The 240,764-nt window shown below is 37.8% G+C and overlaps 12 protein-coding genes and 1 long non-coding RNA gene across 26 annotated transcripts; 9 read left to right on the top strand and 4 right to left on the bottom strand.

Annotated features, from left to right (window-relative positions):
- Positions 1–26,756: 26,756 nt before the first annotated feature.
- Positions 26,757–27,419, bottom strand: LOC121735276 (calexcitin-2-like). The gene has a single exon (XM_042126047.1). It carries the CDS (start codon positions 27,384–27,386, stop codon positions 26,835–26,837), a length of 552 nt encoding a protein of 183 aa, XP_041981981.1. The 5' UTR covers positions 27,387–27,419; the 3' UTR covers positions 26,757–26,834.
- Positions 27,420–39,341: 11,922 nt separating this feature from the next.
- On the bottom strand, positions 39,342–56,734 carry LOC121735353 (protein transport protein Sec31A). Of its 4 annotated transcripts, XM_042126154.1 has the most exons (27): positions 56,686–56,734; positions 56,274–56,494; positions 55,112–55,248; positions 53,855–54,024; positions 53,544–53,626; positions 53,199–53,315; positions 52,561–52,705; positions 52,040–52,177; positions 51,425–51,583; positions 50,998–51,066; positions 50,688–50,788; positions 50,311–50,423; positions 49,491–49,564; positions 48,838–48,894; positions 47,878–47,962; positions 47,413–47,523; positions 46,837–47,028; positions 46,072–46,238; positions 45,726–45,875; positions 44,817–44,913; positions 44,248–44,319; positions 43,568–44,001; positions 42,962–43,042; positions 41,593–41,961; positions 41,157–41,276; positions 40,149–40,220; positions 39,342–39,696 (listed from the first exon to the last, which is right to left on the bottom strand). In XM_042126154.1, exons 2-27 carry the CDS (start codon positions 56,474–56,476, stop codon positions 39,520–39,522), a joined length of 3,693 nt encoding a protein of 1,230 aa, XP_041982088.1. In that variant the 5' UTR covers positions 56,477–56,494; positions 56,686–56,734; the 3' UTR covers positions 39,342–39,519. The 4 variants fall into 4 exon arrangements, with proteins under 4 accessions (XP_041982088.1, XP_041982087.1, XP_041982090.1 ...); XM_042126153.1 differs by lacking the exon at positions 56,686–56,734 and having other exon boundaries at positions 56,274–56,679; XM_042126156.1 differs by lacking the exons at positions 42,962–43,042; positions 56,686–56,734 and having other exon boundaries at positions 56,274–56,679.
- A 237-nt stretch (positions 56,735–56,971) lies between these two features.
- On the top strand, positions 56,972–66,333 carry LOC121735698 (trichohyalin-like). Its single transcript, XM_042126601.1, has 12 exons — positions 56,972–57,211; positions 59,250–59,425; positions 60,424–60,627; positions 61,230–61,350; positions 61,616–61,786; positions 62,150–62,271; positions 63,231–63,374; positions 63,866–63,965; positions 64,475–64,651; positions 64,984–65,079; positions 65,445–65,533; positions 66,141–66,333. The coding sequence occupies exons 1-11, from the start codon at positions 57,056–57,058 to the stop codon at positions 65,523–65,525; spliced, it is 1,548 nt and encodes a 515-aa protein (XP_041982535.1). The 5' UTR covers positions 56,972–57,055; the 3' UTR covers positions 65,526–65,533; positions 66,141–66,333.
- Positions 66,162–138,500, bottom strand: LOC121735697 (centromere-associated protein E-like). 2 transcript variants are annotated; one of them, XM_042126598.1, is made up of 38 exons: positions 138,377–138,500; positions 137,059–138,120; positions 135,980–136,695; positions 135,888–135,896; positions 134,703–134,793; positions 134,047–134,190; positions 133,264–133,350; positions 131,866–131,937; positions 128,979–129,095; positions 107,102–107,208; positions 106,127–106,258; positions 104,464–104,699; positions 103,163–103,272; positions 101,060–101,205; positions 100,712–100,832; positions 98,816–98,983; positions 97,478–97,528; positions 96,618–96,977; positions 95,604–95,732; positions 94,851–95,021; positions 84,735–84,899; positions 84,171–84,288; positions 83,777–83,956; positions 80,763–82,429; positions 79,771–79,967; positions 79,105–79,399; positions 78,752–78,813; positions 78,352–78,486; positions 77,449–77,551; positions 77,100–77,240; positions 76,683–76,864; positions 76,313–76,385; positions 76,036–76,131; positions 69,933–70,087; positions 68,658–68,765; positions 67,939–68,054; positions 67,745–67,805; positions 66,162–67,661 (listed from the first exon to the last, which is right to left on the bottom strand). In XM_042126598.1, the coding sequence occupies exons 1-38, from the start codon at positions 138,419–138,421 to the stop codon at positions 67,577–67,579; spliced, it is 8,013 nt and encodes a 2,670-aa protein (XP_041982532.1). In that variant the 5' UTR covers positions 138,422–138,500; the 3' UTR covers positions 66,162–67,576. The 2 variants fall into 2 exon arrangements, with proteins under 2 accessions (XP_041982532.1, XP_041982534.1); XM_042126600.1 differs by lacking the exon at positions 97,478–97,528.
- Positions 72,296–75,917, top strand: LOC121735699. Of its 2 annotated transcripts, none has more exons than XM_042126603.1 (5): positions 72,296–72,394; positions 72,609–72,726; positions 73,439–73,535; positions 75,229–75,349; positions 75,592–75,917. In XM_042126603.1, the coding sequence occupies exons 1-5, from the start codon at positions 72,351–72,353 to the stop codon at positions 75,788–75,790; spliced, it is 579 nt and encodes a 192-aa protein (XP_041982537.1). In that variant the 5' UTR covers positions 72,296–72,350; the 3' UTR covers positions 75,791–75,917. The 2 variants fall into 2 exon arrangements, with proteins under 2 accessions (XP_041982537.1, XP_041982536.1); XM_042126602.1 differs by having other exon boundaries at positions 72,594–72,726.
- LOC121735700 lies at positions 87,700–101,815 on the top strand. The gene is made up of 3 exons (XR_006036892.1): positions 87,700–87,802; positions 95,326–95,336; positions 101,805–101,815. It is a non-coding gene; the product is annotated as an uncharacterized LOC121735700 (long non-coding RNA).
- A 6,301-nt stretch (positions 138,501–144,801) lies between the features above and the next one.
- On the bottom strand, positions 144,802–148,702 carry LOC121735262 (protein phosphatase inhibitor 2-like). 3 transcript variants are annotated; one of them, XM_042126029.1, is made up of 3 exons: positions 148,175–148,702; positions 145,797–145,928; positions 144,802–144,945 (listed from the first exon to the last, which is right to left on the bottom strand). In XM_042126029.1, exons 1-2 carry the CDS (start codon positions 148,571–148,573, stop codon positions 145,845–145,847), a joined length of 483 nt encoding a protein of 160 aa, XP_041981963.1. In that variant the 5' UTR covers positions 148,574–148,702; the 3' UTR covers positions 144,802–144,945; positions 145,797–145,844. The 3 variants fall into 3 exon arrangements, with proteins under 3 accessions (XP_041981963.1, XP_041981961.1, XP_041981962.1); XM_042126027.1 differs by having other exon boundaries at positions 145,801–145,928; XM_042126028.1 differs by having other exon boundaries at positions 144,802–144,951; positions 145,807–145,928.
- A 471-nt stretch (positions 148,703–149,173) lies between these two features.
- LOC121735345 (protein aveugle) lies at positions 149,174–150,956 on the top strand. Its single transcript, XM_042126140.1, has 3 exons — positions 149,174–149,278; positions 149,547–149,660; positions 150,698–150,956. The coding sequence occupies exons 1-3, from the start codon at positions 149,240–149,242 to the stop codon at positions 150,878–150,880; spliced, it is 336 nt and encodes a 111-aa protein (XP_041982074.1). The 5' UTR covers positions 149,174–149,239; the 3' UTR covers positions 150,881–150,956.
- Positions 150,957–156,624: 5,668 nt separating this feature from the next.
- LOC121735194 (SET domain-containing protein SmydA-8) lies at positions 156,625–182,206 on the top strand. 3 transcript variants are annotated; one of them, XM_042125915.1, is made up of 12 exons: positions 156,625–156,755; positions 165,914–165,948; positions 174,759–174,898; positions 175,384–175,521; positions 175,829–175,990; positions 176,590–176,779; positions 177,241–177,441; positions 177,962–178,194; positions 178,576–178,717; positions 180,707–180,824; positions 181,023–181,126; positions 181,389–182,206. In XM_042125915.1, the coding sequence occupies exons 2-12, from the start codon at positions 165,922–165,924 to the stop codon at positions 181,527–181,529; spliced, it is 1,596 nt and encodes a 531-aa protein (XP_041981849.1). In that variant the 5' UTR covers positions 156,625–156,755; positions 165,914–165,921; the 3' UTR covers positions 181,530–182,206. The 3 variants fall into 3 exon arrangements, with proteins under 3 accessions (XP_041981849.1, XP_041981850.1, XP_041981848.1); XM_042125916.1 differs by lacking the exon at positions 156,625–156,755 and adding an exon at positions 159,157–159,253; XM_042125914.1 differs by lacking the exons at positions 156,625–156,755; positions 165,914–165,948 and adding an exon at positions 170,694–170,734.
- Positions 182,207–182,622: 416 nt separating this feature from the next.
- Positions 182,623–195,870, top strand: LOC121735192 (SET domain-containing protein SmydA-8). Its single transcript, XM_042125913.1, has 10 exons — positions 182,623–182,776; positions 183,427–183,674; positions 183,923–184,078; positions 187,273–187,527; positions 187,998–188,120; positions 188,462–188,646; positions 188,991–189,206; positions 190,183–190,370; positions 190,806–190,918; positions 195,521–195,870. Exons 2-10 carry the CDS (start codon positions 183,429–183,431, stop codon positions 195,674–195,676), a joined length of 1,638 nt encoding a protein of 545 aa, XP_041981847.1. The 5' UTR covers positions 182,623–182,776; positions 183,427–183,428; the 3' UTR covers positions 195,677–195,870.
- A 1,076-nt stretch (positions 195,871–196,946) lies between these two features.
- Positions 196,947–207,340, top strand: LOC121735191 (toll-like receptor Tollo). 3 transcript variants are annotated; one of them, XM_042125910.1, is made up of 3 exons: positions 196,947–197,171; positions 201,210–201,466; positions 202,028–204,509. In XM_042125910.1, the coding sequence occupies exons 2-3, from the start codon at positions 201,227–201,229 to the stop codon at positions 204,374–204,376; spliced, it is 2,589 nt and encodes an 862-aa protein (XP_041981844.1). In that variant the 5' UTR covers positions 196,947–197,171; positions 201,210–201,226; the 3' UTR covers positions 204,377–204,509. The 3 variants fall into 3 exon arrangements, with proteins under 3 accessions (XP_041981844.1, XP_041981845.1, XP_041981846.1); XM_042125911.1 differs by lacking the exon at positions 202,028–204,509 and adding an exon at positions 204,990–207,340 and having other exon boundaries at positions 196,969–197,171; XM_042125912.1 differs by lacking the exons at positions 196,947–197,171; positions 201,210–201,466 and adding an exon at positions 204,990–207,340 and having other exon boundaries at positions 202,038–202,088.
- An 11,756-nt stretch (positions 207,341–219,096) lies between these two features.
- LOC121735210 (protein spaetzle 4) lies at positions 219,097–228,795 on the top strand. Of its 3 annotated transcripts, XM_042125943.1 has the most exons (5): positions 219,097–219,183; positions 224,682–224,855; positions 225,953–226,704; positions 227,517–227,678; positions 228,442–228,795. In XM_042125943.1, the coding sequence occupies exons 1-5, from the start codon at positions 219,154–219,156 to the stop codon at positions 228,701–228,703; spliced, it is 1,380 nt and encodes a 459-aa protein (XP_041981877.1). In that variant the 5' UTR covers positions 219,097–219,153; the 3' UTR covers positions 228,704–228,795. The 3 variants fall into 3 exon arrangements, with proteins under 3 accessions (XP_041981877.1, XP_041981879.1, XP_041981878.1); XM_042125945.1 differs by lacking the exons at positions 219,097–219,183; positions 224,682–224,855 and adding an exon at positions 225,531–225,578; XM_042125944.1 differs by lacking the exons at positions 219,097–219,183; positions 224,682–224,855 and adding an exon at positions 225,638–225,732.
- Positions 228,796–231,240: 2,445 nt separating this feature from the next.
- On the top strand, positions 231,241–235,571 carry LOC121735209 (serine/threonine-protein kinase VRK1). The gene is made up of 6 exons (XM_042125941.1): positions 231,241–231,574; positions 231,900–231,969; positions 232,251–232,447; positions 232,977–233,193; positions 233,338–233,511; positions 233,745–235,571. Exons 1-6 carry the CDS (start codon positions 231,353–231,355, stop codon positions 234,470–234,472), a joined length of 1,608 nt encoding a protein of 535 aa, XP_041981875.1. The 5' UTR covers positions 231,241–231,352; the 3' UTR covers positions 234,473–235,571.
- The last annotated feature ends 5,193 nt before the right edge of the window (positions 235,572–240,764 follow it).

Genomic DNA, 240,764 nt, shown 5'->3' with positions numbered 1-240,764 from the left:
AAGTAATTGTAATAATAATTATGTTAAGATGCTCCCCCTACGGAGATACCGTAATTTAACTTTTTTATGAAATAAGGGGGCAAACGAGCAAACGGGTCACCTGATGGAAAGCAACTTCCGTCGCCCATAGACACTCGCAGCATCAGAAGAGCTGCAGGTGCGTTGCCGGCCTTTTAACAGGGAATAGGGTAATAAGGGAGGGTAGGGATGGGAAGGGAAGGGAAGGGAACAGGGGAGGGGAGGGAAGGGAATAGTTTAGGGGATTGGGACTCCGGTAAACTCACTCACTCGGCGAAACACAGCGCAAGCGCTGTTTCACGCCGGTTTTCTGTGAGAGCGCGGTATTTCTCCGGTCGAGCCGGCCCATTCGTGCGGAAGCATGGCTCTCCTACGTTTTTAGGGTCTTATGAACTCATAATTTGAAAATTACAAAATTATAATAAAAATACAGCAATAATCTTCAGCATAATATGAACATTCCTTTCTCCGTTATTAATTTCCTATTTTTGCTTATTATAATCATGATATCAGTTTCCAAAGTAATACCAATTGATTTAAATTCAAGCATATATTCAGTATCTCCCTAGTATTTACAAATTACGTTTATTTGAATGAAACACATGCCAATCGATCGACAATTTCAGTAGGTAACTATAATATATTTGCCGTTCGAATTTTATTGAGGTCAATTTTGAATTAAGATAAGTAAAAAATAGGATTTTAGCGCAATCTCGGCAACGCCGCAAATGTATGGTTAGGGTCGTTTGCTCAGGCCTTAAATAATGATTATTAATTATTATCGAAAGTATAACGGGCAAAGTTAAGCCTATAAAACATTATTTCCAAAAAGGCTATGTGATATAATTTCTTTGTACATACTTGATATTATTATATTTTTTAATTATTATTATTTGTCGTCAATTTGTTGCAACTTATTAATTATTTCAACCCTCCATTCATATAAGAGTATTTACGAGTACCACGGTCGCACTTTTTTTCAAAACCGCTACTAGTGTGAAGCTCCACCAAGTTCGCCTGAAGGGCCGAAGGTTTGTGGGCTTTTGTTGTGGTCGTGGGTCCAGCGGTAATGGGTCTCAAATGATGTAAGAATATATCGGTGACTCCGACTCATCAATAATAATGAGAAGAAAAGGTATTTACCCGATAATGGTGAAGATAAAAAGGAGGGTGATGACTTTATGTACTTTTTACAAGATGACGACGATCGCATCTCGTTTATCGTACAGGAACCGCACATTTTACCGGCATAATAATGTCCTATCTTCTTTACCGGGACTCAAAGTATCTATGGAGATACTTTGAGGGAAAGAAGATAGGATGGGCCTAATTTCAGCAAAATTGGTCCAGCACTTTAGGTGTGAAGAGGTTACACTAGACAGACAGACACATTTTTGCATTTGTAATAGTTGACGACCTCTGTGGCTCAGTGTGTGGGCTGTCGGTAGCTCAAGCCGGGGATCGCGGGTTCCAATCCCGCCGACGGAACAAAAAGTTTTCAAAGTTACTGGGTCATGGGTGTGTATTGAATATGTGTATCATATAATAAAAATCTTAAACATAATATGTATAGTATAAAAGTGTTAAATATATTACCGTTGTCTGGTACCTGTAACACAAATCCTTCAGGTACTTAGCAAGGGGCTAGACTGACCTGCGTGCGTCCATAGATAAAAATAAATAAAAAATAATATGGATGCATGTTAATGTGGTATGGGCCAAAACTACTATACTGTTAGGCTTAGTTATTTACGTATTGACCAATCCATGTTTACGGCTACACAAAGAGAAATTTGATAATAACTTTAATAAATCTTATATCTTATATCTTTAAACGAGCAATTCTTGTATATATATAATTGAAATCTCGGAATCAGCTCCAACGATTTTCATAAAATTTAGTATAAAGGGGGTTTCGGGGACGATAAATCGATCTAGCTAGGAATCATTTTCAGAAAATGTCATTTTATTCGTGTTTTATCGAATACCGAGCAAAGCTCGGTCAAATAGCTAGTGACAATTATAACACAAATTAGTCTCTAATGTTTCTGTCAAACTCTTTATTAAGTTAAAGTTAAGTTATCCCTGAATACGGTGGTTATCATTTATTTTGTGTAATGACGAAAGATGTACCCACAATACTGGCGGAATTTTCCGGTAAACTTACTTTATAATTGAGTATTTCGTCCCGCAGACGAACTACGCAACTTCGGATTACATTTTAAGGGTGCGATCACAGAGGCGCGGAGCGATTTTATTTAAATTTGGAACTTTTCATGTCCCGAAACGTAACTTATGTTTTTCTGTATTAGTTGTAATTAGTTACATTTTCTAATGCGACTCCCGGCTTAAAAGAAAATTACACATTTCTTAGATAAGACCTAGCTTATATCCTTTCTCATTTGTCCATTTTTGAATGCAAGTGCACAAACTTGAATCGTGCTATAGAAGTTACTCTCAAAGTTGATGGTTCTATAAGCTCATTACAACACCTGAAACTCTTTGCTTGGTCACAATATCGCTTCTGAGGCACCCAAGCATATTCCTATTTCCACCACGCATGTTATGACAAAAATACTGCATAAGCTAGTACCATTGTTTTAACCCTCGACAAAAAGTGGGGTATCATAAGTTGGACGTTTGTATACAGGGTGTAACAAAAATAAGTGATAATACTTTAGGGTGTGTACGTGTTCCTTGTAGAGAGTTCACTGTGAAAGTCGCAGCGCTGAAAGACCAAATTTTTTTTTCACTTTTGTATGGGGCCGTGACGCTCGGGCCCTTGCCTATACAAAAGTGAAAAAAAACGTCTTTTAGCGCTGCTACTTTTACAGTGAACTCTCTACAAGGAACACGTATACACCCTAAAGTATTATCACTTATTTTTGTTACACACTGTATATTATGTGTGTATGTGTATGTGCATACTGATTCGTGGTACTTGTTTAAGTTTTAAACGAGGGTGCTTTAAAAAATGATAAATTTTTCATTATTTACTTTGTATTCTCTCTCCCAACGTGCACACACCCTCACTATTGACAGCTGCCAGGCGAGGTAAAGAGTTACTTGGCGGTCGTGGCGGTCGTGACGGTCGTGTGACGTCACGACTTCCATCTTCCCCGCTCCGATGATCACACAAACGTCTGTCATGTCATAATCCTTTATATCTCATTGTTAGAGAGAATTGGTTTTTTTACGATATCTTGGATTTTTTATGTAAAATTCTCCAGTGTTTGTTGTAAAACTCCTGCGAAGTGGCTAGATCTATTTTGATCAAATTATTTTGTTATTGACGACGCCTGCTGATAAAAAGTGTGCTTTGGGCTATGTCCTTTTCCGGGATTCGAAGTATCTCGATAATTTGCTAAAATTTGGTATTAACCATACCAAATTTCAGAAAATGTGGTTTACCGGTTTGGCCATGAACACTGAAGAGGTTACAAACAGACAGATAGACAGACAGATACACTTTAAAATTAATAATTTATAATCATCATCATCATCTAGGGCCCTCTTCATATCGAAGTTTGGCGGTCAGCAAGTAGAATTTTTTCCGGCCCTGATCTAATTTCTGTAATTTTGGATAGCTCTATATCTGGTCTAATCTTTTATATCATTGATCCATTAGTTTGGATGTCATTTAACATTGTTAAATTCTCCCGTCGCGGAGTTTGTCAAAAATCTTCGGCAAAACGATTAAACCAATACTGATGAAATTACTATTAATTATTATGAGATACAACTGTAACTATGTTTGAAAGAAAATGTAATAAGCACTGGTTTTAGGAGTTTTCCTTGACTATAATATCATCGATGCACCAAAACATGCTTGCAAGTTATGCAGTTTAGTCTCACGTCTCGAGTCTCGAATTTCATCTAGTCTACAACTCACGTGTCAGCGTGTCAGCGTGACGCGTGACGCGACGGTAATTACTTTCCCGGTAAGATCGAGGGCTGGGAGTGCGTCTCGTGCGCGACTGCCGGCGTAATTGGCGGTGATGATGATGAAAGGGTTAGATGAAGTGCACGATTCAAAGACTTGTAAAAACAAAACAAAAGCAATCACAAAAGTAAGCAATAGCTTGGCATGGATTACCACCACCACTTCATGATAAAGTGCCGTATACGCTATCCACAACTTAACTTGACAGATATAGTATGGAGAATCTGTCAAATAAGTTATGGATAGCCTATCCGACACTTATCAGGAAGTGGTGAAACAGTCCCTTAGTCTATCTGACTGCTTGTGTTAGATCTGAATGTATGTCAACTGTCTGTTACCTCTTGGCGCTAAGCGCTGAACCGATTTAGATGTATTTTAAGTCTCGGGGAATATAAGGGTAACCCAAGGATAGTTTCAGTTAGCAAAATATACGTCTAGCGCACGAGAAACTAATTTAAACCTGAAGAAGTTGCGGGCAATCTTATTTAAAACTAAATGTTTCACGTAACTTGGTTCCGTTGAAATTCATTTATCTATAGGAACCGTACAATTTTCTCGGATAAACTATCCTTTACATAGAATCAAAGTCACAAAAATCTCTAAATCAAATTTAATCAAAATGTTTTCATCGTTTTAACTGTAAACAGCTAACATACAGATTCACTTTCGTATTTATTATATCTGTATGGAAGTAGGGTAAATGACTAGAATTAATTAAGAGACAAAACGCTTGCAAGTGTAATCCTAATTCAATTGAACTTTGTTCCATTAATTTCGTTTCTGACAAGTTTTTCAATAACGCCGCACTTTTGATGGAATTCCTCTGCATCTCTTTCCCTCCTATATCCGTCTCTCTCGCACCTCAAATGACAGGATCGCGTGACAAGCATCCATCCATCCATACAGCCGTATATAGGATGTTCCACTCCGCAATTGAATGTTGTAAAAGCTTCGTGCGGGCTCACGGTTGTATAAAGTTTTCGTGTACGGTATATAGAGAACTACAAAATATTTGGGATTCTGTTTTAGCTGTTTATTCCATTTTTGCCGGTGAGGAAAAAAGGAAAGGTAATAATTTTTGTAGTTAACGTTTGTGTGTGATATAAAATATACGGTGTAACGTGCAAAATACTTTTATGGTTTGTGAAAATGAATATTTGGAATATGATTAAAAAGTAATTTTATTACAAGTCCTTTCGACCTAACAATGTATTATTATTTTTAACAAAAAATTAAAACCGACTTCCAAGGTAAAAACAATAATAATATGAACTAAAAAGTATTAAATAACTCTTGTTCTATAATAGTGCCTTTTTCAGAATTCGTCTAAATCTCAACTATTTCTGTACATACTACAGTCTTCATTATATTTTGAAGTCGGTACCAGCTAATTTTATCGTGAGTTCAGTCAATGTCAGAATATCTGAAGCTTTTGGGACTGGTACCGACTTTAAAGTAATGAAGACTGTAGTATGTACATATAAATGAAAGGCTTTTTTTTATATATAAAATTGGGGCCGTCTATGGACTGTCCGTCCATATCCTTTTTTTGTTATTTTATTATATACATTTTTCGCACCAAGGATAATTGAATTAATATTATAAATTTTAATTAATTGTAGTCCATCACGCCATGGACATATAATAAATAAATATTTATTGTTTTATAAATGAAAGGTTATAATAAAACCTAGACATGTGGATCATGGAAATTTTACATGCAACGAAGATCATAAATATAGAAGTTAACAAATAGCACGACGGATAAACAGACAGGACGAAACTATAACTTTCATGTAACTTCTACGGGACCCTGTATAAAGGTAGTGGCGATGTGCGACGTTTAAAAACGAATTAAACGGGAGCACCCTGTAGCCATTTGTCATACACCGCCTACACCGTGGTAATGCTAGGCCAGGAGACTGTGGAATGAATCGACGTTTATATGGCTACTTCTAGAATATTGCATGGGAGAAGGAAAGATTTTTGGAAGAATGTTTGCCTTGAATAGACTCGGAATATATTGTGTAGAAAAAATCGAGGGCTATGTATAATTTGGCTTTATTTTTGTAGACAATATAAGAAGGAAAGATTTATTTGAATTGAATTGAAAATACATAAGTAGTAGATTACATGGGAAAGCATAAATCACATTTTATTGCGGCAAATGTAAGTTTTATTTATATTCAAAAGACCTATCTTAATACCAAATTGTATCATATTTGGTTTGGTAGTTTAGGTGCCATGAGGTGATAGACATAATAATTAATCTATTGAATTTTCATAATATAACTATTATAAGTACCTATAGATATTGAATATTTAATCATAAATAGTTTGAAAATATGAACTCTATTAATAGAGACAAAAATCCGTCTCCCAGTCCGTCTCCCAGCTCTCCGACTATATTATAATCCAGATGTTAGTTATTAGTTTTTTCATATTCCACGAACAAACAGAATTACCCCTCACCGTAGGGGGGAAAGGAGAAGGGGGGAGGTGGGTCTAAGTCAGTTTTAATTATTCCTCACATCTAACCGCTCACTCGCCGAGGAAATAACTTTGATTTTTCACTTTGTAAATTAAACAATTATGTATAGTGTTTCATATTACGGGAACTTTCATTTGGGAATTAAAAAGTGTCTTGTATTTGTACGAGATTGTAAGTTTTACAAAGATGTTTGGTGAGTTCGAATCGCAATCGGATAGTTTTTTTATGAAATAAGAGGGCAAACGAGCAAACGGGTCACCTGATGGAAAGCAACTTCCGTCGCCCATGGACACTCGCAGCATCAGAAGAGCTGCAGGTGCATTGCCGGCCTTTTAAGAGGGAAAAGGGTAATAGGGGAGGGTAGGGACGGGAAGGGAAGGGAATAGGTGAGGGTAGGGAAGGGAATAGGGTAGGGGATTGAGCCTCCGGTAAACTCACTCACTCGGCGAAACACAGCGCAAGCGCTGTTTCACACCGGTTTTCTATGTGAACGTGGTATTTCTCCGGTCAAGCCGGCCCATTTGTGCCGAAGTATGGCTTTCCCACATAAAAGTTTGCTATTCTCACAAAAACTCGAGAACGGCTAAACTGATATGGCTAATTTTAGTGTTGAAATATTTGTGGTAGTCCAAGGAAGGGAAGTCAGCTACAACGCAACACGCTTCTACAAAACTTATAATGCTTGTATTGGTCCACCATGGGCCGACCTGCGGCCTAGCATGGCCATAGTAGAAATGCAAAAGAATAGAAACACTGTAGGGATAAACTAAACATACCTAAACATACACGGTTAGCCGCGGTAAAGATCAGAACGGAACGTTTAGTTTATCTCTACAGTGTTTCTATTCTAACGCCTCCGTGGTCTAGTAGTTAAGAGCGTGGCTCTCGACTGTCGTCGTCGTGTGTGACGTCGTGGGTTCAAATCCCGCATTGGAAACATGTTATTTCCAAGTTTGGTTAGGACAATGCAGGCTGATCACCTGATTGTTTGACAAGTAAGATGATCCATGCGTCGGATGGGCATGTAAAAAGTCGGTCCTGCGCCTGATCTCTCGCCAGTCGTGTCGGTCTTCCGTCCCACTAGCCGCTTAAAAAGTCGCATTATATGTAGAATGAGGAGGTATGTTATAGACAACTTCTCAATCGTGTTTTTTTTTTATGAAATGAGGGGGCAATTGAGCAAACGGGTCACCACTCACATGATGGAAAGCAACTACCGACGCCCATGGGCACCCGCAACATCAGAAGAGCTGCAGATGCGTTGCCGGCATTTTAAGAGAGAATACCCTCTCTTCTTGAAGGATTGCAGGTCGTATTGGTCCGGAAGTACTGCTGGTGACAGTTCGTTCCAGAGTTTTACAGTGCGCGGCAGAAAGTTACGCGAAAAAAAGCACGGTAGAAGGATGGTATATTTTTCGCGTGGGGCGATGGCGAAAAGTTGCAGGTGGTATGATTCCGAACAATTCCTCAGAGCACTCCCCGTGATACAACCGATAGAGGATGCAGAATGAAGCTACATCTCGGCGTAATTCCAATTTCCAATGGTTATCTATCACGGCTCAACGTAAATATGATCCTTAATTAATAAACTATATCAAACTGTTAATTTCATTTCAAAAAGCGAATTCACAACAGAACAACATACCTTTTTAAACGAAGCTTAAAAAACACTAAGCAGATTCAAGTCGCGTACGTAGTGGTGCGACAATGGCAACATAATTGTAAACCAATAGCACCTCGATGCACTCAGTGGCGTAATCACACCGCTGGCGCCCTGCCAAATGGGTGAGCACTTTTGTACAGGGTACTGGAGTAAACTACCGTTTGTTTCTTTTATTGTGACGATGTTTAAGTATCGATGCTTGATAAATAATTATTATAGAATACTAAATATATTACTGTAAAGAGATAATGTTTTTTACATTATCTACAACGAGAATGTTTTCTAAAATTATATTTTCCACGTATGAAAAAGCATTAGACATCTACGTCTAATAAAAATATTCATGATGATTATGGTACATAACGTTTAGTAAAATTATAACATAATATTTTATACTAGGTCACGCCCGCAAGTCCGTTGCACTAAAAGTAGTTTATTCCATGGGAACCGTACAATTTCCCGGAATCAAAACTATTCTATGTACAATACCCAACAAAATCGGTTCAGCGGTTTAAGCGTGAAGACTTAAGAGACAGACAGACACATTTTCGCATTTATAATATTCTAGTATTGATTAGTAATTGGTAGCCAAACGAGCGAAATTTTGTAAGTCGTGAGTCGCAGAGTTTCTGCCGCGTAAATATCTTTCTTACAAATAATAACTCACAAAATTACGCCCGTGTGAATCAAACAGGACTTTTGTATGAAACTGAATGCAGCAGAATTTCTGCCAGCTGAAATTCTGCGACTCACAACTCACAAATTACGCTCGTTTGATTTCACCCTAAAGGCTTATCTACAAAATACACTTATTCTAACTGTAGCACCGCATCTACAATTAACAATGTAGTGATTGCAAATTGAAAAATACCCAAAAAGGGAACTAAAACTCGATTTAAAAATAATCGAGTTAACTAAATCCGAATGAAGCGATTAACGAATTAATCGGGATCGCGGTTTCGAATATCCGCACAAATCGAATACGATTTCACAAACGCACTCGTAATAATTATAGTTCATCATCATCACCAGTTTACACAATAACTGCGTAGTTTTATCTAAGCGGGTCTCTAGTCGAGCAATTTTATTGCGTAATAATAATATTATTTTTAGTCGGCCCTTAGACGGTCAATAATGACCGTCTAGGGGCCGGATAAAAAAGAAAAGACTCTTGTGAACTCTACCTCAACGTCTCTAGCTTTGACTCGGTCTTAGACTATTCATTAATGAATGAAAAACCTAAAAAGTATTTCAGGGTGTGTACCAATTTATTTAATTTAAACACAATCGTAAAATAGACTTATAGATGACGCCCGGAACTCCGTTGCGCCAAAATTCGTTTATCGCGCGGGAACTGTACATTTTTCCGGAATAACAAGTATCCTATGTCCTTTTCTGGGACTCAAAGAATCTACGTACCTACCAAATTTTTAGCAAAATCGGTTTGGGCGTGAAGAGGTAACAGACAGACATAGAGATAGAGATACAGACAGACACACTTTCGCTTTTATAATATTAGAATAGTATGGAAGTATGGATTACTACACTATAAATTGTATACAACCCAACTAATCCTATTTTTAGGGTTCCGTACCTCAAAAGGAAAAAACGGAACCCTTATAGGATCACTTTGTTGTCCGTCTGTCCGTCCGTCCGTCTGTCAAGACCCTTTTTCTCAGGAACGCGTGGAGGTATGAAGCTGAAATTTATATCAATTACTCAGGTCTACTGTCCCTTGAAGCTGTGAAAAAATCAAACTTCTAAGCCAATGCAATCAAAAGATACAGCCGTTTATGCCGCAAATTTTCGACACTTGCAAGGGAATCAAAACCTACAGGGTGCTTCCCGTGAACTCAGAATCTTGAAATTTGGTACGAAGCAACGTCTTATAGCATAGATAAAGGAAAAATTACGAAAACCATAAATTTTTAGTTACATCACATAATATATTTTTTTTTAATAATTTTAAACTTACTACCCATTTCCTCATAAACGCGTAGAGGTATTAAATTGAAATTCATACCAAATACTCAGGTCTATAATACCTTTAAGCTGTCGGAACCCTCGGTGCGCGAGTCCGACTCGCACTTGGCCGGTTTTTTATATATAACCAGCGTTCGTCCCTATCCATTACGTCAGCACATTAAGTAATAACCTAAATTAAATTAACTTAATAAGAATGAAGAAATCCCAAGGAAAACGTCGATTCCCAAAGTTTTTCGCTACAAACTTTTGGAGGCAAATTAATAAGGGCTCGAGGGCCTCATTTGCTTGCCTTATCTAAAGTACTAAAATTACTCATTGCCCGATATACGAGCATTTTTAATCCTTTGTAATGAGAAAGGCTTTTTTACAAGAAAATGAGACAAAAACGAGCCAATTGTGAATAAGGACGAATCTAGAAACCATAAAATATAGAGCCGGCGCTGGGTGGAGTTGGGTATGCAAAATATGATGCATTCTGTGCATGCGGTTGAACTCAGTTAACTCAGAAAATCATACCGATGATTTATAATCATAATCTGCATGCTTTTCTGAGTTGAGAACATGAGTGTATGTAGTGGGTAAGTAACATGTTACAACATAAGAGCAATTTCTCGTTCTTCCCTTATAAATAAATAAATAAAATATATTTTTATTCAAAATAGATATCATGAAAACACTTTTTGAACGTCATAGAAAGAACGTAGAAACTAAGATACCTACCACCGGTTCGGGAACTAACCCGGCGAGAATAATTTGAACAAACCTTGTTCATCATAAGCTATCATACTATACATAGGATGTCCTATTTTCATTTCCAATGTTTTTCCCGGTCCTAACGCCACCATTTATGTAAAAAAAGTAGTTTTCAATTTTTTTTGTAACCCAATTCAATCCCATTCACAGAATGCGTCACGTCTTATACATGGGGAAATACGTGACGCTGGGACGCTTGCCCATACGAAAGTGAAAAAATTGGTCTTTCGGCGCTGCTACTTTCACAGTAAACTCTATCAGGATTCAGGAACACATACATAACCTAAAGTATTATCACTTAGTTTTGTTACACCCTGTATTTTGGATACTCATCTCCATCCAGCTCCTGGTCTATATAAGGCTCGCCTGGCAATGGAAACGTAGCCGCATGTTAGCGTGCCCTACTTGCATTGTTACAGCTTGTTTAAGAGTTTTTTTATTTAATTCCGTAAAATATTTAAAACAATAGTGTATTATATTGTTCAGTTAGTTACACAATAGTTTAGTCCTTATTAAAATAAGCTGTGTGTGCGTGTGTGTTTGTAACTACTTAACACTTTAAAACTGCAGAAAGATTTTGATGTTTGATGACATAATACGTAATATACTTTTATCTCGTAAAAAACAGGTACTTTTTCGTGATAAAAAGTAGCTAGTGTTTTCTTTAGAGATACAGTTTTCGCGTTGCCTTTTGCACAAAATATATAACAAGAATATGCAGCACAGCCAGCCAGTCGTGTCGAATAGTCTACGCAATATATAAATCAGTCACGCTTTAAGCCCTCCTGTCATCTCGATCTCGGCGAAATGAGCGTGCGCTCCCCTCGCCCACTCGGCGTCGACTGACGAGGAATGACGGCTGACAGTTTGTTGAATACCCACATTTTAATTTTGAGTTGACTAACTAGAGTTTCGTGTCCTCATTTATTTTGCTTATGTTGCTTACTTTTAGGATAATATTTGTTTTAAATAACGTAGGAATCATACATTTGTCCAGATAAAAACTAACCGAGAAATTTGAGTTACGGAAAAAGTCACAAACCTTTTCCGTAACTCAAATTACTCGGTCAATTCAGCGGCTTAAGGGAAATGAGTTCAGACAGACACTTTTTCGAATTTATAATATTATAGCGCGGATACACTTGTCTTGTAATTAGTTTTGCGAACCAATAGTATCGCTACATTTGCCTGACCTCACTAACGCAACGATTCTATTGGTCCTTTAAAAAAACATTCCTCGCAACGCAGCTTACCTCAGTTTCGGTGGACCCATACCCTGAGGAATAGCATTTAAATGCCGACATTGTACAGAACAAGAACCGAAGCAATATCGCACACTTTGATCTGACGATCAAAGGCGAATACATGTGTATACATTCCGCTGACGGTGCAGTTTGCCCCCTAATTGGTGCTCGTTCAAACATCCTAACTATTTCTGACGATCAACTAATAAGCAAATCGTGTGGTTAAAACGATTACGGATATTATATTGAGTTACTCCTCTATAACGGCTTTGCATATATTTGACCAGAAAAATAGCTGTCGTGCTCGAAAGACAATATGGCGTTTTCGTTGAGTGCAGAGTCGCCCATGATAGATAAAATTATTATTTTATATTTTGTTTCGTAGTTTTTTTTCAGTTAGATGGAGATACTTAGGGCCTTGATCACCACTTCCTGATAAGTGCCGGATAGGCTATCCACCACTTAACTTGACAGATAGAGTATGGAGAATCTGTCAAATAAGTTGTGGAAAGCCTAACCTGCATTTTATCAGGAAGTGGTGAAGAAGGCCCTAAGTATATGTTTACCAAATGTCATCTAAATCATTTCTGTAGTTCGAGCGCGAAGGCGTGCAACATACATTATAAAAACGTTTTCATATTAATTATATGCAGTTTATAAAACTTTTAACTACTGAATTACTTTATTGAAATACAAAATGTAGTTCATAACTGATTCAATAAAAACACCATAATATTTTTATACGATTTTAGTTGTAAAAAAATATTAATATATTATTCGAAATTTACGCACATCAATTTATCAGAAAAACAAACTGTTCTAAGCATTTTACTTTCGTTATTTTAAAACCATTTATCCATAAAACGTGTTTGATGTTTCCCTGCCATTTTATATATTATTTTTTATACTTCATCGTATTCAGGACATAGAGCCGTCATTATCGGCAGCGCTTAAACCCCATTTGGTAAAGTGGTTTTTTCAGCGCGCAGTATTGTAAACAGAACCTAGGCGGTCTCGCGTATTCATAGTGCGGACTTAGGTTTTAGTTTAGACAGAAAAATGCTAACGGAACTTTTCAGAACATTAATTTAGGTGTTATGTTGTTGATCAGTTGTTAAGAATGAACTTAATTTTAAGACTGTTAGGGCCAACCCACACGTACCACAACCACACCACGCCGCAACGACAAAATGCCGTCAAATGGTGTCGCTGCAGCTTTTTGTAGTTGCGTTGTGGTACCGACAATATGCCGACGTGGTCTCGTTGTCGCCAGTGGTTGCGATGTGGTTACGCACGAAAGTCAATGTAACGGAGGAGGGGAAGAGCGCGGGCCGTGTGTGCGCACACACTGTCGTTGTATCGACGCAACCTTTGTACGTGGGAGAGTAATAATAATAATAATAACGTTTATTCAACAATATGACACAGCATTACACTACAATAATAAATAAAATACACGTCCATGGGCGACGGAAGTTGCTTTCCATTAGGTGACCCGTTTGCTCGTTTGCCCCCTTATTTAATTTTAAAAAAAACCTTGTGGATGCGATTTGGTCGGCCACTAGTTCGCTTGTGGTTGCGATGTAGTCGGTATAACACAAGTGGTCGACAACGTAAACACAATAGTAAATCCCATGGGAGGACGCGGATATTTTTTTTCTTCATTATTTACGATTCTTATGCACTTTTCACAAACCGAAATTCGGCACAACGTTACGGTCAAAATCTAGTTACTTTATAACTTTTATACTACTTATATAATATTTTGTAGAGGGGATTAGCGACTACTGTAAAGTTGGCTATTTTTTGCCCGCCGTAAGCCTGCACTATAGCTACGGGTAGGCTTTCAGGCCGTTTGGAGGCTGCGCTGAAAGTGAGGCAATTAGGAGATTAAACCGAATTCTTTGCTACTCCATAATAAAAGCTCTACCTGTCTACCTCTCTACCTGTTCTCTGCCTGTGTGTGATATACAAAAGCTGAGTGCTGTGATTTTGTACTATCAGAAGGCAGCCTATACTATGGTGCTATTGTAGTGGTCAACCAATGGTCAGGGGTCGCAAGGCAAAAAGCGATTTTACTGAACCGGGAGAGGTTCGTTTTGGGGTTATTTAGTTGTTGTGTGTATTTAAATCTTGAAATATTCGTGGATGTCCGGACAAAGTTTATATTTGAAGGAAAGCGATGCAAGTTCACCAGTAGCCCTAACACGGCCACCAGTAGAAATGCGAAAGTATGGACAAACTGTGGAAATAAACTTAAGGTAGCTTTCCGATCTTTTTTCGTTCCCATAAATTCAATTAAAATGCCACTTTATGACAAACTATAGTCCTAAAAATTCAAATAATATCGTAGTCTATGACATAATATTATACTATAGTCTGTCATAAAGTGGCATTTTAATTGAATTTTTTTCGGTCGCGATTGGCCGCGGTAAAAATCGGAACGGCACCTTTAGTTTATGTCCACAGCTTGTCTATACTTCTACTGGTGGCCGTGCTAGGGCTACAGGTCATCTAGTAAGGAATAATATTTACTTTTGTACATAGCTGGGCATTAACTCGTTAATCCGTTAATCGTTAATTAACGAAGTTAACATTTTGATTAACGGATTAACTATTAAGTTAACTTTTAAAAATATTAACGGACTCGTTAACTTCCGTTAATATGCAGAAGTCCGTTAATCGTTAATCCAATACAGGTCCAGACAGTATGAAACATAAAGCTAATATGTATGAAACGACAAGTGCCGGGCGGGCGGGCAGCGCGGCGCCGCGGCACGGCAACAGCGAGTGAAACAAAAACAATACTAGATACATTTTTAGGCGCGTGCGAATGCGAAGAGATTTGTTTCGTTTTATCATTTCACTACTCAGCGCCGGTGCTTACAGAGTGAATGAATGAATAAAAAATATTTATTTCTGAGTAGGTTAACAAAGTTAACACTTATAGAACGTCGTGTCTACATGAGGCCTACCACCGGTAGGTAGTACCGGTAGTAGTAAAGAGTGATTTGTTTATTGTTATTATAAATCATTTGCATGTTGACAAAGAAGAGTGCAGTGTAATTTAGTTAGGTAGAATACAGTCATTATTATAAAAGTATTTTGTTTTGTCCCTAACCTGTTAACTTCCAGAACCTAAACCAACAGGTTTTCTATGTACACTAGTCAGTAGTCACTAACGCAATGATATACTTAAGTCATAACAAGGCCATATTACACATTAACGGATTAACGATTAACGTTAACTTGCGTTAATTCGTCCGAAATGTAACGCTTTAACGTTTAACGAAGCTAACTCTTTTTTTAACGGATTAACGATTAACGAAGTTAGCTATTTGATTAACGGTGCCCAGCTATGCTTTTGTAATACCGCCGTTACAAAATAAGATTCCACAACACATGTTTCCAGTAAAACGTTGGACAACCATTTATCCTTCTAGCACTAGACATAAAAAGTAGAAAAAGTCAAATCCCGTTTACCCTACATGCATCAGCTGACCTCAGTCCAGCCGGCTATTCTTCAGGCTAACACACATTAGTCGAGATTAGCCATTTAAAACTGCTAGACAAAGTTGCTAGGCGCATATGGGCGTGCTGTCGTGACTCGTGTAGCGGTGGCTTGTGGACTGTGGCCCGTTTGCACCAATGTTGCTTTAGTCCCAATTTCATTAACTACCAGTGTTTATCGCTTGTCTAACAGTATGTTCCTTCTCATTTAACAATACGAAGAACAAAAAAGATTATTTTAATCAATATGATTGTTTAAAAATGATGTTATCTCTTTTTGTTGGTTTTATTTTCTTGTTCGCAATAATAAATTATAATTTAGTACCTAAAAGGCGCTAACACTAATGGTCAATTCACACCGAAATGTGACAAAACGGGGTGCGATTAAGAGTTCTTGTTCTGAGGGTTCTAAACTGTATCCTATGTTCTTTATAAATGCATAATATTATTGTAAGTAGCCTATCCCGAGAAATAAAATCTTTGAAGAGCTTTATTATATTTTAGTTTTTACGTCCGTGATTTTAGTCATTTAGGTACCTACGGATTTTGTCCCTGGACACTTTTCTTATTGTGAAGTTATTTTTCGCGTCAGACTGATCATGATGCAATGACAGTAATTTCGGGAGCTCATAACGAGAATAAATAGTATGTCTGTCAGTCGCAGGAACATTGCGCGTTTATTATGAAAATATTTCCGCAACCTGCCAGCGACGCGTCCATCGATCATACTTTATTTGAATCATAATAACTGTCGTATTTATTATTTTCCTCGAGTTTTTCTTGTATCCGCTTAATTATTATGAAATTAAGGATGAACCTATAATATTTAAAACGATTTTTGTATAATAAATATACTTTTGTTTGTGACAGTCTAGACACACTTTCTCTCATAACATTACTTGGAATATAACGGATTATGGGTGAATAAATTCGCAAGAAAAAAGATAGCATCTTCTTTGAAAGTTTTAAGCTTTGATTCAAGTTCAATCGCATCATTAAAATAGGTTCATCACTAACGTCGTTAGTTGCGCCGTGACACCGTCACTACGTCAGTTTGCGTCAGATGTGTCAGTTATGTCAGCTGTCAGTCGCATTAGGGGTTTGACAGGTGACAGGTGCAAGCGACGAGCGCCGGGGGAACCGTATTCGATATGCGCTCTGTGGGGCCACGAGTTTTACCCGACTTTGACGAAAAAGAGATATTTCGACATTCGTATGATATGGTATCAGTTATCACTGAAGGGCATAAACTACGGAACTATATTTATGGATATATTGAGAAGATCTCAATAGATAGGACAAGACTCCGATAATGAATCTGCTTGTAATTTTCTCAGTCTGGTTTTATGCTCTTGTTTTATGCCAGATGGCATGTTATTATCATAAAGTTAATATACCTAGCGGAATAGAGCAACAATCTATATTTATTCAAAAATATTTGAAATTATATATAAAAATATCTCGCCAAAATAAAAATGTAGTAAGTATCTAGGATCATAATATCTAAGACGTCATAAAAAATAATGCAAGAAATATAAATGTTTGTAATTTGAAAGAGTACCGTATTTGAAGCCATTAGAATACTTATTTAGATGAGAATGTATGAATGAGCTAAAAGACCAGAAAAAAACAGCCAAAATATGTTTAAAGTGTACATCGTACGTACATTAAACATAATTCGCCTGTTCTTGTGGCCCCATCTAGTCCAGAGTGTAACGAAATCTGACAGTCTTCCACTGGGAACACTATCATGTCACTAATAATATGACACCTCACTTCACTAATATTGTCGTATTAGTGAGGTGTCCCTCACTGATGCTGCAGCTGCAGTCAATCATAATGTAGGAAATATGTTTCCAAACTAATAAGTTATATTTACTCGACGGGAAAAATGGGTTTTGTATTCGTTTCGTTCTTTTGAACATTAATTTTTTTTTTTTTTTTTTTATGAAATGAGGGGGCAAACGAGCAAACGGGTCACCTGATGGTAAGCAACTTCCGTCGCCCATAGACACTCGCAGCATCAGAAGAGCTGCAGGTGCGTTGCCGGCCTTCTAAGGGGTAATAGGGGAGGGTAGGGAAGGGAATAGGGGAGGGTACGGAAGGGAATAGGGGTGGGTACGGAAGGAAATAGGGGAGGGTAGGGAAAGGAAAAGGGTAGGGGATTGGGCCTCCGGTAAACTCACTTACTCGGCGAAACACAGCGGAAGCGCTGTTTCACGCCGGTTTCCTGTGAGGACGTGGTATCTCTCCGATCGAGCCAGCCCATTCGTGCCGAAGCATGGCTCTCCCACGTCATCTTTTCCTCCAGCCACAACCTAAGGTTCAGTGTTTCTATTCGCTACATAATATTATAGCGGTATTTTAAAGTATCTCAATATACAAACGTTATCACGAACGTATATCATTACTATGTGTCAACCACGTGTGATAATATAATAAACGAGCTTTTGCCCGCGGCTGCGCTCGCGTTAAGAAGTATTATTATATACAAACTTTCATTCTCTTTTTGAACCCTTTGGAGTTGGAATTTATCAAAGTCCTTTCTTAGCGGATGCCTACGTCATAACATCTACCTGTATGCCAAATTTCAGCCCGATCCCTCCAGTGGTTTGGGCTGTGCGTTGATAGATCACTATGTCAATCAGTCAGTCACCTTTGAGTTTTATATATTATATAGATTCTGGTACTGGATCCACGCTGTAGAGGCAACTGCATATCTTTGAAGATTGCGCTTCAATACTGTGACTGAGCTGAAACTGAAATCCTAACTTTACACTGAAAACTAAAAACACACCGTTAACACATCTCATATTCCGTTAACATTTCAATTTTCTCTCATAAGTTCTGCCTCTTCACCCCCCTCTGTCATAACCCCTCCCCTCTATATTGATAGTCCTCCAGTAGCCAGCACTCGATTACATCCTAACCACTGTTACAGCCACGTATGAGGTAAGTTTGGATGCGGTAATTTTTTGACTACAGCAAAGTCAGAAAATTATGAATGCTTATTTCACTGCTTTGCAGACCCTAACTACAATACAATGTATGTGAGGTATAAATAGAAATTACGAAGGATCTTAACTTCTACCTAAATCAAAATCAAAATTCTATCACACATTCGGAGAAAATGCTATTTTGCATTCATTGCAATGCTTACCTATTAATATTATAGACTAAAAAGCCTCTATCCATGTGCCGTATCCATGACACGTCACTCCGGTGTTGTTGCAGGCAATCGCACGGTGTCACACAGAAGTGGCCAGTCAAAAAGTAATGGAGGATAGATGAATGGCCGCCCGGACCGGGACCGTATTACGTGACACAATTATAGCAACAGATAACTACAGTAGCATGTAAAAACCGACTGAGAACACAATATAACCGCGTTCCTGGATCGCAATAAAACAAAATTAATGTGCTTGGAAGTAAGAATGGGCGTTGCGGCCTCTACAATTAATATGTTTAATATTTTGGCCCTTAATTTCTTCAAACGTAGTAGACTATATTAACGATTTGCCGATGAACCATTTATGATGGTTATGGAGATGCATGTGTTCGAGGAATCATCAGAGAAACTCTGCCTAGTTTTCCTTTTCCTTTTTAAATAAGGGATCAAACCAGCAAGCGGGTCAACTGATAGAAAGCACCTACCGTCGCCCATGGACACTCGCAACATAAGAAGAGCTGCAGGTGCGTTGCCAGCCTTTCCTATTCCTATTTGAAAATTTTCCGTTCATGGTTACAAATATTAATGTTTTTAAGCATAGCGTTGTAAATCGCCATACTGGATACGTAATAGGCCAAGAGCCGTCGCTTTCGGAGCAGTTACAGGGATCCAATTGCAGCGTCCGATTAGACTCCGGACTCCCGGACTATAAATTTGGTGGCCTCCGGATCTTACATTAACATTCGCCTGGATTTCAATATTTTGTGCTGACGGGACAAGACCGGAAATACCGGAAGTAGAACGATATTGTATTCAATCCGATTCATTTTCACCATAATTTATAAAAAATCGCAATAAACAAAAATTACATAATGATTTGTCTGTCTGTCAAGCGATCTTTTTAAGTTGTGTAAGTATTTTTATTTTTAAAGTTAAAACATAATATTTTATGTGCCTCTAATATAATAATATTACATTAGGTCGTTGGTGTATATTTTGAATGTATAAATGAAAATAAATAAAATATATTATTTCTGTCTGTTTTTAGAGTTCCGTACCGTTCTGCCTGTCTGTTTGTCTGTCACCAGGCTGTATCTTAAGAACTGCTTTAGCCAGACTTTTGAAATTTTCACAAATTGTGTATTTCTATTGCCGCTTTGACAACAATTACCTAGATTTTAATGAGATCCTGTCCCTCCCTGGGACCACGCATATTATCTAAACCTTTCTATACGGCCTATTGTGTATTTTCACCGGCGTCGCCATGCCTCATCTGCGACGTGTCTCGATAAATAACGTGTCAGGGCGATACCGCATATTTATTGCCTATTTTTTATCTCGCCTTTCACGGTGTTTGTCTGCTTGCGGTCGGTGAACTTTGAGGGTAGAAAGTTTCAGAAGATTAGGCTACTAAATATAGAGCATTTAAAGTGTAGACGTTCAGTGGAGTGGACAGAATGTAGACTGAAATTCCCTGCGCGTCTTCAAGAAAGAATAATAATAATATCTATGGACACTTCACACCACGTCAGTCTTGCCCCGTGCTAAGTACCTGAAGGACTTGTGTTACGGGTACCAGACAACGGAAATATAATATTTAATACCTTTATACTATACAATTATTTAGGATTTTTATTATATTATACACATATTTAATACACATCCATGACCCAGGAACTTTGAACACTTTTTGTTCCGTCGGCGGGACTCGAACCCGCGACCCCCGGCTTGAGCTACCGATAGCCCACCAACTGAGCCACAGAGGTCGTCCTCTGAATCAGAATAAATATTATATTGCTATCGCAAGCATATCGTACGTACTTGTGTCACAACTCACAAATAAGCATGCACAATAATAAAAATATTATTAATATAATATCATCGTCATCCTGGTAATAGTTCTCCACAATCCTCGTTTTGTGTCGTACTTTACTCGAAAATTAGTTTTCGTCATCTAGTAAAAAGGTTTTCCAAAAATAACAAACATATTTTATAAGCAACAATATATTAAAACGAATAAGCATAATTATTATAACTTTCCTTTGCCGGGATTCGAAACAAATGAGCTGGAGAATGGAGATCACACGATGATTTAGCGGCGATTAGCGGTAATAAGCCACGTAATACACCACTCCAGGTAGGTGGGGTATAAGTTAGAAGCGTAAGCGATTTACTCCAGGAAGTTTAAGTATGAGCTAGAAGCGGAAGCGATTAATTCCATCCCGATTAAGTTTTTACACCAGATTTAAGGGGGTCAAGAATTGTAATATGCGCAATATCTATGTGTAAAAAAACTTATATAGGTATACTCGTACTAGCTGTCCGGGCAAACGTTGTTATGCCATATAAAGTACTAGCTGTTGCCCGCGACTTCGTCCGCGAGGACTTCAGTTTATAGCGCGCGATGTCAACAAAATTAACAAAATTGGTGTCAAAAGCTTTTATAAAAAAACACTGGTACCCCTCAAATCAAAACAGCTGTGCAGTGTGCACATAATATTTCAATTTTTTTAATTAAACTTGATATTTTATGCCAAATTTTTAAGCTTATTTAGCCCCCCAATTACACAATATAATAGCTCCCACACCGGTTTCGGTAACGGTGGCCGGTTTCATTAAAACCAGGCCAGCTACGCAGGAGTAATTTATAGTGCCCAAGTGTGTGCGCAGTACACAAGAGCACTCTCTATTCCTTTACTCTCATAACCCAGTGAGACGGACGACCGACACGACTGGCGAGAGATCAGGCGCAGGACCGACTTTTTACATGCCCATCCGACGCATGGATCATCTTACTTGTCAGACAATCAGGTGATCAGCCTGCATTGTCCTAACCAAACTTGGAAATAACATGTTTCCAACGCGGGAATCGAACCCACGACCTCCGAGTCAAGAGCCGCGCTCTATACCACTAGACCACGGAGGCGTCCAATTACACAACTTTACCCATAAACTAATTATCATTCATAGGTTTAGTTTAAGGTTACGTCACTGCATAGATAAAGTACTGATTTATTAAATAACGTAAATGAGAAATAACAATCGAAAAAAATCGCAAAACAAATATAAGATAATACCACCTCTTATAGAAAGACTTTTGGGCAAGCGTTAGCGCGATGTAGGAGACGCACGGCGCCATCTATTATGAATTTTTGGAACTAACTTAATTTGAACAAATTTACGCATTTTCACCCCCTTACAACGCTTTTTTCCAGTAAAAAAGTAGCTTATGTCCTTTCTCGGGCTTTAGACTATCTGTATACAAAATTTCATTATAATCGGTTCGGTAGTTTTGGCGTGAAAGCGAGACAGACAGACAGACAGAGATACTTTCGCATTTATAATATTAGTATAGATAATATAGATTTCGCCCATATTATTTTATTGAAGTGACTAAATAAGTATGTCATCATGGCAACGTCCATCGCCACCCCGTCGCACAAACAATGGTCGCCGTCAGTCTGGAGTTGTAATAATTTACTATTATTAATTAATTATTCAACAAATACACTTCTCCACCACTTATCAGTATAAAAAGTAGATGTTGTCCGATTCTCAACCCTAGCCGATATATGCTCGCTAAGATTCACGAAAATCCTTTGATATTATGATCTCAGGAATCCAAAGTTAAGCTAAACTGTCGAGGCTCCCATCGAAGAAATCAGAAGAAAATAAGAGGAGTAGCAGTTGCTGATTGAGGCCAAACGTAAACGTTATCGGACTCATCGGATTCTTCATCGACTTCTTAACGCGGGGTTAATTTAACGACGTGTCCCCGCGGCCGCCTGTCCCCTGTCCCATACACCGGACGATAATTCACGCGGTAATTAGCGCTACAAAGTGTCCACTCTCCGGCCTCTACACTCCGCGGCCTCTACTTTTTCCCTTTATTTATGGGGCCGTTTAACCGGCCCTTTGGCCCCATTATTAACGTTTTTCATTACGCAAATTTATGGGAACAACTTAAGTGACTTTAAAATTTCGGTTTCTTACAAATTAAACGTTGTCTCGCGGTAGAATTATGGTTCCGTGTATAAATATTATAAGTACTTACTGTTTCCATAAATTTAGTTAGCGTAGAATTTTATAACGAGGGAAGATTTGTTTCTTTGCTCTAAATTTTTTACCGGACCGATTTTATGGCAAATGGCAACGATTGAAGACACAAAATAAAATAAAATAAAATAAAAATTGATTTATTTCTGAATAGATTCTAAGAAAATGCTTTCAGAATGTTGATACTAAGGTGTCTACCACCGGTTCGGGATCCAACCCTGCGAGAAGACCCGGCGTAAGAAACTCGCAGGGGCCCACTTTTTTACCAAAAAAAGTGAGATAAAAAATTAATCTTCTTCTTTTAAAATAAAATTTACAATGCTGTAACTTAAAATTATACAATGTCAACATACATATTACATAATTGTAAGTCATACAATAATGTAGAAGTAGTCTTTCAAGAAGCCATCCTACTCCCAAGATGTGTCATCGTTTATGAAATCATTGATCTTATAATAGGCTTTGTACACAAACGCTCTTTACTACTTTCTTAAATTTATACAGAACTAAATGTCCCGCGCGGCTTCGCCCGCGTAAATTAGGAATTTTACAGAAACCGTACATTTTCCCATAAAAATATTTTCCCCGTTTTTTCCACATTTTCCTGAGTTTCTTCGGTCGTATTAGTCTTAGCGTGATAATATAATATAGCCTATAGTCTTACTCGATAAATGATCTATCTAACACTAAGATAAGTTTTGAAATCGGACCTGTAGTTCCTGAGATTGACGCGTTCAAGCAAACATACTCTTCAGGTTTATAATATTAGGTAGGTATAGATTTTTTTAAATATTGCTTAACAAACTTGAGTCTCGATCTAAAAGACTATGAAATGGTATAAATATGGTAGTGATGATGATGATGATGATGATGATGATGATGATAATGAATGTAATTTGCATAGTAGCATATGCTTTCTGTTCTTAAAACAACGCTGAAACTCCCAAACTTGTATCTATAAAGAATCAGGAGTTCCCTCAGCACCTTCCGAACCACGGTATACCAGGTATATCTCGGTGCAAAATCTTACTTGTTGGTAGCATATGCTTAGAATACTTCTCACGAAACCGAAGTCACCACATGTTTCCCTATAAGTTTTGAGGAGTTCCCTCGATTAATTATGGATCCTTCATCAGATCACCACTTTTGTGAATATAATACCAAATTGGGATGATACCCTATATACCAAAAGAAAAATTTTGAAAATCGGTTAACAAACGGCGGAGTAATCGTTGAATATAAGAAAACGAACATAACACCTCCCCCATTTTGAAAGTCGATAAAAATTGTAGCCTATGTGTTATTCTAATGTATAAGCTATATTATTGTAAAGTTGCATTAAAATCCGTTCAGTAGTTTTTGCGTGAAAGAGTAACAAACATCCATACATCCACACATCCATACATCCAAACAAACTTTCGCCTTTATAATATTAGTAGGATATTAAAGCGTCGATAAAAAATATTGTCTAGTCCAGCAAAATGAAAGGTTCCCGCAGGATTGCCTTTCAAATACGGGAAGTTTGATAATAATATAATGATGCAGATTGTAATAACCGGATAATATGATTGGTGCATTGATGACACATTGCCTATTTTCTTTAGAAATCAGCCGTCCTACTGATATGATCTTTTATCAGTAATTATTTGTTTTTGTGTACAAAATATTAATAGAATTGCGTCAAACGTACTATCTACAAACATTACCTATAAAATGATATTATAAAACCTAAAAATATAAGATTGGATCTTTGTTATTGATTTATCATTATAAGGATGACGCACGCTGTAAAATCCAAAGGAAGTAACAGAATAAAGTCGCATGTAGAGCAATATAGCTATGTCCACACTGTGCACTTTCGTCTTCAATTTTCGTCATCTTCTTTCATTCAACTTTCGTTTTGGCCAACATTGTCATTTTGTTCAGTTGCAGTGTCTGTCAGCTTCTTGTAATATGTGCGACGAGAACACGCTGGAATATGTGCGGCTTATTTGGTCATAAGAAATTCCAGAACAAAAAAACAAAATTAATAACAAAGCGAAAGTTTTGGATATGGTCAGAGGGCAAGCATCGCGGGCATGCCTCACGTTCGCTGTTGACTGTGCATTGCAAAAAATTTTGGCATTAAAAATATTTTTTTTTGTGACTTCGTACTGACTATAAAACCAGATAAAACTATAAGGGCCTGTTTCACCACTCCCTGATAAGTGCCGGATAGGCTATCCACAACTTAACTTGACAGATAGAGTATGGAGAATCGGGAGAATCTGTCAAAAAGTTGTGGATAGCCTATCCGGCACTTTATCGGGAAGTGGTGAAGCCGGCCCTAAGTATAAAAGTTTGTCCCGGCGTGGTGCCGTGGGCGGTCGCCGGGTGCGCTGACTGATGCCGCCCATCCGTCATGGTCGCCGCCCGCCCAAAACTGGCACATTGGATGTGGCGTTCGAGTCGCAATGTTGCGGGTCTTAGTTGTAAGAAATTTAATAAAGTGGAATCCAATTATTACAATAGAAAGATTATTTTAAAATATAAACAGTAGCTGGATTCAAATTAAGAGATGGACTTAGACCTGCACAATGCGTGCGCAATAGTCATTATTTGCAACAAGATATAATTAATCAAATCGAATTTTCATGGCACATATACAATAAAAAATATTTAGTATTTAAAATATACTTCTTATCTATTCCATAAATTCTTACTGCTTCATCATTTTGCAGACTTTAAAAAGCTCAGGAAACAGAATGGAACCTCCAACAATATCTTTTAATTAATATCTGTCCGATCTGTTCCATATCCCGAACTAATGTGATAAGGGTCTCTAATGTCACCCCTCAGACGAGCTCTAGAAGGCTGCCCCTGTAGGGCGCTCATTTGGCAAATAGTCGAGTACCTATTATGGATTTTTACGGCGTACAGATAATGGCCCTATTATAAACGAGGAGGCCATTCGGACTGATGGCAGGCCGACACGTGCACACACATATGAGCGGTGGGAAGTTGTGATCTGAGTCCTTAATCAAAATGCATGGGCTAGATTCGATAGTGAAGTTAGATGAAAAATGTATAATGGAATTTGACGCATCTCCGTTTGTAGCATAAAGTTAATATATATTAACTTTATGGTTTGTAGCGCTTGCGACTGCATTACGACTAAACACTCAGTTGTCGTATATACCGTCCCATTTAGAAAACTTTGTTAGCGCGATGCAGAATCTAGCTCAGGAGTTCGCCCAATAGGCCTTCAGTGCCCACAAGGGGGCGTTATCGCCCACTTTGGGCTGCTGAATTCTAGCTACTAGCTGCACAGACCGGCCTCCCGGTATGCGGAGGCCTTTATGTAATTTTTTACGGCGTGCAGATAATGGGGCGATGCGCCTCTGCGTTTTACTGCCGCGTCCTCTAGCCAGTGACAATAAAATGATGTTTATGACCACATAAATACTTATCGATCTGTTTGTTCGCCGATGGGAGATTTTAAATTTCGGTACAGACTTTTTACTTTTAAAAATTACTAAAAAGCACGTTTTTTCGGCTCCACCGTAGTAGGTACGTGTATATGTATTACAAGAGACACCGACTTGCTTTTCTAACTCTAATTTGTAGAGCTATTAACTATGTTGACTCTCTTTTAGATAGATTACTGCACTTATGAAGGATTTTGATATGAAATTTTGTCAACTTCATCATCATAACAATATTATGATGACGAAGTTGACAAAAACTTGTCAACTTCGACAAGTTTTTGTCAACTTCGTTCAAACAAGAAGAGAAGGCAAGAGATGTACGAAGAAAAAAATTGGCAAGTTATTACATATAATATTACCTATTAGCGCGGTAAACATTTTATTTAACTTACAATACTAAAATAAAATAAAGCCACACATATAAAATAAACTGAGAGTAAATTTTAAATTTTTATTCATAAATAGAACTAACATCCAAAAATTAAATACATAATATCACAATCAGGCAAATACTTTACCCAAGCAGATCACAGACTAGAAGGTAGACTTTCCGAAGATGTGGTTACCGGGGGCGCTGGGGTCCTCCGACACGAAGTACTCCTGCCATAGCTGCTGGAACTCAGCCCAGGAGATGTTGGACTTGCCCTTGGCCATCTTGGCGAAGGACGTTACCGCCTCATCCTTTTTGATGCCGAAGGACTCGCAGACCGTCGAGAACTCCGTAGCATCGATAGACCCGTCGTTGCTAGCGTCCTGGAGGTCAAAGATCAGCTTGCAGTACAGCTTCTGCCACTCCAATGGAGCCGATGGGTTCTTGGCGTAGTCCTCCCACATGGATAGCCACTCGTCGGCGGAGATCTGGCCGTCTTTGTCCTTATCGGCGTGGGATTGGAGCGAATCCCAGATCTTCATGAGGGAAGATTCCAGCTCCTTCTGCTGCGCGCTGCCGGAAGCCCATCCGCGCATCTTCGCGATCTGCTCAGCGGCCAGTTGGAAGTCCTTCTTGTCGATGGTTCCACTGTTGTTCTCGTCGAAGAACGACGAGAAAGCGTACATGAGCTTCTTCTTTCTGAAGTCGGAAACCATCTTGTATGCGTCTGTTTTCTGAATGGCCTACCGGTTGTGGTGTTTTCTTTTATACGAGCGTGATGACTGCATCAGATACGTTATCTAAGAGATAGCATGCCTGCATAGTGATTAGTTAATACTAGGAATAAAGTGCGCTGTTTTTGGGTGTTTTTGGAATAGGCTTGCTGATGTTTTAATCCACAATAATATAATTATTTAATCCCACTAAAACTATTATGAGAATGGATGGATAGATTCTTTCATGCAAAAACTAAAAAACGGATTTCAGTATACTAGAAGTTAGGCATTAGCTGGATTAAGGTATTAAGCTATCCTGTAGAACAGTATACATGTTGATGATGATGTATGTATGTTACTATTTACTCAGTAAACGTACAGTCCTTGTCTGTGTAAGCACGTAATTAAATAATCACCACTAAGTATATGAGATAGCTGTGTTTGTCTTCGTCATTAACATAACAAATTTTATAATTACTTAATGTTGTTTTGAGAAGGAAAAATCATGAGCCTCGTTGCAAGGTTTTTTGCACATTGCAGTTTATAATTCAATAATATTTAGTGACAGAAACACAGTTAGTATAATAATAGGAGATAACTCTGAATCATAAATTTTTTTAGATACTTTTTAGTGTAGATTGCTATATGCAATAATGAAAGAAACTCAGTTTTAATAGCTGGGCATAATTACTCATAATCATAACTTTTGTCCAAAGAATCAAACTAATCTCATGTACCTGTGTGGTTTTCTAGTCGATTTGGAAGTTTCACCTAAGCCAACCTACTTACTCAATGTTCTTGAAATCTTATCTTTACCGAAACAAAAATCCTTACAATTTGGCTTTAAATTTTGGGAACGGAAGACTTGGCTTCTTCTATTTTGTGGATTTTTTGTGTCTTTTCGACATAAGGGTTTTACTCGCGGCCCAGCTCGCGCCCGCGGGGTATTTTTAAATCATCGACTCTAATATACCTCCCCTGTCGGACCTCCGCCTGATGTAATACGTCATGATCCCCCCTCATCCCCCTTCATTCCACTTTGGCATATCTGTGACGCAGATATAGAAGATAGACTCAGCTATTCCAGGGAAAGACTAAAGTAAAACTTAGCGGGCAGAAATAATGAAAAATGATTTTTTTTCATTTATGGTATTTACATGGATGGAGCCGCAAACAGGAAATAATTTACTTAGGCCCACTTGTACAGATCTGAGTTTAAGTTAAACCTGTATTAAATATTACATTTTCTATATAACATAAATGAGAAAAACGAGGGTTAAAAAACAGACAACTAACGCTAGACCTTAAGAATTCACACGTTCAATATTTCCACTTTTTTTTTAATTCGGTAAAAATAATTACACATAAATCCAAACAAATAAAATAGTTATCCAATCCAACAGCTGTATCCAGTATCAGTATGTCTATGGTCTGGCCCGCGGCGAACGCATGTAAAACCATCACCACCATTGTTCTACAGAATACAGACCGCACTCTACAATGGAATGAAAACGCTTGAAAATTACTTCAAGTGCTGTGTTTGGCTGAAAAATTGTGTAACATGAACATGGATTTACCAAGTATGCCGAATTATTGTGCATGAAATATGTCTGGCAACACTGGCTGCTGTTCAGTTACAACGGAGGCTTTGAAGCTAATGTGCAATAATTATTATAAATCATAAATTACCGACTAGCAAAATATTAAACTGAAGTAGACTTTCACGAGTAAATCCATAATTCCTAATATTATTATAATTGTGAAAGTGTGTAAGTCTGTCTGTCTGTTACCTCTTCACGCCAGAACCGCTCAAGCGATATGTCTGGATAGGCCTGGGAAAAGACATAGGATATTTTTTATCCCGAAAAAATTACTGCATACATTTTACCAAACCAAAGAATTTGGCCAATCAAAAATGTAATAACAGTCAGAACACCCAAAAATTATGTAATTGATGACTTTTATTACATTGGATTTAATTTGTAGCCACCCTTTATCCCTGAGATATGAAGTAATAAAAAGTCTACCGGTTTAACAGTTGAGATAGGGATGTACTGCAATTCAATGATTTTAACCACATAAGAAAACTATGCGATAGTGCGTCTAATTTTTGCCTCTTCATGTTATCACCAATTTTTATGAAAGGTATGGAAATACATTGTCCCGGGAAAGGACATACCAGGATGGTCTTCATCCTTAAAAAAATGTAGGTCTACCTCGATCCCAGCACAATAAACAAATTTTAGCTGTTATTATTGTACAGGTTATTATTTTTAACAAAAAATTTAAACCGACTTCCAAGGTAAAAACAATAATAGCATCCTTATAATATGAACTAAAAGTATTAAATAATTTTTCCTATCTAATAGTGCCTTTTTCCGAATTCGGCTAAACCTCAACTATTTCTGTACTCAATCTTTATCATTTTGAAGTCGGTGCCAGTTCCAAAAGTTTCAAATTCATGAAATCATAAAAAAAACCACAGCCGAACATATAACCTCCTCGTTTTTTGGAAGTCGGTTAAAAATGATCAACCATAGAGCAACTTCTAAAAATTATATTTTTTTTGGTGGCAACTAATACCTATAAAACTAATACCTATAACATCTGTGCTGCTACAATTTCTAGATAACGTGTAACCAATTTAGCCCCGGATATATAAATGGGCCGTTATCTAGGCCACGGCCTAGGGGCGGCAGCGTCCTAAGGTGGCGGCAGCGTCCATAGAGGCGCTACAGATTATGCATGGGGCGGCGAAAATAATGTGGCCTACTCTAATAAAAAAATATAAATTCAACACTGAAGCAATTGGGTTTTTGAATTATTTTTTTTTGTGATAAATGGAAAGATCATATATAAGTTTTATAACAAAACTATTTTTTTTTTTTGCAATAATTAAAAAGTTATTTCAAAATAAAAATTAAATTTTAAATTCAGTACCGAAGATCCGCCGACAGCTCCCGAATAAACCCGAGCGCGTGTGACGTCACAATGTTAGTTTTTGCTCATTGTAGCATACAGAGATATAATAATTAGTACAGTGTTTTGAGTTTTTATCTAGTAAATTCTGTTGGCATTGTTAAATAATCAAAAATGTCAAAACTCAAAAGTTATCGCTCTTGTTTTGTACCATTATGTACAAATACTACAAAAACAACTCCTGAAAAAATGTTTTTAAATGTTCCACAAGACGAAAAACGTCGAAAGAAATGGTTTCAAGCAGTGCACCGAGATTATTCAAAAACAAAATCAATTTTTTTTTGTTGTGAAGATCATTTCGATGTAAGTATTCATAATAATATTACTTAATAATATTATTACATAATATTATAACTTTTCTTAATTTTTCATTGATAGTTAGAGAAACTGAGTAAGCTTTACTCCGAACTCGGTGTTCTGGACACACACGTCCTTTTAAAACACAAATACCATTCTTACGATTAAGTTGAACATAACCTATAGCTTTATCACCGTAACTCTCACGTGATGCTCTACAATTAATGAAATAATTATTAATTATATTTAATAGAGAATAAATACTTATTTTCATTTAGAATTGTATTTTTTAACAGACTTACCTTGATGCCTTAGCACCTCGAACTTCAGCAGAATTAAACCGAACGTCATTTTTAAAAAAATTAGTGATCATAAATATATCAACATCAGGAATATTATCCGATTTTGCTTTTATAAATCCTTTATCACACATAGTTAGTCGAAATAAACTTTTCAAATCGTTTTTCACTAATAAATTTGAGATATTTTTATCAAGTCAAAGATAATAGCCATAAACACTGTACTATCATGAAATTGCTTTAACATTATGACGTCACAAGTATGGCGACCAATCATGGCGCGTTTACAGTCACGTGATTTTTATTTGAATTTTATCAATTTTTAATTGTTTATAATTAATTAAAAAAAAATTTTTTTCAAGTTTTTTTGCATTAAAAATCAATATAATTAATAATAAAGTTTTAAAATACATAAAAAAAATCAATACTTTTTTTTTTCAAAATCCCAATTCAGTTTCATCCTAGGAACTCTACTTTTGTAACGTTCTAAAAATTGTTTCGATATCTACAATAGATCGCACGGGCACACCCCTACGAACAACAAACAATAACCAATTTGGTGTGATGTGGGCAATATGTTCGGTTTTTGCGGGCGATAGAGCCGCCATTAATGTGTGTTTGTGTTGTTTTATCTCCGGAACGCAAATGACGCGGGTTTTTTGTTGTGGCCCGGGGAACGTGACTTTGACCGTTTGTGAATGTATTGCCAAAGTTATGGAATATTACCTTATTATAAAAGAGTTTATTTAACCATTTTGTTGCAAAATTACTTTAGCAGTCGTATACAAGAGAAATAATAATTATACAAGGTGTAACAAAACTGATACTACTTAGGTAGTAGGTATAGGTTATATTGTGTAGGTAGGTATATAGAGTTCGCTGTCAAAGTAGCAGCGTTGAAAGAGTATTTTTTTACTTTTGTATGGGAAAATCCATCACGCTGGGGCTCTTTCCCATACAAATTGCAAAAAAATTGCTCTATCAGCGCTGCTACTTTCACAATGAACTTTACATAAGGGACACACACACCTTAAAGTATTATCACTTTATTTATATATTTTTAATACACGCTGTATAGGTTTATACTTAACAGGGCCGTCTCTAGCCCATGTGGCGCCCGTGTGCAAACATTACCCTAGCGCCCTCTAAAAAGCGCACGCGCGGTCAAAATGAAATAGGTACAAGGTAAAAGTACAGTTTGTCCGGCCGCTTAAGGGTGAGTTGTTTTCTAAATTAGAACACTGTATTTTTTTGTATCTAAATCCGAATCCTCCCACTAAGTACCTGTTTTGAAAAAAACGAGCGATAGGACACTCACTATTACACCAAAATATAATATAATCTTCATTTATGTGTTTTAAGGTTCATTTCACGTTGAAAAAGAAAGATTATAATATTTGTATTGCAAAAGCCGAGTCGCTCATGGCGCGCCTTGCTTTGCTGTAATTCTACAAATATAAGAAGAGCTTCGGATATTACACAAAAATGTTTGCAAACTGGAGTTCTTTTTACGTTGGTCAATAAAGCGTGGGCCGTGGCGGCCGGCGAGCTACGGGCGCGCTCCGAGTGCGAGCGGCGCTCGGCACCCCTAGGACCGCGGCGCCCGTGTGCACCGCACACATTGCACCTAAGGGAAAGACGTCCCTGATACTTAACCTATTGATTAGTATAGGTATTAGGTATTATGTATTATAAAACCGATGTTTCTTTAATTGTATGTATTGTATTGTATCTTAATAGGATCAGCTGTGTATTGGTATATTTAAATATAATATACCAATACACAGCTGAAATAATAAATAGAGCTACACGGCAGCGTCCTAACGGGGACGACAGATTCCGTACATGGGGCGGCGGAAATAAAATGGCCCACACTCATAGAAAATAAAAACTGCACAGCCCTAGTAGACATTAAGTGGCAAGCGATTATCGTAAACGCTAACAAAATGTATGCGATTTGACATAAGTCATCGCTTCTCATCCGTGCCTTTTTCTGTTCGTCAAGGGCATGCGTTATAGCGCAGTCAACAGCGAACGTGAGGCATGCCCGCGACGCCTGCCCTCAGACCGTATCCGAAACATCAAAAATGACAATATTGGCGTTGCGTTCTTTGACGCATTCAATTATTGAATGCGCCAATATGAAATGACTGAAATATGAAAGATGACAAAAATTGAAGATGAAAGTGCACAGTGTGGTCATAGCTATTCCCATACATTTTGTGGCGTTGGCGTTGGTGTTTACGACATGTTTACGTTAATTAATCGCTTGCCGCTTGTCTTGGCTTTCTGCACCGGTACTGGTTATGGTCCACCTCCCAAACCATGACAATATTACACATACAATCGAATGCAAATCGTGTTCACTCGGCATTATAACATAATCGGTGTGGTATTGGGTGTGGTGTGGTAAGGACTCGGGAAGCCCCACACAGATATTGTTACTCTACAAAACCACAACGCCTCATATTTGATATTTGTTGGGATAGTCCTACTGGATGAGACATTAGTGCAAAATAACTTAGTTTTTCAAGTAGATCCCAGTAAATTCCATGTCTTGTTAGTTGTTCTGGGCTAGCTGCGTTCATAGTTTATGACAAAATTAGGAAAACCTTTATTGCTTTGTAAAGTACGGTCCCTGTCCGGCATACTAAATTGGGTTACTATCGGCGTATCGGCACACTGAGGTGCCCCATAACGTCACATGTTCTCAGAAAGCACAATTATTATTTCAACGAATATTGCTAGTGTGTCATCTTATCTGACTATGTCATCTTTAAGCACAATTCCCCTAGAATAGCTTAAAAATATAAATAAAAGTTTGAGTATGTAGGTATATTAATCAAAAAAATATTCTTTCTCAACAAAATCCGTCTCCTTGCGTTATCCATCAGGAGGCCTCGCAAAATATGTCTTGCCTACATCAAATTTAGGTCTTGCCCCGCCACTGACTATGACTAAGTAAGTATATTTTATATACATTGTAAATACTTTGTAATATTTCCACTACAGTCAGTATGCCGTTTCCAGTGCAGACAGTAGACGGTATTATTTTTAATACCACACACGGCCGCGTAGACCTCCGTACGGCTAATCCAAGACCTATGGCGACTGTATGCATTATCACACTGCACGTCACGGCACAGCACAGCACGACACGGCACGGCAGGATATGGCACGGCACGGCACAACAGCTGCTATTTCACAAAACCTCAACCTGGGTACGCCCATGGGATCAGCCGTGCAGGTATTGATTTTTATCGCAGCATAAAAAGATATAATTATTATTTACTTTATTTCCTACGCTGCCGGAGCCCGAAGTACAGATTAATAAATAGCGACTGTACATTACCCGGAGGTCTACTCTCTAATAAGTCTTATGAATTTCCAGTCAGGTCAATTCTAACGTCGATTGTCCCGAGAAACTGCGCAACGCTAAAGGACTAAGTTTTTACTTCAAAATAATTTAAAGACGTACGACTTGCAACTATTTTCTTTACGACAATGCAATGGAAACGGCCGCCGTAACCGCGAGACCTCACAATGCTGTATTTACCTTCTTGCTGCAGCTTTCGCGATTCAAAAACATTCTCATATCCCCACGTCTAAGCTGTTACTTTGTGGAACTGCTTAGCTGGAGTTTACGCGGCGTTTTGTAGAATACGAAATGAATTGACTGAGTCTCTTATGTCGAAAGTTGCCGTAATCTTGAGCAAAGTCTAGAGTGCTTTCATTTTAGTATTTTGATTATTTTGTGAAAATTCGTTATTAACTGTGGTCCGCACCAACTACGATTATCATGATTGCGATTAAGAAGTTTTTAAAAGAATAATTTCGCATTTGTTATTATGTATGTGTAATATACAGTCATAATAATTAAGGTTATCTGTCTGTCTATCTGTTACCTCTCCAAGCCCAAACCGCTGAATTTTGCATAAAGGTATAAAGATACCTTATTTAGAAAGGACAAAGGACTTTTTATACCGGCAAAAATGTACGTATCCCGTGCGATAAACAAGATTTTGGCGCAATTTTACTTGATGTGCGTTGCCTACAGTTCCTGCACTTCCCCATAGCGATTAAAACTCGCGATATTTCCACCGCAATTTTATCCGGTAATCGTTGTTACGTAAACGAGGCAGTAATGTATAAAACCCTGCAGCACTTTCGGTCCATTACATCGAGTGTTGTTTTCACTCGTTGGGGGGTTTATTAAAAACCCCCACCAGTTGCGGCTTTAGGGAGGGCGCGGTTGGGCGACCGCCCAGGGCGCCGGATAAATAGGGGCGCCGAAGGCACACAAACACAAAGGAGTACCTAACTCCGAATTCGACTCGCACTTGGCCGATTATGGCAGTTAGGGGGCGCCGTAGAAATCTCGCCCAGGGCGCTGGTAGTGGTAAAGCCGGTACGGCCTCTCTCCCCCCTTTTTAGGGGGTAAAGCTATATAGGCCGTAACAATTATATTCAAAAACAATTAGAGGGTGTAGAAACGAAAAAAGAATGGTGTAATTGTTATTTTAATTGTCAAAAAAGGTTCTATAATCGGTTGCATTTTTGCTCTGTTATGGTTCACATCCTCTTTTTTCAGTAAATAAAGTAATATATTTCGTAGCATTATAAGATTTCGTACCTATAAGTCATTACTTTAAAGTTTAAATGAGACTTATTTTTCGATAGAATCAGATGCGTTTCTGTGTTTTCTATTACGAAGGGAAAGGGAAGGAAAAGGTATTATTATCAGATAAATGATTCCTAGGCAGATGGGGGATCTACGTAGTTTGGTCGCGTTACGTCAAACCCAGCCGACAGATCCATAAAGTTAATATACCTAGCGGAATAGAGCAACAATCTCGAGCTGTCAAACGAAACCTAAATTGGTTTACATCTGTGTGTAAAAATATGTGTACGTATACACTTACACAAGCATGATTGAACATGAATTCTATGAGATTAAATTGTCAACGTGCCGATAAGTGCCGACTGGACGTCAAAAAAAGAGTTCTGTTGTCATGTATCACACGTCTCTTTTTACCACGCAGTGTTACTGATAGTGACATCTCGCTTGCTCAGACCTTGGTTTCTCTATTCCGCTAGGTATATTAACTTTATGGACAGATCACAATTATCATTAAATTAACATGATCCGACCAAATGTAGTTGGTCTATCAACTGCCTAGAAAGCTATTTTATCGATGGTACATACAGGAGACATGACGGGAGGAGATAAGGCCGGAAAAAATATTTAGCGAAAATGAAGTCAGAAAGAAGAAAGTTTTCAATATAATAATTTATTTTATCATAACTTTTCACTAGTCTTATACGTCATTTATCAATTATCATACAATTTAATCACACTTCATAATATTATTAATTAATATGCGTCTTATAACAATCATTTCAAAATTGTAATATGATATTTTATGGAAAATAATATATTTTTATTATTAAAAGCTAAGACAGAGGTAGATATCTCTATATCGAAGCAAAATAAAACTGTAATGCACAAACTTTGCTGTAAATAAAACAAAGATTGATAATAACTATAAATGTATTTCAATTTTATATAAGTAGAGTCCACAGAAATGGATATAGTTAGAATTGCCATGTGTATGTACTTCGCGTGCCATCGCGTTCTCAAACTTTGTACAATGTCAAAACTTCGAAAATCTGTTCTTTAGTCTGCGCTCCACCGTTACCGGAATCGGACGTCAATCGGAATTCTAAAAATGTCTAATTGTGCCGTATTGGGCTGTGGAAATTCGACTAGAAACGTTGGTCTAAATAGTGGATACGTTTCTTTTCACCGGTAAGTAATTTTATTATTATATCATGTGTCCTTTATTTTAAAATCAATTATTTAATGTTAATCGTGGATGGTTGTAGTTTTTACCATGAAATCTACGTAACTGCGTATGTACCGCATGATTCATAATACATTGCCGCTTTAGTTAGAAAATTGTAGAGCCCGTTCTGTTTGTCCGCTATTGAGCGCGCAATGGAAATAAAACAATCGATACTTTCACTCATCGCTTAGTTTCGAGGTACAGTCAATATTCTCATTTTTCTGTCAAATGAAGCAAATAGTGTTGTACATATTCTCGATTCTAAATAATCGATTTTGGAAACAGACAAGAAAGAGAGGAATGATAATGTCCGCTTTGGGATATTTTGTGACTCGATAATTATATTTTATGTAACACTAGCTGTTGCCCGTGACTTCGTCCGCGTCAGGAATATGCGATAAAAAAAGAAAATGAAATATCTACCTTAAAATTGAGTTCCAAAATTCCACCGTAACATACATACTTACATACATACAGAGCAAGTTAAATAAAAGCTTTAAAAAGAAACAAATTTTCCCCTTCCTTACCGAAATAGTAAAAACCGGCCAAGTGCGAGTTGGCCCCATGAAGGGTTTCGCAGCAGCTATCAGGTTTATTTCTATGAAATTAGAAGTTTTTTTTATTTATTTTTATATTTCAGTTGATTTAATGAAAGAAAAGTTAAGGTTTACCATTTATATTGACGTATAAAAAACTACCTGCTAGATCAAGTTCAAACCAATTTTTCAGGTTAGAAAAAAATTATATTAAAAACCTCAATATTATGATTTTTAAAGACCTATCCATAGACACACCACACGCATAGATTAGATGAAAAGTTTTTTTTTTCAGTTGTACCAATGGGGACCCCTAAAATTTTTAATATTTTTTGCATTTTTGTATCAAAATCTTAATGCGGTTCTCACATTACATCTACTTACCAAGTTTCAATAGTATAGCTCTTATAGTTTCGGAGAAAAGTGGCTGTGACATACGGACGGACAGACAGACAGACAGACAGACATGACGAATCTATAAGGGTTCCGTTTTTTGCCATTTGGCTACGGAACCCTAAAAATCAGTCAACAAACGGTGGAACAATAATATAATCAAAGGCAAGAAGATTTTTGATAAGAATGTGATGATTCATGGCATAATTATAGTGATGATGAGATTAGTATTATTGACACATTGACATAATAATATGCTTTTAGTTGCTGAAACAACGCCAAAATTGCCGAACATTTATCTATAAGGATTCAAGAGTTCTGTACAGCATCTTCGGAACCAGGGTGTACTTCAGCGCAAATTCTTATTTTTTAGTAGTTTAAGCTTAGAATCCTTCAGAAAAACGTAAAATCACTATATGTTTCCATATAAATTTTAAGGAGTCCTGTCGATTTCCTATGGATTGCATCATCAGATCATCACTTTTGTGATCATGTTACTAAATTCGGGCTACATCTCATACAACAACAAAATAATTTTGGAAATCGGTCTACATCGGAAGTCGGTTAAAAAGTAGCCTAAGTTATGCCTTACTACATCAGCTATGTGCCAAAAAAAGTCCCGTCAAAATCGCTCCAGCCATTTCAGAGATTAGCCGGAACAAACTGACAGACAGACAGACAGACATAGAGACAAAAATTGTAAAAAATGTTGTTTTGGTGTATGTACCCTATATACATCTAGTAAAAACGGTTCTTTCAATATTACAAACAGACACTCCAATTTTATTTATATGTATGTATGTATAGATGTATTTATGTTCCTGTTTAGTGATTTAGTTCAGAATAATATAATATATTACTAGCTGTCCTGGCAAGCACGTATCTTTAGATTTATCATTCCTCTGTATATTAACTCCAATAATAATCGATTAAAAAATCGATATAAGTACCTATTAAAGTGGCCAAAGAGACGGGGCGCGGCGATGCCTTCGAATCGATTCCGCGCGTACGGGTATTCCCATCACTAAAGCGCTCTTGTGACGTCACAGTAGGTATGAAAAAAGTGACACGCTCGTGTTCATACAAATTGGAGTGACATGGCGGTTCTAACTAGATCCATTTCTGTGGATCTTCTTTCTGTGTTCTGTCCTTTAAGAAATAATATGAAAAATAACCGCAAATAAGGAAGTTGCAGGTTTTGTTTACTATACTTTAAGTATAGAAAATATTTTACGGTGTCTGTATAACAAATTAAAATCAAAAAGTAATTTTAATAGTTTTCGCATTTAGGCAATAAATGCTTTTTCGTTATTTTTACAATGAGGCACTAAAATACTAAAAGACTTTGTCTTAAGTAGTGAAAGGTGTTGCAGATAACATGATATTTAATCTAATATTTACTTTAACAGGCGTTAATGAAATAATTAGTACTAGCATCGTACAAAATAAAAGCGATGTTAGAATAATTTATCTAGTAAAATTTTCTTAAGAAAGTCACTGCAAAAAAATAATTGAAGACACAGTTTAAAACTAACAATTTCAAATTCCTTTAAACATAATATAATTAATAATATCTACGTGAAATTTTGATAAAATTAAACTTCATAAAATAAACATATTATATTTGATTATAATTATTTACATATAATATACTAACGCCTCCAAAATTGAAACCTCAAGTTTTAGTTTGGTTCAGGGAAACGTTTTGGTGGTGTTACACGCGGGGGCGGGGGCTTTTCATATGCAGCCAGATTCTCCACTAGGACTCTGTTTATTCTGCAGGTCAGTGGATCTGCGCGCAAGCCGCCAGCAGCACTTTCAGGCCTGGTAAGAAGCTGGCAGCAGCAGCAAAGTCGGTGCCGCCCGCCAGCGCACCCGTCGCCGCCGCCGCGCCCGCAGCGTCGCCACCCGCCGCCGCTCCCGCTATCGCCTGTAGCGTGGACACGCCCGCTTCGGATAGCTGAAAGATTAATTAGCGATTTAAAATTCGAGTTGTTTGTATTATGTACTATCAGAGAAGTTGATTCCTATGCAAATCGGGGACCTAAGTAGTTTGGTTGCGTTACGTCAAACCCAGCTGACAGATCACAATTAACATTGAATTGACATATTCGACCAAATAACGTTGGTCTGTCAATTGCATAGGAATCAACTTCCTCGACGGTACATACGTTTTATCGGAAACAAGTTGACAAAAAAATTTATAAGTAGCGTACTGACTGATGTTGTTCTATACACACTTCTGATTAGAAACTTTGCAAAATAAGATTCTTGACTAAAGAAAATTAATAAAAAAAATAACTAGTTTCTCAATACTCGATTTTACGAGGGATTCAGAAAATGCCGAGGGGCAATGGATGGCCAAACTCTTCTATAATAAAAAAAAATTGATGGAATTTTTCACAAACTTACCTTATGTTCTCTAAGCAGGTCGTACATAGTCTCTAGCCTCTTTTGGACGTCTTCGAGTTTCCTCTTCATTTGCTGTAACACAATACATCATCTAATTAGATATTTAACCGTCGAAGCGCCTAAACAATTGTCCAACTATACAGTAACGGTGCTGCTCACAACATAACAAAAAAAAACAAAAATGTGCACTGAACGCCCAATGGTCGAAATTCGACCTTAGTATCAACGACATTAGGACTTACTACGTTTAATTAATAAAAAAATATTGACTTTATCATATATTTTTTTGAACTCTCGTCTCTGGGACTCAGCTGATCTCAGACTGGCCGTGTAAGCATTGTCTAATATTATCTAAGATTCAATAAAAAAAACTATAATCCATTTTCAATTTCAACTTGTTGTCCACCTCGTTGTCAACAGACTTCGACCATAAATAAAAGAGTATAGGTATTACCTATTAGGTAATTCGTATGTTTAGGTTTGTCACTCAAAAATCTGCCATCTTCTTGAGTGTGCGTATTGTAGTGTGAGTAATGTTTTATTTGTCAAAAAAATGTGGATAAAAGCATGATTTCAAAATAATATTAGCTCGATGCACTCATTCATCATATAAATTATAACTGTGCAAATTTTCATTCACCTACGTTTCCGCATTTTTCGTCATAAGGGAAACAATGTTTTTCGCTTGCGTATTAATATATAGATTATGTCTACTATCTGCTATGAATTTCTTACAACTATCAGAAAAGTTAATTAAATGATGAAGAAAATAATATAGATGGAGGACCTACGTAATTTGATCGTGTTATGTCAAACCAAACCGACAGAGCATGAAAAATATCCAGCATCAGCATAATCGGGGATTGACATGACACCAAAACAAAGTCGACAAAACAAACACCCAAAATAATAAAAATGACTTGACACTATCCGACTAAACAAAGTAGGTCGACCATCTTATGACTATCTCTGTACATAGTCTACAGTCTACACTCAGCTACAGCTTACCGGGTTCGCGTGTGTCCGACAGCGGTCGAGCAGCGAGTCGAATGTCTGCTGCAGGGGGAGGTACTCAGCGGGCAGCGGGGGCTTCTCTATCGGCGCTGCTACTGCTGCGGGTTCTACCGGCTGGAAATGGTAAATTGACTTTATTTTTTCGTGTTTAATATTGCTATAGTTTAGTCGCGTAACACATAGAAATTGCTCCTATTCCTTAAAGTGAATAGTTTTATAATTTCTTGTGTGTAAGTATGTCCGTCTGTTCTTCTCGCTCAGAGAGCTGAACTGATTTTAACGTCTGAGAAAGGACACGGATGTATTTTATTGTAGCAAAATACAGACATTTTGCGCAACATTAAAGAAAGTAAAGAATACGAGCCAAAAGAAATAATTATTCTTATTCTGGTGCGGTTGGATAAAAACTATTAGTCACATCAAAACATACCGGTTGATATCCTTGTGCCGGCGGTGGGTATTGATCCTGGTATTGCCCGGGCATCTGACCTTGTCCAGGGTACTGTTGACCTGGCATCTGCCCAGGGAACTGTTGTTGGCCAGGGAACTGTTGTTGGCCAGGGAACTGTTGTTGGCCAGGGAACTGTTGTTGACCAGGGAACTGTTGTTGACCAGGGAACTGTTGTTGACCAGGGAACTGTTGCTGACCGGGGTACTGTTGACTGGGCGCTTGTCCAGGGTACTGCTGGTTATAATCTTGGCCAGGGTACTGGTTGGGTACTAAAGGCACATGCTGTGGGGGTTCCACTCCGAACAGAGGATGCGTGATTGGTGCTTGCTGTTGGACCTCTTGTTTTGGCTGAAAAGAGTTAGTTTTTTTTTTTTTGTATTTTTTGGAGGATACGCGTACATTACTTCGAGTTACGGCAGGCTGCATTTTTTGTGAACAATAATTGCGTACTAGGTCATACAAATGGAAGTACAAATGTATAAAAAATGCGACCCGACATTTAACGTGTGTCTTATAGGAAGAGAAATTGCAAAAAAAAAACAGTTGCCTAAGCCACACGTGTAATTGTTAAAACCAAAATGTATCAATGCTTAGCAAACGTAAAATATAAAACAAAACAAAATCCTGTACTATTCATATCAACTAGCAAAACCATGCTAATGCGCAACAAAAAACGTAAAATATATGTTTAGTAATTCCAATGATTTATTAATCATTGGAAAACATGCAGACAACTGGAGTATGCTAATTGGAAAGTATGGAAAAAATATATTAAAATATATAATTACAGATTTCTCGAATGTAAAGACGATTTAAGTACATTTTTCGTTTTACTTATCATGTTCTTTTACAAGCATAAAATTTCATTTAAAATTTTTCTTGTGATAGTGGGACATCTATATTTTGTAAAACTTGAATATTTTGTTACAAATGTCGTAGTGAGAAAAAACGGGGGTGAAAACTGCTAGCACGATTGAAAACAAAATCGTAAAGCGGTCAAATAATAGTCGCACTAGTGTCTAAACACACTAGGCCGAAAATACGCGGCCGAAGTTCGGCATTATTACGACAGCAATGCGCTACGCATACAATATAATGCGACGTAATTTCAGCATGGTGTGTCATCACTCATCAGTAATTTACACCGCAGGCGTAATCATGCCGAACTTCGGCGGCGTTTTTTCGGCCTAGTGTGTTTAGACACTAAGTCATTTCTCAGTCAAATAAAAGTCGTAGTGACAGATTTTGTCACATAACTGTCATATATCATATCGTAAAATTGTCAATATGGCTTATAACACTCAGAGTCATGTAAAGGTCGTATAACAGTCGTGTCGCTACAGCTAACCTCGTCCGCGCGGCGGCGGTGTATGACGCGCCCCCACTCTCGACTGCCGGCGTGGCGCGCCGACATTTCGTAACCTACCTCCTACAACAACTATCTTTAGTACACTAGTAGTAGTAGAGACTAGTAGTGGTGTACACTAGTAGTAGTAGGCTAGTAGTCCTTACTACAGCTATAATTTGAAAGACTTCGCTATGTTGTAGACTGCTTAACTATCAAGATTATAATTTCGATTACACGAGATAGCTTATACACACTCTTACTATTAAATATATATTTTATACACAGAATAACTATTCAATGTGCGCTGTCTTTTAATGCCATATTCTTCTAATATGCCAGACAAAGCCAAGCAAACCATAAATAGCCATTCGCTGTGTTGATGTATTTATTAGTAAGGGTTATAATATGTATTGTCCTTTTCAATCAGGTGACTTTATCAACGTATCAAAGGCAAGCTATCCAGTGTACTAAACATTTCTATAAATAAATATATCGCATTACATAAATATAGGAAGACAGTATGTACATAAAAATATATAAAAAGCATAGAATTTTTAATTAATTAAACATAATATAGTGTATATTTAACAAATACTCTGTAATTACCTTGGCTTTAGGCGTCATCATCGGTGGGTCGTTCCAGCCCGGCGCTGCGGGTTTGGGAGGGGGGGCCGCTTTGACCGGCTGAGCTGGTGGGGGGTTGTAGTAGCCGCCGTTCACTGACTGACTTGGGTTAAGTGGGGCTGCCGTTGGATTAAGCGGCGCTGCCATTGGATTAAGTGGGGTTGGATTCATCGGGGTCGGATTCATGGGATTCAATGCCATCGGATTCATTGGATTCAAAGGCATCTGATTAATGGGATTCGAGTTAATTGGAGCGAAGTTATGCGCGGGTACACCGCTGTTGTACTGGTCGGGTATGGGGCTATTGTACCCGTAGCCTGGTTGCGACTGTATGGGGTTGTTGTACCCGTACTGGTTGTAAGGGGCGGACTGCACTGACGGATCGACCTTGTATTTCGACCGGGAGGTGATGCCACCTGTAACGTGATGGAACAGGTAAGACTTAAGGTACTTATATTTGACTGATGAGTATTGAGTAGTGATCCAGGGTCATCCAAATGTTAAAATTTTAAATTAAGTTTTAGCATGTTTAAAGTGCAGTCTAATGATACGCTCTGTTTTACGCTCTGAAATTGTAATACGATTTGCAAGCAATTTTACTTTAAAAAACATTAAAACATTACATGATAGATATGATTATATTATTAGTTATGTATATTTACCAGCAGCACTGTTGACACTCGGCGGTCTCGGCGGCTGAGATATCGAACCTCCTCTCGCTCGGTCAACTGGACCTGTAACAAACACGGTTTTATATTAAACTGGATGACACCCGCAACTCCTTTGCGCAAAAATTCGTTTATCGTGCGAGAACCGTACATTCCCCGGGATAAAAAGTATCCTATATCATTTCCCGGGACTCTAGTTATCTCCATACAAATTCAGGTTACATACAAATTTATACGCCTCCGTGGTCTAGTGGTATAGAGCGCGGCTCTTGACTCGGAGGTCGTGGGTTCGATTCCCGCGTTGGAAACATGTTATACACTTTTGCCACTCATTATAATATTATTTTTTTTAATTATAATGCTTTACACAATGTGTGTAAAAAAAAAATATCCGAAAATTTTAACGAGCAGTTCTGTATTATGTAAATCTAATGTCAAACATATTTTGCCTATCGTAAGATATGTTATCGTCCGGTCGTGTAAAACATTAAAATTGTTAAAAAATATACAATAATAGAGTGTAAAAGTGTACGAGATAAGTGCATAATAACTGTGGAACTGACCGTTGTTGTAGGGTGCGTCGTTGTATGCGTACTGCGAGCGCTGCGACTGCGTGCTCACGGTGCGGGACCGCGCGCCCACGACGCTCGGACGCTGCGCCTGTAACCGTAGTTTAATGAGGGACAAATCGGGGAAAAAGGGACAAATCTCAGAACATACTTCTAAAATCTGTGGGACAAGTCGTGTCAAACGGGACTATTTACAGCCATTGGAGTACTACTACTCGTGGGACTTGCGCTAGTCCCACTCCCACTAGCGCAAGTCAGGGTTAAAGGCAATCTCAATTTTTCACCTCTTTTATTTTCTTTCTCATTCTTCGTATTGTTAAAAGAGAAGGCGTCATGCCATTCTTTCATTTCGACAAACGTTTTAACTTCGACAATAGACCATACAAGGTTTAATGGACTTAGAGCTTTATAAATTCAATTCGCATTATGCAAGGTATACCGTTTCGTTCATATCACATCACGTGACACCAAGTGCGGGCAGAGGGCGTTTACCTGCGTGTACAACAAGTGCGAAAATAGGGGCGTTATTTGTGTACCTGCATGTACGACAAGTGCAAAAAAGGGGGCGTTACTTGTGTACCTGCATGTACGACAAGTGCAAAAAGGGGGCGTTACTTGTGTACCTTCGTGTACAAGTGCGAAAAAAGGGGCGTTACTTGTGTACCTGCGTGTACGACAAGTGCGAAAAAGGGGGCGTGACTTGTGTACAGGTGTGAAAAAGGGGGCGTGACTTGTGTACCTGCGTGCACAAGTGCGAAAATAGGGGCGTGACTTGTATACCTGCGTGTACAAGTGCGAAAAAGGGGGCGTGACTTGTGTACCTGCGTGCACAAGTGCGAAAATAGGGGCGTGACTTGTACACCTGCGTGTACAGGTGCGAATATAGGGGCGTGACTTGTGTACCTGCGTCTGCGGCTGCTGCAGCGCGCCTTGCAGGCGGTCCCGCAGCGGCGTGTGCACGTCTACGAGCGCCGCCAGCGCGCTGTGCAGGCAACCCTGCGCCGCCAGCTCCGCCGCGCACGATGTCAGCACCGCCTCCACGCCACTGTCGGACTGAAATACGAGTAAAGTGTAAGTCATGGTCTAGATAAGCCTTTCCCAAAATGGGCCATAACGCCCCCTTGGGCGCGCTGAAGGTCTAAAGCGGTGGGTCTTGAAATTTTCGTCGAATTCCAGGAAAAGTTTTTATATTAGGAGGGAAATGATACAAAGACGACCTGGTCATCTCGTATTGTAAAAATATACATACCGCATGGTTCAGCCCCCGCACCTGCGCCGCAGCACGCAGCAGCAGCGCCAGTGGCGCGCGCACCTCGCTGCGGGCGCTGGCCGCCGCTCCACCGCTCGCACCGACCGCGCAGCACAACGCCGCCGCCGCCGGCTCGCCCGCCGAGCGAAGGCGAGCGGCTAGCATCTCTGTAAAACATAAATACTTATTTAAAATCATTTAGGATTAAGGGTTACCCGTATTTTTACAATAAGATAGCATTATTTTGAATGACGACGAAGTGAAACCTGAGTCTATTATGAGAAACGATACCCACCACCCAGTGAAAGTCACAACATGGATGCATTCATATATTAAACAAAATATGAGCTTGCCGATTTAACAAGGTATGTACTATCAGAGAAGTTGATTCCTAGGCAGATTGGGGACCTACGTAGTTTGGTCGCGTTACGTCAAACCCAGCCGACTAATGACAAATTACATTGAATTGACATGATCCGGCCAAATGACGTTGGTCTGTCAACTGCCTGGGAATCAATTTCCTCGATGGTACCATAGTTTTTTCACGCTGTTTATCAAAAGCGCGACACATTTTTGTACGAGTGATGATATCAACGACTAGGCAATGAGTACGAATTTTCCCGCTCGACTCTTCGCTCCTATACTGTAACATGGGATACATACCGCAATACCGTCCCAGGTCCTACCTGCCTGGTGACGTCAGCTGCGGCCACCGGTCCCGCCCACCCGGCGAGCAGCCCACCTACTAGCAGGTGTAATACTTACCACAATACCGTCCCAAATCAGCATTATCCGCGTGCGTGACGAGCGCCGCGAGCGTGCTGCGCCAGCTGGTGACGTCAGCGGCGGCCACCGGCCCCTCCCACCCGGCGAGCAGCCCGCCCGCCAGCAACGTGACAGCGTCGCTGCCCGCGCGCACGTGGTAGCGCTGCACCCGCGACAGCAGCTCGGGGCTACCTGGATATGGAGTTGTATTGTACGATTCGGTGTAATAAATAGTAATGACTGCGTACGCTAAGCAAGTGATAAATGAGTTGTATAGAAGGGGGATCGGAGAATTCATAACGCTTAGTTAGTAAACCTAAACGTCTATATAAAACTATTATTTTATTATTATGAAGAATAATATTATATTCCTAGCTAATTCTTGTAACCCTTGCAACTTATACACAGTACAGTAAGTATGTTACATGTTTTAGGTGTCAAATAATATAAAACTTATATTGAGACCTAGGCAACGGTATTCAGCCCTTGCAAGAGTTAAATACAGGAAGCTCTAACTTCTAAGAGCCAGCCTACTTCTAACGCACAATATTTACCAGCAAAGACAGATATACATACCCAAGGAAGCGATTAGTAACGCATCAGCGATGCGTTTGGCCTCCAAACACAACTCCACAGCCTCTTCTATGTTGCCGCAAACTAGCGCACGACAGATCAAGCTAGTTGAGTCTGTGAGACAGAGATAAAATAATTAGAAAGTGAGACAAGCTATCTCTTATTATAAACGCAATTTTTTTTTTAATTTTGCGGATTAATGCTCGGTTTCTATGGTTTTTGACAGGAATTTGTTAATAATGTTTTTTGATCGGCTGACGTCGGCAAGTCAACGTATCAAAAATGCTATTGAAAATGCCTTTCGGTTTTCTTTCTGATTCTCTATTTCTTTAAGTTTTGAAAAACATTAATTTATAAGAATTTTCGTAACATAATAAATACAGTTTCTTAAAGACTTCTATATCGGATATCTTTGGATATATTGAATAAGCTCATTGGAGATTATTTTATCACCAAAAATAGACTCACCATCACCATTAGGTATGAGCACATTTTTGACGGTGGGTTCTAAGTCCAGGTTTGACAGCTTCCTCTCAATCTGCGTCTGAGTCTCCTGAAAGAGAATAAATGGTATATATGGGCGGTTTCAAAATCAAAGACTAGATAACAAAAAAAGGAATATAATTTTAAAAATAACAATGTAAACGAAGTCTAGGCTGTAATGCGAGAGTCTGTTTACTGAACTGAGAGAAACTTAGACTAATGCAACGGTTCACTTTGCGCCGACCAATAAGAAGACAGTGTTAAGAGGATACCACAGCGGCTAGAGAAATGAAAAAAAAGTACGTGTAATATCTATAGCTGTCTCCCTTACCTCAAGCCTATACCGCAGAACGCGATAGAGACAACTGCAGAAAATCCAGAAAATCAACGATTCGTTGTCCCCTGATTCCTTCTCCAAAACTTAACCGATTTAAGTACTTTTTTCATTAAAGATTAAAAAAAGGCTTGAGCTGTGTTCCTATGTTTTGCTTTTTTTGTATAATCTATCCAAATCTGTTTTCTGGACGTTTGAACACAGTGGAAAATCTGGCCATTTTTTTGGGTTTTTGAACGTTCATATCTTATTTAATAATTAAATTATGAAAAAAAAGAAAACATAGGGACATTGTATTAGTGGCCGTAGATATTCAGGAAAAAAATTATAACTCTACTAGCATTATCCAGGGAGGAAACAGGGGACAACGTTTGTATGGAAAAAATGGCGGTGTGGAATCCTCTTAAATTCGAGCGCAAGTGAAAAAGGCGAGCAGTGTTAGACCTTTATCAAAATTACTGCTCCCTCGAACGCCAGATTTTATCACTGCAATTATCAGGCATTAGCCACGAAAAAAATAAATGCAAGTGCTCATAATTTTTTCACATGAAGATCAAAACGTACGAACAAAACAGATAAAGAACATACCCAGAAGAAAGAGAAAGACTTACAGATAGATCAGTGCTTGTGTCAGTTGATAACTCTGCCTCCGTCTCCGTAGACTCTCCCTGTTTAGTGGTTAGTGGTTGAGGTTATAGTGGTCGTAGTGGTTACAGTGATATAGTACAGGTTTCTAGCAGTTATTACTAAGTATGACGTTAGCAGTTATGAAGTATCAGTTGTATAAAATTAACCCATCAAGCCCCATAAGCTCACCGGTGAGCGAGACACAATAGAATAACAATAGATTTCCAAGAATCGAAGGATTAAACCCTTACTCATAAAGAAATTCACACATACACATATTTATACGATGTTTTATCCTTATCTAATAGGTAAACAAAGTCGCTTGATAGACAAGGACTTCGCATTGTATAACTATAAGCCTAATTTATGTTTACACAGTAAGTCAAAATATAAGGGGAAAACAACACAATAAAGATAATAAGCCATAGTGCAAATAGTATTAAACAAGTGCTTGTAAAAATTTAAATTAAATGCCAAAAAAAAACAGGAGAATTAAAGTGGAAGTTAAATAGAGTACGCAAACACAAAACAGGAAGTAACAAATTTACTAGATAGGTGAAGCATACGTACACAACCTAGTAAAAAAATAAACAATTTGTTCATTAATATAACATGAGTATATAAGTAGCATACATACACGACTAAGACCAGTCTGCGCAGGCGCATCGGTCGGCCCTTTGAATTTCTGCGGTATCTCGTCTTGTTTGAAACCTGCAACGACATTTACTTTTATGAGAACACCATTAGTTTGATATAGCATGGGCTGGATACAACAAATAAGATGCATTAATGATACAATAAACCAAGTAGGTCCAATCCCTTACCCTATTCCCTTCCCTACCCTCCCCTACCCTATTACTATATTCCCTCTTAAAAGGCCGGCAACGCACCTGCAGCTCTTCTGATGCTGCGGGTGTCCATGGCGACGGAAGTTGCTTTCCATCAGGTGACCCGTTTGCTCGTTTGTCCTATTTCATAAAAAAATATAGTATTCTCAAATTGCTGAACTCTGTCCATAGCGGTCATTGTCAAAAACTTGTCATATTATATCAACGTTTTCTTAACAAACCGCGATCGACAACGAAGATAAATGTTTCTAGTCTAAGGGCGACATCGTATTTTACATATTCGATTTTCGAACTCATAAGTAGTTGGAGATCATCATTCTAAGAGTTACCAAGAGATTTTCCGATGAATCTATAATAGTATGTGTCTTTGTAAACAGAATACAGTGCGAGCATTCCTCACATAGCTCCTAGACTAAAACTTTAGTCATTAACCTCTCAACCCCGGACACCGGCGACCGCGATAACAATAGAAATCTTTAATTGCGTCTCGTTTATCCACGATCGAGGGATAACGTCGATACTATAGATAGATATACTATAGATCGAGGGATAACGTCGATACGATCGTCAAAGAAGCGCAATTTACGTCAGTTTTCTACGAGACCGTACCTAGCAGCTTGAGTATCTCTGTACGACAGGTGGGCAGGAAGCTGGCGCGCAGGATAAACCACAGATACCGTTCATTTTGGTCTTCTGACTCGTCGCCCTTCTGACGACAATATCTACGGGAGAAAAATAAATAACAAAATAAAATTATTAGAAATACATGCGAAACCAAGAGGATATTATGAGTATTTTAATGCGTAAATATTGTTATGACATTAATAATTCGTGTCTGCGAGAGTAAAATATGTTTTGTAGCGATAACAATAATTAAAGAATTTGTCGCAACATACGCGCCGCATCCCAAAATACGTTGTATGCAATAATGCCACGAAATGCGGCGCGTACGGTGAGGTCAAATGTGCGATCAGCATAATACGTACTCAGCTAAGGTCTCCGCGGCATGGGGCTCGCGGGAGGAGGTCAGTCGCAGGACATTGTCTAGCTCGTTCGCGCGGTCAACTACGTCCGGGTCCGTTACTACCTACAATTAAAAAAAAATATAAAAAACTAAATTCTAAGAAGATATAAATGGAAATGCTTCAATTAGCGGCTTTAATGCGGCAGTAGTTTCTAACTTAGAGCAAAGAAACTTGAGACGTTGCCAAACGTTGTAAAACAAAACAGAACCTCCTTAATATAGTAATGGATAAAAGGTTAAATAATTCTAACAACATATTTTAATATATTTACCTGACTTATGTAGACTAACTTCTGTGATTCTTGCGGACATTTCTCGAATGTGACCAGCTTGCCACCGAACTAAAACAAAATATTACATTAGAATATAACAGTTCTTTATTATTTTATTTAATATAATTCAATAATTGATAATACATATTATAAAACTAAGTATGACAAGTGTAAGTCCTTAATCATAAACTGATATACTGTTATTTTAAACAGAATAACCATTATGTACGTAATTGCGAGAGTACGTGCACGTAAGTGGCGTACGTGTACGCAGACATGCGTATACGTACCGCGAATCTCGCAGCAACGGGTCGGCGTAACCAGCGCGGCGCTCAAACGGGCATGACACGCACGGGTGCAGTGCGAGCGTACGCGCACGTAAGATATGTACGTGCACGCAAACTTACGTATTCGTGTGTATACGTACCGCGAACCTCGCAGCGACGGGTCGTCGTAACCAGCGCGGCGCTCGTGCGGGCATGGGACGCACGGGTGCGGGCGCTGGCGTGGCCACCGCCGGCAACGCCTGTAGTTCCGCCGCCCCACCGAATGAGTCGAGGAAGTTACTGGCCGCTGTAGCACTCTCCTGGAAATAAACAGCAAAATATTTTTGAAATCTTCTTCAACATTTAATGTTTTCTTATACAGTTTTGTTAACATTTAACAAAACTGTAAAAGAAATTAATCAAATTGTTCTAGGCTGACGTGTTAACAATATAATATGAAAAATATGCGTTCCAGTATCTTAACTGATTTTTCCATAATTAAAGACCATCAATTTATGTAGGTACTTTCGTTGTATCTACTATAATATGCATATGTAATAACTAATAACACAGGGTCTTGTAAGCATTCTCATTCATTTATTTTCTCTCATTTATTTTCTTTGTTATTAATGAGGTCACTTGATTAACATGCGTTTATTTGCATAGAGTGTCTGCACATTTGCATCAAACTATGGTACTTCATATCTTCTCTCGTACACTTCCCTCGTTTTATAACACAGATACAATATCACATCACACAATATATCTATACTCACTCTAGGCGGTCCGGAGCTAAGCAGGCTGTGTACGGTGACGCTGCCGGCGGCCGCAGCGATCAGCCCGCCGCGCGGCGCCCACTCCGCCGCCACACAGAACCGCGCCTCCGACTCCAGTTCCATCACCAGCTCGCCGCCCTGCGGACACTAAAATATTGCTATCTCGCTCGCACAATTCCGAACATCAACAAGACCACCTCGGTCTAACTTCGGAATAAAGGCACTGTCGCGTAAGGGTCAATTCAGACCGCAATGCGACACAAAGATGCATTTCTAAATTTGTATGGATTTGACAGAATGTAGTTTGCATGACGTCTCACGCAATGATCTTACGCAATGCCGCATAGTAATAAAAAGAAATAGGAATTTATTTGACGTCTATAGCTTTAAGGTTAAGCAGTGGTGCTCAAGCAAGAATCGAGGGATCGAATCCTGCTGCCGGCATATTCATAGTGCACAGATGAACTTTTTCTGACCTCAGCCTCCGTGTGACTCTCTGTCTGTATCTGTCTTTAACTCACGGGGCGCGTGTCATTGGGGTTCCACACGAGCAGGCGGCCGTCCTTGCCGGTGGACAGCAGCAGGTCGGGGTCCTGCGAGCACCACGACAGCGACAGGCAGCCGGCGCGGTGGCCCTCCATCGTCACCACGGGGGAAGCCGCTAGCCTGGTGATGATATATTGACACAGGAAATTATAAATTGGTGTCCGTGGAATGGTTATACTGTCTGTAAAAGGGATGACAGGGTTAAGATACTTTTTTTTCTAATTGCTTTAATTAGAAAAAATTTTTATCGTAATCGTAAAGATCAATAACTAATTATTGTGAAACATGGGTACTCCATTTTGTATCACCGTTTCATAATAAATACTTTTACTATAATTATTATGTATAAAATACACATTATATAATTTAAAAACTGTGTCTACACAACAGACCTCATAGTTACATAATATTTTGTCCTTGTTTGTCTTTGCCACTCACTCTGACATTGGCAACTCACCAAGGAGCCATTATCAAAAAGAAGAAGAAGAAGAACATAAAAATAACGGACGAAAGTCAAAAGAAAATTCACAGCGTGGATCTTCTTAAGTAAGTTCACCATGTTAACAGTAAAATTATGAAGTTACTTAAAAAGATACACTATTTACCGCATTACCTGAGATCCCACAGCTGCACGACTGGCAGCTGGTCGTCCTCGGACGCGATGCACAGTTGCGTCGCCACTGACGGGTGCCACGCCAGCGCACGCCATTTTGTTCGCGATTGGGAGTCACTGGGAACAAGTCCATCATGTTTTGTTATATGCTTCTGAACTAGAGTATAACTTAAAGGAATAGGAATGACTTTGGCTCTATAATAAGTCAAGCTAAACATAAACTACTGATCAGAAGTTAAATCTGATCAGTAGTTGTCTAAATAAAACTGATACAGTTTAAGTTAAGGCTATCAAGATTCCGTAGTCACGACTCGGGTAACAGTTGAACTTATAAAGAAAAATTACCTTAATTTCATAATTGGTTCATTCTTTCTTAGATCCCAAACAAGACAGCTTGTTGCAAATGTGGAACCAAGAATATGTTGGACCTGAAAGAAAATTATTATTACATTTTACTTGTTAAAAATGTTGCAAAGTTTTAATCAAAAACGGTCACAGAACTTTTAATGCAAATACTGTTTTTTAGTGTTTTTGTACACATGTCTCACATGTCCAATGGCAATCTCACTCACTCTGGCGCTTTTTTACAAGAAATCTTTGAAATCTTTTTATAAACTAATTAATTAGTTTATAAAAAGATTTCAAAGATTTCGTACTTGCTGATTCCAAGCCACTCCCTGGACATGTTCGTACGGCTGGTGCCTGTTCCCCGGGGCCATGGGCTGGCTGGTGTTGTTGAGATCCCATATGAATATCTCGCTGTCTGATGCTCCAGATGCTAGTAGGTTCTTCTGGTATGGGTTTATGTCTAAAGCTGATACCGCGCCTGAAATTATGATGGTTAATGAAGTGATTATTTGATGTGGAAAACTAAATAAAAGTTCAGTAAGTTTAGACTGCCATAGATTAAAAACCTAACAGACAACTAGGCTGAAGTTCTGAACTAAGCCGAATTAATAATATATATATTTTTTTATTCGGAAAACTTACAGCTTGCAGAAATTACAGTAAGAGTACAATTATAATAGAAAACATAAAGCCAATTACAAAGTTTTCGCAACTATTAGTGTGTATTTGCTTGTAGTGAATTGCAACAAGTTTTAACATTCATAAGATAAAGAATTTCAATAATTAATCATAATATTTTATTGCCGTCAAATAAATATAAACAAAATTTTCAATCGGCATTGTGTTTTATGACAGTAGTTTTGTGATAAGGGCAATGGTTTATCTTACAGTGGCCAAATTCATATCACCTATTATGTTACTGTAGGTTATTCAAGTTTCATTATTAAATTTTAACTGTTTTATACAATTTTTTAACAAGATTTGCTATTTTTTTTTTTACTCTTTAAACAAGAATAGCTAAACTTTTTAATAATCAAATAAAAAAATTGGCCAAGTGCGAGTCGGACTCGCGCACAAAGGGTTCCATACCAATACAGAGCAAAAATAGGCTAAAAATTGTATTTTTTGTATGGGAGCACAGAAATAAAATTTAAGGGGGGCCCTTAAATTTTTATTTTATTTTAATATTATTATTAGTGCAAAATTCAAGTGCCTACCTCTTGCCATTATTGATATAGAGCAAAAAAGGCCAAAAAAATCATGTTTGTTGTATGGGAGCCCCCTTAAATATTTATTTTATTTAGTTTTCAGTATATTTTGTTAAAGCGGCTACAGATATACACAATCTGTGAAAATTCCAGAAGCCTACCTATAGCGGTTCTTGAGATACAGCCTGGCGATAGACAGACAGACGGACAGACACATGGAAGTTACAGTAATAAGTTCCCGTTTTTACACTTTGGGTACCCTAAAAATACTAAAATGATTGAATGTTAAGGAAATTATAATATGGTTTTAACAAAGTAATAAGACAAAAAAAGTTTTAATAAATATATATAATTTACCTGTGTGTTTTGAGCAGCTGCCAATAAGTGAATCATTGGCACTGTTTAGTAGTTTGTCCGCTTTATAGAACTGTAGTAAACCTCCATCGCACCCTCCTACAACGACCCCGGCGCCAGACCATACTAGCTTCTGAAATCTAAATAAAATATGATTATATTAAATAATAAATCTTTTTTAATATCTCATGATACAAATTTTAATGCAACTAATGCAACTTCATTATTTATTCAGGCTACATATTATTATAACATCAAAGTTGCAATTAAATTATGTTTTCATTCAGATCCTAATCCTTAAATTATTAAAATTCGTAGATAACTACTAAATATAACACTATAGTACATTCTTGATGTAATCCGATATAATGTCTTGAAACCAGATCATCGTATCTTCTACAGAATATTTATAGTTTAACCACACAGTATGTGTTGCAATTTGCAAGCAATTGCTTCCAATTAATGTCAATTATTTGCACCAAATACAAAATGATTGAGAACCCTGAACTAGTTTGTTACGCCAGATCTTCCCATTGGGCTAGTTCCTGAACCAGTGTTAGACATAGGTTATACAAGCAGTTTTTCATCAATTTAATCCATCAGTCTGGTAAAGATTGACGTAAAACTGATTGTCTCACCCACGGATTGATGGACTGATATTTTTTTTAATATTATGTACTTTTAACCTCTCGAATACCGGGATGTTAAAATTCTATTGAGCCTCAAATACCGCGTTCTATGGCGCCATTCAAATTTTTCGATTTTTTTTTCTCAAGTTTTACAAAATTTGCGCCAATCAGCAACTAATTTAGTGCATTCTTTTTATAGCCAACTTCATACTCTTAAAATTAATGTATAGAACAAACGAAATTAAATCTTAAACACACTAAAATAAGTTACAAAACAGCGTGAGGTCGAGTGCATCAGGATTCAGGTGGCTCATTAACGTGCCGGTGGTACACAGAGGTACACGTTAAGGTGTCGGTGGGGTTCAAGAGGTTAATAACCATTAGTATTTCGTCAATCACAGATTGCCGCCAGACTGATGGCAGACTGATCGTCTAACCTACGTCATAGGCATCACTGTAGACTCGGTATTCAAAAAAAAGAATAAATGTATGATACCAATTTTAAATTAAAAAAAAAAGAATTTAGAACCACTCACTTGTTCTGCGTTGGAATGCCGCCTTTTAGCGTCAAGTCCAAGCTAGGGTCTTCTATGTTCAGTGAGTAGAGCTCGAGAATCGAACTGGAGCTAAAGTTGGCATCGACCTGCTGCGCCGCCGACCCCGCCGCCAGCATCAACGGATACTGGTCCGCCGGAGACCAGCTCACGTTCACCGTCTTCTTCAACTCTTTCAGCTTCATATTGTCAACCAATGTTCACTAAAACACCGACAACACCGGGTTACAGAAGGCACAATTATGTCACTATTTTTTTGCTACGTAACACACACAGGTAACACACGATTTTGTTACGAAAGGGAGTTTTGCAGTAAAGTCAAAAGTGTAGTTGTAAGTTCTCTGTATTCTCAAGAGAAAAACCACGTAATTTTGGCTGCATCTGCAATATTTACCCATAAAACACCGAGCTGGCACTTCCAACGTGGCTGACGTAAATATTTCTATTTGACAGTGACATGTTTGACACACAATTGGCAGTCGCGGTCAGGTGACATCGACAGTGACATTACAATCAAAATTATAACGTTCGGAAACTTCATTTTCCTCAGATTTTGAGTGTTTCGTCTCCTAGATACCAACAAGTTTGCCGCCTAGAGACAAAGAGAATATAATCACTACGTTTTACCTAGAGATAGCTACTTATCCAACTATTTATGTCAAATATTTATATATTTTGAAGACTCCAAGTTGTTTTTTTGGAGCTTATTACATTTTTAGTATTTTCTCTACAGTACAGCGAAGAATTAGCCTTTGTTTAAATAAATGGCAATAGCACTCCCATCAAGGGAATGGAATCGTATCGTAGAATGGACAGGCACGGACAGAGACAAAACTAGCGTTGTCCAACGGCAGGAGTACTTGCAACAACTCAAAGACGCCAGCAGGGAAATGACTAAGCACTGGCCTAACTCGTTAGAGGTAATTTTCTTACTTCGAAATAGTGACCAACCGCGGTGTCCGCCAATTTCAGGCAAAAAAATCTAGTTTCGGCCTTTGTTTCGGTTTCAGTCAAAATAGGTACCTATCTATAGCCGAAACTTGAGTGTTCGTGAGTTTTCGCGTCGTTCGGTAAACGTAGGGGGAGGCGACGCTTGGCGATAGCCCAGTTTGCCATATATTATGAAAAGAGGCCCGCTGAAGGCAAACTAAAGGGGCGCCAAATTTTTCAGGACTTCTGATAGTCCTGAAAAATTTGGCGCCCCTTTAGTTGGGCCCTGGGCGCTAAAGAAATCTTGCCCAGGGCGCTGGTAGTGCTAAAACTGGCCCTGTTTAAAAACTTGTGTCGAATGCCTATCTCGAATCCAATATGCCATATACCTATATTGGATCCGAGATCATTGAGTCAATGATATTGGATAATGTAATAAAGACATATGATGCATTTCTTCCTTGATCATAGATTTTTGACATAAGAGATTGGATCCAATACGGTCATAGAAATAGGTGTTGCCAGTTATTATATATAAAAAAGAGTTTTTAATTTCTTGTTCGTTAATATGTTTCAAATAATGTAATGTAATTATTTTTCTAATTACATACTTGGATAATCTTGCTGAAATAACAAAAAAAAATCCATATTAAAAATGACGATGTCTTTTGACTAAAGATGGGCGGGTGGGTAAAAATCGGGTAGGTAAAAATTGGTATAAATTGGTGGAATAGGTAAAAATTAAAAAATACCCATTCTTACCCGGTATAAATTAAAAATACCGGGTAAATATTGACGAGTCTTTAAATATATGTAAAACATTACTTTATTGGCTAAACCCTTAATATTGCGATTTACTATGTAAAATTTTGAGTTATAAAACTCAAAATTTTAATTTAATATTAAAAATAACATACAACAGATTAAAAAAGGCACAATAAAGAAAAAATTTAATCATTATAATTATTATTATAATTTTTACAACTCTTGTCGTGCACGATTTATATATTATTATGTAACACTTTTTTAATCGCTATATACAAGATTTAGTACATGTAAATAATAACAAAAATATATAGTATGTGAATATTTACTATAAGTAACAATGATTTTGAATTTCACTTCCAAGTAATAATCTAGATAATAATACAGGTATAAAAAATAAAATTTACGCATACTCGTGTACAGCATACATATAATATCCAGTCTTCATAATTTAATTAAAAAAATAACTTAATCAAACCAATAATTATTGTGTATTTAAGTTGTATAGGACACCACTTGAATCCACCAATCACGAGCAGTGTATTTCCTCAACATCGACTACGTAAGCAATGGCCGCTCGTGATTGTCGGTGTATTTAGCGTAAACGCCATTTTTAACAGTCATTTTTATTTATCAGAAGGGTCACATTATCTGTTTTAGCTAATATTTTAGAGATATAAACTGATTTTAATTTATACCCGGTATAAAATTAAAATGGGTGGGTAAAAATAGGTATAAATGGGTATTTACCCGAGCCTCGGGTTTTTACCGGGTAAATGCCCATCTGTACAGTTTTGACAAATCGAATTCTCTGAGATCTAGTAACCCTGACGTCAATACCTGTCAGCGTTAGCGCTCTCCATTGGCTATTGAAACCACATATGACGTAAAAAAGGATCAATGAAATATGATAATGTAATATGCAGATATGATCAAATGATCATATATATTGGATCCTATATATGATCATAGAAATGATCATATATAAATGATAATGTAATACCCCCCTTACCTACCTACCAGTGCAACCATCCTGCTAATACAAAATATTGATAGCTAGGTATTTATCCCGTAGGCCGTACCTAATCGTTGTTTCTCGCAATTCTTTTAAACTATTATCATCTGGCTAAAAAACGAAGATTATCTAGCACTATGTTAGCCGTGCTATTAGCGAGATGGTGGTGGAAATGCTATATTTTTACCTACCTACTTTACCGACTTCCAAAAAAGATAGATTTTATAGATTTTTCTTTTTTTTCTCAGAACGTAAACAAACGCAACGAGGAAACCCGTCGTGCGCGTGCTCAGGCCGCCGAGGAGGCAAACGCCAAGTTTTACAAGAAGTACCTGAAGCGGAAGCAGGAGGAACACCAGCGAATGATGAGCAGCGCCAGGGACGTAGTCTTCAAAGACCAGGACGCGCCAAAGATGCTGCTCAGGTTTGTTGAGTAGAGGACCAACAGATCAGCCCCCGTTTTTCATAATATCCAGCACACCAGACAATTAATTCAAAGACAAAACATCCATCAAAAATGACACTTCTTAATAGGGTTCCGCCGTCATCAAAGTTTGAGAACCGCTGCCATATATATATTTTTTTTTTATTATAAAATTGGGGCCGTCTATAGACTGTTCGTCCATATCCTTTTTTTGTTATTTTATTATTTAGATTTTTCGCACCAAGGATAATTGAAATAATATTATGAATTTTAATTAATTGTGGTCCATCACGCCATGGACACTTTTTTTTTTTTTAATATATATGTGTATATGTATATTTAATAGAATAGAGTATAATATGTTATACATATAATAAATAAATATATATATTTATTGTTTTATAAATTGCATAATAATAATATTAATGTTTTGAACGGTGAGGTCCCAGTCGGTGTGGCGGCCAGTAGATCCGACATTTTCCGATTTCCTTAGATTTTATGCTACTCCACCCTTTGCCTTTAGATGTTGTGACATTGGCTTGGTGGAGAGGGGTCACTCAAGCTGGGTGGAGTTTCAAGGTTGTTAAAAAGATATCGTTCTGTGTCGAATCTACCCGCCATGTGGCTTAGGACTTTATCGCTGCCATATTCCATATAGTCATAAACTGGTATCCATATTAGGTACCTGCACTTATTACCAGCCCTATAAATGCGAAAGTGTATCTGTCTATTTGTTACTTAACTGTTCAGTCTTCACGCATAGGTAGGTAAACCACTGGTTTTTATAAAAAATTGTAGAGATCTTATCTACCTACTTTAAGTTCTAGGGAATGGACGAAGGATAATAGGTATAGTTTTTAACCCAGAAAAGTTCCTGCGCCTTAATGAATTTTGGTACACTGAAGCAGCTGCGGCTATCATCTATTTCTCTACGAATTATTAGCCATTAGGTAAGTTGTTTTGTCAGTTCTAACTGCTAAGTAACATAAATATTGCAGCGCTGTGATCGAAACAGTGGTACTCAAAGAGCGAGAGGAGCAGATTAAGTTCAACAAGCATCTTCGAGAGCTGGCGGAGGAGAGGAAGACGAGAGAAGACCTAGACATCATCAGAGCGGCGGAACAGTGGCACCAGCAGCGGACGGAAATGGACAAGAGACGAGTTGCGGCCAACAAGCAACATCAGCAGGAAATATTGCAACAGTATGGTTTACTAAAGACGTCTAACCAAAATGCGTGGATTTGATGACACACGGAACTAGTCCTTTCTCCTTAGATAATCAAATCGTGACATTTTGATAGAAGCTTACCGAGTACTGCCGCTGTATCTTTCATTAAAATCGTCGTATATCGTACATTATACTATTCCTATCTCGCTCTTTTCGCGATGCTGCTGTGGGGCATCTTATATGCTTTTCTATTGATATTTTGGAGAATTCTCTATCTTATGTTCGTGTTTTAATTATAATAATTCTTTTTTTTTTTAACGGGTCACCTGATGGAAAGCAACTTCAGTCGCCCATGGACATACGCAACATCAGAAGAGCCGCAGGTGCGTTGCCGGTCTTTAAGAGGGAATAGGATTACAGGTTAGGGGAGGTAAGGAAAGGAATATGGCAGGGAAGGGTAGGGAATTGGGCCTCCGGTAAACTCACTCACTCGGCGAAACACAGCGCAAGCGCTGTTTCACGCCGGTTTTCTGTGAGCTCGTGGTATTTCTCCGGTCGAGCCTGCCCCTTCGTGCCGAAGCATGGCTCTACTAAATTCAAAGATAAGTATCAGTAAATTTTATTTTACGTTATCAGAGCGCGCGAGGCAGCGGAAAGGAGCCGCAAGGAGTATGAGGAGGAACTTCACTTCCAGAAGATAGACAACATAAAAGCCAACCAGCAGATGGAAGCTATCAAGAAGTTCGAATTGGAAATGGTAAGCTATCTCTATCCCTTAATAGTTATTTTTTTAATCATAAGAATATAGGTACGCATAGTAAAGTAAAATAGACCTGCCTTCTTAAATATTTTCTTAAATAGTTAACTAATCCACTGACTCATCACTAGGTACTATTCTCTTTTATCGTGTAAGTAACCTACTAACGACCGTTAGATATGCGAGTGAACATAGCGATGAATGTTTAGTAAGAGTATAGAAGCATATAGATTTAAACCTGTTTAAACCTATGTTTCTCTTTAAGAAAGAGGCAGAGAAAACGCGTAGATGGTCGGCCATGGAGAGCTGTCGTAAGGAGGTGATGGCGCGGAAACACGAGCAGGCGACGCGGGATAAGCTGGACGACAAGCTGACCGCCGCGCTGACAAGAGCGAGGGACCGCGTCGTGTGTAGGACGCGCGCTACGGAGGAGAAGGTTAGAGATGAGGCTGTTGTGTCTCTTGTCGACCCTATTCTCTTTAAGTTTCAACTGCGGTCGACGTGAGGTGATGGCGCGGAGACTGGAGAATAAATTGACAGCCGCGCTGACTAGGGCGAGGGACCGCGTCGTGTGCCGAACTCGCGCTACGGAGGAGAAGGTGGGCCTTTTTTGCTTTGTCGCGCGTCCATTTTTCCGGGATAAAAAGTATCCTATGTCCCAGGTATCAAAGTATTTCCATACCTTTCAGCAAAATCGGTTTAGCCGTTTGGGCGTGAACAGGTGACAGACAGACATGCATTTCGCATTTATGATATTAATTAACTTTTAAGTACCTAGTATACCGTTTTTAATTTATAGATAAGAAAAGAGAAGCTTCAAGTTCTGGAGCGAATAAGCGAGAAGTTGCAGACGGGAGATGCGGAGAGGGAGGCTAAAGAAAACGCCATTTGTGAGAAAGTTAACAGAGAGAAACAGGCAAGGTGAGTGACTCAGGACTCTGATATTTTCGTAGTGCCCTCAGATTCCGCACGAACTAGCAACTTTAGTGTCATAATATTATCTAACATATTCTCTGCGGGCCGCCCGGGACTTTATCAGTGGCTCGCGAGAAGCTATACCATTTTGAAATTCACGCACACCGAAGAAATAGTGCAAAGTCGCCGTGAAAGTCGAGTAATTTTTAGGGTTCCGTAGCCAAATGGCAAAAAACGGAACCCTTATAGATTCGTCATATCTGTCTGTCTGTCTGTCTGTCTGTCCGTCCGTATGTCACAGCGACATTTCTCCGAAACTATAAGAGCTATACTATTGAAACTTGGTAAGTAGATGTGTCTGTAGAAAAATGGAAAAAATATCAAAAATTTTAGGGGTTCCCATAGATACAACTGAAACAAAAAAAATTTTTTTCGTCTAACCAATGCGTGTGGCGTATCTATGGATAGGTCTTCAAAAATGATATTGAGGTTTCTTATATCATTTTTTTCTTACCTGAATAGTTTGCGAGAGAGACCCTTCCAAAGAGGTAAAATGTGTGTCCCCCCCCTCTAACTTCTAAAGTAGGGGCATGATAATTCTAAAAAAAATATATGATGTACATTACTATAAAAACTACCAAAGAAAATTGGTTTGAACGAGATCTAGTAAGTAGTTTTTTTTATACGTCATAAATGGTAAACCTTAATTTAACTTTCATTAAATCAATTCTGAAATATAAAAATAAATCAAAAGCCATTAATTTCATAGAAATAAGCCTTATTGTTGCTGCGGAACCCTTCATGGGCGAGTCCAACTCGCACTTGGCCGGTTTTCCACTTTTGAAACGCAAATTTTGAAGAACGCTTTTTTAACTCTGAAAAAAAACCCGCGACACCAAGGCCAAAACGTGTTTGTGGCCCACATAAATGAGAGGTAAAACTATCCTGAATGCGTTTACTTTTAGCGACGAAGCGCGTCGGCAAGCGGAACTCGAGAAGGAGCAGCGACTGAAACAAGAGCGCATAGAAGATAGAAGACGAAATCTAGAAGATGAGGAGAAGAGACTTCACGACTTCAACACCATGAAGCAGTGGGAGATCATGAACAGGTGATTTCAGCGGTTTTATAGAGAAAGCATTAGCAATGTGATTTTTTCTTTTACTTTTTTTTAGTCTTCCATAAACGTCTTTCCACGACAGTCGTAACATAATATGGACTAAATGTAGGTACTATCAGAGAAGTTGATTCATAGGTAGATGGCGGATCTACGTAATATGGTCGCGTTATGACTTATGACACACCCAGCCGACAGATCATGATTTTAGGGTGAAGCCAAACGAGCGTAATTTTGTGAGTCATGTATGTGAGTCGCAGAATTTCTGCCGCGTAAATTAATATCTTTTCATACAAATCATGCCTCACAAAATTACGCTCGTGTGAATCAAACAGTCTTTTGTATGATACCGAATGCAGCAGAATTTCTGCCAGCCGAAATTATGCGACTCACAACTCACAAATGCTTCAACACTAATAAGCTTGCCTAACCAGATAAATGCGGTATCTTTTGATTTAAGATGCATAGAGTTTTTTATGTTTTAGGTTCAAGAACGCCGAACTGTACGAGCAGTACAAACAGCAGCAGCTGGAGAAGAAAACAGAGAAGAAGATGGAGTATAAGGAGTTTCTACTGAAGCAATGGGTATGTTTGCATCTTTATCAAAGACCAAAGTACTCGCTAAGTGAGGATCACAAATAACTTATAGAGTATATAACTTATAAGTAAATAGGTACTTATACTCTGCTCTACTAGTCAGTCTTTCCACTCTTTAAATTTTAATAATAATTATAATAGATAAATCTGTATGTAAGTATGGTAAAAAGTAACAATTTATGGATTACAACAAAGATATGACACAAATTCTGATAAAAAATGTTTTAAAATCAGCTAAGTGTGAGATCAATGGCCTCTGTAAAAAACCCAATTAATAACTTAATTATTTACCCCTACATTTACAACAACACTCAATAGGTACACACATTGTCTGCCCATAATACTACACATTAATAATTGCTTCCATGCCCCATAAAATTTACAATGGTCTTTTGATCCCAGCGGTGATGCTCAATGTTCATGGCCACACAGAGAGGAAAATGTGATCCCACCAGTGATGGCAGCCAACGTGTTAATCCATATATTTTATTCCACAGAAGGAGGTATCGGACGCTCAGGAGGCGGAGCTAGCGGCGCGTCGCGCGTGGTACGGCGCGCGGGCGGAGCGGGCGCGGCGCGCGGACGACCGCCGTGTGATGCAGCTGGCGCGCGCGCTGCACGCCGAGGCCAGCACGCACCACCGACCCGTGCGCCCGATTACTGCTGCGATACGGGTCTGTGATGTTATAGTATAGTGTAGTTACTACTGAAACAGTACGTAGGAATAAATAGGTCGATACGCTGAGGGGGCGGAACTAGTACGGCGCGCGGGCGGAGCGGGCGCGGCTCGTGGACGACCGCTGCGTGATGCAGCAGACCCGTGCGCTCTGCTGCGAAAAGCGAGATGTAACTTAACGCACTGTCGTTTCTTTGACGTGTTAAGCAAGAAATTTGTCAGCTTCATTTTTGCTGTTTGTGACGTCAGTGTACTGTTAATACAACAACAAAAACGCTTATGCTGCTGTTGCCCTGTGTTTTAGAATTTATATATGGTTGTATGTTTCAGCGCTACTGCAAGCTGCAGCGGATTCCTCTACCGGAGTTGCCGGAGGCGGCGCCCGCACAGCAGGCCGAGAAAAGAGATGGAGTTACACTGCCTCAAGTAAAACCAACATGAGTTTCTAAGCAAGAAATCAGTCCACATAGAGACATAAAAATATCAATGATAGGGAGATCGCAGACGACAGACTTTTTGTGCGATCGAGTCTGCGGCGCCCGTACAGTCGGCATGGTGCCCGCGGGCACTGTATGGGCGCCGCAGACTCGATCGCACAAAAAGTATGTCGTCTGCGATCTCCCTTATGTGATCTTGATCTTTGAAGAGTCCCTGAGGAGTGAGGAATGTTGCACGGGAAAAATAATTATGTAAATTCATAATATTCTTATCAATTACAACTAATATATATCTGAGACGTCAGCATTCTTAGTTATTGCAAAATACTACAGTAAGTTTCTTTTCTAATGTAGTTAACTCGGAAGATTGTGAAAGAAGAAAGTCGTGAGTTCGTCGTAGCTGGACCCGCAAACGGCCTGCAGGGGGAAAAATAGTCCAAAAAGTAAATTATTGCATTCTAGCATTACTTTCAAGCATGAAGTGACCTTATTTTATTATTCGCTTTAAATCTCTGGATGTATAAAACTGGACGTGTGAGATATTATCGTATTATTATGTTTTTTTTAGTGCTAACTAATTTAACTAAATTGTGTATACTTATCGACTTTATTTATATATCGACTATATTTCTTTTAAGTATATATTTTTTTAACGCCTCCGTGGTCTGTGGTATAGAGCGCGGCTCTTGACTCGGAGGTCGTGGGTTCGATTCCCGCGTCGGAAACTTGTCCAAGTTTGGTTAGGACAATGCAGGCTGATCACCTGATTGTCTGACAAGTAAAATGATCCATGCGTCGGATGGGCATGCAAAAAGTCGGTCCTGCGCCTGATCTCTCGCCAGTCGTGTCGGTCTCCCGTCCCACTGGGTTATGAGAGTAAAGAAATAGAGAGTGCTCTTGTGTACTGCGCACACACTTGGGCACTATAAAATTACTCCTGCGTAGCTGGATTAGTTTCAATAAAACCGGCCACCGTCACCGAAACCGGTGTGGGACCAATTATATTTCTTTTAGTTATTGTATTAATCTTATTAAATATTACTATTGCAGGTAACAAATAAAACGCAGTGATACAAAAAGATCATTTATTTCGAAATTCCATCAGCGTTCACCGTGAGAGAGCGATATGGCACCGGCGACTTGACTAGAAGATCGCGCCTCCTACCGTTCTGTGCGGACCGCCCCGCCTACACTCGGCTCGCGGAAATTAGAGGGAGACAACATCATAAAATAGCTAAAACTAGGATAAACAATATTATAAAATAGCTAGAATTTCATTACAATATTTTGCATGTGTAGTTCATTAAAAATAAAATAAAACGAACATTTCCGAAGCCGGCCGAGTGTAGCCGAAGCGTTTTGTTCGTTCGTGTCGTTGGGATCGAGAACTTATAGTAGTTACAGCTAAGTCTTTGGTGAGATGAGTGTAGATGGTAGGGGTGGTCGGCGGATGTCGTCACTAATACTGCGGCCGGGGCGAGCGGGGCCTCGGTGCCCTAGACGAGGTCCTGAAGTGCCCCTGGAGCTTCGAGTGTGCCCCACTGGGGCCCCCGCTGCCCGCTATTCTAAATTATTCTAGTAATACTTACATTATCATTAAATTCGAAGTCAAACGTTTTTAAATAGCTTTAAAAATATATTTTACGTTGTTAATAAATTGTAATGTCATGCAGTTTAACAAATAAAGTAACGTCCCTACTGGCTAATTTTATTTTCGGAAATTTCGAGATTGGGATGACAACGGCAAAAATGATATTCTTGTGATGAATCTTAAATACTTTTGGTCCGATATTTATCACTAACTTAAATCGAAATATGGATACAAATTAACAGCGCGCACAGTGACCACGTAACATACATTCTGAATAAGTACACTTTATTATAATACTCAAAGAATTCTAGGCTTTCATATCCCGTAGCCACAATAGACATAACTACAGCTATTCGAACCACACATTGTCATCCTCGCACTCAAACACTAAATTAAACTTGTGACCGCAACTAAAACTAACATTATTTATCTCAGATCTATTACGCTAAATAAATATCTATTTGTCGATGGCGAAACTTATTCTAACTTGTACTCTCGTGTAACTTATGGCAAGACGTTATGTACAATATAAAAATATAGAGATAAGGCGGGGGAAGTGACCCGGCACGACCGGTGAAAATAAATTAAGTAACAAAAAACATTTGGCACTAATCTAATACTTATCTAGGGAAATGCGTCGGGGGAAATGCTCGGCCGCGGCTTACTTGGTAATTTACAACAGAAAACGTTATTGTGTTTGTTCACAGTCTTATCGTGTGGCGCGCATCGTACGATATGTTGTAACGACACACGCACGCAGCGCGTGCACGCACGGAACTGCGGCCGGATCACGTGATGCGTTTGCGACGCTCGCGAGGTATCCGCGTGCGCGCCGCGTGATGTCCACGTGATATCCACGTGTCTAGGTGTGCGGTCACGTGACGTCGGCGTGAGGTCAGGGCACGTCTCGCGCGGATTCCATGGCGCGCGTGAGGCAGCGACTCACGCACAGCTTGCGCGTGCTCTCGCCGCGGACGGGGCTGGAATTGTTAAAATATTTAATTAAAATGTGCGTTTTTGAAAGAAAATAACAAGTCACTCTGTATGTCTGTCTTATACTCACTTTAGTAGGAATGGTTCTCTGTGCGGCGAGTCTACGGCTAAGGGTGAGCGTGGCATGTCACCTGGAAGAGCAAAGGCAACAACTATGTAAATATTTTTGGTACAAAGTGCTCAGTGGTCACCTATTTATTATGTTTATAAAAATCATAAAACTGACTATATAATAATTTTATGTGCGTAAGTGCGTGCGTATACCTGACGTGCCATATCCTAGTGCGGGTGAGAACGTGAGCGTGTCGCGTCGCAGCCGCGATGACGTCACGTCGCGCAGTGACGTCACTTCGCGCGATAGCGGCGTCAGCGGTGACGAGCTACGAACAAAATTGCCTTGTTGTAAAGAACTATTATCAAAACTGCGAGACGAAATACTAAAATGTTTCCTTTGATGGCAGATTTAAGGTGCGCGTCCACCGGATCGGAATCGGAGCGTACACAGCGGACGGATTTGTTGCTTCGTATTGATTTCTAACGTAATTTCTGTGCGTGACAAATTATAAATGACGACGTTCCGTCCGCACGAACCGTACGCTCCGATTCCGACCCGGTGGACGCGCAGCTTTAAGCTTTTAAAATAAACACTTATAGCATATTCGAAACACATAAATCCACAATAAACAACTAGTGCTTAGGTGTTCGTTTTCCGAAATAAATTATTAATAATAATATAATATAATCTATGGACGCTTCACACCACGTCAGTCTGGCCCCGTGCTAAGTACTTGAAGGACTTGTGTTACAGGTACCAGACAACGGAAATATATGTAATACACATCCAGACCAGGGAACATTGAAAGTTTTTGTTCCGTTGGCGGGATTCCAACCCGCGACCCCCGGCTTGAACTGCCACACACTCAACCAATTGAGCCACAGAGGTCGCTCGAATTAGTCTAGAGCTACATAAAAAAATACGTTACCACTGCTGTACACGCAGTAGCGCGTCCGTCGAGTGAGCCCGTGTGCGCATGCGCCGCGCCGCCACGAACCGCAGCCGTAACGCCGCCACAACACACCACGCACCCGTCCTGCAATAATACACGATCATGAACACTGTATATTATGTTTATATACATTGTTCCCTTCTTGGTTGAAAACTAGCCACGTTTTAATATAGATGTAAAAATCTAGACACGGCGGCCAAAAAACTTAAGTCAATATTTGGTCAAAATCTGATAAAGTCACAGGCATCATGTTTTTGTTCGATACACCGGCTGGAATAAGCACGTAAGTCAGCGGGGCTTAATCCATCCATACTAATATTATAAATGCGAAAGTATCTCTGTCTGTCTGTCTGTCTGTCTGTCTGTCTCGCTTTCACGCCAAAACTACTGAACCGATTGCAATGAAATTTTGTACACAATTATTCTAGAGTCTGAGAAAGGACATAGGCTACATTTTGATGTGGGAAAATATCTTATTTCCATGAAAATATCGATGAAAGTGAATTCGCATTGCGCGTGGCCAGCGCTCATCCCGGGGGTCCTGTGTTCGAGTCCCGCAAGCGGAACAAAAAGTTTTCAATGTTCCTGTGTGATGTGTATTAAAATAAAATTTCAAAAATCTTAAACATATTTTATGTATAATATTATAAAAAATCCAGAAATATATCAATGCAATGAACATTTTAGTTCTAATACGATTCAACAGATGGCGTTTTATTTTTTACTTCATTGTAACATAGAACTAATCATACTTATCACTTTATCTGTGCAGTGACGTAACCTTAAGCCTATCAATGATAAATAGTTTATGGGTAAAGTTGTGTAATTGGGGGGCTAAATAAGCTTTAAAATTTGGCATAAGATAGAAAGTTTAATATAAAAAAAATCAAATACTTATTGTGTGCACACTGCACAGCTGTATTGATTTAAGGGGTACCAGGGTTTTTTTATAAAAGCTTTTGACACCAATTTTGTTGACATCGCGCTTTATAAACTGAAGTCCACGTGGACGAAGTCGCGGGCAACCGCTAGTTCAAATATAAAACATGCCTGCACCATATAACTTATGTTTCAGTTGTAATAGCAAGCAGTGACAATAAAAACTTAACTTGACTTAAGTGGTTATTATCGCTGCATTATGAAATAATGCTTTTAGTTTTCGGTGAAACAGCATCTTGGGCAAGTAGATGCCAGGTATCTCCTCTACTCTCTTTATGTGTATGTGTGTGTGTGTGTGTAGTGTGTACACACCGGAAGCGGGCTATGGGCGAGCGCGTGGCGGGGGGCAGCACGCGGGCCTCCATCTCGTGGTAGGGTGCGAGCGAGCGCTGCAAGTAGCGCTTCTGCCACACCAGCGCCTTGCGCCAGCTCTCCAGCAGCAGGCAGCGGGCTTGCAGGAAGCGAATCTGTAGAATGACATCACGTTTTAGAGAAAAAGAGGTAAATAGGTCTTAGCAGGTTGTTAGATGATAAAATCCATGAATAAGTTAAGTAAATTTTTTTTCTGTTTCTACGATATATTTTTTCTGTTTCTGTTTATCTCAGTTTTATTCTTTTCCAAAAGCACAATTTTGATTTACGAGATATATTTAAATATTATGGCTTTTTGGTTCTTTGGTTGGCTGTTTTCCATTCACCTAAAGCTTAGGCCAAACCTACGCGACCAAAGCGACTGCGAAGCGGTAGCGTCTACCGCGCGGCGGACGCTGCCCATGTAATGTCCATTTTATATGTGGGAGAGCCATGCTTCGGCACGAATGGGCCGGCTGGACCGGGGAAATACCACATTCTCACAGAAAACCGGCGTGAAACAGCGCTTGCGCTGTGTTTCGCCGAGTGAGTGAGTTCACCGGAGGCCCAATCCCCTACCCTATTCCCTTTCCTACCCTCCCTTATTCCCTTCCCTTCCCATCCCTACCCTCCCCTATTACCCTATTCCCTCTTCAAAGGCCGGCAACGCACCTGCAGCTCTTCTGATGCTGCGAGTGTCCATGGGCGACGGAAGTTGCTTTCCATCAGGTGACCCGTTTGCTCGTTTGCCCCCTTATTTCATTTAAAAAAAAAATCTTATGGCGCCGTGCACACCGACGCGACCGCGACGCGAAATGTTCGCGTCGGCAAAGCGAAACATGCGCGTCAAGTTGTCAGACGCGTGTTTTGAAGTGAGAACTTCTTTTTATAACCTTTTTTATATTATTTTATACAACTCTTTAGTTTATGATTTTTTGATTTGTTTACGTTTTGATAGATTGTGTCATGATATTAAGGCACCTACCACATGTGCATGCTTGAACACAGTTTTGCTAGCGCATGCTTCTCGCATGAAAAGATGTAAGACTGACTTATCTACCACATGCATGCGCAAGCCACATTCTTGCCGAGATCGTCGGCGTATAAACAATGTTTCTCAATGAAGAACTATTTCTTCTGCTTTATTTTTTCCAGTGTTTGCTAGTGACAAAATTGATAATGCATAAATATATATGTTTTTCATATGAGTATTTTTTTTATTCCTGTCAGAATAATCTTTCGATTTGATCTTCCACAGAGCGAGCAGAAATTTTTATAATTCAATGAATTTAGTTGCAAACTGACGTTTATAATATGTACGTAAATCTGCCATTTTATAACAGCCTGCGCGCATTTTAACACCATATTTTGACTGACAAAGAGCGGCTTGAACGCTGAACTTCCAACCACACGCGCAGACAAGCAAGTTTAAAAAACAACAAGACAAACTTTGGGGCTTGTGCGTACTACAGTTTTAGCAACTACATGCACAATGTTCAGTGTTCAAGCCGGCGTGCGCAAGCAAATCTGTAGTCAAGCATGCACGTGTGGTAGGCGCCTAAATTAATTCAACTTGACCATTGTGGACGTGTTTTATTCCTGTGCACCTTCCAAATCAAAAGCAAGCTTAGCATCCGTCCGTTCGACGCATCGGACTCTGATATTAAGTATGAGGATGTCATTACCACAACAGTTTAGCATACACGCGTAGCATAAAGTCGCGCGTCTTCAGTGACTGTTAATTAATAAATGAAGTTTGACGGTTGGCGCCGTAATCGCGCAGGTGTGCAAGGCCAGTTTCGCGTTGCAGACGCTCCCGTATCGCGTACCGCGTCCTCTGTCACTGACGCGTAGGTTTTTTTTTTATGAAATAAGGGGGCAAACGAGCAAACGGGTCACCTGATGGAAAGCAACTTCCGTCGCCCATGGACACTCGCAGCATCAGAAGAGCTGCATGTGCGTTGCCGGCCTTTTAAGAGGGAATAGGGTAATAGGGGAGGGTAGGGAAGGGAATCGATAGGGGAGGGTAGGAAAGGGAATAGGGTAGGGGGTTGGGCCTCTGGTAAACTCACTCACTCGGCGAAACACAGTGCAAGCGCTGTTTCACGCCGGTTTTCTGTGAGAACGTGGTATTTATTCGGTCGAGCCGGCCCATTCGTGCCGAAGCATGGCTCTCCCACGTATAGAAAACTGGTTTGTGCTAAGCTTTATTGTAAAATTGAAAACAAAGACCTTTATTAATATGTCAATGATTGAAACTAATAAATTAAAAACCTAACTTGACATGACATTTGACTGACACATTTCCTTATTTTGAGGCGCGTTTTTCGCGTTATTTATTATGATTTAATTTACAAATTACAGACAAAATATTAAACCATGGATCCAATTAGAACAGAAACCACGAAATTAGCAGAGATGATGTAAGTAAATAAACATAAAACCGATTTTAAATAGTGAATTTTTTCTTTGTTTAAACCTCTTTAATACCTAATTAATTATTGTTGATTGTAGATTATTGTTAATTATATTATGTAAGTTAAGTAAGATTTCGATTTTTGGTTCCATTGGCATTTGTTTACACATTTTACTTTCAACAAGCAGCGTATATTTCTTTAATAGGGACATAATGTTTAGAATGTGCGGCGACAGTCCACTCGCGTGCAAAGCGGACCTCAACACCAAGACGAGTGAGACGAGAGACAAGGGAGAGAAGGAAAGGACACATCTCTCCCACGCTGACAACACTCCCAATGTAAGTCGAAAACAAAGTTTTAAGTTTAAGCTTTCTTCTCTAAAGTAAAAAGTTTCTTTGTTACTAATTTAGACTGATATGTGGCAATTGTACTTATTTCACTACCACTTTCTGTTAAGACTATTAAGCGTATTATCAAAAATAAGTAAGTATATATCTTATCTTATATCTTTAAACGAGCAATTCTTGTATATATATATATATATATATATATATATATATATATATATATATATATATATATATATATATATATATATATATATATATATATATATATATATATATATATATATATATATATATATATATTTAAGAAAATGTCATTTTATTCGTGTTTTATCGAATACTGCCATGCTTCGACGAATGGGCCGGCTCGACCGGAGAAATACCACGTTCTCACAGAAAACCGGCATGAAACAGCGCTTGCGCTGTGTTTCGCCGAGTGAGTGAGTTTACCGGAGGCCCAATTCCTTTCCCTATCCTCCCCTATTCCCTTCCCTTCCCATCCCTACCCTCGCCCATTACCCTATTCCCTCTTAAAAGGCCGGCAACGCACCTGCAGCTCTTCTGATGCTGCGAGTGTCCACGGGCGACGGAAGTTGCTTTCCATCAGGTGACCCGTTTGCTCGTTTGCCCCCTTCTTTCATAAAAAAAAGCTCGGTCAAATAGCTAGTTATATTTTATGTGGCATTAAGAACTCTATTTGCAGGGTTCCCCCGACAGTGCTATTCGAAGGAAATCCGAACAGGAGTTCAAGTCGGCTCGCTCGATTCACGCCTTGATGCACAACACGCAGATTTTACATGGTAATTAATAATTCCCACTAGTGTCCTAGTGGGGCGGATAAGGGTTTTTGCACACGTCGTATTTTTTGCGCACTGACGACGCGCGTTTCTGATGCGCTCAACGCGATGAAAACGCGCAGAAGACGCGTTTCGGCCGATATAAATTTTAAAACGTATCGGCTTCCTTCCGTTTGCTTTTTTTTATGATAGTCCAATCAAATTACGAAATAAATAAACATGAACGAACACAGGCTTAGGAGAAAGTGGGCTAGATAAGATTCTAGCAGGGTAGGAACGGTCTAAGAGACTAGATTTTTTGGCTGAAACTGGCTGAAACCGAAACCGAAAGTTCGGTCGGTCACTAAATTTTACCGATCATCAAAGTGTATATATTTTAATTATGAACAATTTTTTGCTTAAACTTTTTTCTGTAATGCCAATACCTTCGGAATTATACATTACTTTACCGAGCAAAATCCGCGCCATTGTCTCTATCTAGACTTTGATGATCGGTAAAATTTAATAAAATTGAATGGTTGGGGAGAAAACGACGAAAAATAGAAAAAAAAGTAAAGTTTTTGCCTTGCGGGATAATAAGTTGAAAAATATTAATGATAAAAAAAAAGTTTGAGATAAAGAAGTTAGTAAATTTAATTTGGAAGAGAAAAGGTTTCTACAATTTTTTGCCTAACACTGATCAGTCTCGAGATATAGAATTAAACGCGTTTCCATCGAAATGACCTTGAGCTGACCTCAGTAGAACCCCTCAAATTGGAATTTATGCTCAGAATACACCCCCCTATCAATCCTTAAAATCCCCAAACTGTGTTCGTTCATGTTTATTTAACCCATTTTGACCCGTAATTTTATTGGACTTCATAAATAAGGGGGCAAACGAGAAAATGGGTCACAACAAAGCAACTTCCGTCGCCCACACTCGCAGTATCAGAAGAGCTGCAGGTGCGTTGCAGGCCTTTTAAGAGAGAATAGGGTAATAGGGGAGGGTAGGGATGGGAAGGGAAGGGAAAAGGGGAGGGTAGGGAAAGGAATATGGTAGGGGATTGGGCCTCCGGTAAACTCACTCACTCGGCGAAACACAGCGCAAGCGCTGTTTCTTGCTGGTTTTCTGTGAGAACGGGGTATTTATTCGGTCGAGCCGGCCCATACGTGCCGAAGTATGGCTCTCCCACGTCTGAAGCATGGCTCTCTTACATCTAACTTCTGACGTCTAGCTTGCTGAGCGTTCAACTTGCACGTCGCGTGGATGGGCCGTAAGTCGTAACTATTACGAGTCATGACCGACGAGAGATCGGCCAGGGCTTTATACATTTCTCCACATTGCTAGCCTTTTTGTAGTCAAACAGGCACATTGGTAGTCAAACAGCGCTTGGGCTGCATTGTCTTAACTGAACTTGAAAACTTACTTTATTAACTCCAAAAGAGTTTTATAAGTTTGACGTGTCTATCTATGTGTATACGGACAACGGACAGTTGTCCGTGGCATCGTAACTTACAAACGGGCGGACGGTTTGGTCCAGTTTTTTTTTGTTTGAAAGCTGAAATGATCAAATGAAAACACTTTGTTTTTAGTTATAGTTTATTATCTTCAGCCCGCTCAATACTAGAAAATGTGGGTTTATTATTAAAGTTTGTTAGCAATTCTCATTGATCAATTCTTTAATTTTACATTATTGTTTTATTTTCTGTCTATCAGCGGCGGCGGCGGGCTCGCGCTGGGCGCCGTACCAGCTGGCGGGCTGGGCGTTGCTTGTGCTAACCGCGCACGCGCTCTCTGCGTTTATAGACCTGCTAAACGCCGCGATACCGCCGCTCAGGTGAACTAGCTATAGTCTTGAGTTAAGGATATGTTAAAGAAATGCCTATGACGCATAAGCCATAGTCACACTGACTAACTAAGCTGTTTGGCTATTTTGAAATAATATCACGTACGCGTATATTTTATACATACAATTTTCGTAACTCGAACCAATTAAAGTTTAATAATTTATCGAACACTCAACACGGGATATTGTGATTTTAATTATATTATATATTTATTATATTATTTTAATTTCAGACGCTTGTGCGATTACTGCTGCGGTTTCGCGGCGCGGCGTTGGACGCAGTGCGGGCGCGCACGCTGGTGCGGCGCGAGTGCGGGCGTAGCGGGCGGCGCGTTATGGCTTACGTACGGCGTATTGAACGCAGCGCGCGCCGCAGCCTTGTGGGCGGTGCAACCGATGGCCACGCCCATAACCGATAGTACAGATGATTGAGCAAGAAGCAATTATTTACAGTTGAGGTGGTAACAGTGAGAAAAAGTTGGTATTTTAGACAAATTGTAGAGTAAATAAATTTTTGGATTACATTTTACTAGTGTTTTTTCTTTTGCAAATCACAACTGTTTGTAGAACTTTTCGATACATGATTAGAGATTTCTCAAGGTCGCCGTTATAAATAGCACGTCAGCTACTCGTTAAGTATCTTTTTTTATATACTATAGATAATAATGTATACTCACGGCTTGGTCCTTGTCCTCAGCAGTGGGTCGGCCCTTGAGCCGCGTCAGCTCGGGACTCTCCACCTCGAACCTCGGCGTTTTGGACCCATCCACCTGCTTTGTACAATATAATAATCGTACATAGTCTTACACATATTTGAAAATGAAATGGCTTTAAAGTTTATAATGCTTTTAGCTCAATCAATATTGTAATATAATACAATAAATGTGACATGTGTGTTACTATGGCAATTGAACTTATTTTTATTATTGGCGAAATAATGATTGATTGACTAACCCGGTCATTAAGTGTGCGTGCTCGCAGCAGCTCGCGACATCGCGCCAGCTCCTCACACGACTCGCGTTTTAGCCTGAAATCATATTTTATAATGTCACTGAAAACACCTACTAGATTGCATTAAAATGTGCCCTAGTCCACTCTAAATAGGATATATTACTGCAATGTTTTCACGCTACAGGCAACACCAGTATAGACGGTAAACAAAAAGGTTTTTTCGACGTTTGACTACGTTTCTGTCAATATTGGAGCCCTACAATTCTGCACTCGCTTTTGGAATACCTCGTATACTATATCATAATACTTCAATAATTGTAACAATATATTTAACTTACACTTTTGCAAAGCCTTTGCACATAAATAGACTAACCTCCTAAGCTCGGCCAGCTCCGCCCTCAACGCAGCGAGTGCGGCGTCGCGGGCTCTGCCGTCCCGCTCGGCGTGCGCACGCGACGTGTCCAAATGCGCCCGCAGCTCGCCGCAGCGTCGCCGCTCCGCCTCCAGCTGCGCACGCAGCACTGATATCGAGCTGCGGAGTTGACTCCACTCCGCCTGTTTATGAAAGAACTTTAACTAAACGTTGGCTACTTTATAACTATCGAAATGTATATTTCCTCGAAATCAGTTCAACCGTTCACGCGAACATGATGCCGAGACATGGCGAATTAGCCATTTATTTTTATTTATTAAACCCTGTACTGATAAATATATTGAAATAATGCATAACTTTAGTATACAATGTACTTTTGAGGAAATAATATAAATGTTAGATAATGTGTGTACGCACCTCAGCGCGCGGGTCGTCGGCGGCGCGGCGCGGCGGGCTGAGCGGCGGCGCGCGCTCGTCGGACCGCATGGCGCTCTCGAGCCGCCGCTGCAACAGGGATATCACGTTCGAGTCCTGCTGGTGTAGCGCCGCAGATGACTCCTGGGAACGAGATTTATGTATTAAATAATAACTAAAAGTAAAATATAATATTTTCAAATAATTTCGAATTTTCTAATTTTCTAGCAGTGACTAATATAAGTGGTACATGTTTTAGAACACTTTGGATTGTAACAAAATACTCGATTCAGAATTTTGATCATATTGATCAATGATCATCATAACTATTATTATAGCCAGTTATTAGCACCTTCTGAGAGTCCAGCAATAGCGCGAGGCGCGCGGAATTGTCCCGTTCCGCCTCGTAGCGAAGCGCCGCACACTGTAGATCCGACGACAGTTGATCACGTACCCTGCGGCAATATAATATTAAGGTATATTTTTAAAACCCTTTACTGATTATAAGATCTGCTAATATGCAAACATACAATGTTTTGCCCTTGGACCTTGTCTGATATTTAAGAAAACTCGCTAGATGGGCAAGGACATACAGGTGTGGATCTTTTCATTATAAGGTTAACACAGATCTCTTTGCAGCCTTTTTCCGATGTTGTATTTTCAGAGATCACATGCGCTTTGTGGCGCAACGATGGGTTATATAAATCCATCAGTACCTGGATTCGTATCGCTTAACAACGCCATCTGCTGGAAGAGCTTTAGCTGTTGTTGTGTCGTTAAAAGCAATTAGTTGCTCACAAAATAGTATTATTATTCGCCAATAGATGTCAGGAAGAGTCATATTTTTCTGTTTATCGATTATCGATAAAACACGAATAAAAATACATTTTCTAAAAATGATTCCTAGCTAGATCGATTTATCGCCCCCGAAACCCCCTATATATACTAAATTTCATGAAAATCGTTGTAGCCGATTCTTATAAATTATAAATATATATATATATATATATATATATATATATATATGTCGTAGGATGATTTGATAAATCGAATTTTCGCGAAAATTCTAGGGATTTCGCGAAAACACGGATTTATCAAATCATCCTACGACATATACAAGAATTGCTCGTTTAAAGATATAAGATATAAGTATCCTTGAGATCTAGCTTCGCTATTATCTACTGGAAGTCGCATTCAATTTCGACAGCAAAGACTCCTTTAGTCGAGACTAAGAGATAATCACGTGGTTACTAACCTGTTGAGCTCTGCGATGAGCGCGTCCTTGTCTTGCAGGCGGCACTCCAGGTTGTTGACCTGCAGCTGCAGCTTGTCGCTGTCGGCGCGCAGCCGCGCGTACCGCTCCGACGACGTCGACTGCACCGAACTCGACCTGATCACACAAAACATTAGGATTATAGAATTGTATATACTTACAGCATTATAGAACATTATTTCTAATTGGGTTAAATCTGTACTCCAATTCTACCTATTTATAAAAAGTAATTCAATAGTAATTATTGATTGTATAGCTGTTTTATATGAACTGCGCTAGTGACTAAATAAACTCCTATAAAAATCTAAGAAACAGGACATTAATTGGGTTACAATTTTTAAGTTTTTGATCTTTTACTCTTAATAATAATCATAAAAATTACCTGGACGAATTCAGTGCAAGGCGTGGAATGTCATCCCGATCGTCGCTGTTCGCCGATAAAATCTGAAATATTAAACCAGCAATTAATTTTACAGCTTATTCCTTTTTGACGCAAACGATGATTGTATGTTTTTAATATAAACAATTGGGTACAAAACTTAAGATAGGCGGAAGTTTGTATATAAATCACAAACAAAAGTTACGCCATTTATAAAAATATGTAATGTACAATATGAGTGATATTGCGAGATAGACCCATAAACTTTCAAAATGTTTAATTTTTAAATGTCCGTTTTGTCGAACCACCTCTAGGCTGCAAGATGTGCGCGACCACAAGTCTATAAGTAAACTCACATGCTCCACAATCTGATGGTCCAACGCGTGCGAGTAGTCCAGCTGCGCTCGCACCGCCTGCTCCAACTCCGCCGTCGGTGACCGCGACCGCAACTCCATCTGTCTGTCCGTCAGCTCTCTATGGCTATGTAACTCTGTCTGTCTGTTTAACTCCCTGTGTCTGTCTAACTCCAACTGTCGGTGACTGTCAACCAGTTCTCTCGCGTTCATCAACTGAACCTCCAATTCCTGACACCTCTCGGTCTTCTCTTTAAGCTTCTCCTTTAATTCTGTGACGTTTGATTCTTCTCTTATCCTGAAAAAAAAAACAATATATGGTAGGTACTGCTTGATAATAATAACAGTTCTAGTACCTACACCACGAGTCACGACCATCCCTTATGAAATGACGACAAAATGACGAATGCCTTTCTAATGAAATGACGACAATTTTTGTTTTTCTAAAGAAATTACAAATGCCGCATAAAAAAACTACGACTGACTGGACGAGCACTATAAACGGCAAGATCTGCACTGTTTTGTTAAATTTTAGTTACAATATTTTACAACTTGCACTCTTAGTTCAAATATTATGTAAAGTATTATGTATTTTATGGCTAAACTTAAAATATATCCCTGAGTATTTTGTAATTGGTGGCTAAACTTAACAAAATATCTCATACATACCTAGCTACAACTACCGCCAACTGCTCGCTAAGCTGTTGCTTCTCTGCTTTGAGCTTGTTTATCTCCACTTTCAAGCTGTCAGCCTGTTGCAATAGCTCGACGTTGCTAGCATCCATCTCAGATATAGCTTTGGTAGCTTGACTCAAATTAGCTTTCATTTCTGTCAAATCCAACTTTGCCTTTGCCAACTCGAAGGCCTAAAAACATAACATTACATTATTATGAGTTGTGAAAAAATTTGCCTGCAATTTATTGCGCAAAAATTATTAAAAAAAAAGTAGACAAAACTTATGAATGAATGAATGAATGAATGAAAATACTTTATTGCACCAAAACAAACATGACATACAATACTTAATAACTATAAGAGTAAAAAGTACAAAAGGCGGCCTTATCGCTACAAGCGATTTCTTCCAGACAACCCTTTTTGTAAAACTATAAAGTAACAGTAGTAATAGATGGTAGGTGACTACATAGACAGCTAAGACTTAAGAGTAAACTTTTTAAAATATATAAGTAAATTACAAATACATACATACATATATAATATACATACATACATACTAAATAATACAGAGTTACAAATAATAAATAAATAGAAATAATACAATATAGGCAATTATCAGTTAATATGGACTAATTGTGACAAAAAATGTTCCTTCACGCCATTTTTAAAAACGTATGATGACTGAGCACGTCTCAAAGATGTGGGTAATTTGTTCCACAGGACTGACAGCACGAGCTGTGAATGAAGAATCATAAAATTTTGTATTACGAGTAGGTGGTATTAGTGACAAATTAGTGTTTCGAAATGTTTTAACATTGTCTTGTTTTAACTTAACTATTTTTACACGAAAAAAGTCTCTCTAAATTAACGTAAAAAAATTGTGATGAAATGTTGTATAGTGTATACATTTCTCTGTTGAGGAGACATATTTTGGTAACAGTAAGATAAACAGACACACTTGCCATTGACAAATATTGTTACGTACCTTATCATTTAAGTCTTTCTTGTTAAAGTCCAATTCGTGCTGCAGATGTGATATCTGCTTCTTTATCTTCACTAGCTGTTTCTTATCACTAGCCGCTTGACGGTCGGACGCCATTTTGTCTTCCACTTTAGTCCTTGGCGAGGGACTTCTAGATATCATTTTGAGTTGCTCCTTCAGTAATGCTATTTCATTGTGGTATACATCCATATCTTCATGCAATATTTCTATTTCCGTCTCCTTGTCTTTAAGACACTGATTCAGCTGTTTCATCTCGTCTATTCTTGACGTCAATTCATTATTCAGCGAATTCAATCTTTCTACTTCATTGTCACTCTTTTGTAATTTTAAAGAAGCGTTTTCTTGCTCTTTCTCTATTTTGCTAAGTTTTTGTTTCAAATCGTTGTTCTGATAGCTGAGTTGGTCGTTCTCTTCGATCACTTTAGCTATGTCCCTGTTCAACTCGCTTATGGAGTCTTGTAATTGTTGTAGTTCATTTGTTTTTTCCTCTAGCGCCTCTTTGACTTGTTCTAATTCCTCATTCTTATCATTGAGTCGCCTCTGCAAGTCGTCCAGTCTGTCTAAATGCTGGTTAAGACTGTCAATTTGTTGATTCTTCTCCGAAACCAATTGTTCTAGTTTATTTAAATCATTCATTTTCTCTTTCATTTGTTTATTTTCTATTTCATATGTTTCATAAACTACATTTTTACTTTGCAGCTCTTCTATTCTAGATTCTAGAGCTGCTATTTTGCTAGTCAGGTTGCGTTTCTCTTTGGCGAGTTCTAGTATCATATTTTCCCGGCGGAGGATGTCCTCTTTCAGTAGATGCAAGTCCTTCGACTTCTCTCCCGCCTCTCGCGTCAACTCCGTCAGCCTCTGTTCCAGAAGCTTCTTATTCACAGAGAAACTCTCCAACTGGTTTTCGTAAAACTTCTTATCGTTTTCCATCGCCGCTACCGTATTGTCTAGCAACGTTTTAAGTTCTTCCACCTCCTTTTTCAGAGCTGGGAACTCGCAGAGCTGTTCTTCTGCGTTTTTCAACTGGGATTTATACATTTGTAGCTCTGATTTTGCTTTGTTGATCTCCTGTTTCAATTGCGTCAGAATGTTGGGGAAGTTCTCTCGTTTCATGTCCAGAGTTATCCCCAGCTCCTGTAGCGATGGAAACTCCTCGTCGTGCGTTTTATTGTCTGACGGTTCGAGACTGAAGTTGATCTTCTTCGGCTCAACACTGATGTTCTTACTATCACTGATATCTCTGTTGGGGTAAATGGAGCAGTTGTCTGGTATCTTAAGGCTGTCTTTTCCTGCGCTGCCGATGGCCGTCATCTCATTGACGCTTCTCTTGTAGACCTCCCTATTTTGTGTGGACGTGAGGTAGACTGGGAGGGAGTCGGCGTGAGGAGTAACGTCCTTGAAGTCAAAGTGATCGACGAAGTCAGCGTGGAGCGAGCTCATGTTGGGCTGAGCGTCGGGAGGAAGGGTTTTGTTTAACGCGAGTTTATCCGGCTGGGTGAAGCTAGTACTATGATTTTTGACCTCAGCCCGTCTCATCTGCAAATCTTCATCGTACTCCGATATGGAGACGATATCACTGAGAGTCCTGGCGGAAGCTTTCGCCTCTATAACTTCGCTCCTTTCTTTTTCTTCCTCTTCCAATTTGAGAGCTGCAATGAGTCACATGTTATATTAGTTGGTCTAGACTCGGGTAACTAACCTATTTACCCTGAGATTTGGAGGCATTCCAAGTCGACATTAATTTGCAACTGCGCTTCAAATTTATGCGTCGATTGCGAGTGCGAGTCGAGCGAGCTATGACAGATTTAGTATTTGCTACTACCATTATGAGATTACTATTTATCTCAAGTTTAAATATTGAACTTCATAATTCAGATTAATAAGAAATGTCGCTGTAAAAATTTGTAATAAAGAGGAAGAGACAAACATTTGCATTATACGCTTTAAATAAGGTGCAACAAAACAATAATACTTAAAGATTTGTTTGTGTCCCTTATTTATTACATATACGGTCTTACTACAAAAGATTTAAACACCTGTTGAAAAGGAAAAAATTCAGTACATAATGGTCTCAAAACAACTGTTCAATAAATGTTTAAATCTTTTGTGGTAAGACCGATAGAGTTTACTGTGAAAGTAGCAATTTTTATTTGTGATATGTATGTGCAAGCGCCCCAGCGGTTAATGAATTATCTCATACAAAAATAATAAAAAAAGTTACTCTTCCAGCGCTGCTACTTTCACAGCGAACTCTATATAGGAGACCCATACGTGCCCTAAAGTATTATCACTTAGTTTTATTACACCCTGTATAAACGTTGCGTGCGAGTGCAATGTAATTCACAGCTACTAAGTGTCAATGGGGATTGTCCATTTTTTTTTTAATTTTGCTCATTACAAAAACATTTCGAGGAATAAGGTCAGTGATCGTTTTTCTGTATATAAACAAAAAAAATACCCATTAGTTACTTATATTTTTGAACACATATGTTTAACCTTTGTTTGACCTTCAATGGCGTTAAATAAATTCGACCAACATTTCGTTTCGAACTTTTGGTAAGCTTCTCGTATCAGCTTTCACATAATGAGAACTTGCATTTGACGAAGCAGCCATTATAAATAAGATTGAAAGGAAAAAACATACTGCAGAGGTCAATTATTGGCCGCCGATGATGACGGCAGAGCGAAACTTTAAAAATTTATTGAGAAAAAACTAGCCAATGAATTTCAAAATAATTTAATTTATATTCTTGAAATACCCTATTTTAACGAAAAAAAATATAAAAAGTACATGTGATTTTTTTTTGACAATGCCCATTCAGACCGCAACGCGACTCGTAGATGCATTTTTCAATTTGTATTGAATTTACAGGTTTGCAAGATGTCTCACGCAATTGAGCTCTGTCATATCGATACAAATTTAGAAATGCATCTACGCGTCGCGTTGCAGTCTGAATTGACCGTTAGCCTCTCGTACTATAAGGGAATCCACTCACCCATAATCTCATTGAGCTGCTCCTCCTTATCAGCGATAGCCCGCTGCTGGTCTCTCACCGTGGCCTCGAGGGCCTCCTTCTCCGACTCCAGGGCTTGAGCCATTTCCTCCAGCTCGGCGATTTTGGACTGAGCCTCGGATAATGCCTTCTCTAGTATCACCACTTTGTCTTTGGGATTACCTGTAAACCCATTTGGTTTTAAGGATCAAAATTAGGGAGCCAATTCTTTTGAGCCAAAACGTTTTTATCTAAAATGCAAAATATACACGGGTTTTCATTGTCCAGCAATAAGAATTGTTTTATATCTCATTTTTTTTTCTGAATTATTGACCTACCATGCACATGAACAAAGCCGGTCAGAAGAACTGACAAAAGAGACTCGTTTAGAACATACACAAATTCCCGTAGAGCGGCTGATGTTTGTCATGACACCTGTCCCTCTCTTCTGCGCCCTGTTTGAGCCGCGCCAGCTGCTTGTCTTTAGACTCTAGCTCTTCTTTCAATCTTTGCACCTGAAGTAAAATGCAGTGTTATTATGCGTGTCTATATAGATTATGGAATAGTAGTTGTAATGACAATACACATCAAAACATTGGTATTCCTTAGTATACCCTACTTCATATTTGCAAGGAATTCAAGTCACAAGCAAAGTGACTAAGCATCACAATTGAGAGAAAATTAACTATATTTTTTAAAGAAATTTTAACTCGACTGTCCAGGTCCCGGTCCAGTTGTCAAAGGGTATTAACAGATGACAATCGCTGAACGCGTGTTTGGATGACGTGCGTTTACAACTTCATACCTTTTTGGGACGTTCACACGCTAAGTCGCGTTTACGCGGATAAAACGAATGGCGTTATAAATGCTTATTGAGCGCTTGTCATCTGAACATACCCTACGTTGTTAAAGATTCACAGTAACTTTGTTCATTGTAAACATAACCAATACGTGCACGTACCTCTGCGTGCGCGTCGCTGAGCTGCACGCTGAGCGCGCTGCTGGCGGCGTGCGCGAGCGCGTCCGCGTCGGCGCGCTGCCGCTGCAGGCGCGCGGACAGCGACGACAGCCGCAGCGCCTGCTCCGACATGCGCGCCTGCAGCACGTCACGCTCCGCGCGCACCTCCTGATGACAAACAAACTGTCAATCAATATCTATACTAATTATATTATTCAATCAATATATATACTCTTCACGCCCAAACCACAGAACCCATTTTGATGAAATTTTGTATGGAGAAACTTTGGGCCCCGGGAAAGACCATAAGATACTTTTTATCCCGAAAAAAAGTATGGTTCCCGCGCGATAAACTAATTTTTGCGCAACAGAGTTGCGGGCGTTATGTAGTTTGCTATAAGTAAACTGGTTAAAATATGAGGCCTAGAAGGTGGTTTGTGTTTTTAACGCCTCCGTGGTCCAGTGGTTTAGTTCATTGTGGTTTAGACAATGCAGGCTGATTACCTGATTGTACAAGTAAGATGATCCATGCGTTGGATGGGCATGTAAAAAGTCGGTCCTGCGCCTGATCTCGCGCCAGGCCTGTTGGTCTTCCGTCCCACTGGGTTATGAGAGTAAAGGAATAGAGAGTGCTCTTGTGTACTGCGCACACACTTGGGCACTATAAAATTATTCCTGCGTAACTGGCCTGGTTTCGTATCGTCGCCGCTTGGTCTGTGTATTACTGTGGGATATGTTTGCGAGCCCCAAAAGGAAGATCATGCTCGGTCAGGCCGAAGCCCCACTGACAACATGTTTTAATCTAGGTTAAGTGGGAACTGGATGAGAATATAGAATGCTAGATGTTTGGATCTCCAGCTGTATATTCAGAGCAGAATGTAAAAGTAAGAGCAGTAATAAATACAATGTCTTACATTTTTATTCTTTCGTTGTAAGAAATCACTGCATCGGTACATCTAACTTCTAAGACACTCACAAGGGACAATAGTATTTCACTATATTTACCTTATTTTACACCTAACTTCACTTAAACTATTTACAATGATCTAGTTTTCACCCGTGAGTAGTAACTGGTCAGTTAAGTAGCGCGGATCGAACTAACCGGGATCACGCGCTATATTTACCGCTGTGCCACTTATTGTTCGCGGGAAATACGTCAATTAAATATATAATATACAATATTATATAGCTGAGATGTAGACCGTCATAATATGGAGCGGAGGTTTATCTTAGGGTCATATTGTTGGTAAAGGCTGGGCATATAATAACTCAAAATTCGGTAAAGTAACAATTGTGAACAACAGGGGCGTAGCTACCGCCGTATCAGCCGTATCAATTATACGGGGCCCCCCGCCTATGGGGGCCCCCAAGGTGCGTAAAATATTGTGCGTATTAAAACTGATAAAAAATTATAGAACTTTTATGGGACAGAAACGCCTGTCAGACCTGTCACTATTGTCCATAGAGGCAGAAAATTTAGAAAAACTAAAGTCATCAATCATCAGCTATCAATGATTTAATTAATTAGTTTGCAGAAAAAAGGCAAGGAGAGTTAATAATATTTAATTTGAATTGTTTTTTAAAAAGTGACAGATAGATAATTATGATGAATAAGTAAATATTTCTTATAATTTTAAGCAAACATTTTTTTCTTTTTTGAGAAATCTTTACCCTTCCTAAGGCCCCCAAACAAATTTTATATGGGGCCCCGCCAAGGTACGCTACGCCCCTGGTGAACAATATATTTTATTTAAGAAAATCTTATATCTGCTGATTAGACGTTCTCTAAAATCAATACAATATGCATAATCAAAAGTAATAAACACGTAAGTAATCCATACTAGTCCATACTAGTATTATAAATGCGAAAGTATGTCTGTCTGTCTGTTACCTCTTCACACCCAAACCGCTGAACCGATTTTGCTAAAATTTAGGATGGACATACTTTGAGTCCCACGAATGGACATAGGGTAGTTTTTGTTCCGAAAAAATGTACGGTCCCCGCGCAATAAACGAGTTTCAGTGTCCGTTACCTACGTCTAGGCTATATTGACTTCTCGAAAAAGGATAGGACAGTTTATGTCTACGAACAAAACCAATATTCTGTGTGCAATTTTTATATCATGAACTTTTAATAATAATTATTATATAAAACGAGTCAAAATAATTCTTCATAATATATTAAAAATAAGCTATTAGCTAATAGGCATAAATATAATCTACCTTGCCGTTTTCGGCTTCAGTGACTTGGTTATGTTTAATTGTTCATAACATTATGTTTTGCTCTTATATGGCTAATATACCCAATCTTAGCAGTAAAGGTGCGAGAGCAGGATTCGCAAGTTCCATTTACATAATTATATCGTATATTAGCAGGCGGTCTTGCTTTTAGTTGGTCACGTTTGAGATCTAGTTCCCGCCTTCGTTCTTCCTCAAAAGAGTACTTATAAGTATAAAGTAATTTTCCAACGTATCAAACAAAATCAGAAACATGGATCAACTTAAACATGGAGTAAACATTTTCAATAATAAAGTGGTAGTGGTGTATTTCTTAGAAGCTGATACTCGTACGATATTGTGAACCAGTCAGTTTGTTTGTAGAGCAATCATCTTGAGTTACGGTCGTTGTTTTACTCGCTAACGTAAATCTCTTCCATACTTATAAGCCTTATTTATTGTGTAAATACACTTACTTTGGTATAATGGGTTTTAGAGTTTTCATTTCGAAATCTAAATAACGCCAAAAGTCGTTACGAAGTTTTTGCTCGGCTTGTGTTAAAACTTTGCCTTTGTACTGGCAGTAATCTATATCTATATATATTAAAATGGATTTTCAATTGTGTTAGTAACGCTAAAACTCGAAAACGGCTGAACGGATTGGGCTGATTTTAGTCTTAAAATATTCGTAGAAGTCCAGGGAAGGTTTTAAAGTGACACGAAGTTCACCGGGACAGCTAGTTTAAAATGGAAATTAATTTTTAATTTTTTTAGTCTCGCTAAAACTCGAGAACGGCTAAATCGATTTGGCTATTTTTGGTCTTGGAATATCCGTGGAAGTCCAGGAAAGGTTTGTACTGAGAAAATCTTATGTTAGGAGGGAAGTGACAGAAAGTTCACTGGACCATCTAACCAGTATATTATGGTTGGCAAAGATATTCAATATAAAAATAAGGGAATTACAGCGACGACTACAGACGTGGCTATAGTGCAGTTCTGTATGTGAACGCGCCCGCCCACAACTACCGTGCGCTAAAATTCGTTTGTCACGCGGGATCCTATGTCCTTTCCTGGGACTCAAAGTATCTCCATACCCAACATAATAGGTTCAGCGGTTTGGGCGTGAAATGGAAAGAGACAGACACACTTTCGCATTTATAATATTAGTATGGAAGTATGGATGTAAAGTAGGAAGTAAATACGTGGCAGAGCCATGCTTCGGCACGAATGGGCCGGCTCGCCGGAGAAATACCACGGGCTCACAGAAAACCGGCGTGAAACAGAACTTGCGCTGTGTTTCGCCGAGTGAGTGAGTTTACCGGAGGCCTAATCCCTTACCCTATTCCCTTCCCTACACTCCCCTATTACCCTATTCCCTCTAAGGCCGGCAACTAAATGTCAGTCGTTAACGAATCTAATTTAATAAAAGTTTTTATCAACTGAAAATAAAAATAATGACACTTTAGTAGAAATTAAACATCTTATTTGTAGTAGCTTGTCCCTTTGTATCTATAAATAGTCATTCAATTAAGCCCGCTAATATACTACAAAGCTACAGTACATTTGTCAACACGAACCATTGCCAATTGCCAGCGCGTGCGCATCAACTGATCGACTTATTGTACAGTGTACACAGACGGGAAATGCTCGTAAAGCGAGAGGGGAGAGAGCATAATCAAATTGTCTGCCTGTCCGTCTGTTAGAGGATTTAGAATAAGAATAACAAACGTTTATTTTGCACATCACACAACACAATATTTAAAAACAAAATTTAATTTAAAAAAGAACAAGGACTAGTTCCGAAATAAAGTGGGAGACATTGTGTGTTTTTGTAAAAAATATTGTTAAAATATTTATTATTTTGTAAAACATTAAACCTTTTACTAATAAAAAGATCCATATAGTGTACTAAGTTATTAAAGTCATAGCATAACTTTTTTGATCTTGTCAGATACGTTAGAAATTAGAATAGTCACTCGACAGACAAAGAGAAAACATTGTTTAAGAACATACACATTTTCAATCTTATTGTATGTGAGGGACAATATATCTACGAGTCTACATACATTTAAACTAACACAGAAAGACACTTTTGGTTTTAAACCTTACAACTCTTCTCCTAAAACATTTGACTCCTGTCAATTTTTTTACAAAGCACAGATATATGTTATGGAATGCAAATAAAAATAAAAGAAAAAGAAATTCAGTGGCGCCAACAGTGATGTTTCACGATTTCCAAGATTTCCGACAAGTGGATAGATCTTCACAATTTGAAATTTCAGACGAGGCGTTACATAAAATACATGTGATTCTGTTTCAAAACAAACAAACTATTTATAGCCGAGTCGAGGTTTGACTGACACGTGCACGGAAGAACCGGTGATTACTGAGTTTTAGCTTTTGGCTATATCTACACCAAAATAAAATACTCAAAAAGTCTCGCTAAGTTTTAATTTGGCCTTAATGTTTAAGTATTTATTTACTTCTTAAAATTATTAAACATTTTTGTATAATTAAATGCCGCAATCAGAGACATTTAATGACAATTAAAATTTAATTTAATGAAAAGTTTATAGATAATAATGTATGAAGCTTAATGTCAACATCTTCATTTAATTACAGTTAAGAAAATGGAACTGTCTCGATCTCAACGATTTGGAGGTGATCAAAGCAATGTTTCCTAATTATTATGTCGATTAGTGTCATTATTATTATAGTGAATGTTAAAACCCTATGATCATTATTACTGACAGGTTATTATGATTGCAAAAAAAAATTAAACTATTTTGCCAAAGCACGGAATTATAAAAAAATAACTTCTCGAATATACGATACGGGTTGGTTAAACTAAAAACCTTCTTCTTTTTAGTCGGTTAAAAATACCCGTTTTCACTGTCACGAACGAAAAAGATATCATCAACGAAAATATCGCGAAACTCGGCGAAACTCACCGTCAAATCCGGCAGGCCCATTGAAAAGAAATGTTTGAAATGACTCCACACAGACATGACACACACACTCGAGAAATGGCTACATGATTATTATTCACAGGACACACATAATATGGAGAACGAGACCTGCTTGCAGCAAAACACGCTACGAAACATCGGCGGACACTGAAACATAGAGCGGGGCGCTGAAACGGCGCGGGAAAACGAGAAAATTGGACGCGGTAACGCGAGGAAAATGAGATAATATGCCGTATCTAGTGGACACGGCATTGGTATTACAAATGACTAACGGCCGAATTCAGATTATATTGAAGTTAATGATTGAAAAAAATACTTTATTGCATTTTCCGTCAAATTCTTCATTAAATTAAAAGTTAAGTAAAGTAGTCTTTGAGTGCGGCCGTAAATCTATGTCTTGGTATCCTAAATATTCTACAAGTATTTAACATCAATGACATACATTTCTCTAAATCATATTACATTTTTAAATAGATCACAAATAGAACATTACATATTGGAATTTCCTGACACTATAGACATTACAAACTAATAAATTCGCCGTATCCACACATAACCACGCGGGGGATATATTTAGCGTGCGCGTGTGCGTGCGCGACGCTGTGTGCGTGCGCAGGGCTGCGTATACTGTGGCGCCTGCGCATATTTTCACTTTTAACTAAACTCGTTAACAGCCTCATAAACCGCGTATGGTGTGAAGTAATAAACTTGTGAAATTTGCCCATATGGCGTTTTATAGGATGCGTGTAAATCTATCGTTAACATAATGTTTACAGTAATTTTGTGATTAAGGAAAAATGATTAAGATAATAAAACTTTTATTAGCTGATATCTATTGAACTTTTAGTATTTTTAGCGCAACATTATCTAGAACAAAACCTCCATTTATATTTTATTTATTGTATTGGATTTTCGTCTTAGACACGTTGGAGTCTTTTCTGATAAAATGTCCTACACATTGTACAAGTCACAAATGGCAGACAGAGATAGCGACATTAGCTGCGGAAATGTTATACTAATTTACTACTCTACTAATACCAATCTTAATTAGTAAGTGGAATAGAATAAAAACATTGGACTCGTAACAATACTGTGACACCTTAGGGTCAATTCATATCGCAACTTAGATACATTTCTAAAATATTTGTATGGATTTGACAGATTTCAATTCCGTGAGCCAAGTTTGCAAGTCTTGCAAATCTGTGAAATCCATATAAATTTAGATTTTTTTTTTCAAATACTTTATTCACTTTATTAAAATTGTTTTACAGTATACATTAATACGCCAAACTGAACAAGCAGTTTGTAGGCGTTCCGCTCAATCACAAAAATTACATGCAATTGTAATACAATGATAATAATTACACAAAATATAATACTAACAAGTAACATAATTACGAACTAACTAAAAAGTGTGTGTTTGTGTGTGTGTGTGTGTGTGTGTGAGTGTGTGTGTGTGTGTGTTTGTGTGTGAGAATGAGACTACATTTTTTTATTACATTTTGTTAGTATATCCAAGCATTTCTTTGAGTTTTTGTTTTAATTTCTTTTTACACTTTATTTTCTTTTCCTCTCTTAATAGCTTAAACTTATTACATAACTTAGGCACTATATACTTCCTAGTTCTTTCCCCATAGTAATTATTTACTTTTATTTGCTCTAATTTTCCTTTTTTTGACTCTCTAACACTATATTTATGCTTTATCTTTATTTTAAATTTATCACTATAATATGTTTCTATCGCAATTAAATGTTTCACTTTTTCACTTACTGGTATAATTTCACATTCCTGGAATAGCTTACAATAGTCGTCTTTGTATTTATTTTTTGTTCTTTTATCTACCATTATTTTTAAAAACCTTATTTGTATATTTTTAATTTGCTCTATATACGTTTTAAACGTTAACCCATAGCAATTTAGTCCATAATTAATGACAGACTCCACCAGAGCATAGTAAACCAGAAGCAATGCATCTACGCGTCGCGTTTCGGTCTGAATTAACCCACATTAACACACAGTTTTTTTCCTGTATCATCGCATGTCAAAGCCCTAGAGCACTAGAGCGTGCAATAAAAACCGCGACATTAGGGTCGATTGAGCATCATACGTGAATAACGTGATTCAGCGCCCATTGTCAGTGCCCCGACCTCGCATCATCCTTCATTGACGTTATGACCATTTAAAAATCAACTATACTGACACATATGAGACAAAAGGATTGACTATTTTGTTAGGGCTTTAAAACTACTGGACAAATTTTTACACTAAAGTTAATATAGTGAATTTTTTTTTGTTTTTAAGACTTAGCAAAATCCCGATTTAAATTTTGCCCTGACAGCAATTATCCTACTTGAAAACATTCGGTTTTACACTATTGTATGAAACTACTGTTTTTTTAACCCGAATACGGCGAAGCTTAAAGGAAAGTTATGATTTTGAACTGTATTTTCAAGTAGAAAGTTGCTTTTATAAAATATCCTAAAAAGACTAGAACACAACGTAAAATGCATAAGTTTCATTGTACCAAAATGTGCGGTTCCCGCTAGAAATGCCACAAATTGTAGACAACACGGAATAGAATAATAGGGACATAACTAACGTCATTAGAGAGCACAAAGAGCAGTATATGGAACGGAAGTTGAGTCCCGGAGAGCGAATTAAGATTTGTTCGAGATTGGATAATTACATAACACAATACAGACTGTTATTATGTAGTTAGGTTGGGAGAATTTATGTGTTTCATACTAGGTCTTTGTTGTGATAGTAGAAATTTCACTTTAAATGATTAATTTATAAGTTTTTAGCTAACCAAAAATTATTAATTTGTTAGACAGTTTTATCACAATTTGGAAGCAATATCAACAATTTTATAACCGTTACAATATAATTGATGTGATTATAAAATGTGATTGATTGGTTTTCAAAACTCTATTTTATAGCTGAAGTATTTGAGTAAATCTCAAGCAAAATGGCAAACGAATAATATATTTTATTCCATCATTAAAAATCCACCATTAGCAATTTGAGTTGAAATAGTATGAAATAGTATAACGATAGTTCTCCTCAATGTGGGGCAGCCGATTTAGGCCGCGTTTCCACTGACGCGGAGCGGAGAGGAGCTTAGCGGTTCCGAATTGACCAATCACCATGCTCGAAATCTTCGCTCCGCTTCGCTGTCATTCCGCTGGAATAGCACGATTGGTCAATTCGGGCACCGCTAAGCTCCGCTCCGCTCCGCGTCAGTGGAAACGCACCCTTACTCGAGTAGTAGGCCGAATCGATGTTTTGTGTTTCTTTTAATACAGCGGATGACATAAATATGTGCACAATAAAGAATTCATCTTATCTTAACGTTGAATTTTGTATTTCAGCCACTTGGAGGAAAAATGCAAAAACCAAAACGAATTTAAATGGAGTGTGTCCAGTCATATGATGCAAAAATTTAGATTAAAGATAAAAACGAGCAAATAAATCGTCTGATATCAGCCCGCACACGACATTCCCACTGTCCATGCTGGCAGTGGGCACCGATGCCAATGTATTTGTGACCAACGGGGTGTCACGCTGGACCACAGCCAACAACACAAGGTCACCTTATACTGGACATCATATGATGATACGATTAATTATATTCTTTAGATATGATCAAAAGTTACTATAACTTTTGATCATATATTTTCTTATTATAGTGGCTACAAATATACACAATCTGTGAAAATTTCAGAAGTCTAGCTATAGCGGTTCTTCAGATACAGCCTGGAGACACGACAGACGGACAGACAACGTAATAGGGTCCCGTTTTTACCCTTTGGGTACGGAACTCTTAAAAATGACCTAAAAAACTTTGTTCGTCATTTTACCTATGGTCCTATGGTGTGGTGGATTCTAAGGAGTTTTATTATGTTTTTGAAATATTGTTTTTTCTCTATGTCATTTTAGACATTTACTTTCTGTATTTTTTTTCCTATGTATTCCGTACAACTGCAATAAAATATTTAATTACAAACCCGTGGATATTTTAATATATTGGTAGTTTTGAGAATATCCACAACAAATGGTATTTGAATCAGAAGAGTGATTTAAAAACAACAAAACAATTTAAGTTACAATAAAAATAATTTGATTTCAGCAATTTTTTGGTACAAGTTAATATTTCGTGAGGAAACGAATTCCATAGGAAAGGAGTCGTGACGCCAATCGTATCGGGTCACGGGTGTAAACGACGGAAATAGATCTCCATTCCAGAAAATACCAGCGATTGGTAAAATTTACATTGACACGCCATTTATTATACGTTGAGAATGTGTAAAAACAACGTAGTAAAATTCTAATGAAATGCAAAGTCAAATATAAGCACTGAAAACTATTTAGATAAGACAAATCGAAAAGTCGAATTTGTTAGATATATAATATTTTTATCTTGTCTAATAATAATAAGTTAAACTTAAAGCTATAAACCCATAATTTGTACAAAGAATATTTAAGAAAAAGCTGTCAATGTAATCTTTCTCTTGTCATATTTTGATAAAGAACTTAATTATAGTTATATGGAGATTGGAAATGAGAGTTGTGCAGTATGACAAATACGCACTAGTATGATAATATTACGATTGTAAATGTACGCAGCAGTATTGCGGTACACTGTTGCGTGTATTGCACACGCCGTGCGTGCACATGAGCGTACCTGCACAGAGCACCACACCTTTTTACGTCACTCGCATGTCCACAATACTAAACGTTAAAAGTACGTATTTGCACTAGAAGAACGCCTTTATATACATAGTTATAAGTAATTACACAGAATATAAAATATACACATACAATATACACGATTCAATGGCTTCACTAAGCGATTGTCATTAGCCACCTGGATGAGCGGCAACTCTAACATAGTATATACGCATTACGCAATATATTAATTATATAACGTACCTGTGCCATATCCTTCAACGCCGTCCGCTGCATCTCGAGATCAGCTATACGCTTGAGCGCGGCGTCGGCGGCGCGCGCCTGCCCGCTAAGCGCCGCCCACACGACCGACAACACGCCCCCCGCGCCGTCCGCCTCCTCGTCTGATGACCCGGCGGATTCCACTTCGGGACTCTGTACACAATGAGAATGAAAAATATTATTTTTTTTCTAAATAATATATTCTAAGATAAGATAAATATTCTTTATTGTGCACACATATATACAATTTAAAAATCAAAAACACATTTTTTAAAACACAATTAAATCTTAATATAATAATAGGTAAACAAAACTAAATATTTTAGAAACCGGTGATAGGCCTCATGTAGGCAATATGAGGCGTATCATCGGTTCGGAAACTGGGAAATTTTTTCTTAAGAAAATGATATGTCAATAATGGAATAACTTGTCTCAATTACTTGTATTATAAACAAAGAAAAGGAATTTGTAAGTTAAACAGAGGAGGAAACATTTTTAAGTAACACAATAGCAAACAGCTAAGCAAACGTTTGAAATTAAAAAAGGGACTTCAGACATAAATAGGCGTAACAAACAACAAAGTGAATTATACACAAATTATTTTATGATTATTGATTACCGATTTACACATAAGTAAATGAAAAATAAAGCATAACATTTTGACAAACAAATAGCTATAACCTTGCCCCAGTACTGGCATTTACCGGCGTCAGATCAAAATGACTGCTATATTACCTGCGGCACATCCTGGCGGTCCCGCAGCGAAACGTCCTCGGTTTGGTCGCTAGTGGGCGGGGACACACGCTCGTGCGCACGCTCCAGCCGCCGCCTCCGCGCGCACACCCACCGCGCCACACGCTCCGCCTGCCGGACAGAACGGAAGATTACCATATCAAATTATGTAAAAGTGATAATGCGCATAGACATTTTCGTCATTGTTCGGCAACGATCGTTTTTCCCGAGCGTCGGAAGAGGATGCCACAAAATCTTTTATTGCGCATGTCGAAATCATGTCATGCCACGGCAACGCCAACTGTTTACGACTTGACCGTAACCAAATATAAGCAACTTGTTGGTGGTGTTGCCATCAGCCTGCAGCCATGGCATGACATGATTTGGACATGCGCAATAAAAGGTTTTGTGGCGCATGCGCCAAAAATAGATGCAATTGACATGCCGGCGACAGCCACCGAGTACCGAGTACCGACTATAATATTATAATATTTACTTCTATTTCTTTCGAACAAGGTGCAAAATGCAAAAGCATTGTTTGGGGCTCTTACGTTTCATAGATTCGGATGTTTCCGTGATTACGACAATTGGCGAAGATTTTCATGCGCATTATTAATTTGGGAATACTATAGTCACAGCCGTGAGACGGGACACAAAGTAGGTTTTATATTGTTACACGCTAAGAAAATCAGTCTTGACTGTAAAACAATAGTACAATCTAATTTCTACTCTATAATGTGGTCATGATGAATGACAAAATAGGATAATATTTAAAATCTGAGATGTATCTCACATCTCAGATTTTAAATATTATCCTTTCATCTGTCACGAACTGTCAAACCATTTTCGAAAATACTTTAAAATAGTCTTAGGGTAAGACGCCCATTTTGGTCGCTTGACAGACGAGCTAATAAAAGAACTTTCAAGGAAATTATAATAACTTTGCCACTCAATTCATTCCATCCCTTACATTAAGAGGGAATAATGGTAACTTCAATATAAAACATCATTACATACCTCTTCCTTGACTTGATTCAAGAGTTCATTATATTTGTCATCGTCTTGCGTGCACCTGGGACAGATATAGTCAGATTGTTCCGCTCTCTCGCTCCTCAACGAGTCCAGCTCGCCGAGCTGCACCCTTATCTTGCTATCTCTTTCATCTATCGTCCGTTTCATTTCCTCCAGCTGTTTTAATACCTCTGCCTCTCTACTCGTCTTCTGTTCTAGTTTGTTCTCTAAGTTGTCTATTACTTCACGGAGGTACGCGATTTGTTCTTCGGAAGCTTTCGCCTCTTCGTCAGATTTAGATTTTCTTGCTTCTAAGTCTGCGATGATTTGGTTCATTTTGCGCATTTCATTTTCCAGCTGCTCGACCTATAGACAATGGTTTATTTAATAAACGCATCTACATTTTATAGTAAGAATAAATATTAGTAGCGAATAAATATAATAGGGTTATTATTACAAAACACATAACAATCATACAATGCATCTATGATCTAAGAAGTAAAGTTTACATAAATATAATTATAAAGCAACAAGCAGAATAGCACTACTAAATACTACTACATAACAAAACTAGAACACGAAGATTGCAAAACGTCTTTTTTGTCCCTCAGAAGAAATCTTTGTTAAAAGTACTGTATTGTAGACTATAGTATTTACATTCTACAATCAATAGATTTTACGTAAGAGGAGTAAAAAGTAATCGTCGAGTTTAGAAGAAAATACTACTAAAATGAGAAGACTGAGAACTATCTTGAAGTTGAATTAAATGAGTGGTGGATATTCTTGCTTACTTGAATACTATACCTCGCTTACTTGAATTTAGACAAGGATGGATATGCAATGATCACAACATAGAGGCAACTTACACGTTCACTTTGCGTCCGCAATTCACACTGCGTGCCGCGCAAACTCGTAATCTGTACACGCCGGGCAAAATAATTGGAGAAGCTATAGTGAGTGCAAACAATTTACCACTACTTTAAGAAGATTCAAAATTACAGTAAAATCATTTTAATGTCTGGTCAAATGACAGACAAATTAAAAACGACGATACTCGTAAGTTTCCATTTCACCATTCATGTGTGTGTACTGTAACTTTTTTATCAACAAAAAGTAGGCAGGGTCTTGCTGACACATTACATACACATGTTTGGAAAGAAACATAAGAAATGAATTTCATTCTTTTTACTGCGTAATCCAAAACGTCACATGACACTTTATAATATAATAAAAATGAACAAGCAAAATTAGTTTTAAAACATCAGCTCCATCACAGAGAAATGTGCACAGGTTAGAAACAAACACATATAAGAAGAATTAGTGGAAATGGTGCTTAAGTTAGAAAGATACCACACCATACAACCAAACCATAGAAATTATAGGTTAGTAATTATATATTTGTTTTGTCATTTAGCGAATAACTCGTTAAATAGTCTAAATCGTTAGGAAAATGAATTATTTGCAAATAATACGGATGTGCACGCAATTTAGCTTGTGTATGTGCATAATGCCCCCTTTGCCATATTTTACGCACGTACACTATTAGGCAGCTTTGCTCTATGTATACTTTTATTGATATGTCACAATATAACTTGCACGCATAATACAATATTATTGCGTGTAAATAAGTGCGCAGATGACACTGAAAACAGCAGGGTGCAAAATGATAATCGCGTGCACGTAAGTGTATGCTTATTTACGACATTTTATATTCTTAAGTTTATAGTCCACGCGAATACGCCACTTGGTACGCTCATTCAATATATTCACACGCTACTTGACATCGCGCGTACTGTGTGTACGTATACGTGGGACGTTTTATAAGTGGTAGAGCCATGCTTCGGCACGAATGGGCCGGCTCGACCGGAGAAATACCAAGTTCTCACAGAAAACCGGCGTGAAACAGCGCTTGCGCTTTCGTTTCGCCGAGTGAGTGAGTTTACCGGAGGCCCAATCCCCTACCCTATTCCTTTCCCTACCCTCCCCTATTCCCTTCCCTTCCCTACCTTCCCATATTACCCTATTCCCTCTTAAAAGGCCGGCAACGCACCTGCAGCTCTTCTGATGCAGCGAGTGTCCATGGGCGACGGAAGTTGCTTTCCATCAGGTGACCCGTTGGCTCGTTTGCCCCCTTATTTTCATAAAAAAAATAAAAAAAATACGCCATGTTGTACGCACAAGTTGCGTGTACGTACGCTACTTACCTCAGCCACTATCCTCGCGTTAGTACTCAATCTGGTAGCGAGGCGGGCGTTTTCCTCTCGTAGCTGTTCGAGACTCGCCGCCCATTCCTCGTGCTCCTGTTCCCGCTCAGCCGCCTGCTCCTCGACGAATTTACGAGTAGACCGCAGTTGGGCGCTTGCTGATTCCAGCTATAGAAAATAAATAGTTAAAAATGGATAATATCCGCTATAGACAACGATTCAATACAATTTGGTCACAATAATCTAGTGTCTTTATGACTGTCATCGACGCAAGTGGACACAAGCGTCTATTATTATAAACTTTTAGTGTCTAAACGCGCCATGCCGAAAATACGCAGCCGAAATTCGGCAAGATTACGCCTGCAATGTATTTTAAATTACCGATGACAAACCATGCCGAAATTACGTCCCGTTATAGCGTACAGCCGAGCGTAAGTTCGGCAGCGATTCGACGGTTTTGTTTTTTTTCGTCGTCGATTCGGCGGCGTTCGATACATTGAATACTCGGACAAAGTTACGCAACTGAATTTCCGCCGCGTAATTTCGGCTCTTATCGTGTGTCATATCAGCTGAATGCGTCGGAACGTAATATCGGGCACGCAACTTCGGCCGCGTATCTTTGGCATGGTGTTTAGATACTTATCTCGCCAAAATATTCGGAATAACATAGTAAAAGCTAACTTAAACTAGTGATTGGATTCTGGAAGATTTGGAAACTTGCAAAGGATCTTCTTATCAAATTATTCTTGAGTAATGCTATTCAATCAGTGCTAAACTCGTCAGATATGTTCATTGTGGTCATGCTTTCATTTACATTTTCATTCTGCTAAGAAGGGTACTAAGTTTCTAGCCCAATAATATGTCTGTAAAAGTATCTATAAATCAGTAAAGCATGCTTTATTCCATTAAAAACCTATTGTAAGTTGAGAAATATAATATTATGTAAATTTCTTTAATTTTGTTTTTATTAAGCTTTAAAGTATTGTGTAGTGTAAGCTTTAAAATATAGTAGTAAGTTTGGTGTAATGTTTGTCTAGAAATATAATAAAAATGACGGATTAAAGTGTAACCAATAACTTATTTATTGATGAAAACATTGTAATTAAAGTTTGGTGCAGGGGATAAAATTTGGATATAAGGAGAAAAATCTTAATAAAGACAAAAAGAGATAAAAATTGAAATATTGTCGACAGGTAAAGCAAGCACAAGTACGCATGCGCGCTATGGATGTATTGGATATCGGGGTTACCTGCGTACAGCACGCACCATGCAGCGGTCTCTGGTGGACATTTTTAATGTTAATGTTCAAAAGCGTATCCTTATACCTCACTTATACTACAATAACGTAGTGTGTAGGATGATTATTGATAATGTATTTAACGCTGTTATTCGGTTACATTTAGAATATTAGTACATTTGTCTCCTAATAAAATATTCACACAATGGATATGCCATAAAATCTTTTGTCTTTGTTTGATAAGCTAAAAAAAGTAGCTTGACAGACAAGGTTATAAATGTAACATTAGTAACAAAAAGTTCTTGTGTGATAGTCATATTATACACCATTTAAGTCAAACCTATTACGCCTAAGGCCTAAGGCCAGTATAAATAGTCAGTACTTAAGATGCAACCCGGTCTTAAGACGCGGTTCGGCTCTGTGATTGGTCCAAAATTTGACAGCCAACCAATCACAGAGCCTGAACCGTGTCTTGAGACCGAGATGCATCTTGAGTACTGACTATTTACACCGGCCTAAGATCCAATAGCATCGCCCCGCTGAGCGATGTCATGGTCAGCTCACGTCAATGAAGCGATTCTATTGGTTCTCAAAAACACATTCCTAGCAACACATCTCTGGTGGAAGTGGAGTATATTCCCCGTCCTTGTCACACCCACCTGTTGTCGCAGGTCGTCTCGATCGGCTGTCAATATCGCGAGCTGCTCGCGAGGGGACCGCGCGCTCTCTAACGAGCGACTGCCCCCCGCACTGCCCACCTCGCCTGCGCCCACTCCATACCTGTATAAACGAATTAGAATGTTGCATTATTCAAAAAAATAAAAATAAATTCATTATTATAAATAGGAATTAGAATGCTGCATTATTCAATATTTTTTTTTACTCAGGTCAAAAATTATTATAATCTTAGAATTTATTAAAATCGTAAATACGAAGAAATAGAGATAAAACAAAGTAGGTTTTGTCTCTTGTAGGCATCATCCATTATCTAATATAATTATATTTACCCCTCAATGACGTCTCCGCGCGAGGTGGGTGGCGAGTCGGGGGGCGGGGCGTCGCCGAGCGTCGCGAGCCGCAGCATGGCGGCGTCGCGCTCTGCCCGCAGCGCCGCCTCGCGCAGCATACACTCCTCCATCGCTTCCCCCATACACTGGTGACAAAAATAAGTATTTTTTTAAATAAACTGTCAATAACCTCGTTTAAACTTTTTATTTCGCGATAATATTTGAATAGGAAGAAATGTCAACACTTGCGTGGTATTTACAGAGAATATGAATTTACCTTTAAAGAACCATTTTGAGTGAAAAAAGCATCTTGCAAAAAATGTGACTTATAAGGTTTTCGAAATTACCGATTCAATTGAAAAAATATCACTATCACTTTACTGAAGCTGAAAATAGTTCCAAAGAAATACACATACGTAAAGCTCGAAAAACATGCACGCACATCCAAAACATTACAATGTAACCGAACGTATGGAACATTAGAATTTATTATTTAATTTACATTAAAAATACACACACTGGCAAAATTAGCGGAACATAGGTAAAAAGGGCCAAAACTTGAACTCAAGTGGGTCGGGCTGTCTGAAAGCCTTTTTTATAGCTTCTAAGCTCATTCAAGAAATAAAATATTGAACAAAACTGGCAAGTTGACAGGTTTTTATAGCAATTATGCCGTAATAAGTGTTTTTCGATTATTGACATTGTAAGTGTTCCTGATAAGAATGGCGTTTTAGCGGGGTGCAAGGTATGCTCAGCTCATTTGATTGTTTGGTTTTTGGAAGAACACATGGCTTAGATACAAAATTAGTGATTTCCCAGCATCTGCGACAGCTAGAGCTGTAACCACGATAGAGAAAGGTCACACCTACCGTTCGCTCAGTCAGGCCTTAGGTGTGTCGGCTTCCGTGGTTCATCGTAACTTTCAACGCTTCAGAGAGACTAGATCTTACGTTCGGAGACGAGAACAAGGCAGATATCGGGTGACAATGGTTCAGGATGACCATTTTGTAAGGAAACAAAACTTAAGAAATCGACCTGAAACTTCTATGCAGACACGAAACCTGTCGGAACAGGTCCAAGATGAACGTGTAAGTGATTGTACAGTAAGAAGAAGATTCAAAGAAATTAAATTAGACTCAAAAGTGCCAGCAAGGGCACCAAAACTTGAGACAGGACACCGAAGAGCCAGGCTAAGATTTGCGCGTGAACATCAAATTTGACAAGTGAGTGAAATCTTGTGCTGTACAGTGATGGGAGCAAATTCTGTGTACATTGTATTGACAGGCGATAAAGAATGTGGATAAATCATAAGGAAAGCTACAGGCCATCAAACTTACCGGAAACAGTGGCCTATGATGCAGGCTTCGTAATGGTTTGGAGTTGCATATGATTTGGAGCCCGCATGGAGCTGATGATTATAGATGATGGTACTTTGACAGTACAGGGCTATAGCACCGACATCCTGGAACTGCATGGTGTGCCTTTTACACAGTTTTAGGTAGTAATTTCAATTTTATGTGCGTCCATAGAGTAAGAAAATCGGGCATTATTACCTAAACGATGCTGGCGTAGCCCAGGTGGAGAGGCCAGCGTGGTCTACGGATGTGGATCCGATTGAAGACGTGTGGCACATCAATGGGTGAACGGTACGAGATAAAACTCCAGCTCCAAAATGTGTCCAGGAGCTCGAGTTGGCGCTAGTGGAGGAGTAGGAGAATATCCCACAGGAAATGATTGACAATTGAAATGCAAGCATGGAATGGCGTATCCAGGCCCTCTTGAGATCCATAGAAGGCATTACACGCTTTTAACATGGCATTTCTTTAATAAAAATGGAGAATTTATCTTAAAAACTTACTATTGAAATTTCAAAGATTTTCGTAATTTTTTGATTTTTGCTGATTTTTTCTATTTTTCACGTTTTTATGCCCTAAGTTTATATACAATTTATTTTTTAATAATCAATTAGTCAATAAATAAATAAATATATAAAAATCAGTGAACAATTTAAAAAAAATTGAAAATGTTGTTATGTTCCTCTAATTTTGCCGGTGTGTTTAGCTGAATGAAAAATGAGCATTCAATTACATTATTAATAATTACCTTTTTCTGGTACTGGCAGTTTTCACAATCTTTCTGCTTTTCATATTCTTCGACCATCTCGGTAATCTTGACCGGACTGCATTCAATCATTTTGGAATCGTTTGCAGGTCCTAGAATCACAAAATAAGTAACAAAATTAAGTTTTATATACAGACAAACGTGTTCAACTCACTACGAAGCTTACATATTATATTACTTAAAACATACACGTTTACATAATATTATACGCATTTTTACTTTGCATAACACAACGCGACGAAATAACGTAGGTGTGAGTCAATATCTCTGATGGCATACATAGCTATAGTTTGTGCGTTTTATGATGATATGCGTGACACATTATAATTGACAATAGTAGGGAAGTTATCTAACAAAAATTGATCGATAGTTTAAAAATATCGAATCACATCGTAAAGGAATTGCAATCGAAATTATCGATTTCGTACTGACATTTCAGTGGTGCCGGCGATTTAAGATAGCCGCCCTTTTTTATCGATTTGATTTCGATTCAACAGAGTCAATCTCTATTGACATAAGTTCCGTTTCATGCATATGACATTTTTCAAATGTTTTCGTAACAATAATTTTATACTCCTATTTCGCAGTTAATATTTATAATTTTTATTAATAAGTTAGCATTTAGCATCTTTTCATTTTTATTCATTTACAATTATAGGAAACATTTGTTTTTGTAGATGGAATATAATTTATTACATTTTGATTTTTTTTTGTTTTCTTGTAAAAAAAAACCCGTAGCAAGGAACATGAAAACTGTCACCCATATCATCTTAGAACGCACAAACTATAGAAAAACTTCATCCAGCACAGACATAATATTATAATATACAATGCTTTAGTAAAAATTCAGAAGCTAGGCACCTGACCTTTTTAATCTAGGAGCGATGTGAAAAATTATCGCAACTTATTCAGTAAACTCAAAAAAAACTCTTATGAAGACACAGGCTAGAATTCATGACTGTAAGAGCTAGTCCACACGGCGTGTTGTGTCAGCGTGGCGTCGGCGCAGCGCTGCCGTTGCGTTGTTTTACATACAAATTACCAAGGTGTTCACACGGCGCCCTGGGTCGTGACAGCAGCGCGCAACGCACACATGACGGACAGCTGCCCCCGAGACGAAGCGGGAGGGGGTGTTGACGTTAAGACTGCTTTGCGATAACGCAGCGCCCGTGTGGCTGGCTATGCGTCAAACGGCAGCGCTGCGTCGACGCAACGCTGACGCAACGCCCATGTTGACAGGCTCTTACTGCCTCTAATAACAGTGTAACATATAGGGCACTCACTGGTAGTCAATCTATCGCTAAGCTGCAGCAGCTCATGCGCTTCGGTCCGCAACCGGCGTAACGACAACTCCAACTCCGCCTTGATACTCGCGCCCAGGTCTCGCTGGTGACGCAGGTAACCGGCCACGGCGCTCTCGTCTAACGTCGCGAGGATGTCGTCTAGACGAGGCGCGAAGTGGACGCGACGAGACACGTCGAGACCCGGACTGGAAGGCCGCGAGTCGTCGAACGTGCTGCTGTAAGTACAATATTATTTTATTTATACGTGGGAGAGCCATGCTTCGGCACAAATGGGCCGGCTCGACCGGAGAAATACCATGTTCTCCAGAAAACCCGAGCGCTGTTTCGCCGAGTCAGTGAGTTTACTGGAGGCCCAATCCCCTACCCTCCTATTACCCTATTCCCTCTTAAAAGTCCGGCAACGCACCTGCAGCTCTTCTGATGCTGCGAGTGTCCATGGGCGACGGAAGTTGCTTTCCATCAGGTGACCCGTTTGCTCGTCTGCCCCTTATTGAAAAAAATCCTAATTGAAATAATTAAACTGTGTTTACAAGTGTATTGATGTTTTTGCCCTTGTCAGTCAAACAACTTTACTATTTTATGAGACAAGGAAACACACACAACTTTACAACAGTATACAGTGTGTTTTTTTTTCTTCAAGTTCTCTTCAAGAGGCAGTAACGTAGCTGACGTAGATGTTCATCAACTAGTTGGCTTACAACATTGCCTACACCTTGCCAAAGTGTAAAACGCTTCATTTTAATATACTTACTGTAAAATATCATACTATATTTTCGATGCCACCAAAGAAGCTAACGATGTTCCTTGTCTCATAGTACAACTACAAATCGTTACCATATCACAATCGATACAACAATTCATTAAAATCGACGCTCGCTAATCCGTTTATAAACATCAAACGAGGCGCGCATGTCGAACAACAAAACTACTTGACTGTCGACTTGACTTGGCAGCATGCCAGTGCACTTGCACTATGCAATAATTTCTTAGAACCTGTGGATACGCACGCATAATTAATACAGATTTACCGCGGAGGATATAGAACTTTCATGGAAACGTCGCACGTTATTTACACCTGTTTGGTGGCTTAGCACAATCGTCTGGAATATGATTTTCCACGAAGGGAACTTAAAATATTTTAATGACAATCACCTGAATAAATCGGATAAATCTTTCGAGTGACAACGGATCTTAGTTTAGGATATAATATTTTATTTAATGACCAATAAGTAAATTCAATTTTTTGTAAGCACGCAAGACAACACGCAATATATAGACCGCTTGAATATTCGCTGTGGCCAGCCCTTATGCTGGAGCTCATGCCACCCGTCGTTCGTTTGATTTATCATCGACACTTATTACAACTGGGCGTGCATAATATTATGACATATTCTAATCGTGAACGCACTGCACGTCGTCGGCCGATAGAAGCAAAAATTTAGTGTCAGCGCCCGCTAATATAGGTAAATGGCATTAGTAATGCTCACTCACGTGTGACACTTGCGTGCGTGCGTATACCATTTGCGTACATCAACGCCCGGCTCTATCTATGACACCTGTGTTGCGTGCGTGCGTACATATGACAGATGTGTGCGTAGGCGGCTTGCGTGCGTGCGTATGCTACTTGCGTGTGTGTACGTACTCGTCGGGTGCGAAGTGGCGCAGCAGGTTGTGCAGCACGGTGCGGTTGAGCTCGTCCTCCGCGCTGGCGCAGTACGCCACCAGCTGCGACACCGCACACTGCAGCATCAACGCCGTTGCGCGCAGCTCATCCCTGTGACAAAAACTTTCTTTAGCGATTGAAAAGAAGGCGAGCTCCTTTTTATCGACAAGGCAAAGCCAAAAAGGATGGGCAATGATTAGTTCATTTGGTCCACTTTGAAAAACAACTAGGTACTTGTCTTTGTTTTAATGACTGACATTTCTATAAATTCGCGATGACCATGGTAAACTAGACATAGCTAGCATAATCAGACCACATATTTAACATATTTTGATTGTGTTTTTGCACTTGAATCATGATCAAATCGGTAAATTGGTGTCTTTCTTGCACATTGCTGCTGTCTCACTCGAACAGCGCTATAGCTGTCTCACTCGCGCAGTGACGTCATGGGCCTACCTCTCCTTGGTGAGCTCCTCCAGCTGTCGGTTCTGGTCGAAGTTGTTGTTGCGCCGCTGCCGCCATCTGTCCCCGTCCGCCGGCGACTCCTAGCTCGCACATTGCCACTGTCTCACTCGCACAGCGCTACAGCTGTCTCGCTCGCACAGAGACGTCATGGGCCTACCTCTCCTTGGTGAGCTCCTCCAGCTGTCGGTTCTGGTCGAAGCTGTTGTTGCGCCGCTGCCGCCATCTGTCCCCATCCGCCGGCGACTCCTAGCTCGCACATTGCCGCTGTCTCACTCGCACAGCGCTACAGCTGTCTCGCTCGCACGGTGACGTCATGGGCCTACCTCTCCTTGGTGAGCTCCTCCAGCTGTCGGTTCTGGTCGAAGTTGTTGTTGCGCCGCTGCCGCCATCTGTCCCCGTCCGCCGGCGACTCCTAGCTCGCACATTGCCGCTGTCTCACTCGCACAGCGCTACAGCTGTCTCGCTCGCACAGTGACTTCATGGGCCTACCTCTCCTTGGTGAGCTCCTCCAGCTGTCGGTTCTGGTCGAAGCTGTTGTTGCGCCGCTGCCGCCATCTGTCCCCGTCCGCCGGCGACTCCTCGCGGACCGCGGAGCACTGGAAAAGTTTTGAGGTTAGGTAGTGAGTTTTATGTTAGGAATAAAAATTAAGAGGATCAAATGAATGAATCGTAATGAATTCAATTTACGTATCATGATGAATTGCCCAAAGAAACTTGGTGAAAACTGAATTAAGTACCAAAATCAAGGGGTACAAATTATAAGCGTATTATATAGTAAATAAAATAAAAATCAAATATCTTTTTATTCAAAATGGGTATCATGATACACTTTTGAAAGTCGAACGAAGAAACTACGTTGCCTACCACCGGTTCGGGAACTACCCCGCTGAGAAGAACCGGCGTAAGAAACTCGCACGGGGCCATCTTTTACTAAAAAAATGGAAAATTACAATGTTATGGCTTACAGCTATGTAACAAAATAAAAGAAAAGTAACCTGCATGGAGCCACCCTATTCCCAAGGTGTGCTGTCCTCGATGAAATCATTGACTTTATAATACGCTTTAGCACACAAACTTTTTTTAACTGCTTTTTTTTTAATTTGTTTAAGGGTAGATTTTGAACATTTTCTGGGATTTTATTGTATAGGCGTATACATTGGCCTATAAAGGATTTGCTTACTTTGGCTAGTCTGAACATTAGTATTGCTAACTTGTTCTTATTTCTAGTATTTACATTATGATTATCACTTTTCTTTTTGAAAATGTTTATGTTCTTTCTAACATATAAGAGATTTTCCAAAATGTATTGAGATGCGACGGTCAGAATTTTTATTTCTTTAAATTTTTCTCTTAGAGATTCAAAAGACGACATCTTATAAATAGAACGTATAGCTCGCTTCTGCAGCACAAATATTGTATTAATGTCCGCCGCGTTTCCCCACAAGAGGATGCCGTAAGACATTATGCTATGAAAGTAGCTAAAGTAAATCGCGCGGTCTCTACATCAATGATTTCACGAATTTTTTTAACAGTATTTGCTGCAGAACTAAGCTTATCTGCCAGTTTTGCAATATGTGGACCCCATTGTAACTTACAATCCAGCGTTATGCCTAGGAATACGGTGGTGTCCACTAAATTCATTTTCTTATCATTTAATAGTACATTGGTTTGTATTTACCTAACATTTGGCAAGATAAATTTTAAACATTTCGTTTTATTAGAGTTCAGAAGTAAATTATTAACATTAAACCAATGTACTACTTTTGAGAGAGCACTATTTCCCTCGTCATATTTTTTTTTTATGAAACATTTTTTTTTATATGGGGCAAACGAGCAAACGGGTCACCTGATGGAAAGCAACTTACGTCGCCCATGGACACTCGCAGCATCAGAAGAGCTGCAGGTGCGTTGCCGGCCTTTTAAGGGGTAATAGAGGATGGTAGGGAAAGGAATAGGGGAGGGTACGGAAGGGAAATGGGTAGGGGATTGGGCCTCCGGTAAACTCACTCACTCGGCGAAATACAGCGGAAGCGCTGTTTCACGCCGGTTTTCTGTGAGGACGCCTCTTCACATTAAAAATTAGTGAAGTGTCATCAGCAAAAAGTACTATCTCATGCTTATCTTTAACAAGATAAGGTAAATGATTTATATAGATAAGAAAAAGAAAGAAAAGGGCCTAAAATGGACCCTTGTGGCACACCTAGTTTTATTTTGGTTCCATTAGACCTTATGGAGTTTACTTCCACCCTCTGCGTTCTATTTAGTGTCATTAAATGACGCGTAGAAACCAGCAGTACTGCTGAAACACACTTGAATTGTAGATTTTCAAAATCCCAGATAAAATCCCAGATAATCTAGGCAGTATCTAAGCTAAGAATAATTTCTTTAATTCTGAAAATAAAAGAGCATGTGTGTCTTAAAACTACTTATTTTGTAATATTCTCGCAAATTTTACACACGTACCAAAAACCTTCTCAGCATAACCATATTGCTACATGTTGCACTACACTCCACAGCTGCACTGACCACTTATGTTCTCACTGTCACTGCATCCTTACGCATATTCAATTGAAATAAATATCACTTTATCAGTCTGTTAAGACAATTGAAGTGTCAAGTACACTTTCAACGGTTTTGTTAAGATGCTGTTTACATTGTGAACTATTTAGAACTTAGAAGACATGAATTTTTGTTATTTGTGAAAGTAATAAAGATGGAAGGTGCGTTAATATTAGTGTAGAAGAAGAGGTAAAGAGATCAAAAATTTATCGAGCCACAAAATTTGTCTTGCCTAACTCTAACCTACTCTTAATTTTTAGTTGTGAAAACTTTGTTTTCTAACAAAATAAACATCGTAGTCTTATCATCTTGTGATTGGTTATGTTATAAAGGTGCAGATTTTCTACGTCATATAAAGACGCCTAGACGAAAATAACAAAGGTAATTTAAAACTTTTAACTAATCATCATACCTGTATAGTCAAATCCAGTTCAGATATTTTCAATGAATTCTTAATTTATTATTATTTTCTTAACAAATTATCACTTAACACGTTGACCAACCAAACAACTTAAATCGTTTTATCATTACGTTTGACGATTATTTATATTGATTTGAGGGTACTTTAGAAATATTTCTAAAGAACTCTGACATTGGCAACTCACTGAGGCCGCCACAACTTAAAGAAGAAGAAGAACATTGTGTGACAGTGACACAGCCCACTGGCAATTTCACAAGGGATCGTTTTTTTAATTAAAGAAGAAGATAATGAATAAAAGATTTAAAATGGATGTCTAACCTTATTTTCTTCAAAGATTAAATAAAATCGGCCAAGTGCGAGTTGGACTCGAGCACGAAGGGTTCCGTACCATTAAAAAGCAAAATTAGGTGAAAAATGAGTTTTTTTTTTATGGAAGCCTATTGGCTATTGCCATTATTGATATCGAGCATAAAATAGCAAAAAAATACGTTTGTTGTATAGGAGCCGCCCTTAAATATTTAATTTATTTTGTTTTTACTTTTTAGTATTTGTTGTTATAGCGGCAACATATATACACAATCTGTGAAAATTTCACAAATCTATCTATAGCGGTTCTGCTGACAGACAGACTGACAGACAGACATCGAAGTCTTTGTAATAGGGTCCCGTTTTTACCATTTGGGTACGAAACACTAAAAATTAAATCATCCAACTATTGATAAGTCGCTTCCTTATGTGTTTTACTTGTTACAAACATGCGAGCTCAGTTTCCTAGATAAGTATTTGTAAATAGGTCATAGATATCCCAGCCCACGCACACTCAATAAACAAACATGTATGTTGCTTTGTTTCTGTTACTAGAATCGACGTAAAATGGAACGACTTGAGGACTTACATATTTTGCTATAGGTGAAAAGGTATTTATGAAACGAGGCTGCTGTTCTGAACAAATTCAGCGGGGCTAAAATGGTCACATTTAGCAATTCCTCTCAATCAATTCAGCAAATGAATTGTCAAAACTGTCAAACTGACAAATGTCAAATCATTTGAGTTTTTGTTGAGTTTTGATAGTTGCATTTTGCGATTTCAGAAAAATGAATCATATTATGATTGCGTTACATTTAAAATCCAACGCCCGCTGGGCGTTGGATTTTAAATGTAACGCAGTTTGACGTCAGAGCAATGATTATTGTGTGTGTGGTAAATAATGTCAGTCAGGAGTAGGAGAATCAAAATCGGATGGTGAGTAAGTTTACATCTATACCTACCAATAAAAATAAGCAAGAGTGAGTCGGTTTGCCTCTCGCTATTTGTCGGTCTGTCTGTATGAGGTCTTCACGCTTAGACCACTAAGGCCCACTTGCTCCAAAACTTTGAGTTAAATAAATAACCCGGGGCTTAATAAATCAGTGTTAACGTTTTTAATTTTTAACTCATACTACATAATATTGCACCAGAAGAATTTATCCCAGAGTCAACTAACCCGGGCTTCTGTCATGTTCATTCATTCTTTTTACATCCAGCCAAATATGATAGAGCGAATGCTGAATAATTTAAGTGTACTGCTCTCTCTCGCTCCACAGTACTTTAAATAAGGCTATCTCCTTATGTCAGATTTGAAATGACACGTGGTTCTATGTCGCATTGTGTTGTGAATTGTGATATTTTGTGCAAATAAATTAAGCGGAAAATGATTAAAATTGGGAAGAAACACTTGTAACCATTGTTTATCTAGTCTACCGATTTATTAAGGAGTTCACTAAAGACGCACTAATCCAATGATATTATTATTAAACTTTGGTAGGGAATTACTTTTTATGCTCATTTGTATATTGCAATTATTTTCAATTTTATTTAATAAAAAGAGAACAGTTTCTTTTTCTAGGCGAAATCTTCGATGGAAATCTTTGTCTCTTTGTGAGTAAATACGGGACCCTAAACAGATCGGTCCGTTCTACAATCCTTCTGTAAGACGAGTCCGAACTAATGTATTCGATAATTTCTTCATCATCATCAGATAACAACCACTGATCATTTATCATGGTTAAACACAAAATAAAATCGGTACCTATTACTTAACACAACAAAGTACATAAGTCATAACCGAAAAATCTCAGTTTTGATATTACTAACCCAGAGTTAGTTGATTTAACCCTCCGACATCGGTGGGTTAAAAATTAAAAAAAATAACTTTCTTTTCCTCGTGGTTAACTGGAGGTTAACTCCTAACTCTTGGTGGTGCAAGACATGATGTGAATTTAAATTCGAAGTATAATTTAACTCAGAGTTAAGCGTGTTCACCCAGTCTGGCGCAAGTGGGCCTAAGGAGTTTTAATGAAATTCACTTTCAGTTAATGCCGTAAATAGGACGGTGCCACCAGTGCCCAGGCACAGGGCGTATAGACTCTAGGGGGCGCAAGAATATCCTGACGATCCTCCCGATAAGTTCCCGCTGCGCCCCAGAGATGTTTCCCAATGTAGTAAAGGTTAAAAAAAACAAAGGTGCAGTTATATAGAAGCTCGCACAGGGCGCAAAAAGGGCTATTTACGGCACTGCTTTCAGTTCTGCGAAAGGACATAACCATATGATATCGTCTATTTAGTGCGAGAAATGATTTTTGGCGCTAAGACAGACAAAAGCTCTGTTTAATTTGTTATAGTCCATCTTCGTGAACACAAATCTTAATATATATATTTCTTGTGTGCGTGTGTATGTGACTGAACTCCTCCTAAACGACTGGACCAATTTTGATGAAATTTTTTGTGTGTGTTCGTGGAGATTCGAGAATGGTTTAGATTTACAGTTTGGTCTACTGGAAAATGTTTTTTCAATTAATTTCTTATTTATAAGGAGTTGTTGATTTTGGAATGTTTTACATTAGATCCGGCGGACGGCGCTATCATCGCATTCAATATTATTCTATTTCAATTTTAGTTTGTCCTGACAGATGGTGCTATGATTAATTTGAAAAAAAAATTGTTATTCAATTCATGTGCTGATTAAAATCTATATATATAAAAATCAATTGCTGTTCGTTAGTCTCGCTAAAACTCGAGAACGGCTGAACGGATTTATCTTATCTTGGTCTTGAATTATTCGTGGAGGTCTAGGGAAGGTTTAAAAGGTGAGAAAAATTCGAATAATTGCCGGGAAAATCCTCAAAACAGCATTTTTCTATTTCCCATACAAACGTTTTCTAAATAAAATGGAGAGTCAATTTGTAATTTATTACCGCTGCATAAAGTTCAAATTCGCGTGCGCGTTGGAGGACCTAATATCGCGTTCTGAAACTCAACAAAAGTGAAAGTGAATCGCGAACGCGACAAAATTGCATAGTCTCAAAATACATAGTACATAAATAAACACAATTTTAGCTAACTTCAGTTGTTACTCTGTCCGATTATTTTTTTATTTTAGCTAACTTAAGTTGTTACTCTGTCCGATTATTTTTTTAATAAGACTATATAGAAATCGAAAGATAAATCTATATATATAAAAATCAATTGCTGTTCGTTAGTCTCGCTAAAACTCGAGAACGGCTGAACGGATTTATCTTATCTTGGCCAATTTTGATGAAATTTTTTGTGTGTGTTCGTGGAGATTCGAGAATGGTTTAGATTTACAGTTTGGTCTACTGGAAAATGTTTTTTCAATTAATTTCTTATTTATAAGGAGTTGTTGATTTTGGAATGTTTTACATTAGATCCGGCGGACGGCGCTATCATCGCATTCAATATTATTCTATTTCAATTTTAGTTTGTCCTGACAGATGGTGTTACGATTAATTTGAAAAAAATTTTGTTATTCAATTCATGACGTGCTGATTAAAATATTAAATAAATAACACATAGGCTACAATTTTAACCGACTTTCAAAATGGGGGAGGTGTTATGTTCGTTTTCTTATATTCAACGATTACTCCGCCGTTGGTTAACCGATTTTCAAAATTTTTCTTTTGGTATATAGGGTATCATCCCAATTTGGTATTATATTCAGAAAAGTGATGATCTGATGAAGGATCCATAAGTAATCGAGGGAACTCCTCAAAACTTATAGGGAAACATATGGTGACTTCGGTTTCGTGAGAAGTATTCTAAGCATATGCTACCAACAAGTAAGATTTTGCACCGAGATATACCTGGTATACTGTGGTTCGGAAGGTGCTGAGAGAATTCCTGATTCTTTATAGATACAAGTTTGGGAGTTTCGGCGTTGTTTTAAGAACAGAAAGCATATGCTACTATGCAAATTACATTCTTCATCATCATCATCATCATCATCACTACCATATCATAGTCTTTTAGATCGAGACTCGAGTTTGTCAAGCGATAATTAAAAAAAATCTATATCTACCTAATATTATAAACCTGAAGAGTATGTTTGCTTGAACGCGTCAATCTCAGAAACTACAGGTCCGATTTAAAAACTTATCTCAGTGTTAGATAGATCATATTTTATCGAGTAAGACTCATCATTTATCGAGAAGGTTATATTATATTATTACTCTAAGACTAATACGACAGAAGAAACTCAGGAAAATGTGGGAAAAACGGGGGAAATATTTTTTATGGGAAAATGTACCTACGGATTCTGTAAAATTTCTAATTTACGCGGGCGGAGCCGCGCGGGACATCTAGTATTAAATAAATAACACATAGGCTACAATTTTAACCGACTTTCAAAATGGGGGAGGTGTTATGTTCGTTTTCTTATATTCAACGATTACTCCGCCGTTTGTTAACCGATTTTCAAAATTTTTCTTTTGGTATATAGGGTATCATCCCAATTTGGTATTATATTCAGAAAAGTGGTGATCTGATGAAGGATCCATAAGTAATCGAGGGAACTCCTCAAAACTTATAGGGAAACATATGGTGACTTCGGTTTCGTGAGAAGTATTCTAAGCATATGCTACCATCAAGTAAGATTTTGCACCGAGATATACCTGGTATACCGTGGTTCGGAAGGTGCTGAGAGAATTCCTGATTCTTTATAGATACAAGTTTGGGAGTTTCGGCGTTGTTTTAAGAACAGAAAGCATATGCTACTATGCAAATTACATTCATCATCATCATCATCATCACTACCATATTATACCATTTCATAGTCTTTTAGATCGAGACTCGAGTTTGTCAAGCGATAATTAAAAAAATCTATATCTACCTAATATTATAAACCTAAAGAGTATGTTTGCTTGAACGCGTCAATCTCAGAAACTACAGGTCCGATTTAAAAACTTATCTCAGTGTTAGATAGATCATTTATCGAGTAAGACTCATCATTTATCGAGAAGGTTATATTATATTATTACTCTAAGACTAATACGACAGAAGAAACTCAGGAAAATGTGGGAAAAACGGGGGAAATATTTTTTATGAGAAAATGTACCTACGGATTCTGTAAAATTTCTAATTTACGCGGGCGAAGCCGCGCGGGACATCTAGTAATAATATAGTCTTGAAAACTCAACAAAATCATACAAGAAATTACCTTACCACCTACCGATACTAATAAAACTCAACCACTATAATTTAATTATTAATAGCAAATCAGCTGAAATCGCTGCAGTGTGCAGTTATACATTCCCAGAAACCAGAGCAACGATTCCCAAAACCACACAGGATACCTCACTAACAAAATAAACCCAAACAGAAATAAGTCCCGTAAAACACCCAACATGTGGCACATTTTAAAAAGCACGACCCTTTTAGCTTGCATCACCCTAATTGCGACTTTAAAGTTAAGCCCATAAGCTACATCATCCCTAATCGAGCGTGCCTTTTGAACTCCTAACCTCGTGAGTTCTACAAGCTGATTTAGATTCTAACGACGTAAACGTAGGGTTAGTTTTACAATGACTGTGAGAAGTTTCAGGAGGGGAATGATGCTGGGGCGATACAGAGATAGAAAGCGGTAAAAATTAATTGAAAACGGCACGAATCTTGTAACGGTGTCCAGGAATCTCCTCCAATCACCATTAATTGTGATTGGAACCCTATGGACTTATGAGATGAGATCGATGTGATAGAGACAGATATAATTTGTCAGTAGTCATTTATGTTTTTAGGGCGGTTTGGGATCGGTATGGAACTACAGGTTTCTTTCAGTCTTAATCTCATAATACTTTTGAACGAAGCGATTAGGGCGACAATGTGGTACTAAGAGTCCCAGGAAAGGACTATGATAGTTTTTATTTCGAAACCAAGGGCCAAAAAAGAGACAGGTTAACCTATTAGAATATTTCAGAAATCTAAACTGCTTGGTAAATTCGTTTCGATCTATCGAAAATAAAGTGGTTTCTTAGCAAAGTAACGTCCATTAGAGACTAATCATACCAGTTATTAAGATCGAAACAATCGATCGCATACGAGTGGCCCTAACACGGGAAAACTATAACTGAACTAGAAAGGTGTCAGTTCCAGTTTGTCACGTTTTCCTATCAGTTGCAAACTTGTTTCGAACACAATAGGCACGTTTCAGCTAACTTTTCCGTTGAATTGTGAAAACAGGATTTATTTTCTATTTCATAGTATTTAATTACTTCTTTTATAGTCCGTACTTGAGCAAACTAGCAAACTGGTCCTTAAAGTACACATTCAGAACACTGAAAAGATACATTAAAAATTAGACTTTTTAAAGGACAGTAAAAAATATTTTTAAAACTCGCTTTAGAAGCAAACAGTTGAGTTAGGAGCCCGGGTTTGAAATCTTTTAGTTTCAGGACTATGATCTCAATTATTCTCATCTTTGATGAAAAGGAGACACGATCAAGTGTTTCCAAACATCAACTTTCCTACTGCTTTTTAAGTTACTTTGCAAATACATACAATATTTTAGTGTTACAGACAGCACAGTTGTGGGAAATCGGTTCGTCGCACATGCAAACAAACAAACAACAAACAAATACGTATTGCGTTCAAACCCTTTACACAGTTCCCTGACCCAAAAAGCGACAATTACAGCGTGTTGCCAAACAATCCAGTTCCAAGTGATGGTTCCAAATGGGTACGTCGTTAAACGGGCCCCTCTCCCTATTTAATCAATAAACGCTTCCAAAATTTATGGGACACTGCAGATGAGAGCTCAGCATAATCTTTTAGGGTTCCGCATAATCGTTTGCAATCTTTACACTCTATTCGATGTAAACTTTGAATCGATTATATTATTAACATTATCTATGACTATTTTGCAATAAAAATACTAAATATGTAATTGCAAAGTCTCAATTTAAAATGCACAACTTTTTATTTTCATTTAAATTTCTTTAATAAGAAACTCGTACATTTTCCTTCTCTTGAGCCCTGACTCCTTATTTTTACCTGACATGTTCATAATGACATGAATAATTAATCAAGACTGGATCATTGTATTAACCCTTGATTAGTAATGTTATTTATTTCGATTCTTGCCATCAATTAATGAGTAGGCAGAATTTGTTAGGCTTAGGTAAGTTGTTCGTTTACAACAAGTTGTTTTTTACGTGGGAGAGCCATGCTTCGGCACGAATGGGCCAGCTCGACCGGAGAAATACGTTCTCACAGAAAACCGGCGTGAAACAGCGCTTGCGCTGTGTTTCGCCGAGTGAGTGAGTTTACCGGAGGCCCAGTCCCCTACCCTATTCCCTTCACTACCCTCCCCTATCCCCTTCCCTACCCTCCCCTATTACCCTATTCCCTCTTAAAAGGCCAGCAACGCACTTGCAGCTCTTCTGATGCTACGAGTGTCCATGGGCGACGGAAGTTGCTTTCCATCAGGTGACCCGTTTGCTCGTCTGCCCCCTTATTTCATAAAAAAAAAATCTGTCTGTCTGTCGGTCCTTTTGTTGAAACCGCTAAATCAATTTTGATGTTTCGTATATTGTCCCGGAGAAGATACCGGTACCGCATAATTCGTATTTCAGCGCAACAAAACCGAAAATATCTAGTACAAAATACTTCGCTTACACAGAAATCCCATTCCTAAAACGGCATCATCATGGTGATATTTCAAGGAAAAGTAACGACGTGAAGAGTTCATACGCGTTGAGAGTAACGTCATACGAATATTAATAGACTGAATTCAGATTGGTTGGTACTTGGTAGGCATTTCGTTAATTTAAAATGCTGCAAGTAATTAACAGGACTTGTAAGAAATTGACCTATGACAGCTGCAAAGGCAACTCTGTTATTATAGTGTCTACTGCCTAGTTGATAACTTTCAAGTTTTCATCTTGAAGAACAATGAAAAACATTTGATCAAAGAAGTAAGCGGGATGATATAACGGCAATTAATTTTGAACACGACTAAAAGATCCAATATTATGCTTGGGAAAATGCTTGAGAATAAACAAAAATGCGAAACTGTTTATCTGTCTCTCTACTTCTACTACCTCTTTAAGCTAAAACCGCTAAACCTTTTCCGATAAAATTTTATATTGAAGTTCTTTGAGTCCCATGAAAGGATTAAGGACATAGGCTAGTTTTAATACCGGGAAAAATGTACGTATTTACGTTAAAACTACTGAACCGATTTAGATAAAATTTGGCAGATAAGAGTGCCGGCGAAATAGGATAATTTTCATTGTAATGTATGGTTCCAGGCGATAAACAAGATACTGGTAACATCTAATCATAAAGCACATTCACATCACATACGCTTATATCATCACAATTCGCAACGGTCACTATTCGTTTAACAAGTTCACTCGTGTGTACGCACAGCGGTACGCACACTCGCCCGCTCTATGACGTCACAGCATGCACGTACGCTCGCAGCGGGGGCATCCGCGTGACTGCCATCCTTCGGGAGCGCTGTTATTGTTTTTGTGCGGTTATATTTATTTAGTACGGTCTCATCTCGATTACCGTTCATCATCACTTTTGTGCTGGGGTTTCGTGGGCTAATAACTACTAATATTTAAATGCATAAATGTGTCTGTTAACTCTTGATAATATTCATATTATTATAGAATAAAAGGTTCCGGCAAATAAAATAGGCTCTTTTTGATACTGGAAAAAAATCTGTTCGGTTTCCTTGAAGAATACCCGTATTTTTCAGCTTCCGGCGTCCTTCTCACTAACCCAAAAGGGATTTCCATCTAGCAAGCCAAATATGTAATACGACGTATTTGTTGGCGACACGACAAACTCGGCGGGGCCGTGGTCGCCTGGTAGTAGAGCAGTGGACTGTATCTTGTGGGTGAAGGATGCCGGATGGAAAATTCCTAAAGAAGGAGGTGCAGGTTGAGGAGACGAGAAGGAAACACAGGAGGAAACTTGGTACTGCTTGGAGCGGAGTGTTGGTGGAGCAGGGCTTACGCATGCATCTGCTTGGCTTGTCGGATGTGAATGTGTTTGCACCGAGAAAGTGCGTGTTTATATAGGAAATTTGCACCGTTAGAGCCCGTGGGGGTCTATCGGTTGTTGTCGAACGAATGCAGTCCGTTTATTGAAATATAAAATTTTACACACAATATGACATCAAATGGGATTCTTATAAGCTAACACAATGGTAAACAAACATTCTTATAAGATAAATTAACAATAAAATGTGTAAATAAAGCTATGTAAAAAAGAGACAACAATAGTTCGCGTGCAACTATGCAAGAAAGAGACAGCAATAACAATTGTGTGAAACACACTACATTCCCGTGCAAAAGGGACAGCAATATTATAAAAATGAGACACAAGATAATACATTTTCCAATAGGAATTGCTAATATGAAATCTTAAATCTAAGTGTAAATAAAAGACGGGAATAAAACTAAGCTATTATTTACAGTATTACTTATGGTCAATCCCGTATATAATATGACTACAAGAGTCAACACAATGATGATTGAGCATTTAAGACACTTTACAATCTGCCTACAGTTTCTAATGGGTTCACTCATCTTAAAAGCTCTGAAGCTGTGAGTTGTGACTCACAGCCACGTCATCACTATGACGCAGGCGCTAACTTCACCCCATAGATGCATAGCTATATCGAGGTCATTCATGGCCCATGGGGTGTCCATTTTGAACCCTATTATTATGAAAATAAGGCCAAACGTGACTGCGCATAGAGATCGCTCTCTGACCTTCATTAAATCATAATTCATAACAAAAAGACATTTGCACGTTATGGAAAGAAAGCGGAAGATGCTGATATAAAAATACGAAAGTAGGTCTGTCACGCTAAACCAACAGACAAATAATGATGGTGTTTAGTATGGAGATACTTTGAGCCCCGGGGAAAGGACATAAGAAAAGTTTAATCCCGGTAAATGTAGGGCGACTGTGCGACTAACGAATTTTAGTGACAAAGTTACGGACCGAAATCTGGTAGTAGGTATACTGATTAGTGATTACTGACCTAAGCATTCTCCTAAACATTTATTTCACTACCAAAACTGCCAATCTTCATATTATAATTGTATCGATAGTCAAACTTAGGTCAAAAGTATTTTTTCGGTATTCCATAAATTATTTTAATAAGTTTACTGCTCCATACTCCCAAACATTGTCTGTCACATCTGTTCTAAGTGGAACCACGTGTTCCCAAAATACACTCGAAACAAAGATATTTTAGAGTGTACTATTATAATATTAGAATGATTCCCTTGACCGATTTTTATAATTCCAGTTCATTTGCCAACATTTTATAGTGGATTTTTATAGAACATCTCATTCAAAGAATGTACTTTAATCTCTTTTATACTGGACTAAAAGGAAATGATGGGAAATCTTTGCTAACAACTTTTACTCGCGATTTAAATAACATCACTGTCTTTCTATAGTGTAAGAGTTTTAACTTTTAAAGATCTCAATCTCCATATATACGTAGAGGCCGATCGTTCCAGTCGGACTGATGGCAGGCCGAAATGATAGACTCTAGTCAGGTCCGCCTGCGATCAGTTCTACCGGACCGATCAGCACAGAGAGTAGAGACCAAAAAATGGTTATCAAAGAACAAAATGTAAGTGCCTAACAAGCATATTTAGGACAGACACAAACAATTATTATTAAAACATGACACAGCGTATTCCAGGGCAATGTACATTGTACAAGTTTGCGCATTTCGCATTCATAAACAACCCTCATTCCATCCAAGGGACGAACTTCGGTAGACAGGAATTTTTAATTATGTATATAGTCACGGGCGAAAGGGAAAAGAGACAAGAATCAAGACAAAGTGTTTTGTCTTCTATGCAAATTCAATAGAAATAAGGAAAGATCTAACTTAACTGAAATATGTGACCTAATATCTAATCTTTTACTATAAAATGTATTCAAATGTTTCTCATTTACTGTAACTACTGTTGCCTAGTTGCTTACTATAATATCTGTTTGCCAATGTAAGCATCTTAACATAGACACTAGACAGCTTTCTTTCTAGTGTCTTCCCTTTAGTGGCTTCCCTTCCTCGTAGGACTCCTATAAAATCCCATAAACAACCTTAAATTGTAAAAAAAAACTTAAAAAAATATTAAACGCGACAAATAACCTACTAAATCCTGATTAACCAAACCACGATTAACAAAACACAAACTTAGATTAATACTGTTCATTAATCCCATTCACCCAATTATAACGAACATGTTCGCTATTTTTTTTTTGTTTCTTTTTTTGTACTTCCGACATAATCCGGAGGACTTGTCTATATATAGAGCAGACATCCTGCGGGTTCCTGAAACGTCTGCGTCGCAAATTAAAACGTGAAGACAGACATGAGTCAGGAACAACTTTATATGAATAGGGGATTTGAGGTAAGCAATAAGCATACACCATTTGCTAGATGTTATCCATACTTCCATACTAATATTATAAGTTTGTCTGCTCTCACATACATATTTTATAGTACTAGATGGACACATATTTTAGATATTACAGATAAGTTGAATGTAGTGATGAAATTGATGCTCAATGCTTTTTATGCCATCAGAAACCATATCTTCTGTCATCATTTTCCTAATAAAACATAATAAGGAAGTAAAACGGCACCCCAATAAAGTCCATATTTAAGATTACGGGATATTATGGCGTCATAACTTCGTCATAACTTTTTTAATGAAGAACATCAAAATATGACGAAATCGTTTGCGGATCTAGGAGTAAATGTGTTGCACCCGGCAGAACAATTATTATTTAAGCAGAATATAGGCCAAAACAATAATTATTGTTTCATAAGAGACAGATATCTTAAACTGCATTTCAACATTTACCAAAGCCTCTACTTTGGGCCCGTTTTTAAGTGTGACGAAACTTTTTCTTGCATTCAGATTTCTATCAAGCATTTTGATCGTTTTTAACATCAAATGGAACGCGGGGAGAGTGTCATGAGTTTTGGTGTCTCCAGCCAAAACTCTATCCACAACATCTGTGTACGTCATTCAATAGTCCCCACGTGGTGCACTCTATTGTCCTGCCCCCATGTTAGTCTACACTGTACACATTGCATCGGAAGCCCAACTTGAGTGGGCGTTTCCGTGTGTTAAGTGTGCCGGTGACGTATCCTGTCACTGGCGATCATTTAAGTGATGTAAGAAGCTTGTGCTTAAATTACGGGACGACTATAGTCTTTACTCAAGAATCAAGGTCAAGAATTGATCACGAGCGTAAGGAACTAACAACTTTTTACATGTAAACAAAACTTAATAAACTTTAAGGGAATATATAGGTGACCCGTTTGCTCGTTTGCCCCCTTATTTCATAAAAAAAAAAAAAAAATCTCACACTAGTTATAGTGATAAGTGTTTGCCAGTTCGATGAAGACCAGGCCAACACCAGCACTGAACCAATGACCCCCAAGTCAAGAGTCAATCGCTAAACTACTGGACAACAAAGACGCGTCCCCTTTTTTCATAGGGAAATAAGCCTCGCATCCCGGTGGATTGGGACGATCGGCCGGAGAGTGACCTTCCCACTAGGATCTACCGACTAAAACCCCATGGTGCTCCACTCCCCGCTTAAGGCAGAGTTGCGGGTTTGATAGAACCTACTGCAACAGGGCGTATCCACTAGTGAACTTTTTCCTATATACTAGCCTCAGAGCAACTGAACTCTAGCCAACGTAGCACATTTCATATCTCTCGCCGTCATTTCATTGTTCAATTTATGTGTCTAGCGGCCGCTTCCGCTACTTAACTAAATCTAGATCTCTATTCTAGATCTAGGCATTCAGATCTAGATGCACTTTGCATTATGCTGACTTATGCTGGCAAAAGGCAAACCGAGTTAGATTTTGGGTGATGCATTTTCAAATGCAACATTATAGTTCCAAAAAAACGCAACAAAAATAAACTACACTACATTTTGCTGGATACTCAAATTTTTTTTTTTTATGGAATAAGGGGGCAAACGAGCAAACGGGTCACCTGATGGAAAGCAACTTCCGTCGCCCATGGACACTCGCAGCATCAGAAGAGCTGCAGGTGCGTTGCCGGCCTTTTACGAGGGAACAGGGTAATAGGGGAGGGTAGGGAAGGGAAGGGATGGGAAGGGATGGGAAGGGAAGGGAATAGGGGAGGGTAGGGAAGGGAATAGAGTAGGGGATTGGGCCTCCGGTAAACTCACTCACTCGGCGAAACACAGCGTAAGCGCTGTTTCACGCCGGTTTTCTGTGAGAACGTGGTATTTCTCCGGTCGAGCCGGCCCATTCGTGCCGAAGCATGGCTCTGCCACGTATATATTCTATGAAATCTAGTAAACACTGGTTTATTAAAAGCGATGATGAAGACAGGACTTTCCATGCCGCTGTCATTGTAGATAGGCTTTTCCTATGCAAACATATCAAAATATGACCTCTCCAATCCAAGTAGCCCATGATGTACCAATATACGAACTTGTCGATAGGCTTATTTTTCTATGATTGCCTTTGATCGACATCATGGCTTAATATGGGGTAGGGCCTTCAGACAAAGAAGCATGAATTATTTAATAAAGGCCTTCAGATAATAGATATGCCTCTATCCAGTCCATAAACGCACTCAAGACGAAGCTAGCCATAATGGGCGAACCTAGCCTGTGACTCACTGGACCAAAGTTACACAAATATCCATCCTACCCATCACTGTACACTCGTGCATAAATATCAATTAGTAGGCCATGCTCACGTAATATATGGAAGTGTACAGGCGCGCACATAAAGCGTTAGGAAAATATTTTAATTGTTGAATACCTAAAGTACGGTTCTTTAAGTGACACATCGGTGTAATTTAAACCCTATTAGTATACATTTAGGATCGAAATGTGGTCTAAGTTATTTTGATTGTGTTATCGCCAGGTGTTTGTCTCAAACCACAGCCAAATCGTAATTGGTTCTGTCAATTAGTATTAAGACAGTAGTATTTTAACAACTAGTATATGTTCATGTCGAGACAAATAAAAATTCTTTGTTGGTGACAATCAAAAGATGGGATAGCCATGCTTTATACGTGGGAGAGCAATGCTTCGGCACGAATGGGCCGGCTCGACCGGATAAATACCACGTTCTCACAGAAAACCGGCGTGAAACAGCGCTTGCGCTGTGTTTCGCTGAGTGAGTGAGTTTACCGGAGGCCCAATCCCCTAACCCCTACCCTATTCCCTTCCCTACCCTCAACTATTCCCTTCCCTTCCCTTCCCTACCCTCCCCTATTACCCTATTCCCTCTTAAAAGGCCGGCAACGCACTTGCAGCTCTTCTGATGCTGCGAGTGTCCATGGGCGACGGAAGTTGCTTTCCATCAGGTGACCCGTTTGCTCGTTTGCCCCCTTATTTCATAAAAAAAAAAACGATGGACTAGTTAAAAGGGTTATAAATTATAATATCCCTGAGCTGGGTAATCTAAGGCATAATGCCAGCCTGGATTGAAATATGGTATGTTTTATGAAGTAAGCATAATAAATCATCGTTCTCCGTATTTTCTAAAGAAAAATTACTTAAGCAAAAAAAAAACAGTTTAGTGTTTACCTATAAACGATAAAAAAAATGTTAACACATTTGTGCGTAAGTGTACCGAAGCTGAAGGTGAATTTAAAATGATTGAAGATCATCTGCAGTTTTTACTCTCAAGGAACACTTTAGCCGTTGGTCAATACTCAATTTAATATTTAGGTCATTCTGGCAGCACTGGGTATTAGGAACGATTATTTCATCATTGATTTCTTACAGAAAGAATGAATACTATAATTTATAGAATGTATCTGTCCGTCTGTTGCCTCTCTACAAAAAATTTAATACATATAGAGATACTTGGAGTCTCGGGAAAGGACAAGGGATAGTTCTTATCCCGTTAAAATGTACGGTTCTCGCGCTATAACGAACCATAGAACAACAACGTTGCGGGCGATAAAAAAGGGGTTGTTTCTGTAGGTTTTAAAACTCTCACCGATTGAAAAGGTATATTATATTATTATATTGAGTAAAACAATAATATGTAGTCTAGAACTCTTAAAATAATATGCAAACTCCTCCTCTATCAGTCTATGACCTAACTGTCGTCACCTACTATTTTATGTATGTAGCTATATTTGCGATAAGACAGTCTGGACCGAATATAGCGGCCACCCAAGATCACAATGCAATACGATATGCGTAGTAAAAGCAGTGCACGAGTTTTGTACGTAAATAGAGTTAGGAACACCCAAGCATTTTGGACAGAAGGGCAATTGACCATAATTTTCCAAAACGTTTGAAACTTTAGTATCTCCATAACTAACAAGATAAGATTAACGGTGGGTTGCACCAGAGGCGTGGTTATTAGTTACAATTATGGTCAAACTTATGGTTATAATTAAAGCTAATTTTAACATTAACCTTAACTTTGGCCACAGAATTCGACAAATGACAGCTGGTCCGATAAGGCTCTAAATGAACTTGGGCGGGGGCGCTGCTGGTAAAGGAGAACTGTCAAAAATTGCGTTTTTGTATGATGACAGCGTAGTTCCTTTTTTCGCCACGTTCATTTATAGCCTTGTCGAGCTCATGGTTATCGTTAAATATGGCGTATGTTATTATAGTATAGTCTTTAACCATAGATTTGACATTTTGCATTGTAGTTAAAGTTATAGTTAAAGTAAGTTGGTGCAACCCACCCTAAGAGGTTTAGGCCCAATATCACCAACGTCTGTTAGTGTTAACAGCTTGTTAAATGTCATCTCTTCCCTAACATTCATATGAAAAACGAAAGAGGTAACGTGATGCTGATTCGAGAATTAACTTTAACATGAAATTGAAATGCGTGCAGAGCTATAACAGACAGACAGACTTCCGCATTTATTGGAACGAAGTTCCTTATCACGCGTTCGGCGTAAATCTGAAGGCGAGATAGAACGATATTTGACCTTGATTTGACCTCGACACTTTTTTATTAGTACCTGCATGTTAGGGGCTGAGGGCGTTGATAGTAAGTATTCCTGTGCGTCAACTAGATGGCGGTTTTCATAATAAACAGCGACGCGTTGTTAGTATTCCTGGGCGTCAATAGATGGCGTTTTTTTAATAATGTTTTGAGTGTATAATATGTATAAGTACAGGTTTTTTAAACATTCTTAACTTCGTTCCATTCGGGTGTCCCTTGACACCTCTCAAGTTTTTTATATTAGTAAGGATAGATTTAGCTGTTTGCTATATCACAGTCAGCAGGACTATACTCCGCCATACAGAGCTGGGCCACCCCGCCGCGACATTATCGCTAACAAGCGCCGGTATAATTAGAAGTTCACTAACCTGCGCGCACCGACATTTTTACACACAAACAGACAAACAAATAACAGAATCCATAAAAATATTATCAATGAGAATGTGACTGTCCGTGTATCTGAGTGTATCTGTGTATCTGAGTTTAAAGATACTTTAAGTCCCGGGATAGGATATAGGAAACTTTTTAATTTTTATCCCCGAAAAATGTACGGTGCGCTAAACGAATTTTGGCACATCGTCGCGGACCTCGTCCAGTCAAAAATAAATGATAAATGACCACAATTTCCTGACTTCTTCAGAAGGTTTCTTCTGAATTCCTGCACATTTCAATACCCTCAGGAAGGGAAAACTTAATCGATGCCTTTGGGAATACTGTCTGTTTAATTTCTTACATTGGAGTTTACATTGGTTCTGACAATTTGACGTGTACTTGTGATAGTTTCTAATCTCTAACACAACTAACACAACAAGCTATACACATAGTAAACCGCTAAATTTCTCTCTCTCCAACGACCAAAATTTCCTTCTGTTCCTTTATAAGAAACGACTTTTCCGGCGTATTACACAAAAAAAAAGAGAATATTTCCTTACCTAAATCAATAAAACAGGTGTGTGTGGGCCATAATAAGGTCAGTTACGATGTGTTTACTGTTTATAGTTAGCGCGTTTAGCGCGGCCGCGGTTAGCAGATGCACTCGAGATTCGAGATGCACTCGAATCGAATCTAATGTATCTGGCAACGTGATCTTCTTGAGAGGAGTTATTTCGCATTGGTGTCAGTCCATACTCCATACCAATATTATAAATGCGAAAGTGTGTCTGTTTCTCTGTTACCTCCTTCCCGCTCAAACCGCTGAACCGATTTTGCTGAAATTTGGTATGGAGATACTTTGAAGCCCGAGAAAGGACATAGGATACATTTTATTCCAAAAACATAGATTGGGTCCGCATGCGGGTGACAACATGCCCCTGGCCGCGCGAGTATTGAGGCAAGATGCGAACAACTTGCACGCAGGCGATGACTCGCATGACAGGAGAGACGCTCTAATAACTAACTTGCACCTTTCTAAGCTTGCACCAACCAACCAATATTTCAGTCCAAACTTCAGAGAGATAATTAGCTACAAAAATGGTTACTTACTTTTCTCATTGATATCTAAATAAATACCTTTGTAATTTCTGTAATTACCTTTTGTTTCATTTTTTTTTTTATAAAATGTCTGGACCACGAACGTCATTTCATGTCTTAATTGGTGACCCCCGGTATAGAGGTAGATTTCTCTGATTCCTAGTATTTACGAAAAATAATGGCAAGTGGCAACTTTAACTCGGATTTATATACAAATGTGCATAAACTGCCAATCTGTCGAGTCACCACAAAACAATGCGAGGGTGTATTTTTAACGCGATCCATCTCCATAGATTACTGTCGAGTATTAAAGCGTCATGGGCGCGCTATTCCACATATTCGCCAAGTATCAATTCGGCTTTCGATTTAAAACGTTTACAACATTTGGAGAGAATTATAGATTTAAACAGGTTTTATCGTTGTCGTATTTTATAGGTACGGTCGCCGTATATCTTCTTCGGGCTATAGGGTAATAAAGCCCAAAACTTTTAATTCTCGCGACTGCACAGTAATTAAAATACTGGCCACAGTGGCCAGTTACCTAAATAATTCAGAAGGTACTTAATGAACAGTATAAGCGGAAGAACACTTTCGAAAACTACTTAACGTTTCTTTATTCAACGTTTGTACTATCAAATAAATTGATTCCTAGGTAGAAAGCGGATTAACACATTTTGGTGGGTTTATGTCAAGCCCAAACAGATAACTTCTAACATATGATTTAACGCAAGGCAACCAAATGAAGAAGGTCCGCAGTTCGCCTTTAAATAGATTTATCTTATCATCATCATCATCATATCAGCCTATAGTCGTCCACTGCTGGACATAGGCCTCTCTCAATGAACGCCAAGATGACCGATCTCCTGCTACTCGCATCCAACATGGGCCTGCATTTCTCTTATACGATACACAATTTCCATAGAATGATGCCCCTCGCCTACCACTGATAACACACTCACAAGTCACATGCTTTCATCTTTACACATGAGAGCAGTCATTCTTAAATTGCTCCGCGGAGATCTGTGGCTCAGCAAAGCTCAGCAATGGTCGTACAGGGGCTCCGCGAAGGACACATAAATATTTTTCAAAAATGTCATCAAACCAGCACGGAGACAAATCATTCAAAGACAAAAAAAAATTGGGTCCGTCAAAAATGTCACTTCTTAAAAGGGTTCCTCCACCAAAAAACGTTGGGAATCGCTACATTAGTGGGCGCCTAGACGATCAATTTTACTGTTCAATATCACGTATTGTGCAATATTATTGACCTTCTAGGGTTAATATTGAACGCGCCCACCTTTTCAATCTTAATGTCAAAAAAAGTTTTTAATAATTTTTTCAATAATATCGTTCATGGTATTGCACAATAAAATTGTCTAGCGGCCCACTAAGAACAGCCATTCTCAAAGTTTCCTCCGCTGAGCCCTGGGGCTCCCCAAAGGCCTCGTAAGTTATAGGAGCTCCGCGAGAGATGTAATACATAAATCGTTTCCAAAAATGACATCAGACAGCAACCAGCATGGAAACCAAGAGGTCCGTCAAAAATGCCACTTTTTAAAAAGGGGTCTTCACCAATAAAATTTAAGAACCACTGCATTAGAGTAATATTCACTAACCTCCTTCTCGTCTGCCGGCCTGGTGTCCGGTGCTGTTGGTGGCTGTATCTTGTCTCGTAGGGTGACCAGCTCGAGCGGCCAGCTGGACAGCTCCGCGTCCGGGTCCGACAGCAGCACCTGCGAACCGGGGGTTGGTGACAGATGTCCAAAGGTAGCAGAGATATAAAAATAGACTATACGTCCTAAAGTCAGTCTAGGCATGGAAAATATTCTCGTGGCATAAATAAGTAAACTGCCCTACTGTAGCTTATAATTAGCAAATTGGATGTATTTACACAAGAACAAATGGGCATACAGATCGCCTAATGAAATTAGTGGTGTAACTTGAGTTTTTTAAACGAAATTTGTGGAACACAGTGTACCTATAGTAGGTTGATGTAACAAAGTGTACTAGAGATCGCCCTATGGTCGAAATTCGACCTTACTTGCAACGACACTTTACAAACGGGTTACAAAGTTTTTCTCTCACGTATTAATATATAGATAGTATAGTATGATATAATAAAGTGTATAGTAGCTGTTGAAATCAAACTTTTACACTTTTTAGTTTTTTCACTACAATTTTCACCAACATTTCACACAAAATACTCACAATAACATCAAAATCAGTCATCATGTCGCACTCAGGTCCACACGACTGAGCAAATCTGTTGACCCCTTGGACCCCTTATCAGTTTTTGACATAACATAAATAAATAGGTTGCAAGTGATTATGTGCTCTATCACGTGTGCATAAGATGGATAGTTGTGCGAGTTATAAAAGGGTTATTATGATATTGCCCTGTTAGTTAATATGTTTGTTGTTTCCAACAATAGGTTATAAAGGGTGTATGCTTATTATTTACAAATTATGAACAGATGAAATAAAAATGTTTGTGTTATATTATGATTAATTATGTATTGTTCTTAACTGAAAAATAAATATTTTTATTACAAAACTTTGTCTGTTCCTAATTTAAAAAAAAGTTTTTATTATTTAGTAAGTATATTATTTAGTATATTAGTACCTATATATTTACAAATTTTGTCCAATTTGTTTTTAGTTTCCTAACCTAAACTTATCTCTCCTTCTCACTCCTCCTTTCTCATTTTATTATACAATAAATGAAAGAAACATCAACATAGTCCGAGCCACAGTCCAAGCCATTATTTACAATCTTATGCCGCTTCTACAAGTTGGCTGCATGCCAAAACAAAATCACATTTTTCGCGTAACTGCCCCGGTTTTTGACCACGCTGTCTAGTACTTTATTTAAGAGACCTAAATTATAAGAAGAAAATATTAGCATCAAAATCCGTTTAGTACTTTAAGCTTGACGTTGGTCAGGCTTAAAATACACTCTTGCAAACATTTACCATTGCAATAGGTATTAAGTGTGATTGTAGTATTTTTAACATAATATATATTTTTACACAGATATTTCAAGATATATAGTACCTAGAGGGCCGTTAGTATACGTAAAAAATAATTTTGTTTTCGGGAAACCTTAGCGCATAAATTAAAGGGAGAATTCTAACTTTTTTTTTCTAAAGTCAGACCATCCACAAGCTTCTAGCAAAACATAAACATACTCACGTGAACAAGTACTTGTATATAATCTAGCATTACTTTTTACACTTTAGTTTATTTTTCTAATTCTTAACGCACAACTTAAAAGGCCTTATTGTCCTTTGCCACTAACTTACAAAAATAACAGTCAAATGTCAATCACAATTCACAATGTACACTTTGGTCTGTAACAAAGTTGAAAAAAAAAACTTAAGCGTTTTCGCGCGCATTTTATTTTTTTATAGAATGGAAACTTTTTTACTACAATGAAATGACAAAAAGACTCGGTGTCTGGGTGTCTATTGACAGGCCTTGGTCTATTTGTGACGTTTCAGAGCCCGTTGGACGATATCCAACTATTGTAGGACACTACAATTTAAAAACACTCAATTTTATTAGCCGCCTTAATACTCAGTGGGCGCTAATTAACTTTTTTATTATTGAACTTTAATAGTCCTGAGATTTGAGAGAGGGATGAACATAATGATCATCTAAAAGTTTAGAAAACTTAAACAAAACTTGTAAAATATAATATTAATAATTTATCATTCAACTAGCAAATTATACCCCCTTTCTGTCAAGTGGTTTTTCCAACGGACTATATAAAAATAATGATCATCAAAAAATTATATCGATATGTCCTCCTTTACCCAGTTCTTAAAATATTTAATGAATGAGCCAGCGTCGCGAATAACATTTTGGCAAGTGTTTGCGTTCCGGGTTATTGTACGACACTTACAGTAGGTCACGAAATTAGACTATATCGTCTATCTCTGTCAACCTTACTGGCTCTCTCGCTCACACATTTGTTTTACATTGTTAAATGTTTCTTAACAATGTATACTAATTAATAAATATTTGACGTAATTAAAAAATATAAAAGTCAAATGCAACACAAAAATATTTTTTTAGGTACTACATGCCACAAAATTGCAAACCGTTACAGAATTAGTAAATTTAAACAAATTAAATCTTCATAAATAATGTCTGTGACTTTGTATGCACGTAAGTGTGTGTAAGTACGCATTTAGTGTACTAGTTTCGATTCATTTTTATCTCAATCTTAACACGACCAAATTAAAGTAAGTATGTACTTTATATTAAATAAAATTTAGTAAATTATCAACTTTGAGGCGAGTTTACATAAGGATGAAAATGAATCGCAACGTGTGTATACCCGAGGAAATTGATTCCAAGGCAGTAGACAGACCTACGTTGTTTGGTCGGCTTATGTAAATTCAATGTTAGCTGTGATCGGTCGGATGGGTTTGACTTAACGCGACCAAATTACTTAAGTTCACCATCTGCCTGGGAATCAACTTCTCTGATAGTACATACCTCCAGCTTTCGTCCTAGCTCTTGTATGGTCTGCTTGCGTACGCGCTCGTCACGGTCCTGCAGCTGTGCGTCCTGCGTCCGTTATCACACGCGAGCGGTTAGTCGCATGCGGAGAGACACATTAGTGCTATATACAATAGTGGGGAATTGCGGATACCTCCTATGTAATAAAATGAGACTATTGTTATCGTTGTTGGACGTAAGCCTCATTTTTCTGGCTTTTTTAAATGATCGATGAAATTCCAAGACCATATTTTGTGTCGGTCTGGGTTAAAGTTAATTGTTTAGTTGATATCATGTTATCTCTTTCGTTACTAGAAATTATGAAAGAGAAGGCAAAGTATTTTGCTAAATGATTAGCAATATCTCAGATTGGTACAAATGAATCTAGTGCGCAACAAGTGTACTTTATAGGTTTTTTTTTGAGTATGAATTTTTTTTATACTTAATGGTAATTGGTATATGATTCTTGATTACATAGGAGGTATTATTATTTACATATGTTACAAGTCCGTATGCCACCGAGTAGAGGGTAAGCAGAGACGGAGAGGAATTCCAAACCCATTCCAATACATATTATGACACCAACACAATTTTATGAGCTTAGTGAAAGTTTAGGGTTGTACCATAAAGTTAATATGCCTAGCGGAATAGAGAAACAAAGGCCTGAGCAAGAGAGATGTCACTATCAGTAACACTTCATGGTAAAAAGAGACGTGTGATACATGACAGCAGCACTCTTTTTTTGACGTCCAGTCGGCACGTGCCGCACGTTGACAATTTAATCTCATAGAATTCATGTTCAATCATGCTTGTGTAAGTGTATACGTACACATATTTTTCACACATATGTAAAACAATTTCGGTTTCGTTTGACAGCTCGAGATTGTTGCTCTATTCCGCTAGGTATATTAACTTTATGGGTTGTACACACCAAATAAATCATTCGTTAAAGAAAGCCCTGTCTGTTATTTTGCGTAATCACCGAAGAAAAACGCCTTTATTTTGATCTACAATTGTGTCAATACGTTAAAACACAGCTACTTTGTATATAGCGTTTTTACGTTTAAAATCGCAATAACAGCGTTTCTCATTAGTGTGTAATGTAAGGGCCCATCAGGGACATTTTAAGAAATTCCCTTTGTTATTAACATGATATTTGTGTTGATTCTCGTAGCAATAACGACGAATATTAAAAGTTAGCACACTGTCGCCGCAAAACACGAAACAGCGACAAAAAAACAATACAACTTTTCTTTGTTTTGTCGTTTGGCAACAAATAGACGTACTCTACGTCTGCTTGCTATCTTCGCGATTCGCGACGCCAGTGTGATAACGTCTTTTTAATCATGTGATGATAAAATGGTGGTATGTTTGATTAAAAATATATAAACAGACCTTTTCCAACTCCAAATCAATGTCCTGGGGGTACTCGTTCGGTTCAGTGTTCTCTGACGTCTGTATGTGCGCTTTTAGTTGTGTTATCTGGAACATAACGTTGCTCTATTACTCTTAGGTCCCTCTCTCACTCACTCTTTTACTCGTCGTATACACAGGTATATCAAAGAGAAGGCATTACATTATTTTTATCTTAAATAGGTTTCAAATGCACTATGGCCACTTTGCGATTTTCATTGGTCTCATTTGCATAGCAAAAAACACAAATAAAACATTTAAAATGAATTTCCACCAAGAACCGACAGTACAATCTATATATCATTGGCATAGGCTTAAGGTCTCGACTCGGAGTTCATAGGTTCGATTTGTTTCCAAATTCAACTAGATATACCAATGCAAGCCTGAGTGACACTTGAATATGTGACTAGAAGGACGATCCATAGTCGGATGGACATATTATAAATGCCGGTCCTGCACCAGATCTACCGACATCAATCTGATTACGAAACGAGAGGATGGATAGAGATTAACTAAGTCTGGCTTCACATTGTTGGCGCCCGTATTGCCAGCTCGTTCGGGAGTCCCGGACAGCTGTGAAACCAGCCTCAATAAGACAATGAGAATACTCCTGCGCAGCTAGCCCGGTTCATAAAATTAGCTCTTGATCCGTCTCAAAAATGGTTGTAGGAGAGATTATTGATTTAATAATCCCTCCTACAACAGCTGTGTTTACTACCAAGACAGCCTTTCATCAGTAACAAGAAGTGGGGGAATATCCTTTACCTGATCCTCCAGCGCTAGCACCGTCTCCCGCTGTCGCGCCTGCAGCTCGCTGACGTAGGCCACGTGCTCCTGCTTCAGCTCCTCCAGCTGCCGCTCGTAGCGCCGCACCGCCGCCTCCAGCTCGGGAGACACGATGTTGGACAGCTGGAAGTGGATGGAGTTTGGATTAGATCAGCCTTTCCCAAAGTGGGCGGTGTAGGACACAGAAAAAAATTGGGGGCGTTGTGTAGAGGCTTGGGGGGGCGATGTGTAATTCCATTTCATCTGGATGCATTTTAAATTGAAACAGTGGGGGGCGCTGAAACATAATTTGTTCTCAAGGTGGGCAATAGACAAACAAGTTTGGGAACCCCTGGGTTACATGAAGGGTAGATAAAGATATAACTCTTTATGCTGCAAAGTTTAAGAATAGAATTCAACTTGATTTATTACACAAGCTATAAGTTTCGTTGCAAGATCGCTTCACTAAATTACGAACCATTCCAATGGTATGTTGTTATGTAGTTAATAAAAAAAATTAAGAAGTAAGAAACCGAGAAACCCTACATAGGTTTCTGAGACAGAAAAATGATCTAGCTAGTTCCTGTATTTTGGAAAATTTGCATTTCTGAAGCTGGCTAGTTTTCCCAGTAATTATAAAGCAGGAACACACTTACCTCAATGGTGAGCGAGCGGAAGGGCCTGGCGTCGCCCGCGCCCGCTTCTGGCGACGCGCACGACCGACTGCGGTCCACGTCCTCGGAAAAACTGTGGACACATACATCATCATCAAGAATCATCAAAACTTGCAATGAAAATTATCAAACAAGGATTATTATAGCTAAGTGTTTCTCACAACTTGGTATCCATAGGAAATCTCACGAGAATCTAACGGCCGTTCCCAATATTTGATCTATCTCTGGTTTTGCCCTACTAGAGATAGGAATAGCTCATAATTGACATAAAATATATGTCTCTAATGTCTAATGTGAGTTATTTCTATCTCTAGTAGACCGGAACCGGAGATAGATCAAATATTGGGAACGGCCGTAAGTTCAAATCATATAAATGTCATCAAAACTATGTCATCAGAAGTCGCAGTAAAGGATAACAAACACACTAGGCCGAAGTTACGGGGCGTAAATTACGCATGATTACGTCAACGCATACAAAATACGGACGGAACGCGACGGAACAGTGTGTCATCGGTAATTTAAAATACATTGCGGGCGTAATCATGCGGAATTTACGCCGCGTGACTTCGGCCTAGTGTGTTTAGACACTTATGGTCAATTTATACTAGCGCAGAGTCGAAGCGTCTTACCAAAAACTGAACATAACAAATTCAACCTTTACTTCAGAGCGTAAAGCACACATTACTTCTGCGATTCTGCGCGAGACCAATCTGCGTCGCTCGCGCGCAGTCACGCGAAGTCGCCAGAATGAGCGTTTTATTGAAAATCTAAGAAGTAACGTGTGCATATCGCTCTGGAGTTTAGGTTGTTATGATCAATTTTGATAAGTCGCTTCGATGCGCTTCGATTCTGCGCTAGTATAAATTGACCTTAACACATTCATACAAACAAAGCTGTTGTTATTAAGAAAATATTTGGTAAGAATTAAGTATCTTTAATGTTCATTGATTAATATGTTTAGAATGAACTGGCAGTAGAAGAAAGCAGAAGGATAAATGGTTGTTTCAAAGACAGTGAATGCATTGCCTATGTTAAATAGCTTTATCATAATCATAAGTGATATTATGATTTGTAAAGTAGATCATTATTAGCTATAAAGGTAGTTAACATTTGCAAGAGAAAGAATTGTTTGTATGTTTTGATAAGCAAGAAAAAGTTCCTACTTACCCTTCCTCTCTTTAGCCGCATAAAAAATAAAAACATTAAAACATTACACCAATACAACATTAAATTAATTAAATTTTAAAATGGACTCATACTTTTTGGCTACATCAGCACATTTCTGTTCGTAGTATTTCCTTAGATTGTTCAAGTCTTCCTCATGTTTGATGTTCAGTTCTTCTCGCAGCTTGTCAATGTCTGCGGAGCCAGCCTTCACGGTTGTCAGCAGCTCCCTCAGTTGACTCACTTTAAGCATGTTCTCGTGTATTTCCTGCTTCATTTGCATCTCTAGTTTATTTATTGTATCAGATTCTGTATTTGCATGTATATTTTCGTTTATCATAAACTGCATTAAGCTCTCTTTTAGTTTATTTTTTATATTGTCCTCTATACTTTCTTCAAATGTGTTCAGTAGGGATATTAGTTTTTTTTCTAATTCACTTTCGAGTTCCTCAGGGGTGGAGGTTCGAATGTCAGACTTTGAGTGATCTATAGTTATTTCCTCTCGGTCCATATCCTTCTCGCCGTTTGAACTTTGTAAAGAGGTGCTGCCGCTGAGCAAAGCGGAGTAAAACTTTGTATCGTCTTTTATCATGCTTTGGTATTTAATGAAATCTGACAACTGTCCCTTAACTGTATCATGGTCAGAACTCGGCCTCTCCCCGATAATGTGCTGGAGGTTTTGTAGTTCAGTTGTGAGATGATCATTCTCTTCCCTGAGACTGTCCCTCTCATGAAGTGTTTTCTGTAACGAGACCTTTAGATCCTCGATATGTTTATTGCGCTCTATTATAGCTTCTTCCAAGTGCATAAGCTGAAAGACAGATAGTAAGCCTATAAACATATGACAGAAAAAAGCATGAAATAAGATTCAGAACATGCCTTATGGATAGCGTTCATTGGTGTCTTGTGTAAATTGCAATAAAACTATACAAAATTATTTGTAAATACCAGCCACCGTGTAAACAAAATAATGTCAATAACTGTCACAAACTTTTTTTTTTCATAAAAAATTAAACTACAAAATAAAACAAAAAAGAAAACATTGTCTTTTTATAAATATACATGCAGTGTCTTAATCTTTTTACAGGCATTTTGTCGCAACAATAACATACCATGCAAAAAGTGTATTGATATCATGCAGCAGACAGGTGCAAATATATATAGGCAACACTACCTTCCCATTATACTCTTCACAAATTGTTTTATAGTCAGTACTTAAAGTAGAATAAGATATATTTTCTTCCGGAATAAAAGACTTTGGCATTTCCTCATGCCTTTCTGTATCCTCCCTTGTGATATCTTGCACAAGAATCTCTTCAACCAAAACGTCTTGCTCTATCTTTGAACTTGATTCGCTAGGCGGAGTTATCGATTTATCAGGTACATCTTCAGTCGGTGGGTTGTAAACTTCCTGTATTTGTACACTTTCATTTGTAACAAAACATGGGGAGAGCAAATTTGTGATTATTGGTATAGGCTCTATACCTGGTCCTATTATAGTAGAATTTTCAGGTGGAGGACCAAATATGATCTTAGCAGCTTCATACTGAAACTTCGGTGCTGCCTGGCCCCGAATGTCTAGTTTTATTATTTCTTCCGAACCTGAGCTACATTTTCCCAACGATTCCTCCTCATTTTTGGGACTCTCTTGAGAATCTTCCTCGGGCTCATTGAGGGAATCAAGGTAGACACTCTGAGGAGATAGTATGGGGGTATCATCAGGTTTGGGTGACAGGGACTTAGGTTTAGTGATATCTCTAGAGGAGAGATCAGAGGAAGCCAACACAACTGGACTCTCCTCGCTAATGTGCACATCGGACACATTCCAGGATTCCTGGTTTGTTTCTAATAAACTCGGGCTAGCTATACTATGTACAGGCTGTCCACTCTGAATGTCGCTCACATTTTGGCTCTGCACCTCAGAATGTTCGGTTACATGTGATAGTTCAATATTTTTTGAGTCGGGTTCTTCTGTGTTTGTCACATTTTGGCTGCTAAAGTAACTCGTGTGGGATTTCTGTTGGGACTGGTGAGCCTCAGATTCACTGATAGAGGAGTCTCCTTTCGCAATATGTTCAGATATAGATTCCGACTCAGATTTGCTTTCAACTGTGTCAGCTTCTCTTCCTGTGTTTTCATCTTCACTTTGATCTTTAGTTATATTTGATCGATTGTCGTCTGAGGCAACCTTAGCGACGGTAGCCTGCTCTGCGTGCACAATATCCGGAAGGACATTCTAAAAATATACAAGAAGGTAAAAATAAATTGGGGCAAATCGTTTGATTGTTATCGGCGAAAAACGCTCAGCGATCGGGTTCTTAGGCCAATAGATCTGTTGACGATTTGTTCAGCCTCCGTAAAATAAAGAAAAGCTAGCTAAATAGCGAAGTTTATTGAGTAAGCAACGACATAAACGCTCCGAAGCCAGCTAGTTTAGAAACTTCGCAGTACTTCAGTGTAACTTATTCTACTTTTATTGACTGAATATTTACCGTGGTTTCTGATGTTTGTTGTACATTTTTATAGCCTTCATCCATAATACGGCAAATTCATATTATTATTTTCAAACTTTATTATTCACACACAATCACCAAATCTGTCTCCAAGACGACGTTTTTTTTTCAAACATACACAAAGACAATAGACAATAGAAAGTGACAGCTGTCAAGAGTGCTACGTGAGTGTAAAACATTGTGTAAAACGGTAATAGTATGGGAGTTACATGGGGAGTTACCATAGACATAATATATACTGTAGCATTATATTATGTCTATGGGACTTACTATGGGAGTTACGATTCCTTAGCTTTTATTATTCGTAGATAATATATCATCTCATGACCGGCCCACCCTGCTCCGTCGTCTGCAAACTGCAAAGCATAGAACACTTTAACTCCTACCGGAAAATATTATCGTCCGGCTGAAACTCACAGTCAGAGCATCACAGAACACTATTACCTAATAATACTCCTGAGACTGCAGAGTATATAATATCAACTCGATATGTAATCTAAGCTTTTTTTCGTTCTTTATTCAGAACAAATTAATAATATTTATTATTTAATATTATCTATACTTACATAATATTATAAAACAAAGTCACTTTTTTCCCTCATGTCCCTTTGTTCCCTTTAATCTTTAAAACTTCGCAACGGATTTTGATGATTCTTTCAGTGTTAAATAGCCCATTTATCGAGGAAGGCTATGGGCTATATTTTATCGCGCTAAGACTAATAGGAGCGAAGAAATAGAGGAAAATGTGGAAAAAACGGGGAAATTATTTGAAAGTGCTAACTTGAACGCGCTAATCTCATGAACTACTGGTCTGATTCAATGTTAGATAGCCCATTTATTGAGGAAAGCTATAGGCTATATTTTACCACGCTAGGACTAATAGGAGAATGTAGAAAAAACGGGGGAAATTATTTGAAAGGGCTTATCTCGTGAACTAATGGAGCAATTTTTATGTTCTTTGGCATAGATAAGAAGTAGACCACGTGAAGGATCATAGACTATCGATTTTAATCGAGCTACTAGCGACGCCCGCGCCGGAGCGGGTCCATAAAGTTATAATAATATAACTTGCGGAATATATTAACTTTATATAGGCGGTTCGCTAGTTTATATTATAAATTCCGAAAATGCAAAGTTGCCGTTATGTTAGTTAGTTTTTAAGTGGTTTTTAACATAAGACTGTATTTCCTTAGCATCCTTCGAGGCATTTTTCGGACTGTAGGTACTTACCTAATAATAAAACAAAGAAATGTCATAGTCATTTTTATTTACACAAATAATACAAAAGTACTCTTGTAAATTATGTTTCTGCGAAAAAACAAAATACATATTTAAGAATCTATTATAATTGTTTACATAGCTAATAATGCACTAGATGTAAAGGAAATCTAGGACCTATAAAATGCCAAATGCCACACTTAAATATTTAAGTAAGTAGGTACTTAGTTATAACAGTGTGTCATATAAAACTTTTTTTATGAATTAAGAAACGAGCAGACATATCGCCTGAAGAGAAGTGATAGCCGCCGTACATGGACACACAATAGAAGTTAGATCTTGTAAGTCCCGTGGCGTTGCAAAATAACCCTTATAATCCTCAAATCAGTAGGCCTACCACGAAACCGTTTTGAGACTCAAACAATCGGACTAGAATGCTGCGGCCTGCTCTAACGACGTCATTTCACGTTTGTTAGAGTAGGAGGCGGCATTCTCGTCCAATTGTTTGAGTCTCAAAACAGTTTCATGGTACAAGCCCTGTTCATTATAAGTAAAATAAAAGAGACTAATCACTAAACTATGATTTTGGCGAAAGCCGCACAGTGAGGAGCTCTAAATACAGATAACTTATAATGTTTTATTTAGAACAAATAAATATGTTTACGAAACTTAATTCAATAAGAGTTTTTTCTTTCATAATGTCCCTCGGTATTCAGTACTCATTGTATTAACATTATACTCACAAATAAAAAAAAAAACGATTACATAAACTCTGTAACAAAAATAAGCATTGAGAGATGTAAATTGTTTGAATAAACAATTCGAACGCTAAAGGGGCGTTCAGATTGATAAACGTAAATGTGACCATGTCATTTTCCAAGTTTGTGTAAGTTATCTACAGTACTTACACCAACTTGTACTATCAGAGAAGTTGATTCCTAGGGAGATGGCGGACCTAAGTAATTTGTAATTTGGTCGCGTTAAGTCAAACCCAGACCGATCACAGCTAACCACCAGCTAACATTGAATTGACATAAGCCGACCAAATGACGTTGGTCCGTCAACTGCCTAGGAATCAATTTCCTCGGTGGTACATAGAAAACATAACTTTATGTCACGACCACAGGTTACTCACGACTTACGACTAATGACAAGTTTAGTCATAACCACGACATTAATTTGGACGCACCTTAACAATAAAGATCTTAATTTACATTCGGTCAAAACTCGTTCTCTGAAAATTCTCGTGATAAATGAATTAAACTACTGATTTTCAATATTTCTTGCCAGATTCAACACTAATACTTGACACATAAGGTACATATAACGCCGAACAACCGTACAATCATAAAATTGACTGAAAAATTTTATTTACATAATACGAGTTACATATTTTATGGCAGACCAAAGTGGTCTAACATGCCTTTTGAACACTAAATAAAGATATTCTACTATAAAATACATATTTTATTGCTAATTTTTTTGCATGCTATAATCTAAAATTATTGACCGATAATAATAATATAATCATTGCAAAGGTATACAAAAATACTCTTGTAAATAATATTAACCAACGGACAGAACAAACAGTAGACAGGGCACATACTAATTATGCTACTTAGCTACCGTCATACAAGCTTTGCTATGTACAGCTCGACAAGGCTTTAAATGAACGTGGCGAGAAAAGGAACTAACGCTTTTATCATACCAAAACGTCATTTTTGACAGTTCTCCTTTACCAGCAGCGCCCCGTCCACGTTTATTTAAAGCCTTGGAGCACTTTACTGAATAAAGCTATGTAAAGCTTATGCTGCTTGACAGACGTTTGACTAGTCGCAGTATCGCGCGTTGTTTTCTGCTAAACATAATTTTGAACAAAATCGTGCCGATGCACTGACTGTTATGCTCGCTGCTTAAACCTACTAGCTCTATCACAAGTCCAGCCGAATTTTATTCAATGACTAAATAGTTTTACAATGAGGTCATATATTTTGAGGTAAGAAGAGTTGGGAAATCCTTACCAATACTTTATTTTAACTTGTCGATCGTGGGAAAACGAGACATAATAGAATTTCTATTGTGTCTCGGTCACCGGCACTGATCTCTATTATACAAGTACGCGTACTTGTATAATGGAGGTCAGTGGTCACCGGTGACCGTAATTATGGGGCTTGTTGAATTAATTTTTTCTTAGTTATTCACACTATTTTTTAATGAGACTAACTCAGTAAAAATATCTGTAGACCTGAATTAATGACGTCATAACAACGCGGTTGTGTCTACAGAAATTCGATCGGGTACGTTTAAATTTAACTTTAAATAATATAACCTGATTGCGTTTAGAAAAATTTACTTGTTGTATAATTTATGATTTATGAAAATATATTTTTGTTCCATAAACATAGGGTGTACATTAAATTCGTCAATATTCAGCAATATTAATATGTTAAAACAAGTTGTTTTATAAAAGAGCTGATAGTTGTTTTTATTAAAAATGTATTAAATAAGGGTGAAGCCACATTGCTCCATTGTGTTGCGTAATGCGTTGCGTCGCCTTACCGGTGCGACCCACAGGTGCAACCCACAGGTGCGACCTCACTTTCAGACGTAACGTTCTAATCACATTATACACATTTTATTTTACTGCAAAAGCTTGGGAAAAAGTAAATGTCAAAAACTATGTAGCTACTAAAATAATTTGGCACTCGAGTTGACAAGCTTTAAAAATATTTTTTCGAGGATTAACTAGAACACTTTCCATTATAAATAGCACAATAATTTTCAATTCAATCTTTCTTCTACCCCCTAAGCATTACAACTACATTATTTTAACGAAATAATACATGGTATCTATATAGGTACTAACAGAGAAGTTGATTCCTATGCAAATCGGGGACCTAAGTAGTTTGGTTGCGTTACATCAAACCCAGCTGACAGATCACAATTAACATTGAATTGACATATTCGACCAAATAACGTTGGTCTGTCAATTGCATAGGAATCAACTTCCTCAATGGTACATAAACATTAATAAAATATGTAGTTATAAGACACAGCAATCGTCTGTAGCAATGGGGCCTACCGTTTTTTTTACTCACTAAATGGCGCAACTGTCGACTAAGGTTCGAAGTATAGCTATTAAAGTCGACTTTATAATTATAATAATCTAGAATCCAATTTATTTTTGCTATTTTTTTCAATAACCGAATTTTTTAATACGATTATTATTTATTTTCTTAATTTCGCTCTAAAAGCATTTACATTGATCACAAAATAATACCTTTTGGGATAATTTTACGAAGGAGATCGCTTTTCTCGGTATAGCAAACACTCATTGACTTCGTGTTACTTAACAACGCCATCTGCTGAAATAGCTTTAGCTGTTGTTGTGTCGTTAAAGCAATTAGTTGCTCACAAAATAGTATTATTGTTCGCCAATAGATGTCAGGAAGAGTCATATTTTTCAATTTATCGATTATCGATAAAACACGAATAAAAACACATTTTCTAAAAATGATTCCTAGCTAGATCGATTTATCGCCCCCGAAACTCCCTATATACTAAATTTCATGAAAATCGTTGTAGCCGATTCCGAGATTCCAATTATATATATACATACATACATATAGCATACAAGAATTGCTCGTTTAAAGATATAAGATTTATGGCACGAAGACCGCTAAAACTAGTACAAAATAGACGTTTTTGGACCTCGCACCACACTAGCGCCTCTAGCGAAAAATTCACACGCGGTAGCCCCCATTGTTTTAACTTGTGAACAAGGTCGTATATAACAGCTATCAGCTCTGACTAATGCAAGTCAAATACTCCCACGGTATTAAATGCACCTACCATTGAGATACATAAGCGGCACTCTCTTAATACTGTCGCAATCAAAGACGAACATTAATTACATAACTGTAATTAAATGAAAATTTTGACATAAGTCCCATACATTAAGGTTGGGTTGCACCAACTAACTTTAACTATAACTTTAAATTTAACTACAATGCAAAATGTCAAATCTTTGATTAAAGTTAAAAATGGACGCCATCAAGACTCCATATTTAACCATAACCATAAAGCTCGACAAGGTTTTAAATGCACGTGGCGAAAAAAGGAACTAACGGTGTCATCATACAAAACGCCATTTTTGACAGTTCTCCTTTACCTGCAGCGCCCCCGCCCACGTTCATATATAACCTTGTTGGACCAGCTGTCATCTGTCAAATTCTCCGGTCAAAGTTAAGGTCAAAGTTAAATTTAGCCTTAACTATAACCATAACTTTAACTACGCCTCTGGTACAACCCAACCTAAGTGTTAAACTCTTCGTGAAATTAAAGTTTAATTCATTTTCATCTTGAGTGCGGCAGTTACAGATTATATCTACATTAAATTATTTTTTGACCATGCCCAAAATTAAACTTACTTATATTTCAAATTTAAATACTAACATGTAAGCTTTCAGCTGTAAAGCTCGGTTATGCATGGTTTGAGCACCATGGATTTTATGCTAGTTTCAATAAAAAGCTTTGTCTATAATCTAACATCTATTATAACGGTCAGCACACATAAAAACGCGTCGCAGCGCTGCAACTGTATTAAAACTGAACTTTATCTAAATTCACGTTATAATGTAATATATTAATAAAACCGGCGCTGCGGTACGCATCTCTGTACAGCTTGAAATTCGACGTGTATTCCATTTTGAAAAGCTATTCAAAGAGTGCAGTCTCGTTTCGGTGTGGCTTGACGAATAGTCTATTAATAATAATTTTGTTAAACTATTTCTCTTTAACATATATTTGTGAATTTTTTCCTGTAATTATGGCCAAGGAATTTGATATGGCAATTAAAAGGAACTACATATTATTAGGATTGTTAATGAGTAAAAATATTTCTGATATAGTTATAAAATTTGTGTAAATAATATTGAATGAGAATAAGCATAATTTCTGTACACCTTTATAAAACTATGCATTAGTAATATTACGCTTCGAAAAACTGTCAAATAAACTTTTCTTTTTATTTTAAGATAGAATTTAAAAAAATATCGAGTTCAATCTTTAATCGCTATCTTAAAAACGCTTCAGCATAATTCGGTGTAACGTTACCCGAACGCGAGCAAGTAAGGTAGGGTAAAGTACAGCCACAAACATGATTTAGAACAGAACCACTAGACATAATATGCATCACAGTTTCAAAGCGCAATATTTCTATTTTTGAACGTATAAGCAATTACCCTAACAGGCAATTCCGGGAACATCGCGCTACAATTACAATGAACAACTTGTTCTAACATATTGTCCGTTGGAGCACAACCCATGCCCTGAAAAAGAGAAATATTGTATTTAATATATTTCTAGAATCTCTACTAATATTATAAAGCGGAAGAGTTTGTTTGTTTGAACGCGATAATCTCAGGAACTACTGGTCCGATTTGAAAAATTATTTCAATGGTAGATAGCCCATTTATTGAGGAAGGCTATAGGTTATATTTTATCACGCTAAGACTAATAGGAGCTAAGAAATAGAGGAAAATGTGAAAAAAACGGGGGAAATTACTTGAAAGTGCTTATCTCACTAACTACTGGAGCAATTTTTATGTTATTTGGCACAGATAAAAAATAGACCACGTAAAGGATCATAGGCTATTTTTGTGGACTAATTATTTGTCTGTGAAATATCAAATTTACGCCGTATGCGGGCTAAACGCCGTACGCGGGCGAAGCCCCGTGGAACGTCTAGTACTGTATAAAGCTGTAGTTTGTTCTGTCACTCACCGCATAACGTGTTTATGATTATTATTAATTATAAATTATAAAATATCCATAGTTCCATATTAATCTGTACTTACTAATATTATTACTATTATTAGTAAGTACAGATTACTATTATTAGTAAGTACAGATATTATTACATCAACTAGTAGTGAGTATTATATTTAAACTATATAAGTAAATTAAAATAAAACTATATTTTTATTATTTACTTATTGAAATCAGATTACGTCTTTATATTAAAATAAAAAAAAACAACAAACAACAACACGTTGCGCCAGACAGACAGACAGCCACGACGCGAATTTCGCGTCGTGGCTGTTTCACTGTAACCACAACGCGTTGTGAGCTATTTTTTCGTTCACTGAGCGATTTCGGTCTTTGAGCGTAACATATATACTCACCTAAATTATCAACTAAGCGTAATTTTGTGTACCGCAGAGGGCAGTCAGGTGGCCGAAGTGCCCCCTTTCTCCTCCTCTTCATCTTCTTCTTCTTCTTGTGCCATCAATTGTCTCGCCAGTTGTAGTGCCTGGAAATATGAAATTCCAATAAAATATATGTTGTACAATAAAACCTTCTTATTTTTCAGCATTGCACAAACAGAAAAATTGGAATTTAGGTAATTAGAATTATTAATTAATTTATCATATTCGTATCCAGTGCATAGCGGCAAAGTCGACAACGCAACGTTAAGGTCACAGCACACATATTTACTCGGAAAGGGATCGTCGCCGTATCGCCTTTCGCTTCGCCGTCAATCAGGCGTCAACCTAACGTAGGTATGCACATAACCAAAGCGTACTTATCAGTAGCGCCTGTACGTCAACTCGGCTACGGCTAGGCGAAGCCTCGCTTACGGTTCGCCGATCGCTGTCCCCTTCCGAGGCGAGGCTATTACGTTATGGTTCCGCTTAGTGTGCGTTGCAGTAGGGAGTTTCATACGAACAATATTGAACGGCTCGAGGCGATACGGTGCCGATCCCTTTACGAGTTGATATGTGTGCTGTGACCTTTAAACGCCAAAGTAGCGCCGCGCCGCTGCAGTGCTGATCGAACGCAACAGAACAATGTGCCATAGCTTTAACAGAAAAACTAGGTCAGCTGGAGAATATTTTTAAAATATGTCAGCTTGGTGATAATTAAGAAGGTCATTCTCAAGTCAAGTGCCTATTAGATATAACGATAGTGTCTTCCCCAAGGCTGGAACATAATGCTAACAGGGTGTTTTGTGACACCTAAATGTTTTGTATTGCAGATTTTAAAACACAAATTTGTGTGTTTTTGAGTTTAAGTATTACTTATTGACTTTGGAAGAGAAGACAATGATTAATTTTGACTGAAATGTTGTTTTGTATACACAGTATTATTATATAGTAAACATAATTCCTGAATTTATCTCATCAACAACACAAATTGTACACCTTTAATATTATAAACTTATTGTAAACAGGACAAATTTTTAGCTTTATCTATTTGTATATCAGCATTACTTAAATTAATGTTAAGCTCAAATAATACAAATTCATTGATCTTTATCTATTTCCAATAAGTTTGTAGATTTAGTGCCACAAATAGGTTTATCTATAATTGATAAGATATAACATATTTTTAACACACTAAATACGGTACCTGTTCAGTAAGTAAAGAAAATACAAAGAACAGTGTCGGCATTAGGGGGGGGACAGCCCAGGGCGCCGTATGGAAAAAGGCGCTGAAGGCAAGCCAAAGGGGCGCCAAATTTTTCAGTACTATCAGCACCCTGGGCGCCGAAGAAATCTCGCCCAGGGCGCTGGTAGTGCTAAAACCAGCCCTGACAAAGAAAATGTAATTTTTTCTAGCTTTGCTTTAATACAACTACAGCAATAGATCAATCATTGCTTTATAATCTCAACATTAAAAACAATACAGCTGCTAACTGTTTGAAATGGGTATTCATAGGCAAAATTTTATTTACTCTTTACACACAACTGGCTATGGTGATGTAGTTACAAAAAAGTTATCTGTACTTTTATCAAAGTCCAGCTTACACCTCCTTTTAGAATTTTCAATATCTCTTACATTTTCAGATTTAGCCTACCACATTCAAAATTGACAAGACATTGGAGACATGCTGTTATAATTGAAGATGTGTCACGTGAGTGGAAGAATCAAACAAGTAACATTTTGTAACATACGGACAATAACTCATTTTTTCCCTAATTATTTTAAGAGGATACACCAAGGGCGAGAGAAATTGAAAATAGATGAATTGAAAATGAAAATGTATTGCGGTCGCGCGATAGAGACAACACGACAAAAGTACTAATAAAAGAACAGAAAATCTTCGATTCGTTGTCCGCTGAATCCTTCTCCAAAACTTAACTGATTTAAAGAAACCGATTTGAGCTGTATTCCTGTTTTTTTTTTTTTGTATATTTTAGCCAGTTTTGTTTTCTGGGTGTTTGAACACAGAGGAAAATCTGGCCATTTTTTTTGGGTTTTTGGACATTCTTATCTTTTTTAATAATAAAATTATAAAAAAAAAGAAAACATAGGGATGCTAATAGTGGCCATTGATATTCAGGAAAAAAATCATAACTCTACCGGCATTATCCAGGGAGGAAACAAGGGACAATGTTTGTATGGAAAAATGGTGGTGTGGACACCTCTTAATAAAACTTATCTACTTCGTAACCTAGCTAATATACATCTGGCTACACATAATATAATCAATAGTTTTTCTATTTCAAATAATTTTTCCAGCCCATATAATAAAAATTCTACAAGTAGGTATACCTGGAATTCATTATAGTGAATTTTTCTCTTCTTTTTGAACTCCAATCTCCGTTGGCGCTCCTCTTCTGTCTCATCCTCATCGCTCTCGGAAGACTCCAGACACTTGGGCGGCTTGTTCATGCTGGCAGCCAGCTTCGCAGCCAAGATGTTGGCGTCTAGCTCGTCAGTTGGCTCCAAGTCTCCGTCCACAGCCTCCGAGTACGGAGTCTTCGGTTCATCCACCTTCATATGCCCGTAATCCTTGTCCGGCGGATGAAACGTCTCCATGATGTTTATCTCGTCAAACCTCTGCTCTTTTGCCCTTTTACTCGAGGAGGCCATAGCATTATCTTGACTGTCGACACTACGCGAAGTTTTTAGGATACCCTTGGCGGGTTTCTTTTGCAAATTCTGGGCCATTTCAAGCACTTAATGTAGCATTTCAATACGAGCAGTGTACTTAGTGTTTTTGAACTTACGACCGAGTTTCAAATTGATTTTGGTGACAAATTATTTTATATTTTTATTTCTCCGATGAGAGCCGACATAATTTTTTGACACCTATAAATTGACATTGACATTTGTATTTTGACAATCAAGGTGGTACAGATTAAAAACGCTTTTTTTTTTAACTAACTAGTGCTAATGCCGCGGCCGCAACTGCGTAGTGCTTCGCGTTAAAAACGATACTTTTGGATGATCTGCGTGTATCGTCCAATAGTACCGTCTCGTAGTCATAGCATGAAGCTTCAGAAGATAGACGCAGGTGCGGCCGGGCTGTAAACTAAATACAGAGTAGTGGACAGTGTCCAGTGTCCACACTCCACTGCACAAAGAGGCCCATTCATGGCAGGCTGCTTTACCGTCCACACGATTGTGAACAGTTTGCTTACAGAAGAATTTACCGCGTCTTAACTCTTAAGTTTCCCAACCTCTCCAACACTCGACATTGGCAATCATCTGGCAATAGTTTTATGCTAGTCGCCATAAAAAAAAGAAGAAGAAGGAAACTCAATACGCTTAAAGTAGGTAAACAATTTTTTTATGGATTTTGTTATAACATGAAGTAAATGAATGTAATTCGAAATGGTGGAGGATACAAATTTAAATTCCAACAAAACGAAGGTAGTAAGACACATTCAGTTAGCACTTAGCAACTGTTACGTAGTATATGACATTCTCTTTGTTAGCAACGATAGAACTCATCTGCAACTTTCCTTATCTCGCTTGTTTATGCTTAAAAACTTACTTTAAGCACTAGATAACTTATAAATCTTTAATTTATAAGTTTAAGAAAGTTTGAGTACATTACTCAAGCTTTAATTATGAAATATGTTTGTTGTTCTTGTGCTATCTTTGTAAGTGGTGTAACACTGTTGCATGTAATTTCCAGGTGAAGACCACCCGACCTAAGGCAGTGTATCTATGGACAGAAGCAGATGTCCAAAAGTGGTTACGTCGCCACTGTAGTGATTACTACAGTTTGTACTGGGAGAGATTTCATGAGGTATTTTACAAATAAATTTAACATAGTATACCAATGTTACAAGCCAAGCCCCGTCAGCTAATCAAACAATATTCAATTACTCAGACACCTATGCACACATAATAAATTAAGTGTGCTGCCATATTTTCCTAAGAAATCCAGTGCCTAGTTATTTTTTGCTTGTCAAATATATCTCAGTTATTACATCTATAATTTTTGTTAAAATTTTACTAGCTGTAGCTTTTTTACTGATAAAATAAATATTGTGTTATTTATTTTACATATTCAACCAAACTGTTCCAGGAGGAAAAACATAATGCGGCTTTGCTCGCGTTAAGAAGTATTATTATATATAAACTTTCATCCCCTATTTTAACCCCTTGGGGTTGTAATTTATCAAAATCCTTTCTTAGCGGATGCCTACGTCATAATATCTACCTGCATGCAAAATTTCAGCCCAATCTGTCCAGTGGTTGGGGTTGTGTGTTGAAAGATCATCATGTCAGTCAGGTGAAGACCACCCGACCTAAGGGGTTTTTACGTTTACGTGGGAGAGCCATGCTTCGGCACGAATGGGCCGGCTCGACCGGAGAAATACCTCGTTCTCACAGAAAACCGGCGTGAAACAGCGCTTGCGCTGTGTTTCGCCGAGTGAGTGAGTTTACCGGAGGCCCAATCCCCTACCCTATTCCCTTCCCTACCCTCCCCTATTCCCTTCCCTTCCCTACCCTCCCTATTCCCTCTTAAAAGGCCGGCAACGCACTTGCAGCTCTTCTGATGCTGCGAGTGTCCATGGGCGACGGAAGTTGCTTTCCATCAGGTGACCCGTTTGCTCGTTTGCCCCCTTATTACATTAAAAAAAAAAAAAAAGTCACCTTTGAGTTATATAGATTGAAGGAATTGATTCACAGGCGGACCTACATAGCTTGGTCGTATTATGTCAACGCTGTCAGCTGTCAGATCATGACTTTTGATATAAACCAACCAAATGTTGTAGGTCTGTCATCTGCCTAAAAATCAACTTCTCTGATAGTACATAAATAATAAACTATTTTCAGCATGACATTACTGGCAGAGCGCTGGTTCGTATCAACGACAATACCCTGCTCCGCATGGGCATCACCAACAAAGATCACAGGGAAGCAATATGGAGGGAGATCCTAAAACTGAGACTCAAGACTGACATCGTAGAAATAAGAGATTTGGAGAGGCGGCACTACTATTTTAACTATGATTTGTGATGAAATGTGATGGTAATGTAAAGGTTTATGAGTAAAACTATATTAATATTATGCCTATGAAATAGTATTTTTATGTATTTGTATATAATAAAGTGTATTTTTTGAATGTTGGTTTATTTAGTAATTAGTACATAATATGATTTTGTTCCCTCTTATTCAGCCGCTGGCTACACAGATTATTAGTTATTATTCATGTTAGCATTCATAACATAATTAATACCCTGATGAGACTGCCAAAGTACTGTAGTGCTTCGGGCATGTTCGCCGACGCCGGAATCTCGGACTATTTCGCAATTATCAGGGGTCGCGTGTTAGCTTTCTGGTCTCGCATCCGTTCTTCAAACAATGAGATGCTTTCTGTGTGTGCCAGGTGCCCGGAAAACTCGAACCCAGCCTGCTGGCTTTCGGTGCATTGTAGCAGTAACCAAAAATTTTAGATTTTAACATTTTAGATGTATTTTAATTTTATAATTTTTAACTTTTATTTTATTTATTTCTTTTAGTTCTATTATGTTATTTTAAATTATGTTATTTTATGGGTCTATTGCCTGAAATAAACGATTATTTATTTATTTATAATGATGATTTATGATTACAGACGGACAGACAACGAAGTCCCGTTTTTACCCTTTGGGTACGGAACCCAAAAAAATACGAAATTATTTTTAAACAAAGCTTAAATTCTGAACACTGCCAAGAGATGGCGGTACAGTACACAACCTTGCCTTTATCAACATTAAAATTCTTCAATATTTTTTTTGTAAAGACCTTAATTTTAAGAATAGCATTTTTAAGTGCATTCTTTTATAATAATAATTGTACTTTTAAATTTGATTCCAAATACAGGACTGTTGTATAATATCGGATCGGACGGAGGATTGTCAAACTTATTGTTGGTTCACTGCAGGAATTAACTAGGTGCCCCTTGTTTCGAGGAAAGTATTGACGAAAATGTCAAGTTAATTTTAGCGCTTTGATTTTAGAATTCATTTATCACGCGGGGACCGTAAATTTTTCGGGATAAGAACTGTCCCTGGCCACTAGTCCTGCTATCCCCAACCCGCGACCCGCCGGGACTTTGTTTGTGGCCCGCGTGATGTTAAGAGCTCACCTGACTCTAAAAACCAAACATCGTCCTTCTCTCTTCACACGTGATCATGAAATTTAGGTTTTATCAATACCTTTTTAGATATTAAAAAATATTAAAGAAAAGACAGCAAACTTCGAAGATCCAAGCAAATATGTGTCTAAAACAAGGTTTTTTGTAAAAAAGAAACTATCGAGCATTTTTTGAGTAATCGTGTTTTCGTCTTGAGCATTTAATCTTTATGAACTGAAGTTACCTGTGTCAAAAAATCAGTTTTCTAGACCTTACAGATTTTGAGATCTAGGTTAAAGTATGTAGTCAAGTTAGGGTCATATGGGCTCTTAAACAACTTTGAAATTTACGCCCACTGGCAAGATAACGTAAAGTCTACGTAATAGTCGTTAAATTTTTTCCACTTTTATATCGTTACTTTTGAAGAATGTTATTTTTTAACCCTAATTAATTTTTGTTGCGGCCCGCGACACCAAGACCAAAACATGTTTGTGGCCCGCATGAAAAAAAGGTTGGGGACCACTGCACTAATCCTTCCCAACGATGTAAGTACCTATATTAAATTGCTTATACCAAAATTCATCTTATTCGGTTCAGCGGTTAAAATACACAGACTGTCACAGACACACTAAGATAAATTAAGTTAGTTATTTATTATACATAGGTACTTATTAGTTATTAGTATGGACTAAATTATTTACTAAGTAGATAATAGGCAAGTAGGTAACTACATTGCGAAAAAAATTAGCTTTTCGTGCGGGAACCATAAATTTTTCCGGATAAAGATTAATTATCTTACGTACCTTAAAGGACTCAAAGTATCTCCATACCAAATTTCATCAAAATCGGTTGAGCAGAAGGTAACAGACGGACAGATTGATAGACAGACAGATAAACTTTCGCATTCATAATATTAGTATAGATTATATGCAGTAAGCAGTAACTATAGTACCTAGTTAGATACTTAAAAGACATAGTAGTCAAATCTGTGTCAGGTCAACTAAAAATATTGTGTGAAAGTTAATATTCTTTAGCGTAAGGCTTCTCTCGTAGTCTTTACAACTTATTAGATACGTCTTCTTACTTACAGTAAAACTTTAAAACCCTTTTTTTATTAAATAAGGGGGCAAACGAGCAAACGGGTGACCTGATGGAAAGCAACTTCCGTCGCCCATGGACACATGCTGTGAGCATCAGAAGAGCTGCAGGTGCGTTGCCGGCCTTTTAAGAGGGAATAGGGTAATAGGGGAGGGTAGGGCAGGGAAGGGAATAGGGGAGGGTAGGGAAGGGAATACGGGATCGGGCCTCCGGTAAACTCACTCACTCGGCGAAACACAGCGCAAGCTGTTTCACGCCGGTTTTCTGTGAGAACGTGGTATTTCTCCGGTCGAGCCGGCCCATTCGTGCCGAAGCATGGCTCTCCCACGTTTTATTTCTTTGTACTGTCTTTTGTTAAAATATTCATTAATTATTAATTATATTTACCTAAGTAACTAATATTCGTCCGTGGGCGGCAGTAACACCCGTAGTTATTGATAAACCTTTTTTACTGCTAAGATCATGCTCAAGATCATTATTAGGATGTTATTTGAATTGAAAGATCGTGATTAGGTTCCTTAATACGTGTGAACTGTGAACGCTACACTAACGTACCTACCTATTAAGGAACCTAATCACGATCTTCCGTTTATTAATAAACTAAACTCGGCACTCAATTGTTAAGTGGTATTATAAAATACCAACCTAGCTAAGGTTGGTATTTAACAATAAATTCTATAAAATAAATACTTAGTTAAGTCTAGTCAGATCTTTACTTAAGTGCTGTCAAACTAATATAATTAAAGAGCTGAGAGCGTATCATTGATTGGTATTGAGTTCTTGAGTATTGAGCTCTCTTTTCTGGTTACTCGTTTGCGGCATAAAACAAATTGAGCACTGCGGCAGCAATAAAAATGTTGAACAAAATATTTAGTGTAATCAATTAAGGCGGGTTTCGTAATATCAGAGCTGTGGCATGCATCGATCTCATTGTTGTGCCAGATTCACCGCTGCCGCAATTCTTGAGCGACCGCGGGGAGTTGTCGCTATGTCAATCTTCCAGAGTGTCATAGATATTATTATTATAACTGTAACTCCTGTCACTATAGGATCGGCAGCGGTAACCAACCACAAACCCTTTGATATGATATGATCTCAGGGAGCTCGAGGAATAGTGCCGGATTTATATTTTTATGAAACCTAGCCATTTTATTTCCGCCGCGCGATATACAAAATCTGCCGCCCCCCCTCGGACGCTGCCGCCCCTAGGTCATGGACTATACGGCCTATTCATAAATCCAGAGCTGCCGAGGAACATACTAAAGTTGTCTCAACATGTTTAATTCGCCTGTAGGTATATTATCGAATATCGTGTTAACTTGTACCACACACGGCGCGTCTAGATGGCGAACAGTAGACGCTCCGAAATAGCCATTTTAACGGCCCTCCTTTGTTTATTGTTTTTAGCTCATTTTAAAGCAACTGGACGCTATCTTCGCATAGTGACAGACGTTTTAATAGTGTTTGTATAAACCTGAAGACTCATTTTCTTCTTGCATTCTCTCTCAGCTTCACTCTATCAGCCATAAATCATAATATACCAAAAACTTGAGAAGAAATGACAATAGGCATCTTTTTTACCGACTCCAAAAAAGGAGGAGGTTATACGTTCGGCTGTATCTTTTTTTTTTGTATGTTCAACGATAACTCAGCCGTTTGTGATCCGATTTTCAAAATTCTTTTTGGGTTGTATAGGGTTTAACTCGAATTTGGTACCATGTTCACAAAAGTGGTGATCTGATGATGGGATCCTGGAGGAATCGAGGGGACTCCTTGAAATTTGTATGGAAACATATAGTGATTTCAATTTTTTCTGAAGCATTCAAGGTAAATTTATCAAAAGACTCATAGTGGTTAAAATGTTGTTTCTAGTAACTTAAACATATGTTACGAATAAGAGAAAGTTCATACGAAGGTGTCTCTTGGTCCAAAGGCACTGAACAGAACTCCTGAACTTTAAAGATAAAAGTTTTTAAATTGCAGCATCGCTTAGATAACTGCAAGCATTTACCACAATTTCGCTTACAGTAACATAATGTGAATAGTTAACATTCGTATTGGTTATTTACGCATAAAGCCTTATCTTGTAGATAACTAAAAAGAGTGAAATTATTATTTTTAACAAAAAATTAAAACCGACTTCTAAGGTAAAAATAATAATAATATGAACTAAAAGATATTAAATAACTCTTACTCTATAATAGTGCCTTTTTCAGAATTCGTCTAAATCTCAACTATTTCTGTACATAGTAGTCTTCATTACTTTGAAGTCGGTACCAGTCCCAAAAGCTTCAGATATTCTGACATTGACTGAACTCACGATGAAATTAGCTGGTACCGACTTCAAATAATGAAGACTGTAGTATGTACAGAAATAGTTGAGATTTAGACGAATTCTGAAAAAGGCACTATTATAGAGTAAGAGTTATTTAATACCTTTTAGTTCATATTATTATTGTTTTTACCTTGAAAGTCGGTTTTAATTTTTTGTTATTATAATATATAATTAAGCGGTAAACGAGCAAACGGCTGACCTGATGGAAATCAACTACCGCCGCCCATGGACACTCGCAACATCATAAGAGTTGTAGGTGCGTTGTAGGTCGTGGTTGTAGGCCTTTAAAGAAGGAATACGCTCTCTTCTTGAATTCTATCCTATTTGGTATAATACCTCTATTTGTCTCATACGACTGTAAACTGAAAAAAACTTTACATAGTATGTCGCTTCGGCTAGTACTAAATCTTATCTATATATTAATACGTGAGCCAAAAACTTTGTATCCCTTTTGACGAAAAATGGAGAAACGTAGGTGAATGAAATTTTGCACAGTTATAGTTTATATGGTGAAGGAGTGCATCGGGCTAATATTATTTTGAAATTATGCTTTTATCATACATTTTTTTAACAAAGCTAGTAAGTACTAATAGGCTATAAGCCAGTACCTACTAGTCGTAGGGTTCAAGTGATTAGCGCACAAACTAATTATGAGGAAGAAATGAGTACCGATTTAGGTGTTAAACTGCATTACTAAGGACTAAGTTGGCTAGAAAAGTAAAAAAAAGTAAAATAGCTGTTGGCTAATAAATAACAAAAGAACTAAAAAAAGTTTTTCAGCTGAAAGCCTTTAGTCTGCTGGTCTGCAGACTATTTAAAATTTTGGGTAATGTACAAAATGTAAAAGGTAAGTTAAATACAAAACTTGAAATAATATTATGTATCTTTTATTCCTACCTAGGCATACAACATGATGTGTGTGCTCGATGACAGTAATAAATTAACAGTCATAATTTTTTGCATCTACTTAACATGCGAAAAAGATTGATTCTAAGTAGACTGTACGTTAGGCCCAAGAGGGCCCAATTCGTATACAATTTCCCCGATTCGAATTTTGAATGTCAGTAAGCAGAAACAACGTTTGGAATCATTGTTGGCGCCAAAAGAGCGAACGGTCAAGATTTCGCATCTCTTGCCAAATTGAGTCCAAGAAATGTCCCTGTAATCTTGTATGGATATTACGAAATTTACGTAGCGATGGCGACCAGCCTTTGAACGCTTTTATTGTGTCAAGTCCCAGTTCTGTGCGGGTACCCGGAGTGCGCGGTTTTGGCGCGCGTTTTGCCGCCATTATTGTTTTTAAGTGACGTTTTGTTTGTTAATTGACCAGTGGTAGTTCAAAGGTGAGTGATATACTTACATATTTTTTATCCCATCTAGGAAATTTTTATTTAAAATTACTGTGGATGGCAAGACGGTATTTCAGCTATGGACTTTATAACTTCATCATAATATTATTATTTATTTATAGGATGTTAAAACTGTTAAGTATGGCTTACAAAATATTATATTGAAGATAATAATTTTACGCTTACCTATATATAGTTAAAGATGAGCTAGTTATAACACAATGTTCTAGTAGTTTGTATTGACTTGTAAGATTTACAAAACGCTATTGAAGCAGTTAATGCAGAATATAACATCATAAGGACGAGTGCACACAGTATGTACTAAGGCTAACTTTTGTTTGAGACGGAACAAAACAAAAACAATAAAATTTAGGAAACTAAAGTAAGACTTAGCAACAAAAACTTTTAGTTCAGTTCTTGTTAAGAAACTACTGCTTAATAAATACGGAAACAAAAAATAGGTACACAATTTTTCTATCTTTTTAATATTTTTCTACGTAAACCCAAAATTGCATGTTGTTAGGAAATCTGTGAAACACGTAAAAGAAACATCCAAATGATCGTTAATGTGCGTTAAAACATAAAACAACGTCGCTGCGAACAACGGGAAACGTTTGGGGTATTTATAAATATTTATCTCATATCTCCCCGTCCTACTGTTCGTATTATTTATGTCGCCACATTTGGCGGCTGTAAGCATTTGATTGAGATATTTTATTTAATGTTGATAATAAAACGTTAAAATGCGTCACTTTAGCTCAGGGGTTCCCAAACTTATTTTGTTTACTGCCCACATTGTGAACAAATTATGTTTCAATTTAAAATGCATACAGATGAAAGAAATCACCCTCAAGCCTCTACTCAACGCCCCTATTTTTTTCTGTGTCCCACATCGCCCCCCTTTAGACCTTCAGCGCCCACAAGGGGGCGTTATCGCCCACTTTGGGAAATACTGCTCTAGCTCTACCGAGGCAGCGCTCTACCTCCTCACCTCAAAACTTTTTCGATTGAGTGATTTAGAAGCAGTTAATGTTATTTGAAATTAGGATGTGAATATGAACTGATTTACTGATGCAAAGGCTACTGTGACTTGCAATGCAGTGCTGGTAGTAAATATCGTTACTTATTTCATTTTTTTATTTCCAGCATCTTATTAATTTGATATATTAACTGGCATCATTTTTTGTTTTTTGATCTCGGGTTAACCATTACCTGTGGAATAAATCTCACACTTTCTCAAATGTTGTACGGTTAAAATTCTAACCAAAATATATCTAGGTACTTTATAACGATATTCGTATTCTCTAAGTCCTTCGGTTGTTTAATTTTCTAACCTAGGGTCCATTCTCATGCTTCGGATATTATGTATTTACAACTGGCCCCCCTTTTTTTCGCCTAGTAAATGCCTTGACATCTTGCGGGGAATGGGGGTCCTTCCTGCAAGTATGTGGGTTTCTGCTGCGCTCAGCGCCCTAAAGACTGTAGTGGACGTAGGCCGTAGCCCCTACCCACTAAAATTTCGGTGGCATGTCCCTGAGTTTTGACATGCAAGAAAAACCTCCTAAAAGTCTGTCCATGAAATCCATATCCATAGCCAATCTTCAAGTAGCCCTCACCATTTAGCCAAGACTTTTTCGTTATCGCTTCGTTATAGAATCGCCGATCAAAAAGTAAGGACATAAGCGTTCATTAAGCGGGCGACTAACCCCAAAAATCAAACATCGTCCTTCTCTCTTCACACTCACGCCCGTCTTTCATATGCCAGATGAAAAAGGACGACGCGGATTCATTGACAAATTAGTTTTTTCTCAATAACTCGATAAATATACAATATTTTAAGAATCCGCTAGGTCGATCTCTCAATGATAGAATTTTATACAATGTGTTAAAATATTAACTTAGTTCAATGCACGGTTATGGCAATAAATGAAAAATTCGTGAAAATTAGATGCATCTTTGTGATTTTTTTCTATCGAGAAAATTTTAAGATATCGTGTTTTTGCTCAGATCGAATTTTCGGAAATATAATGTAGTATCTAATTTTAGAAAATGAAACAATTTGGGGCTTATTTTCAAGTATAAAAATGAATTATAAAATCGACACTTTAGGGTTAGTCGCCCCCTTAAAGGAGTGAGCACACTGAGACGGGCCGTGCTGGGGCTCAACATTAACATTCGACTCGTCATTCCATACATTTTGATCGGCGATTCTATAAAGAAGCGATAAAGAAAAGATCTTGGCTCACCCCCCCCTCGTCTGTCGGTCGTGTACCCCCGACCTAACCTCATCTCGCTGCCAACTCGCGAGCCGCAGTCGCTGATTTATTCCCCTATTCGCTGCAGTGCGATTACATGTTAAGCGTGGTGCACAATTTATGTACATTGTGCAGAAGCCCGATTCTAACACCTCGAATGTCATATTACCGCTAGTTTTACTCAGTACATGTTTTGTGTGCGATTAAAACAGCTACCTGCAATCGAAGCGACTTAAGGTATGAAAAATAAGGTCCTAGAACTATTTTATCAAGACTTCCTTTTTGTGATTCTTTTGTTGTTGACATTAGGTCATGATGGTGATAAAAAAAAATTTTGCTATGTAATATGTACTTATACGCAAATTATCCTCATTGTGTATAGAATATAGATAGAGCGAAAGTGATGTGTCTATCGTTCTTCACTCCTATTAGTCTTAGCGTGATAAAATATATAAGCCTAAAGCCTTCCTCTATAAATGGGCTATCTAACACTGAAAGAATCAACAAATTCCGTAGTTTTAAAGATTAAAGGGAACAAAGGGACATGAGGGAAAAAAGCTACTTTTTTATAATATGTATAGATATAGATAGATAGATATTATCTACAAGATGACGCCCGCAATTCCGTTGCACCAAAACTCGTTTATAGCGCGGGATCCGCACATTTTTCTGGGATGAACAGTATTCTATTTACTTTCCTGGGACTCAAAGTATCTCCATACTAAATTTATGCAAAGTCGGTTCAGCGGTGCGCAACAGACAGACCCACACACTTTCGCATTTATAATATTACTATGGATTGAAAGCCGTCTGTCTTTGTCTGTAACTAAACGCAACATCCCGTCCTGTCCTCGTCAAAGAACAAAGTAATGTTCTAAAATTAAATTCGATGTTTCATATCTAGGGTGCTCTGATAAAATACGACGAGATATAATAATATTATACTAGCTGTCCCGGCAAACGTTTCTTTGCCGTATAAAGTATTTCGCCCATATTATTTTATTGAAGTGACTAAATATATGTCACCATGGCAACGTCCATCGCTATCCCGTCGCACAAACAATGGTCGTCGTCAGTCTCGAGTTGTAATAATTTACTATTATTTATGCAACAAATGCACTTATCAATATAAAAAGTACCCAGTAGCCGATTCTCAGACCCAATGAATATGCATATAAAATTTGGTTAAAATCAGTAAAGTCGTTTCGGAGGAGTAGGTACGCGGCATAACTTTCGACACGAGAATTTTATATACTTACATATAAGATTATATGATTTATATATCTAAGTATAGCAAAAACTATTTATATAGCAATAATAAAGCATATATTTTTTTTAATGAAACAAGGGGGCAAACGAGCAAACGGGTTCAATTAATTTTTCGAACAATTGAGATTGTTCGAAAAATTAATTGAAAATGTAAATAATTTAGGTATTTATTGCAATCAAGTAAGAGATTCCATGTGTTTTGTTTACTTTCGAATCATAATTGGTACATTTTCGATACACGCACGACGTCATTTTCAATTTATTTAGGTAAGACAAGACGCGGCACATTCGTGACTGCGCTCGATGCAGACAGACAACAGACGGCCCAATTGGGCCGTATTTGAAGCTTCACAACGCGCGCGGTAGTAACATAATATCTGCTTTGAGTATTTCATCATTGCCTATATTGTTATAGTTTTCCAACAAAGTTGGGAGACTATAATAACAGCGCAAGTGTGGTAGGCTAAACGCGGTGGGACTACCACTGAAAGTATTTTAAATTTTGAAGAGACGTCCTCGCGAGCGTCGTTGGCACCACGCGGGTCTATTCTGAAAGTATTTTGAATACTGAATTTCGAATATCAAATTTTAAATTTCGAATTTCTCGCGCGACCTTTCCGCGTGTACACGCCGCCTTCCCGCTATTTGCGTGACAGATAAGCCGTCTGGTTCAATGCTCGCCGCTCACTTGCCGCGCTGTTTGGTCTGTTAATTAAAGCTTAAACGACGTTTGTACAACTACATCAAAAGACAAACTGGCGTGCAGCTCATGGTCAGCAAGCTGCCAAGCCGCCATTCTTTAATAACGATTACGAATTTCTTGAACAAAAGTATGTGGCCTGTGGGGTTTAAAATAGATAAGATTTTTTTGGAAACAATTGCCGTGGGCCAGCCACGCTTGCAGAAGGACAGACAAAATATATTAGAGTAAGACCAGACCGCAGTAAGAGCCTTCGCCCACTGTGACTTTTAGGAGCGATGCAGTCGCGCGACTATGAAGCGCACGACTGCATCACTTTTTTTTTTTATTAAATAAGGGGGCAAATGAGCAAACGGGTCACCTGATGGTAAGCAACTACCGTCGCCCATGGACACTCGCAACATCAGAAGAGCTGCAGGTGCGTTGCCGGCCTTTTAAGAGGCAATACGCTCTTTTCTTGAAGGTTTGCAGGTCATATCGGTCCGGAAATACTGCTGGTGACAGTTCATTCCAGAGTTTTACAGTGCGCGGCAGAAAGTTACGCGAAAAACGCACTGTGGAAGACTGGCACTCATCAAGGTGATGAGGATGGTATGTTTTTCGCGTGGGACGATAGCGAAAAGTTGCAGGTGGTATGATTCCGAACAATTCCTCAGAGCACTCCCCGTGATACAACCGATAGAGGATGCAGAGTGAAGCTGCATCTCGGCGTAATTCCAGGGGGTCCAAGCTGTTTGAAACACTATGGCAGTCAACAATTCGAGCAGCCCTTCGTTGGATACGATCCAGAGGGAGCAGTTGGTATTTTGGCGCACCTGCCCAGAGATGAGAACAATATTCCATATGAGGCCGAACCTGTAGGCCTACTACGAAACCGTTTTGAGACTCACACAATCGGACGAGAATGCCGCGTCCTGCTCTAACAACGTCATTTCACGTTTGTTAGAGTGGGAGGCGGCATGCTCGTACGATTGTTTGGGCCTTCGCCCACTGCGACTTTTAGTAGCGATGCAGTCGCGCGACTATGAAGCGCATGACTGCATCACTACTAACGCGCGTTAGACGCATTTGCAACTCCATACAAAACACACACCTAGCGACTGTTTCGATGCAAATATGCGACAGTATCGCGACTGCATCGCTACAAAAAGTCGCAATGGGCGCACGGCCTTTGAGTCTCAAAACGGTTTCGTGGTACGGCCCCTGCGCCTTGTAGAGTTGTAGGCGTTGGTCCGGACTGAAGTACTGTCTCGCTCCACGCATTAGTCGCATTTGTAACTCCATACAAAGCCCATACAAACACACAACTATAGTGACTGCATTGCGACTGTATCGATGCAAATATGCGACAGTTACGCGCACAGGTATCGCAACTGCAACGCTACAAAAAGTCGCAATGGGCGCACGGCCTATGGGCGCACGGCCTAAGCAAACGTAGAGTGGGCCTGCAACTCGACGGAATAACGAAGCGATATGAAGAAGGTGGTGACAGTGGATGGATGAGGGCTACCAAAAATCGGGATGTTTGGCACTCGCTGAGAGAGACCTACGTTCAGTAGTGGACGGCGATAGACTGATAATAATGATGATATAGTTATTTTACAGCCTTTCTAGGCTGTTTGGGATTGCCATGTTGTAATATGTTCTCAAAAATACGGTTAATTATAACTTATTTAAACAGACGGTATTTAAAATCAAAGTTCGGAAAAAAAGTTTCATGGTACAGGTGATAAACTCTACAACTCTACCACCGCGTTCCACTTAGCGTTAAAAACGATCAAAACGCTTAAAATAGGAAGCATTTTGAGCGTTTTCATCGTTTTTACCCGCGTTCCCCTAATAGCTGATGTTTCAATTTAGGTTTTTTTTTTTTCAAAAAAGTAGGCTTTAATAGTCTAAAGAGAGAATTATTGAGTATTCCGTTTTTGCGTTTATCACAATATTATGTAAGTATATTATCACTTTTGTAGGCACGTGACAACTAATAAAAAAATGCGTTCAACATAAAACTTTTGTCACAGATTACCAAATAGCTCTTTATATTAAGCTTGTAAGCGGTTAAATTACGAACAAGTCATTCTACAGCTACACCGCTTTCATCTATTTCTATTTAGCTTATTGTAATAAAGTGAATTTGTTATATCCGCTATAAACTATAAAATGACTAGTTTTCTTTGAAAATGTGCCAATGTGTGTATAAAACGGTATATTATAGTATTTCTCTGTTCGTAGTCCGGTCATATATCATGCTAGCCTGAATCATTAGAGATTTAAGAGGATTCCACACCGCCCTTTTTTCCATACAAACGTTGTCCCCTGTTTCCTCCCTGGATAATGCTAGTAGAGTTATAATTTTTTTCCTGAATATCAACGGCCACTAATACAATGTCCCTATGTTTTCTTTTTTTTCATAATTTAATTATTAAATAAGATATGAACGTTCAAAAACCCAAAAAAATGGCCAGATTTTCCACTGTGTTCAAACGTCCAGAAAACAGATTTGGCTAGATTATACAAAAAAAGCAAAACATAGGAACACAGCTCAAGCCTTTTTTTAATCTTTAATGAAAAAAGTAAATCGGTTAAGTTTTGGAGAAGGAATCAGGGGACAACGAATCGTTGATTTTCTGGATTTTCTGCAGTTGTCTCTATCGCGTTGTGCGGTATAGGCTTGAGGTAAGGGAGACAGCTATAGATATTACACGTACTTTTTTTTCATTTCTCTAGCCCCTGTTGTATCCTCTTAACGAAGAAGCTCTAAATTAGTTCTCCGAATGGCTCCTTTTGGAACTTAGGTTATATTCCAGTATTTAGAGCGTATAGTCAGTGACGGATTAAGACTACTTGATGCCCTATAAGCAATCAATGGCTGTAGAATATAGCCTATAGCACTGAAACAATTTTTCAAATCGGACCAGTAGTTCCTGAGATTAGCGCGTTCAAATAAGCCCTTTCAAATATATTTCCTCCCATTTTTTTTTCCACATTTTCCTATATTTCTTAGCTCCTATTAGTCTCAGCGTGATAACATATAGCCTTCCTCGATAAATGGGCTATCTAAGACTGAGTTTGGGAAAACATCAACAAGTTTCTTTTCATAAATTAGCCAAAAAATTTCACTGCAAGAGGTGTAAGACTCTGTCTTTGACTGCAGTAAGTAAGATTTTAACTGAATGCACTCATTCACTAAATGTTCGTCTCAATGATATTCTATGTTACTAACGTAACGTCTACGGTATTTGGATAACCTTATGATCGGTTTTTTTTTAATTCTAGATAATTTTTATTATTGACAATATCGTCTATTGGTTTCAGTTCGGTTGGGGGCCCTCTGTATTCGCGGGGCCCTGGGCTGCAGCCCAAAAAGCCATATAGTAGATCCGCCTCTGCCCCCTCAGACGTGATGCCCTAGGCAATTGCTTAAGTTGATTAAGGGTTAATCCATCACTGCGTATAGTGTACCTACTTCTTACCTACCTAATATTACTAGTTTTTGGTATTTACGAGTTAAAATGTTTAATGTTATAAGACGTAATAACATATTTCATCATGCTCATAAATTACCTAAAACCTAATCTATTATCATTTAATAAAGCATACGAATCCAAACTAATATTACTTATAGATATGCGAAAGTGTGTCTGTGTGTTACCTCTCTAAACCGCTGAACCGATTTTGCTGAATATTGTTATGGAAATACTTTGAGTCCCGGGACAGGACATAGGATACGTTTTTCCTGGAAAATGTACGGTTCCCACGCGATAAACGATTTTTGGCGAAACACAGTTCCGACTGTCACCTAATATTCAATAAACTGCAGATGCAATAGAATGTTGAAAACTTTCATTATGTTTATTAATTTAGGAGTCTCCTATTAAAACAATCTTTAGGTAGGATTTTTCTAAATAGAGATGGAATATGAGTAAAGATTTTCATTAATTGGGAAACAGAAAGTTGTTCTCAGAACGTTCCCAACTACATATTTTTATTCATGCAAAATATTTTTAAACGCCACATTTAATTAATTCAGTGCCATTTATAATTATTAAAAAGTCCACATTCTAGATTTAAAATATTTTGACAAACCGGTAATTGGAATGGAAGACATTTTTTCAAAGCGACGCGTAATTTTCCCGCCTTTTGAAATTCCAAAATGGCGTCATGTACTATTAAATCCTACGTAAGAATCTGACCTCATAATGCCAACGAATCATCAACAAAAGCGGCCCAGTTTAAAATTAAAATGTGACCGGGGTTTAGTGGGATTCTTGTGGTAAGGCGTCAGGAGGATGAATACATGTTGGATGCGTTTAAAACTTTGAATACCTACTTGTTGCTCTCAAAACTGGAAATTGTTAAATCGAGATTTAAAATGAATTGAAATGAAAAGTTATAGTGCCTTTCATATTATGATTTGTCCTACGCTACTATATCTATATTGTCTGCAATTTGATTTGCGTAGGTACATCGCTCAGCTGAAAAGCGTCTTTTCAGTTTTTTTTTTTAATGAAATAAGGGGGCAAACGAGCAAACGGGTCACCTGATGGAAAGCAACTTCCGTCGCCCATGGACACTCGCAGCATCAGAAGAGCTGCAGGTGCGTTGCCGGCCTTTTAGGGTAGGTAGGGAGGGAATAGGGTAATAGGGGAGGGTAGGGATGGGAAGGGAAGGGAATAGGGAAGGGTAGGGAAGGGAATAGGGTAAGGGATTGGGCCTCCGGTAAACTCACTCACTCGGCGAAGCGCAAGCGCTGTTTCACGCCGGTTTTCTGTGAGAACGTGGTATTTCTCCGGTCGAGCCGGCCCATTCGTGCTGAAGCAGGGCTCTCCCACGTATATTGTAACTAGTTGTAACTATTTTCAATTATAATATTATGTTAGATAAGAACCTAGCCACTAGATTAAAATAATTACATTTTTTTGTTTCAGATTACAAGATGAATAAAAAATCACACAAAAAAAAGGTTAGTAAACTTCATATTACAGGGTAAGTTCCCGAACCGGTGGTAGGTCAACACGCAGACATTCTGAAAGTATTTGTTTCAAAACTTAGAAAGAAAACAGTTTTATTTTATTTATGAACAAGAATTTAATGTGCACCCTATGTCACTATTAAATCTTGTAAACACAGATGTACCATACTCTCATACTAATATACTAATGTGTTTATCTGTATATCTGCCCATCTCTTACCTCTTCACGACAAGCCCCTAAACCGATTTTGTGTAATTTGGTATGCAGATACTTTGAGTCCCGAGCTAGGACATATGATACTTTTCATCCCGGAAAAGTACGGTTCCCGCGCGTTAAACGAATTTTGGCGCAACGGAGTTGCGGGCGTCATATAGTCATGAACAATCAAAGTTGTTGAGTTTCTGCTTACCTCCCTTTCCCTTAACATAGACTATAGAGTATGTTAAGGGCCAGACAAGTTCCAGCCCAGTAATCCCCTATTGACATAAATCCGCGACAATTCCGAATACCTGAGCCCTTGAGCATTAACAAGTTCATCTATTTCAGTGCCGAGGGAATTGGCAAGCGCGTATACTCGTATATTATGACAAATATGATATATCGCTACAAAGATCTATAGATCATCTAGCTAATGACTCAATTAACCATTTTGTAGTTCTTAAGCTGAACAAAGCTATAATGATGCAAACAAGACGTAGATTGGTTGAATCTACGTCTTGTTTGTTGTTGTTGTTATTGTTGGGAGGATAATGGAAAAGAGGATGAAATAAATTTATTCTTAATTGCCTGAAACTTAGTAATTTAACTACATAGATGAGACTCTCAACTCTATTGCGCCAAAACTCGTTTATTGCACGGGGACCGTCCATATTTCCAGGATAAAAAGTATCCTATGTCCTTTCCCGGGACTCAAAGTATCTCCATCCTCAGCATAATCGGTTCAGCGGTTTGGGCGTGAAGTGGTAACAGACAGACAGACAGACAGACAGACACACTTTCGCATTTTATTAATATGGATTAAGTACTTAGAAGCTGCTGCGCCTTACAAGTTACGGCTAGCCAGCCAAAATAGACAACGTTTCAGTGATAAAATCTATTAAAATCTAAAATAACTCTAGAGTTTGCCAAATACCAGTGCCAAATAGAGTAGATAATCTTATTACTCCAAAGCCCTAAATATCAAGCTCTTCAATCAAATTCTTAGCAATATATTTTTTTAATATAATAAGGGGGCAAACGAGCAAAAACGGGTCACCTGCTGGAAAGCAACTTCCGTCGCCCATGGACACTCGCAACATCAGAAGAGCTGCAGGTGCCGGCCTTTTACAAAGGAATAGGGGAGGGTAGGGAAGGAAATAGGGGAGGGTAGGGAAGGAAATAGGGGAGGGTAGGGAAGGGAAAAGGGTAGGGTAGGGGATTGGGCCTCCGGTAAACTCACTCACTCGGCGAAACACAGCGCAAGCGCTGTTTCACGCCGGTTTTCTGTGAGAACGTGGTATTTCTCCGGTCGAGCCGGCCCATTCGTGCCGAAGCATGGCTCTCCCACGTATAATACCTGTTCAAAGTGTTTTGTACATTGTTGCAGAAATTGTTGCCAATTCTGCTATGCATTCAGGTTGTACCTCACAAAGATAACTGATAATATACAGAATACTTTAGGGTGTATACGTGCCCTTATACAGGTTGTTCGGGTGAACACATCATCAAAATATATGAGCCCGTCAAAATGAACAACTTTTTCTATGAGAACAATGCTGGGAACTCAAAAAAAATGCTGTCTTCATACCCATACAAATTGCCCGGATCTGCAATTTGTATGGGTATGACGACGGACGACGCAGAAAAAATTGTTCATTTTGACGGGCTCATTTAATGGTTTTAAGGATAACGGTGTTCACCCTAACAACCTGTATCTAAGTAACAGTGTGAAAGTAGCAGCCCTAAGGAGTCAAAAGTGACTCTTTTAGCTTCGATACCCTCACAGTGAACTCTATATATGCGACAGATACACACCCTTAAGTATTAATAAGTTTGTTCTGTTGCACCCAGGATTTTAGCTAGGGGGGGGGGGGGGTCAGCATACCTGGGCCCGTAACACGAAACGGTTTCGAGACTCAAACAATCGGACGAGAATGCCACGTCCTGCTCTAACAACGTCATTTCAGGTTTGTTACAGTAGGACGCAACATTCTCGTACGATTGTTTGAGTCTCAAAATCGTTTCGTGGTACGGGCCCTGTTTCGATAAGATGGTCGGTCTGGTATATTGAAACAAAAAATAATGAAAATTGACTTTTATTAATTTGACTGAAAAGATATTTTGTTTCCTACACTTAATTTTACGCAGAGTAAGTAACACGTTTTCAATTTCCACTTGCCAGGAAAATTGACGTTTATTTTATCTTCTGCCCCTACCTAGGTACGCCCATGGTAAAAGTTGGAACACAGAATATCGGAACTTCCGTCCACATTTCCCGATGGGAATTGACGTGCTAATAATAACGCGAACGTGATAATGACGGCTGTCCGCAGTGTTCTGTCAGCGCGGGCGCCTTGACAGAAGCTAGAATACATCAGCATCAGCTAGTGTTGTCAGGCTTATGTTGGTTAAAAGTTAAAACGAAGTTATTCCTTAGTCGAAAATTTAATTTTTCTTGACAAACAGGCACAGTATTTGAAGAGTGGTTACTTCTCTCGGAAAGTACTGTTTTTGAAAAAGTTTCACTGTCCTGCAGTAAAACATTTTTATATCTTAAAATCAGGCCTTTGCAACATTTGTGGATGGTTTATAGCCAGGGGTCGGCAAGGGGTTTAGGTAGGGTCCATCCGGAAAATGTGGGAAAATTTTAACGAGGTCCAGAAAAAACACACTAATTGTCCTTATGTAATTTAAAAATATTATTTTAATTAATAAAGGTACTTATACGTATACCTTGATTGATACTTGGTATAGAATACATTACAATATTTCGCGGTCCGAGATTCTACCTATTGCGGTCCGCAAACGGACCGCGGTCCGCCTGTTGCCTGTTGGTTTATACAGTACTTTCCGAGACAAGTAACCACCCTTCAAATGCTGTAGCTTCAAGCCTGGGAAACAAACTTTAAATGTCCGTTGTCCGAGCACGCAATTCTCGCACCATAGTCGATCTGATCCATAGGAATGAACTACCTTAGTACCTTTTATAAAATTACTCTATGGAATTTTCGGCTCGACCGGATAAATACCACGTTCTCACAGAAAACCGGCGTGAAACAGCGCTTGCGCTGTGTTTCGCCGAGTGAGTGAGTTTACCGGAGGCCCAATCCCCTAACCCCTACCCTATTCCCTTCCCTACCCTCAACTATTCCCTTCCCTTCCCTACCCTCCCCTATTACCCTATTCCCTCTTAAAAGGCCGGCAACGCACTTGCAGCTCTTCTGATGCTGCGAGTGTCCATGGGCGACGGAAGTTGTTTTCCATCAGGTGACCCGTTTGCTCGTTTGCCCCTTTATTTATCATTAAAAAAAAATAATTAAATAGGGACAATACGTCTGGGACCAACCATGTGCGGGTTTCCTCACGATGTTTTCCTTTACCGTATGAGCATCCGTATACTTGAGATCTGAAAATGTCTCATTGGTACACGCCTCCCGGGATCGAACCTCGAGTGCAAACCAAATGTCTACACTCCATAGTCCATACCTAGTAGGTCATGAAAGCTCGTTAAAAGTTTAACTTCTGCATATTATAAGCGTTTAGCTGCCAATGCATTATAACGTACCAATTACCTACTTAAGCCTAAGAGGGTTATTCGAATACATTAATACAACATTATTACAACAACAAACAGACGGACAGCTTTACAGTGGCACTCACCTATAAACGTATACCGTGAATATTTATTTTTATAATAAGACCACGTACACATGGTTTTTGAATTTTTAACGTAATGATTTCCATTTATAGAATCTGAACGTTGGTCGTATATAACAATCCATTTATTAATAATCGGTTTGTTATATTTTCGTAAAATATACTTACTTATTACAGAAAATGTTTTCATATGTTGGAACTTGCGGGCAAGTTTGCAAGTTTGAACTTTGAACGTACATTTAGCCACGATAAAAATATCCTATGTTTTTTGGACAAAGGATTCATTTCATTCAGGAGTTTAAGCATGATGAGGTAACAGAGAAACAGAGAAATACAATTTTACATATTGGGACGAAGTCCCTTATGGCGCGTTAACGAAACGAGGCTAGACAGAACGAAATTTGACCTCGACACTTTTTTATTAGTACCTGCAATCTGCATAGTAGGGGCAGAGGGCGTTGATGGTATTAATGTGCGTCAACTAGATGGCGTTTTTTAATATTTTTTTTGAGTGTATATAATATAATAATATGTAAGTATACATTTTTTATATAACAAGTAACTTCGTTCCATTCGGGTGTACCTTGACACCTCTCAAGTTTTTTTTTTATAATAGTAGGGTATGGGCCATGGTAATATTTAATTATGAAAATGTAGAGTTCTAATTATTGTGGCACAAAAATAACATTATTTTTGTTCCAACTTCCAAAAAGGAGGAGGTTATAATATTATGTTCATCTGTTTATATTTTTTTCAATATTTTTCGCCTTCTGCAGCAGTCCTTACACAAAACGAAAGATTGCATGTGTAATATAGTTTTTATTGCCCGAGTCGAGTGGTACGCAAATACATAGCGTAACATCATTTCAATACTAAGTTTCTATGAAAACGTCTTCTGTTATGTTCCGCAGAATATTCTATGTGAGTTTTTTTTAATTATTAACATATTTATTTTGCCACTATGCAATTTTGCCAAATTATCAATTTTTATTTAAAATTGAAAATATATTGTGTTTATTAAAGAGATTAATTAATCCTACTACGATTAGTAGTTGTGTACAATTTGTAATGTAATTTATTGCTAATTAGGTACTATTTTTTACCCTCCCCTTAATTAAATTCGCCCCTTAATTAAATATCAATTTTATTTTAATTTTATTATTAATTCTTAAAGTACAAATATTATAAGTAATTGAAGGTTTTGTCAATATTTCAAGTGCCTACCTGTTGCTGTTATTGATATCGAGCAAAAAAGCCAAAAAATCATGTTTGTTGTATGGGATCCCCTTTTATATTAATTTTATTTTTAGTAGGTATTTTTGTTGTTATAACCGAAATATATGTATTTCGGTTATAACAACAAAATAATTTGTAAAAATTTTAGAAGTATAGCTAATAGGCTCGGTTATTGAGATACAGCCTGGAGACAGACAGTCGGACAGACGGACAGATGGTCGAAGTCTTACTAATAGGGTCCCGTTTTTACCTTTAGGGTACGGAACGCTAAAAACAAATGATTACACTCTGAGAATGCCAGGAGAAGTCAAAACGAAACAACAGAAACCGTGCTGTAATAAAGGATAGGGATTATTCCTTCTATTCGGTCTACACTTTTTCAGAAAAAGATTTTGATCTTACAACCCATCTCAAAAAAGTTTAACTCCAATCATCACATGTTTCTATTTCTTTCCATAAACAGTTTTCTTTGAACTCTCTAGTAACTATTTCAATTTGTCTCTGCGAATACCTTGATAATAATCTTCACGTTTAACCCCGTCAGTCTGCCTTATGCGTTCAATGCCAAAACTCTGGCGGTCTGCCATACAAAAGTAACAATACTTATATTCCATTTGTAAATCGATATGTGTGGTATTTTAATACGAAATGTGACTATCGTCTTGTAGCCGTTTCTTTGTAAATCTGGGGGCACGGGAGTGCCCCCGCCAAGATGAGCCAAGCGAAGCGCGCAAGGGCACTACCTACCTTTTCTCGAATCGTTTCGTCGTATTTTTGAACCCTCGTAACTTTGGTTTGAATAATGCCAGATAGTTGAAATTTTTAGATATAGTGACATGGGTATAGTTATTAAATGCGCAAAGTTTGAATATCGTAGCTATTATACTTTAGGTTTTATAGGTGTCCAAAATCCCACAATTTGGTCACTGACTCACCGATCATCAAAACTGTTAGGGTACTTCCTGAAGTCTTAAAAAGCTGATATTTGGTATGTAACATGATATTAGTACTAAAACAACAAAAAAATTATCAAACCCAAGTTAAACTATATCCGTACCATTATAGAGCAAAATTAGGCAAAAATTTGTGTTTTTTGTATGGGAGCCCTCCTAAATTTTTTATTTTATTTTAATATTATTATTAAATATTAAAGTAGACATATAACTAATGACTTTGAGAAAAATTCAAGTACTAACCTAGTAGTTGTGTAATGTTATGTGCCATACTAATAAATAAGACTGACTATTACCAACTATGTTTAAATTGTAAAAATACTACCTAAGTAAAGTAATAAAATCGTGAATTTGATAAAAATGATTATCTGGGAGCACGGCAGTGCTCCAGCCAAGCTTTTTAGCAAAGGCACGGCCGTAGCATACTTTTCTCGAAGCGGTTTGCGGCTTTTTCACACCCCTTCTATCTTCGATGTTAACAAAGCTAGGGATTTAGAATTTCGGTGACTAGGAGCAAGTATTAAAACTAGCTTAACCTCCAAATTACATAACATTTCGATAAATAGTTTAATAGTTACGGATGATCAAAGTTACTATATTTTGTCACTCACTGACTGACAGATCATCAAAATTCTAAGGTACTTCTAGCAGACTTAGAACCTTGAAATTTGGCAACAAGGTAGGTCGTTATCCAAAATGAAAGGAAAAATTATGAAACTGGCCAAGTGCGAGTCGGACAGGCGTACATAGGGTTCCGTAACAGTAAATTTGTATGGGAGCCCCCCTCAAATCACAAGTTAATGTACTTTTTATTACTTTATTATTAAAGTTGAAATACAATTAAGTATTTTCTGAAATTTTCAAAAACCTTACTTTTACCAAAAAAGGGGAAAAAAAAACGTGTTTGTTGTATGAGACCCCCGATTAATCATTTATTTTATTTTAGTTGGACTATTAGCTTTTATAGCGACAACAAAAGTAAATAACTTGTAAAAAATTAAAATATCTAGCTATTGCGGTTCTCGAGATCTAGCCTCGTGACACACGGACGGACGACAGACAGACAGCGAAGTCTAGACTCATTAGGAATAGGCTCCCGTTTTCATCCTTTGGGCAAGGAAACCTAAAAACTGAAAAGTATAATATAACTTTATTAAATAAAAGAAAATATTTTTATGTTTGTGGCTTTGCAAGAACATTAAAAATGAGTTTCGACTTCATAATAATTATTTTACGTACAAAAGGAAAAATAGTGTTAACAAAGTTAACAATGAAACTATGATAATTAAATTCGATTAAAATATAAATTAAATCAGAACTGCGAATTACGATGTACACTCCATACTCGCTCCATAGATGGTATGATGGTAGCACTCCCTTTATATCGCAGTATCGCTTGTTTGCGGAGTATAATTATTATGGTTTAAAAATCTGGAATAGGTCGTAAGTCTCAATAAAAAGTAACATCGGTGCAGGAATATTGAATAATATATAAAATAAAGTTGTTGGGCTATCGTCATAGAATTTGTACTTTGTAGAAGTACCTACCTGTTATTATCAATTAATTTTACGACCTAGAATATATACCTAGAGACAGAGAATGGGTGCTAAGCTAAGTACAGAAAAGTTTTAACGTGACCTGAAAAAAAAGAAACCTTAAAAAAAAATGAAATCCCACCAAATAAAAGGAGCCAAGCAATATTGCATAGCGATGCAATATATCTATCGTAAACAGTTTTCAGATCACATTCAAGCCAAGCCTTCAACTTATTTTGTAATTTGAATCAACATTCAGTGAATTTATCAATAGTTTTCTTTATTTTATAATTATTATAGTGGCTTGGCAATACGCCTTTATTAGCCTTTGTAAATACGCGTCCCGGATAGCTGTGAAGTCAGCCTCATTTCAAAGATCATCTTGATGATTTTAAATAGGTTATCACATTAAAATGATAGTAATACATACACTTTTGTTTTCTATTAGTTTATGCTTACCGACATCGACGTCACTGCAGCTGTATTTATTTATTAGGTACTATGCGATCCGGAAAACATCATTTTGCCATTATACGTTTTCCGAGTTTGAGAAATAGACGTTTTCAAACTCGAGCCTATCCGATCCTACAAAATTTCATAAGAATCGTTCCAGCATTTTCGGAACACTCCACGACCCGAAAATTTTAAATAAGTACCTACTAGTAAATATCGAAACGATTATATTTTACTAGCTGTTGCCCGCGACTTCGTCCGCGTTAGTATAGTAGATCACGTCCCAAATATTATTTATTGTACAGAAATATTCAATGTACAGCATTGACTTTCCTACGATTTTATTATATATAGATGTTCTGCGTGGCTTGGCTTGCGTTATTTAGGAATTTCACGAAACCGTACATTTTTCCGCAAGAAAATAGCCTATGTCCGTTAACGTGGTCTATTCTTCATGTTTGCCAAATAACATAAAAATTGCTCCAGTAGTTCTTAAGAATCTTAAGATAATAAGCAATTTCATATAATTTCCCTCGTTTTTTCCACATTTTCCACTATTTCTTCGCTCCTGTTAGTCTTAGCGTGATGAAATATAGCCTATAGCCTTCCTCGACTAATGGGATATCTAACACTGAAAGAATTTTTCAAATCGGACCAGTAGTTCCTGAGATTAGCGCGTTCAAACAAACAAACAAACTAACAAACTCTGCAGAATCATAATACGAGTATTATATTAGTATAGATGTCATCATTGTTTTCTGTTACAGAATAAGAAGAAGGGAAAGAATGACGGAAGAAACAAAGAGAATGTTATAGAAGCAGAGAAAGAGGTAGAAGAATCGGTTCCAGAAGATACACCGAAGAAAGAACTATGCTATGAGATCAAACACTCTGATGTTATGGGAAGGTCAGTAAACTTTAGTTTTATAAGAATCGAAATATGAATCTACTGCTCTTAACCCTAAAATAATCTTATACACTCGTAAATAAATAGATAGGTCAAATAAACAACACGATGAGCGACGTCGGAAAATGTGGACAGTAGCCTGTGGCAAATTCTGTTGCTGTAGCATTTAAACTTTGGTGTCTAAAGTATAAAATGAATGACACTTGCTTGTTGTCTAAGTACGGTATTGTAATATAACCACTGCTGTTGATAATCTAACGCTCAGCAGTAAACTTAGGGACAAGCCAGATCAAGCAAGGTCAAGCGATTAAGAGGTCAGTTTTGCGATCCTTGTGTTGTATTACGTTATATAAAAATACTCACACATGGGGCGTTCTGACCGCGTCAGAATTGCTCCTGTTTGACTGACCGCTCGAACGCAGAACGCTTGAATGCGTGACCGCTCTCTGTCTGATAGGTTCCTTAGGTTATATTCATGGTTACAGATACGTGGTGGCGACTCGTGAGATCAAGCCCGGTGAGGTGATCATGTCGGAACCAGCTCTGGCCGTGGGTCCTTGCGCCGGCTGCGGGCTGATCTGCCTCGGCTGCTACCGCGAGCTGGACGAAAGCAGCTTGGTCAAGTGAGTTGCTTCAAGTACCTTCCTGAAGCCATTTGCTATAGGCTATGATCTTACATAGCTTTTGTAAATATGGACACAGTATCTGTCTTTCATTTTGTGCTATGTTTTTCGTTTTATTTTATGGCCAGAAAAGTGTCTGTAAGGCCAAATTTAGCAAATTTTTGAACAATAGTTCAGCAATCGCTTTTAAGCATTGGAGAAATTGGTGCAACTCTACAATACACCTTCTAGTAGCAATTTCCTATATCTGTCGAGCAATTTGTGACAACAAATGCTTTTTCTACCTAGTTTCTTCTGCCTTTTCCAGGTGTGCTGGTTGCAAGTGGCCTCTCTGCAGCAGCACCTGCCACGGCCTGGGCAAATACACAGGCCATTCTACGTATGAGTGCCAGGCTCTGAAGGCTGTACCACCAGACTACTCCAACCTGGAAGACCTTAAAGACTCCTACCACGCTCTCATGCCATTGAGGTAAATATTCTAAAAGTTACTTAATAGCATCATCTGTAAATCTTGCAATTTTTCGCAAACTTTACCATCAAAGGTGTCAGTACTTCTGTACGTTGGTTGCGTGCGAGTTTCTTACGCCGGTTCTTCTCGGCGGGGTAGTTCACGAACCGGTGGTAGGCCTCATGTACAAGTACAAGACGTTCTAAAAGTGTCAACTTTGTTAACCTATTTGGAAATATTTTTTTTTGATTTTGATTTTGTTGAGCTATGGACAGTCAAAATATTGTTACAAACGGCGATCATAATATTATGCAATCACCAACTTGTGATTTTATTCAATGTGTACTTGTCCATCATTAGCCAATATTTCAGAATCGCTTTATTATTACAATTAGCAATTAACTACATTTTTAAAATAACTGATAGCTCCGTATATATTTCTCATTTCCTTTATACCTCCCTTCGTCTTCTATACATCGCTTTTCCAATGCTCAACAGTCAACATCCACCTCAAAGAATGATTCATCAACTTTATACTTCCGTTCATCGTCTCTACATCACCTCTACTCATCAAATACTCCTCTTAAGAAAAGATCTGTAAGACCACTACCAATCCTCAGATGTCTCCTCCTCAAAACAGCAGATGGTGCGAAGTGGGCAGTGATATCCACCATGGAGTCGCACAACGAGCTCCGCCGCGCCAGAGGAGACATATGGCCAATGAACCAGAGGCTGGTAGTAGACCGGCTGAAGAAGTGGAAGATGGGCTTCAATGAGGAGGAGATACACACCGTGTGCGGGATATTGGAGGTAAATGCTAAAATTAAATATTGTATTATGTATCAAAGTTTAGAAGTGAGAATAGTCAGAGCTCCTTCCCAATGCTAACTTTTGCTGGTACATGAAAACTAGCAACTTCAGGTCGAGTTGTGTAAAGAATCCCAAAGTAGATTTGAATTTGACAATCGCACAGTGCGAGCTGATGTTTAAGTCGGATTTCAGGACATAACCAAAACACAAGAAGGGAGTGGCAATATAAATACGTATTTTATGACTAAGGTCAGGAGCATATAGAATTCGTACATTGAACTGTCGCTAATTGATCGCTACTTCTCTGTTTTATTCCCACACCTTTATTATTATATTATTACCGCGCTCCTATCCAACCTTGGCAACTCTATATTAACATATGGGCGAATTGGAAAGTAATGCTCACGAAATGCTCACGATTTATCAAATTTGAAACATATAATATTATGTTACTTTTCCAGGTAAACGCATTCGAAGTGGGCGGCACGGGCGCGAACGCACGTGCGCTGTACGGTACGGCGTTCCTATTGGCGCACGCGTGCGCGCCGACCACGACGCACACGGACGCTGAGCGTGCACGTGGTCGCCCGCTCACCGTGCGCGCTGCCGTTGCTCACAAGCCCGGAGATCTGATCACGCTGTGCTACGCGTATACGCTGCAGGTATAATATTATATTTACTTTTGGTATTTTTAGTGGGGACACTCAGCCTCTACACTAACTCGCCAGTCTATTAACGAATATAAGAAGTTCATCCAAGCAACCTGCCAACCAGCGCCCAGGGTGGGCGCTGGTTGGCAGGTTGCTTACTATCACTTTAATCAAATAACTGCGAATTCCTAATTTCATCGAGCCACCTTCTTTCACCCTAGTGAAGCCAAACGAGCGTAATTTGTGAGTTATGAGTAGCAAAATTTCTGCTGTAAATTCTAATTCTGCTGCATTCAGTTTCATAAAAAAGTCCTGTTTGATTCACACGAGCGTAATTTTGTGAGCCTTTGAAGAAAAAAATAAAACTTTACGCTTGTTTGGCTTCACCCTTAAGGTTTCAGGGTTTCGCGAGATTGTAATACTAATATCCATAGTTAAAACGAAAAAATAATCTAGCAGCAATATCATTATAATATATTTTACTTCCTTCTCATACACCTGTATTAAATCCCTAAAAAATAACTTACTCCAGGGCACCCTAAAACGTCGCGAGCACCTACGCCTAAGCAAGTTCTTCGAATGCGCATGCGCACGGTGCGCAGACGCGACCGAGTTGGGCACGCAGGCGAGCGCGCTGGTATGCCCGCGGTGCGGCGCGCGCGTGCTGTCTGCCGCGCCGCTGCGCCGAGACGCGCCGTGGCGGTGCGTCGCGACGCATTGTGCGTACGAGATGCCTGTCACTGCTATACAGCTGCTGCTGCAGAGGTAAATTAAGATTATTATTGTTATACAAATTCTTCATAAGTTTATTTCTAAGTATTTCCAGTTGGCATTAAAAGTTATAACTTGGCTGCCTCAAAATATTTTAATACGATGAAAGCATAAACGACGACTGCAGACGATGTTGTATTGCGAGTGCGCATATCTAATTCAAAGGTGACTGATTGAGGTCGAGGTAGCCCTATTTTTATAATCAAGGATTTGAATGCCGACCTCTTAAAATGAAGTTATAGTTAAGTAGCCTAAAAAATAACATGGTCCCTTTAATATTACGAAAATTATCTAAAACATCGCTGAACCTCCAAAAATAGTGCATTGTTTAAAGTACAAAAAATAATATACAAGCATACTTTATGGCCTTTTCAGACTGACAGAGGAGCTGGAGGGTATAGACGCGAACGACGTGTCCGAGTTCGAGGGCTACCTGGTGAAGTACCGCAACGTGCTGCACCCCAACCACTACCTGTGTCTGTCCGCGCTGCACTCCCTCAGCCAGCTGTATGGGAAGGTACTCGTATAGCTACAGTGTACACTTTTACAGAGGAGCTGCAGGGTACAGACGCGAACGACGTGTCCGGGTTCGAGGGCTACCTGGTGAAGTACCGCAACGTGCTACACCCCAACCACTACCTGTGTCTGTCCGCGCTGCACTCCCTCAGCCAGCTGTATGGGAAGGTACTCGTATAGCTACAGTCTACACTTTTACAGAGGAGCTGGAGGGTATAGACGCGAACGACGTGTCCGGGTTCGAGGGCTACCTGGTGAAGTACCGCAACGTGGTACACCCCAACCACTACCTGTGTCTGTCCGCGCTGCACTCACTCAGTATGGAAAGGTAAATGAAAGCTGTTATTTCTGATGAAGAAAAAACCGACGTCACCACTCACCATCTATTTGGATGTATCCAGTGTTTTGAAGTACTCTAGTCGAATACGTGGAAGAATATACTTATCTTGGCCAAATAATATCACCAAATGACCTCACAACGAATGAAGTAAACAATAGAATCAATTTAGCATGGAAACGGTACTGCAAACGACCGGTAGGCCGTCCCAGATACCGCTGGAGGGATGAGGTAGAAAAAGACCTGAAGGCGTTACGAGCCGAATCATGGCAAGATGTCGCACAGGATCGAAAGAAATGGCGTGTGCTTGTGTCAGAGGCCAAGACTCAATTTGTGCGCTGCGCGGTGCGCCACAGTAAGTAAGTAAGTAAAGTATGGAAACGGTACTGGTCGCTCAAAGAAATTGTAAAAAACACACATCAATCTTGCACTTAAAAGTAAAATATTCGATTCATGTATTCTACCCACTCTGACCTATGGATGCCAAACATGGAGCTTAACAGAAAATAACATACGTAAATTAAAAATCTGTCAGCATAGTATGGAAAGAAGCTTACAAAATGTTAAATTACATAACAGAATAAGACTAGATACTATTCGTAAAAGAACCGGAATAACATTCCTCATTAAAAAACTAAACTGGAGATGGTCAGGGCACATGATGAGAAATAAAAGGGAAAAATGGGCTGAGCACGTGAGTGGTGCCCAAGACAATATAAAAGGAAGAAAGGGAGACAACGCCACCGATGGGAAGATGATATAAAGAGGCAGGATCTACCTGGATGAGAAAAACACACGATCGTGTCCTATGGCAAGCTTCAGGGGAGGCCTATGCTGAAAAGCAAGTCAATCTTTGTGTGTCTGGTGTCAATAATTAAAAAACAACTAGCTTTTTGACCGAGCTTTGCTCGGTATTCGATAAAACACGAATAAAATGACATTTTCTAAAAATGATTCCTAGCTAAATCGATTTATCGCCCCCGAAACCCCCTATTTACTACCGTTGGAGCCGATTCCGAGATTCCAATTATATATATATATATATATATATATATATATATATATATATATATATATATATATTGTAATTTTAATAAGTAAGATTGTCAAATAAAGGCTATTACAATTATTATTATTATTATAGTGTTTTGAAACAGCCAGTAAGGATGGGACCACAGATAGGACCGTGAGAGGTGAAATAATTAAAACGCTTGGCGACTCCGTAACGAACGATTAATTAAATTAAGTACTTAAATAACTTACAACATTTTTATTTTATTTTTTATTTTATTAAATTCGGAAAACTTACGGCTACATACAAATATAAACAGAAGAACACATACATGAAGGCCACTTAAAAGTTTTCACATACGTAATATTTCTTTTAATATTCTATAGCCGCAATCAGATACCTAAAGACAAATTAACGAACAATCAAAAGGATAAGAGATAGATAGTGACTGTACATACAGAACGTACACAAATTACATTTGTAAAGATTTTTAGATTTAATCAAACTTAAAAAAATTACTCTAAAGTTAAATTTTATTTTTAAAAGCCCTTAAATTTGAAGTTCTTTTGACCTTTAGTTTAGCGAAGATAGTACGCTTACATGCAGAACATACTATAATTTTTATTCATCTTCTAACCCAGGTATCAGAGTACATGATCCACGAGATGCCGGAGTCGCTGCTGAACCGCAAACTGGAAATCTGTCGAAACCTCATGAAGGTGTTCGATGTCATTGAGCCGGGATACTCCAGGTTACGAGGTAAGGAATATTATATTCGACCATGAATCACTTACGACTTTTGAGAGGTATAATAGTAACGAAAACTTTTTTACCAAATTTACTAAATAAAATAATGACAAAATTTAACATGGTAGTAGATATAGTTCGAATTAAAAATAAGCTACTTTTTGTCCTGAAAAAGTATCAACTTAGTAGCCAAGTAATTGTCATTTACAGGTATCACGTTGTACGAGCTCCATGCTCCCCTAATGGTGCTGACCACAAGAGACTTTGAGAGGAAGTCCATCACCAAAGACTGCTTGAGAAGCCGCTTGAAGGAGGTATAATATAATACTTTAAATAAATTATCTACTTAGTTTTAATGTTTGAATCATGTTCTACAAACCGAGGTCTATGCTGCATAAATTATCAATTATGGGATCTAAAATATGACCCTGCGAAAGTCCCATTTAATGTGAGCTTTTAACTGGTTTTCCTTTTAAATATTATTTAATATCTGATTAATAACAGACTGTACATAAGAAAACAGGTTAAATAAAATTAATTTAGTATGTAATAATAAAATAACTGTTTTATTTGCAGATCGTGGGCTACCTATCGGAGTCAGCTCTGATCCTGGGTTTTGAGTCGCCGCACTCCCCCGAGGGTCTGATGGCTGGTGCAGCGAGAGAGGCTTTAAAGAAGATCAAGACTTGGGAGCAGATCATCGGGAAGATATCATGAATGTAGATGACGTGCGAGTATGGTTAATGGTGTCGAAAGGCTGACTGTGATCGGTGGAAGGAAATAAAGCGTCTATTTTGAATATTTCATTAATATTACTAATTCTTGGCAGTAGATTGTAGAATCTTTAAGTATTCTAAATTAAAAGACATTAATTTGTGTGTATAAATTAATATTAAGTATTTATTTTTATTTTGTTAACGTGTTGGTCTGTAAATATTATTTTACTTGATTTTAAGTTGTCTGTTTTGTAAAACTTATTATTTTTCAGTTTTTATACCCAATTTGGTACTTTGTAAGTAATGCTGGAATATCAGCTGTAAAAGGTTTTTATTGACATTGTACTTAGTTTCGTATAAAAACTGGCGAGCGGAGCGAGCAAAAATAAAAAATTATTTGAATATAGTCAAGTGTCAACAGGTCGTTAATCTTCAAACATTGTATAATACCTAGGTTAAGAGAACTTGAGTGCCTAGTAATGAAGGTATGCATTTCTTTGTTATTCATTACACAAATGTGCAATTTATTGATGAAACTTATAAAATACTTTTGTATCGGTTGCCAAAGAATTTCTAGTCCCACTATTATATTTGTTAATGGTTAATTTTTGTCAAAATTTAATTTTATAAACGTGAAAAGAGAAAGTAGTTGATTGTCTTCTTCGTATTTAATTTGTTTAGTCTCTACTTTTAAAAATGTGTTACTTAACTTTATTTAATTTTTTATTGTTATATTTTTTATTATTTATACAATTTAATAAATTCTTTTTTCAATGTTTTTGTAAAAAATAACATCGTATTGTAAATACTAATAAAAGATTAAAGACATTTATTTTCTTCTTTAGCCCTATATTCCCAGTCAATTCCGATATCAAATGGAATTAATTTACAGAGCACCCAAAGGCCATCCACGAATTGGAGGTGGCAGATTTCAACCTCGCACCGCCGTTCACAGAATTGTTACAGTCACCCACCATTTACATTTCGTACATTGCATTGCTATACGGATATGAATGTAAATAAGTATAAATATACAAATACAGAACTTTCGAGTTACAACAAGAGTATTGTCTCAGTATATTGGCCTGAATACCTACGATCTATAGATCTATTTCGAGCGGAAAAGCCGGCAGAAGCTATTTCCGTCACTGCGCAACAAGACACGTGCGGTGGTGTTTCTACCGGCGAATCGATTTTAGTGATAGAGATATTTGTTAAAACCCGTATAGACGAAGATTGGTTTTGAAGGTAGGTGTACAGATTTTTCTAGTTTTGGAATTGATATCGAATTATTTAGATTTAATTTATTTAGATTATTATTTAGATTTATTTTTTAACTAGCTTTGCTTCGCTTGCGGTAAGAAGTTATGTATATACAGTCTTTCATTCCCTATTTTATCCCCTTAGGGATGAAATTTATTAAAATCCTTTCTTAGGGAATGCCTACCTACGTCAAAGTAGCTTTATGCATGTAAAGACTCAGCCCGATCGGTTTAAGATTGACAAAGTTTCATCTAAACTTTCATCCCCTATTTTAACCCCTTGGGGGTAGAATTGATCAAAATCCTTTCTTAGCGGATACCTTCGTCATGATATCAATATGCATGCCAAATTTCAGCCCGATCCGTCCAATGGTTTGGGCTGTGCGATAATAGATCACTATGTCAGTGAGTCAGTCACCTTTGAATAATTTAGATACTGAATAGAGATGAATAGGTGATAGAGATGAAATAGAGATGAATAGTAGTATAAAAAACGATAATCAAAAAGGTAGAAACCATTCATTATCATCATCATCGTTATCATCAATATCAACATTATCATCATCGTCATCATCAACATCATTATCATCAATTCACCACTGTTAATAATACTCCTAAAATGAACATTTTCACCAGCCATGCCAGAAGCGGGCACGTGCGTGGTATGCTCAACTCTGACGGAGCACAAGTGCTCCGGGTGCCAGGGTGTCCACTACTGCTCGAGGGAACACCAGAAGCAAGACTGGAAGCAGCACAAAGCGATCTGCAGCCCCGCCAGGGTCAAGGAAGACCCCAAACTGGGGAGATACCTGGAGGCCACGAGGAATATAAAACCTGGAGATATTGTGATGAAGGAGGAACCACTGATCACTGGTCCATCACAAGTAAGTTTGGTCTTCAAATAAATTATTCGAAAACTTTTAATTTATGGAAATCTTATAGCGAAAATAGCGAAAAATTTTCTTTGAAGTTTGTTTAGCTGCTGCTTCACAAAACACAAAACAAATAAACTTTGGTCTACAATAAAATGAAACAAGTACAAAACAAGTACATAATATTAAAATTTCTACATGTCTTCAAACACGAAGCAGATATGATTTATTTTTATTTATTTTATTAACATGTTCTTCAGATAACCCCACCTGTATGCCTCGGCTGCTATAGACTCTTGGAAGAGGATAACATCGTCAGCTGCGAGAAATGCGGCTGGCCGTTCTGTTCAGAAGCCTGCACTCAGAATGCGGTGCACCAACCAGAGTGCTTCTACACTCAGTCGAAAGATGAAAAGGTAAAAGATACAATGAAATGTCTCTTTTAAGATAAGATACCATATCTCTAAATAGTATAAAACAAAGTCGCTTTCCGCTGTCTGTATGTATGTGTGTGTGTATGTATGCTTAGATCTTTAAAACTACTCAACGGATTTTGATGCGGTTTTTTTTAATAGATTGAGTGTTTCAAGAGGAAGGTTTATATGTATAACATATGCATAATATGGTAGAGAAACACTGATAATTTTAGAGGTTTCTAATGTTATGTCGTAAATAAATTCATTTTTTTGCGTTTATATTGCAAACGCTGGCTAAACCCTACGAGATAGATCAAAATAATGTACTACAGTATTGTACACCTTAATTAGGTAAACAAAAAAGTCCGCGATGGTATATGTCTATTTCTTAGGGATAACTCACAATAGCCATTTTTGTTCTTTATTTTTTACGAAAAATAATGGCTTATTTACGAAGCGATTTTAACAATTTACAACATTAACCCTTATCCAAATAAACATGTTTGGAAGCTAAGACATTAAATGTAGATTATAATTGTCTTTTACACTATACAATTTCGATCAATACTTTAGAAGTTTTCAAACGTATAAACTTACGCGGAATCAAAAAATATGTCGCGCGGCGGCGGCCGAGGGACATAGCGGTTACGGCGGAACCGGCCGGGGGCTCTCATAAGCTTCGGGCTTATGTTATTGTAGTAGATAGTGTATTTCGTCATTGTGTGGTTGTGCAGACGGTAACGCAGAGGAGCAACCACAGCGCTTTCTTTCAGATATTAATTGTTTCTGGTTCTTTGGTTTCTGAATTTTCGATAAAAATATATTTGACTTGGTTAGAAAAACGGACTTTTGTTTTTGCTTTGCGATTGGGTTATTTGTTGCTTAGGTCGTAGTACAGTGAATGCCAAAAGAGCATGTTCAGCAAGAGATGAAGAATCGTCAACGGAACGTGAGACTCGCCTCAGCCAGAATAGTGATAGAAATCGGATACAGAGAGAAAGAGAATCGTCTGTAGAGCGTGAGGCTCGCCTCAGTCGGAAAAATGATAGAATTCGGATACAGAGAGAAAGAGAATCATCTGTAGAGCGTGAGGCTCGCCTCAGCCAGGATAGGGATAGGCATCGAATACAGAGAGCAAGAAAATCATCCGCACAGACACATAGCAACACCGAACAAAACGAACAACCAAACAGCCACCCGAGAGAGTAACTAATTCATGGGTAAATAAAGAAAATTCTGCCAATTTTTGCGAAACTTTTATCGTTTACGCAGCACAATAGGAAAAATCACCCGATTTTGAAACATTCTTCATTGGTGCTCCGCTTCTATTGGTCTTAGCGTGATAATATATTATAGGCTACATCCTACTAATATTATAAAGGCGAAAGTTTGTTTGGATGTATGGATGTGTGGATGTATGGATGTTTGTTACTCTTTCACGCAAAAACTATTGAACGGATTTTAATGAAACTTTACAATAATATGGCTTATACATCAGAATAACACATAGGCTACAATTTTAACCGACTTTCAAAATGGGGGAGGTGTTATGTTCGTTTTCTTATATTCAACGATTACTCCGCCGTATGTTACCCGATTTTTATATTCACAAAAGTGGTGATCTGATGAAGGATCCATAAGTAATCGAGGGAACTCCTCAAAACTTATAGGGAAACGTGTGGTGACTTCGGTTTCGTGAGAAGTATTCTAAGCATATGCTACCAACAAGTAAAAGTTTGCACCGAGATATACCTGGTATACCGTGGTTCGGAAGGTGCTGAGAGAACTCTTGATTCTTTATAGATACAAGTTTGGGAGTTTCGGCGTTGTTTTAAGAACAGGAACCATATGCTACTATGCAAATTACATTCATCATCATCATCATCATCATCACTACCATATTATACCATTTCATAGTCTTTTAGATCGAGACTCGAGTTTGTCAAGCGATAATTAAAAAAAATCTTTATTTTATTTCTAAAAATAGTTTGACGACCTCTGTGGCTCAGTGGTGAGCGCGTTGGTAGCTCAAGCCGGAGGTTGCGGGTTCAAATCCCGCCGACGGAACAAAAAGTTTTCAAAGTTCCTGGGTCATGGATGTGTATTAAATATGTGTATCATATAATAAAAATCTTAAATATATGTATAGTATAAAAGTATTAAATATATTTCCGTTGTCTGGTACCTGTAACACAAGTCCATCAGGTACTTACCACGGGGCCAGACTGACGTGGTGTGAAGCGTCCATAGATAAAAAAAATCTATACCTACCTAATATAACAACATTGATGAGTATGTTTGCTTGAACGCGTCAATCTCAGGAACTACAGGTCCGATTTAAAAACTTATCTCAGTGTTAGATTGATCATTTATCGAGTAAGACTATAGGCTAAGTATATTATATAATATATTATCACGCTAAGACTAATACGACCGAAGAAACTCAGGAAAATGCGGGAAAAACGGGGAAAATATTTTTTTATGGGAAAATGTACGGTTTCTGTAAAATTCCTAATTTACGCGGGCGAAGCCGCGCGGGACATCTAGTTAAAGATAATTTAAATATATTTCATAAATAGAACAAGTCATTAATAAAACAATCAGGAAAACAGAATTACTGTTTTTTTTTAATATGAAATAAGGGGGCAAACGAGCAAACGGGTCACCTCATGGAAAGCAACTTCCGTCGCCCATGGACACTCGCAGCATCAGAAGAGCTGCAGGTGCGTTGCTGGCCTTTTAAGAGGGAATAGGGTAATAGGGGAGAGTAGGGATGGGGAGGGTAAGGAAGGGAATAGGTTAGGGGATTGGGCCTCCGGTAAACTCACTCACTCGGCGAAACACAGCGCTAGCGCTGTTTCACGCCGGTTTTCGGTGAGAACGTGGTATTTCTCCGGTCGAGCCGGCCCATTCATGCCGAAGTACTAGTGATACACACACTTACCAGCGATTATGAACTTGAGGAGCATAATCGTGTATTGATTGTCACAGATCAACGTGGTCTTAATTCTACATCCGCTCCTAAATCTTGGTGGAAATCGTGGATATCCATCGTGGCCCAATGTGGCGATGATTATACATAGATACATAACACAAACCATACCCATCATCAGAAATAATTCTATTTAGGTAAAGGTAGATAGAGATAAATACATAGAGACTAATATTATTATTAAGCTAATGCTCAATTTCAGGTATCGATTTCTTCCTATGGAATGCCTCACCCAAACTACCAATGCATCACAGTGCTACGATGCTTGTACCAACGGGATCACAATCAGAAGCTCTGGAGAAAACTACAAACTCTAGAATCACATGATGAAGAAAGAAAAAATACTGAGAAATGGAACAACGACAAGAAGATGATTTGTCAGTTCATATGGGAGTTCTTCAAACTGAAAGACACGTTCAGCGAGGAAGAGATCATGAGGTGCTGTGGTATTGTGCAGGTAATTTAGGTGTAAAGATAGCTTTTCTACTGAAACTAAGGAAGTTGGTGCCAATATTATTTCTGCTTATTAAACTTAGATTCTGAAAGTAGACTTGTTCGAAGTTTGGCATATGTGCAGATTGTTAATGTAGATTGTGATTGTGACCTTTAGTTGTTTTTTCTCTCTCGACCCTTCGGGAAACAATCTGATCATAATAATTTATACGTACCTACGTATTGTGTTATTCTAAATCGACTAGATAAAGAAACCTTTTCCTTTTAAGAAGTCGGTTAATAAAGGGATATCGTTATTGGTTTTCTGTTTAGAGAATACTATGGAATTTTAAAGAGGAATTTTTCGGTCCACCACCGCAGTCGGATATTTAGTCACGACGCACTATTTTTATGACAAATAAAAATCTCCCTGCCAGACAACAAATTTCTTTAAACGTATACAGTGTACGCTAGAAGTATTCTTTGTAATTCCAGATAAACGGTCACGAGGTACCGCTGTTGGAGCCGGAGTACATTGCGGTGTTCGACAGAGTCTCCATGGTGGAGCACTGCTGCAGAGCCAACTGTAACAAAAGTTTCACCTCTGATGGGAAGATTGTGAGTCAAATTAATATATTACGTTATAGACTAATTGTGTACCTGTTTTATGAGCAAGTGCGGCGATTAGGCCGTAAAAAAATATATCCCTCATCATTTCAACTTTTATAGTGAGCTCTATATAAAATAAGTGTCCCTTATTTTATACACACCATTAACATACTAAACTTAAGGGTGTCTATGTGTAACAAAACAAAGAGATAAAAGGCCTGAAGTCTTACCAATTTGTGTTTTTACAGCCTTTATACTCAACGCTAATCGTTTCTCTCACTTAAATAAAACGAGGGAGAAACCCACGAACTTTTACACTAAACTAACCTAAACAAATACTTTGTTCCCAGATTCTATACGCAGGTGTGAACATCCCCACCGGTTCCCACATATCGGTGTGCTACACAGACCCGCTGTGGGGTACCGAAGCCCGGAGACACCACCTCTGCGACTGGTTCTTCGAGTGCGCCTGCCAGAGGTGCTCCGACGTCACGGAGCTTGGCACCATGTTTAGTGGCATCAAGTGTAAGAAAAAGTGAGTTTTCGGTTGTCATCCACATGAGAAGGTGGTGATTAGATGTTTTTTTTTAAGTAAAACTTAACTTTTAGTTTCGTGTTATCTCTATCATGACCGTCGTACTTAGTTTGGAAAGGATGGCAAAATATTTTAATAGAGAATGAGCAATAACTCAAGTGCGCAAGTTATTATTAGATTTGAGGGCAGTTTAGTATTACGAGTAAATTTTGAATACATTTTTTAAAAATAATATTATAACATCAGTGGTACATAGTACATACTGCTTAGTGCTTACAACATAAAAGATAAGGAATAAGGATGACACAAAATATAAATAGGACAGTAAAAAGTAACTTCACCAGGGACTGCAAAGGCTATCTCCTACCGGACACCTTCATCATCCCGATACTCCACAAGATCAGGTCCCCGGACCCGAAAACTCGAGGGTTGGACAACAAGACGTGGAAATGCAGCGAGTGTAAGGACGAGGTCTCCGACGGCATCATCCAACAGCTGCTCCAGGATATCGGGAAAGAGATCAGCGTTATGCCAAAAAATGATCCTGATGCTTGCGAGAGGTAAGTTGTGTATATCATTGCGGTCTAATGCTATAACTGGCTTCTGACTTATCTTTAACTTTTTGAAGACCGCCATCCAATTTCCAACCGATTAAGGCTATGAGTTAGGACTTCGTAAAAAAATCAGCCTTCGCCAAAGTAAGTTGAGCTACAGAGCCTACAGATAATAAAATTATCGTTTACCAAGGGATGGGAACAAGCAGAACATAATATGCCTTGGAAGATAAAAAGACATTTTGTGATGAAAAACTGGTGTGCATGCGTTATCTAATTCATCCGTTGAATTATCGAATGCAAGTCATCTTAGAAGCATCAGCTCCAGCTAAATCTTTCCTGTCCCCAAATCTTTTGCATTCTAGAAATACTATAGCAATCACGGCGTAGTCGTAGGACAATAATTGACTTAATGTAAGCCCGAGATAAGATAGCGTCTATCACACCAACAAACACTCTCGGGCTCGCGATTTGCCCAATTTAATCCCAACTAATTATGCCATATTTTTTCCTAATTAGACTAAAATGTTTTATTCTATTTCCTTACCTACTTATTTGGAGTAGTTCTAGCACATTCATTGTAATTTGAGTTGAATTAGGTATTAAATTTATTTAAAACTTGTGAAATAGAAATAGGTACCTATTCGTATGCGCTAAGAATCTGGCAAAAGCGGTATAGTTTTGCTGAAAGAAATAAACCTATGTGTTCCATCTTCGTTTAGCATAACCACAATAGAAAAACTTTCTAGTTTCTTTCTTCGACAGTACAAAATGAAATATCAGCAAAGGAAATCTGTCATGACTATAATATTACTACTACTAGTATTATAGAGTATGTTTACTTAGGTTGCAGTTAACTACTAAAATGTGTGTGTGTGTGCAGTAGTAGTAGTAGTAGTACACATGTTTTAGTAGCAAACAACTAATATTATTGCTCTCTACCCATACAAGTACAACGATTAAGCTGTACTTTTGCTGTCAGGTTCATAAGCCACTGCAGCTCCTACCTCCACCCCAACCACTATTACATGACGGACGTGAGCGTGGCGCTGGCGCAGATGGTGGGGCAGCAGGACGCGCGGGGGCTGGCCGGCGTCACCGAGGACAGGCTGCTGGTGAAGGCCCAGCTCTGCAAGCACATCGCTGACCTGCTGGATACACTCGCACCAGGTGATTGTAGATGAGGCGTGGCGCTGGCCAATAGTTATTATAGAAGGAATCATTACTGTAGCTATCAAACAGCGCACAATCTTTTGGTCGAAGTTTCCAGTCTGCGCGATATGCCGACCACAAGACGTAGGTCCGTCAACTGTCTAAGAATCAATTTCCTCGATGGTACAACGTTTGACTACATTGGTCCCCGGACTGACAAAACTTAGCAGATCGCTAGGTCGGAAGATCTTTATTTGGGGCTTGCGACAACAATTCTCTGACTTTCAAATCAGGGCGAAACCAAAGGGATTTAGCATAACATTATATACCTAGTTTTGGGGGTTTTACACGGCTGCCCCAAAAGGGTTATGTTTTCGAACGTATCTTTATTGTAAGATAATCTTAGAGGGGTGTTTAGTTTGTCCAACTGGTTAAGCATACTATCTTTCATAGCGGAGACTCGTCTTCGAGGCTCCCTGCTGTTTGAGCTGCATGCTGCGGTGGCTGAGACTGGTCGAAGGAAGTCACTGACAGAAGGACCGTACGTCATGCTGGGATATGTTACTGTGAGTATTTACTTATAAGAATTATGGGTACTATCAGAGAAGTTGATTCATAGGCAGACTGCGGACCTACTTCATATTTTGGACGAATTATGTCATAAAGGCTGCATGATGTGTCGGCTCGGTTGGACATAAAGCAACTAAATTACATAGGTCTGCCATCTGCCTATGTGCCATGTGTGTGCTTTATCTATAATATAAGTCCTAGTCCTTGTCTGATACATAAGAAGAAAACATAGTGTAACTGTAACTTCTGTACACAATCTGGAATTAACACTGAGGGAGGATATTTTTCTATACTCAAAATCGTGAGTTGGTTCTAGACTTAATTTTTTAAATTAGTTTAGCGATGTGCGTGGCAGCCGAAAAGGAAGATCTTCCGACCGAGAGAGATAGAATGCTCGGCCAGGCCGAAGCCCACTGACGTCATTTCAGACGTCGTATATCTTGCCGTTCTCCGAAACTTCGATAGCGCGATGCAGGAATGTTAGGCGTATTTTCTCGATGGTACAGGTACTTTGAAAATCAAGAACAGATTTTACGGCGGGTGTCCATTGAAAACTAATGCTACAAGCAATCGCTATTTAAAATCATGTTAAATATATTTTAGTAGTCATCGTGAGTTTAATTTAATTTTACGATTCATAAACTCCATAAACTTTATGAATCATAAAATGAAATTCACAAATGCAACGAGCTCAGCAATTTCACTTATCTATAATATTATATGTTGTAATTTATGATCGTATGTTCTAACTTCACAACATGTTTACGTCTTGTCGTATTGGAACAGCGATAGGAAAACTTTGAAAACATAATATTATTAGGAGTACCACAAGGTACTAAGGAAGGTCGCGTATTGTTTTTTTTTTTATTTTATTTTTTAATGAAATAAAGGGGCAAACGAGCAAACGGGTCACCTAATGGAAAGCAACTTCCGTCGCCCATGGATCAGAAGAGCTGCAAGTGCGTTGCCGGCCTTTTAAGAGGGAACAGGGTAATAGAGGAGGGTAAGGAAAGAAAGGGAAGAAAATAGGGGAGAGTAGAGAAGGGAAGGGAATAGGGGAGGGTAGGGAAGGGAATAGGGTAGGGGATTGGGCCTCCGGTAAACTCACTCACTCGGCGAAACACAGCGCAAGCGCTGTTTCACGCCGGTTTTCTGTGAGAACGTGGTATTTTTCCGGTCGAGCCAGCCCATTCGTGCCGAAGCATGGCTCTCCCACGTATTAATTATATTAAATTATATGCGACAATACTAGGGCCTAATTCTCGTCAAATAGGATGATTCCATTAGATTCCATTCTCAACCATTGAGATATACTACGTTTCTCAACTGTCAGGCAGGAACCGCAGCAATATTCGAGGTAAAAGGATTGTGCCACAGGGGAAAATTGATTTGATAATAATTGTGAAGTCGGCAGAAAATCTTCCTACACACAACCGATGTAAGGCCCCAGTAGCATCAACGTCCAGAAAGTGTTTGAAAAAAACTTATTCTGAATTAAAAAAAATACTTTGACTTTATAAAACCACTAATATAGATTCGACACAGTATGAATTAGTATCGCCTGGTGAGGCGCTAATTGCCAAACATACGTGATGACTACCTCCATCTTCTTCTGTTTGCCTATCTCATGGACGTAATTTATGTAAAAAAGTAAATTAATTACTTTGTGTGTCACAAGTACCCGGGTGAATTTCCCAAACCGCTTTTTTTTTGTCTTCGTTGAAATTACTATTAAAAAAAAGAATATTGTTGTAAATTATTTGTTTTACTATTATATTAGGGTATTGTGGCAAAAATATAATATGCCTAGGACTATTACAAAGGTAGAAATAAATAACTTGAAGATCTATTTTTATCAAATCGGTGCTGTCCTCTACTTTTTTTACAAACTAAAACGCTTACATACTAGAAAATATGAATAATTTAAGGGTATAACTTATATTATTTCGTAGAATATTAGTTAATCTCTTATTATTATATACCATATTTTATTACATAATTAACGATTATAGTTACTTAGAGGCACAAATGTACTTGTCCTGAGAATTTTCCTCATATCGCTGGATAAAAGAAATTTGAGCATTACTTTTCATCGACGAGTCGGACAGTCTCCCCACCCTAATTTTAATTTACTCCATAGTGTGTGCTTCCACGCAGTCAAGACAGATTTTCGTCTAACCGCTGCATATTCGTGCCAACAATATAAGTATGCCATTAAAATGTTCTCGGGCAATTATTTTATAATATCGGTGATTGAATTTTTTTAATGTAATTAATAGTTTTAAAATTGTTGTTTAGTTCTAATGAATGTAATATGTGATTAAGCTTGTGTATCTGTAACAAATTTATCTTAGACATAGTGCATTTTTTATAATTTCCTAAAAAGTGCGTTTTTTCTCACGTCGTTGCTCTCATATCGGTGTAATCGGTGGTCATTTTAACCACCGATATGATAATTTACACCGAAATTATAAGAAAAAACGAATCGGTGTCTTAAATCTAATATCGGTCTTTGGAATCATGACCAACGCACAGTTTTGTCACATCGGTGGATTGCTTTATCATATCGGTTGATAATTTTACCATATCGGTGAATTGTTTTATCATATCGGTTGATCTAGTGGCATTTCGTTAAGTATACAAAGAAATTACAAATGCGCATGATAGTAAAAATGTAAGTATGTATGGGCCATTTAAAGATTTTACTTTATTTTTCTTTTCACATCTAGTTCATTTTAATCAAGGCAACGATGATAAATTTTATTATTTTATTTATTCTATATCCCTCATCAAATGACTGGATTTCCCAAACCGCTTTTTTGCGCGGCAAGGCTGAAAGCTATCTTATTTTTTCAAGATATATAGATTATTTTAAAAGTAAAACATAACGCTTATAATTTGGGCCTATCTTTATTATTATTTTTTTAAATAATTATTATTTTCCACGAAAACAAACATAATTTATAGGCGATTTCCAATTTTGGTGGCTTGTCGCCGGACTATTTTACTACATGTATCTAGATCGATTAACAGAAAACTTGATACTGGATTAGATTTTTATTTTTATGTAGTCGTTTTCTTATAGTTGACTCTTCATAATATATCAATTTTATTGTTCTAACTTCTGTAGTTGAGTTTTTATGACACAGTTTAGGTCTGTCGCGGAGAATTTTTAAATTTTGCTAAAAAATACCATTGATCCCTTAAGCATAAAAAATACGCCATTCACTTCATTCAGCCACACGCTAACCCGTTTAGGAGGCAACCCGTTTATGCAATTTTGGTGTACTTAAATTATCCTACTTATGGCAATAATATCATGTTGTTATTTTGAATATCGGTAGAGTTTTGGTTTGTTTATAGTTAAGGTAATGTGCTATAACTTTAGTGCACGTAGTTTTTTTTTATTATTATTTTTCTCGCAAATTCCAATTTTGGTGGGTAAATTTTGGTGGGTAAGAGGGTGTGTAAAACATTGATTCTTGAAGCATAAAAATACGCCATTCACCTCATTCTGTGATAAGCTAACTCGCCTAGGTGGTGGTTGTCGTACCAGTTTCCCGTAAACACCTAATCTAAAATTTCCACCAAAATTATATAAAAACGCAAGTTGTTGAGATCCACTCAAATATTGTAAAACATTTTAAAAATATTTTAATTTTATTTTAAGCAACCTGTTCTTGATCAAAATAAATACATATAAATATAATATTTTAAAAATAATATTATCACATCGCTGGATAAGTATGTCATTTTGGTGGTTAAGCTTATCATATCGGTGCACAGAAATGAAAATCGGTGTCGGTTTATCATATCGGTGGAAACCAGAATTCAAACTGAATTTTCTCCTTAGTCTTAAATGATACGTTAATGATATTAAATTTGGGAACATTTTGTATCCCAAAGAATACATAAAACCTGAAAAGTATATAAAATATGTATAAATAAAAAAGTTCACCGATATGATAACTAAAAGGTCATTTGTTGAAATTCACCCGCCCGGCAAAAACTTGTCGCCTTAAATTCTTGCAACGCAGCAGACGTTTCTTGTAAAAAGTTGCCCCCCTGTCTAGGTGTTTAATTGACTTTGAGAGCAATGAGCATTAACTATCATGTTTAATCTGCTTTCAATAATCAACTAGCAGAAAGTTAACATCCAAATCTTAATATTGCGAGAAGGCTTAAATTTTTAAAATGACACTTTTAAAACCATACTCGTTAAACGTGTCTAATAAGTAGGTTGACATCTTTTCATACTTGTTTTTGTTTTGTATCTAGTTGAAAAACATACATTATTTTGTTTCAGCAAAATCTTTTGTCAGTGTGCTTAATCCAGTATTTGATATAACTTTTGAAACCAGATTACAGTCATTCACTAGTAATAATTACACTTGCTGACGTTTTATCATGTTATATTGTGTATTATCATTTATTCCACAAAAATTACTTATTGAGTTATGAATGCAGTCATCTTCTTTAGATCATTTATGACAAACTGCATTAATAACTCAACAAAAAAATTGAGGGTTAATACATTAATGCTTAACAGTGACCAATGACTATTTGTTTATAAGCTTCACCAGCTTGTTCTATTACAGGAGGCTCGCAAGATCCTGCTGGAGTCAGCCCGTCTGCTGGCCAACGAGCCGCCCGAGCTGCCGGAAGGTCGCCTGGCTCACCAAGCCAAGGTCAACCTCGTCCAGATGGATGAACTCATCAAGACCCTGTCTGCTTCGCTACCTTCCCCCTTGTGATCGTGTTTATGGATAGACTAGATGTTCGCAACAAAGTTGCGCCGAAATCCCCATTGGCAATAACTAATAAGTAACAAGTATCTTATGATGTCCTTTCCAGGACTCATTTCCACAGCCGTTCAACGGTTTAAGCGTGAAGAAGGGCAACCTACAGACAGGTCACAGGGCACTCTCATATTTGTAATATTAGTACGGATGGTACACAAATTCTTAATAATTACTTATTTATTTTCTAAACGTAGTCAGTATTACAAAATAAAAAAGACAATCGAATCTCAAATTTATTGTAGCAATACTATATTATTAAGCGTAATGTAATGACACTTTACTTACTTGTAGTTAATTAGAACAAATAAATAGAAAAAGCAATAAATAATAACTTTGATTTAAATACCTTAAGTAAACATGCCCCAATAAACTCCAAAAGTGGGGCTGCTTTGCCTCAATATAACTTTAGCACCATAGAACCTAAGTGTAAAATGAAAGGTGCACCAATTCCCACACGAATTATCAGCGTCAGTTCTGCTGAGATAACTGTCGGAGTCGGGACAGGTTCGGAGAAGTCGGCCTGATTCCGCACCGCGACCATATCGAGAACTGGAACTTATTGGGCCATCGGAAGGACGCCATTGCTGATTAATGATCCACTTTTGATGGAAACTTTACACGAGTTAGCTAGCGTTAAACGTGTTGGTTGCTCCTTTAGTATATACTACCTTTAGTATTAACTTATTAAATACAATATTTCATCCCCTATTTTAACCCCTGGGGGTGGAATTGATCAAAATCCTTTCTAAGCGGATGCCTACGTCATAACATAGATAATATTATGACCTGCCCGCATCAGCCCGATCCATCCAGTGGTTTGGGCTGTGCGTTGATAGATCACCATGTCAGTCACCTTTGAGTTTTTTTATATTTTTTATTTACCTATTATGGTGATGGCGCCGCCATGATTCTGCTGAACAACCCGTTTTCGCTTTACTGTTTAGCACTTATTTCTAGTATTTTATTAGAAAAACCCACGAATTTTTTCTAGACTCGTCAATGCTTTATTAATACTTGAATAGCGCGTCTTTTGAGTATGATTTCTATAACAATTTTCATATAAATTATAATCTTTATATAATGTATTTCAAAATCCAATATTTCTTGGACTTCTTGGTTCTAGAGCCCAGGTTAAAAGAACCAGCTCATCAGCATTCTCAAGAACCCTTCAGTTTCCCTAGAATGCGGATAGAATTTGCGCGAAATCTTTACAACGGAGACCTAATGTAATTATCACAATATGTAAATATTGTTTCTGCGATGACGGCATTTACTCAGTTTGGTGTGAGATATCCGACAGAAGACGTGAAAAATTGCGCAGCTCCACAGTATGATTGTGATGTGTGTACCGATGGTTGGCTAAATGGCATGGTGTGTGATGATCCAGTTGATGTATTTGCTGAGAATAAAGGATTGTAACGATTGATCGCGATTCATATTGCGCAAGGTTTGTTGTTTTTTTCTTTGACGTTGACTTGAGTTCTTTATTTTCAATGGTTTCTGTTCTCGTACTTGTTAAGTTTGTTAATTGGAAAAGGAAATATGTTACTTCATTGCTCATTAGGATTCGTTCCTGTTAAGATATATTTCGTTTCCATAAATAGTATTAATAATAAATATTTAAATATATTTGTAATGCATTGAATTTCTATATATGTCGTAGGATGATTTGATAAATCCGTGTTTTCGCGAAATCCATAGAATTTTCGCGAAAATTCGATTTATCAAATCATCCTACGACATCGTAGGATGATTTGATAAATCGAATTTTCGCGAAAATTCTAGGGATTTCGCGAAAACACGGATTTATCAAATCATCCTACGACATATACAAATAACAATCAATCAAGATTTAAGCGTAAAATGATAGTATTGATGATTTTTTCACTCTTGTTATTGTATGGATGATACAAGCAGCTAACTCACAATATTATGTGAGGGATTACTATTTCTTAAATCAGTTTCTCATTTGTAGAGAAAATTTTAAACTTTTTAAGCCAAATGAACTCGTTAACAAAAGTGAATCAAATGCTTGAGATCAAGTCTTACGTTTGAGTGTTAATTATTAATAGATCAAAATATAACAAGATGCGTAAATATAAATATACTTAATAAACTAGATGACGCCCGCAACTCCGATGCGTCGTAATTTATCTATCGCGTGTGTCGTAATTTTTTCTGGGATAAAAAGTAGGTATCCTTAGATGTCCTTTCCCGGGGCTCAAAGTATTTCCATGCCCAAATTTCGGCAGAATCGTTTCAGCGGTTTGGGCGTAAAGAGGTACTTAACAGACAGACAGATACACGTTCGTATTTATAATATTATATAAGTATGGATTGCAAAACAGTATAATCAATTGTATTCGCTTAAAGTGTGATGCTGGGTGTGCCCCAAGGGTTAATCTTGATACCACTGTTATTCATAACCGTCATGTTATATACGAGTACTTGACGTTTTCATATTACCGTATGAAAACGTCAAGTTGAAATAGCAAACATTTGTGAATTTTCCGTTACTATTTACGCATATCATTTTAAGTTTTTTGTTATCTTAAGTAGTATTCAAACAAAGTCATTTTTTTCCCTTTGTTTGAAAATGAAATCTGATAATATAATGCCACCTTATACCACAATACTTCAACTAGTTTTCCTCGCTACTTCACATGCGCAAACTAAAATCTCGCAGTACAAAATACAGATAAGAAGTAGCCTATCTGTCTGTTTGTCATCTATTTTCAAAAATTTGATCCAAATGTAAGCCAAGACGGCAGCGTTGTTTCAAATATCTGTGCATACATAAGAATTAAGAACAGACAGCGAGAGTAGGATGTAGTCGATTGAAGAAACATAAGAAACAGTTATATAGATCATATAAGCCCAGATATACAAGCGAGCGTCTTCAATGTCACTTTTATTTTTTCACCTTCATGAAATAGCGTCTTTAGATTCCTAAAATAAATATATTATGATTACCTGAATGAGCAGATAAGTGCCAAAATTTGTTGTGTAACTTTTGTAACGTCTATCTCTCGTAATTACCGTAGGCTTAACGTTATCTTCTACGTCTTCAGCTAGCCTTATAATATTTTGCGAGTCTCAGCATGTAACAATAATCTATACCTATATATAAAACTCAAAAGTGACTGACTGACATGGTGATCTATCAACGCATAGCCCAAACCACTGGACCGATCGGGCTGAAATTTTGCATGTAGGTAGATATTTTGACGTAGGCATCCGCTAAGAAAGGATTTTGATCAATTCCACCTCCAAGAGGTTAAAATAGGGGATGAAAGTTAGTATATAATAATACTTCTTAACGCGAGCGAAGCCGCGGGCAAAAGCTCGTATAATAATATAATATCTTTGGACCCTTCACACCACGTCAGTATGGCCCTGATAAGTAAAAATTAAAATAAAAAATTGTTTTATTTCTGAATAAATTTGAATCAAATATTTTCAGAATGTTGAACTACATATTGCCTACCACCGGTTCGGGAACTAACCCGGCGAGAAGAACCGGCGTAAGAAACTCGCACAGGGCCACTTTTTAGTAAAAAGTGGAAAATTTGTCTTTTAAAAAAATAAAATTTACAATGTAAATAACTTAATCTATACAATATGAATACACAATTGTAAGTCACATATAATAAATGTAGAAGCAGCCTTGCAAGCAGCCATCCTACTCCCAAGATGTGCTATCGTTTAGGAAATCTTTGACCGTATAGTAGGCTTTGGCACACAAACGTTCTTTAATTACTTTTTAAATTTAGTACCTGAATGACTTGTGTTACGAGTACCAGACAACGGAAATATATTACACACATTGTAGTGTGTGTAATATATTACACAGGAAAATTATTATATATTATACAGAAGAATTCCTGACATCTGGTCACCCTACCCGTGCCCCACCTTGGCGACAAGCGTATTTTCATTTTACAAAGCACCTCCCTGTATAATTAAATATTCTTCATTACTAGTTGTTGAAAAGACAATGACCACAAACTTGGTCACAACTTATAACTCGTCAGAGAAAATCACTCGTAGTTAATAAGTATGTTACGACTGCAGGTATGTGTATAGCTTTTGTTTGTTATCTCATTAACAAACAGTTATTTTACGTTGGAAATGTTTGCACAGCTAGGAAGATTTTCTTTGCGATAATATTATTGGTTAAGCTGATAATTGATACCTACAGCTTGAGTTAATATTTTAAAAGTTTTGATTTTAGTCCATTTATCTAAAACATTTTAATTATAGCCTATAGGCGACAAGTACTAAACGAAGCTAAAATGAAATAAAAGTAAAGAGACAAAGTTGTCTCCAAAAAAGTTGATATTTTTTGAGCAAAAAGAAAATGCGTTTTTAAGGGCCAAGTGACATAACGCTTATCAAAAATCTTGATAACGCTTATCAAAAATTAATGAAATCGTAATTCTCAGTAAGCTCTTAATACTGACAGTTAGGGTTGCCAACTCTCGAAAGGAGAATTGTAAGGGGGGGGGGGGGGGGGGGATGTAATGCAAAAAAACGCACACAAATATTGTGCCGAAGTCTGCCGAACTGAAACAATGCTAGACGAGTGTTAAGTTTATTTATAAAAGCCAGCGATAAAGGCTATGGTTAGCTTAAAAATATTAAATACTTTTTAACATGACAAAGAACATAGTCTCGGGACCATTTCTGTCTTTCAATTTTGTAAAGAAGTCATTAGTAAGCCCAGCGGGCAGCGTTAATCCAAGCGATTTTCTTCGAACAAATAATATGATTGCCCAGTCCAACTTCATCTTACAATTTTTCACTAAGTCAATATATTTTGCAATAATTATTATAAGGTATACGTGGGAGAGCCATGCTTCGGCACGAATGGGCCGGCTCGACCGGAGAAATACCACGTTCTCACAGAAAACTGGCGTGAAACAGCGCTTGCACTGTGTTTCGCCGAGTGAGTGAGTTTACCGGAGGCCCAATTCCCTACTCTATTCCCTTCCTTACCCTCCCCTATTATCCTATTCCCTCTTAAAAGGCCGGCAACGCACCTGCAGCTCTTCTGATGCTGCGTGTGTCCATGGGCGACGGTAGTTGCTTTCCATCAGGTGACCCGTTTGCTCGTTTGCCCCCTTATTTCATAAACAAAAAAGTTTTTGAAAAATTATCGTTCTCCGGGAGGACGGGAGGTTAAGCATTATTACCGGAGTCTCCCGGGCAATCCAGGAGGGTTGGGAACCCTAGACAGTCCTTACTAGATTCATGATCAATATTCAATCCCCGTTAATAAAAATATTGACACAAAAGATACTCTATTAATGTTTTATCCTCGTCTTATGCGTTAGAAAAGTCACAAGAAAATGTAAGACATTGTATAGTTTGTATAAACATTTACTTTTCATTTTTCAAAGGGTTTTATAAGTATGAAACAAGTGACGAAACAATGAAAACCAAACTTAAACTGGACAATAATAAAACCACCACTCACTTCCAGGTAACAACCATCGAGCAATGTGGTTTGCGAGTTTCCTGTGGCTGCTGTTGTGTTACTCGCAGTACGGGAGAGGCACCCTCTTAGAGGACTACGAGGAAATCACCAGAAACATGCTGTCGCCGCCAGAGGACAAGTACTCCAAGGCCCTGCCTGTGGAGATAGGCAAGGATAAGGAGTCGGGGTGCCTGTGCAGAGCGACCAAAGGTAGAAAGACGATTGTGTGCTTCGGGAATTACGAGTGCAAGAAGTTTCCAAAGGTAATTCCTTTTGAGATCCTAAAATCAATTAAATTCATTGATATTCAAATGTAGTAAAAGTTAAATATTTCTTTTTAACTATCATGATGTAGGTACATGTATTAGTTTCTCTTGCTAAACGTTAGATATAAGATGCTACGACCCGGATGTACAAAATTATAATAAAATGCTAGGTATTAATTTATTCGTAATTTCAGTGGTAAATATAATATAAAGTATGATATACCCTGCAATGTTTAAGTAGGAGAAAAAATAAACGCGGAATCACTTTTGCTTTAAACCTTTTCAAAGGCACTGCAATGGCCAAAAATATCTTCTAACAATGTTTTGAAAACCAGATATCGAAAAAAATCGGTCGTGCGTAACGTGTTTTTGCTGTGTTGTACTTAGATGTCATTTAATTAAATTTCTAGTAAAATGGATTTCTAAAATTGTGCTAATTAGTTAGCTAATTAGTGACTCTTGAAAATCGACTAAGTAAATCCCACTAAAGTCTTTTGTTTTTTTTTCAATTACTTTATTTATATTTATGTCCAAGTGACATCTCTTTCTTTCTTTCAGCTTACTTGGAGATGCGACAATTTATTGCTACGCACCACCGTTATCCAAGAAATTCATGTTGGTGAGCTAGATTCCCTTTATTTTTTAAAAGACCTAAAATTGGAAGCCAATTACCAGCTCAGATACATCCAACCGGGCGCCTTCCAGAATCTGACAGAGCTGCAAAATCTCACCATCTCCTACCACACACATTTAGTAACGCTCCATAAAGATTTGTTCAGGGGATTAGTGAATTTGGAGGAACTGACTCTCATTAACAATGGATTTGCGAATATCGTTCAAATAGTGCCAGCATTTTTACCTAATAATCTTCCTTCTCTCAGAATGCTGGATTTGTCAAAGAACCTTTTTGAAGAAATACCAGAAAACACATTTATTCCAATGGAAGGTACACAGCTCGAAAGACTGCATCTGAAATTATGTAGGATCGATTATATTCATCCCAAGACTTTTTTGCCATTAAAACTACTTACACATTTAGATATCGGTAGCAATGAGTTAAATTGCAGCATAATAAGCGGATTTCTTGGGGAAATGTATACTCATGATGTCAATTTAACCTACCTAGATTTGTCAGACATGGGATTCAGGAAAAGAATTCCGATGAAACTTTTAAACCTAATCGCTAACACCACTATAAATACGCTGATGTTGGCGTACAATCAATTCGAGATTCTAACAGATGACGCTTTTCCTGTCATGAAAAATATTCAGACGATCGACTTGAGAAAGGTGTCGGCGATAAGCATAGGAGCCGAGACTTTTGCACCAGAAAAGTTTCCCAATTTGCGAATCCTATTACTGGGAGAGAACAACTTGCCAGGGATACACATAAAACATATCCCCAATCAACAGGTGAGATTCTTAGACTTATCTGGCAACAAGGGACCGCCGTCCAATCCTATGTACTATGAAATAGACAGAGACGTATTTATCAAATGTGTGTCGTTGGAGATTCTTAATTTGTCTTTCAATAGAATCAAATCGATTTACGACTACACATTTATTGGTCTTAAAAATTTGAAAATACTAAACCTAGAGAACGGAACGATTTATTTCATGGGTCCCGGAACTTTTTCGCCGTTGAAGCACTTAGAAAATCTAAATTTAGCCAACAATAATTATATCACTGACCGTCATAACTTGACCAGTGCAATTTTCGAAGGTCTGAATAAGCTAAAGGTTTTAAATATGAAGAACTGTGGACTAAAACGTCTTTACGATGATGATAACATATTCAAAATGATGCCGAACTTAACACATTTGATACTTAAGAATAATCAAATTTCTTACATCACCGATAAATTGCTAGAGCCATTAAAATTGTTACAATTTTTGGATTTGAGTGAGAACTTAATGGTGTCATGGTGGAGACCTGTGTTCACTACATCTGGTGTACGTCTCCAAAGTCTCCTGTTAACGAATAACAAAATATCCGAGCTCACGAAATTTATGATAGATGATTTAATTTATTTACTTCGCAGCAATTTCACTGTGGAGATAGATTTTTCGGACAACGTTTTTGTGTGTGATTGTAGCGCCATGTACAAAACCTATATCGCAATGCAAGGTCTATACGGAGGTTTACTCGAAAATTATATCGACAATTCAAATATGCTATGCAGCACTCCCGACGTTTGGGAAAATCATAAAGTGTCAGAATACATTTCAACGATTAAAAATTTACATTGCATAATGTACAAAAAGGTTTCCAAAATCATGCTCCTAGTTTGGACTGCACCGTCGCTATTCACTTTAATTTTTATATCTTCTATTGTAATTGTTATTTTCAAACACAGGTTTTACGTCAAATATTGGCTATTTTTGGCCAAATTGGCTTTAGGAAGAAGATTTATTAAAACGCCAGTGAATAATGAAATAATGAAAAAAGTGGAATACAAGTACGATGCATTTATATCATACTCCAATGAAGACAGAGATTTCGTATCAGAAATGGTGTCAAATTTAGAGGGAACCCCACCGTATCTTAAACTATGTGTCTATGAAAGAGATTTTGAAATAGGCTCCTTCATATCAGAGTCGATATTATCAAGTATAAACGAAAGCAGATATGTATTGTTAGTTATAAGTGAAAACTTTGCTAAATCTCAATGGTGTCGTTGGGAGACGCAACTCGCAGAGTATCATAGGCTATTTTTAGAAGATGGGACAGTTTATGATCCATTGGTGCTGATTAGGATATCGGATATTGGTATTAAGTATATGACAACAACGCTGAAGTTTCTTCTGAAGACAAAAGTTTATTTAACTTGGAATGAAAATAAGTCCAATGAGTTTTGGGAGAAACTAAGAAAAACGTTAACGAAAAACAAACAATACCCAAGTTGATTTTTAATGTATTACATTAAGAAATTGTGCCAAATAGCTGCTAATAAACCAGCAACTATTTTGAACGATTGTGATGAGTCATATTTGCTAATTTGCTAAGAATATCATAGATTTCGAAATTCAAAATAATACGTGTTCACAGTTAAGAAGTTTAATAATAATTAGGATAAGTTGCAGTAGCTTATAGACATTAACAAAAAATATGTATAACGTCTGTAAAAATAAGAAAATCCAAACTAAAATGTTGTTAAATTCATTTTACCAATCTGCCTCAATAGTAACAACCTACCTCTCTATTATGTGATAGTAAGTTTAATAAACAGTTTTACAGTAAGGCAGTTTTTTATTTTCTTTAACAATCCTGCAAAAAACAAAGTAACTGTAAGATATGGATTCAAAATCTAAACTCTATAAAACAAGTCTGAACATAAAAAGTGCAAAATAATTTTCCATACATCGTAGCATCTTGTATCCAAACGCTGAATAGACAACATCAAAATCTTAAAATCTTTGCTAGTTGCCTGAGTAATGAGCCAGTAAAATAGGTCCAACATTTAAAACAACTTGTGTAACAGTAGACGAAAATTATAATTTCTAGGGAAATCTGTTTCAGCTAAGGGTGAGAAGCGAAATGCTTGTGGTGCGAACATCAGTGATTGAAGAAATAAGACTGGGTCAACTGGACCCACTTTATTACTTGAAGACTTTGAAAATAGAAGCGAATCACAAGTTATACAATATACAGGAAGGAATATTTAGGAATTTAACTCACTTGCGGGTGTTATCAATATCGTATAACTCAAATCTGGAATCGATACAACCGCATGTGTTTGACGGACTGAAAAATCTTCGAGAACTAACGTTCGTCAACAATGGATTTAGTAATATTAAGATGATTACTGTAGCTCTTAAGCCTAGTATACTTCCGGCACTAGAGCATCTAGATGTCTCAGAAAATGGTTTTGATTATATTGCAGAGGACGCATTCAGTTATATGACTGGAACAGTTGTAGAAAAACTTGATCTCAAGTTATGTAGAATCGATTATATACATCCAAACTCTTTCTTGCCTTTCAAGAGACTCACGCAGCTGAGTATTGGACAAAATGATTTGAATGCATCATTGATCAGTGAATTTATAGTTAGATTAAATAAGGCGGGCATCAATTTAGACTCTATTGATCTCTCGGGGATGGGGTTTCGCAGGGTTCCCCCGAGACATCTAATGGAAATCATAGCGAATACGACAATTAGGAAACTTATATTAGCAGACAATCAATTTGAAATAATATCAAACGATGCTTTTCCAAGGATGAATAATATTCAGATGGTCGATCTACGTAGAGTTAGTGCACTATGTTTAGGATCACAGGCATTTTCATCAACCATATTTCCTAATCTTCGTATTTTAATGCTGGGTGGAAATAACTTACCAGGCATACACATTAAAAACGTATCCGATGATCAAATTGTCATTTTAGACCTATCTTATAATAAAGGTACTGCTATGTCACCGATGTATTACGATATAGACAAAGAAGCATTTACTCAGAGTAGAGAGCTTAGAGTTCTGAATTTATCATACAATAGAATTAAGTCCATATTTGAGTACACATTTAGAGGGCTAAATAATTTGAGAATTCTTAATTTAGAAAATGGGACCGTATATTTTATTGGTCCCGGTACTTTTAAGTCTCTCATGCATCTAGAAATACTCAATTTAGCTAATAATCCGCTAACAGCAACGGCTAACTTAACAAGCTCAATGTTCGTAGGTCTAAATGAATTAAAGGTGCTAATACTCAAAAATTGTGGCATTAAACATTTCCATGATGATGACAACATATTTAGAATGATGCCGAATTTAACTCGCTTGGTTCTAAGCAATAACCAACTGTACTTTATAACTCCCAAGACATTGGAGCCCTTGAGGTCTTTAAAAGTGTTGGATCTGAGCGAGAACCTTTTGGTATCCTGGTGGGAACCTCTATTTTTAGCTTCAGGGATTAGACCGGTTAAATTATATTTAGCCAATAACAAAATTTCACAGTTCACGTTGAGTATGGTTCAGGATATAGATTACTTATTAAATTACAAAGGAAACTTCACCGTGGACATTCAGTTGCTGGACAATGTTTTCGTCTGCGATTGCATCTCCATGTACAAATCGTTCTTATGGCTCCAGACGAACGGTTCGGAGCGGCTGCGAAAATTCTTCTATCACTCGGAATTTCTGTGCAGCAGCCCCGACGTTTGGGAGGACAGAAGAGTCGCTGACTTTCTCTCCTCGATTAAGAGGCTTCGGTGCTTGATGTATGAGAAGATAACTAGCATAATGGTGCTGATGTGGACCGCTCCGACGATCATCTCGGTGATGGTAGTCGCACTACTGATCATCACAGCTTACAAATACAGAATTTACGTGAAGTACTGGTTATTTCTTGCCCGAATAGCGATAGGCAGGAAATTCTTTCAAGGCCTCTCTGGAGCTAAGCAGGAGGCACTGCAAGGTATGAGTTACAAGTACGATGCGTTCGTATCATATTGCAATGAGGATAGAGATTTTGTGTCAGAAATGGTGTCGCAGCTCGAACACAAACCACCATACTTCAAATTATGCGTTTACGAGAGAGATTTCGAGATAGGCTCCTTCATATCCGAGTCCATATTAGCCAGTATTAATTCTAGTAAGTATATTATACTCATCGTAAGTAGAAACTTCGCTAAGTCCCAATGGTGCAGATGGGAGACCCAGTTGGCCGAGTACCATCGTTTGTTTATGGAAGATGGGACAGCCTATGATCCTCTGCTTCTGATCAGGCTAGACGACGTCGATGCCAAACAGTTGAACACAACCCTAAAGTTCCTGTTGAAAACCAAAATATATCTGTCATGGAACGAACAGGAGGCGGAGGAGTTTTGGAAGAAATTACGGAATTTGCTAATTAAAAATAGGTAAATAAATTTCTTTGATATTATAAGGGTATTATTTTCAACTTTAATCGTTGTTTGAAAGTGGTATGTCTACTAATCAGGTACTGAAAACGAGTCTTGAGAAGGAAAAAGATTAATTGGTCACAATTAATAAGCCCAAAGCCTAAGTCCTATCATAGCTTTATATTATACTAGCTGTTGCCCGCGACTTCGTCCGCGTGGACTTCAGTTTATAGCGCGCGATGTCAACAAAATTGGTGTCAAAAGCTTTTATAAAAAAAACCCTGGTACCCCTTAAATCAATACAGCTGTGCAGTGTGCAAACAATAAGTACTTCATTTTTGTATGTTAAACTTTATATATTATGCCAAATTTTAAAGCTTATTTAGCCCCCCAATTACACAACTTTACCAATAAACTATTTATCATTGATAGGTTTAGCCCCAATTTCACCAACGTCTGTTAGTGTTAACAGCTTGTTAAAATATCCTGTCTTCTCTTTCATTCATATGAAAAACGAAACAGCTAACGTGATACTAATTCGAGCATTAACTTTAACAGTCGTTGGTGAAATTTGGTCTTAAGGTTACGTCACTGCCTGCACAGATAAAGTACTGAGTTATTTAATACCGTAGAATAGATATAACAATCGAAAAAAATCGAGACTTAAATGTAAGATGATACCACCTCTAATAGAAAGACTTTTGAGCAAGCGTCAGCGCGATGTAGAAGACGCACGGCGCCATCTATTATGAATTTTTTGAACAAATTTACGACCCTTACAACCCTTTTTTCCAGTAAAAAAGTAGCCTATGTCCTTTCTCAGACTTTAGACTATCAGTATACAAAATTTCATTACAATCGGTTCGGTAGTTTTGGCGTTTGGCGTGAAAGCGAGACTGACAGACAGACAGACAGACAGAGATACTTTCGCATTCATAATATTAGTACAGATTATGTGCACACTGCACAGCTGTTTTTGGGTATTTTGATTAATTAAGGGCCGCGCTACACCGGAATGGCAGCGGCGAGGCGAGCACTTTCAGCGCTGCCATTCCGGTGTAGCGCGCTGCGCGGCCCTAAGAGGGGTACCACTTACAAGGGTTTTAAAAAGTTTTTAAATTTGACACAAATTTTGTTGACACCGCGCGCTATAAACTAAAGTCCACGCGGACGAAGTCGCGGGCAACAGCTAGTTATGAATAAAAACAATAATATATAATAAAGTAGGTATGATTAGTTCTGTTATAATAATGAAGTAAAAAATAAAGCGCCATCTGTTTTCATATATTAGAATTAAAATGTAAAAATATTTTCTGGATGGAATATAGGCCAACACAACACACTCGAACTCCTTAGAAATGCAGTAGGAGTTCTATAAGATAAGATAGATTGATTATTATTATAGCAAGTGATAATATTATTAAACATAATATTCTAACGTATTAAAAACTATAAACAAAAACATAATAACTAATAAGTATGATTAGTTCTATGTTACAACGAAGTAAAAAAAAGCGCCATCTGTTGAATCGTATTAGAACTAAAATGTTCATTGCATCGCGTCGATATATTTCTGGATTTTTTATAATATTATACATAAAATATATTTAAGATTTTTGAAATATTATTTTAATACACATCCAAGACCCAGGAACATTGAAAACTTTTTGTTCCGCCTGCGGGACTCGAACCCAGGACCCCCGGGATGAGCGCTGGCCACGCGCAATGCGAAGTAATTTTCATCGATATTTTCATGGAAATAAGATATTTTCCCACATCAAAATGTAGCCTATGTCCTTTCTCAGACTCTAGAATAACTGTGTACAAAATTTCATTGCAATCGGTTTAGTAGTTTTGGCGTGAAAGCGAGACAGACAGACAGACAGACAGACAGACAGACAGACAGAGATACTTTCGCATTTATAATATTAGTATAGATAATGTGTTCTTAAAAATCATAATAGCATAGTTTATAAGCATAGAAGCATGGTGGCTGCTATCTGGCTACTGACTAAAGCTCAGGTAGTAAATAACTATGATATGTAGAGTATAAGTGCCTAACGAGATAATTAATTTAAAAATATCCTCCAGTCACTTATCGAGTAGAAAGTAAACGCATAAGCTGTCTTTAGCTCAGTATCGAACTTTCTCGAATATCGCCACTTTCAAACTGTAAGTACCTGTTAATATCACTAATTATAATTAAATATCCATACATTTCTTTCATGGTTGTGCCAATGTTAATACACACAAACAAATGAAAATTATGAGCTACCTAAGCCTTTGTTTAATACTAATGCGAAAGTGTGTCTCTACACACTTTCGCATTAGTATTAGTAGAAATGTACTCATTACGCTTAGGCTGCTTAAGGTGACGCCGCGCTAAAGTAAAAAAACCGTGTTGGATATGTTTTAGATTGCTTGTTATCTATGAAAGACCAGCCCGGTCTCTCATAGAAAACAAGCAATGGAACAGCAAATAATGCAAAGGGCGTAAGCGACAAAATGGTTTTTGTTGCGTAATTATCATCTAGTTCCTGATATTAAGAAGCTGTTAACAAGAGTAAAAGAATTTTCTAAACAAAAAGGATTTCAATACGTATGGGTAAAGTTTTGTAAAATTCACATCCGGAAAAATGATAGAACACCAGTCCACATCATTTCAAATGATATGGATTTAAGCAAATTAGCTTAGTATGCTTTATGCATTTTACATTTCGAATTATCTCATTTAATAAGTTATCGCTTATACATACCATTATTCATTGCTTGGAATCACGCACTTGCAGCTCCATTGCTTTTCTATATTTTTGCACAGATTATATGATTTACTTTTAAAAGATGTATTAGGCTACCTAAACAATTAGTGGTGGCATTATCTGAATAACTGACACTCGCACTCGCTAACGCTAATGATTTATTTGTCTGGCGCTTATAATTATTTTATTGTGTACTATCTATGTATTGCTCTATTGAATTTGTTATATTTGATTCGTGCTTATATTATGGTGTTAAATTGCTTTGTTTTAAATTTAATATTATTATGTATCTATGGGCAATTTTACTTTATATTGCGGAAAAAAAGTATTAAGTATTTAAAAAAAATATAATAATGTGAAAAAAATCTATAGGTGGTATTTATGCTTTGATTTAACTTTAACGTTATTTTATTTAATACAATATTTCTTATTTGCCTTTTTAATTAGTTACCCAGAAATATTGCTATACAGGAATAGAAATCTGGGGTACCATAATATTTATCAACCATCTAGGAGATTGTTAACGATTGCTCAGTGCTAAAATGTAACGATATTACTTCCTATTCAAGTAACATTGTTGATCGTTATTACTATGTCGAGGGTCACTTAATCATCATCAGAATCTCTACTATTCATTTTTTTGGTTCGAGTATTATATTTTTATGCGACCATTAATTACATTTCACAAATGGAATCTAAAATAAACATCTATTATCAAAATGCGCGTGGACTCCGTACCAAAACTAATTGTTTTAAAAGAAATGTTTACCTTATTTCATATGACATTTATTTAGGTTAGTGGATGGCATACATGATCAATAACTTTTTGATAGTCGATATGTAGTCTGGCGTCGTGATAGAGATTACTCCTTAACAAATCAAACACTAGGTGGCGGTGTCCTTTTAGCAGCGCAAATTTTCTTAACTCTAGTTCCTCCGATGGTAATATTAGTACTGAAGCACTGCCAAATCATAGTTTCATTGGTGAAATTGAAGTGAACCCCAAAAATTTACTGACACTTCTAAAATCAGTTAATTTGAATAAGGGCGCGGGGCCTGATGACATACCTCCCCTGTTTATTGTCAAGTGTGCCTCGAGCTTAGTTACTCCCTTGTTAATATTATATTCGCGGTCCCTAAATGAAGGTTATGTACCAAATATCTGAAAGTCAGCATTTATCACTCCGGTGCATAAAGCTGGCGACAAGTCTTGTATAAAAAACTATAGGCCAATATCTAAGTTGTGTATTTTTGCAAAACTTTATGAACGTATCGTTTATAACGCGATTTACCCATCACTTAGACATTGGTTTATCTTGGAGCAACATGGGTTTTTAAAGTCTCGGTCCACAACTTCTAATTTAATTCTTGCTTATGATTATATCAGCTCCAACATGGATTCTGGTGGTCAAGTAGATGTAGTATTCACTGATTTTTCAAAGGCCTTTGATCGTATTGATCACTCTATTCTTCTTCAAAAGTAACTTATACCGATGGTTCACTTCGTACATTAGCAATAGGTCTCAAGCTGTTGCTATCAATGGATACATGTCAAGGTGGACATTGCCCTCTGGAGTACCGCAAGATTCACTTCTGGGACCTTTGTTATTCGCAATATTTCTTAATGATGTCAACACGTGTTTCCGCTATTCTAAGTTTCTATTATATGCGGATGACAAAAAAATAATGAAAAATGTCAGTTCACCTCTTGACTGCCATCTTTTACAAGAAGATTTGGATAGGTTCAGTGAATATTACATTAGGAATAAACTAGATCTCAATGTATCAAAATGCTATGCGGTAACATTCAGCCGTAAGTCAAATTTAATTAATTATACTTATAACCTTAGAAACTAGGAAATAACAATCAAAAATTCTATGAAGGACCTCGGAATTATAGTGGATTCTAAATTAATATTTGATGATCATGTTAATTACATTGTAAATAAAGCCTCTAAAGCACTTGGATTTGTTATCAGATCAAGTACTAATTTTAAATCTATTAAGGCCATCAAAATTTTATACTGTTCATATGTACGAAGCATCCTGGAATATGGTTCCGAGGTTTGGAATCCTTCTTATGACATATATAAAAATAGAATTGAATTAATCCAGAAACGCTTTCTAAGGTTTCTTCAGTTTAAGTGCCACCTTAACCTTCCTAACTATGAGGAAAGGTGTAAAAGATTTCACTTCCTTCCCTTATGTTATCGCAGAGACATTTCAGATCTGGTCTGTTTATGTAAGATTATCAACAATGCCATTGATGCCCCTGATTTGTTATCAAAATTTAATTTCAATGTTCCCGGTAGATACTTTCGTGATTATTTACCGTTTCATGTCCCACCCTTTAAAACGTTTTACCGCCGTAATGCATTTGTGTGTAGAGGTACTGCAAGTTTTAATAGGTTTTATTCAGGTAGAAATATTGAAGACATCTTTAAAATAAAAACGCCCGAGATTTGTAGGCTTTTATCAAATGAGTATTTTAAAACTGAAAAATGAAAATTGCTACATTTATGGTACTGAGTAGTTACAATGAGTAATTAGTGCGTTTTGTGAGTGATCTTTGTATTTAGATTCAGCTATATTATTTGTTGTTAATGACTATTGAGTGTTGTTGCTTATTTTGCTTATTCTCATTTTCGAGTTACAACTGTTGCATGTTACATAATATTAATGCTTATTTTTTCTTTTTTTTGTTACTTATATGTGAAACTTTAAAAATGGCTTTATGTTTCTATAATAATTGTACTCTTAGGGAAATTTTTGAAAAGCTGTAAGTTTTCTGAATAAAATAAAATAAAAATAAATAAATAAAATTAAAAACCATAAATATATTTCATGTTTAAAGCTATGGGCAAATTAAAGTGTATGCTTGAACCAATCTATGTACAAATTTTGGAAGCTTAAATCACTCTCCTCTATTGGCAAAATAGGAATCCCTTTTATTACAGAGGTCTTTTGAATTGATTATTCTGTGTTATAAAAGTTGACCAATCGTGTTATGCTATGGGCAATTTAAAGACAAAGACATGATGAATACTGACTAGAACTTTAATTTCTTAGCTTTAGTCGTTGGCCATTGCTGAGAAAAATCGATATCGCTACAGCCAAATTATCAAGGCGTCGCCTTAACCAATTTTTATTAAATTTGGCGTGCAGGCACTTTTAGAATGGACGAGCACAATCTAGTTGGTCATTTAGAGTTGATAACTATTATATAAGTATATATTGTATTATTGTAGTACTTATTGAAAATAAAAAAAATGTAAGGAAACTATACAACAGTAGTGATAATGATGATACTCAACTCAACGTAGATCACAGATAAGATAGGCCTTTCTCCCACATAATTTTGTATTATTTAAGCATCGCGCGTAAGCACAGTGCGGACTGCGGAGACGCACGTACGCACATGGAAGTATGCCAAAAAGAGCCTTTGCTCTATTTAATATTTATTTTATTTGGAACTTTGATGGAGCCCTAATAAGGTGGTATATATTGATATCATAAGTGGTCGCTGTTACGCATTTGTGTTTTTGTTGAGTTGTGAATGCTTTCTTGTTCTAAATGATCTAAAAAACATGACTGCATTCATAACATTTTTTTTTATTAAGTAACAATCAAAATCTATTGGCAGTTTTGAGACATCCTAAAAAAATGTTAACTACTTATATGAAAGCCAGCCTTACTAATGTTATAGGTGTATAACAGCTATTCAATATTCACTGTCTTTCCCTTAATCGTATGACATTTCCAATGTGCTGTGAAAAGCAAACCAACCTTATTTAGTTAATCGCTGTGTATTTTTTTTTGTAAATATTTTTATTATTACTAAGTATCTGGAAACGTCAGATTTTTGATAAACTTCTTCCGGCTTCCAGTAATTCGCTTGAAATAATATACCAGCTAATTGATATTTAAACATTAAAGTAACGGTCCTACCGTTAAGGTGACGCCGCGTTAAAGTAAAAAACTGTGTTGGATATGTTTTAGATGATGATAAAACAAGCCATGGAACAGCAAAATATGGAGAGGGCGTAAGCGACAAAATAGTTTTTGTCACGTACTTAATTAAAAAAAACATAAATACATTTCATATAAGCTATGGGCAAATTAAAGTGTATTCTTGAACCAACCTATGTACAAATTTTGGTAGCTTAAATCACTCTCCTCTGTTGGCAAAATAGGAATCTCATTTTTACAGAGGTCTTTTTGATTGATTATTCTGTGTTATAAAAGTTAACCGATCGTGTTATGCTATGGGTAATTCAAAGACAAAGACATGATGAATTTAATTTCTTAGCTTTAGTAATTGCTGAGAAGAATCGATATCGCTACAACTAAATTATCAAGGCGTCGCCTTAAAGAAGGCCTGTCGAAGATGAAATTATCGGATGCCTTCATACGTCACCCGACGCATCGCGGAGGGCCACCGCTCTCACTTTCGTGTCCTGTGACTCGATAATGATAATAATGCAATTAAACTACCTACATTTAACTAACCTTATTTTTTATTACTGGGTGATATATTGTGGTGAACTAATTGTTGAGAAAAAAAAACTTTATACATTTTAATTAAACTTAGCTTTCTATTAATGGATAATTTTTATTAATAATGGATGGATACACATTGTCGTGGTTGTCGTGGGCTTGATTATTATCAATCACAAATTGAAAACAATATCGTCAATAGTCATAACACGATACTTGCATTAATATCGAGCCGACTAACTATAGCCATCAGAATACATTCTAATATTATAAATCCAAAAGTGTGTCTGTCTGTCTTCACACCCAAACCGCTGAACAGACTTTGCTGAAATTTGGCTCTGAGTCCCGAGGAAGGACATAGGATATTAACCCAGAAAAATACATTTTTCTGGGTTAAAAAATATCCGCTATAAAATATCCGTAGCGCGGGAATCTTACAAGATTCCCGCGATCATCTAGATCATCTAGATATAAAAACTCAAACTCAAAGTTTTTTGATTCAGATTTTTTTTTTCAAATATTTTCTGAACGTTGATACTACTGGTGCCTACCACCGGTTCAAGAACTAACCCGGCGAGAAAACTCGCACGGGGCCATCTTTTACTAAAAAGAGAAGATTATATATTTTCTGGCTTACATAAGGTTAAGGAAATGCCACTTCGGAAAACACGACTCACTCTAGATTGAATATGTGATCCATCTCTACGACCTTTTTAATATTCCTGCGGGTTCCTGACAAGATTAGTTTTGTCTCGGGAGAATCATAAGTAGGCCTGTTGCGCACGATATGTGACTAGTTTGTGATTAGAATTCTAAACATAACAGATTACAAAATTTAACAAAATGAGCCATGATATTTTATATAATAAACTGAGAAAAGATTTCCTTCTGAATTTTCGATCGAAAGATAATAGTGTAAAAATAACGTGCGTTTGTACTATCAGAGAAGTTGATTCATAGGCAGTTTTTTTTACATAAAACAAAGGGGCAAACGAGCAAACGGGTCACCTGATGGAAAGCAACTTCTGTCACCTATGGATACTCGCCACTTGTAAGACCTTTTTGTACCACATTTATACAATAAATCTTTCTGATGTTAGAATAGAAATTCTAACATCAGAAGAGCTGCAGATGCGTTGCCGGCCTTTAAGGAGGGAATATGGTAATAGAGGAGGAGGAAAGGGTAGCAAAGGGAATAGGGTAGGGGATTGGGCCTCCGGTAAACTCACTCACTCGGCGAAACACAGCGCAGACGCTGTTTCACGGTGGTCTGTGAGCCCGTGGTATTTCTCCGGTCGAGCCAGCCCATTCGTGCCGAAGCATGGCTCTCCGATGGTGGACTTACGTAATTTGGTCACGTAATTTCAAACCCATCCAACATTGAAGAATCACATTGAATTAACATAAACCGACCAAATGACGTAGGTCGGACGCAGTTGACAAAAGCCTTGAATCAATATTTCTTCGATGATACATTTGATTTTATTAATGAATCAGTAAAGTCTCTACTCTATCGCTGGAGTCATGATCTTAATATTTCTTAGGCTTCAGAAAGTTCGATAGTGCTGGAGTACCATCGAGTAGGGCTGCGTCGGCCGTAGCCCGTGGCCCGAAGAAGGCATTTCTGGACAAAAATGGTATATATTATAGTACTATATTACATAGCATTTATCTTAGAATCAATTTCTCTGACAGTCAGAGAAATTTATTAATTGGAAGTTGACATACCTGATACCTACTTTATCGGGTTGCTTTATGTCAAGTCCATCTGAAGAATTACGATGACTTGAGACAAGAATTTAGTGACAACCTTATAAAATAACGTAGGTCCAGGCAGGAACAGGCACCTTGGTCGCCACGAATACTTATCCACAGAGGAAATTCGTGGCACCAACCCCAACCATATCGTTCAATTAATGAGCAGTCACACTAGAAGAAGTCACAATAGATCCTCGGGGGTCGCAGCGACCTGCCTTCTTTAAAAAAAAACGTAGATCCACCAACTACCTATGAATCAACTTCTCTTTTAGCACAATATTCTAAGGTAAATAATAATCGTTAATCAGTCTGAGAAAGTAAACATAAACAATTTTAATTTCTGATCGTAATTGAAATTAATTTTATGTAAATTGGTTGTTTTAAGGCCAATTATTTTACTCGACAACTTTCATTCACGTCTCGTTAAAAGTAACTACCAATTACCTACACATTAAATAATATAAATAATATATAAGAATAAATTAATTAATATAGCATTTTTAGTATTTCTATAGAAACGACATCAACGCGTCAAGGGACCTTAAGAGGAGTCCACACCGCGGTTTTTCCATACAAACGTTTTCCCCTGTTTCCTCCCTGGATAATGCCGGTAGAGTTATAATTTTTTTCCTGAATATCTATGGCCACCAATACAATGTCCCTATGTTTTCTTTTTTTTCATAATTTAGTTAATAAAAAAGATATGAACGTTCAAAAACCCAAAAAAATGGCCAGATTTTCCTCTGTGTTCAAACACCCAGAAAACAATACTGGCTAGAATATACAAAAAAACTAAAACATAGGAACATAGCTCAATCCTTGCTTTAATTCTTAATGAAAAAAGTATTAAAATCGGTTAAGTTTTGGAGAAGGAATCAGCGGACAACGAATCGAAGATTTTCTGTTCTTTTATTAGAACTTTTGTCGTGTTGTCTCTATCACGCTCTGCGGTGGGAGACTTGAGATTGGTGAGACAGCAATACATTTTCAAATACCTATTTTCAATTTCTCTCGCCCCTGGTGTATCCTCTTAAGTCATAAACTTTTTTCTAATTGAAATATGGTACCTTCACGCGTCATAAGGAAGGTAATATTTTTCGGGTGCTCTATGTTTTATGGTGTGCTCTAAAAATGCTTTTCTCTAAATGTCAAACCATCGAAATTTTGTAGTTTTAATGAGAATCAGAGACGATCGTTTCACCTTGTAATTTTTGGGATGTTGCAGGTTTTTTTAAACCCTCAAATCCATACTTCTTATATTATACATGCGTAAAATCTGCCTGTCTTTCTGTCTGTCTGTTACGGTCTATTTATGCCTAAACCACTGACGGCTTAACCGATTTTGCTGAATTTGTATGGAGATTGGAGATACTTTGCGTCCCGGGTAAGGAAAAGGATCCTTTTTATCTCGAATAAAATGTACAATTTCTGCGAAATAAACAAACTTTGGCGCAACGGAGTTGCGAGCGTCATCTAGTTAGACATAAATGTCGTTTGGTTACTTTTTAGCATAATTAATCACCATCAACAACTGTAATGAGTATAATCAACCTCCGAGTGCCGGCAACTGGTCTATTGTTTTGGCGCAGGAGAAAACACCATTTTCATTCAAGATATCGTCGGCGGATAACGGTAGTGCGCACGCGCATCGTGCTGTCCTTCTCGCACGCCCCGTTAACGCACGCGCCAGAGCGAGACGGAGCACAGACAGACCGGCAAATCATTACTCGACTGACCTACTGAATTCTACACTCTTTCTTGCAAACTGAACCTAATTTTCTTACGCATCTGCCATGTTAGAAACATAACACACAGATAGACAGATTAACCTTACTATTACTTTATTATTAGTTAAAAATTAAAATATGTCAATGCTGAGACCATTTCGCGAATATTATTAAGTAAATATTATTTCCATATTATATAACTTGTCACCGTGTTATCGTGTGATTATAATAAATACAAATTTATCACCTGGTTTTTCCACTTTCACTCGAAAGTTAGCATATTATAATAAGGCATTATATACACATGTCAGATGTGAAATTAAATATCTGATATCAATTAATACGTTAGTATTTGAAGTATAATAACAAAATTATTTTCAATAATTTAGAATGCAAGACAAATATACAATACCTCATGATAGGAGTATTGAACTTCGGCTACTTTTTAATTAGGGATCAGGGAAAATATAACAAAACATAGTAAAACTCAATAGTTTAAAAAAAACCTCTGAAATTCAGAAAGTGAAGTTAGAAATCGGATAACTTACCGTATGCGTTTTCTGCTAATAACAGAGTATCAAGCGTTAATTGTAATCCTGACACATTAAATGGGATCAGACAAACTAATAAAGGCTAGTCTTTCTTCAGACGTCCTTGGGCCTTGCCTTTATAATAGATACAGAATAGATGAATGTCACTAAAATGAAAGAGGTAGGTAAGTAAAACCGAGTGCAACGGAAAACCCTAACCCTATCAACGATGGGTACACTATGGGTAAAGCCTGCTTGGTAAATTTAGCGCCTTAATTTCTTCTCCAAAAATAAGAGTTACAACACTTTTCTAAGGTCTTTCCACATAGAAATCACATGGAACAGCTTTTGATAAGTTTCAATCGCCTAAAATTCATCCCTACAAGTACCGATCCTTAATCTCGTACAATAGCTACAGAGTTTTGAGAATCCATCACCTGAATTCATCCCTAGTAGCATCAGGGATCACCTTCTCCAGGGCTCCCCACTTGATGGAACATCAGTAGCACACGAGCCGCGCCGGCGAGCGGTCGCCATGTATATGCGCTCAGTGAAAGTTACATAGAGAAATGCGGCCCGCGCTCTGCCTACTGTTTGTGGTGAGTGATCATTAGTGACGTGATATACAGACGTACAGGTATATTGTATATGTGGAGACAAAGGTAACAAGAGTTTTAGAGTAGATCACCTCTGGAGTAAATGGTAAATAAAGAAAATAGAGATGTGAAAGAAAATCAGGGTAAGATTTCAGAAGGTGAACAATAAAAAATCGCGATTAAGGATGGAAATTTAAAACAACATACAGAGATAATTTGCTATAGAAGATAAGTGGGTAAGAATAACAAAATAAACAAATTAATTACAAAAGAATCAAAAATCAAAAGACCCCTCTTTTTAAAAAGTTTTATAACTAACAAACATGATCCGAGAGAAACGTATTCTCATATTATTCAGTAGGAAAGCAAACAAGAAAGCAGAAATTTTAACATTAAATTGAGGTTAGCGAACTTCTTGGTTTGGTTTAAACTTATAATTATTCTGTGCAATGATATCGCTTACTATTGCACGTTTAAAACTTAAATCAAGAATTTTCTTACAAAAAACGTCCAAATTTCCAAAACACAAGTGAAAACTTTCTTCAGAAATGAGGGTTTCTTTTAAATTTATAAGGTATTTTGGTGAATAAATATATTTTTTTTACTTACAACAGCTGTACTATTACTGTGTTTTTAACTTACAACTGTATTCCTCAAAAGTGTATCATAAGTTACAGAATAAAGATAACATGAAGTTTAGTAATAAACAACAAACATTTATACCGCTATGTTTATGTATGTACAGTTTACACATAGCTATATATAATTATTATGATACGTTTAAAAACGCGGTAAACTTTTGCACATCATCCTCAAATTGTGATTTTTTGCTGCAACATAAATTATATCAAATAATTATGCAGACTCAGACCAAATAAAAAGTATTTAATTGGTCTGAGTTTGCAGCACAAAATAATTAAAATTTATTTAAAATTTTAATTTTATAAGCGCCAGAGTTTACGATTTCATAATGAACTAGCTATTTGACCGAGCTTCGCTCGGTATTCGATAAAACACGAATAAAATGACATTTTCTAGAAATTATACCTAGCTAGATCGATTTATCGCCCCCGAAACCCCCTATATACTTAATTTCATGAAAATCGTTGCAGCCGATTTGCTCGTTTAAAGATATAAGATTAGATATTGTGAGAGTTGAATTTTGGAGGATTATTCTGTAAAATAATTACACAGTAAATTAATAGTTTCGATATGGCAAAAATTCCGATATTAAAATACCACAAAAAACTTGTAAAGCAAAGGTTTGTTAATGATATCAAGACACATCTGACATCTCTATAATTTAACGACACTTATTCGAGAAAGTACGACTGCTTAATTTTTAGAAGGTCCTATTCGTTTTAGGGGACTAATTCGGGACCAAGTTAGAGGACACCTAGTTAGTTTATTAACGGGCTAGGTTTAGAATTATCAAAAGATTTCAAGACTAGGTGTCTCTGAGCTCTACTTATAATATTTTTGTATTCTCAGAGACCAACTTCGCAAAGTGTCATACTTACTTAATATTAAATCATGTTAGTGTAGGCCACCTGCAGTATACTATAACCTACCAACCTATTGCTAACATTAAAAACAATTAAGAAATAAACGTCGATGTAAAAATAGCCAGACGTAAAAGCGTTGATAGATATTATTATAAATTAGCGGTCATCATATACACTAGCCGGCACAAAAACAACGCGCCCACGTCCAGTGACGTTTAGTAGGTCGCTCGCCAGCATCCCACATTGCTCGTGGGAAGCGGGGCAGGCTCCCACACCTATTTTTTACGACGCAGCTCGGAAAACACTACGCGAATACTAATTGGGCTTCCTGACAGGTAGCTAACTTTCATTTGACGTGTAACAGCGGCAAAAGCAGCGTCATGGTCAGTAATATTTTTGTCTGGTGACTTTTCTAATGTAACAAACAGAGATAAGCAGACTTTGCTAAGTTGTTCGCTGTATAAATGTTTTTTAATGAGGGGGTGCCCCCCCCCCCCCCCCCCCCCCACGTTATCGTATAGTAGATGAGACTAGTCCTATTACTATACTGGGACAGATCAGATGGGAGGTAGGCATCTGTGTAGCCCCGACGTTCAGAGAATATTTAAAAAATATTATTCTGAGTTGAGTTTTGAGTTTGAGATTTTTTATTAACCCATCAAGCCCCATAAGCTCACCGGTGAGCGAGATACAATAGAATAACAATAGATTTCCAAGAATCCACGGTCGAAGGAGCGAAGGAAAACTGGAAAAGTTGCCTGACAATGACAGCTTGAACACCTTGAGAGCTCTTCTTTTGTTGCACATTGTACCTTCCTTTATCAAGCTGACCTATTTTTGCCACAGCATAATAATTATCTTCTACGTTAAACAAAAACGAAACTTTCTTATTCTTTTCCTATCGCGCAAGATAAACACAAATCTATACTTTTACGTAATTTTTTCATAATATCATCGCAATTTGATAACATTGCTCTAGTTTAGTTATTAGCGAGTCGATGTGACATGTGACATAAGTAGTCGGTGAAAGTGGCGGTTTCTCCGGCCGGCAGTGTACCGACAGAAAGTTGGCTGACTTTTACATGTATTTATTATCCTTATTTACTTTGCATTGAGAAGGCTCTTATAATTTTAAATTTCACCATATACTCAGGTGCAGTTGCTGTCTTTTTTTGCCATATAATAATTTCTAACAAAATAATTTAAAAAAAAACGCGTCAAAGGTCCGTAAAGCTCAAAATTATTTTTACGTATACTACCTACTACTTATTTCTTTACATTACACTCTACCAATGTGTATTGTATTACATAACATTTGGCGGAGTATCCCTTACCCCCATTTTTTTAAGTGTAAGACGCCAGTTTTCTTGCCTCTTACACTTTGAAGACCGTCATACAATTCTCTACCTATTCTACAGGCTAGGGCTTACTTCTAGAGAACGAGCCTCCACCACTATCAAAGACATTTATCTGTGAATCAACGCACACGGCGAACCTGCGTATTTTGGTCGAGTTATGTTAATCCCTAACTCACTACTAACATTGACTTTTAACATAACCCAACCAAATAGATTTAAGCCAACGGCCAATGAATTTATTTCTCTGATGGTACCATCATATAGATGAATTCGGATTTTACCAAGTTAACGCAAATTCCTATAATATCTAGCTTATGTCAAGTCTAGCTAACGATGAACTTGACAAAACCCGATCAAAACCACATAGATACACAGTCTGCCTATTGATCAATTTCTTTGTGCATAGTAATTGTAAACTACACTTTAACTGATACAGTTAAGCTACCGTAAGACGTTGCGGTCGAGAAATTTCGTGGTGACGTCACACCTGCTCCCAAATACCGCCGTCACTTTCACTAGCAAGTGCCGACTGGCTCGTGCGCACCTCATACTAATTATATAAGGCTTTCTGATCGATTGACACTTGAGGTAGTGGTTAATATAAGTACTTACAATGTAAGAAACATTAGAGAAACAATTATATGTTGAACGATATGCTTTATTTCTTCTACACCGTAGTATCAGGCAAATTAATTGCGTGCGCACCTCATATTAATACAAGGTGTTGTGATCTATCGACACTTGGGGTGGTGAGTTACGACTTACAATATAAGAAGCATTAGAGAAACACTTCTGTAGGTGTTAAATGTTACGCTACGAATGTAATGTCAGAGAAATTGTTTTATATTGGAGCTACGTTATTTCATCGGGTTATATCAAGCTCAGACAACATAACGATTGATATTGACTTGACACAACTCGACCAAATAACGTAGGTCTGCCATTTGCATAAAGATCAATTCATTAATTCTCTGATAGTACTATCCGATTTTATTGTCTGATCATCTAAATCAATTAATAATTTTGAAGGTTCAAAATTATTAATTGATTTAGATTCACCGTTCACAATTAGATAGGACAACATAAAATAGGCAATCGACTATTTAATTTCAGTTCGTTCCAGAGTTTTACAGTGCGCGGCAGAAAGTTACGCGAAAAACGCACGGTGGAAGACTGCCACTTATCAAGGTGATGGTATATTTTTCGCGTGGAACGATGGCAAAACGTTGCGGGGCATTCTCCATATGCAATCGATTTGTCTGTACATAGAACACATAAAATACAACATAAAATAGGCAATTAACTATCCAATTTTATAAGTAAAACCATTCAATAATGTTCAATGATGCTAAGTCAACATTTGCTTGCGGTAGTATTTAAGCAGTACGGTAAAACGTTAATATGCCAGCACTAAAAAGCCAATCCCCTAAATGGTCATAACACTTACGCGTCCCGCTATCCGCAAATGCTGACAAAAAGTGAAACTTGTGATCGTAATTGCAGTCGCCCATCGTGGGCGCGACGTGGGCGCTTACTTTCATCGTGGTCAATACTGGCCTCGATTCCTGAAACAGTTTCATTTACAGTTGATGCCTAACCTAATCTGCTTGATGCAGCCTAGGCTATATTATAGTGTAACTTTGATATTACTTTTGTTAATGATTAGCTATGTGTTAAGGCGAGGATAAACCCCAATTTGTTATTCCGTGACTCCCGGTTTACCTAGTTCCAATATAATAACGAAGTGTTAAAAAATATGAGATATAAAGCACAATATTTAAAATACCTTAAACCGTAAACATTTTAATAAAACGTAATACTTTGGCTGTAATTAATTTACAAACTCACCTCCGAAAAAACTCTATTTCATCGAAATATAAGTATTAACTAGGATAATTATACATTTTATTTGAATAAATTGTTAGTAAATGTATATTAAAATTTCTTTAACCGAACAATTTTGTTTCTTAATATTTATTTCCAAAGATATTTAAAAAAAACATGAAAAATAGAGAAGATCCGCCCTTGTTGTGACAGTTTTATGCTAAGCTAAAATGAATCTTATTGCGATGCGTATACGCTTGGTCTTTGGTTGTGTGCAAGGTTGTCGTTTTTGATTGAGATTAATCCCCGCCTTAACAGACTACAAATACAAAAGGTAGGGTGTTATAACTAAAAAAAAGGAACAAAAAAAGTTGTTTTAAACTTGTATGGGCAAATTCATGACACTGCAACTGGGGCTAGATCACAGTGAACTCTATTTAAAGGACACAATATACACACCCTACAATGTGTGTATATTGTGTCCTTTGGTTTGGTATAATTTGGTTTTGTTACACCCTGTATTATTGTAAATACTATTTAGAATAAGGCTTCTTACAGTTCGGTAGTTCCCGAACCGGTGGTAGGCCTCATGTAGACTCGACGTTTTAAAAGAGTTAACTTTGTATTACTATTTGGAAATAAATATTTTTGATTTTGATTTGATTTTGATTTTTACAGAAGAACGGCACAAGGCGACGGCAGTCGCTGGATTTTTTCTACGATTTTTTTTTGATTTTTTCTAGTCGACAAGTGCCGTTAGTCTGTAAGCGTTCTAAAAATGACTTGCCACTAACATAAGTTTGTTTGTAAGTAGGCAACATGGTCAGCAAGCGCGGCGTACGACTACGCGTCGGCGTGCGCGCGCCCGCACCGTGGCCGCCGGGCGAGGGCCGACGCCCCCTGCGACCTCACCAAGCAGAGCTACTGCACCACCCCCGGCACCAGCTACCCCTGGCACGCGATACGCCGCTTCGTCAGGGAGAACCAGGTGAGACTGTCTCTCTCGACATTTAGCCGGTTGACAAGGACAGCACGTTAGCCCCCTGCGACCTCACCGTGCAGAGCTACTGCACGACCCCCGGCATCAGCTACCCCTGGCACGCGATACGCCGCTTCGTCAGGGAGAACCAGGTGAGACTGTCTCTCTCGACATAATATAGCCGGTTGACAAGGACAGCACGTTAGCCCCCTGCGACCTCATTGAGCAGAGCGTAGCACGACCCGGCCCGGCACCAGCTACCCCGGCCCTGGCCCGCGATACACCGCTTCATCAGGGAGAACCAGGTGAGCTGTCTCTCTCGACATATAGCCGGATGACAAGGACAGCACGTTAGCCCCCTGCGACCTCGCCAAGCAGAGCTACTGCACGACCCCCGGCACCAGCTACCCCTGGCACGCGATACGCCGCTTCGTCAGGGAGAACCAGGTGAGACTGTCTCTCTCGACATATAGCCGGTTGACAAGGACAGCACGTTAGCCACCGGCGACCTCACCGAGCAGAGCTACTGCACGACCCCCGGCACCAGCTACCCCTGGCATGCGATACGCCGCTTCGTCAGGGAGAACCAGGTGAGCTGTCTCTCTCGACATATAGCCGGATGACAAGGACAGCACGTTAGCCCCCTGCGACCTCACCGAGCAGAGCCACTGCATGACCCCCGGCACCAGCTACCCCTGGCACGCGATACGCCGCTTCGTCAGGGAGAACCAGGTGAGCTGTCTCTCTCGACATATAGCCGGATGACAATGACAGCAAGTTAGCCCCCTGCGACCTCACCGAGCAGAGCCACTGCATGAGCTACTGCACGACCCCCGGCACCAGCTACCCCTGGCACACGATACGCCGCTTCGTCAGGGAGAACCAGGTGAGCTGGCTGTCTCTCTCGGCGTGTAGCAGGATGACAAGGACAGCATGTAAATGAGTCACATAGGTATTTAAGTGGTATTTCAGAGTACATTTAGGTGTCTATTCTGCTCACAGAATATGCTCATTTATAGGTAGCAAATTTTTATATAAAGAGCAAAATGTTGTTCCTTTCATAAAAGAAACAATGTTAAAACCAAAAAAAACGTTTTCAATTCCAGGGACTTATGAGGAGGATGTACGGTGAAGAGCGACACATCGCCGTCTTGAAAGCGGAACTCGAGAACTTCATAGAGGATGACGAGGAAAAAGTAAAAGACTTCGATGAAGACATCATACAAACCAAAATCATGTACACAAAGAAAAGCCACGGACGTGCCATAAAGGATAAACCACATTTCAGGCCGATACAGAGTGATAAACAGAAGAAAGTAGACAACGAAACACTCACAGTTAAACCACTAGAAAAATCTAACAATAAATCTGATACAAAGAACAAAACAAGCAATACAGATGCAAACAATACTGAAAATGAGATTACTTACAAGAGTAAACTAGAAAGTATAGCTAATATAGAAATAAATAATCTAGAACCTGATGTTATAACTCTAGAAGCGGTCATCAAGCAGAGCATTGAAACAAATAGCTTGTTTCCGAAATACTCTGGCAATTTGAAAAGTGATGTTGAAGATGAAAATAAAAACGATAGAAATTCAACAACACCTCCAACTGTAGCCAACAGCACAGATACTGTTGATGAATATGAAGATATTACCACAGAGTTGGACAAGGAAGAATTGAAGAGTAGTGATGTATCTACTCTCCCACCGACGTTACTTTTTACTGAACACGAGAAAGACAAGGCCAAAGTGGACAGGATTGATACTAAAGAGACTGAGAAGAAAGAAGAAAGCCATTCAAAGCCGGTCCAGCAGGAGACAATGCGACCGGCTGTTATAAAATTACGAGGAGCGTAAGTTCTCTTTTATTACAATGTACTATCAGAGAAGTTGATTCCTATGCAAATCGGGGACCTAAGTAGTTTGGTTGCGTTACGTCAAACCCAGCTGACAGATCACAATTAACATTGAATTGACATATTCGACCAAATAACGTTGGTCTGTCAATTGCATAGGAATCAACTTCCTCGATGGTACCTATAGGCTTGACTTTCTAAAAAATGAAAATATTAAAGTTTCATACCTCGCAACTTTCGCTAATGATTTAAGTTAGAGCTACAATTTAATATTTTTGTTTTCTATTTAACTTATGCAAGGTCACAAGAAATATTATATCAGACATTTTTGTGATCTAAGTAACACAACAAAAGTAGACTTGTAATTTTGTGTGTGCATCAGTTCATCAAAAAACCGTTAGTTCGTTGCATTTAAGGCGATAAGTATCGTAAATCATGTTTCCATGTTTGTTTGCAGCTTTCACCTAATCTTTTGAATTACCAAGAGATAGTATTCTTAATTTTATATTCATACCATCGTCCATACTCTAGGTAAAATATTAAATAGATAAATAAATTATATTCTTAGTAAATCGTAAATTATGGATCGTATAATCGTACTCAGGCATTCAGCCTCATTCAGCCTTGTACCAGGCTACCATACATACATATTAAATAGTCATAATAACAGACCATTCAATACGCTTTGGGTGGTAACAAGTGTCTGAAAGTCCTGCCTGTTGGATCCCCAATCCCCATGCATATCGCAGGGTTCCGCGGACCTGACAGGTTGGAAAACATTGCTTTAAATCTATTCTATCTCTTTTCAGCAACGCGTGCGAGTCAAAGGAAGAGATGGCGGCGCCGTTCTGGGCAAACAGCACCCGGGGCGAAGTACTGGCGCTCCTGAACATGTACCCGTTCGAGCAGTACATACACCTAGAGACCTGCGTGCACCAGCACAAGCAGATGTACTGCCGGGAGGGGTGCAGGTGGGTTGTGCAAGGAGGTTAAGCGACACCTTAGACAAGGTTCTTCTTTGTGGAGAAATGTATAAAGAGGAATCAGGATTTAAGAGTCGTCGTGAATAGTATAAAGCTAGCTATATCTAAGCTATCTAATTAGCGAATAGCCCTAAGAACATATTTCGCGATCAAATTAGCAAATCGTTCCAATTCGCTAATTTGATCGCGAAAAAGCAAATCATCAATTTCAAAATTTATAAAAACTTTAACGCGAGGCAAAGAAAAGTTTTTACAATATCCTTTCAGTTACAGTGCTCATTCTTTTTCGAGGGTAGTCTGAATTCTGAAACTAGCATACTATTCTGGGGATGCTTTCCAATTTTCATTTCATCCTACTTTAGAGTTTAGATCTCTATGAATATATTTTTTTATGAAATAAGGGGGCAAACGAGCAAACGGGTCACCTGATGGAAAGCAACTTCCGTCGCCCATGGACACTCGCAGCATCAGAAGAGCTGCAGGTGCGTTGCCGGCCTTTTAAGAGGGAATAGGGTACTAGGGGAGGGTAGGGATGGGAAGGAAAGGAAATAGGGGAGGGTAAGGAAGGGAATAGCGTAGGGAATTGGGCCTCCGGTAAACTCACTCACTCGGCGAAATACAGCGCAAGCGCTGTTTCACGCCGGTCTTCTGTGAGAACGTGGTATTTCTCCGGTCGAGCCGGCCCATTCGTACCGAAGCATGGCTCTCCCACGGTTATTGATTCTGTAGCATGTTTCTCTCACAATTCCAGATGCGAGCAGCAATACCGTCTGCACCGCCTGCTCGCGTACGACCCCCGCAACGAGTGCCGCGGCATCTTCGCCGACTGGTTCAAGTTCCCCGCGTGCTGCGTATGCAAGTGTTACGACGTGCCGCTCGAGTTCCGCGCCCGCTCCCCGCGCATCCTCCGGCCGCAGTACGACGAAGAGGTTAGAAGGCTAATATACGAGGACGTCGCCAAGGACTGGTATTCTATGTCATATGATGAGGAAGATGATGATGATTTGTACTAAATGAGTAACGAGGACGTTTGTGAGAACGGTGTTACGTGTACTACAGTAACGCGTGGTGTGAATTTCGTTCATTACGAAGAAGAGATGACTCACAAGGACGTATTTTATGTCATAGTTGATGGGGTGTATATATTGATCAATGATCAGCATCTTTGGATCTGCAGTCGTCTCTGGTGTGAAAGAGACAGCTACATACAGTTCTCAGTTCAGTCTGTTGTGACATGAAATTCCTTCTATCTGCTTCTAAAGTCTCCTCTACATATCGGCGGACGCGTCGGCAGATTGCATCTGCGGATGAGTCCGCCGATGTGTAGACGGTTTTTGCTTGTCCGTAGTAGGTATTTGATGTCGGCCGATGCATCTGCCACACATCCGTTTGGTGTCGGTTTTTCGACACGGATCAAAGGGATCGAGCGCGAATGCAAGGCGCCTGTCTACATGTCTGCCGATGTATCAGTATTCGACGGAAATTTAGTGGGAGTGGACGTGTGTGTTTGTCGTCGAAATGGCTAACATGACCAATGAGGAAACATTTCAGTTCGCCGTAATCAAAATTAAATAAATATGTAAAAATGGATTTTCAAATTCCAAATTATCTTTAAATATATAAAAATGGATTTCCAAATGTGTTAATCGCGCTAAAATTCGAAAACGGCTGAACGGATTGGGCTGATTTTAGTCTTAAAATATTCGTAGAAGTCCAAGGAAGGTTTTAAAGTGACACGAAGTTCACTGGGACAGCTAGTTATATAAGTTAATATATAGTAGGTATATATGTTAATATTTCGAATATATTTTCAATTACTTTGTTCTGTTTTTGTGTATAGACAGCATCCACTACCTTCTTTTGCTCCATTTTTTTTATTACTCTACTTCGGTGCACTCTTAGGTAATAATTATAGTTGCTACTTAAGTATATAGAAGCAGCCGCTACTGTCTCTATATCCATTTTTTGCGGCACGAGTTACGTCTTTCACGATTCAGCACAGACTGATTAACTCACAGATGTGTGGACGGATCGCAATTTATCCGCAGATATGGTTTATAATAATAATAATATCTATGGACGCTTCACACCACGTCAGTCTGGCCCCGTGCTAAGTACCTAAAGGACTTGTGAGTTCTGTTACAGGTACCAGACAACGGAAACATATTTAATACTATTATACTATACATATATTTAAGATTTGTATTATATCATACACATATTTAATACACATCCAGACCCGGGAACATTGAAAATTTTGTTCCGTCGGCGGGATTCGAACCCGCGACCCCCGGCTTGAGTACCGACGCGCTCACCACTGAGCCACAGAGGTCGTCAAATCCATTGTTGTTGCGGATGCATCTCTCGACGCATCCGCCGATATGTAGAGGAGGCATAATACACTCACTATTTAATATTTTATGTACCTACTTTACCATATTTTACTGACTAGACTCACGACAAAACAAAACGCGACGAGGCGATGCATTTTTGAGATTTATAATAAGTAGATAATATTTTGTTGACTTTTATTCTAGAGTTTAAGTACAATAAAAACAGTTTGTAAAAACGCACATTCAATAAAAATGCATTTAATGTAAATAATAAATCATAACTCTTTTTTATAAGTATTTAAGAAATACTATACCTACTTATTTTACTTTATTAAATTGCATAATTTATTCCTTAATTTTAAGGCTAGTGAAGTGTAATATCTACTTAATTTATTTAAGATTATGTTATTTATTTATTAATCATACCTAGTATTAAAATAAAACTGTTTGTTAAAAACCTTCGTTTGTTTTCCCCTTTCGAGTTTGGTAAACTGTTACCATCTAACGGCCGTTCCCAATATTTGATCTATCTCTGGTTTTGCCCTACTAGAGATAGGAATAGCTCACATTAGGCATTAGAGACATATATTTTATGTGAGCTATTCTCTCACTATAGGAAGTCTCGAAACTTCTAATTTCTATAGAATGATCTCACATTTTAACGAAAGACGCCACGCCACGCCACGCCAAACAATAGACATAACTCTGTCTACTCTGGTCTCTGGCTTAAGGCGAGAACGCACTAAGCGTACTACGCTGCAGTAGTACGACACGACACTTCTGACTGTCTTCACGTTCCATAGAACTTCCATTGGGTCGATTTATATGCGTCCAAACGCGATTGAGCGGCCCGCTATAACACCACAACAATATTTGGCCGCGACCTGTCGCGTCGCGTCGCGTCGCTCCACTGCAGCGTAGTGTCGCTTTAATCCGGTCTCGTCTTTATAGTTATTTTTTTCCTCTGATAACATTTATTCAGGGCCGATTTTAGCACTACCAAGTACGAGCGCCCTGGGCGAGATTTCTTCGGCGCCCAGGGTGCTTTTGCCTTCAGCGCCCCTTTTTATCCAGTGCCAAATTATTTCGTAAAAAGAAACAATACGACAGTGACATTGACAATATTGTCAGTTGAGTGTTGACAATCAACGATTTTGGCAATTGGCGTCGAAGTAATGGCGGCTAAACAACTTTAAAATAAATTGAAAAATCTAAAATACATTGCTGTTTTTTAAAAACATATTTTTTTCTAATATTCACAGTTTAAAATAGTTAACTTAACCATCATCCGGTAGTTAAATTTAGTGAAACATAAATAACATAACGAAGATGAGTGCTAAAGCGAAAAAAGCCGCGCCGAAGAAGAAACCAAAAGGGTATAAAATGCCAGTTCCTATTCCTGCTGGAGAAGTTATAAATGATACAATAGGCAAGAGGAAGTGGAGAATAGGCCCATCGATAGGTGTCGGTGGTTTCGGTGAAATATACTCGGCATGTGACCACGAGAGTTCACCGAAAAAAACGTCCAACTATCCGTTTGTCATAAAGATTGTAAGTATATTTCTGTAGAATCCGGGAATTTATTTGAAATGTAGCCTTGCTAGGAACATACTTAATACTATGACGTCCTTAGTTCAACATTCTATAAATCCAAACTGTAATGAAACAGCCTACAATCTCAGAGGAAAAAAGTACATTACTTAATTTCTCTTTGCCTCTAGCTTATCTACTATCAAGGTTTTCCTGTGCAGTATGTGTTAATTATTTACATATAACCTCAGTTGTTTGAAATCAGCTAGTATTTTTGAATGTAACATCCACCATCTACTATGTTTAGTCATAATATGAAGAGAGTTGATGTATTATTTCTTTTCAGGAGCCACATGAAAATGGTCCATTGTTTGTTGAGAAACATTTTTATATCAGAAATGCAAATAAAGAAGAAAGTAAGTTTTTAATCCATATACTCTTTTTTTCCAACTAGGAGTTGTCAGTGCCTTTATGCACACGAAAGATAATCCTATATCAACTGTACATATTTTACTTAACCCATCATCGTGGAATAATGAGACACAATAGCTTATCTATTGTTATCGCGACCAGTCAGTTCCCGAACCAGTGGTAGGCACCATAAAGGACATTCTGAAAACATTTGTTTTAAATTTATTCAAAAATAAAACAATTTTGATTTTGAAATGTTTTTTAAGTTTTTTTTATGAATTTTCAGTTGCCAAGTTTATGAAAGCTAAAAAACTGACTACGTTTGGAATGCCACTCTACTATGGGAGTGGAGCACATGACTTTAAAGGGGAAAAGTACAGATTCTTGGTATTGGAGAGGTATGGCAAAGATCTGTGGACTATTTTTAAGGACAGCGGACGCTCCTTTCCACCTACAACTGTCTTCCAAATTGGTGTACAGATGGTAATGACTTTTTAATATATTTAATCAGGCAAACATTTAAGATAACTGATAATATTGTCTGTTTTTATTTTAAACGAGCTTTTGCCCGCGGCTTCGCTCGCGTTAGCAAGTATTATTATATACAAACATTCATCCCCTATTTTGACCCCTTGGGGGTAGAATTGATCAAAATCCTTTCTTAGCGGATGCCTACGTCATAACATCTACCTACATGCCAAATTTGAGCCCGATCCGTCCAGTGGTTTTGGCTGTGCGTTGATAGATCACCATGTCAGTCAGTTACTTTGAGTTTTATATATATACTTAGATAAAATAAAAACTTAATTTTTGGTTGTGTACTACTTGGCATTCTAGTTCCCTGAAGATGCTTCCAAGCTGGTTGTGCTAAAAAGTCATAATATTATATAAAATCTATCTTTTAATGTTAATATCAATGACTTTATTGTGTATATTTTTCTAATATCATTATATTTGTTTACTTTTATGATTTTATTTCTGTATACTTCTAATATAATTATTAACTTTTCAGCTAGATGTGTTGGAGTACATTCATAGTAAGGGTTATGTGCATGCTGATCTTAAAGGAGCAAATATCCTATTGGGCCTCAAAAAAGAGACAAAAGACCAAGCTTACTTAGTGGACTTTGGTTTAGCGACCAGAGTCAACGATAAAGAGTTCAAACCCGACCCCAAATGTGCTCATAATGGCACCATCGAGTATACAAGCAGAGATGCACATAATGGCGGTAAGAATACTTACTAATATTATATAATACAAAAGTGTGTATGTCTATTCACTCCTTAACCTTAAACAATTTAGATGGAATTTGGTATGGTAATATTTTAAAAGACGAAGAAACAAAAAGCATAAACATTTTTTTGTATTTCAGTGCCAACAATGAGAGGTGATCTAGAGATCTTGGGCTACAATATGCTGCAGTGGTTAATAGGAGAGTTACCATGGGAGAAGTCACTCAAAACACCAAAAACTGTACAAAGTATGAAGGAGGCTTTCATGAAGAATGTGCGGAGTGAGATCAAACAGAAATATTCTAGTGTACCTGGTAAGAGAAATGTTACTATGTGCCTAGACGCGGCTAGTCATTTGCAATGAATCGTTTTGATGCATCACAAATAAACTGGTTTTTCAAAAATTGATTTTGTAAGAAATTCTAATTAGAAACCATTACAATAAAGTTTATCAATAATATGCAGTATTTATCACATACTATGAGGCTGCTATAATACCAAATAGTAAATATTAACTTATTAATAACTCAATGTTATCTCTTTTCAGAATCCTTAATAAAGTTCTTTGAATACATAAACTCACTGCAACCAAAGGATGCGGTTGACCATCAGAATTGTCGACAGTTATTTGAAAGCTACCTCAAATCCCAAGGAGTTAAAAATAACAAGCTAGATTTCTCACCAAAGAAGAAACTTAGTAAAGGGGACACAGCTACTGAAGATTCTGCGGATGAGACTGATGAAGCGGAAAAAAAGGTCCCAAGAAAGAGAGCAGTTAATGGTGTTAAAACAAAGCGGACTCGTAAAGCTGTGGTGTATGATAACTGTGAGAATGAGGAGCCGAGTGATAATGAAGTCAAAGATACCAAAAAGAGAAAATCATTAGAACCATCCGTAGTCGTAAAAGTTAAGAGAACCAAAATGGCGCCCAAAGCGACCCCGCCGGCTAAGAAGAACCACACGAATATTGCAACACAGACCTCAGTGGAGAAAAAGAGAAGCCCCAGACAGGTTTCTTTTGATAGTCCCATCTGTGAAATTATCGGAGAGAAGAAGACAGAGAAAAACAAAAGTAACGGCTCAATAAACTCCAGCAAAGATATCTTTGAGGACTCCATTTCTCCAGAGAAGAAAACGAAACCGAGAAGAAAGTTGCTGTCTGAACAGGAGGTGACTGTAAAGAGGGTTACAAAGAAGAAGCTCACGACTGTCAAAAAAGGCAAGTCATGGAAAGATACGCCAGCGATCGCAAATGGACGGTCGCCACCCAAATAATAATCGGTTAGAACAATGAGGCCAAATTAACCCATCGATCATGGAATAACGAGACACAATAGCTTATCTATTGTTATCGCGGCCGGATGCGGCCGCTTAGGGCTTCATGAATTTCTGGGCAGGTTTCATAATATTAATCATCACAAGCGTAATTGTATTTCTATACGACACACTGGCGCTTTTTTATATATTAGGTATGTTTATTATGGGTTGTGGATAGCCCCTCATATTATGATACATTTAAATATCTGTAGCTGAAACAGCTAACTTGCTATATATTGTTTAAAAATGTTTGCATTTTAATCATGCTGAGCATGCTAATAATGTGTCATTTATAATATTCCATATTGCCTATCTGTTTAAATCTCATTTCATTTTAAAGGTAGAGAAAAATACATGTTCAAACAAATTGTAATTTTGTCGTTGCATTTTATTTAACACAAAGAAGTGTCATTTAAATTGGTGGCATTATATTGCTACGTATTTATCTTTAGGTAAGATTGCTGGGTGTTATCAGTTATGTAGGTAGTTGCAAAAACCTAACTTGTTAGTATTAATTTTTGTACCTTTGAAGTTTTGTACATTTTAAATAGTTATGAATCAAATGTCAGACTGGTAGAATGTTTGACTGTTAGCGAATATACTGTACCAACCCAAATTAGCTACCATGTAATATTTGATAAAAAAAATGTAAGTATTACGAGGAATTTGTTCAATTTTTGGCCCCTATTTGAGGTTTGTTGGATGGTTTGTTGTATTTTGTGGGTGAACATTTTCGGTACGATTAATCGGATCTAAGTAAAAGCGAAGCCACATTGCGGCGTCGTAACGTCGACCCAACGACGCTACGACGCCGCAACGAACGTTGCCGCGTTGGTATTGGAGTTATGAATCAGCAATGATTATTGATTAGCAAATGTAAACATAAATAATCTGCCTCAATGTTCATTATTTTCAAAACTACTTACGTGACTTATTAACTGTTATATTAATTGTTGCCATCGTTATTTTAACAGAATCTGTTGGTTGTGGCATATCGTTATGTACGACTTGAGTGAGTGTTTATATTTTAGAAAATAAAAGAAAATTCTTAAAATTATATTTGTGTCATATTTTACGCTACAGCCTACAAGTGAATGTAACCAACATCCCACACCTATATTTAAAGTTGTACACTAATATTACATAGTTTGATAAGGTTTGTGGTTGGGTGAATTTTAAAATTTAAGTAGGTATTCCTTTTGATTTTTATACAAAGTAAAAGTAAGTACATATATTCAAAAATAATTATAATTTATCCCAAGAAACAGGTGCATGAGTAAGAACAAAATAAAAGAGTATCTCAAATCCAAAGCTTTTATTATATTTACAATATAATAATATGAAAGTAAACAAAAATTGTAACGTACCAAAAATTAGTTTTAGATATTTTATAAACATAACATCGGGGCCACGTCCAAACGAATCAGGTGCCCCTAGGGCCTGGCCGTCGACGCCTCATACAAAAGCTAATTACACTAACTATATGTACGTGATATCTAGGTGTGATATGGGCAGGCACGCCCCGGCAGTACTAACATTGTCTAAAACACAAAACAGTAGCACCATTTGTAAAAAAATATAATCTTTTCCGTACCAAACGTAACAGAACTCGTTTTGGCGGACGTCGCATGATCGAGGACGTAAAAACATTATTTTTAGCGTTACTGGGTTGGAAAAATACTGTTTCCTACGCCATTCGGTGCGTCGAGTGATCGTGGTCAATCGCGATCTCGAGTCGTGATCACTCTTACGAGACGTCAATCAATCAATCGCAACCACTCGGCCACGATTTATGATCAATCGCAATAACAAACCGTGGTCACTCCGCCCACGAGTCGTGGTCAGTCCGCCAAAACATCGAACCTGCGACCGGCGCGGCCGCTGCCGTGACTGCCGCCCGCACTCAGCGACAACCTTACACTTAACATTAAAAAAAACACTATTTACGTCGTTACAGGAACATTTTTATGCAAAACCTATTTAACTTGCAATGGGACTAGTATAGAATAAAAAAACTCCGTCCGCGACCATAGACAATGTGTTTTATTTTATCACTGGCAGAAAATAGTATAATTTTAATGTTCAATTTTATTGCTTTTTCGTTACAGGCAACACCGCTTGTCTATGGTCGGGGCTTTCCCTGTCGGAGTTGGCGCTATAAGGCCGCGTTCACACGACTGTAGCGGACTCCAATCTTTACACTATTGTGACACACGCCGGCTTTGTGCTTTGAATTTCCAATAAATATTTTTATCTATACATAGACCGAGATATAGATCTCTAGTCTTGTCTTCTAGTCGGAGTCGTCTTAATCTAGTGCAAACGCTTACTTACGACTAATTGGAATAAAACGCGAGGTGGCACAATATAACTGATCTACTGAAGAGCTGCGACTTACAATCTAGTAACATTTTTACTACACCACTACCATGATTCTGCTATTTAAATCCAACAATACAGCTTCGATATGGTTTCTATGTAGCCTCGGTATAATAGAACCGCAAATGGTATTCTTGTATAATGTGAAACCGACGTTAAAGACGTTTGATACGTAATACAGACTAAAATAAAGCTGAATTCAAATTGGAGTAAAATTGCAGATAGGATTGGCATTACATTTCACATATACCAGCACAAAATAGCACAATCTTTAGTTACACAAACAATAAAATTTATTGCTGCTATATTCATACATCAACTAAATACCCATCACATGAATACATGAAAATGTTACACTCACAGTATTCTTCATTTTGCAGAATTGAAGTACAGATTTTAAACTGCAATATAATATTTCCTAGATCATTATACATTATTAATTAACAATAGTTTAAAAATGCTGATATATTTTCTTGTAACATTGTAAGTTATGTCTGAGTACAATCAATTATGCTAATTTGTTTACTAGGCATCACACGACGCTGTCTTTAGACAATTCAAACTATTTTTTTTACAATCTACCCTCAAAGTATATCAAAAGAACTTTTTACAAGAAGATCATAAAAAATCCTTCCAATTTACTGGGTCTTCACTTTCTAAAAACACCTTATACACAATTTACAAACAAGTGTAATTAGTTATTACAATTTGGCGGCCGTATACACCTGACAAACTCAAGCTTTATCACATACCAAGTCACAACTCTTCTTACAAATAAACAACAATGCCCTCACAAAGCTATGTCTACAGCTGAGACTATCAAAGTTAACTAAGTATACATTTACCCCTTACTAATAATAATATTTACATAGCGTATAACTGGACAGTGGACGCTATTAAGCATATTTTTTGTATCGTCCCACAAAAAATAACGTCTTGACTATTGAGTTAAGAATGCATTCAAGTTCATTGGATCATTTTGAACAAAATGTGGGATAATACACAAATGCTAAACCAGCCAATTAATAATGGTCTGCTTGTTTTTGTATGTCATGTAACTTACAAAGTGTCCGACAAAGCAGATCTTGTATAGTTATAAGCTGTGTAAAGATTTTTATTGGTTTGGGGGTAGTTGTCTACATCTAGCGCTCAGTTGCTTTACCGACAAAATATTGAAAAAGCGCCATCTAGCGAGTTAGCAAGCGAACTCAAGTCAAAACGTTTCGCGATCGATAAGTCGCAGCTGCAGTCGACACGTGACAGAGAATAGTTGTATGCTACGAATAATAAAAACCTAGGGAAACGTAACTCCCATACTTCAACCGTTTGAATTTGGTTCCTTTTCGCACACTTAAATATGGCAATAGCAACGAAACACTCACGAAATAAAGCCGTTGACAGTAATTGTCACTTCTATATTTACACAAAATTGTGTCACATTTTGTAGACTCGTGGACAATTTTTTTGACACAGTTACTCTTCCTTAGTTTTTATTATTCGTAGTATACAAGTGTGTTCCGAACTAACGATATACCGGCCAGTGCGATTCGACGCGATTTGATTGGCTACGACGCGTCAGATGGCACTGGCCAGTAGGAACCCTAGCGTTCGCCGGGGCACCCCCTAATTTTAAAGCTATATATACAAGGGATGATCTACAATCCGATGACAATAAATTACGATACGCCCCCGAGACGGGCATAATAAATAACGTTTATATAAAAATTTGGTGTTAACTCAGTCAGGCATTATTATACAGGTCCCATTACGTTCGTTTCGAGCGCGGCAAGCACGTAACCTATGAGAAACTAAGCTATTAGGAAGTGAACACACGAGACTAGTGTAATCGCTTGTCGGAATGTTGCCATGTTACTGTGTGTAATAACCTTATATTATGTAATTGCACTTCATATGACGGCGGGTAAACTAACATCTATGGGTATCGGTGTACAGCTATGCAACGGCAAAACTCACAAATCGAGAAAAACTTTTGCCTAATTTAACATTAGAAAGACAGGCAGATTATCTAACAGTCTCTGTGGTGAAAAGAAAAAAAGTCGTCTCTCTACCACTTACTTTTTTACATTTTCACCGCAGACCAAAAGTTTGTCATGCTTTACTGCTGCAAAATTTAAATCAGAAATAATATTCTCATTACAACCAGAAAAACAGTACAAGCAATTAATCTTTGTTCTGATAAATAATAATGTTATTGCAATAATATTCCGTAATATTAGTTTATGGATATTATTATTAAACCTACGTCTGGTTACCTACATAATCTGAGCAAACTAAGAGTCAACTTAGTAAATGTAATAAAAGCCTTAGATTTAGACTTTCAAAGGTACGATTCGCATCCTTTACACGGGGGCCACACCATCGCGATTTCGATCCGTCAGTGTGCACCCAGCTTTACAGTTTTTGGACTAATAATTATGGAGTAACCTGTATAGAATTAACCAGTAATAACGGAGCAACGTGCGGGCAATATTTTTGGAATTTTTCACCATTTTTTAATATAAAATCTATATCGATAGTTTATATAAACCTCTTACGATATTTTCATTTTGTCTACTGGAAAATGAACTTTTAACGATGTACGACATATTATCAACAATATAATACCCACCTTTGTGTTTTAAAAAATAACAATATATTAAAAATTGTTTCTGTATAAAATAAAACCATCATCTGTTTTGAACACAATACGCGTACCTTCTGAGCTAGTGTTTTAGTCTGATAACAAACTGACTGAAAGTCAAATCAGATTCTATTTCCTGTTTTTTATATTTTTATTTTCTGTATTTTATTGCGAGTTAAAATTTAAATTAATCATCATAAGAATAAATCAACATAAAATAATATACAATAATAATTAGAAAAAAAGGGAATAACATATTTTAAAGCAACACAAAATTAAAGTAAAATATTTATAACATTTTCCGATAACACATCACAATATATTGTGACAAATAAGAAAAAAAACAAACTGATTTAAAATTTTTACAAATAATAATTGGACACAAAATATATTTTATTGTGGTGAATTCAGAATGAAACACAAGCTCAGATAATAAAATATTGCTACCTCTGACCATTCATGTGACAATTGTCTTAATAATTTAAGAAATTCAAAATGTTGAATTTCTTATTTATTTGTTGAACAAAGCGAACAAAAGATTTTTATTACTCTTAAGAGTTATCAGAACAGCTTATTACAGTTATATGGACGTTTTTTCTACACTCAAAATAATTTGTTAGATTAGATGTGATCTTACTATAAAATATGTACTTACTTCAGATTTTGTGAAATAGCTAACATGATCAGTAACACCGTCGAATAAAATCTTTCAATCTAAGCCGATCGACAGAAATATCTTCATCAGAAATAATTCAAATGGTGGGCATTTGTATTCTAAGTATACACAAAAAAGAGCACCCTTATAATAATGGACGCTGTTAAGCATTTGTAATTTCATAATTTGTATATCAATCCACAAAAAATTACGTTTTGAGTTATGAATGCAGTCGTGTTCTTCAGATCATTAAGCATAAGATTGCATTCATAATTCAACAAAAAAATGTGGTTTAATCCACAAATGCTTAACAGCGACCATATACACAAAACATGACTGCACAAGACAAGTGTTGCTGTGAGCTAGGATCTGAAATAAAGTCTCCTTTAATGAAATCAAGTAACTTCAATCAAGGATGATATAAATAAGGTTTAAACACTTACGGATTTTGTCGCGGAGCACTTTTATCCACCCGTAACCACGGCCGCTGTAAAGCAGCCGAAACGTCGGGATTAATAAAAGTGCTCCGCGACAAAAACCGTAAGTGTTTCAACCTTATAATATTATCATGAGTG

This window comes from Aricia agestis, chromosome 17 (genome assembly GCF_905147365.1).
Source record: "Aricia agestis chromosome 17, ilAriAges1.1, whole genome shotgun sequence".
Taxonomy (NCBI): Eukaryota; Metazoa; Arthropoda; class Insecta; order Lepidoptera; family Lycaenidae; genus Aricia; species Aricia agestis.
This window is presented reverse-complemented; position numbering and strand designations above follow the sequence as displayed.

What these genes read in the sequence shown, in the direction of transcription:
- LOC121735209 (XM_042125941.1), top strand. Translation starts at nt 231,353, where the DNA reads ATGAGTGCTAAAGCGAAAAAAGCCGCGCCGAAGAAGAAACCAAAAGGG. An exon ending in AAATGCAAATAAAGAAGAAA is followed by an intron (nt 231,970 to 232,250) that starts GTAAGTTTTTAA and finishes ATGAATTTTCAG; the next exon opens with TTGCCAAGTTTATGAAAGCT. An exon ending in CAGAGATGCACATAATGGCG is followed by an intron (nt 233,194 to 233,337) that starts GTAAGAATACTT and finishes TTTGTATTTCAG; the next exon opens with TGCCAACAATGAGAGGTGAT.
- LOC121735191 (XM_042125910.1), top strand. Translation starts at nt 201,227, where the DNA reads ATGTGGTTTGCGAGTTTCCTGTGGCTGCTGTTGTGTTACTCGCAGTAC. An exon ending in AGTGCAAGAAGTTTCCAAAG is followed by an intron (nt 201,467 to 202,027) that starts GTAATTCCTTTT and finishes TCTTTCTTTCAG; the next exon opens with CTTACTTGGAGATGCGACAA.
- LOC121735353 (XM_042126154.1), bottom strand. Translation starts at nt 56,476, where the DNA reads ATGAAGCTGAAAGAGTTGAAGAAGACGGTGAACGTGAGCTGGTCTCCG. An exon ending in TGATGACGCCTAAAGCCAAG is followed by an intron (nt 43,043 to 43,567) that starts GTAATTACAGAG and finishes TAGTTGTTGTAG; the next exon opens with GAGGTAGGTTACGAAATGTC. An exon ending in ACCTGCTTAGAGAACATAAG is followed by an intron (nt 39,697 to 40,148) that starts GTAAGTTTGTGA and finishes TTAATCTTTCAG; the next exon opens with CTATCCGAAGCGGGCGTGTC.
- LOC121735194 (XM_042125914.1), top strand. Translation starts at nt 170,696, where the DNA reads ATGAAAACGTCTTCTGTTATGTTCCGCAGAATATTCTAT. An exon ending in CACGCTCTCATGCCATTGAG is followed by an intron (nt 175,991 to 176,589) that starts GTAAATATTCTA and finishes ACCAATCCTCAG; the next exon opens with ATGTCTCCTCCTCAAAACAG. An exon ending in ATACAGCTGCTGCTGCAGAG is followed by an intron (nt 178,195 to 178,575) that starts GTAAATTAAGAT and finishes TGGCCTTTTCAG; the next exon opens with ACTGACAGAGGAGCTGGAGG.
- LOC121735699 (XM_042126602.1), top strand. Translation starts at nt 72,351, where the DNA reads ATGGATCCAATTAGAACAGAAACCACGAAATTAGCAGAGATGAT. An exon ending in ACGAAATTAGCAGAGATGAT is followed by an intron (nt 72,395 to 72,593) that starts GTAAGTAAATAA and finishes TTTCTTTAATAG; the next exon opens with GGACATAATGTTTAGAATGT. An exon ending in GCCGCGATACCGCCGCTCAG is followed by an intron (nt 75,350 to 75,591) that starts GTGAACTAGCTA and finishes TTTTAATTTCAG; the next exon opens with ACGCTTGTGCGATTACTGCT.
- LOC121735345 (XM_042126140.1), top strand. Translation starts at nt 149,240, where the DNA reads ATGGTGGAGGATACAAATTTAAATTCCAACAAAACGAAG. An exon ending in TAAATTCCAACAAAACGAAG is followed by an intron (nt 149,279 to 149,546) that starts GTAGTAAGACAC and finishes TGTAATTTCCAG; the next exon opens with GTGAAGACCACCCGACCTAA. An exon ending in ACTGGGAGAGATTTCATGAG is followed by an intron (nt 149,661 to 150,697) that starts GTATTTTACAAA and finishes AACTATTTTCAG; the next exon opens with CATGACATTACTGGCAGAGC.
- LOC121735210 (XM_042125943.1), top strand. Translation starts at nt 219,154, where the DNA reads ATGCGGCCCGCGCTCTGCCTACTGTTTGTG. An exon ending in CGCTCTGCCTACTGTTTGTG is followed by an intron (nt 219,184 to 224,681) that starts GTGAGTGATCAT and finishes GTTTGTAAGTAG; the next exon opens with GCAACATGGTCAGCAAGCGC. An exon ending in GCTTCGTCAGGGAGAACCAG is followed by an intron (nt 224,856 to 225,952) that starts GTGAGACTGTCT and finishes TTTCAATTCCAG; the next exon opens with GGACTTATGAGGAGGATGTA.
- LOC121735276 (XM_042126047.1), bottom strand. Translation starts at nt 27,386, where the DNA reads ATGGTTTCCGACTTCAGAAAGAAGAAGCTCATGTACGCTTTCTCGTCG.
- LOC121735697 (XM_042126598.1), bottom strand. Translation starts at nt 138,421, where the DNA reads ATGGATGAAGGCTATAAAAATGTACAACAAACATCAGAAACCACG. An exon ending in ACTGCCAGTACCAGAAAAAG is followed by an intron (nt 101,206 to 103,162) that starts GTAATTATTAAT and finishes TTTTGTCACCAG; the next exon opens with TGTATGGGGGAAGCGATGGA. An exon ending in CACGCACACTTAATGACCGG is followed by an intron (nt 76,132 to 76,312) that starts GTTAGTCAATCA and finishes TATTGTACAAAG; the next exon opens with CAGGTGGATGGGTCCAAAAC.
- LOC121735262 (XM_042126029.1), bottom strand. Translation starts at nt 148,573, where the DNA reads ATGGCCCAGAATTTGCAAAAGAAACCCGCCAAGGGTATCCTAAAAACT. An exon ending in TTCACTATAATGAATTCCAG is followed by an intron (nt 145,929 to 148,174) that starts GTATACCTACTT and finishes TCATATTTCCAG; the next exon opens with GCACTACAACTGGCGAGACA.
- LOC121735698 (XM_042126601.1), top strand. Translation starts at nt 57,056, where the DNA reads ATGGCAATAGCACTCCCATCAAGGGAATGGAATCGTATCGTAGAATGG. An exon ending in CAGTGGGAGATCATGAACAG is followed by an intron (nt 63,375 to 63,865) that starts GTGATTTCAGCG and finishes TTTATGTTTTAG; the next exon opens with GTTCAAGAACGCCGAACTGT. An exon ending in CGATTACTGCTGCGATACGG is followed by an intron (nt 64,652 to 64,983) that starts GTCTGTGATGTT and finishes TGTATGTTTCAG; the next exon opens with CGCTACTGCAAGCTGCAGCG.
- LOC121735192 (XM_042125913.1), top strand. Translation starts at nt 183,429, where the DNA reads ATGCCAGAAGCGGGCACGTGCGTGGTATGCTCAACTCTGACGGAGCAC. An exon ending in GGTGCTGTGGTATTGTGCAG is followed by an intron (nt 187,528 to 187,997) that starts GTAATTTAGGTG and finishes TTGTAATTCCAG; the next exon opens with ATAAACGGTCACGAGGTACC. An exon ending in TCACCTCTGATGGGAAGATT is followed by an intron (nt 188,121 to 188,461) that starts GTGAGTCAAATT and finishes CTTTGTTCCCAG; the next exon opens with ATTCTATACGCAGGTGTGAA.